This window comes from Pipistrellus hanaki (genome assembly GCF_964339955.1).
Source record: "Pipistrellus hanaki genome assembly, chromosome: X".
In the NCBI taxonomy this organism is placed as follows: Eukaryota; Metazoa; Chordata; class Mammalia; order Chiroptera; family Vespertilionidae; genus Pipistrellus; species Pipistrellus hanaki.
Window position 1 is genome coordinate 5,796,392 of NC_140524.1, and position 227,543 is coordinate 6,023,934.

Consider the following 227,543-nt stretch of genomic DNA (forward strand, 5'->3'; position numbering starts at 1 on the left):
TCAAATATTATAAATTTAAAAACTCACAAATCTAAAAAACACTCAAAGTACTCCAAGAACAAGAAACAACAACAACAAAAACCTACAAGTCATGTCAAAATCAAATAGCTCAAAAAACAGTGACAAAGAAAAAGAAAAGCCAAAAGGGGTTAGAAAAAAAGACATTATATACAGAGAAATAAACATGAAAATGGTACATATTTTATTAGAAACCAAGTAAGTCACAAAATAGTAAAGCAGCATATTTAAAGGACTGACAGAAAAAAACTGTCAAACTATAATTCTATATGCAGGAAAAATATTTTCAAAAAGAAGAAAAAATGCAATCTTTTGCAGATACATAGAAGCTGAAATAATGTATCACTAACGGATCATTACTGTGAGAAATGTTAAGGGACATCTTTCAGGCAGAAAGAAAATACCAGGTGGAAACCTGGATCTATATAAAGAAACTAGAGGCCTGGTGCACGAAATTCGTGCACAGGGGTGGGGGTGTTGCTCAGTCCAGCCTGTACCATCTCCAATCTGGAACCCCTTGAGGGATGTTCAACTACCTGTTTAGGCCGATCCCTCTCACAATCCAGGACTGCTGGCTCCCAACTGCTCGCCTGCCTGCCTTCCTGATTGCCCCCTAACTACTTCTGCCTGCTAGCCTGATCACCCCCTAACCACTCCCCTGTCAGCCTGATTGATGCCTAACTGCTTCCCTTCCAGCCTGTTTGCCCCTAATTCCCCTGCCCTGCAGGCCTGATCACCCCTAACTGCCCTCCCCTGCAGGCTTGGTCCCCCCAACTGCTCTCTCCTGTAGGCCTGGGTCCCCCTCAACTGCTCTCTCATGCAGGCCTGGATCCTCCCCAAATTCCCTTCCCTACAGGCCTGATCGCCCCCAACTGCCCTTCTTTGCAGGCCTGGTCCCTCCCAACTGCACTCCCCTGCTGGCCTGATCACCCACAACTGCCCTCCCTTTCAGGCCTGGTCCCTACCAACTGCCCTCCCTTGCTGGCCATCTTGTGGTGGCCATCTTGTGTCCACATGGGGGCAGGATTTTTGACCACATGAGGGCAGCCATCTTGTGTGTTGGAGTGATAGTCAATCTGCATATTACTCTTTTATTATATAGGATAGAGGCCTGGTGCATAGATGGGGACAGCTGGTTTGCCCTGAAGGGTGTCCTGGATCAGGGTGGGGGTTCCCTTGGGGTGTGGGGCAGCCTGGGCAAGGGGCCTGTGGTTGTTTGCAGGCCGGCCACGCTCCTTGGTGACCCAAGTGGAGGCCCTGGTATCTGGGGTTTATTTATCTTCTACAATTGAAACTTTGGAGCCTGGAGTGGGGCCAAGCCTTCTGCTTGCTCCATGGCAGTGGCCATTTTTGTTGGGAGTTATGTATTTTGTATAATTAAAACTTTGTAACCTTAAGCAGAGGCCTGTGCCAGCCAGGGTATATGGAAAGCTTGGCTTCCTCCATTGCCAGGGCAACCCTAGCCTCCTGCTCTTTCAGCTCTGTGGCTGCCACCATTTCTGTTGGGATTTATGTATCTTCTCTCATTGAAACTTTGTAGCCTTGAGTGGAGGCCTGGGCCGGCAAGGGCAGGTGGAAAGCTTGGCTTCCTCCATTGCCGGAGAAACCCAAGCCTCCCTCCTGCTCTCTGTGGTCGTAGCCATCTTGGTTGGGTTTATTTGCATATTCACTCCTGATTGGCTTGTGGGTGTGGCATGTGGGTATAGCAGAGTGGTGGTTAATTTGCATATTACTCTTTTATTAGATAGGATGAAGAGATTGAAAAAGGAAACTATGTGAGTAACTAGTTTTTTTCTTACTTTAAAATTATCTTGAATAGATAATTGACTATTTAAAGCAAAAAGGATTCAATGTGTTATGGAGTTTATAACATGTAGAAATAAATATATAAAAGCAACCACAAAACCAAGGGGAGGGAATGCGGAAGGATATTGTTGTAAGGTTTTTATACTAACACGAACTGTTATAACATTTCCTTAAGGTTGGTTGTGATAAATTAGAGATGTATACTATAAATCCTAAAACAATTATTAAAGCAATACAACAAAAGTTATTACTAATAAACCAAAAAGGAGATAATCTGGAATCCAAAAAAATACTCATTCTCCAGTGTCCACCAGTCCCATCAGCCCACCAGCCGCCCAGAGCTGGCTTCGGGTGGTGGCTGCTCAGCTGCCCAGGGCCAACCAAGGCTTACTCTGCCGGCAGTGTCAGCAGCAAAGGTGTGAATGGGGTGTTGCCTTCCCCTGATTGCCAGGTCGCTTCCCGCCCCTGAGGGTTCCCAGACTGTGAGAGGGGCCAGGCTGGGCTGAAGGACCCCCCCTCCAGTGCACGGATTTTCATGCACTGGGCCTCTAGTTGAGATATAATTGACATAACAAAATGTAAGTTTAAGATGTGCAATGTGATGATTTACTACACATATTCAAATACAATTTGGAAAAGGAGAATAAAGTTGAAGCACAACAACCGACTTTAAGACTTAGCAAATGGAAAAAAAGGATACATACACTGAGTAGCCAAATTATTATGATCTCTGAATGCATAATAATCTGGCTACTCAGTATATTAGAGACCTAGTGCATGAATTCATGAATGGGTGGGTCTGGCCAGCCTGGCCAGGGGACATGGGCAATTGGCCAGCCTGCCTGCTGGTTGAACTCCTGGTTGAGGGGAAAATTTGCATATTAGCCTTTTATTATATAGGATATACACTGAATGGCCAGATTATTATGCGTTCAGAGATCATAATAATCTGGCTATTCAGTGTATATACTACCATTTGTAATACTTTAAACAATAAAATAAAATAAATGGTACAGTAATCAAGACAGTGTGGTATTGGCATGAATATAGGTAAATAGATCAATGTACCAAGAATAGAGAGTCCAAAAATAGTCACGCAGAATTGATTTTTGACAAAGATGCACAGGCAATTCATTAGAGAAAGGATAGTATTTTCAACATACGGTGCTCAAAGAATTAGATACCTATATGCCAAAAATTAGCTTTGATACATTTCTCTTTTCATTTATAAACATTAATCCAAATGGTCATATGTCTAAATGAAAAATCTAAAGCTATAAAGCTTCTGGAGAAAGCATAGTAGAAAATCTTGTTTTTAACATTGATTTAGACACATCTTTCTCATATACATATAATATTGAAAGTGTGTTCTATAAAAAAAAATTGGTGTCTGGCTGGTGTGGCTCGGTGTTTGATTATCAATCCATGAATCAAGTTGTCCTGGGTTTGATTCCTGGTAAGGGCACATGTTTGGGTTGTAGGCTTGATCTCCAGTAGGAGTCATGCAGGAGGCAGCTGAACTATGTCTCTCTCTCTCATCAGTGTTTCTATCTCTATATCCCTCTCCTTTTCTCTCTAAAATCAATAAAAACATATTTTTTAAAAATTGGTAAAACCACTGTATACATACTAAGATAGCATACTAAGTTTATATAGCATAACTTTCATTTTGTTTCCTTTTAGTATGTTTATTTTTAATACCATATTTAGGAAGTAGCAGCACTTTCTTTTATATTTTATATTTTCTACCTTCTTTACCACACTTTTTAGTTTAAAAAACTCTTAGAGTTATAGCAAGATGATGTCATAACCACCACTTTATCAAATGTTTCTTTTAAAAAGGATTTCATGAGAGTTAAGAAGTAGATTTATCCCAATACTGAAAATTTTTGGTGTCCTCTCATTCTGTTGTGACTGTGGGTGGCACTATGAGACAGTGAGTAGGCTCTAAAACATAAAGTCCTAGGTTTGAGTGCTGGATCTTAACAACCAAATGATCTTTATATTTTACTTACTCTTCTTTAGTCTCCGTTCCCTTAGAGTACAAAAAAAATATTGAAATCTACCTTCTGAGGTTGCTATAGGGGTTAAATTATATATGGAACAGATCAGATACGATACCACACTGAGTAGGTGGTCATAAAGGGGAAATATTGCTTTTGTAATAATGACAGAGTCAAGAAATAAAAGACTTATGTAAAAAAAATGGTAAATTGGGCTTCATCAAACAAATTTAAATCTGTGCTTAGAAAGATGCTATTAAGAGAATGAAAAGATAAGCCTCAGATTGGAATACATTTTTTTTAAACCACCCTTCAAAAATCATATAACCTCAACTTTCATGATGAATAGGAAAACATAACTTATTTTTTGAGGTTAGAATAATCTTGATGCCCAAACCTTACCAAGACAGTGCATTAAAATTTTTTATAAGCCAATCTTGATTGTTAGCAGAAATGAAAACTCTGAGCTAAGATACAAGCAAGTTTATTTCCTAATGTATGCTTTTTTAAAAATATGAAGAAAAAAATAAAAGAAAAAAAATTATGAAGAAGGTTTTATTCAATTATTTTAAGAACCAGAGGACTGGTGCACGAAATTTGTGCACTGGTGGGATGTCCCTCACCCCAGCCTGCACCCTCTCCAATCTGGGACCCCTTGAGGATGTCTGACTGCCCATTTAGGCCCAATCCCAGACATCCCTCTCACAATCCAGGACTGCTGGTTCCCAGCTGCTCACCTGCCTGCTTGCCTGATTGACCCTAACGGCTTCTGCCTGCCAGCCTGATCACCCCCTAACCACTCCCCTGCTAGCCTGATCGACACCTAACTGCTTCCCTGCCATCCCGATTGCCCCTAACTGCCTTCCCCTGCCACACCTAACTGTCCTCCCCTGTACATCATAAAATGTGTAGATTTTTTTTAGTAAGATGGGGAAGCCATTGGGTTTTGAACATAGGAGTAACATAATTTGATTTGTGTTACAAAAGGATCACTTTGACTTCTGTGTTGTGAATAGAATATAGGCAGGCAAGGGTAGAAGCAGGGAGATGAGTTAGGAGAATATTACATTAAGCCAGGTGAGAGATCATGGTGTTTAGGAACAGTGGGATGGTGGTGGAGAAGGTAAGAAGGGGTACAATTCTTTGAAGAGAAAGCCAAAAGGTTTTGCTAATAGGTTAGATGTGGGTTGTGAGAAAAAGAGACAAACCAAAGAGAATCAGAAGTAAAATTAGGGTTAAAGTCATGGCCCAGGTATTTTGGCTTTAGTAACTGGAAGGATAGTTTTCCATCAACTAAAATGGGGCATGCTGGGGTGGAACAAATTTCTAAGGAAAAACCAGGGGTTCAGCATTGAACATATTAAGTCTGAGACAGCTACTAGACATCTAAGTTGAGATGTCAAGGAGGCAGTTTAGTATATGATCTGGAATATAGGAGAGATATTAGGTCGAGTGATAAGTTTAGAAATCACCTGCACATTAATGGTAATTAAAATCATGATACTAGATGAACTCACAGGGGGAATAGATATAGAAAAGAGGAATAAGAGCCCTTGAGTACTTAAGTATCATCTTGTCCATTTTTGTCCTTGTGCAATTAGGTTTTTGGATCTAAGTGGTGGACTGTACTTTTCCCTGTTCAGCTTGGTATTTTCTCCTTTTGTCAATGCCAGTGTGTTTCCTTGTAGTATTTGTTGGACATACCACTATGCCCATTGTCTTTGCCATCCTTAGCTTCTCATGGGTAGGCTGACTGATATGCTCATCTGCAGTCAGGCCAGGCCCAGTTCCCAAAACAATTCATACTGGAAGCATGAAGAGTTTCAGAAATATCAAGATCTTCCTCAGTGGAGCTTAGGATGGCATTGCTGTCCTTTTTGACTCAGAATAGAATTCCCTTCTCCAGGACTCTGCATCCCCATTGCCAGGAGTGAAGGACAAGTCCTGAACCCCTACCCATTTCTCCCTATTAATACTCACAGACTTGCCACATTATCTGCCTTAAATGCACCAGAACTAAGCTCCTTATGCCCTTCGACTTTGTTTATGTTAGTAATCATAAGAACCCTGGAACTCCTTGGTCACTGCCTACACATCTCATGTTCTAATACCATACAATTTTGTGTATTTACCTAACCTATCCCCACTTCTTATACCTCTTCAAATCCTGAAATCCTTCTACTATGTCCTCTGGAACCATAATCCTGGTTTGCCCAAGACAATTCCAGCTTATGCATGGTGTGCTACTGTCCTGTCCAGTTTAACATTTGCCCTTCTGAAAAGTGTCCCAGATCGGATGATAAATTTATATGATCACCCTATCCAGAATGCAAAATCTCCAGCAAAATCCCCTATGTCTTTTTTAAAGTTTTTTTTTTTAAATCCCCTATGTCTTTTCCCTGTTTGCTGACTGCTTCCCCCATTTTCTTGATCTGACTGAAATCTGGATCTATCCAAGGGCCTTACAGCCTTCTTAAGCAGTGGTTATTTTTTCTTCCACAGCTTGAGGCCCTCAATGCCACTTTCAAATCACCCTCTCCTTCTCCTCCCTAAAAATCTCCATCTTTGAATTCCCTGTCACAGGATATATTATATATAATATAATTACATATAATATACAAAATTATATATGTATATGTATGTGTATGTGTATGTGTATGTGTATGTGTATGTATACGTATACGTATACGTATACGTATACGTATATGTATATGTATATGTATATGTATATGTATATGTATGTATTTGTAGCCTATGTTGTAGTAGTTATCTATAGAACACCAGGTGCCCATGCAGTTTCTCAAAGATTTTACCTTGTCTCACTGTCACTCTCTCCAATTATTCATGTTTTAATTCTTAGTGATTTCAATATCTCAATATCTGATCCTTTTGACACCCTAGCCTCTCAGGTCCTTGAAATCCTCTCAGTTTTGTTCTCCACTTAACTGCAGTCCCTTGCCTCTACCTTGTCATTACTAATAACTCCTACCCACTCCCATATCCACGTAGCTGAATATGGCTGGAGAAAAACACAAAATGACACTCTTTGCTTTAAATTCAAGATCATGAACCTGAAGTGGTCACTTAATGTCATTAGGAAATAATATTATCCCAGTCCATTTACTCTCCTGGTTTCCTAGACAACTATTTCATATCTTCTCCACTCCCTTCAAGCCTTTAACACCTCTGCACTGGTCCTCTCTCTCAACTCATGACCTTGCTTCTGATTTCATTCAGAAAAGAGGTAATCATAAAACAAAGCCCACAAATTTCTACCACTGCATCTATACGCCTACCTAAATCTATGTATATAATTAACCTTTTCTGCTATTACTATGGACAAACTGTCTCTGCTCCTAGCTAAGGCCACCCCCCACAAACACCACATACTTGTTTACTAGATCCCATCTTCTCTGGCAACTCTTTCCTCTCTTGCCCATCCAATATAATGAAAGCATAATATGCTAAGTGTCTGACCCTTTGTTCGACCATTTGACCAGTTGCTATGACATGTACTGACCACCAGGGGGAAGATGCTCCAACTGGTAGGTTACCTTGCTGCTGGTTCCGGACGATCGGGACTGGGCAAGAAAGGCTGGACATGCCCTGGAGCCCTCTCATGGTCCCTCCTTGGTCCCAGTGGTGTACCGGTAGGGTTCCTCAGCCTGGCCTGTAGGGATCAGGCAGAAACTGGCTCTCCAACATCCTCTGAGGGGTTCTGGATTGTGAGAGGGCACAGGCCAGGCTGAGGGACCCTATAAGTGCATGAATCTGTGCACCAGGCCTCTAGTCAATTATAAATTCTTCTTTTTGCCTCTATGGGTTCTTTCCCATTACTTTCAACCATAGTATTATTGCTCCCACTAAAAAATTTAAAAAGTCTTCTTCAGAGCCACCTTCCCTAGCTCACTATGCACTCTTTTTTTTTTTTTTTTTGCTTGTCTCATTTTTGATTCTTATATTTCCAGTAGGACATGATCTCACTCATCTAGGGGAAATGGTGAACAACATAGACTGATGAACAGGAACCGACCCAGAGATAAGGAGCCATGGGTCAGACTGTTGGACCTCTAAGGGAGGGTGGGGACAAAAGGGAGAGATCAACCAAAGGACTTATGTGCACACATATGAGCCTATCCAGTGGTCAAGGACAATAGGGAGGTGGGGGCATGAGTGGGAGGGGTGGGGGATTGGAATGGAGGGTTGAGGATAAATATGTGATATCTTAATCAATGAAGAAATTAATTTAAAAAAAGAAAAAAAAATCCTCACCCGATGATATTTTTCCATTGATTTGAGAGAAAGTGGAAGATTTGAAGGAAAGACGATGTGAGAGAAATGTTGATGTGAGAGAAAGACATGGATTGGCTGATTCCTGCATGGCCCCTGACCAGGGCCTGGGCGGAATTGAACCCAGGACCCTTAGATCCATATGCTGACGCTGTATCCACTGAGCCAAACTGGTTAGGGCCCAATTTCTTTAAAAAAATTTTTTTTTTACTGATTTCTGAGAGGAAAGGAGAGGGAGAGATAGAAATATCAGTGATGAGAGAGAATCATTGATTGGTTGCTTCCTACACTCCCCACACTGGGGATCAAGCCCCCAATGGGGGGCGCATGTGCCCTGACCAGGAATTGAAACTACCTTCTGCTTCCTAGGTCTATCCTCAACCACTGAGCCACACCAGATAGGCACCCATCCCATTTCTTTGTTCCTCTTTACAGCAAAATCCTCACTAGAATTTTTATCGATGTCTATCTATAATTCCTCTTTTCCCATCCTTTAAAAATAAACTTTTTATTTGGAAATAATTATAGATTCACAGGAAGTTGTGAAAGTACTACAGAGAAGCCCTTTGTAAACTTCACGCAAATACCACCCCCTACATAGTTACATGTTATAAACTATAGTATAATTTCTAACCCAGGATATTGACATTGGTACAAAGTGTGTTATAGTTCAATGCCGTTTTATCACATGTGTAGATTTATGTAACCACCATTGCAATCAATATATGAACTGTCCCAACACCCTCTTGATAGTCACACCCTCTCCCACCCTCCACCATCCCTAACTCCTGGCAACCACTAATCAGCTCATGACACTCCACAGTTGCTGAGGTGAAAGCAGAGGTTGAGAAGCCAGGTCCACATGACACATGTGCCAGGGTGAGTTGAGGCCCACAGCACACTGGTTGGTGGGTTCTGCATCAGCAGCAGCCAAAGGTAGGCATTCTCCTGCTTGGGAAGCAGGAGTCAGATGCCAGTGGTCCAGTGTGATGAACTATGTGATGTGCCTTTTCTCCTACATCATTGATTTTTGCCGGGCTCCTAGGTGGCCCACCACATAGCACCTTGCAGAATGTGTTCACATGGGCACCCATGTGGAAGTCTGCCCAGCACAGCAAGCACATATCCAGGAAACCGTCCTTGGTTTACATCATGACCTTTTTGGTCTCAGGGAGACACCCTGAAGCCCAGCTGGACATTGTTCACTGTGAAGTCCATGCAGTACACCTTGAAGGGCTTGGTGTCCTGGTATCTGAGACTCAGCATTTTGCTGTCCTCCTGGTAGTGTTGCAGGGAGATGCTGTTCATGATGGCTGTGATGAGGATGAAGTGTTTCATGCCAATCGTCTGATGGAACTACAACGGGGTGTCAAGGGAGGTCATGTCCCCCAGCTCACTGCCCCCAGGTTCCATAGGACCTATACCAGCTAGCAGTTGCAGTGACAGAGGGTGGTTAAGGGTCCCTCTGCTCCTTCTCATACAGGACCTGGAACTTATGTTTAGTCATATGGTAAGTATATCGGTAGTTTAAGAAACTACTGAGCTATTTTCTAGAATGGGTTATGATTTTACATTCCCACCAGAAAAGTAGGAAACATAGTTTTTCTATATCCTTGCCAGCATTTAATATTATCACATTCAGTTTTAGTTTTAGCAGTTCGAGTAGGTGTGTAGTGATATCTCATCACAGCCTTCATTTGCATTTCCCTAAAGGTTAGTCATGTTGAGCATCTTTTTATGCTTATTTATCTTCTACATAGCCTCTTCAATAAAATGCTTCTTCATGTCTTTTGCTCCTTTTCTAATTGGATTGGTGGTTTTGTTTTACTGTTCAATTTTGTGTGTTCTTTATATATTTCATACTTTTAGCACTTGAAAAATGTTGTGCCACTTCCTTCTGGCCTCTATAGTTTCAGATGAGAAATATGCCTTCATTTAAGTAATACCCCCCCCCCCCCCGGCAACCAAGTAAGATGTCATTTCTCAGTTGGTGCTTTCAATACTTTTTCTTTGTCTTCAGTTTTCACAAGTTTGATTATGTTGTATCTTGGAGTGGATTTCTTTGGGTATATTGTTTGTGATTTTCTGAGCTATTGAATCTGTAGGTTTTTGTCTTTTCTCAAATTTTCGACATTTTTAGTCATTGTATTTTTCAGTTCTAAAATTTCCATTTGGTTCTCCTTTATATCATCTATTTCTTTGCCAAGACGTTTTTTTTTCATTCATTTGAAACCTGTTTAGAAATGTTCTTTGAAGCACTTATATGTTGAATGCTTTAAAAATCTTTGTAATACAATTCTAATATCTGTGTTACATAGGTCTTGGCGTCTGTTGATTGATTTTTCTTAAGTTGAGATTTTTCTGTTTCATTTGTATCCTGGACACTTTGGATGTTATGCGATGAGGCTCTGAATTTTATTTAAGTCTTCTATTTAGCTGGCCTCTGATAACATGTCAGGGAGGAGGTGCCACCTTGTTATTGCCAGTTGGATGTGGAAGACCTTGTTTTCACAGGGGAGGAGGGGTAGAGGAGATACCTTGTACTATTTGGAGGGGCCAAAATCCAGGCTTCCCAGTTGGCCTCCATTTATCACTCAAGTACTATGTCATTCCTCAGGTTCCAAGGTCCCTAGTCAGGTTTCCTTCTTCTTTTCATCTTTCAAAATATTCTTCTATTTGTTTTATACATAATGTACTTAGCAGGAGGAATTGGGATAAGTACATTCGCTTCATCTGGTGAACTGGAAGTTCTTCCTCTTCCATTTTCTCTTAAACCCATTCTTATCAAGCTTCCATCCTACATGGTTCTATCCAAACTGAACTTGTCAAAGTCGCCAGTGATTTCCACACTGCCAAGCCCAATGTTCAATGTTGTCCTTATTTTACTTGACCCATTGGTAACATTAAACTCAACTGATTATATATATATATATATATATATATATATATATATATATATATATATATATATATATATATATATATATACTGAGTGCCCAGATTATTATGCATTCAGAGATCATAATTATATATATGATTATGATCTCTGAATGAGGAGGGGAGGGAGAGAGGAAGGGAGACAGAGAGAGAGATGGAAACATCAATGATGAGAGAATCATTGATCGACTGCCTCCTGGACACCCCACACTGAGAATCGAACCTGCAACCTGGGCATATGCCCTGACCGGGAATTGAACTGTGATCTCCTGGTTCATAGGTCTCTGCTCAACCACTGAGCCACACCAGCCAAGCACTTCCTCCTTCTTAAAACACTTTCTTCACTTGTTTCCAGGACACCACACTGCTCTGGATTTTCTCCTGTCACATGGCCACTCTTTCTTAGTTTCCAGTTCTTCCTTGGTTTCCTGATTTCTTATGGGAGTGCTCTGTTTTGTTCTGTCTATCCTGTTCTCTTCCCTTTCTCTTTTTTTGGTCATCTCATCTGATCTCTTGGCTTCAAACGCCATCTACTGTCAACCTTCAAATTTGTATCTACAGTCCATACCTAAACTACAACTTGTACTTCTAGCTGCCTATTTATTTTTATTTTTACTTTATTTATGTTTAGTTTTTTTAAAATTAATTTCTTTATTGATTAAGGTATCACATATTTGTCCTCAACCCCCCATTCCAATCCCCCACCCCCCCACTCATGTCCCACCCTTATTGTCCTTGACCACAATTTAGGCTCATAAGTGTGTACATAAATCTCTTGGTTGATCTCTCCTTTTTATCCCCACCCTCCCTTTGAGGTCCAACAGTCGGACCCATGGCTCCCTACTCTGAGTCTGTTCTTGTTCATCAGTCTATGTTGTTCACCATTTCCCCTAGATGAGTGAGATCATGTCCTACTGGAAATATAAGAATAAAATATGAGACAAGCAATAATGGTTATGCTGAAAGGCATATGAATCAGTCTGTAGTGAGCTTCTTTCTGGGCCACCAGTTCTTTTGAGACCCAATTTCAACGTCAAACAGTTCCTTATGTGTACATGTTTCTAGCTGCCTATTTATTAGTAATATCTCCACTTAGATATCTAATATATATTTCAAATTTTAAAATGTTAAAACTGACTTTCTGCTCTCTACCTTTTCCAAGCCCATTCATCCTTCATTATTTGCAATTGCTCAGGTCACAAACCTTGGGATCATTCTTGACTTCCCTCTTTCTGTAACACCTCACAGCTAATCCATCAGCAAATCCTGATGGTGCTACCTTGAAAATAAATACATAATCTGACCGCTTCTGATCACCCCATTACTATAACCCGGTCCAAACTGCCATTACTGTATCTCTTGTATAGGTTGCTGATATAGCCTCCTAACTTATGCTTATCCCTTCTACTTAACACAGTAACCAGAAAAATTCTTTGAAGAAAAGTCAATCAGACCACTCCCTTTCTGAAACTCTCCCATGGTTACTAAGCCATGACTTGAGCAAGAGTAAAAAATCCTTACATTATCCAACACATGATCTGGCCCACTGTGAATTCTGTGAACTCACCACCAACTACTCTGTTCCTTGTTCACACAGTTTCCACCACAGCAGCCTCCTCACTGTTCTCATTATCACCAGGCATGCTCCCATTTAAGAGCCTTCACAATAGTCGCTTTCTCTCTGTGTGAAATACTCTTCCTCTAGGTACCAGCATGGCATACTCTCTCATTCCCTCAAGTTCTTTCTTGTGTCACATTCTTTTTTTTTTTTTAAATATATTTTATTGATTTTTTACAGAGAGGAAGAGAGAGGGATAGAGAGTTAGAAACATCGATGAGAGAATCATAGATCAGCTGCCTCCTGCACACCCCCATTGGGGATGTGCCCGCAACCAAGGAAGGTGCCCCTGACCAGAATCGAACCCGGGACCCGTCAGTCCACAGGCTGACGCTCTATCCACTGAGCCAAACCGGTTTCGGCTGTCACATTCTTAAATGTCGCCTTTTCGCAAAGCCATATCTGATCACTCCATTTTAAATTGTCACCCTCCAGATTGTGCTATATTCCTTTGCAGCTTAATTATTTTTTATAGCACTTACCTCCTACATATACCATATGATATTATTTTTAAAAATATATTTTTTATTGATTTTTTACAGAGAGGAAGGGAGAAAGATAGAGTTAGAAACAACGATGAGAGAGAGTCATTGATCAGCTGCCTCTTGCACACCCCCTACTGGGGATGTGCCCGCAACCAAGGTACATGCCCTTGACCGGAATCGAACCTAGGACCCTTGAATCTGCAGGCCGACACTCTATCCACTGAGCCAAACCGGTTAGGGTCCATATAATATTCTTATTTATCTTGTTCATCATCTGTCTTAACCCTCCCCTCCCCCCCCACATACACAAAGTGCAAGCTCATGAACTTTGTCTTTTTCTTCACTGATATATTTTCTGTACCTGAAACAGTATATGGCACATGGTAAGTACCCAGTGTATAAATAAATTAACAAGCCACCTAATGCAGGTTGTAGTGTCCTAGTACTAATTAATTGGTAGTGGCGATTTCAATTTTCATAAGCTTGGAGTCTTGAAGTTTTGTTTTTAATTTGAATTATATTTAATCTCCATTACATCTTAGAGACAACTCACCTGTTCTTGTATTGTTAGGTTCTGAACTTTGCCAGGATAATGGAACAACAGCAACTCAAAATAGAATGTATTCTTGTCATATTCTTATCCAGTTTAATAAATCACCATTCTGTGTATTCTAAAGGGTCTTTAAAATAATTGACAAAATATATTTAAAAAAATGTGAGAATTAAGCCGAGGGGAAGTACAGATAGGCAAAACAAAATGAAGTAAGAGGTGAGATTATCATAGAGGACAGTATGTAAAGTCCTGTTCGCTTGCTAGGGGTGGACCACACATTTGACTGTGAACTTTCTAGTAGCCAATGCAAAAAAACAAAGGCATGAAGGGCATGATTCACTTATCTCAGCCTTCCAAGAGCAATGTTCTCTTCCCAGAGCTAGTTCTTCGCTCTACCACTAGATGGCGCGCCTTTCCACGCTATTAGATTACAGAGCAAGCCCCTCAATGCAGTCCTAAACTGAGGCCAATATTAATAATAAACATTCTTTCTTAATTACATACCTGGCTATTTACCCTCACCATTTAGTACTAGTGCAGCTTTGTGGAGAAGCTGTTAATATCCCTACTTTAGTGAGAAGAAGACAGGTTCAGAAATAAAATCTCTTGTATAAGCCTGGATTCCAAATTAGATGTCCGATTATTACACCACGTTGTCAACCTGCTGTCATTTGGAAAGCCTAAGACAGATCTTCTTATTTCTAATTGGTGGCATTCTTGGGAAGCTCTCGCTGAGTGAAGGGTTTTCTTAGTGCTGCTGCCACAAGATGCAGTTGGAGTCAGAGACTAATTTTGGCTCTGACACTTAAGGAGCTGTTTTAGACCAGGAAAATCACTTAATCTGTGTGCCTCAACTTCCTCTTCTGTCAAATGGGAATGACTAAATCTTCTCTACCTAATTCTGAAAGTGGTATGAGGACAGAATGGAGAAAGAGATGTGAAACACCCTGCAAAGTAGAAAACACTATAAAATAACGTATTAAACCCAGTATTTGTTGAATGCCTACCATAAATTGGACACTGTAGTAGTGGTGTAAGGTAATACTACTCAAAGTGTGATCCATGGGCGAGTGCCAGTCCACAAACTGTTTAATCCTGGTCTGAGACAAGAAATTGAAAGTAAATGTTTCAAAACCTTGACAACAATTGGACAGAATAATTTTGCTTGTTGAATATAATCATTAAAAAAGTGGGCATGCCGCCGGGACCGGTTTGGCTCAGTGGATAGAGGGTCGGCTTGCGGACTGAAAGGTCCCGGGTTCGATTCCGGTCAAGGGCATGTACCTTGGTTGCGGGCACATCTCCAGTGGGGGGTGTGCAAGAGGCAGCTGGTTGATGTTTCTCTCTCATCGACGTTTCTAACTCTCTGTCCCTCTTAATTCCTCTCTGTGTAAAATCAATAAAATATATTAAAAAAAAAAAAGTGGGCATGCCGAAACCGGTTTGGCTCAGTGGATAGAGCATCAGCCTGTGGACTGAAAGGTCCCAGGTTCAATTCCAGTCAAGGGCATGTACCTTGGTTGCGGGCACATCCCCAGTAGGGATGTACAAGAGGCAGCTGATCGATGATTCTCTCTCATCGATGTTTCTAACTCTATCCCTCTCTCTTCCTCTCTGTAAAAAAAAAAAAAAAAAAAAAAAAAAAAAAATCTTTAAAAAAAGTGGGCATGGATTTTGAATGTCTCTGTTTTGATTTCATTTTCTAGTAATTTATTTTTATTGTAATTTATAAAAACATTGGTACATGATGGATTTGTGGGGAAATTGTCATTCTCCACAAATGGTTTGAAAAGCATTGCTGTTATGAATATAAAGGAAGTATATGCCATTGGACCATACCCTTAAGGAGCTCTCACACCAGGGGGTGAATAGGTACCACATGGTTCTAAGAAACCACTAACATTGTTCCATGTGCTTCAGTCATTTGTGGAACAGAAGGCTATATAGATCTTGATGGACTCAACAGATTAGAGACCTGCAAATCCTCAAGAGCACTCCATAAACAAATTCTTATATTTGCCCCATTAGCATACCGGTAGCACTAATGTAGATAGAATTGAATTTCTTTAAAATATTGGACAATCTGATATGACATTTTTAAAAAGTAAAATTTCTTATAATAACTGTCAAAAATTAAGATAAATGATCAAATAAAAAAAATGGGCAACGGACCTAAATAGAATTTTTTCAAAAGAAAATAGAAGGAAGGCCAAGAGACACATGAAAACATGCTCAAAGTCACTAATTATATGAGATGCAAATCAAAACGACAATGAGGTACCATCTCACACCTGTCAGAATGGCTGTTGTCAACAAATCAACAAACGACAAGTGTTGGCAAGGTTGTGGAGAAAAAGGAACCCTTGTGCACTGCTGGTGGGAATGCAGACTGGTGCAACCACTGTGGAGAACAGCATGGAGTTTCCTCAAAAAACTAAAAGTGGAACTCCCATTTGACCCAGTAATCCCACTCCTAGGAATATATCCCAAAAATCCAGAAACACCAATCAGAAAGGATATATACACCCCTGTGTTCACAGCAGCACAATTCAGCATAGCTAAGATTTGGAAACAGCCTAAGTACCCATCAGCAGACGAGTGGATCAGAAAACTGTGGTACATCTACACAATGGAATACTATGCTGCCATAAAAAAAGAAGGAATTCTTATCATATGCAGCAATCTGGATGGAACTGGAGAGAATTATGCTAAATGAAATAAGCCAGTCAGAGAAAGATAAATATCACACGATCTCACTTATTTGTGGATAATAAAGAACATTATAAACTGATGAACAAAAAGATAGACTCAGAGGCAGTAAAGCATCAAGCAGACTGTCAAATTACAGCGGGGAGGTTAAGGCGAAGGGGGGGAGATAAGAGATCAACCAAAGGACTTGTATGTATGCATATAAGCATAACCAATGGACACAAAACTCTGGGGGGGGGGTGTGAAGGCATGTATGGGAGTGGGAGGAGCAATGGTAAGATATGTACACATATAATACCTTAATAAAAATGGTAAAAATGAAAAAAAGGTTAAAAAGGGAAAAGAGTAAATTTTCTCATAATAACTGTCTGTCAAAAATTATGATGGACCCAATTAAAGAGCTATAAAAACTGTTTTTGCATACCATAGACTTCTAGTATATGCTCACTAACAGGGCTCACGGGGTTTTTCTTCAGCTGGCAGTAAGCTAACTAATTGGCTCTTCAATCTGAACACTATCCTTGACAGGCTATTAAAATTTTTTTCCATATAACTTTTTAAGATATATAATTGAATGGGTAATATGCTTCAATAGCAAAAAAAATGCACGCAACTCCACATCCTGCTTTTCTCACATACCACCATTTTACATAAAGAGCTTTCTCATTCGATAGATGTAGCATTATTTATTAGATTAGGTCTCTATGGATGGACATCTGATTGTTTCTCATTTTTTGTTATTGCAAACAATGCTACAGTGAATAGCCTTGTACACACAGCAGTTTATACCTAGGTACACATAACTGGAGGAGAAATTCCTAGAAATAGAATTTGTGAATCAAAGTCTCAAATTTGTAATTTTTATAACTCTTGCAAAATTGCCCTTAATTGATGAATTGTGCTCCCACCAACAATTTATAAGAGGACTCTCCCCTGCCTTTATCAACACAGTGTATTACCAATATTTTAATATTCAACCAATGGTATCTCACTGTAGTTTTCATTAATATTTCTCTAATCATGATGTTAGCTATTATTATTGGCATAGAAGCTATTTATTCATTTTGATACTCAGTGTACAGGTTCAGAGCAATTACAAATGATCCCAGATCACTATATTTTCAGAGTTTCCTAACCTACTCTCTCTATAGATCCTCTGAGCTAAAGAATTTGTTCATTTTCTTTTAAAAAAATATATTTTATTGATTTTTTTACAGAGAGGAAGAGAGAGGGATAGAGAGTTAGAAACATCAATGAGAGAGAAACATCGATCAGCTCCCTCTTGCACACCCCCTACTGGGGATGTGCCCGCAACCAAGGTACATGCTCTTGACTGGAATCGAACCCAGGACCCTTCAGTCCACAGGCCAACACTCTATCCACTAAACCAAACCAGTTTTGGCTCATTTTCTTTTTTTAAGATTTCCTTTTTTTGTATTGCTGAATAGTATTTCATTGTGTATACACTGAGTGGCCAGATTATTATGATCTCTGAACACACAATAATCTGGCCATTCAGTATATATCCTATATAATAAAAGGCTAATATGCAAATTGTCCCCTCGACCAGGAGTTCGACCAGCAGGCAGGCTGGCCAACCGCCCATGTCCCCTCCCCCTGGCCAGGCTGGCCGGACCCCACCCATGCACGAATTCATGCACTGGGCCTCTAAAATCATAATAATCTGGCCACTCAAGTGTATGTGCCACTGTTTATTATTATTATTAAAATATATTTTTATTGATTTCAGAGAGGAATGGAGAGGGAAAGAGAGATAGTAACATCAATGGTGAGAGAGAATAATCGATAGACTGCCTCCTGCACATCCCATACTGGGGATCAAGTCCGAAATCCAAGCATGTGCCCTTGACTGGAATTGAACCTGGGACCCTTCAGTCCTCAGGCCAATGCTCTATCCATTGGGCCAAACAAGCCAGGGCCATTTTGTTTTATTCTGTCCTATTTTTGTAGAATTATCCCAGACATTTCTTGGGCACCCATTTTATTTTAAAACTAGTATTTCTGGGGGTTAACACATTGCCTGGCACAATAGTAAGGGCTTAAACAAAATATGGAACAAATCAATAAGAACAATACCAGAAGCATTCACTCCTTGCATTAAATAGCTATGCACTCCTATAACTATTTCAGTCTGTATTTGCAATGACAGCTTCACAATGAAAGATAAAGCTGCTTTAGACATGACAGTTCAAGTGCCACCATGATCTATTGCTCTGAAAGTTTTTCTTTTGCAAAATCAACTCTAAAGTGCTACCTTTTATTATACAGAGAAATGCACTGCTTTGTTCTTTCTTTATAATTAACTTATAAGATCACATTGTCTTTACTCTTTGCTTTGTAAGACCTGAAATGGCTTTTGGCCAAAAGTCTGTTGACCACTGCGGCGGGGTTGGGGCGGGGTAGGGTGGGGTGGGAACATTTTTTCCAGCTTTTCCAAAGGATGGGGGAGGTGAGCAGGGGACTCATTTAAGTTGATTTATCTACACTTTCTTGGCCAGATCCATTTGTGACCATGTGCACACACTTGTGGGACACCTGGCTAAGGTTCTCACAGGGAAATGAACAGAGTTAACAGAATCTATAACTCTTGATTCAATTATTAACTTGGCCTCATTAGCACCACCTTCTAGCCATTTCACATGGGGAGGTATTGTGTAGGCAGATGTTACTCACTATATAAATAGTTCCTGAAAACCTTGGGGATTCAAAGGCTTCATCATTATCATCATCATCAATAGTAATACTAGCTAACACTTATTGAGCACTTAATCTTTTTTTTAACTGTTTTACATCTACCCTATTATTCCATTTTACAAATAAGAACCTTAGAGGAGAGTGAAAATGGGTAACTTGAATGAGGTGAAATAGCTATTGTCTGACCATGGATGTTTTGAGCTCCAGAACCTACCCTCAAACCTGTTTTGTTTTGCAATTCACAAAAGAGAAAATGTTTTTTGAGCCTGGCTGGTGTGGCTCAATGGTTGAGCATTGACCTACGAACCAGAAAGTCCCGGTTCAATTGGAGGGTGTGCGGAAGGTCAATGATTCTCTCTCATCATTGATGTTCCTCTCTCCCTCTCCCTTTCTCTATGAAATCAATACAAATACATATTATAAAAAGTTATTTAAAATATACTCCTAAAATCCCAACAGGAGCTCTCCAAGCTGTCAGCGGTCAGTGGTGACTCCAAGTGGTAACCAGGGTGTACTGCATCCATCAGAAATCACTCTTGCCCAAGTTCTCCCAAATGACTTTATTCCAAGTAGAGCGAGCCAATATGCTCACTCTATGGAGGTAGCTTCATGACAAATCTGCTTATAACCAGATTGCCATCCTTCAAAGTATCTTTTTTCTTTTCTCAAAGAAAGGGGCTTCTTTCCAAGGTTAGCTTGTATTTTGCATCTCATTTCATCTTGTCACATATTTCACTCCATTATTTATCATCTCCTTTTCTTGCCTCTTCAATTTCCATTTAATTAATGGTCTTCCTTTTAAATCTACAAATAAGCTCCAGTTCTCCTATCCTGGAATGACAAAACAAACAAATAAACAAACTCACCTCTCCTTGATCAATCACCCCAGATCCACCTTCTTGAAAAAGAGTTTCAATAAAGCCTTAAAAGCCTTAATTTTTTTCAACCACCTTTTAAAAAAATGTATTTTTATTGATTTCAGAGAGGAAAGGAGAGGGAGAGAGACAGAAACATCAGTGATGAGAATCATGGATTGGCTGCCTCCCACTGGGGATGGAGCCTGCAACCCAGGCATGTGCCCTTGACTGGAATTGAACCCGGGACCCTTCAGTTCTCAGGCTGACGCTCTATCCTCTGAGCCAAACCAGCCAGGGCTCAATCACCTTTTGAAGTACAAATCTCAGCCCAACATTCAGGATCTTCGAAAATTGGGCCTCAATTTACCTTCTGGTTATGTCTTCCACAATTCTCCCTAAGCTTCAACCTGACAGGTCCTCATATGTGATTTTTTCCCTTCACATGGTGTTATCTCCACTTGGATTTACCTTTATCAGAAGATTCAACATAATCAACATTTATTAAGTCATAATTCTTTGTAGTTACTTGTCCCCCCGTCACCCACCCATACACTACGAGTGCCCGAAGGCAGAGACTAAATATTACCAGGTGAGAAAGTAAAAAATTAGATTGGACTGAGAAAGCAAAAATTCAGCCAGTCATCAGGCTACAATAACAGACACTAATAAAGCCAGCTGCAAATTTAACAGGGAACAGTATTTATCCAAAAGAGATGCAGCTGTAAAGTGATAACAACCTTATTTATTGGAGTGGACATCACCTTTTCTATTCACTGAGAAAATTTATTTTCTGCAATTAGAGATAAGAAACTTTTATGCTTGAAATCATAGTTGTGAGAATAAAACATCCCACATTTGTTTAGAGGGCATGCTTCTTTGACTCAGAGAAGCAGTCTTGATTTCCAATCCAGGTGCAGAGCTTCAGATAAGAGGTATCTGGACACAACATTCCACATCTACCTTTGCTTTGTGGTCCCCAAGGAAACAGGACTCTGGATTCACTTCACGGCCCAGACGTGATGTTGACCTCTTCACACAGTCGGATTTTGAGCTTTCCAAAACAATGCTTCTTTAAAATCTACCCAAACTCCAGCCTTCCCCCTAAATCCTATAATGACTTTTTTTTTTCTTTGTTGAGATGTCCCACAGTTTTTCTCATGTGGGGTCTCCCTCATTGCAATGGGTCAAAAAGCCTGACTTAAACAATTTTATTGATTGATGAGAGGGAGAGGAGAGGGAGAGGAGAGAGAGGGAGAGAGGGAAAGAGAGAAACAGCCATCATTCTTTGTTCAACTCATTCATATATCTATTAACCGATTCTGTATGTGTTGTGAATGGGATCGAACAATGCTCTAACCAACTGAGCTACCCAGCCAGGGCAAGCCTGACTTTTTGGATTACAGATTGGTCCTTGGTGGCTTTGCACCGACTGGGTGTTTTGTATCCCTGGGCCTTTAGCTTGCCCAAAGTAGGCATCCAAAGTTGCTCACTACAGTAGGCTCTGAATTATACTCTGTTTTCCCGAAAATAAGACAGTGTCTTATATTAATTTTTGCTCCCAAAGATGCGCTAGGTCTTATTTTCAGGGGATGTCTTATTTTTCCATGAAGAAGAATACGGTACACATTTATCGTTAAATGAAAATAAAGGAAATTTATTACCTATATACGGTACGGTAGTTGTCAATACAAACCAGACAAACTGTGAATCCTACAGTATCAAGAATTTACTCATTTATTCAATGACAATCATGTCATCATGTTCTGGAACATCATCATAACAATCCAATTCCTGAATTTCCTGGTGAATTTCTTGCAACTCCATTTCTTTCAGAATCAGTGGACCAATCTCTCATGTTTAGCCTAGGGGGGGGGGGCCTTATTTTTGGGGTTGGGGGGGATGCCTTATATTTCACTCAGAAGGAAACCTGTAAGTAGGTCTTATTTTCGGAGGATGTCTTATTTTCGGGGAAACGCGGTAGTACTGGGGTTCTAGTTAGATTACCTGGATTGATTATACGGATTCTTGTCTCAGTTCCACCACTAGCTAGTTAGCAGAATCATCTATAATAATAAAAGCATAATATGTAAATAAACCGAAAGACCGAACAGAATGACCTTCTGGACGACCTTCCAGATGACCATGCTATGACACGCAGTGGCGACAGGCCAGCCAAGACGGGTGTGATGTGATTGGTCGGCGAGGCCCCACCATCACTCCATGATCACCCTGCAGAGGGAGGCCCAGGCCACCCTCTGCAGGGCGATCAATGAGGGGGGAGGGGATATGCAATTGATCACCCCACAGAGGGAGGTCCAGGCCACTGGCAAGTGATGCTGTGGCAGGTGTGCTGGGCCAGCCAGTGATCACCCCGCAGAGGAGGCCCAGGCCAGTCAAGTGATCACACTCCTCGCCTGTCACCCACAGAGGGAGGCAACCAGTGGCAGTTGGGGCCAGTGTCCTACAGATGGCAAGCAGTGGCAGCCAGAGGAAGGAAAGCCCAGATAGTCCCTGATCTTTGGCCAGGCCTAGGAATGCTACCCAAGGGGTTCTGGATTGCGAGAGGGTGCAGGACAGGCTGAGGGACACTCCACCCCCCATCCCTTGCACAAATGTTGTGCACCCAGCCTCTAGTCTTACATAAAAGTCAACGCATCCAATTGATGTTTTTTCTTCTGTAAAAGGAAGGGTTGTGACTTATTAAAAAAAAAAAAAAAAGGTTGTGGCAAGGGTTTTGGTGTCTGGTAAACCCACTTACTGCCACTACTAAGATGTGTGATTTTTGCTTTTCTGAACCTCCCTTTCTATTTTAATTACTAAAATGGATAAAATACTAAAAACTGCCGTGTGGATTTCCCAGTGCAATGAGAATCAAGTTGGCTGTTACAAGCATCACTATACTTGTTCACTAGTCCTACTTCCACTACGTGAGTTAGGACCCGTTAACCTTTGTGTGTCTCTGTTTTCTTATAAATAAAAGTGAAGAAACAGTAGTCCCTGAACCAATGGGATTACTGTGGGCATTAAATGATATGAAAATAGTAATGGTATTGAAAAGTGTCTCGCATATTATTAGAGTCTTACAATTTGTGAGCTGAAAGAATTAGTATTCGATTTCTACTACTAACTACTCTGTGGGCTAGGAGCTCAGGACAAAACGAAAAAATCGTTCTGCAGGCTCCACACAGTGCAACACAATGCAGTACTTCTCTTTCAAAAGCGATGGACACGCCCAGCCCTGGGTTTGGGGCCTGCCCAGTCCTCATTAAATATGGCAGCGAGGGGGGGGGGGCGGGCTACCTAGTGCGGCTGCGCAAGCGTAAACCCCTCCCAGCTCCTCGATCTCAGCTGCAGTTTAGGTCCCGCCGCCTCCGAGCTGGCATCGCCCCCTCCCCGCTTGCCCAAGGTGTGGGGAGAGGCCCCCGCCGAGGCGCGCAGGCGCACACGTCAACTCTGCTTGGCTGATACTTGGCGAGGCGCCCGTCACGTGAGCCGCGCGCCAGCTCGGCCCCCTCTCCTCCGGCTGTGAATGAAGCTCAGCCGGCTACGTGGGGCGCCAGCTCAACTTGGCGTTCTGGGCGCCAGTGCCAACTGATCGCCCGGCCCGCCAGCCGCGGGCACGGGCTCCACCGCTCCGGATCTCGGCGACAGGTAAAGACATTAGAGCTGTCCCTTCCCTAACAGGTCCTTCGCGGCCCACTGGTCCCCGGCCCATCCCCCGAGTACCCCTTGCGATCGGTGACAGGGAGAAGCGCTCCCCGCTGGCTCGGCCCCTTGGAGATGGGGGTTCCCCACGCCTGGCCACCGCCTGGCACCCGAAGGAGTTAGACCGGCTAGTTCCAGCCAGCCAAGGGTGGCATCTTCTCGGGAGCCCAGCCCTAGTCTCCGAGCTCTAGGGTCCCAGCGAAGTTTTCTCGCGGAGCGGCGCCAAGCCCGCCCCGCTTTTGAAAGGGGGAGGTAGCTGCTAGGGGCCCCCTTTCCAGAACCGGAGCGGGTGGCTTTGGCTGGCAAAGCTCTGTCAAGGCCCCGTTCTTCTGCCTCCTGCTCTGGACTCACGGGGCGGTGTAGGTCTTAAGAGAAGTTGGAGTCCAAACTCTCGGAAAACTAGTTGCTGCTGGTTTCTTTTTTTTTTTCTTTTCCCACTTAGCGGAAAGGCGGTTCTCTCCAGATTGTCCAGGCTTGCGCCTGAGCGCCTTCACCGTGAAGGGCTTTTCCTTCACATTGATGCGCCTTTACCTTACATTTCAGAGCAAATCAGTTTCCTGGACTGCCAAGTGAAGCCGTGCGGGCGCGCCTGATAACACCTGTGTAAGCTACCTCGCCTAAGTGAAGGAAACCCAGAGTGGGGGGCATAGAAGCCAGTAAGAATCTGCTTTATGTCAACTCCATACGTGTATTAGCAATGATCTGGGTTGGACTTCAGCGATGTTACATTTTGCTTGTTTCCACCAAGCGTGGATTGGTACTGTGTAACTGCACCCGAAATAAGGGGGAGGGGGAGGGAGGGAGGAGAAGGCAAACCCAAAAGCTGTTCCAGGCTCCGGATAAGGAAGTCTTCGGAGCACTTTTTTTCTTCTTCTTCTTCGCATTTTTCTTTTTTCTGGCAAATCCATCCTAGGACTTTGTGGATCTTTCTTCATGCAAAGCGTTGTCTTTTCTCTGCTGTAGTTTTTGGAACTAGTGCACACCGTTCGCACTTTGTCCTTAAAACATCCACGAAGAAGGCCAAAATGATCGCTCTCAACTTGGCGTTAGTCTTCATATGTGTGTGCTAGTGCTTTTCATTTCGTGGTGGAGGTGTTGCTTGTATAAAAGCTATGGAGCTCGGCCAGCGTGGCACAGTGGTTGAGCATTCACTTATGAATGGAGAGGTTTGATTCCCTGTCCCGTGCTGGGGTTGCAGACTCCATCCCCAGTGTGGGGCGTGCAGGAGACAGCTGACCATTGATTCTCTCTTTATCAATTGATGTTTTGATCCCTCCCTCTCCCTTCCTCTCTCTAAAATCAATAAAAATGTATTTAAAATATATTTTGAATGGGGGAGGTTAGATTTTTATGGTTTCTGCCCCCTACTGCGGATGGGACCTGGGACACTTCAGTCCTTAGGCCCACGCTCTATCCACTGAACCAAAACTGGCTAGGGCCGATCAAAATATATTTTTAAAAAGTTGTGGAAATAACGCTGTGCTTCGAGGTTGACCAGGTCATAAAGATTAGAACATTTTCTTTAAAACAAACAAACAAAAAAAGCAAATTGGCTCATATGCTAAGTAAGGAAGACCAATTTATTAATCGAGAACTTGTTTAAATAAATAGACAAGCAAAGTGTTCAATATATTTAAACTCAAAATCAAAGTAGTCGAATCTTTCACCCCCCCCCATTCCTAGCACCTTTAAAAAAAAAAAAAAGTCTTCATTGACTTTTTTAGAGAGAAAGAGGATAGAAAGATAAAAATGTCAATGTGAGAGAAAAACCAATTGACTACCTCCTATATGCTCCCTACCAGGGATCAAGCCCCAAACCCAGGTACCCAGGCATGTGCCCTGACTGGGAATCGAACCAGTGACCTCTTGGTTCATGGTTTGACGCTCAACTACTGACCATCACCAGCTGGGCCCTAGCATCTTTTATGTCCTTGCAAATAGTATTGTCCTAAGGTGGAATTTGACATTTAAAAAATAGGAATGAGCTGGATTAACTTGACTTTATTAAAGTAGTGCTTTATTTTGTCTTTGGTCTTTCTCCACCCCCTCCCCCATTATGAAAGCAACATATGCTCCCTACAGGACATTGGCAAAGTGTGGAAAAGTATAATGGAGCAGAGAGGAAGAACCATTCGAGGGCATCACTCTTTTTATTATGCTTCCTTCCTTTTCTTTTCCTATATAAGATCTATTTGAAACTTTAAGTAGTCACAACATTTGCTGCCCCTTCTACACTTTCTGTTAATGTGAAGTTGGGGGTTTGGGAAAGGGCATTGGATATCATGCTGCTCTTTATTTACCAAAGCATGGGACATCAAGATAGGAAAGATGCTTAACAATGATCTCCTCCAAGCACCCATCCTTGAAGATTTCACATCCCATTTGTTGAAGGTCCCGAGATCCACGCAGAATTGGACAGCACTTAGTGGCAATGTGAACTGACTCTTGATCTCCCCAAGAGATTTAGGGATCTCCCCAAGAGATTTAGAGTATGTGTCTGCAGCGATCCCTTGTGGCTTAGGACCAACTTGATACTGCCTGTGTGCATATCTTTGAAAGAGAGATTTAGGGAGGGACAGGAGATAATTTTCAAGGATTTGAAATATTTTTTAAATTCAGGTATCCATTTTTTATTTACATTTCCAGGGTTGGGGCTTGAACATCTGTCATAAAGTAAGACCGCACCACGGCTGTTCCAGCTATATCCCGTTAAAACCTCCCTGCAAAACTGGAGTGCTCTGGGAAACTCTGAGCCTGTGACCTCAACGTGGGAGTGGATAGGATCAGCATGGCCATGTGGCAGGGTAAGAAAATTAGCACTCTTTCCTCTAGCTGGTTTTTCCTCCTTCTCTATCTTCCATCCCTCGTTCCCCCAACCCCAGCTCCTGGCAGGCAGCCAGCTGTTTCTTTAATTTAACCCTTTTTCTTCACCAGGACAAAGCGTTTGTGTTTAAAAGAAGTTCGCTGGCTAGAAGTGAAAAATGTTTAAAACTGGGGATGGAGGAGTGGTCTGGGAAGTAGAAGGAAAATGTCGTGCCAGAAGCATTTTCAGAAAATTTCCTTTGTTTGAACATGTGCTCGTGAGGGTTCTATATGGGGAAACAGTATATTTTTTCATATTTGTGTTTTTCATTTGTTTCTGGCAGTTTTCTATCATAAGGTTCTCAAAGGTGAAGGAGACAGATGTCAACACCTTCCTGGCATCCTCTTCCCAGTAAAAACTTTAAAGCATATTTAATGTTACAATGTTTATGTTTGGTGATAGAAGGAAAATGCCTGTTTAATATTACGAACTACTCAAGAGCAAAGCTCACTGATATCTTGCCTGCTGGATTATATCTCTTGTAAAGCTGTGAATTGCTGCTGGCACAAAGTTATTTCTTACTTTTAGTGGGGCTGAGGATTGGGCCCTTTGGGATAGTATCAGAATCTTCAGGGGTACGTGGGCTTTTTATGTTATCAAAGGCAAGTATAAGTTTAGACTTGATAAAAAAAACCTACCCAAATTGGTCTATGACCCACAAAAGCTTAAGGATGGGGTAGAATGAAGAGTTTGGCTGTCTATAAATACTCAACAGGTAGGTTTGTTGGTGGTCAAATGTAGCTTTTAAAACTGTATCCTGTTGGTTATGGCTTCAAGTATGGAGTCACACAAATATAACAACTGTTTTTTTTTGACATAGAGGATTGTCAAGTTAAAGACATTTGTTGAAATGGGATTCTGCCTGTATGCCTGCTTTGACTCACACAATGGGCATTTATCTGGAGCAGTTTGACTATTCTTGTTAAGTCCTGAGATATTCATTCATCCAACAAACAGAATACAGAGATGAATAATACACGGGACACTAGACAGTTCCTTGTCTTATGGAAAAGACAGACAAATAAACAAAAATTGTGTTAGGCTGAAGAAGTGTGATAATAGGGAGAGGTACAAAATGCAATAGATGCTCAGAGGAAAGCATAATGAACTCTGAGTTTTGAGCCGGTCTAAATAAACGAGTGGGAGTTTGCCAGATGGGCAAATGAGAGAGTTGCATTCTGGGCAGACAGAGAAGCACTGTTTGAGAACTTCTAAGTTGCTCTGTGTGCCTCGTGTGAGATGTATGGGGCATGACCTCAGATGAAGCTGGGAAGGTAGTTGGGGGGGTGGGCAGGCGCCAAATAAAAAAGAGCCTTGTATGTTCTACGGAGGACTTTACACTTTTATCCTGAGCACAAAGATTCTAAACATGGAAGTAACATGGTCAGATTTTGTTTAAGTTGACTTTGGCAGCAGTGTTGAAGTGGGGTTGGGAGCTGGATAGAAGGAAAGCCAAGAGCATTTGGAGAGTTTCTGGTATATTGCTTTAGGGAAGAGATGGTAAAGGTCTGAGCAGAAACAGGAGCAACAAAGATAGAGAGAAGGGAATGAGTTCTAGAAATGCTCAGGGACCAGATGTGGGAGGATGTGAGCCTGGGGCGTGGGAGGTTATGAGAGGGACATGGGGATGGATGGTAGGGACTTACTGTACCTCATTTCGTTTCGCTTGTTTTGTTTGAGACACCTGTGGGCTGTCAGGTTACTGTTTAAAAGCCAATTATGAAAATATGGGACTGGAGTGTGTGCGGGTGAAGATCTGAAGTATTGTTGTAAATGATGCATAGAAAGCACATGTGTTTTCTCTGTGTTTAATGGAAATGCCATTAGTAGTTAATGATTTACTTATTGTTATAATACATATATTTTAATGGATAACAACTTTTAATAAAAAGGTCATTCATTATTTTCTTAATAAATAATATATTTTGCTATCTCAGGCCCTGGAATCTGATCTGTCTAAAATCACATCGGAGTAAAACCCAATTTTTCTAGCATTAGTGAAGAGGGAAGTATGACACCTAAGTAACTACAATACATTTCTTGTTTTGGGCAACCTCTGAAGTGACAAGCATTATACAATAATAGTTTGGTGGCAGCATAGTATAGTATTGTAGTTAAAAGTATGGGTCTAGATTCAACTCAATTGGTTCCCTTTGATAGCTGTGAGACCGTGGGCAAGCCCCTTAATCTCCTCTGTGTCTCAGTTTTCACCTTTGTAAAATGGGGATAATAATAGGACTCACTTTATAGGGTTGTTGTAAAGAATGAATTAATATATGCAAAGCACTGGGAACATAGTAAGAGTCCTGTAAGATGTGTGCCATTATTACTAGTACTAAAACATTTAGAATATTGTGTCTCATATAATAAGTGCTCAGTAAAATGTAGCAATAGCTGTTGTTTCTACTACTACACTTCTATTACTGCTATTCCTGCAGGCAATTTCATGTTGTTCTTGGAAGCCCCACCTTGTGTGGGTCTGTTTGGGTCTTTAGGTAGAGGTTTAGAACTGAAGAGATCCTTAGTAAACCTCTAGCCCAAACCCCAGAGCTAAGTGACATGCCCATAATCCAACAGGTTGGTAGTAGTGACTCAGGTCTCTTGATTCCTTATTCTAATTGTTTTCCATGGGCTCATGGAAGAGGGTATGTGTGGGCCTTTCAGCTCATGGAAGCTCTGAGTCAGTCTCTGAAGCTAGCTGAGAAACTCTTAAGTGGTAGAGGAAGCCAAGTTTCCTTAGTTTCTCAAGTCACCTCTGTTCAGTTCTTCCATGGAGAACTGGATCAGAATTGCCATACCTCTTAAACATGGCCAACGTAATTATTTTGACTTCTTGATGGAGCCCTCTAATACATTCCCTGGCCACTTTCAATAGAGTATACTGGGCATAATTTAGTTTTTTTTTTGCTAACTTAGGATCATTATTAATAACATCAATTTTATTGGCTTAATAGTTAAGGAAATCTTGCAGAGAAGACTAGCCAGTTTGGGATGAGATAAGGTTGGAGATTTGTGTTGTCAGTTGTTATTTATTTAATTTTAATTATTATTATTATTTTTTAATATTTTTATTGATTTTTTTACAGAGAGGAAGGGAGAGAGATAGAGAGCTAGAAACGTCGATGAGAGAGAAACATCGATCAGCTGCCTCTTGCACACCCCCTACCGGGGATGTGCCCACAACCAAGGTACATGCCCTTGACCGGAATTGAACCCGAGACCTTTCAGTCCGCAGACGGACGCCCTACCACTGAGCCAAACCGGTTTCGGCAAGTTGTTATTTATTTATTCAGTTAACATTTATGGCCCTGGCCAGGTAACTCAGTTGGTTAGACTAGAGCATTGACTCCATATGCCAGGGGTCTTCAAACTTTTTAAAGTTGGGGCCAGATCACGGTCCCTCAGAGAGCTGGAGGGCCGGACTATATGAACTACTAATTCCTACTGTAACACCTCGGCTGCGCTCACTGCCCAAAAAACCTGGCGGGCCGGATCAGACTCCTCTGCGGGCCGCATGTGGCCCGCGGGCCGTAGTTTGAAGACCCCTGCCAAGGTTGTGGGTTTGATACCTGGCTAGGGCACATACAAGAATCAAACAATGAATGTATAAATAAGTGGAACAACAAATTGATCTCTCTCTCTCTCTCTCTCTCTTTATATATATATATATATATATATATATATATATATATATATATATCTCAAATCAATCAATCAATCAATCAATCAATCAAATAAAGATATTTAGGAAGCACCAGTTGTGCACCAGGCACAATGATGTAATGGTCAGTAAAAACAGGTATGGTCTCTGCTCTCATGGAGCTTGCCAAATAAGATAAAAGTAGCATTTCAAATTATTGGAATGTGCTGAGATGATTTGTAAAAATTATACCAATATAAATTTAGAAGGATTAAAATAATTTCTTAATAAAGGAGGGGGTGCATCAGAATTGCCTGTGGTGCCTTTTAACAATATTTCTGTTCAGGTTTTACTCCCCTTCCAAAATTGTGATTCAGTCTTAAGACATGAGCATTTAAAGAAGCTTTGTAAGCAATTCTAATGTGTAATCCTGTTTGGGAACTGCTGCATTAAAGAATCTAAAATTTGATGTCACTGGATTCTGATTGAATACTATAGTTGCTAAAATGATAATGTAGAGTTCTATTAGGTTCATGATATGATGTTAAAGGGTGGGGCAGAGGGAGGTTGATCTCAAATTATCAATAGTTAAAAGTCTGGGCTCTGAGCTTATAGCTGGATTGAAATTCCACCTTTATAAACTGCATGATGTTGGGAAGTAACTGACTTTAGTGTTCTTCAACTTCCACATCAGTTCAAGATGGATAAAATAGCAACAAAACAGCAGAGAAACTAATAGTTCCCAACTTGTATACACCCATGAAGATCCTCTAGGGATCTCTTAAACCCACCCAGGCTCATGCCTTACCTAGTCCAATTAAGCCAGAATCTCTGGAGACAGGATTTTAGAAGCCCCCGGCCCCAGGTAATTCCAACCTGTAGACAAGTTTGGTAACAGCTGAGTAATAATACATAGGGTAGCTGGGAGGATTAAATGAAAATATCACAGTGTCTGGCACGTGATAAGTACTCAATTCATGTTGACTGTTGTTAGTAACTGTTATTTTATTACTTATTTTTGTTTAACTCTTACTAGAGGATATTTTTTCCATTGATTATTTTTAGAGAGTGGAAAAGAGAGGGAGGAGAGAGAGAAGAGGGGAGAGAGAGAGAAACATCAATGTGAGAGAGACACATCGATTGGTTGCTTCCCACAGGCTCCCTGATCAGGGCTGAGGATTGGACCTACTATCCTTTAATTTAAAAAAGGATAATTTCTGAAGGAAATATCAGATATATGTGTGCCATACAGCTATATATACTAAAGTATTTATAATAGTGACAAACTGAAGACACAGTTTCCATAGTAAAGGGAATGTAAGTAAATTATGGTAGGTCCATAGAGTAAATTATCTGGCCATTAAAAATAAAAAGTAAGGCTGACAAAAATCTTCATGATCTAATGGAAAAGTATGGGATTATTCCATTACTGGCTTTTTAATTTAAACACTAGAGGCCTGGTGCATGAAATTAGTGCACAGGGGGCGGGGGGCGCGTGACAGGGTGGACAGTGTCCCTCAGCCTAGCCTGTGCCCTCTTGCAATCCAGGACTGCTCGGGTAGGGTCCCTAGGCCTGGCCAGTGATCAATGCCTATTGGGGCTTTCCTTCCTCCAGCTGCTGGCAGCTGGCCCCATCCCTGCAGCTGCCACTGCTTGCATCTGTGCAGCACCTCTCCTCCCCCACCATGGCTCGCCTCCCTCTGCGGGCAACAGGTGTGGGGTACGATCACTTGGCTGGCTTGGGCCTTCCTCTACAGGGTGATCGCTGGCCAGCTCTGCACACCCACCACAGCGTTGCTGGCTGGTGGCCTGGGCCTCCCACTGTGGGGCGATTGTGGGGCTATGGTAGCCTCCCCACCCCCCGACCGATTGCATCGCACCTGCCCTGGCTGGCCTGGTGCCAGTGCACGACATAGCGTGGTTGTCAAGACCGTCGTTCTGATGGTCGTTCTGCTGGTCGGTCTTTCGGTTGATTTGCATATTACGTTTTTATTATTATAGACGGGTTTTTGTGTATCTCTGTGTTTCATGTTATGTTCACACCTATGAATGTAACAATCAATAGAAAATGGAAGGAAATGAAACAAAGTTGGTAAAGTGGCCATCTCCAGGTAGTAGGATTAATTTACTATTTTTCTTTTATAATACTTTCCATATTTTATGCAATGAATATGTATTACTTTTATAATCAGAAAATAAGTATTTGAAAATGTGATATGAAATAATAGTGCCTCCCACAAAGAGTGAATTGTGTGGGCTTCTGGACAGCTGCTTCAGCCATTCTGTGTCCTCTCTATCTCCAAAATAATAATTAAAAGAAAAGAAAAGAAACCAAGCCCCTGAGGGTTTGGTTAGAGCAGTTTTTTTTTTCTATTAATACTTTCTCAAGTACTCTTGTAGTTTTTGACTGCCTCTCCTCTTGACTCCAAAAATTCTTGGGGAATGAGAGTGGGGATAGGGAGATTGTACAAGAATGGGGAGATGACAATGTGTGAATGAAATAACCAGGCAAGGTGGCAAAATATATCAGGAAAAGCATGAATAAGGCAGAGGAAAATTTTAATAAAATAGTTGCAATAAGAAACGGTTCTGTTGGCTTCGGATACAAAGAAAGCATATTTCCACCTTGCAGGTTTCTTTTTTGTTTTGTTTTATTTGTTTTTTTAGCACATCACAGTGTATTTGTAAACACTGGTGATTTAGCTAACACGAAGGGGCCAGGGGAACATCACAGAGTGTTCAGTGAGTTGATGACAGAACTTCAGTGTGAAATCTAGACAGCTGTGTGGCTTGATAGTTGGACTGCTATCACCTAGGAAAAGCCATCTGTTCCTGCCTGTTGACCAAAATCTTATAATAGTATCTGTGTGATTCTCAAATGAAAGTTATGCTGTTAGAGCAGGAGTAAAGAAACAACCGTTCTCCCCCCTTTTTGTCTGTCTGGCCCAGTGTCTCACCTACAGCAGATACAGAAATGAGCTGTTTTTCTGCACTACTAGTATTGCTCTTCTACAACTCAACTCCTCAGTAGGGCAGGAGAGATGGGGAATGGATTATGATAAAAAGCATTGGGTAGGGGTTAAACCAAAATAATTTTCCAGCCCTGGCTGGGCGGCTCAGTTGGTTGGTGCATCCTCCTGTACACCTAAAGGTTGTGGGTTTGATCCCCAGTTGGGGCCTATGCAGAAGGCAACTGATCAGTTTCTCTCTCACATCGATGTTTCTCTCTGTCTCTCTGTCTCTGTCTCTCTTTGTCTCTGTCTCTCTCTCTCTCTATCTCTCTCTCTCCTCCTCCCTCTCTCTCTCAAATCAATAAAAACATATCCATGGGTGAGATTAAAAACAGAACAAACCAGCCAGCATGGCTCAGTGGTTGAGCATCAACCTATAAACCAGGAAGTTATGGTTCGATTCCCAGTCAGGGCACATACCCGGGTTGTGGGCTCAATCGCAAGTGTGGGGCATGCAGGAGGCAGCCCATCAATGATCCTCTCTCACCACTGATGTTTCCATCTCTCTCCCTCTCCCTTCCTCTCTGAAATCAATAAAAATACATAAAAAACACCGAATAAAACAATTTTCAGACAATTTTTCTCTAAGAGCCATCCATTCTTTCCCAAGCAAACAGTTGTGGAAGGAACATGGGCCTTGGAATCAGATACATGTGTATCTGAATCCAGCTCAGCCAGTTGGTAGCCAAAGTGGCCTAAACTCAAAAACAAAAACAACAACAAAAAATCCCAAAGTGACCTAAACTTCAAAAGCCTCAATTGTCTGATCTGTGAGGCATGGTATGTGGAGACCGACTCCCTAGGTTTGTATCCTGGCTTGGTCACCGCTAGCTGTGGTCAAGTTATTTCATGGCTTTTTGCCTCATCCTCTTCATCTATAAAATGGGGTTAATAATAATCATATCTACACTTAGGATTATTGGGATACAAAGTGAGTTAATATGCACATATTCAGCCTTTGAACATTGCCTGGCACTTGTTAAACACTGCGTTACATGAGAATGAGAATCACCAAAATGCCTTGCCTGTCTTAGTTCTGTGATTGTATAATAATTGCAATAGTAGCAGGAAAACAAATTGATATGCTCTTAATTGGATGTTTTCAAACTGGAAAGGGTCTTTAAGGGTAATCTTTAAGACATTGCAAATGTCTCATCTTGGAAAGCATGGAATCAAGGCCAGTCTCTGCCTATTTCGCTCTATTGCATTAAACTGCTTCCCCCAGGCTTGACTATTTTATAATTTTCTGCTAGATGTTAATCCTGCCATACTTTATTGCTACAAGTTCAGTGTCTTGTAGCAGTTGTTTTGTCACTGAGGCTTTTAGGGTGTGTTTTCTCTTCCCATCACTCTGTTAGCATTTTTGAAATAAACTATAGGTTTTAACCAAAATTATGACTCAGTTTCCTGTTTCATGTAAGGCTGTTCTGTGTGTGGTGAGGCAGGAGGGGAGGATGGACTAGAAAGTTTCAGTACAAGTGGCAACACATGCCACATTCTTCTTATTCCTACCTTCTGTTAACACCAGGTTATATTAACAATGGTGTGTACATACAATGGAATGCCATGCATTTCATTAAATGAGTGAAGTAGATGTATATAAAATGATAGGGAATGCTGTCCAGGACACATTTTAAATGGGGAAAAGGGTGAATAGTGGTATTGTATGATGCCATTTGTACAACAGAAAGAAGGGGGAGAGCAGAGGATAGACATGAGTTTGTATATAAGTATACTTATATATATATACACGTCTTCTGGAATGATGCACGAGAAAGTTATTATTACCTTGGAAATTAGGATTGTCAGGACTAGGGGTTTTTCATTTCCACTTGACACCTTTCTATACTGCTTGACTTGTTTACAACAAACTATAATGCCTTTAGAGAATAAAATTTAAATAACACCCATACCCCACTTGAATCTTTTCTTGATACTATTATACCAAGAAATAAAAGCTGTAATAGTGATTGAAGTGAGAGGTCAGATCTGAAGCACAGCAGGCAGAGTCTGGGAAAATAAAGGGCCTCTGAAAGCTACCAGGGAATCATAGTGGCCAGGGGCCTTAGGGGAGGAGCATGTGGCTTTGTTAAGCTGTTAAAAAGCTTAGTTTCCTTGTTTGCTTTTTTTTGATGAAGCAACTTTAGTATTGTCATTGGTTTTGATCTGTGGGGATGTTAATGTCCAAGTAGCATAGTGATTGTATTGTAGCCACAATTAAACAATTAAGTGTCTTTGTTTGGATAAATAGTTGTTCTTGATTAACTTGTTTAAATATTGTAAGTGAATGCTAGGCTACAATTTCTTGAGCGTTTTGCCTAAGGACCTGAGGAGGACTGCAGGTATGCTCTTATGTTGAAGTGGAGAAGATATGTTTCCTGATATTTATATAATAATGTCTTTATTAAATTAAATACTCAAGTGCTTCAAAATCATTTTAGTTCCTCTCCCTCCTCACAAAAGGAGGCTTTTGCCTGAGATACAAGAAGTGAAAGGAATGTCTAGCTGAATGTCCTCTTGATTTGGTTTAATGAATAGTTCTTTCACCCAGTTGTGTGTTTAGAGACAAAGAGTCACTAGCCTGCCTTAACTGGCCCTGGTTCTCTAATATTTGAAATTTTAGTCAGGAGATGGGTGGTAGAAAACTTAACAATAGATCAAGAAACAAGACAGGCTTTACTCTAGGATATATAATTGGATGCATAAGATATATAATTGGGCAGGCAGCAGAGACTGGAGTGATGGGAACAATTATGAGAAAGGAGAAAGGCTAAATAATTTCAGACTGTTTGATAGGTATAGAAAAACCAAAATAATAAAGAATGCAAATTTTGAGAGATTTTTCTGGGTGTGGAAATAATACAGTATGAGGAGCTATTTAGATGTGGTTTGAGGTTGAACCGGGAGCCTGGACCTGGAAGTTATGCTTACAGAACCAGAAGTAGGATTCTCATTTTTAAAAATATATTTTATTGATTTTTTACAGAGAGGAAGGGAGAGGGATAGAGAGTTAGAAACATCGATGAGAGAGAAACATCAATTAGCTGCCTCCTGCACACCCCCTACTGGGGATGTGCCTGCAACCAAGGTACATGCCCTTGACTGCAATCGAACCTGGGACCCTTCAGTCCGCAGGCTGATGCTCTATCCACTGAGCCACACCGGTTAGGGCAGGATTCTCATTTAAAAAAAATTTTTTATTGATTTTATACAGAGAGGAAGGGAGAGAGATAGAGAGTTAAAACATCGATGAGAGAGAAACATCGATCAGTTGCCTCTTACCCACCCCCACAGGGGATGTGCCTGCAACCGAGGTACATGCCCTTTGACCGAAATCGAACCCGGGACCCTTCAGTCCCCAGGCTGATGCTCTATCCACGGAGCCAAACCGGTTTTGGCCTGGATTCTCATTTTTTATGGTGATCAGGGCAGCTGTTAGAAGTAGCCCCAGCTTGAACCAGGTATAAAAAAGAAGGAACTTGGAGAAGAAACCAGATATCCTAGAAAGATGGACAGAGAAGACCTGAGCCTCAAGTGGGCTGGACTTTGTATCTGCTGAGAGCTAGTATTTGGTTGCCTGTGTAGAGGATGTTGCTGAGAGGCCCCACTTCATAGTAAAGCATTCTGATTTGACTGAGGTAGAGAAAGAGATGAGGGTACTAATGAGCAAACGAAATAATCTCAAAGGAGTAAGAAAGCAGAATACTTAAACAGCTGATGGATAAGTGAAATGCAATTCTGTGGCCAAAATTCTGTTTTCTTTCTAAACTGAAGAATGTAATTTAGTATCTTTTGTGTGGAAAGCATTACTAGCTGCCACTTGTGGGACTATGAGGAATAAGAAGCAGATACCGTATGATAAAAGAAAAGTATCATGCTAGGCCTATTATATTTATGTACATTGTCTCATTAAGTCCTCATAACAACCCTTTATTGACCAAATGATTTATTATCAAAACCATGGAACTTGTGAGAGTGAAGTGGTGTGCTAATAAGATGGGGTATTGACCAAGGAAAACCAGGACATGTGAGACAGTATTATCCTCATTTCACAAATGAGAAAAATGAGGCTCTAAGTCACATAGCAAGGAACTGGTAGAGAGAGGACTTAAAGCCAACTCTAGTTCCCAAACTAAGAGATCTGTGCTTAATTCTATAAGTAATGGGGGGCAACTGAAGGGTTCTGAGCAAGGAATGTCATGGTTAGAGCTATGTAAGATGAATATCCTATATAATAAAAGCCTAGCCGAAACCGGTTTGGCTCAGTGGATAGAGCATTGGCCTGCAGACTGAAAGGTCCTGGGTTTGATTCCGGTCAAGGGCATGTGCCTTCATTGTGGGAACATCCCCAGTGGGGGGTGTGCAAGAGGCAGCTGATCGATGATTCTCTCTCATCGATGTTTCTAGCTCTCTATCCCTTTCTCTTCCTCTCTGTAAAAAATCAATAAAATATATATTTTTTAAAAGCCTAATATGCTAAGTGTCCAGTCAACCAGTCAACCTTCAACCAATCAAAGTGTAATATGCTAATGATATGCTAAGGCTGCTCAACCCCTTGCTATGACATGCCACCAAAGGGAAGACAGTTGACTGACCAGTCGCTATGATGTGTACTGACCATGAGGAACAGATGCTCTGACCAGTAGGTTAGCTTGCTGCTGGGGTCTGGCCAATTGGGCCTGAGGGAGATGGGTCTGACATGCCCTAAAGCCCTCCTGCAGTCCCTCCCCAGCTGTCCAACCTCCTGTGTTCCTCCCCGGCCAGCTGTTATGTGCCTTTCACGGAGACAGAGAGCATTGGACCAGGGGTAGAATTGTGGAGGTTGAGATTTCAGTTTGGATGATTATAGATATCTAAATGGATGTTCACCTGCCCTTGGTTTGGGGCTTAAGAGAGGGTTTGGGCTGGAATAGAGCTTTGGGAATCTCTTTGGGAATTTCCTTTTGCCTGCCTCATGTATAGATGGTAAATGGAGCCTAGGGTGTGTGTATAATTTGAGAGAAGAAAGCTGTCAATAATGGAGTCCTGAGGAAATCCAGATAATCTCTCTAAGTGGTTCCCCTAACCTTATCTAATAACACAAATGAAAAAGGAAACACATTATCTAGCTTCAGCGGAAAAGTCATATTATTTTTGTTTGCTTCTGCCTTCAGTCCCATCTCTTCCTGTCTATTCCAGGTACTACTTATTCAACAATCCCTACCTCCTTTTCTTCTGGTATCTTTTCTTCCTTTCCAATGGACTTGTTCACTAGACTGTCCATAAACATGTGGTCTCCCTTTGCTGTGCTCTCTAGCTACCAATACATATCTAGCCAGCCACTTAAGCTTTCTAGGCCTCAATTTTCTCAAAGATTGAAGGGCATGATGTAAGGAGAAGGTTATGATTTTTAAGAAGCCTCTTTCAGAGCTAAATTCTGTTCTGGGGTCTTATTCCTCTCCTCTTTTCCCTTTTTGGTTCTGTTGTCAGTTTTGTTCCTTTTTGAAACTTCTTTCCTGTGGCCACAACTTTGCTGTACTCTCCTAGTTCTCCTTCTGTCTGCCTCTCCACTGCTGCTGCTTTGCTTTTGCTTCCTTCTGTCCCTTAATTATGTCCATATTTGGGAGTGTCAAGTTCTTTGCCTTTTATCTCTTTATACTCTCTCCTTCCGAGATTTCACCTTCTCTTCTGGCTTTATGTTGGCTTTTCATTATAGAAGTAACACATGATTACATGTTCATCTTAAAAAATATAGAAGCATCTTGACTAAAAGGTGAAAGTGCTCCTTCAACTTCCTCCTCATAGGTAACCACTATTATCATGTTGGTGTCCTGTCGTCCATATGTTGAGTCCCAAGCCTATAAATTTAGCTCTAAACTCTAGTTTTTCAAGTATAGCTGCAATCACGATACCCTTACTCAAATGTTCCACTATCAGCATGTCAAAATCACTAACTTAATGACTTTGGGTATGTGGTTGATGTGATTGTTTCTGTGTTTGTTTCTATTCTGTGATTCCTTCATATTTGGCATTTCTTTTTGCATCTCCCATATCATTAAAGAGTAGATAGTCCCTGTATGTTTGGTTGATCCTATTATTTTATGGCCAATAAGGTTTCGTTAGTATTCCTTTCCAATTTGCTTATGTGCATAGACCCAAGGAAATAGAATATCCCTCTGTCAAAACCTGTGTAGGACCTAGTCATTGGAAACTGGACATGTGAGCAGTTAGATAAGTAAGAGAATCCTGGGGACTTGATAGAGAAGAATAAGGTGGTAGATGGGTAGTATATTGGAAACTTTGATCAGTAAATTAAAGCCAAGGTGCCAATATTAAAGAAATGTATCATAGGCTCCAAAACTTCATCTTTTTTTTTTTTTCAATCGAGAGGGAGAGAGAGATAGAAACATCAATGATGAGAGAGGATCATTGATTGGCTGCCTCCTGCATGCCCCACACTGGGGATAGAGCTGGCAACCCGGGCATTGGACCATAACCTCCTGGTTCATAGGTCAGCACTCAACCACTGAACCATGCCAGCCAAGCTAAAATGTCAACATCTTAACCTAAAATATTAACTATTGAAATAGCTATTTGTGTGAAAACATTGTTTTGGCTTTGAAAAAAAAAAAAGTATGGATAAACTCTGCAATGTAATGAGTAATTTTACAAAAGTATTTTCCACTATATGGGAATTAACTGCAAATTAATCAGGAAGGTTATGCCTTTTGAGAATCCAGATTGTCAATGGAAGTTGATTGCTCCATATTGCATTGATGAGGCTGTGTCATAAGCAATGACACACTGAAAATTGAACTTCTCTCTGTAAGCTTAATTCCAAAGGAATTTAAGGTAGCCATGGTTGAGGATCCATAGTTGTGGTTCTCAACTGGGGGCCATTTTGTTAGGGCATTGCTTCTTTGGAGGCATTTTTGGTTGTCACAACTGTGGAGGTTGTTTCTGGTTTCTAGTGGGTAGAAGTCAGGGAAACTGACTACTGTGCTGAAGCTCAGTAACCCAGCTCCAGGGAATTTGGGGTTAGGTGGAGATCTTGGAGGAGGTCATTAATGTCCCTTTGTGTTTATGCTGATGTCCTGTAATTTTTAACCTTGGAAGATTTGATAATTGTCTGGATTTCAGTGATAGCAGTATAAATATCAGATGAATCTTATTTGCTTTTCTAAGTATTCTAATTATCTAGATATGAAGGAAAATTATGCTCAAACTTTCTCAATGTTCATTTCCCCCCCCAAGGGGAACTTATTGCCAAAAACATTTAAAGAGATAAACAAGAATGCTAAGACCTGATGCAATTTTATCTTGAGTTATCATTGCTATGGTGTACTGCATTTTAATTCTTAGTCCTAAATACTGTAGGCAACCTTATCTATTTTTAAAAATATATATATTTTATTGATATTTTACAGAGAGGAAGAGAGAGGGATAGAGAGTTAGAAACATCGATAAGAGAGAATCATCGATCAGCTGCCTCTTGCACCCCCCCCCCCCACTGGGGATGTGCCCGCAACCAACATACATGCCCTTGACCAGAATCGAACCCAGGACCTTTCAGTACTCAGGCCGACCCTCTATCCACTGAGCCAAACTGGTTTTGGCAGGCAACCTTATCTTAAACTGAGAAATAGCTCAGGAGTTTAAGTGGGTTGCCCAGGGGCACATAGTGATTTAATCATACATCCTGGGACAGAAATTGGTTTTATTTTTTCTTTTAATTAAAAAAAAATTTAACTGTTCAATTGCAGTTGACATTCAGTATTACTATATTAGTTTCAGGTGTTCAGCATAGTGGTTAGACATGTATATCTTATGAAGTGATATATTACCCACCTGACACCACACATAGTTATTGTATAGTTATTGACTGTATCCCTATGCTGTACTTTACATCCCTGTAAATATTCTGTAACTACCAATAGAAATTAGGTTTCTTGATTCTGCCATCACTTCTGTATTGATTCTTCTCTGCTTTGAGTATTCTGAAATGCACAATTAAGTATGTCAAAGATTGGATGGTTTTGGGTGCTGGGCATTTTGCAAATTTTGCAAGAATATCCAACCTCATCAGTCATCTATAAAAACAACAACAACAAAAAATAACCCAAAATAATTCAGAATAAAATTTAATGAGTTATACTTTTTCACCTATTAATATGGACACAATATTATAGCAAATGGAGTACAGTGCTTAAAGGAAGTGGTAGGGTGAAATTATCCTTAGTATAACACAGCTTGATGGCATTTCTCTAAACTACTATTTTGAAGAATGTTGCCTTTTAGACCAGCTCCCAAACTCCATTTGGCTAGCACTTTGGAATTTTCGATGGGTAAAAATATGATTTTCCATTGCTCCCAGCTACCCTGCACAGTTTAGTAGAAAACTAAGAGAATAGAACCAGCATTGATTTCCTTTATGAATTAGGGAAATACACTTGATTTCTTCATATGCTCAGTTTCTTCATATAGTAAATGGAGGATGATAATGATAATGACAGTTAATATTTATTGAGCCCTTGCAATTTGTCAGGTACTGCTCTAAGCTCTTTACACATATTATATTATTAAACTTCAGTAAAACTCTATAAGGTAAATAACTATTATTTCCATTTTAAAATTGATGACACTGAGGCAAAGAGAGGTTAGGTAACTATAATAGTTTTCATAGTTAACAAGTAGTGTCTGGTATAAATTGAGGCACGCTATAAATCTACACACCAGATTTTAAATAAATTGTATGATAAAATTAATATCAAGTATTTCAACAAATTTAAAAACATTGCTTACATGTTGAAATGATACTGTGTGGGATATATTTGGCCAAATAAAATCTATTATTAAAATTAAATTTTGCTTTTCTTCCGAGATCAGACGAGATCGGGCGCGTTCAGGGTGGTATGGCCGTAGACAAATTTTGCTTTTCTTAACACAACATGTAGGAAATTTAATGTTATAGAATGTGGCTAGCATTTTTAAATTTCTGTTAGATGGCAGTGTTAAATGGAGAATATCAAGCTAGATCCTCTGCGTGTGGGTGATTCTCACCCTGTTACCATGTACATGAGACTAAAAGCTGAGGAAGGCAAATATATTAAATTCATTGGGCTAAAGTTTGTTGCTGTTTCCAGGAAGTCTCTAAGGTGGATATTAGGTCTGTTCTCTAATGTTTGAATTAAGGGATGAGGAGAGAGGATGCTTTAAACTTAAGTTCTAAAGTTTTAGTCCTGTAGACATCTAATGAATAACTGTGTAAGACACTGTGCTGATACTGTGGCTCAGGTAAAAATCAGGGACTTGCCATCAAGGAGCTTATAATTTAGTAAAAGAATATGTGTACACACTACTTTACATAAAACCATATGTACTGAGTGGTAGAATCAAAAGGGCTTAGAATCTTTTTTAAAATATATTTTTTATTGATTTTTCACAGAGAGGAAGGGAGAGGAACAGAGAGTTAGAAACATTGATGAGAGAGAAACATCAGCTGCCTCCTGCACACCCCCCATCGGGGATGTGCCCGCAACCAACGTACATGCCCTTGACCGGAATCGAACCTGGGATGGACCTTTCAGTCCGCAGACCGACGCTCTATCCACTGAGCCAAACTGGTTTCGGCAAAAGGGCTTAGAATCTTAACAGCACAGAAGGTAATTTGCAGCTATGGTAAGGAGGAAGGAAAATTTAGGAAGGAGGTGACAGTTAGAGAAAGATAGGATTTTAATAGAGGCCTTTTCTGTACAGGTCATTGAGCTGGAATAGATTTTTGCTCACCAAATGGAGGCTCTGTATAGCACAAAATGGAGAGAGGTTTGATGCATCCAAATGGGGAAATTTTAAGGACCCTGAGTGTGTTTCTATGCCTTCCTCTGTGGACCCCTTCTTGCATATGCATAGAAACTTACACTCACCTCAGGAAACAAGCTACTTATCTAAGTCTTTTGATTTCTGATCTCCTGGTGCAGCCAGGCAGCAAGTGTTGCTTAAGCACATAACTTGTGCCTGTGCATATGTTTTAGATATGTACATATGGATGGGTAGGCAGATAAATTATTTTTAAACTGTAGTTACAATGGGCCAACCTTGATCTTTAGATTTAACATAACATTCTTATTATGAATTGTCTAATCACTGAAGCAAATAATTGTAGCTCCCTCCATTTGGGAGGAATAAAGGGGCAGAAAGAGGCCAGAAATATTACTCTCACAGTAGCTTCTCTAACTTGAAAGAAAGAAGTGAAAAAAAAAATACTCAGCCCCCATCAATACTACCGTGTTCAAATTTATCCTTTCCTTCCACTTACCAATTGTTCATCAAATTGATTGGTTTGGTTTTGTGTGGAAGTCATTTGGCACTAAAAAGAGAAGACTGGGGAAAAAAGAATATTACTTTCAAGATAAAATCCAAAAGAATAGAAGTTTGTAGCTTTACTTGCAGGGCCTTTGTCTTCCAGGTGGGTTTTGTTGTTCGATTGTTTTATTTGAATAGAGTTTTGCCCCATTAATGTAGAAGATGCTATAATGACTCCTTCTTCTCTGGAAAGGATACTATACAGCTCATTGGTTTTTCCTTACATAGAACCCTAAAATGTCAAAGCTACAATGGGATACTCTTGTAGTAACTAATTCTTTTAAAAATGATTATCTCTTCTATTAAAAATTAATGTTTTTATATCAACCAATTTTTAAAAATGAGAAAATACAAATAAGGAACAAAGAACTTTAACATTTCCAATTTAAAAAAAAACATTTAAAACAACCATGGTCCTTTGTATGCATACATAAAAGCATAATCCATGGACACAGTCAGTGGGGGGGGGGTGAGGGCATGTGCAGGGGGAGAAGGTGGGAATGAGCAGGGAGACATCAATGGGGGAAAAGGATTTGTATGTAATACTTTATACAATAAAGAATCTAAAAAAAAAAAAGAAAAAGAAAAATCCATGGTATACAACTTTCTAGATTATATGTAACTTCAACAATAAAATGAATTATACCATTTTATAAACTACTTTTTTATCTTTACATCATGGACATATTTCTATATCATCAGCTCTTTCTCAATAACATGTTCTACTACTCCATTGTAATGCTGTATAATGATTTTTAACCAGTATCCTATTTTGAGACATTTGTTTCCAGTGTTGCAATGAACATCACTTTGTCACATCCTTAACAGTTTCTTCAGTATGAATGATAAAAACTTTTGCCGATACTGTGTATTTGTTAAGTCCAAAAGAGCTTTTTGTTGTAAGGTATCCTTTAATCCCAAATAAGGTTGTGTTTTCTTCATATGCTTATATTATTGATATTCCTTATTGGTTAGTCACTTTTTAACTAATTTAAGAGTTAATTATTAAGGATAGTAACTCTATCATGATGATGCACATATTTCTTATCAGTTTTGATATTTGCTTTATAATTGATTTATTTTTAATATCCACAAGTTTTCCATTTTTATATGGTCAACTGTACCAGCCTTTCCTTTAGATCTTATACTATTTATTTATTTATTTATTTATTTATTTATTTATTTATTTATTATTTTTATCAATCCTCACCTGAAGATATTTTCCTACTGCTTTTTAGGGAGAGTAGAAGAGAGAGGGAAAGACAGAGAGAGAGAAACATCGATGTGAGAGAAACACATTGATTGGTTGCCTCTGGCACGAGACCTGACCAGAACCTGGGCCTGCAACAAACATCTGTGCCCTTGACTGGAATTGAACCTGGGACCCTCTGGTCCACAGGCCAATACTCTATTCACTGAGCCAAACCATCCACGGCAGTAGTTTATACTTTACACATCTCACCATAGGGCAGGGAGTTCTAAGAGCCAAGGAGATGTGCCCAGAATTCCTGCATATTCCTTTTAGACAATACTTTAGTAGTGCTTGGGAGCTGAGAATTCTCTGGTCAATCTGCCTCCAGGGCTTGCAAGGGCATCTTCCGAGGGTCTGTTCTCCTAAGTGGGGTGGGTTATGCCACAAGTTGAACTCTCCTAGGTCTAATGGGTGGTTTTTTGGTGGGAAAAATGTGTGGACAGAGCTTAGGTGTGTAGATTGAGTAGTCTATATGTATAACCCAAGGTATATATATACCCTGGTTGCTTTGGAAGGAGTGGGGTCAGAGGAGGTAGGAGGAAGAAAGAGGGGGATTGTGAGTTTACATTTATAGTCTCGCCTCTGGTCTTGCAAATGTTAGAGATGGATGTGTTTCTCATAGTAATATTTATTATTTTAATTACATTTAAATTTGAGTACATCTGGCATTTCCTTTGGGAAGAGAGATGAGGTAAAAATCAACTTTCTTTTCTCTGATTTTGTAGATGGGAAAACTGAATTTATCCAGAGTCACAGGCTAGGTAGTGTGAGAACTGTCTCTAGGACTGACAGACTAGTGTTCATTCCTTTAAGCAGACAGACCTAGGCTTGACTCTTGGATCTGGTACTAACTGGCCTTTTTTATTGATTTCAGAGAGGAAGGGAGAGGGAGAGAGAGAGATAGAAACATCAATGGTGAGAGAGAATCATTGATCAGCTGCTTCTTGCATGTCTCCCACATGTGCCCTTGAACAGAATTGAACTCGGGACCCTTCAGTCTACGGGGTGATGCTCTATTCACTGAGCCAAACCAACTAGGGCTAACTGGCCTTTAACATGTTATATAGGACAGGTCTCTGACTAATTAAATAAAGGAACACTACCCATCCCTCATCCCTGTACCCCACTCCTCAGCCAACTAGCTGCACTTTCCAGGTTTTGCACCTTGTCATCTTGTGGTCAGTTTAGATTCCATCCTCTGCTGCAGGCTGACTGTTGCCTCTGTTTATAAAAATAAAAGCTCTGTAGCTCTTTGTCACAACCTTTGGTCCTCAGTCTTCAGCTAGAATCCAGTAGAGGGGAACACAAATATCTGTAGAAACCCAGCAAAGCACTTTTATTTTACAGAGTTGGTGTATTTTTTCTTAAGGCTTCTACCAGCTATTCAGTCACTATATCCCCAACATCCTGGAGATACCATAAGAATAGCCATTTATAAAAGTCTGAGAAAATTTGGCTGCTTCTGAACACAAGTTGCTTATCATGTTGACCTTGGTTTATTTTTCTCTATTTTTTCAGAAATTCATCTAGATTTGACTCAATATTTTATCTTCTGTTTCTACTTTTAATCTTGTACTGCATACTCCAAAGATAGTTCAACCTAGAAACTATTACATTAACCTTTGTGATAGAAGGTTTCTTTGTTTCTTTTTTTAATCTTTAATGAAGGAAAGTCCTACTCTATTTTCCCTGAGTGAGAAATCACAACTTACATCATTCAAGCAGAAAAAACCTGTTAAATAAAACTGTCAAAGAATAGTGATCTTTGCAATTTTAATATATGTTGCATCAGTTGATGGAGGAAATTGTTCGCAGGTACTTTTAAAAAATATTTTTTATTGATTTTAGAGGAAGGGAGAGGGAGAGAGAAATATCAATGAGAGAGAGAGAGAGAAACATTGCTTGGATGCCCCCTACTAAGGATCAAGCCCACAACCCAGGCAAGTGCCTTGACTGGGAATGGAGACATTGACCTCTGGGTGCATTGGACATGCTTAACCGACTGTGCCACACTGGTCAGGGCCTCATAGGTACTTTTGTGATTCAGTTGTCTTCTGTTAGATACTCAAATTGCAAATTTTGGTGAAGCCAAAACTGATCTGTATGTCTAGAGAACTCTGTCACTATCTTCAAGGTCAATCTGAGCTTTTTGGGCCTTAAGCTGTTGTCTTCACTCAACCTGCTCTAGTGCCTTAGAGTTAGTATTTTTGTTTGTTTTATTTATCTTTAAGTTATGTGTGATATTAACACCGAAGACAACAGCATAGTTTTTAGTTACTGTACCCATTGCATTATGCTTTTTTCCTTATAAATCTAAGATAAGACTGAAATTGTAGAAATATGGTTAAAATACTCTGCAAAAAAACAAAACAACAAAGGAGAGCAGCGATAAAAGGAATAACATAAACAGCCATTATAAGACTGAAAAATATGTGTAAGAGAGATTTTGACATCAATGTCCCTACTTTCCTAGTAAACTATACATTTTTAAAAATGTTGCTTTTTTTTGGGTGTTGGGCCTAAAGCCATACTTCTTCCAGAAGATCAGTGTCTCCAGTCCAAACTAGCCTGTCATCTAAAATCCCTAGAATACTGTTATCTTACATTTGATACAGTCCAGTCTCTGACTCCGCCTGGCAGTTCACTCTTGCTGCAGTGGTCTTGAGTGGGCGATCATTCCAGATTCTAGTTTTTACCACAAGTAGTGGTTCTGGAGTGAGATTTCCTGAATCTGACACTGGACTAGCTTTAGTTATAGCCTTGGGCAGATTATTTAACCCCGCTTTGCAGAGGGAGAGAATATCAGTGTGAGAGAAAAACCTTGCTTGGTTGCCTCCCATATACACCCCAGCTGGGGATTGAACCTTCAACCTGGGTATGTACCCTGACTGGGAGTTGAACCATGACCTTTTGGTGCAAAGGATGACAGTCAACCAACTGAGTCACATTGATCAGGGCAGCATTATTTTCAAATGTGGCTATCCTGTATCTCACTGTCTCATGTGAATGTATTCAATAGGGAAAATATGTTCAATAACTTACTAAAACTCAATGATACTTTGTCACTGGCATTACCTCAATCTACCAGTCTTACTATCTGATCATTGCTTATAACCATCAGTTTAATACTACATTGTAGTCTGTTGTTGTTTTTTCCATTAGACTAGCAGTCTTGATTTCTGAGCTGTTTTAGAAATGTTTGGGTTTCGGAAATTGGGCTGTAGTTGTCAAACTACAGTCTTCCTTCATTTTTGTAAATTGATTTTTTAAAAAAATATATTTTATTGATTTTTTACAGAGAGGAAGGGAGAGAGATAGAGAGCTAGAAACGTCGATGAGAGAGAAACATCGACCAGCTGCCTCCTGCACACCCCCTACCGGGGATGTGCCCGCAACCAACTTACATGCCCCTGACCGGAATCGAACCCGGGACCCTTCAGTCCGCAGACCGACGCTCTACCGCTGAGCCAAACCGATTTCGGCTGTAAATTGATTTTTTAAAAATTGATTTTTCAGAATATACCAAGCAGTGGCTCCTCAATAAGGGATATTGGTTACCTCAATACCATAAGATGTCATTTATGTGCATCCACAGACTCAAATTCATTTTAAATTCCTTGCCATTCTCAATATTTTAGTATCTATTGGGCTCTTACAAACTATTATTCACATTTGTGCTACCATTCCAATTTAAAAAGTATCCTTATTATTTAAGAGGGAATAGAAATAGAATCCGAGTCATTCCACTGGTGTTCTTTGTCACCTGTCCACAGATATCTTTTACTTAGAGTTGACAATCTTACCTTGAAAAATCTGAACTTGCTATAGCTTCATTAGTTCTTGTAGACTACCAGATTGTTCTCTGTGTAGCTACATTGTGTTCTTTAGTAATTTCTCCATTTTTCCTTCAAAATAATGGGGGATTGATGATATTATAAGAATCCCCCCCAAAAAATCTTTTAAAAATAAATTTCTCTTAGATTAGTTCACTTAAGAGTCACTCTGGTCTCTTGTAGAAATTTTCATTCCTAATATCTGGGGAATATCTTTGTACCTATCACTTTTTTTGTCCTTGGTTATTAGCCAGTAGTACTTAAGATGACATGGCCATATTTCCTTAATCTTCTTTCACTTCTACTTTTACCAATCGGTTCTTCTTTCTTGGTCAAACATACACAGAATTGTAGTTCCTCTCACTGCTTCCTCAGCATTCTAAAGGTTGAAATTTTAGCACAGTTCTTCCCTTTTGATATAAATATTGTTTCCTGACTAACATTTCCTTCTCAGATATCCTGTGCCCTCCAGAACACCTGTTCTTTGGTCAAGAAATGTCCACATATTCTCAGGAACTCTTTGGCTTGATGACACAATTTTCTTCACTGCCCTCTTAAGAGGAAGCTGATCATTTCCCTGTAACTCCCCAATCTTAAAGCTAGCTGCTGGTGCCAGCTTGTTCAACAACTTTCTTTTTTACTTACTCCTTAATATGCATGCTGTGGGGTGGTGTACCTACTCTCTTTATTGGCATAGACCCATCTCTGGGTTACTTGCATTCTTTGAAGCCTCTGGCACCCAGCTTAGTATTCTGTGCTATCCTGACTCCTGGCATCATCCTAGAACTTGTCATCAAATGTTCCAGCAAAATACTTCCTGAGCCTCTAACAATATGACCTTTGTTTTTGCTCTCTTTCAGCACCTTCTTTATATGGGTCACACTCTGGGCCTTGTCACCAGCTGGAACTGTTCTACTTCTGATATTTCAAACTCTGAAATTCAGCTTTTCAACTAATACCTGTAGCCTTTCACATTCTCTATTCCCTTACTCCCACAGAACCTCATTGACTTCATCAACAGTCTCTTCTCTTTTCTTCCTGATTTCAGTCCTGTGCTGCTTCTGTGGTCTTTCCCTCTCAATCAACTATTTCCCATCCCCAGTGAATCCTGCCAGCCATTTTATATTGTCACCAGTATCCTCAATTCCCTCTTATTCCCCTGCACCTGCCCTGCCAATCCCCAAACCTAGATGGACTTTAGCATCTGTTTTCTTCTATCCTGTTCCCAGGCTTCCAAGTAGTACTTGGGAAAATAATATCACCATAGGGATTATATCCATGACCAGACTGTGATTTCTGACCACAGCTGGATCCTCAGTGGCTGCTCACTAATCCTTTTTTACACATTCTTGGTTGGTTCCTTTTCCAAGTTCCCACAGCATCTGTTCCATTTTATTAGCATACCCCTTTGGTTCCCTAATTTAGCCTTCCTTATTCCTAACTCCCTTCAGGAGATAATCTAGTTACATACTTTCCTGAAAACATAGAGCAACATTGCTCACAAACTTTCTATTTCCCTCAAAATATTTATCTCCATGGCTACTTTTATCTTTATTCTTTTTGTATCAACTTTTCCAAAGCTAACATGTCTTTCTTTTTAACTATCCTCCATGCCTCTTTTAAAATTTGTTATATTAATCTCTCCTTTCTCTCTCTTGTATCTTTAGTATTTTATTTCAAATAAGTTCTTGTTATTCCGCCTGCAAAGATCCAAGAATCCTTCTTTCACCTACTTTCCCCAAATTATATTTTAATCCTATCATTACCACCTACTAATGGGGCATCTTTTCCATTCATTTTATCTGAAAATTTCTTGAAAAAGCCATATATACTTCCGTCTTCAATTCATGAACTCTGGCTTGTGAACCCTTCCCTCTACTAAAAACTGACTTTATCATAGGTCAGCATTGATTTCAAAATTCAGATTGGGTAGATTGGATGTCTTGAGATACGAAAAACAGAGAAGGGGAGCTGTGTGTGTGTGTGTGTGTGTGTGTGTGTGTGTGTGTGTGTGTATTACACATGCTTGTTTAGTGGAGAAAAGAAGTATTATGGAGAGGGTATGGAATTCAATACTATGCCTTTCTTCTGTTTCAGGGAAGTTTATTGCATAATCTAACAGCATTACTTCTTTTTCTTTGCTTTTACTCTCAACCATTATCCACCATTTCATTTGTTGAATTCTGTAAGAAAATATCACCTTTTGCCCTGGCCAGTTTGGCTCAGTGGTTTGAGCTTTGGCCAGCTGACTGAAGGGTTGCAGGTTCAATTCCCAGTCAAGGGCATGTACCTTTGTTTCAGGCTCCCCAGCCTTGGTAGGGGAGCATGTCAGAGGCAACCAATCGATATGCCTCTTTCATATCGGTTTTTTTTTCCCCTCTCTCCCCTTATTCTCTTCCTCCCACTCTTTCTAGAAATCAATGGGGAAAAAATTCTCCAGTAAGGATTAAAAAGAAAAGTATTTTTTACAACAATGATGATGATGATGATGCTAATGATAATGATAGTGGGCCACCTTCGGGCTACTTACTCTGTGCATACACTGTGATAGATCTTTGCATGCATTATAAACTTTAATATTCATAACAGCTTAATGAAGTAAGTGTTTTAATACTCATTTTACAGATGGACCAGTGAAGGTTCAGAAAAGGTAAGTATCCTAACCAAGATCACATGACAAGAGGTAGCACAGATAGTTGAACCCTGGTCAGCCTGGCTTTCAAATCCTCTCTAACGATTGCACTCTACTGTTTTTAATGATCTAGTGCCAGATGCCATCTCACTAGCTTTTTAAAAATATATATTTTTATTAATTTCAGAGAGGAAGGGAGAGGGGGAGGGAGAGAGAGAGAGAAAAATCAATGATGAGAGAGGATCATCAATTGGCTGCCTCCTGCATACCCCCTACTGGGAATTGAGCCTGCAACCCCTGGCGTGTGCCCTTGCCATTGACTGGAGACGAACCTGGGGCCCTTCATTCCGTAGGCTGACACTCTATACACTGAACCAACCCAGCCAGGACCCATCTCACTAGTTTTTGATGATAAGAGTGACTGAATCATACAGTAGATTTATATTTAGCTTTTTAAGAACATGCCAATCTATTATCCGAAGTGGTTCCTGATGGGAATGTAAAATGGTAGAGTCAATGAGTTTCACTTGCTCCTGTACTTACCAATAGTTGATATGGTCAGTGTATTTAATTTTAGCTATTCTAATAGGTATGTAGGTATATCTTATTGTAGCTTTAGGTTGCCTCTTATTTTTTATCTATTTGTGTCATATTTAAAGTGGATTTCTTTAAGCAGCATATAGTTCTTTTTTATCTTTATTGTTAAAATTTTTACAGATGTTTCTCTTTTCCCCCCTCCTGCCATTGCCTCCCTCCACCCAGTTCCTGCCCCGCCCCAGGCCTCCACCACCCTAGTGTCTTTGTCCATCGGTAATGCATATTTGTATATAAAATCTTTGTTTAATCTCTTCCCACCCCCACCCTTTCCCTCTGAGAATCGTCAGTCTGTTCCATTTCCATGCCTCTGATTCTATTTTATTCACTAGTTTGTTCTGTTCATTAGATTTCTTATTCCTTTATTGTAATTTTTCGATTCAATTGTTGATAGGTATGTATTTGTTGCCATTTTGTTGTTCATTTTTTTAACTTCCTTCTCTTCTTCTTCTTCTTCCTCCTCCTCCTCCTCCTCCTCCTCCTCCTCCTCCTCCTCCTCTTCTTCTTCTTAAAGAATACCCTTCAACATTTCATATAATATTTGTTTGGTGGTGATTAATTCCTTTAGCTTTCTCTTGTATGTGAAGCTCTTTATCTGACCTTCAGTTCTAAATGATAGCTGGGTAAAGTAATCTTGGTTCTAGATCCTTGCTATTCATCACTTTGAATAGCATAGTTTCTGTTGAGAAATCTGCTGACAGTCATATGGATACTCCCTTGTAGGTAACTACCTGCTTTTCTCTTGGTGCTTTAAGATTCTCTCTTTGGATTGAACAAGGAGAATCCAAGATGGCTGCACAAGTAAACACCTAACCGCAGCCGCACACAACAATTTCAATAAAATACAACTAAAATATAAAATGGACATTACCCAGAATTACAGGAAAGTCGACTGACTGGAAATTCTACAACGAGAAGCAAGGAAAAAACCAGAAGGAAGAGCGGAGGAGCTGTAAGAGCCTAAGGTACAGAGACACGTGGCGCGCCCGGAGAGGCAGTCCAGGAGGCGCGCACATTGTGCGCAGAGGACGGACTGTTGACTCTGCTGCCAGATTGCCCTGGCGGGAAGGAGACAAAGGCTCCAGACTGTGCTGGGCCCCAGTTCCGACTCTTCTGAACCCCAGTTCTAGGCCAGACCCCGGGGACACAGGCTCAAACAGAAGGAGCTGGGCTGTAAGGCGGAACCCCGGGGGAGCGGCGAAAGGAGGTCCCGGAGGCATGCACATTGCACAGAGAAGGGACAGTTGGCTGTGCTGCGGGATTGCCCTGGCGGGAAGGAGACAGGGGCTCCAGACTGCTCTGAACGCCACCTCCAACCCCACTTCCAACTGAACTGAACCCCAGTTCTGGGCTCATTGGGGGAGAGCCTACACTGTTTGGTAGCAGGCGAAAATCGAGGGCACCTTTCTCTCAGAGGTGCTTGCAGCGAGTACTGAAGGACCCTGGGGATTACTGAGACTCAGGAACCGCATAGGGCGTGGCTGACGGAAGCCAAGCCTGTAGGCTCGACCCTGAAACTCGGCCCCATCAGGGAAGTGGCAAAAATGCCAAGACAACAAAATAGATCACAAACGAAAGAAATGGAGGACAAAAAGCGACTGGATATAGAGTTCAAAACCACACTTATAAGGTTGTTCAAGAATCTCCTAGAAAAGGCCGATAAAATAAACGAGACCTATGAGGATATGAAAAGGGATCAACTAGAAATAATAAGGGATCAACAAGAAATAATAAGGGATCAACAAGAAATAATAAGGGATCAACAAGAAATAATAAGGGATCAACAAGAAACAAAGAATACATTGTCTGAAATAAAAAATATACAGAGTTCTAAAAACAGAATGGAAGACCGCAAGAATCAAGTCAAAGATTTGGATCATAAAGAGCCAGAAGACACTCCTCTGCAGAAGCTAGAAGGCAAGAGAATCCAGGAAATTGAAGATAATGTAAGAAACCTCTGGGACAACTTCAAGCGAACCAATATCAGAATTATGGGGGTCCCAGAAGATGAGAGAGAGCAAGATATCGGAAACATTCTGAAAGAAATAGTGACAGAAAACTTCCCCCACCTGGTGAAAGAATTAGAGTTACAAGTCCAGGAAGTACACAGAACTCCAAACAAAAGGAATCCAAATAAGACCACACCAAGACAAATCATAATTAAAATTCCAAGAGCAAAAGACAAAGATAGAATATTAAAAGCAGCAAGAGCAAAGCAGGTAGTTACCTATAAAGGAACACCTATACGATTGTCAGCTGATTTCTCAACAGAAACCATGCAGGCCAGATGGGAATGGCAAGAAATGTTCAAGGTGATGAATAGTAAGAACCTACAGCCAAAAACAATCTATCCAGCAAAGCTATCACTCAGAATCAAAGGCCAGATAAAGAACTTTACATATAAAAAAAAGCTAAAGGAGTTCATCACCACCAAACCAGAATTATATGAATTGCTGAAGGGGGTTCTTTTGGAAGAGAAAGTAAATAAAGATAAAAATTATGAACAACAGATACGTAACTATCAACAAGTGAATCTAAAAACCAAGGAAATTAAAAAAAATCTGATGAACAATATTAACTGTTGAATATAATAGAATTAGAGTTATGGAAGGGGAGTGAACTGACGATTCTTGGGGAAAAGGGGAGAGGGGGATGTGGGAAGAGACTGAACATAAACTGTGCACCTATGGATGAGGACAATAGGGGGTGGGGAAAGGGCAGAGGGTGGGGTAGGAATCTGGTGGAGGAGAGCAATGGAGGGGGGGGGAAGAGGAACATTTGTAATAATATGAACAATAAAGATTTATTTTTAAAAAAAGATTCTCTTTTTGTCTTTAGTCCTTGGAATTTTAATTATGATGTGTCTTGGTGTGGTCCTCTTTGGGTTCCTCTTGTTTTGGGTTCTCTCTGCTTCCTGAACTTGTAAGTCTATCTCTTTCTCTAGGTAAAGGAAGTTTTATGTCATTATTTCCTCAAACAGGTCTTCAATATCTCACTTTCTCTCTTCTTCTGGCACCCCCACAGTGTGAATGCTGGTATGCTTGAAGTTGTCCCAGAGGCTTCTTACACCATCCTCACATTTTTGGATTCTTTTGCTTTTTGCTCTTCTGGTTAGGTGTGTTTTGCTTCCTTATATTTCAAATTATTGATTTGATTCTCAGAATCGTCTACTCTACCCTTGAATCTCTGTATATTAGTCTTAATTTCAGTCAGTGTATGCTTAATTTCTGACTGGTATTTTTCCATTTTTTTTTTTTTTTTTTTTTTTTTTTGGTGGGAGGTTTCTAGAAGATTCTTGACTAACCTTATAAATGTGGTTTTGAACTCTATATCCAGTAGTTTGCTTTCTTCCATTTGTGACATGTTTCTTTGTCTCTGCATTTTGTCTTCTTCCCTGTGTTTGTTTCTATGTATTGGGTAGCTTCTATGTCTCATTGAGTTGATAAAGTGGCCTTGTGCAGTAGGTGTTTTATAGGACCCAGTGGTTCAGCCTTCCCAGGCACCTGAGCTAGGCCCTCTAGGTGCACCCCTTTGTGGGCTGTGAGCACAGTCTTGTTGTAGTTGAGACTATATTGCTATTGGTGTCACTGGGAGGAATTGACTTCCAGGCAATTTGGTTGTGAGGACCAGCTGTGACTATAGTGTGAGAGCTGCTACTACACCTCTATGTATTATAGTAGGACTTGCTTCAGTGGGGCTTTGGTGCTCACTGAGTCTGCCCTTGAATGTGTTGCTTATGGATGTGTAGAGTTATAATCTGGTATGGTCTGACACTGACCACTGGGTACACTGGCTTTTGAGTCTCCAGGGAGGTACAGAGAGATCTGCAGATTCCTCCTCTTTGTAATAGGTTTGGAAGTGCCCAGATGAGGCCCAGCTATGAAGCAAGGCAGGCTGGTGCTTGTGTCAGGTCTTGGGCCTTTTATTGATAGTTTAGGGCTCCCTGACCTAGCTGTAGCTCTTCTGAGAGATTTTGGCCTGAGCAAGGACAGGAGATTCATATACAAAAGGGGCTGCACACAGCTTGAGTCAGGTTGTAAATTGGTTTAGGTAAAGTCTTAGGGAATAACCATGGTGGAGCAAACAGAAATGGCTGCCAGTCAGCCCTGTGACCAGGGAGGTCCCAGCATAGGAACAGTGCCTGCTATGAGCATCTCTGTCTGGAAGAAAGCCGTCCCCAAGTTCCTTCCCTGATGCCAGACAGTCCAGTTTCTCCTTGTAAGTGTCTGGGTCCCCCAGAGAGTCTCCTGGCACTGGAGCTCAGAGGAAGTGGGACCTTGTAAGTTCAGTTCATGGTGCCAGCCTTTTAAGAGGAACAACTGGGTCTCCAGCAGCCTCTGTGTCACACTGAGCCCAAAATCGCACTAGTTTTTACAGCCTGTAGTTCTTATTGGCTGTAGGAACTTCTTTTCCCAGCTCTAGAACCATGGGCTGGGGGTCTGGTATGGGACTGGACCCCTTGCTCCTTTGGCAGCTTCCATAGAGAGACCATCTCTCTCTCAATTAAAAAAGCGGCACATATGAGTGCCAGACCAGCCCATTCCATGCCTCTGCATCTCCTAACAGTCTCAGAGTGCTTTCTTCTTTACTCCTTTAGTTGTAGGACTTCCATTTAGCCAACTTTCATACAATTTTGGATAATGGTGGTTCTGTATTGTAGTTGTAATTTTGATGTTTGTTGTGGGAGGCGGCATGTACAAGCATTTACCTACACCGCCATCTTCCTTTCTCCAGTACATAGGTTCTTGCCTTTTAAATGCAGTCTACAGATTGCTGCCTTTAATTGGTTTGTTTATACTCTTTACATTTAAAAACAGCTTTACTTAGATATAGTTTACATACTATATAATTCACCTATTTAAAGTATACAATTTAATGGTTTTTATTATCCTCAGAGTTCTGCAGCAGTTACCACAATCTAATTTTAAAACCTGACAGGGAATGTGTCCCTTTGGTGATGTTTACAATAGGCAAATCTATAGAGACAGAGTAGATTGTACTCCATTTCCACATTCTGGTGTGCATGTATGTATGTATACATATTTTTCTGAGCCAGTTGAGGGTAAAATAAATACATACGTCATGGACCTTTACCAAAATCATTAAGTATTTCTTAGAAATAGAGATATTCTCTTACATAACCATAGTATAGTTATCAATTTCAGTAAACTTAATATTAATCTCCCAGAAAGAAGCCCTTTATCCATTAGCAATCAATCTCACTCCCTCACCCCAGTCCTTGGCCACCACTAATCTACTTCCTGACTGTAGATTTGCCTATTCTGGAAATTTCCTTTAAATGAAATAATACAATATGTGACCTTTTGTGAATGACTTCTTCAGCATAATATCTTGTTTTCAGCATAATATTTTTAAAGTTCATTTATGTTATAGTATGTCACACTACTTCATTTCTTGGCTGAATAACATTCCACTGTGCAGATATGCCACATTTTGTTCATCAGTTGATGGACATTTGGATTGCTTTCATTTTTGGCTATTTATGAATAATGCTACTATGAACATTCATATATGAGTTTTTGAGTGGCTATATATTTTTATTTCTCTTGGCTATATGCCAAGGAGTGAAATTAGTGGGTCAAATCATAACTCTGTGTTTAATATTTTGAGAAACTGCAAAGCTGTTTTTTTTTTTTTGTTTTGTTTTGTTTTTTTTTCCCAAAAGCAGCTGCATCATTTTACATTCCCAGCAGCAATGTATGAGGGTTTAAATTTCTTTACATTCTTGCCAACACTTGTTATTGTCTGTCATGGGATTTTTTTTGGTCTTGTTTAATTTGCTTTAAGAATGTTTTAGATATTTAAAGTATAAATTTTGTATGTTTGTTAAATTTATTCTAAGTATTTTATTGTTTTTATGGTATTATAAATACAACTGTTTTCTTAATTTTATTTCAGATGGCTTGTTGCTAATATATAAAATGCTATTGATTTTTACCTATTAGCCTTATTTCTTGCAGCCTTGCTAAACTCATTTACTAGTTCTAATTGTGTGTTTTTTAGTGAATTCCTTAGGATTTCTATATACAGTATCATGTCATCTGTATTTACAGATAGATTTACTTCTTACTTTCCAATTTGGATGCCGTTTATTTACTTTTTTCCAGCCTGATTGCCCTGGCTAGAACTTCCAGTACAGTACTGAATAGAAGGTGTGAGATTGTACATCTTATCTTTTTCCTGATTTTAGGAGGAAAATATTCAGCCTTTCATCATTAGTTAAGATGTTAATTTTGGATTTTTCATAGCTGATCTTTAATCAGGCTGAAGGGTTTTTCTTCTTTTCCTAGTTTATTGATGGTATTATCATAAAAAGAAGTTGCAGCCTCTGCCCTAGGAGTGACTTGGAGTAAGGGTGATCAGGGCCCTGTATTCTTACCTTGCTGAGCCTGGAGTGCAATTTCTGCCCTACAAGTGGGAGCTAGGTGAGGGAGGGTCTTACTGGCCGCATCTTATTGGAATACAGCTTCTGCAACACAGGATGGGGGATGAGAAACACCAGCAACCTGCCCTTCCTGGGGTGACACTGTAGTCTCAGACTTGGAGCTGAGAGGGGAAGGAGCCACCAGGTAGAGCCTCTGTAACACAGACCTGGGAGGATGGTGGTAAGGAAGCAGGTTTTAGTTCAAATGCCATCTAGTCTCGCTATTCTTCCTGAGATTTAATAGATTTTCTTTAATGTATGTTTTTTTTTATTTCCTGCATGCCCTTAGGACAATTTAAGTGATTGCTTTTAAAAATAATTTTTACCAGTTAAATTGTTGATTTGCTGAGGAGAGAATGGGCTAAGCTCTTTACTGATTAGACCTTACAATTAAAAATTATTTGGAAATAACTTCAAACTTACCAAAAATTTATAAAAAATAGTACAAAGAACATGCATACACTCTCTACTAAAATTCACCTATTGTTAATATTTTATTCCATTTCCATGTTCTGGTGTGCATGTGTGTATGTATACATATTTTCTGAGCCAGTTGAGGATATAATATATACACAGATCTGGCCCTTTACCCCAAATCATTAAGTATTTCTTAGAAATACAGGCAGTCCTCAGGTTACGTCAGACTCAATGTACGTCATTTCATGGTTACGTTGTCATCTCCCATTTATTTATGGGAAAAACAAGTTTTGTCTTTTCGACGTATGTACATATGTGCTTTACGTTTTTATTTATTTACCACAAATAAAGGCCAGGAATTATTACCTTTCTTTAAAATTTTTTTTTTTTTTTTTTTTTTTTTTACTGTTTCACTTCATTACTTCTGTGTCTGTGCTCCATGTGAGTGACATAGGTGCTTATGTAGGTGGGTTCTGACTTACGGCGAAAATCACATTATGTTGCGCCGTAGAAACAGATCTCAGACATAACCCAAGGACCTACTATAGTATAATTTCTTACATAATCGTAATATAATGATCAATTTCAGTAAATTTAATATTATTTGTCTAATCTACCAGAGAAATTGTAATTTATTTTTATCTCATGCTTCCTCTGTTTTTGAGTGTGTTGTATATTGTGTATACTATTAACAAAGTGGTGCATACTAATAATACAGTGGTACATACCTGGGAGCACATGATCAAAGTTTTTACATGATAGATATGCAATAAAAAGATCTGAGCCTTAACCAGTTTGGCTCAGTGAATAGAGCGTCAGCCTGTGGACTGAAAGGTCCGAGGTTCGATTCCGGCCAAGGGCATGTACCTTGGTTGCGGGCACATCCACAGTGGCTGGTGTGCAGGAGGCAGCTGATCGATATTTCTCTCTCATCGATGTTTCTAACTCTATCCCTCTCCCTTCCTCTCTGTAAAAAATCAATAAAATATATATTTTTAAAAAGATTTGAGAAGTGGCCAGTCCAGAGTTTGACCACCTGCTTTGAAAATTATAAGCTTACGCCGAGGCCGGTTTGGCTCAATGGATAGAGCGTCGGTCTGGGGACTGAAAGGTCCCGGGTTCGATTCCAGTCAAGGGCATGTACATTGGTTGCGGGCACATCCCCAGTGGAGGGTGTGCAAGAGGCAGCTGGTCGATGTTTCTCTCTCATCGACGTTTCTAGCTCTCTATCTCTCTCCCTTCCTCTCTGTAAAAAATCAATAAAATATATTTTAAAAAAAAGAAAAAGAAAAAAAGAAAATTATCAGTTTAGCTAATCCTATCTTGTGAAACAGGCTAGATATATTATTCCCACCCCTATAAAAAATTAAGAAACACTGAGGAATTCACTGAAGATATAAAGCCTAGCAAGTGTTAGACCTGGGCTTTAACCCCAGAGTTTTTGACGCCAGAGTCAGTACTCTTTCCATATCAAGTGACCTTGTTGAATAAGCTTTCAGCTGTTTACATGTGACTTTGATATTTTTTGAATTTTAAAGCAATTTAAGATCATATCATCTTAAAAGCTGTGCCAGATGCTTCTACCATGTAGATTTGAAGACATCATGGCTCAGTGAGGTTAAGTGGCTGATGTTTCCAAAACCCCCTATCAGCAAAGTAGGACAAAATTAATCTTATTGCCATTTCCCTTCCTCCTCTCAAAATACCCTCCCCCACATCCTCAAAAATGTTTGACTTGATTGCGTAACAACACTTACATGACACTTTACTGATTACAAAGCATTTAAACACATTCTTTTATTTTAGAGCTGTACCAACTCTGTGAAAATAGGATCCCTAGGTGATGCACGTGTACCTTCAAGTCTGAGAAACACTACTCTAGGGCATCAACCCTTCACTTCTACTCAGACCTGGCTGTCATTATCCCTTTATGAACCTCTGTGACAATGCCCATGAATTCTTGTCATGGCCAGTGCCAGAGACTTTCTCTATAGCCAGGCAATTTCTCTTTAGTCAAAGGCAGTAGTCTTCAGCGTGGTACATACAAGGTAATACTTTTTATTCTCTGTATTTTCTTTTCCTTTTTAACAGTTTTATTAAGATATACTTCACATACCATCAACTCACTCATTTAAAGTATACAATTCAATGATTTTAAGTATATACTAGTACAAACGAATTTTAGAACATTTCTGTCCTACCATTAAGAAACTACCTATCCCCCAGTTCCAGGAAACCACTAATCTACTCTCTGTCTCTATAGATTTGCCTATTGTAGACATCACAAAGGGTCAAATTCCCTCTCAAGGGCACACACCTGGATTGCAGGTATGCTTTGTGCATGTGGGAGGCAACCAATTGATGTGTCCCTCTCATATCCAACTTTCTTTCTCTCCTCCCACCTTCCTTTCTTCTTTTCCCCTCTTTTCCTCCCTCCTTCCCTTCCCCCCTCTCTCTCTAAAAAAGAAAAAAAAGTTGGTTGATAACAGAGCCAGCACCAGAACCCCAAGAGAAGCCAGAGTGGGAGTGGTCAAGGAATAATGTCAGAAAAATCCAGATTCTATTATATTCACCAGTTAATATTGTTCATCAGGTTTTTTAATTCCCTTGGCTTTTAGTTTCATTTGTTGATAGTTATGTATTTGTTGATCATAATTTTTATCTTTATCTTCTTCCTCTTCCTAAAGAACCCCCTTCAGCAATTCATATAATTCTGGTTTGGCAGTGATGAACTCCTTTAGCTTTTTTTAATATGTGAAGCTCTTTATCTGGCCTTCGATTCTGAGTTATAGCTTTGCTGGGCAGAGCATATTTGGCTGTAGGTTCTTGCTATTCATCACCTTGAATATTTCTTGCCATTCCCTCTGGCCTGCATGGTTTCTGTTGAGAAATCAGCTGACAATCGTATGGGTGCTCCTTTATAGGTAACTACCTGCTTTTCTCTTGCTGCTTTTAATATTCTCTGTTTGTCTTTTGCTCTTGGAATTTTAATTATGATGTGTCTTGGTGTGGTCCTCTTTGGATTCCTTTTGTTTGGGGTTCTGTGTGCTTCTTGGACTTGTAAGTCTATTTCTTTCACCAGGTGGGGGAAGTTTTCTGTCACTATTTCTTCCAGTATGTTTTCGGTATCTTGCTCTCTCTCTTCTTCTGGGACCCCCAGAATTCTGACGTTGGTTTGTTTGAAATTGTCCTAGAGGTTTCTTACACTATCTTCAACTTTCTGGATTCTCTTGTCTTCTTGCTTCTGTGGAGGAGTGTCCTCTGGCTCTTTCTGTTCCAAATCTTGTGATTTGATTCTTGCAATTTGATTCTTGCAATCTTCCATTCTGTTTTTAGGACTCTGTATAATATTTTTTATTTCAGACAATGTATTCTTTATTTCTAGTTGATCCCTTTTCATATCCTCATAGGTCTTGTTTATTTTATCGGTCTTTTCTAGGAAATTCTTGAAAAACCTTAAAACCGTGGTTTTGAACTCTATATCCAGTCACTTCTTGTCCTCCATTTCTTTTGTTTGTGATCTGTTTCCTTGTCTCGGCATTTTCACAGCTTCCCTGAGTTGGTAGGGTGGCTTTGTGTGCTAAGGTGTCCTATATGGTTCAGTGGGTTAGCTTCCCAGTTACTTGAGGTGGACAATCTTGGTGTAGCCCTCTGTGGGCTGTGTGTACAGCCTTACTGTAGTTAAGTCTTGCTTGTTGTTGGTATCACTGGGAATCGTTGATCTCCAAGCCAATTGGCTATGAGGATCAGAAGTGTCTCAGCTAGGAGGGTTTCTGTATTCTGCTTGAATGGGGCGGAGTCTCGGGATGGCACAGCCAAGCTTTGGTGAATCCTGAAGATTGGTTGCAGGCGTGCGCACCTCTTTGGTATAGGTGCAGACAAGCTTTGGATTCTTGTCTGTCCCTCCCTAGGAGAGTCCTATTTGCGGCGAACGAGAAAGCTAGCCATTGGAAGGGCTTCTGTGCTCCGCTTGGATGGGGCAGAGTCTCAGGGCGGTGCAGACAAGCTTTGGTCAGCCCCTCCCTACGAGGGTCTGGTTTTTGAGTCCCACAGTAATGTCTACTGGCTTCACACACCTCTGAGAGATTTCTGGCACTGCTTGACAGTCTGGCCTCTCCCTGTCTGGGGCCATCTATCAGAGCAATAGAGTGGTTCTGTTTTCCTCCTGAACAAGAAAGCTAGCCACGCATTAGCTGTCCTCCCTCTCTGCGTAGGAAGTAAGCCAGCGAACTCAGTCAGCCCTCTCTGTGCTCTGCAAGGAAGCCAGCAGTGAAGTCTGGTGGCCACCTTTTCGTGCATGAAGTTCACTGCACCTTCACAGTTCCTGAGGTTGAGCGTGCCTTCTCTCTTCTTCACAGATGGTAGAGCCTCCTCTCAGCCAGCCTTCTGGCACTTCAGGGCGATGTTTCCCCTGTTTTCCAGTTCTAAATTCAAATTTGTTGTGGTAGGCTGCATTCAGATGTCTACCCTATGCCATCATCTTGGTTTCTCTTAGCAGCTCTTATTCTTTTTGTGTTTCCTTCTTTTGAGGGAAGAACAGGCTTTGCCTATGTACATAACTATTTTTATAGGGGAGTTTTCTGCTGTCATAATAAACAAAGGTAAACTTGATCCCCTTGTCAGTTTGTTCTGCTTGGAGGCAGGGTGGTTTGGTGGAATTTTAGGTCCTAGGAAAAGCTACGGAAATGTATTTAGACTCATTTTGGTTTTCTGGGAAGAAAACAGTTACAAATGTCAGAACAGAAATTTTTCTTAAGCGTCATTAAGGAAGCCAAGGATATTGATAAGACAATAAGAGAAAAGGACTCCTTTAAGGGGAAAGACTTTCCTATATTTTATTTGGATTGCACTCTTTTCTAAAGAAGCTTTTTGTGAAGTGGAGGTGGAGGGAGAAAAGAATTTCAGAGCATTATCTATTTTGGAGGAGGGAGAGTTAAAATAGGTGCTGGGGTTAGGGATTTGTTTTTCTAACAAATGGAAGTATGTTAGGGAATGCTCCCTAACATTGAATATATATATTTTTAAAAAGCTATTATTTTGCATAGAGGACCTTTTATTTCTTTTCTTTTCTTTTTTGGGGATCTCTTTTTTTTTTTTTAAAAAAAATATATATATACAGAGGTGAGCAAAGGTAGGTTTACAATTTTGAGTACACAAAACAGAGTTTATTCTTGTATTATCATTTATTATTTATAATACTAGAGGCCTGGTGCATGAAATTCGTGCACGGGGGTGTGGTGTGGTGTCCCTCAGCCCAGCTTGCACCCTCTCCAATCTGGGATCCCTCGGACTTCTGGCTCCCAACTGCTCACCTGCCTGATTGCCCCTAACAGCTTCTGCCTGCCAGCTTGATCACCCCCTAACCACTCCCCTGCCAGCCTGATGAATGCTTAACTGCTCCTCTGCTGGCCTGATTGCCCCTAACTGCCCTTCCCTGCTGACCTGGTCACTCTTTACTGCCCTCCCCTGCCAGCCTGGTCACCTCTAACTGGCCTCCCCTACAGGCCTGGTTCCTCCAACTGCCAGCCCCTGTAGGCCTGGATCCCCCCCAACTTCCCTCCCCTGCAGGCCTGGTCGCCCCCAACTGCCCTTGTCTGCTGGCCTGGTCACCCCTAACTGCCTCCCCTGCATGACTGGTTGCCCCCAACTGCCCTCCCTTACAGGCCTGGTCCCTCCCAACTGCCCTCCCCTGCAAGCTGACCCCCCCACCCCCAACTGCCCTTCCCTGCCAGCCATCTTATGGTGGCCATCTTTGACCACACGGGTGTGGCCATCTTGTGTGTTAGAATGATGGTCAATTTGCATATTACCTCTTTATTATATAGGATTATTATTAACATACTTTTGCTCACCTCTGTATGAGTCAGTCACACTACAGTGAATTCGTAAGCACATTTCACAAGTTAGGGACATTAAAAATTCTCAATCGAGGATATTTTCCCATTGATTTTTAGAGAGAGGGAAAGACAGAGAGAAATATCAATGGGAGAGAAACACATCGATTGGGCCGAGGAGAAGCCTGGAACTGAGGTACATGCCCTTGACCAGAATTGAACCCAGAATCCTTCAGTTCCCAGGACAATGCTCTATCCACTAAGCCAATCTGACTAGGGCACAAATCAGGGAGATTAATGGTGGCATCCACAGTTTATACATGAGGAAATTGAAGTTCAAAGAAGTGAAATGACATGGCCAGAGTCAGACAGAAAATAAGTGTCAGGTCTACAATTCTAAACCCTGGTATGGTTTTCTGAAAGTCTACTGTTAGTTCCACAGTAACATTGTTGCCATAGTGGTCAGTTTCCTAGAGATATCTGAAATGTCTTTGTACCACTTTTTATTAGACTAAAGTCAGTACCCAAGGTTGTACAAGAACCACAAGGGAGGTTTTAAAAATATTTAAAAATATGTGTGTCCAGACTCTCCCCAAAGAAGATTTATGAAGGATGACAGAAAAACAGAACCATTTCCCCCACTTCCTCCTAGCTCCTCTTTCCCAGAAGCCAGGCTGTACAAAGGCTGATTTTAGTGTTTGGAGCAGGTGGTGGGCAGGGCTGGACAAGCCAGACCCGAGCTGATTCAGCTGTGATGGTGACAGCTGCTCTTCTCCAGTTGCCCATAACTAGCTGATCTCAATCACCTGGAAGAGGAACAGGGAGCAGAAGGGTCTTTTGTGGCCATAGGCAACTGGTGTCAAGCTTTCTGGGCTCAAATTGTACTTCTGTTGCAAACCAATGGTGTAATCTTAGGTAAGCTGATCCTTTAAGTTTCCCAGGAGGCAGAATAAAACACTGGTTAAGTGTAGGGCTTTGAACATTTTTTAATGTGTCTGTTGGCCATTTTGATGTCCTTTTGGAAAAATGCCCATTTTTAAATTGAACTGTTTCTTTGTTTTTGTTATTAAATTGACAGAGTTCTTTACATATTTTGGATAGTAACCCTTTTATCTGCATATGGTTTGCAAAAGTTTTCTCCCATTCTGTAGGCTGTCTTTTCATTTTGTTCTTTCTTTTCTTATACACTAGTTTTTGTTTGATGCAGTCCCATTTGTTGATTTTTGCTTTTGTTGTTTGTGCTTTTGGCATAATGTTCAAGAAATCATCAATACTAATATCTATGAGCTTTTTTCCTACCTTTTCTTCTAGGAGATTTATGGTGTCAGGATTTATTTTTAGTTTTTCATCCATTTTGAGTTAATTTTTGTGAGTGGTGTGAGTTAGAGGTCCAATTTCATTGTTCTGCATGTGTTTCGTCAGTTTTCTCAGTACCGTTCGTTGAAAAGACTATCCTTCCACCATTGGGAGTTCTTGACTTCTTTGCTCAACATCACTAGTCATCATGGAAATGCAAATCAAACCCACAGTGAGATGCCATCTCACACCTGTTAAAATGGCTATTATCAAGAAGACAACAGAGAGCAAGTGTCTTTAAGCAAAATGACCTATAATGAGACCAGTTTTATCATAAGCTAATCTTGATATAAACAAGATTAAGTTTCTATGGCATCTCCTTAACATTATAATGACACTAGAGGCTCAGTGCATGGATTCATGCATGGGTAGAGTCCCTGGACCTAGCTGGCAGATTGAGGCTGTCTCGCCCAGTCCTGATTGGCTAATCAGGTCAGGTTGGGCATGGGGGAGGGACCACAGGAGGTTGGCTGGCCACAGGAGATTGGCTATGGGAGCACACTGACCACCAGGGGGCAGCTCCTGCTTTGAGCCTCTTCCCCCTGATGGTCAGTGTGCGTCATGCTATCCTGTAGTAAGGGTCCTAACGGTCCTAACATTATATGTATATAATGTTGAGTGAAAGCACATTATTCAAGAAATTTCTGTGCATTAGGAAATATAAATTGGTCAAGCAACTATGGGAAATGATGATCAATGGATGATGAGTGAATAAAAATGTGGTACATATAACAATGGAACATTATTCAGCCATCAGAAAGGATGCTATTCTTTCATTTGCTACAATATGGATGGACCTTGAGCACATTATGCTAAGCAAGATAAATCAGACAAAAAGACAAGTACTACATGATACCACTTATATGTGGAATTTTTAAAAAGTTAAATGTGTAGACAAAAGCGTAAAGTGGTAGTTACCAGGGGTTAGGGGTGGGTAAGAGTGATTGTGTTTAAAGGTATAAACTTTATCTTATTTTATTTTTTTAATAAATTTTTATTGTTCATTTTATTACAAATGTTCCTCCCCCTCCCCTCCATTGCTTTCCTCCACCAGGTTCCCACCCCACCCTCTGCCCTTTCCCCACCCCCCATTGTCCTCATCCATAGCTGCACAGTTTTTGTCCAGTTAAAGGTATAAACTTTAAAGTAGTAATGGATATATCCAGTAATATCCTATATAATAAAAGGGTAATATGCAAATTGACCATAGCGGTGGAACGACTGAGAATGACCTGTTGCTATGATACACACTGACCACCAGGGGCCATACGCTCAATGCAGGAGCTGCTCCCCTGGTGGTCAGTGTGATTCCACAGGGGAGCACTGCTCAGCCAGAAGCCAGCTCTGTGGCAGTGCTAAGGATGTCCGACTAACGGCTTAGGCTCACTCAAGGGTGCAGACTGGGCTGAGGGACACCCCCAAATGCACGAATTTTCATGCACTGGGTCTCTAGTTGTACTATAATTATGTAATGTGATAAATATCACTACATCACCAATCATATTATAACATAAATGTATTAAAGTAATATGCTTCACACCTTAAACTTATACAATGTTACATGTCAACTTTACTCAATAAAAAAAGTGTTGGGACTTTGAAATTTAAGGAAAGAGGGTTTATGCTTCTAGTTTTACCACTTTTGCTAAATGTACACTCAGGGTCAACTTCATGGTCATGCCTGGGTATTCAGAAAGGCCTTATGCTTGATTTAATTCTCTGCTTTCTTGATCTTGAATTTCTTTTTTAAAAATATGTTTTATTGATTTTTTTTTCTAGAGAAAGTTGGAGGAAGAGAAAGAAAATAAATGAGAGAGAGAAATATCGATGGGCTACCTCCCACACACACCCCAAGTGGGAGTTGAGCCCAAAATCTGTACTTGTCCCCTGACAGGGAATTGAGCCTACAATCTTGGAGCAACTTTACTTTTATAAATACTAAGTAGGTTGTAAATGTTATTTTATGATAAGATATGTTAGCTAATGCTACAGTGGTAATCATATTGCAATATTACAAATGTATCAAATCAACAAAACTTAAAAAATGTTATTGAGATATAATTGTATCTCAATAAAAATTAAATACAGACATATAATGAATTCAACATTCTAATAATCATAGGAATATTTATATTTTAAATCCTAAATATATTAGACAGTAGTAGACTTTTAATGTGGCTAATTAGTATTTATAAAAATAAAGTTGCTTCAAGATATTAATTCACACATTGCGTATAAGTGTACCATTCCATTTTCTTATAGTTTTTCACTATTAAAAGTTTGGATCCTTGACTCATCTGGAATGAATTTTAATCATTTCCCCAAAAGCATTTATTGAAAGTTCCTTTCCCCAATGGGCCATCATTTCTCACACCATAATCCAAAGACATTGTGTGAATTCTTTTTCCACTTATCCATACTCCCACATGGTTGAAATTGCTTGAATCCTATTCTAGTTTCAGATTTTATGGTTAATGCATTCTTCTGTCTCTGATCCTATTTCACATCTTTTTTTACTTTTTAATTTGTTAACTCAACCCTTATACTATGCCCTAATCAGAAAATAATGATAAAACAAAGAAAGAACAAAACAAAACAAAACAAAACAAAAAACTTGCATCTTGAAATTGCATTGAAATATACTATGGGTATTTTATGTCCTTTTCATGCATCAGGCTTTGTGTTTAAGTCTTGGCAGGCTTTTATTCTGTTTACTAACGTTTAAATGAAGTTTGTATGTGTAAAAGTCAAGCCTTTCAAGATTCAAATGTGAATCCAAATATTACTAAATGTATTCCTTTCTATTACTAGAAGCCAGAAAACAGCAGCTGTTGGGCTTTTAAGAGACTAGCGAAAGAATGCTGAGAAGAATATATTTGGCCTACAGTCAACTAATTGTGTCCAAGCTAAATATGAAGCTTAAACTAACATAATAAACCTCCAGATTAATTTTACCCATCTCTCAATGGCATCATTAAGGAAATCAGTCCAAGTCTTAGGGTCCAGTGATCTTTGCCTCTGAGTCTGACTGCTTTGTGACCCAGTGGGCTATGCATGTGAGGGAATCTGGGGTAATCATCCTGGCTTTGGTGGCAGTTACTCTCTTCCCTTGATTGTAGTTATCACCATGCTCATTTCTTTTTGGTTTTAACCTCCTAATTTTCAGCTGTGTTTTAGTGTGGGCACAGAAACAAAACATTGTTTTTAATGCAGGCCACATTTAGGACCAAAATCAGATGGAAGTTGTAAAAAGAAACATTTAATAATCCCTTTGATCCCTAGCCTGTTTGGCTCAGTGGCTAGAGCATAGGCCTGCAGACTGAAGGGTCCTGGGTTTGATTCCGGGTCAGGACACATGCCTGGGTTGTGGGCTTGATCCCCAGTAGGGAGTGTGCAAGAGGCAGCGGATCAATGATTCTCTCTCATTGATGTTTCTATCTCTCTTTTCGTCTCTGAAATCAATAAAAAATATTTTAAAAAATCCCTTTAAATGTCTTAAAGGGCAAGGGGTAGCCTAAATGTAGAGGAGCCCCCTGCCCTTGGTGGGAAACTTATAATGTTTACTTTCATGATGTCTTTTTTATATTCCAACAAATAACATCTTATAAAACAGGATGAGGAATTTTTTTCTAGCAAGGGCCACTGACTAACTGAAAGAATTCAATTAAGGGTCACAACTTTTAAAAATCTTATAAAAACTAGAGAAATATAAAAAGTTCCACTTATCTGATTTTAAAATTAGTAAAAGGGAACATAATCCCACCTAATCAGGAAATGCAGCAAGTAATTTACAAGAAGTACTTGGGTTTTATGTTATTGGCAATTAAAAAGAAACAGAGGAGAAGGAAAAGGAGGGAAGCACTGAGTTGCGTGTACATAAAGGCTGGTCCCCTCTAAAAAACATAGGAACTAGATTTTTTTAAAAAGCAACTACACAATTCCAAGCTTTGCTATTGAAAGCATCACAGAGGTAGCAGTGCAAGTTTGTATGCTGTGTGGAAAACTATTCCACAGATTTAAAATAACAACTATTTATATTGTCTATCTCTTACAAATTTTTGTCTGTTTCTATTTGTGTTTATATAGAGAAAATGGCTCACATTACTTTTATCATTGGTTTTGCAGGTTTTTTTTTTTTTTGTTATTGATAAACATTTTCAGCTAACCATTTTGTACCTTCATTTCCATGGATCAAGTAGCATGATAATTTAGTGAGTAAAGTAAATCATATCATCTAAGTTCCTTGAGATCAGAAACTGCATGTTTTGTTCATGTGCATATCCCTCATAATGAACAATCAGTGGATGAGGAGGAATAATTGCTGTATCAGATTTGGTTTAATTGCCGAAACTGGTTTGGCTCAGTGGATAGAGCGTTAGCCTGCGGACTCAAGGGTCCCAGGTTCGATTCCGGTCAAGGGCATGTACCTTGGTTGTGGGCACATCCCCAGTAGGGGGCGTGCAAGAGGCAGCTGATCGATGACTCTCATCGATGTTTCTAGCTCTCTATCTCTCTCCCTTACTCTCTGTAAAAAAATCAATAAAATATATTTAAAAAAAAAAGATTTGGTTTAATCACACCTCTGAGATTAAAAAAAAAATACGAATACAGCTGTGACAAACATCTTTTGTACAAAGCAACCTTTTACTTGGTAGAGGGCAGGTCTAATTTTGGGGGGGCGTTGTTCCTGAACTGAGAGTACTGAGAGTACAATTGGTTTATGTGGCAGTATAGTCAACAGTGTCTTGAGTGTCTTCATTATCCCAATAGCTCACAGTTATTTATCTTTATCTTTAATTTTACAAATACAGTGGGTGACTATGGTACTAAATAATCATTTACTTGTGGTTCATGTCATTCATTCTGGTTATAGAAACCATCAGTCTCTAACCTCTTGTTCTAAGGAAAGTGGACATTAAATTTATATTTAGACTAGAGGCCCAGTACACAAAATTCGTGTACGGGAGTGTTAGTCTTTCAGCCCAGCCTGCGCCCTCTCCAATCTGGGAACCTTGAGGGATGTCCGACTGCCCGTTTAGGCCCGGTCCTGGTAGGATTGGGCCTAAATGGGCAGTCGGACATCCCTCTCACAATCCAGAACTGTTGGCTCCCAACTGCTCGCCTGCCTGCCTTCCTGATTGCCCCTAACCACTTCTGCCTACCAGTCTGATCACCCCCTAACCACTTCTGCCTGCCAGCCTGATTGATGCCTAACTGCTCCCCTGCCAGCCTGGTCACCCCTAACTGCCCTTCCCTTCAGGCCTGTTCCCCTCCAACTGCTCTCGCCTGCAGGCCTGGGGTTCCCCCCCTCCCATCTGCCTTTCCCTGCAGGGTTGGGCGACCCCAACTTGCCTCCTCTGACAGCCTGGTCACCCCTACCTGCCCTCACCTGTAGGCTTGATTGCCCCCAACTACCCTCCCTTGCAGGCCTGGTCACCTCTAACTGCTCTCCCTTGTAGGCCTGGTCCCTCCCAACTGCCCTTCCTTGCTGGCCATCTTGTGTCCAGATGGGGGCAGCCATCTTTTGACCACATGGGGGCAGCCATCTTCTGTGTTGGAGTAATGGTCAATTTGCATATTACTCTTTTATTAGATAGGATGGCAAGTTTTTTTGTACATCATATTGTCACATTACAGAAGTAAAATTGACAGGATTTGTCAACTGTCCAGGTGGAAATGAAAGCCTAAATGATTTGGCATTGTTGTTCTCCCTTCAGACATAATCATATTTATAATATTAAAAGAAAATCTCTTTCTGTTTTCAAAATCAGAAATGAATGTTGAATTTTCAAACCATATTTATTTTTTTAGTTTTATTTTTACTGTTTTTCTTATGAATCATTGGTCTTACATAAAATAAGCCTTGCAACCTCAGGCTAAAATCTGACTTACCATAAAGAACAATTTCTTTGAAGTGCTAGTATAGGATTTGCTAAAATTTGATTTAAAATTTTGCATTTGTGTTTACAAATAAGACCAACCTATAATTTTCCTTTTGATATTTTAGCCATATAAGCCAGGTTTAGCAATCAAGTTGACATTCACCTCATGAAAATGAATTGTCTAGAACACTTTTAAAAACCATGTATGTAACAGGATTATTATTAATTTAATATTTAAACATTTAATTGCTATTTCTGTTTATGTTGATGTTTATTCATAATATTGATAATTCCCTTGGTGTATTTAGATTCTTATTTCACTTTGGGTACTTGGACTTTTTTTTCTTTTCAAGAAAGTTATCCCTTTCATTGTTTATCTATTTGTAATATATTTTTATTGATTCCAGAGAGGAAAGGAGAAGAGAGAGATAGAACATCAATGATGAGAGAGAATCATTGACGTACTTTTAAAGAATATTAAATTGATTATAATCTGTGCATATAAAGAGTACTCACTTTTCAATATTTCCCTGTCACATAATCTTTTGGCCACTGTCTAGGGTTATAACTGTGGCGCAGGTTTTGGTTGGGTGACCTGCCTCTCATAGGCATTTTCTGCTGATTCTGACCAGTTTTTTGGGGCCCTGATTTTATGATTCCATGGAGAATCAATGTTAAGAATGTGTGAAACATTGAAAATTGATTCATATTTATCCAGTTTCTATTAATTTCTGTAACACATACACACACCATGCAATGCTTTGTACCCTTAGAGATTAAAGGAAACTTTAAATTGAGAGTATTATAGTTGTCCCAAGTTTGGTAATTTTTTAAATTAGCCTGTTTCAGGTTAAGTGGTTCAGTCTGCACACCCCTTAATCAATGAATAATTTCCCCTTATATGCATTTAGATGCAAGTTTGGTTCTTATTGTCCATGCACCAGTAGTCCACAAGCAATTATGCTTCCATCTCAAACAGTGAATTTACTCCAAATGACTGGAACACTATGCCATTTAAGCATTTCTGCAACTAGGTGTTCAATGACGCTACAAGCGTAGCCAAAGGCTGCTGAGATTTTAAACTTTTCCATTAAAATATAACACACGTACAAAATAGCATGCAATTCCAAAGTTACAGCTCAGTGGTTTATCACAAAGTGAACACACCCATATAACCAAAGGTGGTGAGAATTTGACTGGGAACTTTCTTTCACAACCTCAATGATGGTTTCTTAAACATATGGCATTTAGTGGGAATGTACATTATGAAGTGTAAACTGTAATCCATGTAGTTGAATGAATAAAGACTTTGGCTTGTCACATTGTCCTGAGAGCATTGACACCATCTGTCTGGTTGTACAAATTTTGACAACTGCCCAAATCTGTAGGGTCTTTCAGCTCATTCTTTTAAAAAAGTTTTCCAGGTGTTTTGAATTATATTTATTTGTGGTTAGCGGCAAATTTATGAGCTGGCTGACTACAACTTCTTGATATACCATAAAATCTGAAAAGGGTCTCGGGGTCAGTCTCTCCCTTTATTCTGTTCTTTTTTTTTTTCTTTCTGAAATTTATCTTGGAAAATTTACAGAAAAGTTCCCATATCCTCATTTCCCCAAAATTACTATTTTCTTTGGGCTTTCAAAGGATGAAGTCTTGCATATTATCTTAGGCATATTATATATGATTAGATACAAACTTCATAAAGTACCTGTGCTGTGCAACCTCACTGTTTCCTTATTCAAGCGAAGGTTCTATGTAGATTGTAGGGTTAGCATTTTATTTCTATTTTTAAAATATATTTTATTGATTTTTTTTACAGAGAGGAAGAGAGAAGGATAGAGAGTTAGAAACATCAATGAGAGAGAAACATCGATCAGCTGCCTCCTGCACACCCCCACCTGGGGATGTGCCCCCAGCCAAGGTACATGCCCTTGACTGGAATCGAACCTGGGACCCTTGAGTCCACAGGCTGATGCTCTATCCACTGAGCCAAATCGGTCAGGGCAGGGTTAGCATTTTAACTAGTACCTACATTAAAATACCTAGTGACTATCCAGGCACATCACTGGCAGAATCTCTAAGACCTCTGTTTAGGAATAAAAGGGAAGAAAGGGAAGAAATAAACATTGTGGGTTTTTTTGTCAAGGAGAAAACTGGCCACACTGCTAAAGCCTATTGCAATAGAACTAGCAGTTTGCCAGGACAATATATTGAGTGTTCTGCACATTGTTTTCTTCATTTCCTCCCCAGTAATAATTTCTTAACTCAATGATATATTAACTTTGTGGCAAGCCAGCAATTCTTTTAGATTGTTTTTAGTGCAAGCTGTTATTTGCTTGCCCTTATAATTAATTAAAGGATATATTGAAATTATAAAGGAATGCATATACGTGGAGCCATAAGTTTTCCTTGGTTTATAAGGTGGTTAATTAAGTTCTGCTGGCCCACAAAAACCTAACTGTTGTAGTTACACATGGGCAGAGGACAATATGGCACACTTAGTGTGCTGTTGTTTCCTTGAACTAACTAGGAAGGGTTTGTTACTTGGTGGCTGGTGGGTGATGGGATAAGTAATACAATAGTTTAAACAGATGTAAGAATGCATAAGACAATTTAGGAAGTGAAACACACACCCCCCTTTGAACTTCTGGCATAGAAAAAGATGTGCTGGGCCCCAATGGATTTGGATTTCTTCCTCCTTTGGCTTGAGCCCTAGATTCTAGGCACTTAAGATTTACTCTCTACTCCCGCCTTCTCCACCGCCAGGGTCAGCCTCAGAGCAGCATTTCCCCAGGGACCTGAAGAGGAAGTATTTCCGGTTGTTCTTGCTTTTTAATTTAAGAGCTTTGTTTAACCTGCTTGCTAGGGGAAAATGGTTTTTCATATTGAAGGGAAGTATCTAGTTGGATTTTGTGGTCTTTTGTTGTTAAAGTTCTAAAACTGCAGATTTTTAGTATCATAGGATGTGTGTTATTCATGTGTTAAATTCCAAAAGGGGGAGAGAAGTGTAGGGAGGGGGACCAGAGTGTTATGATTCTAATGGGGCTCTTTTAGATTTAATATGTGATCACTGAGGAGAAAAATAAAAACAGAATTTTCAAATTAAATAATAGAGTTTGAACATTAATCATTATATGATCAAAAAGCATTTCTTGCCGAAACCGGTTTGGCTTAGTGGATAGAGCGTCGGCCTGCGGACTGAAAGGTCCCAGGTTCAATTCCGGTCAAGAGCACATACATTGGTTGCGGGCACATCCCCGGTAGGGGGTGTGCAGGAGGCAGCTGGTCGATGTTTCTCTCTCATCGACGGTTCTAGCTCTCTATCCCTGTTCCTTTCTCTCTGTAGAAAATCAATAAAATACATTAAAAAAACATTTCTTTTCTTTAATCCTCACCCAAGGATATTCCCCCCACCCCCTTGATTTTTAGACGAGATAGGGTGCGTTCAGGGTGGTATGGCTGTAGACTCACCCCCTTGATTTTTAGAGAGAGTGGGAGAGAGGGAGGAGGGGGAGAGAAAGAGAGGAAAACATTGATGTGAGAGAGACACATGTACTACCCTGTTTCCTCGAAAATAAGACAGTGTCTTATATTAATTTTTTCTCCCAAAGTTGCGCTAGGTCTTATATTCAGGGGATGTCTTATCTTTCCATGCACTAGGTCTTATTTTCGGAGGATTTCTTATTTTCGGGGAAACACGGTAGTTGCCTCCAGCATCTACCCTAACTGGGCGGGGATCGAACCTTCAACCAGGTACATGCCCTTGACCGGGAATTGAACCCATGATCCTTTGGTTCAAAGGCCAGTCCTCTAACCACCCAGCCAAAACAGCCAGTAGGTAAAGCATTTCATTTTCTTCTCTTCTTTTTAATTTTTTTATTGATTTTTTACAGAGAGGAAGAGAGAGGGATAGAGAGTTAGAAACATCGATGAGAGAGAAACATGGATCAGTTGCCTCTTGCACACCCCCTACTGGGGATGTGCCCGCAACCAAGGTATATGCCCTTGACAGGAATCGAACTCAGGACCCTTCAGTCTGCAGGTTGACACTCTATCCACTGAGCCAAACTGGTTTCGGCTGAAAAGCATTTCTTGAACACCCATGATGCATCCAACACTATGGAGGAGGATACAAAAGAGAAATACCGCAAACCCAGTTTCTCTTGTGCTTATTATCCAAGAAAAATGAAGGAAGTAGAGAATGAGCATATAATAAAAAAAAAATGAGTAGCGTTGTCTAATGAGAGTTTAGGAAAAACAGAGTATCATGAAAGAAGTGAGACTTGAGCTGGGCCTTTAAAGACTGTTAACATTTAGACTGTAGAAAACAAGGGTGACAATCCTGTCTGGCTTAGTAACACAAATCTTGTTAGGGTAGGTGGGCAGCTGATCATGAGATTGGCTTGACTGGGCAAGCAGACTGTGGAGGGCGGGGGAATATGAAATTTGAGTGTGCTCAATAGTAGGGAACAGTCTTGAGGAGAGGAATTACAGACAATGAAAGGTGTAAAGCAATTGGGGCCAGACTACCCAGTGGGAAAGGTGGGGATAAAATTTAAATGAACAAATCTGAAACACCGCAAACCAGGAGGTTTGGACTTGGTAACCAATTAAATATAGGGGTAAGTAGTAGGAGGAAGCAAAAGATAATGAACATTTTAAATTGGTAAGCTCAAAATAACAATTAGCACCTGGCCTGCGTGGCTCAGTCGTTGAGTGTCAACCTGTGAACCAGGAGGTCACAGTTCAATTCCTGGTCAGGGCACGTGCTTGGGTTTTGGGCTCGATCCCTGGGGTGGGGTGTGCAGGAGGCAGTCGATCAATGAATCTTTCTCATCATTGATGCTTCTGTCTCTCTCTCCCTCTCCCTTCCTCTCTGAAATCAATAATGAAAAGATTTTTTAAAAGACAGGGTTGGAGCTAGAATCCAGTTCTCTAGATTGTTTAATGTTCTTTATTCTCTAGCTTAGGGGTGTCGAACTCAATCAGAGAAGGGGCCAAAATCTAAAATCCAGCCCAAATCGCGGGCCGAATGGTTTACTGAACAGTCATAAACTGACAATGTCATAAACTGACAGGGGAGTGCAGTGATGACAGCTTGGTGCGGGCCACATTGCAAGGCCTGGCGGGCTGGATTTGGCCCGCGGGCCTTGTGTTTGACACATGTGCAGTATAAAGATAAACCTTCAACTCAATATACCTTGTCTCGGACCTAAATTCAGATTAAGACTTACTCATAAGCTTACATTTTAGAATTACAGAGGTGTAGGCAGTATTTGTCACGCTAGTAGTCACCACGCCTTGGGTGGGTGGTTAGGCTGAAGGATTGAGTGTGTGTGTGTCCCAAAACCTGGCACACCCTGAAATCTTCCTGAATTTGTAAATCGTTTTATCCATATCTTCTTGCACAATAATGGCTAAGGGGAAATTATTTGAATAACTGCTGATAGGACATTTTGGGGGCCTTGAAATGGCAATACTTCAAACCAAATGAGAGCAGCTGTACTTAGTTTAAAAACAAATAGATTTATTTCACGGCTAGTTAAGGAACTTCTCCCCTGTGTCTGAGGCCTCCAAGTAATGTCAAAGCCAGTCTCTTCCCTTAGGAGGAGATAAGGCACAATGCAAATAACTCCAGCACAAGGCAGGATGTGTGTAAGTGCTATATGAGCCACTCAGAGGGGAAATTTCTTAGAGTGGGTTCTTGGAGGAAATGTAGAGTGCAAAGGCTTGACAGCTCTTAAGAAAAGCATAAATGAAGAGATAATGAATCTATTCATTCTGCCAGTCCTCCAAGTTGCAAGACGTAATAAGTTTATGTACCAAATGAATGGTGTAACTGTGTCTATTTTTAGAGGGGGCTTGAGCTCATAAGTAAAGTCCTTCCAAGTTGTTGTTTTTTGTTTAAATTTCCCTCAAGCAATAAAATAAAATCTACTCAACTGCCAGTATTAGCATGAGCTATAAGGGGTAGGGAAATGAGGGGAAGATAAGTGTTTTGTGTTGGGAACACCAGCATAGGATGGGTAGCTTGCTCAGAATTAAAAGTAGCAAGAATATATTAAATGCCTTGGTATCTGTGCAGCACACAGCATCCTTTTGCTTATTGCTTTGCAATGCAGCATGGCCAGTGAAGGATGATAAGACTCCAAATACCTAATTCTTAGCCCAAGCCATTATCTGTGTGTTAATGCTGGAATCCTTGGAATTTTATGATGTAATCATGCCCTGGCTTAATCTAAGTTCTGTAGATTGCTTAAAATGTTCCTCACACTCATCTCATTTATATTAGCTCAGTTACCACCCCACTCAAGCCTTTTTTCCAACACTGTCACAAGATTCTTCTTCACAAAACACCACATATAATGAGTGGCCAATTCCTGCTCTTGAAATCTATTGAACCCCTCACCCATCACTTCCTTTTTATTCTCACCTCTAATCAGCCCAGTTCTGACCCTCTTGGTCTCTCTTATCTATTGGTTTTGAGAGCTGATTTTTTTAAAAATTTAAAACAATATATTTTTTATTGATTTTTCACAGAGAGGAAGGGAGAGGGGCAGAGAGCTAAAAACATCGATGAGAGAGAAATATCCATCTGCCACCTCCTGCACACCTCCCACTGGGGATGTGCCTGCAACCAAGGTACATGCCCTTGACCAAAATCATTCCGCAGGCCAATTTGAGAGCTGATTTTTAAAATTGAATCTCCTTAATACCAATCTATATTTCCACTTGCTGCGAGACTAAAGTTCCGGAAGAAGGATTTTGTTCTCCAATTTATAAACTATGGCTACTTGCCCATGGCCTGCAGCTGTGTTTCACAGACATCCTGGTTGTTTGCATACCATCTTTATAATATTCATGTCCATGTGGACTTGTAGTCTTTCTTTAAATCAGTACATTTAATCCCACCTCTAGGAATATATCCTAAGAATCCCAAAACACCAATAAGAAAGAAAATATGAACCCCTATGTTCATGGCAATGCTGTTTAAATAAACTTCATAAAACATGTGTTGGGGTTAGTTTTAGTTTATTCGTCTTCACTCTCAAGTAATCACATTAAGAAAAACACCATCGATAGGCCACCTATAAAATTCCCCCTCCAGAATGCTTGCTCACCACACTGATAGTCTAACTTGTTACTATTCTTGTAGCATTGTAGGGACCTTATTCACCCCCTTCCTGGCAGAACTCTCTACTCCAGGCTAACTGGTTTATTTGTGACCTTATAGGTAGCTCATTTTCTATCCTCCTCCCTACCTTTTGGAATACCCTCCTCCACCTCCTCTTCCTCTTGACCTGTCAACATCTTACCAATCCTCTTTGGTAGTAGCTCTTTACACTAACTCAACTGGTCTACAGCAACGTGTTTCCTCTCTAAATTCCTGCATTTCGATTCTACTGCATTGTATAACTACAAAGATCTCTTACCTTTTGAGACAGCATGGAGGGACCTGGGGAGTATTATGATAAGTGAAATAAACCAGTCAGAGAAAGACAAATCACATGATCTCACTTATATGTGGAATCTAATGAACAAAATTCATTCTACCTGGCTGAATTCTGTCCTCATGGCATCATAAAGTCTCAGAGTTGGGATGGAGCTAAGAGAATTTTACATAGGATTCTTACTTGGTGTAGAGACTTCAAGCTCCCGCTCCCTCTCTGCTTCTGTTCTCTACTCCTCCCCCCACAAATGCCCCCACTGTCTATGCAGGAGTACAAGTGTCTTGAGCTGTCCCATCTTTTCTACTTTGAGTATGCATGCAAGGCTTTGTCCTTTTTAAAACATGCTTCCCAAATACACACACACACACACACACACACACACACAAAAAAAAAAAAAAACTGAACTAGATTGTGTGTTCTCTCTCTCTCTCTCTCTCTCTCTCTCTCTCTCTCTCTCTCTCTTTTTAAATATATTTTATTGATTTTTTACAGAGAGGAATGGAGAGAGATAGAGAGCTAGAACATTGACCAGTTGCCTTTTGCACACCCCCTACCGGGGATGTGCCCGCAACCAAGGTACATGCCCTTGACCGGTATCGAACCTGGGACCTTTCAGTCCGCAGACCGACGCTCTACCACTGAGCCAAACGGATTTCGGCTAGATTGTGTGTTCTCTTATGCACCATCTATTTTAGTGTGTATGTTTCCCATGTCCCTTCTCACTTGCCTTTCTCATCTTGCATTCCTCTTTCTTTCATGTGCACACACACACACACACACACACACACACATGTTTTGCATGTAAGAGAGACACGTGAGTTGTCCCATTTCATCCAGCATTGCAGGACAGTAAGACTTCTAGGGCTGCCCCCTTCCTACTCCATGCATCACTTACACTACAGTAAATGCAACCTTGTTAGTACTACCTCCCAATAAGCACATCGATTGTGCTACATAGTCAGCCTCATTGCTTCCTTCTCTGTGTGCATACACACACACATTTATGATAGGAGCTTCAGCATTCCTATTATGCATTCTTTATCTTTCTCTCTTTCATCCTCCCCTTCCATACATGTGTGCCCCAGATGTGCCAGAGAATGAGTCCTTATTACCTTCGGTTCTTATACACACATGGGTACACATAGCTTGGGAGTTGGTTGTTAGGCCCACTGTCTTGGCAACCAAATTACCTGTAGTGGAACCCTGGTGCAAATTAAGGCTTTAATACTCACCTCACCATTAAAATCACCCATTTCAAGGTCCCTAATGTGTTGAGCAGTTTTATCATAGATCCACACATAGTTGTTAATTACCTCCATGTTAAGACTCATCCTAGTTTCTGGGATTCCCCACTCCCTTAGTTGTCATTTTACTTCACCAGCTTCTTTTTTGTCTCTTTTGATGGCTCTACCTCTTCTTCCTTTGTTTTAAACATTAGAGGGATAGAGGGTTTAGTCTTTGGACAACTTATTTCTACTTCTCAGTAGTCTTCAGCTGTTCTCATCTTATCCTGTAGTTCTAAATACCATCCTCTGTGGATAACTTACATATTTATATGTCTAGACTGGACCTTCCTCCTAAATTCTAGATGCATGTGTCCAAATTGTGTAAAGGACACCTGTCTATGGATGTCTAACAAGCACCTCAAACCTTAACACAAACAAAACTGAAGTTCTCACTTTCCTCTCCCCTCCCTCAGTGTTCTCCAACTCAGTAAATGACATTCTCTAATTGCTCAGGCCAGAGATATGTAGGTTTTTAATATGTTAAAGTTTTTGCATTCACCCTTGACACTTATATTTTCTCCACATTCTAAATCCAAGCCATAATCAACTCTTATCAGTTCTACTTTAAAAGTTTTAAACTGCACACTGTTCTTGTGTAGCCTGGTAAAATCTTTTTTGCCATCTTATTCCATCCTTCCCAGGTTAAATCATTCTTTGTCTAGTGTATCCACACTATATATGTTGGTGGTGTTTACTTCTGGAAGTTTCCATGAATGTTTTCAGACTGCACCTGACCACACTTAACTGAAACTGTTGAAAGTAAAACAGTGAATAAGGGGGGAAATTACTGGATTTTCTTTCTTTCTCACATCTGATGCCTAAAGAAAGCTATACTTTTTGAATCTCCCTCCTATGATTTGGCATCAAAGTGAAACTTAGCAAGTTGACACCTTGTCTGTCCTTCTGACACTCTTGTGCTCTATCTTCCCATACATAGACCCGATCATTATTTATGCCTTTCCTCCATGCAGCACAAGGGGTAATGAGACACTCTCATATTCTTTCATGGGGTAGTATTTCCTCTCTCTCTTTCTCTCTCTCTCTCCAGAAGATTGCTCCTTCTTGCGTTCTTTGTTGGGTCCTCTGTGTAAACACTGGCATGTAAGATTCTGAGCTTTCTTATCATGTGTCCGGGATGCATGATCTGCTGTTCTTTTATCTGTAAAATAGTGACAGTAATGATTTACTTTGTAGATATTTTATGATGATTTTATTAGCTAACACATGAAAAGCACGTAGAACAGTGTCCTATAAGTAATAAACACCATAATGGTGTTTGGAATAATAATAATAAAAAAAGGGAAAATGAAAAACTAGGTAGTATATAATTAACATTTCTTTTTTTAAATATATTTCTTATTGATTTTTTACAGAGAGGAAGAGAGAGGGATAGAGAGTTAGAAACATCGATGAGAGAGAATCATTGATCAGCTGCCTCTTGCACACCCCTTACTGGGGATGTGCCCACAACCAAGGTACATGCCCTTGACCGGAATCGAACCTGGGACCTTTCAATCCGCAGGCCGACGCTCTATCCACTGAGCCAAACCAGTTTCGGCTAGTTAAGATTTCTAAAGGTACATATGTGAACAAGCATGAAGACATACCTTCTCATGTCAACATGTCTGGGGCAGTCACATGCAAACTTGGCCATGGGACACAAACACCCACACACACACACTCACACACACTCTCATTTACTCATATGCATACAGTGTATAGGAGAGCAAATCTCCTAACTTGCTTTCCCTCTTCCATGCCTTGAGTGTAGGACCGTTGTCATCTTAATTACCCTCCCACACCCAAGGCTTGCAGGAGGGCAAGCCTTCTCCTCCCTCTCCAGTGCACATGAGAACAAACACATACACATGGAAGGTGATTGAGATTTTGATATAACCCCTGCCTCATATGTCCTCCCTCATGTGTTCTGTTGTGGAACATATGAATATACCACTGGTACCAAAACCCACTCTGAATGTCTGTCTCACTCCATGTATGCCCCTCCTGGCTTACGCAGAAGAGCTCCTCCCTTGGCTGGCTCCCTTGCTTTCCGTGCGCAACCCCAAGGCTGACCCACCTTACTTTCCAGAGTATAACCACACGCTATGCCAAGAGAGTGTCTGTCCTGCTCCCTCTCTCACATCCCTTGCATGGTGGAGGGTGCGCTTGCTGAAAACCCCTCCCACATGCAGGGTTTGCAGGATGGTGAGCCTCAGCTTTCTTTGCTCTCTTGCGCATGTGGGCATACACGTACGGACACATTCACAAAGATAAGAACACATAGGCGGTAGAAAGGAGAATGACCCACTGCCCTGTGTCCTTTCAGCTCATTCCTAAATAGTTCTTGCAAGGAAGCAAGTTTTCTCTTGTCTTTCTCTTGTACAAAGTGCAGGTCCTCACAGTGACAAGGACAACCTGGAAGGAGGTAAGTCTTTGGAACTGTTCTTTCCTTGCCAGCACCTAGGGGGGAGGAGAAAGAGCCTTATCAGTACTCCCATACACGGGGTGTGATGGAAAAAGGAGCCTTCTAGCTAATGCTGACAAACCCAATGTGTGAGGGAATTAAAGAACATCTGTGCAAGCAAGCACATGTGGTGCAGGAAGTGAGATTCCCTTACTATCTCATGGGAGCTTACTCTGTTCTCTTCCCAGACCAGGATTTGCAGCTGATTCATTCACTGAGTCATTTATTTATTCAACAAATACTTATTGAGTATCTATTATGTGTTGAGTGCACTTCTACACATTAGGAATATATAAATGATAAAAAGACAAGAATCATCTGCCCTAGTAAGGGGAGACAGGCAGTAAACAAAGTGATTAGGTGAAATACATAATGCGTCAGTTCATGATAAATGCTCTGAGGAATCATAAAGCAGGAAAGGGGGATAGGAGTGGGTGGGGCAGTGGAGATGGTGGTGAAGTTTTAGGATCAAATAGGGCAATCAGAAAAGACTACTGTTTTATGAACAACAAAGAGGCCATACTGACAGGAGCAGAGGGCTTGGAAGTAACATGATGGAGGAAAGGGAAAGTTGATGATTGCTAAAGAGCTCTATATAGTGAGAACTCTTTTAAAAAATCATAACCAGCCAAAACCGCTTTGGCTCAGTGGATAGAGCGTAGGCCTGGGGACTGAAAGGTCCCAGATTTGATTCCGGTCAAGGGCATGTACCTGGGTTGCGGGCACATCCCCAATGGGGGATGTGTGGGAGGCAGCTGATCGATGTTTCTCTCTCATCAATGTTTCTAACTATCCCTCTCCCTTTCTCTCTGTAAAATAAATCAATAAAATATATCCAAAGGACTTGTGTGCATGCATATGGGCCTAGCCAGTGGCCATGAACAACAAGGGGGTGGGGGCATATGTGGGGAGGGGTTTGGGATGGGAATGGGGGAATGAGGACAATTATGTGATACCATAATCAATAAAATTAAAAAAATAAATGCAAAGTGGGAATTAACCAGCCAAAATTATATATATACATATATATATACATATATATATATATTTCATAACCATAACATAATTATCACACTTGATAATTAACAATGATTTATTAATATCAAATATATATTGTTCACACTTTCAGTTGTCTGAAAAATATAATAAACTAGGATCCAAATAAAGTACATAACATTGCATTTGGTTGATAGTTATTGTAGTCTCTGGATTGTAATTTCCCCCTCCATTTGTATTTTTTCTCTGCTTATAATTTCTTTGTTTTAATAAAGTAGACATTGGTCCTGTAGTTTTCCACAGGCTGGATTTTTGTGATTGCATCTCTGTGGTATAGATTTCCTTGTTTGTATTTCCTGTAAATTGATAGTTGTTTTGAGGAGCCTGATCAAATTCAGGCTTAACTTTGAGGAAGGGGACAGAAGTACTTCCATCAAGAGGCACATAATGACTGGTTTTGTCTCCCTTTCTGTGATGTCAGTTACTGTTGATGTTCAATTCCTAGAGCCTTATTTCATTAAGTTTGCAAAATAATGATATTCTAATTTCATTAAGCACTCTTTATTTATTAGCTGGAATACTTCTATAAAGAAAAAACTTACTCTTATCTACTCTTTGATTACCCAGTGGTGGAATTTTTATAGGAAAGGCAATATAAATGTTTGGTACTCAAAATAATGAGTTTGATCACTAGCTTACTCAAAAGAGGGTTTAAAAATATTATAAACTTGTGAGTTTAAATATATTTGATCTTTCAAGTCATTGCAATTCTTATCGTCAGTGAAGCTCAAATGTCCCATGTTTAGCCAGAGGGAGCTTCTTTACATTGGCTTCTGAGTGATTTTGTCAGGGACCCAGTAGTTATGCAGTAGCTTCTCTGCTTTCTGGATTGAGATAGTGTTCCAGGCTGATGTCAGACATCTCTTTCCCCAGATCTGGGATCTACCATGTTTTCCATAAGCCTTGGTTCCTTTTATTTAGAGACCACATTCTAGGTGCCAAAGGTGCTCAATTGCCTCAGGATTGCTTCTCAGGCTTCTTCAATAACCAGAAAAAAAAACAATGCTTTGTTGTTGCAGCATGTACAGATAAGTGAATGTTCAGAGACAGGAGACAGTGGAGACTTTGGTTTCATACTCACAGGAGCAAATGCCCCCATTTTTATTCATTTTCTCCTCACTTCATAGTTGTTAGTGCATTCTACATGCAGTGCTGGTAGTGGTGAAAACTGATCATATGTGGATATATTTTAAAATTAGAGCTGGTTGGATTTATTGATATATTGGATATGAGGTATGAGAGAGAGAGAGAGAAGTCAGAGATTGAACCTTCTGTTTCCTCTTTTTCATGTATGGGTTGGACACCTGTGCCAATACTCTGTGTGTGTGTGTGTGTGTGTGTGTGTGTGTGTGTGTGTGTGGCTTTTGCTCTGTACCCTTCTCTCTAATCTTAGTACCCAGACATACGTGCTTTCCTGAGTGCAATGCACCTGGGCAAGGATTCACAGAGGGTAAATGTCTACAGCACAGAGAATAGAGCACCTATCACCTCTCTTCATTCCTTCTTTCTGGGTACCCCTTGATACGTTCAAGCACGTGAAACATTCAGGAGATTAAGCCATCTCATCTGCTCCTTTTCACATTCCTCCCTTCAAGATGCAGGGTTTACAGGAAAGCAAGTCTCACCTACCTCAAGAACTACATACATGAGTGGCCCTAGCCAATGTAGCTCAGTTGGTTGAGTGTTGTACCATGCACTGAAAGGCTGCAGGTTCCATTCCTAGTCAGAGTACATGTCTAGGTTGCAGGTTGGATCCCCAGTCAGGACACGAATGGGAGACAATGGATCCATGTTTTTCTCCCACATTGGTGTCTGTCTCTTTCTCCGTATCCCTTGCTATCTCTCTAAAATCAATAACAAAATAAAAAAAAAAGTACATACATGAATGCATCCCCAGTCCAAAGGCACAGACCCTCTGACTCCTCTGATGTTGCAGTTGAATTCTTGCCTGTTGAACAATGAGCTGTCCAAACCCTATTACAAAGTAGTTTGTGCTCTCATGTTTTCTCCTGCTGGTGGAGGGTATTGCCTTTAATTTGTAAAAAACACAAGGTCTGTGAAGTGCAATGAAGTGAAGCTCCATGAAATGAGGTATACCCATAATGATAGTGCTGTGCTCCACTTTATGTTTATTTGTCATTCCATTTCATTTACTTGGAACCATTAAGAAGTGGGCTTGCAACCTCACCTTGAGAAAATCAGGTTGATTCTCTAAGCTAATTTGTAGTAAAGCTTGCGTTTGAACCAGGATTTGATGATATCAGAGTCCATGGTTTTTCCACTACATCAGTGCCATCCCAAGCAGCAGCAGCACCTGGGAACCTGTAAGAATGCAAATTCTTGGGTCTCACCCCAGGCCTATGAGAACCCCTGTAGTCTGTATATTACCAAGCTCTTCATATGATTCTGATGCATGTTGAAGTTTGAGAACAACTATACTCAGCTATTCTGCTTGTGGGTCACATTCACACAAAGGATTTGGGTGATAATGAACCTTGGTGATATCTCACATGCATTCTCTCTCTCTTCCTCTTAGCCACACACCTCTGTCCTCCCAGTCTCTTTGTTCTTGTAGATTTATACCTTTTTTGTTGTTATCCAAGAGAAGACAAAATATGTGTTCAACTAGACATCTTTTTAAAAATATATTTTTATTGATTTCAGAAAGGAAGGGAGAAGGAGAAGTAGAAGCATCAACGATGAGAGAGAATCATTGATCGGCTGCCTCCTGCATGCCCTCCACTCGGATCAAGCCCCCAACCCCAGGCATGTGGCCTGACCTGGCTCATAGGTTGACACTTAACCACTGAGACACACCAGCCGGGCTCAACTATACATCTTTAATGTGAAGCTCAGGAACCTTTTCTTTACTTCTGTAGTGTCACAAGTAAGCAGCATCTGTGAAAAAGTGTAAGCCAGTGATTCCCAAAGTGGTTTATATCGACCCCCAGGAGTCTATGACAACCTGCAAGGGGTCTACGTCAGCGAAAAAAAAATTTGGGGGTCCATGAAATGAAAATGGGGGTCCACGATAGTGGATCTCAACATACACTGATAGTACCTATTTACTTACATCATATTATCTTATAATATAAAAACATATAAATTATTTATAAAAGTACCTATGAAGTAAAAAATTTATTATATATGTTTATAAAATTGTGTAAGTTGTAGGATAAAAACCTGCACATAATGATATACCAGTATCATCTTGTTACAAGCATACGCACAGTAAACATTCTTGCCAATTTTTGTCTCAAAGCTTCGCGAACTTGCACCGACTTGTTCAATTCGTCACTCTATAAATATGAATGTGAGAAAAATACATTCATTCGTTTCCTGAATCTTGAATAGGAAAGTGCTGAGAAAATATTAAAAAAATATATAAACTGGTAGTTTATCATACAAATTATAGTGAATCAGTGTTATTTTGTTTGAGAATGCCGGAGAAAAGTAGGTACATTATTTTTTATTAAATTTTAACACTAAACTTCACTACAGTTAGAAATTTACAAAAAAATCAATATCAGGTAAGTAGGGGGTCTACCCAAAACCAAAAAACATGGCAAGGGGTCTACGGCACAAACAAGTTTGGGAACTTCTGGTGTAAGCCCTCTTGCTAAACCCACAGGAACCTTCTGCCCTGCTCCCCCTCTCTAATCCTTGCTACTTGGGTGAGAGTGCTGTCAGACGCAATGCACCTGGGCAAGGATTCCGAGAGTGAGAGCTTCATCTTCATTTAGTACAGAGCATCTTTCCAGGCTCCTTCCATCTATTCCACAAATATTTATTGATCACCTCTTATATACATGGCACTAAATTGGACATTGGGCATACAGTGGTAAATAAGACATGCCTGGGCCTTTCCCTCATGTTGCTTATACTTGAGGGAGAAGAATGGAATTCTTCACTTGTCATTATACCTACATGCACCAAGGGTGAATAGGCCACAGAGTGGATTTCTCATTGCAACTGTCACCCACAAATACATAAAAGCATGAGTCTTCTCTGATCCCAGAGAAATATGCAGGAGAGAACATTCTCTGCCTTTATATAATCACTCATAAATGACACTATATATATATATGATTCTTTGCCATACACACACACACACACACACACACACACACACACACACACACACACAGGGGTGGGTGCCTGAGCCTTCTTGTCTGCTCCCCCTCTTGAATCCTTGGAACCTAGGTGTGAGTGTTATTTCAGTGCAACACACCTATCCAAGGGTTCAAAGAGGCTGAGCCTTGTCTGCATGTAGAAGGGCTGGGTACCTCTACATCACCTCTTTCACCTTCACACCTTCTTTCAAATATTTGCTATGAAATGCCAGCCCTGCACTGGGTGTTAGAGATACAGTGGTGATAGACAAGATAGACAAGATTTCTGGCCCAGAGTCCTCATCCCTGGGCTTTTAGAGGACAACTGTGGGAAGATGGACTTCATTCCCTCTGGGCAGGCTTACCCTTCTGTCAGGGCATGAACTTTCTCTTTATTTCAGCTTACTGTCAGATACTCTAATGGGGGAACATACATTGGGTGATGAGACTGACACCACTGGTTGTTGCCCTCAATGAATTTATAGTTTAGCAGAGGAATACAAGGGAATAAAGTACGTATTGTACTGTCCTCCAAATGTGCATGCACATGTTTGCCTGCATACACAGATTGTCCCAGCCTTGTTATCTTACAAACACATAGCCAACCCTTGCAGACTCCCATGTGTGATCTGAGAAAAATGCCACTCTACAGCAACCAGTACATATTCAGAGACTCTGAGAGAGAATGGCCTTGTGACCTTATGCACGGGATGAATACATAATGCGCACTCTGGAGAGATGTATCAATGTTATTAAAGGCACATAGTGATGCTTTGAGGAAAAGGAACCAAGAGAGTTAATATGCACAGGCACACACATACAGGCTGTGGGTGCCCAAACTTTCTGCTCTGCTCCTCTACTCTCATCCTTTGTATCTGGGTGAGAGTGCTTTCTGAATGCAAATCCACTGGAGCAAGTATTCTGGAGGGTGAGCCTCCTCTGAGTGGAGAAGGTTAGAGGATTTGTACATATTTTCTCAGTTGATTGCTTCTCCTTTGTCACTCATTCTTTTCCCCAAAAACAATATTCATTGGTCACTGTGCTGGTCACTTGGTCCCTGCCTTCCTGGATCTTACAGTCGGGTGAAGAAAATGGACTTAGTCTCACTTACTGCCTCCTGCATGTACTGAGGGGGAGTAGAACACATAGGGGGCTTCTTCTCTATCCCCCTAACTTACACACAAGTGTGATACATCTCACTCCTGTTCTCACACTGGAGAATGTCTTCACTTTAGTTTAATCATACATAGATACCCTGGGCAAGGCCAGTGAGCTGTTTTATTAAACACTCATTCAGGGAGTGCAGGTGCCAGAATCTTCTGCTCTGGCTCCCCCTCTCTAATCCTTGCTACTTGGGTGAGAGTGCTTTCTGAATGCAATGCACCTGGGCAAGGATTCTGAGAGGGGCAGCATCATCTTCGAATTGGACAGAGCACCTCTGTGTCTTCCTACCCTCCTTTCTAGAGCTACCTGCTGAGTTCCTACTCTATTTCAGATGCTATGCTGGGCAGCTGACTCACAAGAAAATGAGTCACATCTGGTCCCTCCTTGCAGGTTGCAGGATGGACTCCTCATTCATTATGCCTGCATATCCTGAGGGTAGGCAGACTGCACATTGGGACTTGACATGACCCTCTTCCTGGGATCACACAGATGTGTGTAGGAGAATCTTCTAAACCTCAGCACACAAATGCAATGTGTGCAGAAGGGCCTGATTGGGTACACACACACACACACACACACACACACACACACACACACACATAGACCTGTAACATGGAGTGGGCTCCTGAGCAGGTTCATCATTCTCCTTCGTTCAGTGTAGGTGCCATTGCTGCACTGAATTGCGGCCCATGTTTAAGAACTCCAAGGGAAAGAGCCTTGTCTACATGTAGAGAGACAGAACTTGGGCAGCAACTCTCTCTCCCCCTTTTCCTCCCTTATACACACATTTAAATGTCTACTAGATGCCAGGTACTATGCTGGTCACAGAGGAGATAGCAGGGATGAAAATGGACAAGGTTGCTCCCTTTACACTCAGATCGGGCACTAATAAACACACTATGACAGGTGGATGTTATGGACTAATAGGCTACTGTTCAGAAAAATGAAGTCGATTTTTATGTTCCTTGCTATCTGCTCTGCAAACACAAACTTATGTGTAGGTTTTGCTAGAGATTTTCACCCCTCATGCCCCCAGACACACCCAGTGACATGGATCTACATGCAGAGATTCCCACCCCAGTGTGTAGATCAGTGGACTTTCCCAACCCTTCCATCGACAGGGATTAAGTGAGGGAAGTCTTACTGCTGCTCTCCATGCTGCTGTGTATGGGACTGATCCTTTTATTTACCTTTCTATACAATCACATCAATCGCATGTGAACACACTATATGCAGAAAAAAATATGCCTTCCCTGTAAACACACACACACACACACACACACACACACACACACACACAGCATTCAGGTATACACACAGAAAGGTGTGCTCCCTATACACAAAGCTGCATCCACAGTATGTGTAGGATATGATGTGTCACCAGTAGTGTTGTCTCACCTATGTCCAGTGTGTAGGGCACTGGAGCTTTCTACATGCTCCTTTCACAGCCAGAGATTGAATGAAATTGGCCCCTTTTGCATATGCAGAAAGGACACTTCACTTTGTACAGTCATGGACAAATCACCTGTGAGCAGGAGAGTGATGTTTCTTGTACACGCACACACATACACACCATCACACACACAATCTGAAGGTGCCTGAGTCTTCCATTCAGGTTCCTACCTCTCATTCTTGGTATTTGGGTACAAATGCTAGCCAAGCCCATTACCCTTGTGCAAAAATTCAAAGAGGGGGACTCTCACCCATGTTTAAAACACCAGGGAGTGTTTACATCACCCTCCCATTCTTTCATTTCTTTAATGTTAACTTAGGGTGCTTGTCCTCAATGTGTGTTCACTGGACTAGCAGCATCAGTATCATCTGGCAACCTCTTAGAAATACAAATTCTTGGACCCCACCAATGACCTACTAATTCCTAAACCACAATAGTCTGTATTGTAACAAGCCTTCCCACAGATTCTGAGTTCACTTAACTTTGAGAATTACTGGTTTGGTTTAAGTGCTAGGGACATAGTAATAAGCAAGTCAGGTGAAGGCTCAACCCTCCCAAGGGACTTAGCCTATAAAGGGTGGAAAGGTGGAGAGAGAATCCAAGATGGCTGTACAGGTAAACACCTAGCCGCAGCCGCACACAACAATTTCAATAAAATACAATTAAAATATAAAATGGACATTACCCAGAACTACAGGAAAGTTGACTGACTGGAAATTCTACAACGAGAAGCAAGGAGAAAGCCAGAAGGAAGAGCGGAGGAGCTGTAAAAGCCTAAGGTACGGAGACACGCGGCGCGCGCAGAAAGGACAGAGCCGGAGAGGAGGGAGGCTGAGTGCCTGGCTGGCCTTCCCTAGTGGGAAGGAGATAAAAGCTCTGACTGTGCTGAACCCCATTTCCGACTGCTCTGAACCCCAGTTCTAGGCCAGACCCCAGGGACCCTGGCTCAAACAGAGGGAGCTGGGCTGTAAGGAGGAGCGGCGAAAGGAGGAGCGGTGAAAGGAGGTCCCAGAGATGTGCACATTGTGCGCAGAGAAGGGACGGTTGGCTGTGCCGCGGGATTGCCCTGGTGGGAAGGAGACAGGGGCTCCAGACTGCTCTGAATGCCACCTCCAACTCCACTGCCAACTGAACTGAACCCCAATACCACGCTCATTGGGGGAGAGCCTAGACTGTTTGGTAGCAGGTGAAAATCGAGGGCACCTTTCTCTCAGAGGCGCTTGCAACAAATACTGAAGGACCCTGAGACTCAGGAGCTGCATAGGGCTGGGCTGACAGAAGCCAAAACTGTAGGCTCCACCCTGAAACCCCACCCCATCAGGGAAGCTGCGAAAATGCCGAGGCGAAATAGATCACAAACGAAAGAAATGGAAGACAAAAAGTGACTGGATATAGAGTTCAAATCTACGCTTATAAGGTTTTTCAAGAATTTCCTAGAAAAGATCGATAAGACCTATGAGGATATGAAAAGGGATCAGTTAGAATTAATAAGGAATCAATAAGAAATGATAAGAGATCAACAAGAAATAAAGAATACATTGTCTGAAATAAAAAATATTATACAGAGTCCTAAAAACAGAATGGAAGATCGCAAGAATCAAGTCAAAGAGTTGGAACATAAAGAGCCAGAAGACACTCCTCTGCAGAAGCTAGAAGGCAAGAGAATCCAGAAAATTGAAGATAATGTAAGAAACCTCTGGGACAACTTCAAGCGAACCAACATCAGAATTATGGGGGTCCCAGAAGATGAGAGAGAGCAATATATCGAAAACATACTGAAAGAAATAGCGACAGAAAACTTCCCCCACCTGGTGAAAGAATTAGACTTACAAGTCCAAGAAGTGCACAGAACTCCAAACAAAAGGAATCCAAAGAGGACCACACCAAGACAAATCATAATTAAAATTCCAAGAGCAAAAGACAAACAGAGAATATTAAAAGCAGCAAGAGCAAAGCAGGTAGTTACCTATAAAGGAGCACCTATACGATTGTCAGCTGATTTCTCAACAGAAACCATGCAGGCCAGATGGGAATGGCAAGAAATATTCAAGGTGATGGATAGTAAGAACCTACAGCCAAAGATAATCTATCCAGCAAAGCTATCACTCAGAATCGAAGGTCAGATAAAGAGCTTCACTAATAAAAAAAAAGCTAAAGGAGTTCATCACCACCAAACCAGAATTATATGAATTGCTGAAGGGGGTTCTTTCAGAAGAGAAAGTAAATAAAGATAAAAATTATGAACAAGAAATACGTAACTATCAACAAGTGAATCTAAAAACCAAGGAAATTAAAAAAAAATCTGATGAACAATATTAACTGTTGAATATAATAGAATCAGAGGTATGGAAGGGGAGTGAACTGATGATTCTTGGGGAAAAGGGGAGAGGGGGATGTGGGAAGAGACTGAACATAAACTGTGCACCTATGGGTGAGGACAATGGGGGGTGGGGAAAGGGCAGAGGGTGGGGTGGGAATCTGGTGGAGGAGAGCAATGGAGGGGGGGGGGAAGGAACATTTGTAATAATATGAACAATAAAAATTTATTAAAAAAATAAGGGTGAAAAGGAATGAGCATCCTTATTTCTCATGCACATTCCCAGTGCTGTGTCCCTGTGAACTGTGGCAGAAATTACATTGGCTCATTATTCTCCCCACCTCCTCCAGAACCACACACTTGGATATCATAGGGGGTTAAGTGAACTCACAACCAAGACTCTTATCAAGGAAGAGCCTTATCATTACTTTTCAGGGCCTTCACTTAACACTGTAGGCACACATGCTTGCACATACATGTGCATGCACACACATGGACCTGGTGTGCAGAAGAATGAACTGCTCCTTCTCCCATACCCATTGCATATCGGAGTTGTGAATTCTCAAAGCACCTCCTGTGTGCATGGATTACAGGAGGGTGAGCCTTGTCATCATGAACCTTCTGTCAAACAATTTAATCAGTACATATTTATTGATCAGGTTTTTTTGTTTTGTTAGTCCTCACCCGAGGATAATTTTTCCATTGATTTTTAGAGAGAGTGGAATGGAGGGAAGGAGGAAAGAGAGACAGAGAGATAGAGTGAATGAGAAAGAGAGAAAGTGACATAAATACACTATGACAGGTGGGTGCTGTGTAGTAATAGGCTACTGTTCAGAAAAATGAAGTAGATTTTTATGTTCCTTACTATCTGCTCTACAGACACAAACATATATGAGATAGATATATCAATTGGTTGCCTCCTGCACATGCCCTCACCAGAGATGGGGATTGATCCTGCAACTCAGATAGGTATGTGTCCTTGGTTAGAAATCAAACCTGTGGCCCATTGGCAAGTGGGTTGACACTCTAACCACTGAGCAACACCTGTCAGGGCTCAATCATTTTTATAAAAATATATTTTATTGTTTTTTTTTAATAGGAGGAAAGGAGAGAGAGAGAGTTAGAAACATCGATGAGAGAGAATCATTGATCAGCTGCCTCCTGCACACACCATACTGGGAATGTGCCTGCAACCAAGGTACATGCCCTTGACTGGAATCAAACCCAGGACCTTTCAGTACGCAGGCCAACTCTCTATCCACTGAGCCAAACCTGTTTCGGCTCAATCACATTTTATGTGCCATGCACTGTGCTAGTAGTATTCTGCGGAATAAGAGAAAGCCTCTCTATAGGACTTGCTATCTCTAGTGGAGGTGTGTGGTGAATGAACTTCCCCAGGTCTTGAAAACAGGCATGGAGAATGTGCCAACAATTGAGCCTTCTTATGCATACCCACATTTTCCATGCTTGCGCGCGGACACACACACACATACACATACACACACACACACACACACACACACACACACACACACACACACATGGCCACATTTCCACACCAAACTGAAAGGCAGGAGAGAGATTTATATATACTTGTCGACTTGTCTGCAGAAGTGTGAATTTCCTTGTTGCACACACACACATGTGTGGCATTGCAGGTGCCTGGACTGTGATGTTTGCCCTCCCTTCCCTGTCCTTGAATTGTAGGCATGACTGTTGGCTTACCAGGATAGTGGTCTTATATGAGTGTTGGCTTATCAGTACAGTGGTCTTGTGCAAGAATATGAGATCCTGAGCCTGGTCTGTGTGTAGGACAGAGAGTGTGCAGCACTTCCCTTCTATCCTCTGCTTGTTCTTTTAGTCACTTTTGTGTGTGTGCATTTCTTTGTCCATTCATCCATCCATTTAACAAATTTATTGAATTCCTGCTGTTTGAGGTTGCCACAGTGAACTAGCCATAGGGATGTCATCCTTGCAAGCATGTCAAACTCATGACCAGTGGGCCACGTGCCCCATTTAAATAAACTGCGAGTTTGACATGACTGGTTTAGTAGGTTTCTGGAGAGTCAACTTCCTCATAACAATGCCTGTAGCTACATGGGCTTGGGGTGCAGGAATCCAGTTTCTCCTTTTGTGTTCACAGAGACTTGCATGTGGTGTGCACGTCCGGAGTCTGCTGCTCTGTGCCCCTCCCCACCCCCACCTCCTGTAAGCCTCGCTATTTAGGTGCTAGTGCTGTCTAGTGCAGCACACCTGGGCAAGGATTGAGAGAAGGTGGGCTTGACTGCACTAAGGACAGAGCTTATACATTACCTCTCTCCCCTCCTCCCTCTCTTCCTTCCTAGTCAGAGTTTTTGTGTCTGGTTGGTATTGGATAAGCACAGGCAGCAAGATTTTGGGCACTCTGGTGGGCTTGTCTGTGTTCTAGAAGAAATGTCCTTATCAAATAATGTCTATGTACTCAAGTGCCCAGAGTCCCGGATAGTGAAAAAAAAATTTTTTTTTTATTCCTCTCCTGACTCCACACACAGGGTGGTGGGCAGGGAACAGAACCTTCCCATCTGCTTCCTGCCTAACAGTTCTTCAACTTAAATGAGTGCTATCTCAAGTATTGTTTTTTTGTCAAGGCTTCAAAGAGAGGGAGCCTTGCCTACAGATGGCAGGACTGAGTGCTGTAATGCGTTCTTTCTTGCCTTGCCAAATTTGTGTGGAGTTTCTGCAATATGTTAGACACAATGTTGAGCGTTAAGGATATATAGTAATGAACAAGACAGGCAAAATCTTTTCTTTCTTTCATCACAGTTTTGTAATTTTCCTCATGTAGATCTTGTACACATTTTGTTAGATTTATACTTGATTATCTCCTTTTTGAAGCTAAAATGTAAATGGAATCGTGTTTTAAATGTCAAATTACAATTATTGCTGATTTATAAGAAGGAATTTGGCTTTTATATGTTTAACCTTGTATCCTGCAATCTTGCTATAGCCGCTTATTATTATTTTCAAAGTATTTTGGTGAATTCTTTGGAGTTTTCTATACAGACACTTATGCCTTCTGTGAACAAAACCAGTTTTATTTCTTTCTTCCTGATCTGTATATCTTTTGTGTCCCTTTCTTGTATTTTTGCATTAGTTGGAACGTCCAGGAAGAGGCTGAATAGGATGAGTACAGACATCCTTGCCTTGCTCCTTGATCTTAGCAGGAAAGCATCTAATTTCTCACCATTAAGTATGTTAGCTCTAGTTTTTTTGTGGAAGTTCTTTATCAAGTTGAGAAAGTTACCTTTCATTTCTGGTGTGCTGAGTTTTTTTTTATTATTATTATTATCATGAATGGTTGTTGGATTTTGTCAAATTTTTTTTTTTTGGCATTGATTTAAATGCCCATAATTTTTTTTTCTTTAGCCTATTGATGTGACACATTAATTACCCTTTTAAATGTTGGATTTGTCTTGCATGCCACAATAAATCACAGTTGGTCAGGGTATATAATTGTTTTTATACATTGTTGAATTTGATCTGCTATTATTTTGTTGAGGGTTTTTTTTTGCAACTATGTTTGTGAAACATTGGTCTATAATTTTCCTTTTTTATGATGTCTTTGTCTTGTTTTACTACGATAATTCTAGCCTCATAGAATGAATTAAAAAGTATTATCTCTGCTTCTATTTTTTTTTAAAGAGAAAGTAGAGAATTCCTTCTTTAAATATTTGGTAAACTTCATGTGAACCCATTTGGGTCTGGTGCTTTCCTTTATGGAAGTTTATTATTTAGTAATCAAATTTTTAAATAGATATATGCATATCCACTGACCTATTTCTCTTTGTATGAGTTTTCATAGATTGTATGTTTCAAGGATTTGGTTTACTTTATATAGGATATCAAATTTGTGAGCATAAAATTGCTAATAATATTTTTATTATCTTTGTAATTAATGTTCATGCGATGAACACTAATGATTCTTATTTCATATTTGGTATTAGTAATTTGTATATTCTCTCTTTTTCTTAGTTAACCTGGCTAGAGGTTTGCTAATTTTACTAATCTTTTCAAAGAACCAACTTTTGGTTTGTTTGATTTTCTTTATTGATTTTCTGTTTTCAATTTCATTGATTTCTGCTCTAATTTTTATTATTGGTTTTCTCCAGCTTAGTTTGGGTTTAATTTGCTCGTACTTTATTGGTTTCCAAAGGTGGAAGTTTAGGTGATTGATTGTTATAAATTTCCTTATAAGCACTGGTTTTGCTGTATACCACACATTTTGATATGCTATTTTTTCATTTAATTCAAAGTGTTTTTTAATTTCTCTTGCAACTTCTTCTTTAACCCATGTTATTTAGAATTGTATTGTATAATCTTAAAGTATTTTGGGGTTTTCCAACTATCTTTCTCTTATTAATTTCTTTTTTTAAATTTCTTTATTGATTAAGGTATCACATATTTGTCCTCAACCCCCCATTCCAATCCCCCACCCCTCCATTCCTGCCCCCACCCCCCTATTGTCCTTGACCACTGGTTAGGCTCATATGTGTGCACATAAGTCCTTTGGTTGATCTCTTTTTTTTATCCCCACCCTCCCTTTGAGGTCCAACAGTCTGACCCATCGCTCCTTATCTCTGGGTCTGTTCTTGTTCATCAGTCTATATTGTTCACCATTTCCCCTAGATGAGTGAGATCATGTCCTACTAGGAATATACTTATAAGAATAAAAAAAGATACAAGCAATATCTCTTATTAATTTCTAATTTGATTATTATCTTAGAGCAGATTGTATGATTTCTATTTTTTTAAAAAATGTTAAGGCATGCCTGGTCAGCATGGCTCGGTGGTTGAGTATTGACCTATGAACCACGAGGTCGTGGTTTGATTCTTTGTCAGGCACATGCCTAGGTTGTGGGCTCGATCCCGTGTGGGGCATGCAGGAGGAGGCTGATTAATGATTCTCTGTCATCATTGATGTGACTATCTCTCTCTCCCTCTCCCTTCCTTTCTGAAATCAATAAATATATATTTTAAAATTTTTGTTAAGTTGTATTTCATGATCCAGAATGTCATTTAGCTTAGTGAATGTTTCATGAGAGCTTGAGAAGACTATGCGTTCTAATGCTGTTGTTGGATGAAGTAGCTATCAATTAGATCCAGTTGATTAATGATTCTGTTTAGCTTAACTGTATCCTTACTGATTTTCTGCTGCTGGATCTGTCCGTATCCAATAGAGGGATGTTGAAGTCTCCAACTATAACAGTGGGTTCATCTATTTCTCCTTGTCATTCTTTCTGATTTTGCTAATGTATTTTTATGTTCTGTTGTTGGGCACATATATGTTAAGGATTGTTATGACTTCTTAAAGAATTGACATATTTTTCATTATGCAATGCTCATCTTCATCCTTGATTATTTTTCTTGCTCTCAAATCTGTTTTTCTGAAATTAATATAGCTACTTTAGCTTCCTTTTGATTAGTGTTAGAATATTATATCTTTTCCCATCTCCTTCTTTTTACTCTGTCTTTATATTTAAGGTGTATTTCTTACAGAAAATATTTGAATATTGTATTTTTACCCATTCTGACAGTTTCAGTCTTTTAATTTTTATATTTAGACCATTGATATCTGATGTGGTGGAGTCCATACTATTTGCCATATTTCATATGCATTGTTCATGTTTTTCTTTTTTTAATGTTTTCCTCCCTTTTTCTGCCTTCTCTGGTTTTAATTGAGCATTTAAAATATTTTTATTAAAAAAATATTTTTATTAATTTCAGAGTCAGAAACATCAATGATGAAAGAGAATAATTTTTCAGCTGCTCCTGCACATCTCCTACTAGGGATCGAGCCCACAACTCATGTGCCCTTAACTGGAATCGAAATCAGGACCCTTCAGTCCACAGGCTGATGCTCTATCCACTGAACCAAACTAGCTAGGGCTAATTGAGCATTTTGTATAATTCTATTTTTTCTACTATCTTAGCATATTAATTATATTTCTTTTTGTAAAACTTTTTTTAGTGGTTGTCCTAGTGTTTGCAGTAAACATTTACAACTAATCCAAGTCTTCTTTCAAATAACACAGCATTATTTCATAGATAATGCAAGTGCCATATAATGTAATATTCTCACTTCCTTTCTCCTGTCTTTTATAACATCACTCTTTCATTTACTTAAATGTAAGGTATCATCACCGAATGCATTGTTACCATTATTATTTTGAACTAACTATTATCTGTTAAATCAATTAAAATAGGAAAATTAATTAAATGTTAACTAGAGTTGTGATTATTTTACAACATATACAAATATCAAATCATTGCATCAAACTAACATAATTTTATATGTCAACTATACCTCAATTTAAAAAAAAGCAGATGGGAAAAAAAAGAATAATCAAAATATTTTACCTTCATATATTGCTTCTCTAGTACACTTCCTTTATGTAGATCTGAGTTTCTGACCTGTACTTTTAATTTTACTTTTTTTTTTTTTTTTTTTTTTTTTTTTTTTTTTTATGGTCTCAGGACCCCCAACACCTGGGGCCTTTTTTTTTTTTTTTTAATAAGTTTTTATTTTTCATATTATTACAAATGTTCCTTCCTCCCCCCCCCCCCACCATTGCTCTCCTCCACCAGGTTCCCACCCCACCCTCTGCCCTTTCCCCTCTCCCCATTGTCCTCATCCATAGGTGCACAGTTTATGTTCAGTCTCTTCCCACGCCCCCCTCTCCCCTTTTCCCCAAGAATCATCAGTTCACTCCCCTTCCATACCTCTGATTCTATTATATTCAACAGTTAATATTGTTCATCAGATTTTTTTAATTTCCTTGGTTTTTAGATTCACTTGTTGATAATTACGTATTTGTTGTTCATAATTTTTATCTTTGTTTACTTTCTCTTCTGAAAGAACCCCCTTCAGCAATTCATATAATTCTGGTTTGGTGGTGATGAACTCCTTTAGCTTTTTTTTATTAGTGAAGCTCTTTATCTGGCCTTCGATTCTGAGTGATAGCTTTGCTGGGTAGCTTATTTTTGGCTGTAGGTTCTTGCTATTCATCACCTTGAATATTTCTTGCCATTCCCTTCTGGCCTGCATGGTTTCTGTTGAGAAGTCAGCTGACAATCGTATAGGTGCTCCTTTATAAGTCACTTCCTTCTTTGCTCTTGCTTCTTTTAATATTCTCTCTTTATCTTTTGCTCTTGGAATTTTAATAATGATGTGTCTCGGTGTGGTCCTCTTTGGATTCCTTTTGTTTGGAGTTCTGTGCGCTTCCTGGACTTGTAAGTCAAATTCTTTCACCAGGTGGGGGAAGTTTTCTGTCACTATTTCTTTCAGTATGTTTTCGATATCTTGCTCTCTCTCATCTTCTGGAACCCCCATAATTCTGATGTTGGTTCGCTTGAAGTTGTCCCAGAGGTTTCTTACATTATCTTCAATATTCTGGATTCTCTTGCCTTCTAGCTTCTGGGGAGGAGTGTCTTCTGGCTCTTTATGTTCCAAATCTTTGACTTGATTCTTGCGATCTTCCCTTCTGTTTTTAGGACTCTGTAGAATATTTTTTATTTCAGACAATGTATTCTTTATTTCTTGTTGATCCCTTATCATTTCTTGTTGACTCCTTATTAATTCTAGTTGATCTCTTTTCATATCCTCATAGGCCTTATCCATCTTTTCTAGGAAATTCTTGAAAAACCTTATAAGCGTAGATTTGAACTCTATATCCAGACGCTTTTTGTCCTCCATTTCTTTCGTTTGTGATCTATTTTGTTGTCGCATTTCGCAGTTACAGATGGGACGGGGTTTCAGGGTGGAGCCTGCAGCTTTGGCTTCCGTCAGCCCCGCCCTATGCGGGTCCTTCAGTGCTCGCTGCGGTGCCTCTGAGAGAAAGGTGCCCTCGATTTTCGCCTGCTGCCAAACAGTCTATGCTCTCCCACAATGAGCCCGGTATTGGGGTTCAGTTCAGTTGGAAGTGGAGTTGGAGGTGGCGTTCACAGCAGTCTGGAGCCCCAGTCTCCTTCCCGTCAGGGCAATCCCGCGGCACAGCCGACCGTCCCTTCTCTGGGGGCAGTGTGCGCGCCTCCGGGACCTCCTTTCTCCGCTCCCCCGGGGTTCCGACTTACAGCCCAGCTCCCTATGGCTGAGCCTGAGTCCCCGGGGTCTGGGGAACTGGGCTTCAGAGCAGTCAGGGGCCCAGCACAGTCGGAGTTTTCTCTCCTTTCCGCTAGGGAACGCCCGCCAGGCACTCGGCCTCCCTCCTCTCCGGCTCCGTCCTCTCCGCGCCGCGTCTCCGTACCTTAGGCTTTTACAGCTCCTCCGCTCTTCCTTCTGGTTTTCTCCTTGCTTCTTGTTGTAGGATTTCCAGTCAGTCGACTTTCCTGTAGTTCTGGGTAATGTCCATTTTATATTTTAGTTGTATTTTATTAAAATTGTTGTGTGCGGCTGCGGCTAGTTGCCTACCCGAGCAGCCATCTTGGATTCCCCTAATTTTACTTTTTAAAAATATATTTTATTGATTTTTTACAGAGAGGAAGGGAGAGGGATAGAAAGTTAGAAACACTGATGAAAGAGAAACATTGATCAGCTGCCTCTTGCACACCCCCCACTGGGGATGTGCCCGCAACCAAGGTACATGCCCTTGATCGGAATCGAACCTGGGACCCTTCAGTCTGCAGGCTGACGCTCTATCCACTGAGCCAAACCAGTTTCGACTAATTTTACTTTTCTTTTGAAGAATTTCTTTTAACATTATCCGTCAGACAGGTGTACTGACAGCAAATTCTCTTAATTTTTGTTTTTCTGATAAAATTCTTTAATTCTCATTCTGCTTTGAGGGATTGTTTCTTAGGATCCAAAAGTTTTGATTGGTGGTTCTTTGTTTGTTTGTTTGTTTGTTTGTTTGTTTGTTCTAAAATATGTTTTATTGATTTTTCACAGGAGGAAGGGAGAGAGATAGAGAGCTAGAAACGTCAATGAGAGAGAAACATCGACCAGCTGCCTCTTGCACACCCCCTACCGGGGATGTGCCCACAACCAGGATGTGCCTGCAACCAAAGTACATGCCCTTGACTGCAGACCGATGCTCTACTGCTGAGCCAAACTGGTTTCGGCTGATTGGTGGTTCTTTTTAACCCTTCATATATTTCATTCTTCACTTATCTATTATAGATTGCATTATTTCTGAAGAGAAATCTGATATAATTCTTATCCTGTTCCTCTATAGGCAAAGTGTTATATTCTTCTGGCTACTTTCAACGTTTTTTTCTTTGATCTTGTGGTCTCGATATCTTGTGCCTAGTTGTAGATTAAAAAAAAAATAACCTTCTTAGTATTCTCTGAGCTATCTGGCCTTGTAACTTGGCATCTATTATTAATTTTAAAACCTTCTCAGTCATTATTGCTTCAAATACAGTTATGTGCCACATAACAACATTCCCATCGATGGCAGACCACATACAATGATGGTCCTATAAGATGAAAATAGAGCTGAATATCCTGTGAGAATTGGAGGATGTATGGTTCAGAAGGAATTTTTTTTCTGTGGTGTGAGCAATATCTGTGGTGCTTGGCAATATATCCCTTTCTCATTTACAGCACCTCAATTTTGAGTATATAGAATATATTTCAATCAGCCAGGCACTGACCTGTTTCATTACAGAGGAGCCTGCCATCTTCAGAGGTGCTATAGTCCTTCCAATCTAGCTTAATGCTCTTTAGAGTACATTGTTGTAAATTCTACATGTACAGAGGTCCACAAGATCTATTTTTAACAACTCTTAAGGGCCATTGCCACTTAAGTAAAACTTTCTGTGTTAGGGTGGAGTCAGCCTGTCCCTGTACTCTTTTAATATTTTCAGGTTGTAATGCTGTAAAACATAGAATTTCTTCTCTCAGGTAAATGCCAGAGAGAGCTCTTTGTACCAGATAGTCAAAGGAACAAAAAACAAATTTCTAGAATAAAAATATTGAGGCCTCAGTTCTACATCCTTCATGTTAAATACCCTAATTTTTCATGAATAATATAAAATTCCTTATTCTGACCCCCTGCTCCAGCATGCAATAGCTTAAAACAATGCTATGACAATCTGCTATGTTCCTTTACTTTTCCATCTTGATTTCATATTCCTACTGACCCTCAGACCACCTTTCACTCCCTCCTGACAGTCACTATTATGGCGATCTACACTTTACCCAATCAGTTTCTCCTTAATATTCCCAATCAATCCAGCCCACATCTCTGTTCATGGAGCAACACCGACAGCTTCAATGTTCTATTTATGACCCTATAGTATCCAGTAATGTCCTAAGGCCTTCACATTCACTCACCATTCACTCACTGACTCACCCAGAGCAGCTTCCAGTCCTGCAAATTGCCTGCTGCATATGCCCCAAGCCTGGCCAGGGATCAAACCTGCAATCCAGATATGTGCCCACGACCCTTTGTTGCGCAATCCAACACTGTAACCACTGAGCACACCAACCAGAGCTCTATGTTCTTGTCTAGGGATTTCTCTTGTTCTTTCATTTGGGGCATATTTCTTTGTCTCCCCATCTTGTCTGCCTTTTTCTTTTTGACTCTGTATATTAGGTAGATCTGTTATGGCTCGCAGGCTTGTCATGAGGGCTTTCTGATGTAGGTGCCTTGTGGGTCTCAGTGGCACAATCTTCTAAATCACCTGAGCTAGGTGCTCCAGAAATGTTTCTTGTGTGGGTTATGTGCCCCCTATTGTTGTAGTTGAGTCTTGAATAGGGTTGGTCCGTTCATGGGTAGAGTTAATCTTCAGACTAGTTGAATATAATGATAGACATAGTTCACTGTGTATGAGTTGCTGTTCAAATACTGCTCCCCCCGCCCCCCCCCGCCCAAGGCAGAGTTGTTCCTCTTTGGCTGTGTCATTAGTATGGCTAGTTGGGTTGAGCTCTGGTGAGGTTTGAAGCCCACCACTAGTTGTGTTGGTTCTGGGCCCACTTGGATGGGGCTTTGGTACAGGTCAGTGTCAGAAGATATGTGTAACTGGCCTTGGGCTATCTGTCTGGACCACTGTGCTATTCACTGATTGTGACTATCTACTGGGCCTGGATGTATGTGGGAAGCCAAGCTGTGTACAAGGGTCAGTTTCCGGTAGCTCTGAGCGGAGCACAGTTCAAGAAAATGTCCAAGGCTCTCTGAGGTTGGCATCTGCCTGTTGACTACTCCACTACCTCTTGAGGTTGTCTGGACTTCCTCCAGAGCCTTTTGAAGAAAGACTATAGAGTGGGCCCAAGCTGGCATGCCTACTGTCCCTTCCAGTTGACATAAGCTCAGTTGGGTGGGGTGACTGGGTCAGGAGGACACTGCTAGTGGGTCCCCTTCTTAGGGGTGGCATGACCAGGCAATCAATAGGGAGATGTGGCCCCTACTCCAGAACCATACTATTGTAAGCGAGAATGGCAGCAGGTGTCTGACTAATGGGTTCAATAACCTTGGTACTTGGGTTCTGGCTAAGAAATAATTCAAAGTCCAGGCCCAAGCTGTAATTTATTGGGTAAATTACAGAGGTAGAAAAAGTAATTCCTAGAATAAATGGGTTTAGCAAACAAGTTCTAGAGCTAAAGGAAGGGCCCTTGGAGCTTGAGAGCGAGGAATCTAATGGTTATGTGCCTGGGGAGGGGGAGAGGGGAAAGGAAAAGGAAATAGAGAGGGAAGGGAAAGGCAGGATCATGCTCCTGGGAGAGAGAGCACACTGGGTCTTCCATTCTAAGGGTTTTAATGGCAGAGATTTTAGGGGAGTCCCAGGGAAAGATCTTAATAGAATATTCAGAAGTTTTCCAAATGTGTCCATTCAGGGTTGTGGTCTCCACTGATTGATTGGCCAGCACCAGGGAAGGGGGTCATTATTCCATGCAGCTGGTCCTGATACCAACCCTGGCTGATTTTGTTGCGTATTTGGGCCTGGAGCTGAAATACAACTGAGGCCTAGATGCTATCTCTAAGGAGGAAAGGTCAGGGGGTCCAAACCTCAGGACCAGGGATCTGCTAGGGGAAGAAATGTCACCCTGAGGGTGAGGTCCCACCCTGCAATTGATTGTCCATTGCTAGGCACCTGGGGCTTTCTCTTGCTCTGCCTAACTGCCTACAGCAATACCATTCATTGTCTGCTAGATTCTCTAACTCTACCTCCACCGGTTCAACTGCAGGAGCAAGGTCAGCAGGGTGAAACAAGATCAGCAGGGTGGGGCCACCAGGATTTGGGAAAACAGATCACAATAATCTTATGTTAGCCTGGCTGCCATGGCTCAGTGGTTGAGCATCAACCTATGAACCAGGAGGTCACAGTTTGATTCCCAGTTAGGGCACATGCCTGGTTTCAGGCTCAATTCCCAGTTTGGGGTATGCAGAAGGCAGCTGATCAATGATTCTCTCTCATCATTGATGGTTCTCTCTCTCCCTCTCCCTTCCTCTCTTAAATCAATAATAATCTTATGTTGGGGGTGGCACCAGCAAAGTCCATAGAAGAGGAGAGAGAGTTTTATGCCTGCCCTTCACTGTGTGGCCGCACCCACTGGAGCCTGGACTAGAGCCTCTGAGGGAGACATGCTCTTTGAGGCCCTTTCTTCCCTTGAGGAACTGAGCTCAGTAGGGCAGGGCCACCAGGACTTGGGAAGAGAGATCAAGACAGTCTTCCATTGGGTGTGGTGCTGTCTGAGGCTGCAGGTGGTGGGGAAGATTGGCCCCTGTTCCAAAGCCTTATAGTTCACTGTCTGTCTGTATTTCCCTGTTTCTCCAGAGAAAGAGCACACCAAACGTCCCTGTTGAGTGCAGCCAACAGTCCTTTCTTCTGGACTCAAGCTTGGCAGGCTGGTGTTGCCAGTATTTGGAGGACCCAGTTAGTGCACTCCCTAGGCTGCTGGTGAAAATAGTTATAAATTTTGATGTTGTCTTTGTTATGCCTAACAGACCCCTGTCCTTGAACCTCATGACACTTCTCTAGCCATCTCATTTATCAGTCCCTGGAAAACTTTTATAGCAGGGTGTTGACATATTTGAGAAGTCTCTGAGATAAAACTAAAGAAAAGCTGATCTGCTAAGAGAAGATAGCATATTATTGTTTTAATTTATCTGAATTTTGCAGCCCTTTTTTTCTTTAACAAATTATCTACTACTAGAATCCTGGTGCATGAAATCACCTGCATTGAAACTGGAAAAAGCAACCTGGCCTCCCAGCCCTTTCCTTTTTTTCTCCTTTCCAGCCCACTGCTGCCACACTTACCTCTTTTTTTTTTAAAAAAAATATTTTATTTATATTTTACAGAGAGGAAGAGAGAGGGATAGAGAGTTAGAAACATCGACGAGAGAGAATAATTGATCAGCTGCTTCCTACACACCCCGTACCAGGGATGAGCCCGCAACCAAGGCACATACCCTTGACTGGAATTGAACCCGGGACCTTTCAGTCCGCAGGCCGACACTCTATCCACTGAGCCAAACCGGTTTTGGCCACACTTACCTCTTAAAATTATGTGTTTATCATGTTACTTCTCAAAAAGCACAGTGATTCCATTGGTTTCCCAGGTCCTTCATGATCAATCTGCATTCATTTGTTCAAAGAAACCTACCCTGTCCTCTAATCAAGCACAAATGTCAGCCTCATTCTCATCTTAAGTCTTTGGCCATTTTTTCCCCTTGGGCCTAGCATACCCTCTCTCCTCTCTGAAGCCCTCTCTAGCTTATAGTCTCCTCTCCATGTTCTGAATGTAGATTGCATATTTATTCTAAAAGTTTAATACTTAGCTGTTGTGTAATTGCATTATGTAGAAGTTTTCTCCTCAACTAGATCATAACTTCCTTGAGAGTAGTGACAAAGGTAACAAATATTTTTTATATCCCCAATTCCCTACCTTCATAGTAACAGGCATAGCTATTTTAAGTGTCAGCCATGTACCGTACATTTGTTGATTAGAGGCTAACCCTTCCTCTCTGACTGGAATCCTCCTCAATAAGCATTTATTGAACATGTAATCTGGAACACTAAAGTTGCTGTAACAACGGAAATGAGAAGGATATGGTGTGTGTACGTAATCACAAGACTCAGTGGAAGAGATTATGCAATCAACGTAGATGTGTGAACAAAGTGGGTGTTGAAGGAAAAGCCTGTTTGCACTGGCCCTAGATGGACTGAATGGAGTTTTTAGGAGGCCGAAAAGAAGATAGGAGACTGGACGAAATTCCTGAATAGAGTATGTGGTCTAAGCAAAGTCAAGGAGGCATAAAAATACATGGCCTATGAGGAGTATAACAAATTTGTAGTGGGAGGTAAAAGTCTATCCGGGTAGATGGGATTTATATTTGATTGGCCCTGAATGCCATGATAAACAATTTAAACTTGACCCTACAGGCAATGGGGAGCCAGCTTATGATTTCAAGCAAGAAAGTGACAAAAGGTACTGAAAGTGCCTTGGAGCTGAAAGTGTCAGCTATGTAACACATCCACCAAAACAGCATTTTTTTGTGTGTGTGACTTTTTTTCTTCCCCAGGCCTCCATTATATGACAAACCCTATTTGTAATCCACCAGTTGGGATAATAAATCAAATTTTTTTACTATGTTCTTGGCCTACTGTAAAATCTGGCTGACCCCAGGCTTGTGGACATCTAGAGGTTTGATTTATTCCAGATGTGCCATTCTCCAAACCCCAAATTGTCATGGAAAGAGCACTGGACTTAGAGTTCAACTACAATAGATCTGATTTCAAATCTCAGCTTTAATGAACTTTAAATTATTTTCTTATTTTTCTGATCATTTAACTTTTTCTTTTGAAGCTCTTAATATCTTCAAAATAAAACCAAAGGCTGGCCCTGGCTGAACTGGCTCAGTGGATAGAGCATTGGCCTGTGGACTGAAGGGTCCCAGATTTGATTCTGGCCAAGGGCACATGCCTGGGTTGTGAGTTCGATCCCTGGTGGGTGGCATGCAGGAGTCAACTGATGGACGATTCTCACTTATCATTGATGTTTTTATCTCTCTCCCTCTCCCTTCCTCTCTGAAATCAATAAGAATATGTTAAAAAAAAAAACAAAAAAAAAACCTCAAAGAATGAATTATCAATGGGCAAATATCACTTTGAGTTTTACTGATTGTATTTATTTCCTTTGTTGAACTCCCATTTATAACATCTGTTTTGCTTGAATTACTTGCTTCTAATTTTCTTTTGTTGACTTTATTTCTATATACTTACTATTAAGGAAGCACTTTATAACCCAAACAGTGATCCAGATAGCTGCTCCAGGAAATGTTTGGAATGAGGCAGCTCAATTTAGCTGAATTGTTCTGTGTCAGTGGGTTACAGGAAGGAGTGTGAAAGTTCCCTATGGGGAAACTGGTGAGTTTTCCAGCTTCCCCTTTGTTGAATTTTCATCTTGTGTCATCATTATTTTGTTTTAATGAATTCCCAGAACAATAGTCATCTGAAAATATGACTATAGAACATGTCCAACAACCAAACATAAATTATTTTTGGATTCCCCATACATTTTCTTTCTATGATTTGTGTGGCTCATGTAGAGTTGCTAGAACTGTATATTTTAAATATTTCCTGAATGAGACATTTAAACAGTGGAGAAAAGGGAAAGGATTCTGTATTATTTTTCAAATTGTTTTCTGCGAGTGCCCCACGTTGGGCTGCCAGTTGAGAGTGTTACCCCCACGTTCCACATGGTTCAGGGTTCAGGTTCAGGGTTCGGGCACTGGAGGAGGCCGCACGCAAATGAAAGAGACTAGACAAGGAAATATTAATTTGGGAATTAGGGGCCAGGTGGAAGCCCAAGAGAGGACTCTGCTCTGGCCTTGCGATTCCCTTTTATTCAGATTTGGGATCCACTTATGGCCCTTAGGCAAGCAATTCCAGTAATAGCTCCATGATAGCAAGGATTTATGTAAGACTACCAGGTGGGCCAAGACCAGTTTGGCTCAGTGGATAGAGTTTCGGCCTGCTGACCGAAAGGTCCCAGGTTCGATTCCAGTCAACAGCATGTACCTTGGTTGCGAGCACATCCCCGGTAGGGGATGTGTAGGAGGCAGCCGGTGGATGTTTCTCTCTCATCAGTGTCTCTAGCTCTCTATCCCTCTCCCTTCTTCTCTGTAAAAAAAATCAATAAAATATATATATTTTTAAAAAGACTACAAGGTGGAAGTTGCTTCACCTCCCTTTGTCTCCACCAGACAGTGGGTGTATGGCTCTGATCCTTGCCAGAGCCTCAAGGTTGACCAGCCTTCCGGGTTCCTTGTCCACCCCTTTCTGTTAGTGAAGGCAATGGGCAGCTTCCAACAGTTTTCCTTTCTTTCAGTGCTAGTTATTATATGGAATTCATGGGCATTTAATAAATTTTTAAAAATGAAAATCTCCTGAGGTATGCTACCCTGTTAGACTCGTATTTTTATCAGCTAAAATGGTACTTGTTTTCAGCTAAGATTTTAGGAACCTGGAATACCTATTCCTGACATTAAGTGCTTTTTGTAGGTTCATTGAATGTAGTAAATCCCAGAGCTAGACAAATGTTAGCTGCAAATATTGACTCTAATGACACCTGCATTTTAAAAGGAAAGCTGATGTGGAGGGTGAGGGCAGGGAACATGCCTTCTTTGCATTTTAATTTTTTTTGTGCTTAAGTTAATGTTATTTCCACTGTCCCCCTCCCCATCCCCGTTATTTTGTTAAGTTTGAAGTAGCTACAGAAGTGTCAAGTGGAGTTCTTGGGAATTTAAGACTGGAGGTTGAGGTGAGAGCTAGAGAAATAATAGATTTCCTTAAAGGGTAAAATTAAGTACAGTAGTCCCCCCTTTATCCAGTTTTACTTTCTGCATTTCAGTTATCCATGGTCAAACTGTGGCTCAAAAATATTAAATGGAAACTTCCAGAAATAAATAATTCATAAGTTTTAGCCGGGACCAGTTTGGCTCAGTGGATAGAGCGTTGGCCTGCGGACTGAAAGGTCCCAGGTTCGATTCCGGTCAAGGGCATGTACCTTGGTTGCGGGCACATCCCCTGTGGGGGGTGTGCAAGAGGCGGCTGGTCGATGTTTCTCTCTCATCGATGTTTCGAACTCTCTGTCCCTCTCAATTCCTCTCTGTGTAAAATCAATAAAATATATTAAAAAAATAATTCATAAGTTTTAAATTGCACACCATTCTGAGTTCCATGATGAAATATTGTGCTGTCCTGCTCCATCCATCCCACCTGGGTGTGAAATCATCCCTTTGTCCAGCATACCCATGCTGTATCCACTGCCCACCTCAGTTGCCATAAATATCTATTCCCTAGAAGTGCAGCTGAGATAGGGAATTTGTATAAGTTCATTGTTGCAGGAGGGCTTGGAGAAGGGGAGTGAAGGAAGCAGGATAGAGAAGTGGGGAAGAGTTCAGTGAGGATAAAAGGATTGGGGAACACTGAAGGAACTCTACTAAGATCACAAAGCGTGAATTCTTAGTGTCCTAGGACTCACTTGATCCACATAGCATAGAGATTTTGTAGCTGAGGAAATGGTTTGATGATCAATAATTTTGTACATTAATACCTTTGCGTAAATCACCTACCTTTCCTTTATGATCACATCAGCATAGTAATGTTCCTGGAGGAACCTATTGTTTACTGAATATCTGCCCAGAGTTCAAGTTATTTGTGCATATTGGGAATGTGTTTCTTTGACTTATATTCATCCTTATCTGCAAGTGAATGGAAGGTTTCCTTTGAAATATATGTTCTCTTGGTTTCAACTATCACCTTGATGTTGAAAACTTCCAGGTCTTTGTCTTCCAATCTTCATCTTATCTATCCTAACCAGCATCATTGTTGTATCTGTCCCACTATCCCACAGTGATTTGTACGTAGGAGGTGGTTCATAAATGTCACTCACACTTCAGTCAGGCTGGTCTCTTTATTACCGTGAGTATTGTGAAATTAAACACATGATTTAGACTTTAGCTTTTTTCAAACACTAACTGGACAAGTTACTTAGCCTCTCAGCTTCAGTTTCCTTATCTGCACTAGGAGTGATAAAGCCATAGTATAGGGACTTTGAAAAATTAAGTGGAAGTTCACTTTAAGCACATAAGCCTGAAAATTGATAAGCACCTGGTAAATGTCATTTCTTTCTCCTTTATGCTCAATGTTTAAAATATTTGAATTTATCTGTTGCGATTCCAATTTTTCAGGCCTATTGCTTAATTTGTCCTGTTTAGTTTTTACCATATTCATCACACATGATTCTGATAACCCAGAGTAAGAAGTTTTTTAAAAGTGTTGGAATACCACGAAAGTAATATTATTTGCCTAATCCAATAGAACTTTCCTGACTATGATTCTCAATCAAGATTTCATTTTAAAAAATTGGAGGGGCCCTAGCCAGTTTGGCTCAGTGGATAGAGTGTCGGCCTGCAGACCAAAGGGTCTGAGGTTCAATTCTGGTCAAGGCCATATATCTTGGTTGTAGGCTCCTCCCTGGCCCAGACACTAGTTGGAGCTCATGCAGGAAGCAACCAATCAATGTGTTTCTCTCACATCACTGTTTCTCTTCCACTATCTCTAAAAGTCAATAAAAAAATATCATCTGGTGAGGATTAACAACAACAACAACAAAATGCAGGGAAAAAGGGCAGATAACATAAAGTTGGCTATAATTATGGCTTTTAAAAAATAGATAAACTAAGATTTTTTTTTAGTAAAATTTATATCTGAAGGTTTACACTTGGGATGTCAAAAATGTTTCATCTTTCATATTAAATTCATGAGCAGAGAACAACATTGAATAGCTTAATATGCCTCTTTTCCCCAGTATTTCTTTTTTTAAAAAATTTATTTATTGATTAAGGTATCACAAATTTGTCTTAACCCCTCATTCCAAACCCCCATCCCCCCCAATCATGCCGCCACCCCCCCTATTGTCCTCGGTCACTGGTTAGGCTCATATGTATGCACATAAGTCCTTTAGTTGATCTCTCCCTTTTATCCCCACCCTCCTTTTGATATCCATCAGTCTGACCCATGGCTCCTTATCTCTGGGTCTGTTCTTGTTCATCAGTCTATGTTGTTCACCATTTCCCCTAGATGAGTGAGATCATGTCCTACTGGAAATATACTTATAAGAATAAAATATGAGACAAGTAATAACCGTTATGCTGAAAGGCATATGAATCAGTCTGTAGAGAGTTTCTTTCTGGGTCCCCCAGTATTTCTGTGCATTTATGTTGTCTTAGGAGCTCTGGGAGACTCATTGGCATAAGATAATGTTTCTTGTCTCCCAAATGGCCACCACATTTCTCAATACTGATGTGTAGTTTTTACTTCAGTCAATTACTTGTGAATTACTGTGAGTTTTGTGCATATGTCCTCGTTTGGTGTGTTTGCATTGTTCTAAAAAAAATGCTTTCAGCTACATGGTAAGGGTAGAGGTACACTACATTTAGAGGGTAACTGAATATACTAAGTAGTTTGCATCCTATATTGTCAAAAGAAGAGTATGAAAAAAGACATAAGAGTAAATATAACCCAAAAGGTGAAAACTACCCACATGCCCATCAACTGATGAATGGCTAATCAAAATGTGGTAAAGCCATACAATGGTATTATTCAGTCCTAAAAGGGAATGAAGTACTGATACATGGTATAATATGGATAAGCCTTGAAAACATGAGAAGTGGAAGAAGCCAGACTCAGAAGGCCACATATTATATGATGACATTTGTATGACATATCCAGAATCAACCAATCATAGAGACAACAAGAGAGTGGAGGTTATATGGGGCTGGGGTGAGGATGGGGAGTTATATTTACTCGATACAGAGTTTCTGTTTGGGGTGATGAAAATTTTCTGGAAATTGCTAGTGATGATAATTGTGCAACATTGTCAGTATACTTAATCCTGCTGAATTGTCTAGTTTAAAAATGGTAAATTTTATGTTATATGTATTTACCACAATTTTTAAAAAAAGAATAAATGTTAAGGAGCTTGTAGGTCGTTATAATAAGCCTCCTGTTTTTCTTTCTGCACAGGAGCCATGGATAACAGAGGCTTTCAGCAGGGGTGTTTCAATAGCTTCCAGAGCAGCTCCAGTGATGAAGACTTGGTGGACATACCAGGGACAGCTATGAATTTCTCCCTGAGAGATGATGTTCCTCCCTTAGATGGAGAAATAGAAGGTATCATTAGCGCTGATGACAAATTATCTTTTTAAAATTATTTTTTAATGTATATGTGATAACATTTATTTTCTGGTGCATAGTCCAATGAGTTTTAACCCATGCATAGACTCTGGTATCCACCACCATCAACAAGATACAGAATAGTGTAACATCCCTTTGTAGCCAGACCTCCATACTCCCAACCACTGGTAACCACTGATCTATTCTCTTCCCTTATGGTTTTTCCTTTTCAAGAATGTCATATAAAACACAACTGGTGGGCTCAGTGGTTAAGGCATCCATCCAGCGACCAAAGAGTCGTGGGTTCAGTTCTGGTCAAAGGCATGTACCTGTGTTGCATTTAATCCCTGGGGCTCAGATGAGGATTTTTTTTTAAAAAAATGGAGCTGCATAGTATGTTACCTTTCTTTCTTTCTTTTTTTTAAAAAAATATTTTTTTAATTTCAGAGAGGAAGGGAGAAGGAGGGAGAGATAGAAACATCAATGCTGAGAGAGAATCATTGATCAGCTGCCTCCTATCTGCCCCCTACTGGGGATTGAGCCGGCAATCCGGGCATGTGCCCTGACCGGGAATTGAACCATGACCTCCTGGCTCATAGATCGATGCTCAACCACTGAGCCATGCTGGCCTGGCGTACGTTATCTTTGGAGACTGACCTCATTTACTCAGCTTAATGCCTAGGAGATTCATCCAATGTGTTCATTCATTTTTCTGGCTGAGTAGTATGGCATGGACTGGGATTGCTGGGTATGTTGAGCTTTATAAGAAACTGCCAAACCATTTTCCAGAGTGGCTGTACCATTTTGCATCTGAGCTAACTATGTATGATAGTTCTATTTGTTCAACATCCTCAACAGCTTGGTATATTTTGTAATTATTTATCTTAGCCATTCTAATAGATATGTAGTGTTATCTCATCATGGCTTTAATTTAATATCCTTAATGGCTTATGATGTTGACCATCATTTTATGTGCTTATTTGCTAAACTTATATCCTCTTTGATGAAGTGTCTAAGTTCTTTCTCCTTTTTTTTTATCATTGGATTTTTTTTTTTTTTTTTTTTTTTTTTTTTTTTTTTTTTGTATCTGGAATACATATATAAAATGAGAATTCCCCTCATCTATTCTTTGGCTACCCATTAACATCATTCTTTTCGATGGCTGCACACAATTTCATAGTATAGCTGTATCATAGTTTATTTAACCAAAATCTAATTGAAGTATATTTCAGTTGTTTCCAATGTTTTGTTATTACAAACAGTGCTGTAGTGAACAACTTTGTGTGTGTGTGAGTGTGTGAGTGTGTGTGTGTGTGTGTGTGTATGTGCACACAAATATCTTCTACACATATGAAAGTGTGTCTGTGCCATGAGTGTATAAGACTGCTAATTTCTCCATAACCTTACTGATGCTGAATATTATAATTATTTTTTTCATCTTTATGTTATGATGATAAATAAATTCCTATTATTGATTAAAATTTTGCCTTTTTAAATTAATGAGGTTGAGCATATTTTTATATTTATTAACCATTTAGATTTCTTTTTTCAAAGTTTTCTGCTTACACAATATTATTAATATTTTTGTCTAATGTAGGTTAAATATATTTTTCCTGTTTCTGGTTTGCTTTTGTTAACTTTATTTTTTAATTTACAAATACTCAGACAAGAGAAACAAAAGAAAAAAAATATACCAAGGGGACTACATCAAACTTAAAAGATTTTGCACACCAAAATCAATAAATAAATAGCCTACTAAACAGGAGAACATATTCGCCAATAATACATCTGATAAGGGGTTAATACCCAAAATTTATAAAGAACTCACACTACTCAACATCAAACAAAACAAAACAAAAACCCCACAACCCAAACAGTCCAATTAAAAAATGGGCAGAAGACCCGAATAGACAATTCTCCAAAGAGGACATATGGAAGGTCAATAGACATATGAAAAGATGCTCAATGTCATTAATCATCAGAGAAATGCAAATTAAAACCACAATGAGCTATCACCTCATACCGGTCGGAATGGCTATCATAAGTAAATAAATCCATAAATGTTAAGTGTTGGTGAGGATGTGGAGAAAAGGAAACCCTTATGCACTGATGGTGCAACCACTATGGAAAACAGTATGGAGGTTCCTCAAAAAATTAAAAATGGGACTGCATTATGACCCAGCAATTCTAATTCTAGGTATATACCTGAAGAAATCCAAAGCATTAATTCAAAAGAATATATGCACGCCTATGTTCATTGCAGCATTATGTACAATAGCCGACCTATGGAAGCAACCCAGATGCTCATCAATAGATGAGTGGATAAAAAAGCTGTGGTGCATATTTACGATGGAATATGACCCACTCATACAAAAGAATGAAATTTTACACTTTGCGACAGCGTGGATGAACCTGGAGAGTGTTAAGCTCAGCGAAATAAGTCAGTCAAAAGAAAGACAAATACCATATGATTTCACTTACATATGGAATCTAAAGAACAAATAAATGAACAAAATAAACAGAAACAGATTCATAGATACAGAGAACAGACTGATGGTTACCAGATGGGAGGGTTTGGGGGACTGGGTGGAAAAAGTGAAGGGATTAAGAAGTATAAATTGGTAATTACAGAACAGTTACGGGGATGTAAAGTACAGCATTGGGAATATACTAGTCAATAATATTGTTATAACTATGTATAGTGGCTGGTGGGTACTGGACATATTGTGGGGTGGGGGGGATACTTTGTAAGTTGTATAATGTCCAATCACTGGATTATACACCTATAACCAATATTATATTGTATGTCAACTGTAATAAAAAATAAAAAGTATTTAAAAAGAAATAAAATAATCTATCTACCATGAACCAAAAAAATCTACACATATTTTAAAATTTTATATACTAGGCATATCACCCTTTTCTTTGGTCACTTCTGAGTTCCTTGTTGTAATTAGAAAAGACTTGAATTACTTTAAGATTTAATTTGTATAATTACTTAAAACTACTCTCTGTTTTTTTTTTTTTAACTGGTTGGAATTGCCATTCTCAAAGGGAACCAGAAACTACTGTCAGAATTCATTATTTAGCAAATTTGTACTAAGAACATATGTTATTGTAGATTCTTTGCAAGGTTTGGCAATTAGCAAGGCTTTAAGAAACCATCCCTGCTTTATTTCTAGCTAGCTAAACAGACCCCTAAAGACTTATGATAGTACCTACGTTTTAGAGTAGTTTTACAGGATTAAATGAGATGATAAAATATACAGTGCTTATAACTGTGACTCGCATTGAGTTAATGCAAAATAAAATATTACTCTTATTATTTTTAAATTTCTATTATAAACCTCTAAGATATCTCTTATAATAACTTAGAAGAAGCATTCTGTTTTTTTGTTTTTTGTTTTGTTTTTGTGTGTGTGTGTGTGTGTGTGTGTATGTCTGTGGAAGATTTAAAAATATTTTATGTATTTAAAAATGGAATTGTAAGATTAGTAATATGGTAGGAAGAAGAGCATTCTAGGCAGAAAGCAATATTTTACAGGGATATAAGTAGCCGCAATATACAGAGATTTGAAAAGGGCAGAATATAAGGCCAAACAAATAAGTTAGTTGGGGCCTTGAATGGCATGCTAAGAAGTTTGAATTAACTTCACTGTCATTGTGAGGACAAACTCCTCCATCCATTCATTCAACAAATATTTTTTTGAGCACCTATATGAACCAGGCACTATTGTAGGCACTAGGGATACAGTGGTGGAATTTATTTAGACAAAATCCGACCTAGATCTAGTTAGGTAAATCAGTAAACAAACAGATTACCGGTAGCTAGTTAATTACCTAGTATTGTGATAAGTAGTACTAGAATGAAAATAAACAGAATGACAATAGAAAACAGATGAATAACACTAGTTAGAAAGGTATGAAAACTGCCAGCCAGTCATGTTTCACTTATAATGGAATCTAATAACAAAACAAAGTAAGAAACAAACAGAAAGGGACTCATAGATACAGAGAACAGACTGACAGCTGTCACAGGGGAGGGGAATTGGGGGTTGGGTGAAAAAGGTGAAAGGATTAAGCAAAAACAGACAAACGCATAGAACAGTATGGTGATTGCCAGAGGGAAAGGGGATGGGGGAGGCAGAGGTGGGTAAAGGGGGAAAATGGTGGTGGAAGGATACTTGACTTAGGGTGTTGAACACACAATACAATATACTGATGATGTATTTTAGAATTGTATACCTGAAACCTTTATAATTTTATTAACCAGGTAATCCCAATAAATTCAATAAAAATAAAAATAGGAAGAAAAAAACCACTACCCTGCAGGTTCAAAAGGATAATAAGAAATTTGCCTGGTAAAGATATTTCAGGAAAACTACAGAAGAGAACCCCTGAATTTAAAATTCATGAAAGAAAGGTACTCATGATTTGGTATTGAGTGATTTTTCATATTTGCCTACTTCTAAAAAGGGACAAATGTTTGTGTGTCACTTCCACTTATATATAGTTATAACCACAGTGAGTCAGTTATAACAATTACTGTCTCTAGTAAAGTGGTCAGTTAGGTTTTCCATAAACTTAAACTGGCTACCTCTCCTTAAGCCTTCTGGCTAACCCAGAGTAGTTTAGCTTAGTTATATCAGCATTGCTTCTTCTTTTATTGTGGGGAAAGGGGTTTAATCCTCACACGAGGACATTTTTCCATTGATTTTTTTTTTAAGAGATTGTAAAAGAGAGAGAAACATTGATGTGAGAGAAACACATCGATTGGTTTACCTCCTGCATGTGCCCTGACCAAGGCCCAGGCCAGGGAGGAGCCTGTAACCAAGGTACATGCCCTTGACTAGAATCGAACCCAGGACCCTTTGGTCCACAAGCTGAGGCTCTATCCACTGAGCCAAACCGGCTAGGGCAGCATTGCTTCTAATAGAAAATGATTTCATATAGCATTTGGATCACCAAACTACTTTTTGTGTGTTCACTGTGTTCTCAGTAGGTGATTAGGGCAAGCGTGTACCCCTTTGTTCCCATATAAAAGACTAGGAAATTGAGGCAGAGAAAATTCTGGCATTGCTTGTGATTGTAGAGTGTGTTTTTACAGGAGTAGCCCTTCACCGCTTTTCACTAGCCTTTATAGGAGAACGACTGCCTGTGGGTTACAAGATCTGACCATAAAAGAATTATGCTGTTTTCTATGAGCCATGAAAATCAGTACAGTCACTCTGCAGTGATATAGCGTTCTTGTTTTTCTTTTTAATTGTTCTGACTTTATTTGATGTTTACACGTGGGATTTCCTAATAAAAACAGCAAGAAAGGTCATAAAGTTTTTGCTATTTGGTGGTGAAACTGCACATAGAATACTACATTTTGTACCAGGTAGGTACAATAGCACTTACTAAAAAGATAAGTTAAAAGGAGCTTGAAAGGCAGTAGAAGTGGTTCTTGTTTTCCAGAAGACTAGAGGGATTGATTTATGAGGAATGAATAAAAAAATTATGCATGACATGGTTAAATGCATCTGAGGTAGTGTTATGGTAGTCTGTAAATTGGAAAAAACATAAACACGGAGATCTGAAAGAAGGGGAGAGAAAGAAAAATAGAAAAAGGGTTTGAGTAACAGGAAACAACTCAGAGCTATTCTCATATTCCATCTGTTCTCACTTGCCTGTCTCAGCAGCGAGACCTCGAGGTCAACAATTCAATTCATTCATTCCTTTATCCATTCATTCATTTAATATTTATGGGGAACCTAGATATGAACCCAGCACTGTGTTGTTTTAGTAATTCTCCTTGATTCCCCTCTTTCCCTCACCTCCTTGTCTTTATACCTAGTGTGACTTGCTACTACTTTCTGTTGAATGAGGAGACATTCAACAGAAAGTAGTAGAGCAGAGAGCAACAGAGGTAAAGGCACAGCAGCATGAGATAGTCTTTTCTATTCAAGAAACCAGAGTCTGTGAGTCAAAAGTCTAGCCTCCCAGGGTTGGGATGGTGGCAGTTGTAGCTGGAGGGAGGAAAGCAAGGGATAGGGTGGGAGATCTAGTTAGAAATCTAGATGGGGTCCAGATAGTGTATGCTTTTGGACTTTTTCTTTTTAAAAAAAAAATATTTTTATTGATTTTTATACAGAGAGGAAGGGAGAGAGAAAGAGAGTTAGAAACATAGATGAGAGAGAGTCATCGATCAGCTGCCTCTTGCACACCCGCTACTGGGGATATGCCCGCAACCAAGGTACATGCCCTTGACCGGAATCGAACCCGGGACCCTTCATTCCCCAAGGCGACGCTCTATCCATTGAACCAAACCGGTCCCGGCTTGGACTTTTTCTTGTAAGCAAAAAGCTATCAAATTATTTAAAAACACAAGAATTATATGATTGGATTTGTGTTTTAGAAAATTTATGGCAGTGTGGAGGATGGAATGGGGAAAGAGTAGGTTGGAGCCTGGGACACCAGTTAAACTGATATTTTTCAATAATCTAGATGAAAGATCCAAAGGCCTGAATTAAGACAACTGGAATGGAGAAGAGAGATTAAGTTCTGGAGAAATTTCAGAGGGGGGACTTGATAGGATCAATTAGATATGGGGAATAAACTAGAAGAGACGCCTGAGTGACTTCAAAGCCCAGGCGGAATGTGAGAGCAAGTCGTGGCCCCTCACATGTGACAGTGTGCTTAGATCACCCATGAGCGTCAACAACCTTCTAATGTCCCAGGGAAGGAAAACAGTTTTGAAATGAAAACTATGCCGGTACATGAAATCCAGCAAGTTAAGTTGTGAAATAGTTCTGTTTGTTCTGCCACACTATCAAAAAGGATCATACCATATCTCCTGAGAGAAATGGAAAGCATCTTGAGCTCTAGCTCATGGAAAAACCTACCATCATCACCTCAGTTAGCCTCAAACTGACTGACTCAAGCAATTACGTGGATGGGGCAGGGAGGACAAGGAAAGGGGATTCAGAACCCATCACCTTCATAATACTCACACTCCCCTAAACACCTAGCCTGGGAGAATGGCAATTGTAGTTGCCGCTCTCTCCCCACCCCCCGATTAGACCAATAATATTTTATTGAATATCTACCTATCATCTATCTATCTATTTATCTATCTCTATAATAAATGCTATGGAAACATAAAATTAAAAATACGTAATCCCACTTGGCTAGTGTTGCTCAGTGGTTGAGCATCGACCCATGAACCAGGAGGTCACAGTTTGATTCCCAGTCAGGGTACATGCCCGGGTTGCAGGCTAGATCCCCAGTGTGGGGGATGCAGGAGGCAGCCAATTGTTGATTCTCTATTATCATTTATGTTTCCATCCCTCTCTCCCCCTCCCTTTCTCTCTCTGAAATCAATAAAAATATAATAAAAAAAAATAAAAAATATATAATCCCACTTCAAAAGAATCTTTTATTCTCAAAATGGTAGGGTTTATAAATTATATAACTTGCAGGAGAATATAAAAAGCAATGACTTATCTGTAACTTTTTGAGCTTTAGATAAAAAGTAGTTTATATCAGAAGCTCTCTGGGACCACAAACCACACTCCAGGTTTATACGTTGAACCTTTACAATCAGGCCTGTGATGGTGTACACAGGCTTTAAACGCTTCATTTAGGTTACTTAATGGGAAAATATCTGGTCAGATTTTATAGTTTATGCCCTCTACTTTCTCCCCCATTTATTTATTCATTTATTTGTATTTTTGTCAGTACATGCATTGTTCAGATTTATTTAGTTCTTACCTAATGTCTCATCCAGGATACCACATTGCATTTAGTCATCATGTGTGCTCGGGTTCCTCTTGGCTGCAATGATTTACTAGACTTTGTTTTTAGTGAATTTGACAGTTTGAAGAGAACTGGCCAGGCATTTTGTAGGATGTTTCTCAATTGGGATTTGTCTGATTTTTTTTTTCTTCATGAATAGGCTTGGGGTTATGGGTTTCTTGGAATAAGACTAGAGGTAAAGTGCCAATCTTAACTAATCACTGCAGATGTTGATTTTGATCACCTAACTGAGCTACTGTTTGTCAGTTTTCTCTACTGTAAAGGTACTCTTTCTTTATCCTTTCCATAATGTACTCTTTGGAAGAAAGTCACTACATAGACCACACTTAAGAACTAGGGAACTGCCTAAACCGGTTTGGCTCAGTGGATAGAGCATCAGCATGCGGACTGAAGGGTCCTGGGTTCGATTTCGGTCAAGGGCATGTACCTTGGTTGTGGGGGTGTGTGGGAGGCAGCTGATTGATTTCTCTCTCATCGATGTTTCTAACTATCTCCCTAGGGAACTGTTCCTCCTTCAGAGTGAAGTATCTATAGAAAGTAATTGCAAGTGTTCTGCATGGAGGATTTGTCACTTCTCTCCCACTTACTTATTAAATCACTGATTTATATTAGCAGGGACTCATATTTGTTTTATACTTCAGGTTTTAATGCATTACTGTTGGGAAGCATGAGACTTGGTTGGAAAGCTTGTAAGGAGGACATTCAGATAAAAGGGAAGTGCTTGGAAGGCCACCTGCCCTGTTATGGAATTCCAACTTAGGGAAGACTTAGGGGAGTGACAAAGGCGGTACTTTTAATTATTCCTTGACCTTTCCAAACTAGCCTGTTCATATACAGAGCCCCGGGTGTTGACTGAAATCCTTATGCTTAATCCCTGGATGCCCTTGCCTAGAGACAATGTAAACACGTGTCCTTCCAAGATTCCTTACCTACTGATTGTATCTAAAGATAAAAATTCCAATAAAGGCCTGAGGAGGCCTGGCTTCTTCAGCTGGGCAAGCCCTTAGCCCTTACCCTCACAGTGAAACTGTGTCGGAGTAATCTGTTCATCTGTCATTTTAGGGGCTCCTGGTCAGCCCCGGCACATTACTACTTTTTGTTTTGTTCCAGCTTTTCCAGCTTTGGCCATTTGGAGCTCGATCGATATCTCTCTCTCTCTCTCTCTCTCTCTCTCTCTCTCTCTCTATATATATATATATATATATATATATATATATATATATATATATATATATTTGATTTTTTACAGAGAGGAAGGGAGAGGGATAGAGCGCTAGAAACATCGATGAGAGAGAAAGATCGACCAGCTGCTTCCTGCACACCTCGTACTGGGGATGTGCCCACAACCGATGTACATGCCCTTGACCGGAATCGAACCCGGGACCTTTCAGTCCACAGACCAACGATCTATCCACTGAGCCAAACTTGTTTCGGCCATAATTTCTTTTTTTACTTTGATCTTACAGACTCTACTAATTTTTAGTTACTTAGGTCAGCATCTTTTCCCTTTATTCCCTTCAGTAAGGCTGTTTCACATATTTGTAATATAGATTATTTTGTCACATACTGCATTCTATCTTAGGAATTTAAAAAACTGATTTTTAGAAAGTGGAGGGATGGGAAAGGGGGGAAGGGAGAGAGAGAGAGAGAGAGAGAGAGAGAGAGAGAGAGAGAGAGAGAGAGAGAGAGAGAGGTCACTGTGAGAGAGACATCAATTGGTTGCCTCTCACATACACTTCTACCTGGGTAGGGAATCGAACCTGCAACCAAAGTATGTGCCTTTAACCAGGAATCGAACCCAAAATCCTCTGGTGTGCAGGCCAATGCTCTACCCACTGAGCAATACTGGCCAGGACAAGACTATGTTTAGTTTTGTAAGAAATTGTCAAACCATCATCCAAAGGAGTGTACCATTTTGCATTCTCTACTGCTAATGAGAGTTCCTGTTATTCTGCATCCTTATGAGCAATTGGTATTGTTAATGTTTCAGATTATAGCCATTATAATAGGCATGTAGTGGTAATTATACATTTTAATTTGTATTTCTCTGACAAGTGAAGTTGAACATCTTTGTATTGGTATTTGTCATCTACATATCTTCTATGCTAAAGTTCAGATCTTTTGATTTTAGATTTTCCTTTTCTAATATTTGCATTTAATGCTATAAATTTCTCTGTAAGCACTGCTTTTGCTGCATCCCACAAATTTTGACATCTATTTTCATTTTCATTCACATAACAATATTTTTAAATTTTTCTTGAGATTTTTTTGACCCATGAATTATTTGAAAGTGTGTTGTTTAATTTCCAGGTATTTGGGGTATTTTCCACCTTTTTTTTGTGATTGGTTGCTAGCTTAATTCCATTGTGTTAGGATTTATGGTAAACTGGCTAGGAGGTAGGCTGTATTTAATATTTTTTTAAATTTTTATTTATTGATTTGAGAGAGGGGGGGAAGGGAGAGAGAGAAGCATCGATTTGTTGTTTCACTTAGTTGTGCATTCATTGGTTGCTTCTTGTATGATTCCTGACCAGGGATCACACCTACAACCTTGAAGTATTGGAATGATGTCCTAACCAACTAAACTACTTTGCCAGGAGAATTGAGCAGTGTTTAATGTTTGGTTTAACTATCAGTACCAAAGGGTTAAATTCCTGTAGTGTGTTTATTTTTCTCTCCCCTTTTGAGTTTCCTTCACCAGATCTTGATAGAGATTCTGTGTCTTGCAGCTCTTCGGCTATAATTTACTATTATTGTAATAAAACCCTGTTGGTGTGGTGGTAAGGTACGGGAGAGAAGGTCATTTTATAAGCTTCTGATTAAATTTCAGTGTCTGTTGAGCCTGTGTTTTGTGGTTTTGGCTGTCACAACTTTTAGTCCAGTGGTATATGCTTTTGTTCTCCCTGCCCCCACTACTCCTATCCCTGACCTCAGCTTTCTCAACCTATTTCCTGGAAGCCCAGGACCCTGTTGACTCTGTTTTTTTTTTTTTTTTTTTTTTTTCTTCTCTTAGATAGACCAGAAGGCTGAGAAGGGAGGGTGCTGGGAGTGGGAGGAACGCCCCTCCCCCAACTAGGATAAGGCTCAGCCAAAGAATTTTCCCCTGGAGCGTACTCCTATGTTATAGAGAACTCTGGGATATTTCAGTAATTACTCTTTACCTCCTCAGAGCCAGGAGAGGATCTTTCTTGAATCTTCACTGAGAATTCGGTGCAGTACCTGGAGGTAGATCCCACAAAAGTGTAGGCCACAAGAGTTTCTCACTCGCACTCACGGCCACACTCAGCCTTCGGCAATTCGTCAAAGTTGCCTTTTAAGTGTCCCTGGGAGATTGTGGTTCCAGTGTTTTCTACTCTAGGTAAGCAGATCTCAGCTGTGCCTCTTTGGATAAGCCTGTTTCTTCAGATTTGGGGGTTGCAGTTTCCCCGGCAACCTTAACTCTCTGGAAGTTATTGATTTTTCTACTTGTCCAGTTCAGTTCATTGTAAGGATGGGAGGGAAATTTCTAAGCTTTTTATTAGTCAGAGCTGAATCTGGAAGCTCTCTTGTTTCTTTTCCAGTTAGGGAAGCCAGTTTGGCCTCCTCTTGAAACAAAAAATTATATATTTTAGAGGCCCTTTGGCAGTAATATAAATCCTGAGTGGATTTATTTTTAAACTCACCTCATTCCAATTTGTAGCACCGGTTTTAGCAGGGGTGGAGGATGTCCAGCCCCCGACCCTGTAAGGCCCTCCAAATCCTTTGGTCTGGCCCTGCCAAAGCATTAGGGGGGAATTAATGAAATGTTTGACAAATACAGCAGGCTAATTTTTAAGGTGATAATTTTCTATGGCCCATGAGTGATGTTATAAATATCCAAATGGCCCTTGGCAGAACAAAGGTTCCCCATCTCTGGGTTAGAGGAGAGTTGCTATAATGTTATGAATTGTGTGCTGAATGTTTCTGTGGTACGTGGCTAGCAGGTACTCCAAGGATACTGTATGTATATTAGCATAGCTCTAGTTGACAATATATCAGAAGCATTGGGTGCCAGGTTGTTCTGTGCTTTATTGATGAGCTGAGTCTTACTTTTCTTTTTTAAAGATTGGGAGTGCCATTTTATGATCTTGCCAGGAGAGTGTTCTCAGATAACTATGAAATCAAAATACCATTTGAAATTCCTCAAAGTTATGATCTACTCAAAAGTTATTCAGCACAATGTATGAATGACAAAAAAATCATTGCTAAAATGAAAGTTGGAAAGAACTTTAAAAATCATACATGCAGCCGAAACCGGTTTGGCTCAATGGATAGAGGTCAGCCTGCCAACTGAAGGGTCCCGGGTTCGATTCCAGTCAAGGGCATGTACCTTGGTTGCGGGCACATCCCCAGTAGGGGGTGTGGAAGAGGCAGTTGATCGATGTTTCTAACTCTCTATCTCTCTTCCTCTCTGTAAAAAAAAATCAATAAAATATATTTAAAAAATCATACTAATCATGCTAATCACCCTCTTACTTTACAGATGAGGAACTTGAAACCCACAGAAATTTAGTCAATTGCCTACCATGACACGTCTAGTGAGTTAGTTGTATAGCTAAGGTTAAAATTCATATTTTCTCACTGCTAGACAATAGATCTGATTAGGAACACTTTCTTCCCATTGACTTTCATTGAAAAGCTCAGTAAGCCATCTCCCTCTTGGTGTTTTCCTCCTGGTGTTCTCCAGAAACTATCATTTGCTTTGTTTCTAAGTACCTAAGTATTTAGTCTTCTCAGAATGGAAGTCTGCCCTTTGCATTGTCCCATCGCTACTCTTCTAGCTGTGTTATCATTGTTTTTTTTTTTCCTTTCTAAAACCACTTATGTAGCACATAAATACCTTACTATAAAGACTCAAACAATACACATTCACTAGTATACAAAATTTAATACCCCTCTATTTCCCTCTCCAGAGATAACCCCTCAAAAGAATTCAATATGACTCTTTCAATTGATTTTCTATTCAGTTAACACACAGATATTTATTTTTTAAACATATCCTACTTATTATTTTGTAACTTGTTTTTTTTCACATATGTTTGTGGGATTTTCCTATTTCAATACTCATCAGCCTACTTCTTTCCTTGCATTAGTCTCCCATCAGTGGACTCTTTCATTATTTCTAGGTTTTTGCCACTACTAACTGTGCTTCAATGAATAACATGCATATATTGGTGTGCAGTTCCTAGATTTCATATGAATATGTTTTTAACTCATTTTCTGTCCATGACAGCATACTATTCTCATGAATTCAATAAGAATCTCTTAATTGGTACTTCTCTTGAAGTTTTTTTTCCCCACCAAAGAATAATGGCTAATCTCTTGTCCCCAACTTTTTTTTGCGATTAATAGAAAGAAACTTAGTATGAAAGAACTGGAGAATTGCTGCATCTAAAACAATAATTACAAGTAATTAAACAAGATCATGCTAACCAAAGGGTTTCCCAACACTGCGGAATGTAATGTACATTTTCTTTTAAAAAAAAATATTTTATTGATTTTTTACAGAGAGGAAGGGAGAGAGATCGAGAGCTAGAAACGTCGATGAGAGAGAAACATCGACCAGCTGCCTCTTGCACACCCCCTACCGGGGATGTGCCCGCAAGCAACGTACATGCCCCTGACCGGAATTGAACCTGGGACCTTTCAGTCCGAAGGCCGACACTCTATCCACTGAGCCAAACCGGTTTCAGCTGTAATGTACATTTTAAGTCAGTGTCTTCCTATCCATTACACTCCCTAATCCTGTTTTCAATCCATAAACATGTACATTTGATAAGGAAGGAATGAAGAGCAAGTAATGGAGTAGAGGGCTATTTTCTTTTGTTTTTTAAAAATATATATTTTTATTGATTTCAGAGAAAGGGAGAAGGTGAGATAGAAACATCAATGATGAGAATCATTCATTGGCTGCCTCCTGCACCCCCCCCCCCCCCACTAGGGATGGAGCTTACAACTCTGTATGTGCCCTTGACCGGAATCAACCCTGGACCCTTCAGGCCAACACTCTATCCACTGAGCCAAATTGGCTAGGGCCAGGGCTATTTTCTTTACATGAACAACCTATTCAGCAGCTTAATCAAATCCAGTCCCTTTACTTCCAGTTCTCTATAGATATTTGTGGCATTGTAGTCCTGTGGTAGACTGCAGATACCAAGCCATAGCCCTCAGGCAGTTTTTCCTAAGTGTGGTGATTCTAGCAGTTAGCACCTTGTCTCCACTGGTAATGAAAGTGGATTGGGTTAGGAACTTCTTCCATATTAGAGCAGATTTTGCTAGTAAGAAACATAATAGATACACCCCAAGCAAGTGACTACAACCCAGTGGGGATAGAACTGTATTCAACAGGAAACAAAGAGTCAGAAGGTGGTGTTAGAATCTACTATTGACTCATGCTTGTCTCTAAAGTCTTTTCTCCATCTTTGTCTGCTATTCACCTCCTTCTTGTGTACTTCTATAGCTCTCAAATTTCATCTCAATAGTATACATCAGAAATTTGGTTGTAGTTTCTGCAGTTCTGTTACCCACATCTGTCATCATCCTTTTTATTGTCTTGCTCTCAGAAAGCTTTTCCTCTTTGTTGTCCTTCTTGCTCTTTGACAAGTGAGTTTTAAACTGCTGTGAGCAGGAACCACAAATGTCAGTCCCTACATGAAATGAATGCTTAGAGAAACTCAAAACAACATAGACGTGGATGCAAGACATAGGGCTGAGCAGCATCCTGAATACTCTTGGTGTTCCAACTGCTGCATCATGAGAACATTTAGGAGCCACCTAGGGAAGGAGAGTCCTCGGGGAAGAGTGGTTATCTATAGTTACAGAGGTATTTCAGTATTTAATAACCAGCATGGCTGTACAGATATGTGCGAATGAAATAGTTGCCTGAATAAGTGTTCCAGGGGCCAAATTAAAGTAGTATAGTAAACTATAACATGGTCTCATGATACTATCCAGGGTTCAGTTGGGAGGGCTACTCCACAAATGTTTGTCTTTCAGACATTGGGTTTGGGTAAGTGAGAAAACAAAATGGAGGCACACATTGATAGAAAGATCCTCAAAATGTTGATTAATTATTGGGACTTCAGCTATTATATATTCTCAAATATAGAAGTGAATGGAATGTGAAAGGGTTTGTGACTTATGGGGAGAACTAGAATGCATGAACCAATAAATAAGGGAAGGGAGAGCAGGTATGAAAGTGAGAAATGGCATACAGTAGGCTCTTAGTACTTGAGTACTTGCTATAGAATGAAGGTAAAATTTAAATGACCACAGGATAAATTTCTGCTGATGTGTGCTAGGTAGAGTGTTGATTTTTTGGGGTGTAGATTTGGTTTTAATCTTGCAAAAATACAATATATCCCTGTAAAAACGGAAATACATTAAAAATTGAACTATTTCAAGTGGTGTGATACATGCCACTAGCCCTGCCCATTTCTTTGAATACTTATTCTTTCTTTAGGCTGCTGCTAATAAGTGTGCTCCAGGGTTGGTGCATGAAGTTCCTTTCTATCCTCTTTCCCCTTGTGTATTTGTTAGTGTTTAACTAGTTCATTTAATCAGTTACTGTTCAGCCCCCAGGTAAATTTCTAATGGCATATTGGTTAGGGATTAAAAGAAACATTATTCTCACGTAGTAATTTATTTTCTTGTGTCTGAAGGGGTTTTCTAGTTTTAGGCATCATGGGATTTTTAGAAAAAATTTGGAAAGTAGTTTCCATGAAGGGAAAGGAGCTAAATGCATTCATTTATATGCCTCCTCATTCAAGCTATGTGTTTCTAAAGACCCATTGTTAAGTTTTTAGACCTAAGACTACCCTACTGGGAAAGCTGTTTCAATGTTTCTTTTTCTCCCCTAATACTCCTACTCCCCCACTTAAGGACTCCAGTAATGCAAATTAGTCTTTTGAGGATTTTTTTTTCCAAGTTGAGATCTAATTGCACTTGAATCATTTTTCTGTTAGAGCAGTGGGTTATTTTATATAAATTCAGGGCACATTATGCCTCCAAAACTTGACTTAAATTTTACTGTTTGTGTATAGAGACAAAAATCTACACTTATCTAAGTACCTAAATTTGACCTTTAGGGTTGTTGTATAATTTTTCTCTATCTTCCGTGGCAGAGTATTTTACACACCAGAAGTTTGACTCTTTTTTAAAAAACGTTTCTTTACTTTTTAGAAAGAGAAAGTAAGGGAAGGGAAAGAGAAAAATATGTCCTGCACCCACCCCAACCAGGGATCAAACCCACAACTTAATCCCTTCTCCATTCCCCTCCCTTCCTTTCCCTTTCCCCTTTTCCCTTCCCCTTCCCCTTCTCTCCCTCCCTCCCTCCCTCCCTCCCTCCCTCCCTCCCTCCCTCCCTCCCTCTTTCTTTCTTTCTTTCTTTCTTTCTTTCTTTCTTTCTTTCTTTCTTTCTTTCTTTCTTTCTTTCTCTCTCTCTCTCTCTCTCTCTCTCTCTCTCTCTCTCTCTCTCTCTCTCTCTCTCTCTCTCTCTCTCTCTCTCTCTCTCTCTCTCTCTCTCTCTCTCTCTCTTTCTTTCTTTCTTTTTATCTTTCTTTCTTTCTTTCTTTCTTTCTTTCTTTCTTTCTTTCTTTCTTTCTTTCTTCTCTCTCTCTTTTTCTTTCTTTCTTCTTTTAAATATACTTTTATTGATTTCAGAATGGAAAGGAGAGGGAGAGAGAATCATAGATTGGCTGCCTCCTGCACACCTTACACTGGGGATTGAGCCTGCAACCCAGGAATGTGCCCTGACCAGGAATCAAACAGTGACCTCCTGGTTCATAGGTCGATGCTCAACCACTGAGCCACGCTGGCTGGACAATACACCATTTCTTGAAAAGGCTTTTGCATTGCATTACTTTCTACTTTAGTAGTTGGTTCTGAATGCGTAAGTAATTTCTGCTACCATTCTTGACAACTAAGTCATGAATTTACCCTTTCTTTTTACTAAATATGAAAACTCTAAAATCAGGAAACCAACGGAATGTGTAGACTATGACGCACAGCTAAAGCTATTTTGTCATCAAGTCAGATATTATAGATACCTCCATGAAAGAATGCCAATAATTTAATCCCTCTCATTGATGAAACCTATACTAGTAGTAATATCATTGTCATCATTATCATTATAGATTTTAAAATATTTTATTTTTCCCATTCTAAACATTATGATAGATATTTTAAAAATCCTGGTCCACACTTGTGTCAAGTGCCCATTAAGTGGTCTTCATCTGCAGAAAATTTATTTTTTTAATTAAAAAATATTTTTTATTGATTTCATAGAGGAAGGGAGAGGGAGAGATGGAAACATTAATGATGAGAGAGAATCATTGATTGGCTGCCTCCTGCATGCCCCCTACTGGGAATGAGTCCACAACCCAGGCATTTGCCCTTGACCGGATTGAACCTGGGACCCTTTTCTCTGCAGGCCAACTGTCTATCCACTGAGCCAACCTGTCTAGGGCTATATGCTGAAAGTTTTAAAATATTGTTGTAGGAGGCCCTCGCTGTGTAGCTCAGTTGGTTAGAGTGTCATCCCAATATGCCAATGTTTCAGGTTCGATCCTTGGTCAGGTCACAAACAAGAACCAACTAATGAATGTAAATAAGTGGAACAACAAATCTCTCTCTCTCTCTCTCTCTCTCTCTCTCTCTCTCTCTCTCTCTCTCTCTCTCTCTTGCTCTCTCGCAATCAAAATAAAATGAAAGATTGCTGTCAGAGTCACTCACATTTTAGAAATCAGAAAATTATTTGATCAGGTCTGTGTTTGAGAAAGATAACTCTGCTTGTCCTCAAATATTCACTATATTATTTTTCTAGCATAGGATGCATTAATAATTGGCAAGCATCTCTTTGTTTTGTTTTCACAATAATTTCAATTGACCTACATCTGGCAGTCTGTATAATGAACATATACTAGAGATCACAAGTGTGGTAGAGACTGAATTGGGGGTGAGTTATGAAAGAGTAAAAGAAATATAATATTAAGGGGGTAATGGAATAAGGACACATATATGAAAAAATTAAAAATTAAAAATAAAATTAATATCAATAAAAAAGAAATATAATATTAAACTTTGAATATCAGCACCTCATTTCTTTTTTTTAAATTTTATTTTTGGTGTTGAAAGTATTACAGATGTCTCCCTTTTCCCCAATTGACCCATTTTACCCCTCAGTTGCTTCCCTCCCTACCCCAAGTCTTCACCACATTATTGTCTGTGTCCATGGGATATGTATGATCTCTGAATGCATAATAATCTGGCCACTCAGAGTATATATACCTGGTGCATGAATTCGTGCATGGGTGGGGTCCAGCCAGCCTGATCAGGGGAAGGGACATGGGCAATTGGCTGGCCTGCCTGCTGGTTGAACTCCTGGTCGAGGGGACAATTTGCATATTAGCCTTTTATTATATAGGACTAGAGGCCCCAATGCACAAAATTCGTGCAACTATAGGTCTTCCTTCCCCCAGCTGCTGTCACCAGCTTTTCTCTGGCACCTTGGATCCACACTTCCCTCTCAGCCCCAGCTTCCACTGAAGGACATCCAGTCTAATTAGTGTATATCCTTTTATACTATAGGATATACACTGAGTGGCCAGATTATTATGCATTCAGAGATCATAATAATCTGGCCACTCAGTGTATATATAATATATACAAGTTCTTCAGTTATTTGAATTGTTTTGTGTGTTCTCTTAATATATTTTTATTGATTTCAGAGAGGGAGGGAGATATAGAAACATCAATGATGAGAGAGAATCATAACAGCTGCCTCCTGCATGCCCCGCACTAGGGATTGAGTCCACAACCTGTGCATGTGCCCTGACGGGGGATTGAACCATGACCTCCTGGTTCATAGGTTAACACTCACACTGAGCCATGCTGGCCAACCTATCTTAATTGTAATTAAACCCCATTTTAGAATGAGGACTGCATTATAGCTACCAGCCTTCTAGTTTTCAAAGGCAGTAAATTTACATGGAACAAAAAGTCCTTGCCCTAGAAGCACTGGTGTAGCATTTGAAAAACACATGCTCTTGCATCAAAAGTTAGTGATACGGTGCTAGTTATGCAATCCAGTCTCTATATGTTGAAGGGCATTTTTAGGTACCATACCAAATAGCATCTTATAGTCTAATATGGTAATGTAAATCTTATTAGATAATATAAGTGAATTCTGTAGTGGTTTTTAAATACTACAGGTAGAATCCTACTTACCGGTAATAAAGCATGACCTTGAAGGAAGATTGTGAATTTGGATATGCTATCCTCTTTAAGTAAGATATATATACATATATACTTTTCTAAAAGTGTAATTGTATAGGACAGTCACGCTTGGGCTACAAATAGTTTTGGTTTTTAAGCTTTGTAGTTCATTGTCACAATACCATCAGTTGCTATTTAATTTTAATTCTTCTCAGTCAGCTAGATTAATTCATCAAGAAACTGAGATGTTGCCCAGTTGGTGTGGCTCAGTGGTTGAACATCCACCAGTGAACTAGGAAGCCATTGCTTGATTCCTGGTCAAAGCACATGGGTTGTGTGTGTGTGTGTGTGTGTGTGTAGCAGGGTGAGGGGTGTGTAGGAGGCAGTGTGTGTGTGTATGGGGGGTGTGTAGGAGGCAGCTGATCAATGATTCTCTCTCATCGTTGATATTTCTGTCTCTCTATCCTTCTCCTTTCCTCTCTGAAATCAATAAAAATATATTAAAAATAAGAAACTGAGATGCTGTAATAATGATGGACTAAGAGCAGTGGTTCTCAACCTTTCTAATGCTGCAACCCTTTAATACAGTTCCTCATGTTGTGGTGACCCCCAACCATAAATTTATTTATTTATTTATTTATTTATTTATTTATCTATCTATCTATCTATCTATTTATTTATTTAAATATATGTTTTATTGACTTTTTACAGAGAGGAAGGGAGAGAGATAGTTAGAAACATCGATGAGAGAGAAATAACCATCAGCTGCCTCCTGCACACCCCCTCATGGGAATGTGCCTGCAACCAAGGTACATGCCCTTGACCGGAATTGAACCTGGGACCCTTCAGTCGGAAGGCTGATGCTCCATCCACAGAGCCAAACTGGTTAGGGCCATAAAATTATTTTTGTTGCTACTTCATAACTGTAATTTTGCTACTGTTAATGAATCATAATGTAAATATCTGTGTTTTCCGATGGTCTTAGGCTCTACAGGTTGAGAACCACTAGCAGGGTCACCTAGGTTTTCTGAAGTTCCTTACATTTCATAAAGTTTTGTTGTATTAACATTTCAGGATGTATTGGACCTTGAGAATTGATTAGAGTAACCCCACATTTTAAAGCCCTCCGTTTAAGTGTGATTATTGGAGCACGCTAATTGGATTAATGTTTAACAGTGGCCATCCTACGAATTCACTTAGGAAGTTGGGAAATGGCCATTTGATTCTTCTTTGCTGGCCTGGCCTTATTGTACAATTAATTAAGACCTGCTTAAAAATAGCTCTCAGAATAGGGCCAAGAAAAAGAAAGCCTTTCTTTCTTTTTTTCTCTTTTTTGTTAATCCTCACATGAAGATATTTTCCCATTGATTTTTAGGGAGAGTGGAAGAGAGAAAGACAGAGAGAAATATCATGTGAGAGAAATACATAAAATGGTTGCCTCCTGTATGAGCCCCAACCAGGGCCCAGCCTGGGAAGGAGCCTGTAACCAAGGTATGTGCACTTGACTAGAATCAAACTCGGGACCCTTTGGTCTGCAAGCTGACACTCTATTCTTTGAGCCAAACAGGCTAGGGCGGGAAAGTCTTTTAAATAGTGCACAGGTATTAGTAAATTCATTTTCATGGCTAAAATAGCTACTTTTACCCAATATGGATTAATGAGATCTGATTTTATGTTTATTTCTGGCTAAAGCACTAATACTAAGCAACAACTCATTTTCTTAACTGTATTCTGGATTTTCAAAGTTGTTAGGTGATTTTATTTTATTTTATTTTATTTTAAATATGTTTTTATTTCAGAGCGGAGGGAGAGAGAAAAAGATAGAAACATCAATGATGAATCATTGATTGGCTGCCTCCTGCATGCCCCCTTTGAGAACTGAGCCTGTAACCAGGGTATATGCTCTTGACCAGAATTGAACCTGGACCCTTCCATCCACAGACTCTGGTCACACTTTATCCAATGAGCCAAACCAGCTAGGGCTTAAAGTTATTAGGTACTTTTAAAGAACTGACCTTGTATAGTCAGTTCATGTGCAGTTCATTTTTTATTTTTTTATTTCCTCTAATTATGATTTTTACATAGAAAGGCATGAAACATGTGTACAGTGTAAAGAATAATTATAATGTTAGCACTTAGGTAATCACTGCTCAGATCCATGGAATACTATGCAGCTGTAAAAAAGAGGGATCTCTTACCCTCTGAGATGGCATGGAGGGACCTAGAGAGTATTATGCTGAGTGAAATATATGAGCCAGTTAGAGAAAGACAAGTATCACATGACCTCACTCATATGTGGAGTCTAATGAACAAAATAAACTGACAAACAAAACAGGTCCAGAGACATGGAAGCATGCAACAGATTGAGAATCCTCTGAGGGAAGGAGGCACAAGAAACCAATCGAATTTCTATGAAAATATGCATAAACCATGGACACAGACAATAGTGGGATGAAGGCCTGGGGAGGGGATGGGAATGGGGAGAAGGGAGGTCAATTGGGGGAAAAGGGGACATCTGCAATACTTTCAACAATAAAGATAATTAAAAAAAATGATAATAGCCAACATGAAAAATTTTCAGTGAATATGTTAAACAACTGCTATATGCAACTGCTAACATAGTACATAATAAAAGTGACTCAATACATGATGTCAACTTAAAAAAGAAAAGAAAAATTACAAGCATTCCAGAAGCCCCACCCTTACCTGTGCTCCATCCAGATGACAACCCTCCCTCTTTCTCTGGGTAGCCACTGTTTTTACTTTCATCACTTTCTTGCTTCTCTTTGTAATATAGTCACTTACATTTGTATCCTATACAAAAACAATGTAATTTAGGTTTGCCTGGTTTTGCTTGTATGAAAAGAATCATGCTATGTACCCTCTTAGGTCTGGGGATTTCAGTCAGTGTTAATATTTGTGAGATTTTATCTGAGTTATTGCTATGCAGTGCATTTTTTTAAAAAAGCCTCTCTTCCTTTTTGACTTAGGATCCCTGTAACTCTAAATGCTTTTGGAGATTTCTACTTTGCCTTCTTGGATTTTCTGCTAAATGTGGTCTGAAGACTAAAACTTGTCTGGACCCTAGTTTTCATTAAAAAAATTTTTTTTTTTATTGTGGTAACATGGTTTATAACATTATAAAAGTTTCAGGAGTACAACATTATAATTCGATTGCTGTATGTCCTACTGCGTGCTCACCACCAAAAACCTAGTTTCCATCCATCACCATATATTTGACCCTCTTGACCCATTTTTGCCCTCTTCCTTCCCCTCCCCTCTGGTAACCAGCAGTCTGTTCTCTGTATCTATGAGTTTGTTTTTGTTTTGTGTGTTCATTTATTTTGTTTCATTTTATATTCTACACGTAAGTGATATCATGTGATTTTTGTCCTTCCTTGAGGGTATTACACTAAGTGAAATAAATCAGATGGAAATGCACCCTAGTTTTCTGAACTGCCCTGACCTGACTGCCCCTACTCTGATGGCTTTTGTTTTATGAGACTACATCTTTAAGGCTGCTGTGCTCGGTTAAAAAATCTTCCTTTCTCCAAGGCTGGTCCAAGGGTCTGGTCACGTGATTCCAACAGTGACATCACACTCTGACTGCCGGGGAACACTGGTGGTTCTTTAGGTGGTGTTTGTTCCTGTGAAAGGCAGAGAAAGCAGCAAGTGCCCCTCTAAAGCAGTTTATGCCGGGGCTCCTTCTGTAAAAGCTTCTCAACCTAAATGACCAAATGCGGGCTGCCAAGGTTATTTCTTCCTTGAGGCAGAGAAAAAGAAAGCTGTAATTGAAGGTAAGCCGATTTGAGCCTGGCCAGGCACAGAAGCGTGACCCCAGGGAGAAGGGAATCTGGAGAATCACAAGCAGTCTGTTGTCAGATTCTAATGACTGCCTGCTCTTTAAGAGCTGCCTGACAATTTGCATTTATAACAGGAGACTATCTACAAAGAAGGATGATGCAGTGCTCATGTTACCTAGTGATGTAAGAGGATTCTTTCATTTCTGTTAGGAAGCTGTTGCAGATTTTCTTGTTGTCTTAATATCCTTTGAGCTGGGGCGGGGGGGTTCATTTGTTAATAGTGTAACATTAGATAGCTATTGCTTTTAAAAATCAATTTCACAAAATCCTTATTTAATTTCTCCTGAAAGGGACACTCTTCAACCAGAGCAAATTCCACTGAAGCATTAACCTGCTTTAAAAAGTAAATGTCTGATTTTTTGGTGTCCTGTGTTCATGTCAGCATTTGTCTTGAGAATTGAAACAGCTTGTCTTTTTCCCCCCTCCTCACATACTTTATTTTCTTTCTGCCCTCATTTCTTAGCTGGCTATTTCCCTATAAGCTCGCAAACAGCACACCAACACTGATCTTTATCAGTATGCCACTAACATGATAGGAAACGCTGGACTGGTGATTCAGCAGCCAACCATTTTACAGCCAGGTAGGCTGGAAGATAGAGAAAGGACTTTGATTAGGGTTTTAAGATTAACTTGTTCATCTCCTCCAGTCCAACACCACCCCCAGCCTTACCTTCAATATGACTTAGATTCTGCAGAGTTTTTTCTTTCAGATATGTGTGTTGCTTGTGAAAGATATGCTGAATTAGGTATTTGGAAGACTCCAATTTGTAAACCAGATGTAGCTTGGGTGTTAATTCAAATTGACCCCATCAGAGTGCTGAAGTTGTCTGTTAGAAGTTTAGAGTCAAAATGGGGTTGTGGATAAGAGGAGTGTGTGTGTGTGTGTGTGTGTGTGTGTGTGTGTGTGTGGGGAGGTCAGTTCAGGCCACTTCGACTTTCTCTGCAGAGGGATTCATCACCAAATAGTCTAGATAAAGCTTTGGATCTGCCAAGGTTGATGCTGCAAATGTGAGCTCAGGCTGAGTTCAATTATAGCATTACTCTGCATTTTTCCTCAGAGTTCATTTACATAAATACTTGAGTACTATTTTACATTTTGTGTTTAAAAGCTAAATATTGTTTCACCAGAGGATTGTGGAAATATTTTGAATAAGTTTGTTAAACCATACTAAGTAACCTTGTATGAGTACAACTTCTGAGTTTGACTACTTCTCCCCTATTACCACTGTTTATTAAACAAACTTTTGTTTAGCTGATATTTATTAAGGTTTGGGCAGATGATATATGCTGGAGAAGGCAATGATGAGTCAGATCTAGGGCTGCCTTCAAAGAGCTTCTAGTCCAGAAAAGAAGATAAAGTATTTGCATAATAATTATGATAGAAATGCTAAAGGCAGAGCTGATAAAAGGCTGTGTTGGAAAAACGGATTTGTTTCTTAACAATTGAAGGACCAAGGAGGGGCATCTTTGCGGAGCCCTACTTATAAATCTTTAAATCTCTACTTATAAATCTTAGATTGTTCTGATATACTCAGTAAAAGTTTCTACAAGCCTGTTACATCAGGGATCAAAGTCTTCTACCTATTGAAAGAAAGCATGTACATTCCAGCCAGCTTAACGCTTGAAGAGGCTGACATGCTTTCTTTGGAGTCCCCATTCAGGCAAAAGCCACCTCCCACGATTGAATTATTGCCTCATAAATGTAAAATGCTTTCTGCTGTGATATGTCTACAAAGGTCTTTGACCCCTTTGTCTCCCTTCCATAACAGAAACTGAAATACTTCAGCTGCTCCAAGCTCCGTCTTTTGTTTCATAAATCCTTTCCCACTGCACTTCAACTCCTGTCAGTTCTCCCTTTGTACTTCCACTCTCATCTGTCCCCTTCCATTTACACTGCCTGAAGACACTCATTTTGTGCCTAGACCATTGAAACCTCTGAATGTGATGGAAGTTCTCACCAGGTGATTGATTTTATTGCTTTGTCAGCACACCCTAACTGTAGTCTTCTGATAGTTTAAGAGCTCACCTATTGGTGCACAGAAAAGAGATATTAAAAATGATGAATGTCTGAAGTACTAATGTCTTGTTTTCTGTTCAATCTAGAGGACAAGTCATACAATGGTGGAGGAATAGGTTCTTCAACTAGGATGATGGATTTCTTGGAGGAGCCAATCCCTGGTGTGGGGACCTATGATGATTTCAATACAATTGATTGGGTGAGAGAGAAGTCTCGAGACCGGGATAGGCATCGAGAGGTAAGGTGAAAAATGGTACATTAGTGTTAGGAAACACCAGGGTAAGAAATTGAAGACATACTTTATATGTCATTCCTTCAGCCCTGGATGTGGCTGAATCTGGTTTCTATGGGCAATGTAGAGTTTTATTTTAATGTGCCTTTATATGATTTTGAAAAGAATTTATGCTTAATGATGATTTTTCTTTTTATAGTAAGTGGTTGAGAAGAATCTTTGCAGCCTAAAATGGGTATAAATACCTATCCAAACTTGGTGGGAGTGACCAAAATAAAATTCAAAGATCCTCCTTTCTCATTTCATCTCCCTTTTATGGTTTCCCCTTGAAGCAGGATTTTTAGAACTAAGAAAAATAAATGGGTTCCTTTCAAAGAAATAAAAGAAAAAAATATCAGAGCTTTAGTATTTACTAAAGCATACAAGAAAAACTTTTTGTGCTCATAGCGCTTGTACAACCATAAAACCAAAATAAATTTATGTATTGGGCTCAAACAATACCACAAGACCAATCAAATTCAAATTAAGGGCATTGATTTAACATGATAGATAATAGATGGTACTTAGGGCTAGGACAGCTTCTTGTGAATATGACGAGAATTTCTCTACTTTTCAAAGTGTGATGAAAACTTTTCAGAGCAGTCCAGCAAGGTCATTTGCCTTGAACTTGTTGCTGTGTATCATTTAAGTGAGGGAATCGTAATCTCTAGTTTGTATCAGGAGCTCATGGAGAGCTTACTATTAAGGTAGGGCCCCAGCCCCAGTGACCCTGATTCAGTAGATGATCCTCTGGGGAGACATTTCTTCAACCACCAGTAGGTATTATTATTTTTTCCTTCTTACTACTTATGCTTTGACTCTGAATTTAATTTTTAATTTTTAAGATGACCCCATTCTGCCTCAAGTTCATTATTTCTTTCTCAGTAAATCTCCAAAGCAGATCATGTTTCATTCTTTTTTTTAAAAAAAGTGATTTCAGAGAAGAAGGGAGAGGGAGAGAGAGATAGAAACATCAACGATGAGATGGAGTCATGGATTGGCTGCCTCCTGCATGCTCCCTACTGGGGATGGAGCCCACAACCCGGACATGGAATTGAATTCTGACCTCTTGGTTCATAAGTTGACACTCAACTACTGAGCCATGCTGGCTGGGCCAATTTTCATTCTTAAGCCTTTCCCAGTTCCTGATTGGTGTTCTCCTGACCACCAGAACCCAGGAGTCAGGTTGTCCCAAGTACAGGTTTTGAGAAATTCCTTTGTAATCCTTGGATTTGTGATAATCCCACTGATTATCCCACTGAAAACTCCCATAGGAGTTTTCTTATCCTAACTTAAAAGGGTGATTTCTATAAGAACATATATGTATGTCTCCATGGACACAGACAATAGTGTGATGGAGACCTGGGGTGGAGGGAAGGTACAAACTATAGAGGGTCAATAGTGGTGGGGAGGGGGGGGAGGAGACATCTGTAATTACTTTCAACAATGAAGATAAATTAAAAAAAAGGTTTCTGATATTTGGGAGCACATTCGTATTCTATTTATTTTATCAATTCATCAGGTAGGCTTTAAATTTGGAATTGTATGGCTTTTGAATTTCTGTTCTCTGTAATTCAGAGTTCAAATTCTCAACAGTTGCATATCCAATGCTATTCACATTGCAAAAGTAATCTCTTGATATAAGAACATATTTCCTATTATGTTAAAATGGTTGCATCTGAGACAAATTATGCCAATAATTCAAAATAAATTAAAATTTGTTTATGAAATGTTCAATGTAAACATTGTCACAGGGGAAAATGTCACCTCACCTACTTTCACTACTGAACTGGAAACTTGAAATTATAGGTCAAAATGAAAATTTTAACTACTTTAAGTTTTTAAAATAATAATTTATTATAATTATTTGTGATGTTGCTGTAGATAAAGATAGAGTGGCTGGAGTGGCTAAGTCATAATTTCAAAGATAAGAAATAAAGGTACAGACAAGGGGGAATTACCAATGACAAAGCTGTCACAATGCTTGGTTTTGAAATGTGGACACTGAAGGGTTAAATTGACAAGGATAGGGCCTCAAAGGTAAAACTTTCTGTATCTCTTGATAGCCTCAGATATTCCCAGCAGGTTTTTGAAAATAAAGAGATGCATTCCTAATATCATCTAGTATTGGAGGATCAAGTCTTGCCTGACCTGATCAAGATTTGCCTGACCTGAAGCATAGCTCTGAATAGTACACCTCAGATTGTACTTTCAGCACTCAAGCTTATGTTTGTTTATTGTTTAAAAAACAATCAAACTATTTGCTATGAGTCAGGAGACCATCTTTGAAATATCTGATGTCTAGGGTGGAAAAAGACCACTTTAGTAAGCAAAATAGACTGAAGCTTTAAGAAATCAGCAGCTGAATGGGGAAGGTCTGAATAAGATACTTGTAGGCATTTTGATATTGTAGATGACGGTGGTGGGGATCAGTAGTCAATGTTCAATAAACCTCTAAGTTCTTGGTTATGTTGGGTCAGCCAAAGTTATTTGAGAAATAACTCCAAATTTGTTTCTATTCCCAATAAGTATATTTGTCTTTGCATTTATTTACTCCATTGCATATTTGGAGGTGAAAAAGCAACTGTGTGTGTAGAATGTACCAATGTTTTCTCATTTCTCCTTAGATTACCAATAAAAGCAAAGAATCAACATGGGCCTTAATTCACAGTGTGAGTGATGCTTTTTCTGGCTGGTTGTTGATGCTACTTATTGGGCTTTTATCAGGTAAGGTAAACTTAGTTTTCTAAATAAATCTCACAAAATTTTGGTATGCGCCCCCCCCCCCCCCCAAGCCATGGCCTGAGTTGAGTGCTGTGCTTTACAATTCTCCTACATGAAAGCAATTGCTGGTGGATCTTTTGGAAGCTCATATCCCCTTGGCAAATGGATACTAAGACCTGTATCTCCTGTAAATAAATGATGTTAAATGAGGAGTTACATATAAATGCATTTGTACACCATAAAATGATACATTCATTTTAAGATGCTGTTAGCATGGCCTTTCAGTGCTTATCTTGAGGAATATCCCTTCTGTTGAAAGCAATCAGATTTTTTAAAAATACATAGTACATGGGGTTTAGGAGAGAAGATGTAGAAGAGGACTTCCTGAGGCATTTTTGTAGCTATTTCTTAAACATATACTCTCTCAATTGGGAATAAAGAAAAACATGTAAGACATGGCTCATATCCTGAAGGACTTTATCATCTCATTCTTTCATGGTGGCTGAGAAGTGGGTTGCTACCACCTTTCCCCATCATCTCCATCAACCTCCCAAGCCACTGCAAGTAATATACAATCTAACTTGTAATATTACACTTGCTATTGCAAATACAGCTTTAAAGCAAGTTCCCAAGCAGGTTTCCCCTCCCCTGGAGGAAGCAGAAAGTCAAGAATACCTGGCAGAGATACTAAGAGATGTAGCCTTATGGAATTAAAAGATGGGTGCAGGAAGATCTGGAATACTGAGTTAAAATGAATGTTAAGTGGGAAACCTGGAGATGGATGAGATGAAATAGCAATTAACAGCACAGGCTGTACTTTGTGGCTGCCTAGATTTGAATCCAAGCCTCAGAACTTGCTAGTTTTGGGACTTTTGGCAAGTTTTTGAACCCTGGGAAACGTTCGTTTACTGATCCATAAAGTGGGAATAATGAGTATCTATTGTTACTCATTTGTTAAGTGGAGATTCAATGAGATAGAACACATATAGCGCTTAGCACAGAGACCAGTTGTTAACAGTACTTTGCTGTTACCTAGAGATAAAGCATAAGCCATGGAGTATGAGATTATTGCTGCAATGAGGAATGTCTCATCCATAGCTGGCTTTTCAAAGATGATCTAGGGCGGTGGTCAGCAAACATTTTCTTTAAAGGATCAGATAGTAAATATTTTAGGATTTATGGGCCAAATGGTTTCTGTAGCATGGAAACAGCCATAGATGTTAGGTAAACAAATGAGTGGGGCTGTGACCAAGAAAAACTTTATTGGCAAACACAGAGGCAGGTTTCACTCTCAGACCATAATTTGCCACCCTGTGGTCTAGGGTATTAATGGTGCCCCTTCTGCCTTGCACAGGAGAGAGAACACAGTCTGGTCAGTTTAGAGCTGGCTAATGATAGACTGAGTGATCTGTAGCCCCAATGTTGCAGAGACGCTGAAGAGAAAGAAGAGGACTGAGAAAAGGTTATATAGTTTAGCAGTTAAGAGAATACCAATGACCTTGAAAAACCATCTTGGGCAAATATTAGGGGCCAGAGTTGAAGGGAAGGCAAGCCGTATGAAAGTTTTGGAAATATTTGGTGTTCATTGGAAGTAGAGTAGGGACAAACCTTGAAGTGGTAAGAAGGACAAGGGAAAGCATTTTAGGAAATTTGTAACCAGGGAAGAAGGAGCTGGTTGGGAAAAGAAATAGAAGTAGAAGGGAAGACAGCATTGAGGGTACCTGTGCTAGTTAGGAAAAGACATGCATGCATGAAACGACTAGAGAAAAAGCCAAACTCTATAACATTATGTTAGTTTTCAGAATCCAGGCAATAAGTGCAATAAGAGTTAGAAGGAAGAGAAGGTGGGAGCTGGAGTGACCAAGAGTAGGTATCAAACTGTTAGCTTTGACTAGGTTATTCAAGTATGTAAATAACCTGTGTTAACACTTTTAGCACCTACCAAAACATACACATGACATGGCCTCCACACTGTTGGAATGTAAATGTAATATCCTCAACTTTTAAAATATATTTCTTGTCACTAGGCAAATATTTTTCTTTCCCTCATACACACAGGGTATTTTGTTTTTAAGCATTAGGGAGCTAAAATAGAAGCAGTGTGTCTGAATGCAGGAACAGTCTGGGGATTCAGGGACTGTGAATTTTATGATGTCTTTCCTATTTCCCTAAAGCTATATTCTAGACCATTTAATTTTTTATGCCATAATTTCTTCATCTGGGTGACAGAAATGAAGAGAAGGCCAAAATTGAAAGTACTATAACTCTCCGAACCCTATCAGTCTATTAGCCCATAGTGCCTAACTTTCCATTCACTATTTACTTTCTCACATTTTTTCTATGTATATAATATTGTCTGCTCCTCTCAGTAAGAAAAGTTCAGAATGTTTATGTCCCAGGCTCAGGAGGCTTCAATATGTCTACAGCTTCATGTAACTTTCTATGTGGCTGCTTTTATAAATTTAGTTCCCTTAGCCTAGAATGCCTTCCTGCCCATTGCTCAAATTCCCTCGTCCATGGGACAAAATCACTATCAAGACTGAGTTCTTCACCCATAGCCTTCATTGGTTCCTCTCCCCCAAGCCAACTCAAATAACTTACCATATCATATTCTTTAATATGGTCAGTTCAAATTTTCTCAATCTTACGCATATAGTGAATAAAATAATCTTTTTAAAAATATATATATTTTATTGATTTTTTTACAGAGAGGAAGGGAGAAAGAGGGATAGATAGAAATATCAATGAGAGAGAAACATCAATCAGCTGCCTCTTGCACACCCCATACTGGGGATGTGCCCGCAACCAAGGTACATGCCCTTGACTGGAATCGAACCCAGGACCTCTCAGTCCGCAGGCATATGCTCTATCCACTGAGCCAAACCGGTTTCGGGGAGAATAAAATAATCTTTAATAAACTTGACTGTCTTGATGGATCAGTATTAACTCTTTTTAAAAAATATATATATTTTATTGATTTTTTACAGATAGGAAGAGAGAGGGATAGAGAGTTAGAAACATCGATGAGAGAGAGTCATTGATCAGCTGCCTCTTGCACACCCCCTACTGGGGATGTGCCCACAACCAAGGTACATGCCCTTGACCAAAATCGAACCTAGGACCTTTCAGTCCACAGGCCAACGCTCTATCCACTGAGCCAATACAGTTTCGGCAGTATTCATTAACTCTTAAGTCAAAGCAGAATCTTTTTTTAAAACTATAATTTAAAAAAATATATTTTTATTGATTTCAGAGAAGAAGGGAGAGGGAGACAGAATGATGAGAGAGAATCATTGACTGGCTGTCTCATGCATGCCCCCAACTGGGGATCGAGCCTACAACCTGGGCATTTGCCCTTGGTCAAAATCGAAACTGGGACCCTTCAGTCCGAAGGCTGGTGCTCTATCCACTGAACCAAACCAGCTAGGGCCAAAGCAGAATATTTCCATATAAATCAGCTGAAGGTTAAATCCATTTTCTCCTTGCTCCTACCCAACCTCTTTGCTCTCCCTTAAGTTTCCCACATATACCAGTAGAAATTCTCTAGACACTGTGTTTAATTTAGACAATGTTTTATTTTGTTTTTCCCTTTTGAACAGACATTTAATAATAGGTGAAATCTATTAGAGACAGTAGGTTAAAATCAAGCAAATAGAAAATCAGAAAGAAGTTGCAGATGGAATGGGGAAAGGTATATGTTTGTCCATTATTTTTATCCCTTTTCTGTCATTTTCTCTAAAATTTGTGGCCCTCCCTTCCTTCCCCTCTAATTAGGTTCCCTAGCTGGCTTGATAGACATCTCTGCTCATTGGATGACAGACTTAAAAGAAGGTATATGCACAGAAGGATTGTGGTTTAACCATGAACACTGTTGCTGGGACTCCGATCAGGTCACCTTTGAAGAAAAAGACAAATGCCCAAAGTGGAATAGCTGGTCTCAGCTTCTCATCAGCACAGAAGAGGTAACATGTAGTGAGGATTTTGGAAACACTGACTTTTATTCTTACATTTCCTTCATTTCTTAACTGTACTCATGGCAACTGTGGACTCTCCCCTTGTTTTCCTTTTCATGAAAACGGGAACCACTGCCAGCTTCCTTTTTCTGTGGTTGAAGTGCAGTCCTATTTCCATCTCTTCTGGCACGTGGAAGCGTTTGATGCTTACACAATTACTTAACATTTTTGCTTGTTTTAAACAAGCTTATTGCTTCTTCTTGGTTTTAGTACACAGTGTGACTGAATTTATCTTTCTCTAATAATTTCAGTAGAAAAGTTAGAGCCACCCAACAGGAAAGCTACAATATCTAACAAAGGATGGACTGGGCTAAAAATGTTTATTATATAGATTCCAAAAGTATTTTTTCCCTGAGCATTACATTACAACATCAAAAAAACAAACAAAAAACAAAACAAAACAAAAAAAATGCTATGGTACACTGCTCAAAATGCTCTAATGACATCCTTAATATAAGTAAAAACCTATACTCTGAATATGAAAAAATTATAATACATTCTATATCAAAACAACAGAAACTCAGGAATAAACTTGCCCTAGTCCCACTTTGAAATTGTCAATATTTTCATTTGTCCTTCTCTGCTAGCCTATATTTTTCAAAGAAGTATTAACTTTGTTTTGCTGTTCCTTGCCTTTCTATTACCACTTGGTTGTAAGTTAGATCTTTTCTACTAAAAAAAAAAAAAAAACACACAAAAAATAAAACTGAATAAAGCAACTCTCAATTCCCAATTTCACTCTGACTTCTACCAATTAAAGCAGGTACTCTCAGCTCACTACTCATCTGCTCTGTTGGTGAAGTGAGGGGGATAACACTGGGAAATATGTTTCTACTTTTATTTTACTTATTTATTTTTAATATATTTTTGTTGACTTTAGAGAGGAAGGGAGAGGGAGAAAGAGAGACAGTAGCATCAATGATGAAAGAGAATCATCTATCAGCCACCTTCTGCACATCCTTTACTGGGGTTGAGCCCACAACCCGGGCATGTGCCCTGACTGGGAATGGAACCGTGATCTCCTGGTTCATAGGTCGGCACTCCACCACTGAGCTACACTGGCTGGGCTGCTTGTACTTTTATATTTTATTTTTTAAGGTTCATGTGACATTTTATTTATTTTTTATTTTAAATCTTTATTGTTGAAAGTATTACATATACTTTCTCCCCATCTACTTTTGTCCACATTTGAAGTGGGGTGCACACACACACACACACACACACACACACACACAGAGTTAATCAAGGGGGAAAAGTGTAGGAGAATAGTAAAGTCAGAAATAACAGTGTTTATGTGAATATATATGGCTGTGCATATTTTGGTTTGGGGAACAGAGTTCAATAACTGTGGTAAATATATACTTTATGTGTGAGAGGGTTTAAATATAAGCTTCTCAAACTGGGCTCAGCGTGTCAGAGAGTAGGTGAAACCACAGGGTAAATGTTATGTGCCTTCCCAGAATATCAGTCTTTCCTAAATATTTGGCAGGTTTTTTTTCTCAAAAATTAAATGGAAATACAAAATCCTCATGTTTGTTAGGATAAAACAATCTCTATTTCAGCTCTGTTCCTGGGTGCCCACATCGCCTACCCTGATATCTCTATTTACTTTCTTAAATTAGGAGTACTTGGGTAGAAAAATTTGAGAATCCCTAGAATTTAGGGTGTGTGTGTGTGTGTGTGTGTGTGTGTGTGTGTGTTTGTTTCTTATGTATGTATAATTCCCTTGCTTTAGAAAACTTATTTTTGAAGTATAGATTCACAGGAAGTTGCAAAACTGTATATAAGGAGGTCTCCCCTACCTTTTACCTAGCCCTTATCCACAGACCTTATTTCTTTTGTTTTATATGCATATATATACACTGAATGGCCAGATTATTATGATCTCTGAACACATAATAATCTGTCCACTCAGTGTATATCCTATATAATAAAAGGCTAATATGCAAATTGTCCCCTTGACCAGGAGTTCGACCAGCAGGCAGGCCAGCCAATTGCCCATGTCCCTTCCCCTGATCAGGCTGGCTGGACCCCACCCATGCACGAATTCATATACTGGGCCTTTAATTATATATATATATATATATATATATATATATATATATATATATATATATATATATAATTTTTTTTTTTCCCCTTGAGGGCCCAGATTATTATGCATTCAAAGATCACAATAATCTGGCCAGTCAGTGTATGTGCGTGCGTGTGTGTGTGTGTGTGTGTGTGTGTGTGTAGGTGTAGTCCTCTGCAATTTTATTACATGTATGGATTTATGTACCCACTACTACAATCAAGATATGGAACTATTGTTGCATCACCCCAGGGCACTTCCCTGCTACCCCTTTATAGCTGGGAATATTTTTAAGTGTTTCAACTATAACTTTCAAACTGGAGCTTGAGATTTGTCAAGTGAAAAATTTATCTGGCTCTCCTTTGTGAACAAAATCCTTGCTTAGGGAAAAAGTCTTCTGGGTTTTAAGAGTTCTCCTGCCAAGAACTTGGCCTCTGGATCTCTGCCTCTAGCCAGTTTCAGCTGCATTCCCTTTCTCCCCCCTTTCCTCTTTGTTTCCAATTTCTGAAGTCTTCTTCCCTAGTTACATTCCAAAGGCAAAGAGAGAGCAATTTTATGTTTCTCTGAGGGAGTAAGATAATGGAAACCCTGTGTCAAAATTATAATTCAGAAAAAACCTGTCCATTTTGGTCCTCCTTGTCTAGGTCAGCAAATATTTTAATACTATTATGTTTTGAAAAGTCAAAAGTTCATTGAGTTTTGTGTTTTGTGTAATTTGATTGAATTTCAACTTCTAATGTGTCTATCAGCATGCATAAGCTCCTTATGTTCAAAATAGTTTTTGTATAGGACATAACTATTTGCAAGCCCTTAATGTGGATAGTTCCTTATTGGTGGTTAAAATTAGATTTAGTTTTTCACAGACTTTGTTATCATAGGGTAGTTTCAAAAGTATATTATCTCTATCCTCTTTTCTCCATTTAAAAAAATAGCTATTGCCATTTTATTCTTTGGGATATCTGGCATTTTACTGGTTTTGTTTTATGGTCAGACTCTGGAACTTCTACTACATAAACTTGTTGCTGAATCTGTCATAGCAAAATTCTCTCAACTCTGTGATCATTCTCTACAGAACATAACTGTGTATTTTAAGAAAAACACCCATGAATTTTAGACACTGTAACCTCCTATGAGAATTTGACACCGAGGTAGGTTGTGAAAGGTGAATTTAATGAAACTTTAGAGCCAAATCAAACTTCAGTGTGTAGCCAGTTCAGCCATTTGAATAGAAGGGTTATTAATCTTAATAAAGTTGACTTTTTAAAAAAACATATTTTTTATTGATTCCAGAGAGGAAAGGAGAAGGAGAGAGAAACATCAACAATGAGAGAGAATCATTGATCGGCTGCCTTCTGCATGCCCCCTACTGGGATTGAGCCTGCAACCTGGGCATGTGCCCTGACCAGGAATTGAACTCTGAGCTCCTGGTTTATAGATCGACCCTCAACCACTGAGCCAGGCTGCCGGGCTACAGTTGACCTTGAACAACGCAGTTTTGAACTGTGCGAGTCCAGTTTTATGCAGAATTTTTTTTCAATACTACTAAATATAATCAGCCCTTTGTGTTCTCCTTCATAGATTCAAACCTCCATGAATTCAACCAACCACAAATGGAACACAATATTTACATATTACCATCCGTGGTTTTCCAACTGCAGATCAAAGATAGTTTTTTTATTTTCAGTTGGTTTAATTCATGGATGTGAAGGGCCAACTGTAGTTAAGTTTAGGGGAATCAAAAGTTATGCTAAGTGAAATAAGCCAGTCAATGAAAGAAAAATACCACATGATCTCACACATTTGTGGATAATAAAGAACCTTATAAACTGATGAACACAAAGATAGTTACAGAGGCAGTAAAGCATCAAACAGACTGTCAAATTACAGTGAAAAGGTTAGGAAGAGTTGGGGGAGATAAGAGATCAACAGAAGGAGTTGTATGCATAACCAATGGACGCAAAACACTGGGGGGTGAGGGCATGTATGGGAGTGGGTGGTGGGGACAATGGTAAGATACATACACATATAATACTTTAATAAAAAATGGAAAAAAAAGATAAATATATTCATAAGAAGAATATATTTATAAGAAAACTAAAAATAAAAGTTATATGGGGAATCTAATGAACAAAATAGAAACAGACTCATAGATACAGAGAACAGAGTGATAGTTGCCAGAGGGGTTGGGACCACTGGGTGAAAAAGGTGAAGGGATTAAGAAGTACAAATTGGTAATTTCAGAATAGTTGCAGGGATGGAAATTACAGCATATAGAATATAGTCAGTAATATTCTAATAACTATGTATAGGGCCAGGTGGGCAATTTGAAATATTGGGGGATCCCTTTGTAGTGTATATGGTTCTCTATCTGCTATGCTATACACCTGAAACTAATACAAAGTAATACTGATGTAAACTATAATTGAAAAATTTAAAAAAAAAGTTATATGGGGATTTTTAATTGCTCAGGGGTCAGTATCTCTAACCCAGCATTGCTTTAAGGGTCAACTGTACCATTGACTACAAAACCTATCCAACCACTCATATAGAAAGTGAATTTGCTTGCCCTTGTTCTTGTCTATCCTTAGAAGCCATTGTCAGTTTCCTTTGGGTGTAGCAAGCTCTTCATTTTAAATAGCAAATGGGCTGACAGTGTTTTTAATAGCTTTGCTGATAATCAGGAAAGAAACATCTTAAGCAGTTTAATGTGTTTTTTTTTCTCTCTGACTTCCTCTCCTGAAAACCTATTACTCAGAAGAGCTGCATGCCTTACTGAGGCTGTCTGAGCTAACAAAACTTTTCTTTTTTCCCTGTTCTAGGGAGCCTTTGCTTACATAGTCAATTATTTCATGTACGTCCTCTGGGCTCTACTGTTTGCCTTCCTTGCCGTATCTCTTGTCAAGGTGTTTGCACCTTATGCCTGTGGCTCCGGAATCCCCGAGGTGAGTCTCTAAAATGGCTTATAAATGGTAACAAATAATGACTCCTTTTTGGTTAAAACCCTTTATTTTTTCAAACCCTTTAATATGTATACAACAATATGAATATTAAATAAAGTTAGATCTTGATGCAATCTAGGGCCTCTCTAGGTATTCCCTAAGTTTCCTCCCCACCTGAGCCACCTGGACATTAAATGGAGTTGACTCATAGCCTCCTGTGGATTCCTGGTGAGCGAGGCCCCTGAAGACCTCTGCAACTCCCTACTCAAGAAGCTTCCCAGGGTAGATCTCAAGATTCTGGCCTGAAAATGTAGTGGTATTGTCAACTCTGTTACAGCAGAATAAATAAAACTATTTGGCTGTATTTCCTACAGTCTGACTTGGGCTAGAAAAAAGGGTGATTAAAACCCTGTTTCTAATTATTTTTGGTTCCAATTGCTTGACAGTGATTGAAACCACTGAGATTTAAGGTTACCTAGATGACCTCGCCCTTCTCTTGTTTCCTGACCAAGTTACAGTTACAAATTTTTTTTTTCTGGCAGGGAATCAAGGCTATATTATTCTGTAAGGAAAATACCTTCCGTTTCCACCTCCCCTTCTCCATATGCATGCTCTCATACTTACAATACTCCCTTGCCCAGCTATCACACGGCCAAAAAAGAAACAAGAAACATGAAAATGGAAAGAACAGTTTTCACTTTCTTGGGTTCCTGGCCTCCTTCCCAGACTAGGATCACTGTAGGTCTAGCATTTATATGTTCCAAAGATATAGTTTCTATAATGAAGTCCAGATTATTGCTGCTTAGCTTGGTTTAGTTGCTTAGTCTATATCCAATCTCCCTGTGTTTGACTTGCAGATAAAAACTATCTTGAGTGGTTTTATTATTAGGGGCTACTTGGGTAAGTGGACTCTGATTATCAAAACCATCACGTTGGTGCTGGCAGTGTCTTCTGGCTTGAGCCTGGGCAAAGAGGGCCCTCTAGTGCATGTGGCTTGCTGTTGTGGGAACATCCTGTGCCACTGCTTCAACAAATACAGGAAGAATGAAGCTAAACGCAGAGAGGTAATAACAAATGGCCTTAATAATCTCTCTCTTTGTTTTTGTTTTTGTTTGTTTGTTTGTTTTGGGTGAGAACATAAATGGTAATTCTTAGGGATGAAAATTTGGGGATTCTACCAATGTTGATTCAAATGCCTTTTGACCTAGAAGTTCCACTTCTAGGAATTTGCAAGCATGTGTGTGCTCAAAGATGTTTGGGGATAGTCAATGCAGCATTTATCAACATAGTGAAAAACTGAAATTATCACAATGTGCACAACAGGGGACTCACTGAACAATCTTATGTCCATACTATAGAAAACTGCAACTTTTAAAAAGGCCGAGATAGCCCTTTATATGCTGACATGAAAGTATGACCAGAGATGTAGTATAATTTAATTAGTGTTTTAATTTTTATTATTATTTATTTTAAAATATATTTTTTTATTGATTTCAGAGAAGGGAGAGGGAGAGAAAGATAAAAACATCAATGACAAAAGAGAAACATTAATTGGCTGCCTCCTGCATGTCCCACACTGGGAATCAAACCGAGACTTCCTGATTCATAGGTTGATGCTTAACCACTGAGCCAATTAATGTTTTTAAAAGGTATATGCACCTAGAATGAAAATGTCTGGAAAGTGGTTTTACCTCAAATTGTTAAAAAATATCTTCTGGTGAATGGGAAGTGAGGTGACAGTAAAGATGAAGTAAGGACTTAAACTTTTTATTATATATAATTCTATACAATTGTGTGCGGTTTCTATTATAAATTAAGTTTAAAAAAACAATAGAAGATTTTTAAAAAGAAGTTGTCTATTCCTATGAAAGAACACACACTTAGCATTTGTTTCAGATGTCAGCCTCTTCATGTTTTATTTCTACCTAACACCAAATGGAATTCAGCTCTGTGTCTTGGATCTCCCTCTCTTCTGTCTCAACCCCACTAAATAAGTTCCACCACAGCATCTCTGTAGGAGTTAACATGTTTTAGCATTTTGAGGAGGAAGAACATTTATTAAAGAAGTGTTCTAAGTCATTGTTTACTTTTTCCCTGTTATAATTAGAGATTTAAGAAAATAATGGCTCTTGCTCAATTTTCCTTGAATTACAAAGAAATCACATATGGAATGGGTCAAGACCAGGGCCATTGTATTATAAAGGTATTCTCATAAAATTGGAACCTAGTGATTTATTTTGAAAACAAAGAAAAAAAATGAGACCTAGATGGAAACTCAAATGTGTTGAAATTTTAAACATGGAATACATTTTGAGAGTTCAAGGGGGAAAAGTTCCTGGCAGGAGAGCAAGGCTAGAGAGAGACATATCTGAACAGTAAAGGGATATAAAGGTGGTAGTAAGTTGGTGAAGTTGTTGTATATGTCAAAGTGTTTTTTCAACTTTGACAAAAGTGAAATGTTGATCGTTGCTAGTTTTGCAGAGGTAGAGGTGACTTTGAAACTGTAGACTGCTAATTACTTTCATTCCATAAAATTAAAAATTTTTGTTCAAATAATTTTTTATAAAATATGAGGGGAGTACTTATTTGGCTGTTTCTCTGAACACATGTCGTGTATTTCTCTAACTAGACTCAGGAATATTTAAAGTTTTAGTTGACTTCTTAGTGTTTATTTAGACTTTCCATGTTTTTCCCCTCTGTTGATTGGCAGCAATCCTTTTGTATCCCAGGGCCTGGTCAAAGTGGGCAGATGGTTAAATAAAATAAAGATTTGAAAAGTAAGGGCATAGATAAACTCCACTCTACAACATAAAATTATAGCAAACAAGCCACCTCGATTTTTCTCCCACATAATTCATCCCAGTCACTAAAATCCCCTTTCTCAAGTTCCATGTTGACTGTCATTCTTCTCAGATGAAAACCATTATAGCTATAAATTTCTCAGTCCTCCCCAGCCAGCACCGGAGAGTTCACTCTTTCCTCCCCTGATTTCCCTTGGCCATCCTATACTCCCAGAGAAATCTGCCGTATTTTCTGGTGTATAAGACGACTCCCCAAATTTTACAGTTAAAACATAGGTTTAGGACTATATTCACTGTATAAGACTACCCTCCACTTCAAAGAAAAGACTTACTTTGCCGTCAAGATCTGCAGGTAATTTTTGGGCAATTTTTGTCTTTTGCCCCCGATTTTCGGTTGACTTTTTTTCGTTTCAAAAATCGTCTTATACGCCGGAAAATATGGGGTACTTATTTTGCCAAGAACCATTTTATTCTTAAAAAATCTCAAATTCAGTTTTGGAATTGTGTGTACTGAAGATGGGTGCATAATTTGGAATAAAGCATACCTAAATTAATTTCAAATGAAAGACCTCTATTTATTCCAGCATGTGAAATATGTGTTCAAAATCCAAATACAATGTTTGCTCTTAAAATATAAATTGAACTTCATTTTTTTATAAACTGCTTGGAGCATGTAACTTAAAAAAATGTTTAGTAGCCACTAACACTCCTTTACTCCTTTTAAAACTGATTGATGGTAGGAAAGTGGCATTATTCTATTGTTAATTTTGATTTTTGGGTTGTAGGTCTTGTCAGCTGCAGCAGCAGCTGGCGTGTCTGTCGCCTTTGGGGCACCTATTGGAGGAGTATTATTCAGCCTTGAAGAGGTAATACTTTTAACTATTTGTAGCACATATGCATACTTTTGTGTTGGGAATCCCGGCCAGTATCTATGTACATGGTAGTCCCAAAGTGCTTTGCATAAGTCAGTACTTTATCATGTGACCAGAGATCTCTGGGCAGTTTTTATTCTCAGGTCTTTTTTAAAAAATATATTTTTATTGATTTTTTACAGAGAGGAAGGAAGAGGGATAGAGTTAGAAACATCAATGAGAGCCGGGACCGGTTTGGCTCAATGGATAGAGCGTCGGCTTGGGGACTGAAGGGCCCCGGGTTCGATTCCGGTCAAGGGCATGTACCTTGGTTGCGGGCATATCCCCAGTAGGGGGTGTGCAAGAGGCAGCTGATCGATGACTCTCTCTCATCGATGTTTCTAACTCTCTCTCTCCTTTCCTCTCTGTACAAAAATCAATAAAATATATTTTAAAAAAGAAAAGAAAAAAGAAACATCGATGAGAGAGAAACATCCATCAGCTGCCTCCTGCACACCCCCCACTGGGGATATGCCTGCAACCCAGGTACATGCCCTTGACTGGAATCGAATCTGGGACCCTTCAGTCCACAGGCCAACGCTCTATCCTCTGAGCCAAACCAGTTAGGGCTCATTCTCAGGTCTTAATTCCTACAGCATCAACGTTTTACCCAAAACAGTTTCTACATATTGACTGAGTTTGCCTTTCCCCCTTCTCTCTTATAGGTCAGCTACTATTTTCCCCTCAAAACACTGTGGCGTTCATTCTTTGCTGCCTTGGTGGCAGCATTTACCCTACGGTCCATCAATCCATTTGGGAACAGCCGTCTGGTTCTATTTTACGTGGAGTTTCACACCCCGTGGCATCTCTTTGAGCTTGTGCCATTCATTCTGCTGGGCATATTTGGTGGTCTGTGGGGAGCTTTATTTATCCGCACAAACATTGCCTGGTGTCGGAAGCGTAAGACAACCCAATTGGGCAAGTATCCTGTCATCGAGGTACTTGTTGTGACAGCCATCACTGCCATCCTGGCTTTCCCCAATGAATATACCCGAATGAGCACAAGTGAGCTAATTTCTGAACTATTTAATGACTGTGGCCTTCTGGACTCTTCTAAGCTCTGTGATTATGAGAACCATTTCAACTCAAGCAAGGGTGGTGACCTGCCTGACAGACCTGCTGGTGCGGGAGTCTACAGTGCCATGTGGCAGCTGGCCTTGGCACTCATATTGAAAATTGTCATTACTATATTCACCTTTGGCATGAAGGTGAGGAGATTCTTTTGGTACTCAGTGGGTATATGTGTGGCTGTGGGTTTGGAGGGCAAAGCCAAGATACCACACAATCATCATAGCTCATGTGGCACTTCCAACTTCACCCAACGTTATTACTCAATCCCAAAAGCCCTTTTCACCTCCATATGCCCTCATAACTTCTTAGACAGTTGTACCTCTATCTAAAATGATCCAAGCCTAGTTTTAGACCAAATACAAACCTCAGTGTTGAGATTTTAAGTAGAAATGTTGTCTTCTTTTTAGTTAAAAAATATTTTGTCACTCAGAAAAGATAGTGGGGTATTTATTTCTATGCATTGTATATTAAAATGATATCTATTCATTATAGTATTGGTTCTTAATAGGGTGGTTTTAGAGTTTACTGATAAAACAAAATATTAGGTTGAGCCAAATGAAGTTGCCAATATTCAACCATTTTGACCACTAAAATAGCAATTTCATGTAGTTTAGCCCAATATATATGTAAATATATTTTAAAAATCTTTTTATTGATTTCAGAGAGGGAGATAGAAACATCAATGATAAGAGAGAATCATTGATTGGCTGCCTCCTGCATGCCCTACACTAGGTGCCAAGCCTGCAACCCAGACCTGTGCCTAACTGACCAGGATTCAAACCATGACCTCCTGGTTCATAGGTTGATGTCCAACCACTTAGCAACACTGGCTGGACTATGTAAATGCATTTTTTACATTTGGTATCAATGTTCAATTATCAAGTACTTCACAGTTGATCCTCAGTTAATATATAAACTGTCAAAAAATGAGGCATCAAGACATCAAGTTTTACTTTTAGTACCCATTATTCTTTCCATGTTTTAGAAGAAACCAGAAAAGAAAATTTGTTAACGTATTTTCCTCCTCCTTCCTGTTTTTAATTTGTGCCTTTTCTTTAGCACCCCACTACCAAGTTATTGCCTTCTATTCTCTAGAGAAGTAGAGATTCAAACCAGGGAATTAGGGACAGCAATTTAGTTTAGACAGTACTGAAATCTCTGAGATCAAATCGTCCATCCTCCTCAACACCCTGAAAAGTTTCGCAGTGCTTCTCCAGTAATTTTCACCTCTTGCTTTATTTTTTTTTAATTTAAAGTAATTTTTCAAGGCCACCAGACCTTCCTTGATTCAAATGCATTCCAAAAATCAAACACAAGCTATTTAAAAATAATCTGCTGTTTTGATCATCTTTGTTATCATGTCCCTTTCTTAGCTCAGAAAATTGAGAATTCATAGGAGAAATAATATCATAGGAGAAAAAGAAAAAGAGTGGGGAGACAGATGAGGGTTCCTTTTCTGGATAGTCAGGCAACTACAATCACTACCTGATTGAAAATAATTAGTCAGTTATTCTTTCTTTGTATTGTCACAAATAAACTGAAACCTCATGTACCGTTCTTTTTGTGTGAGCAATTGGTTAAGATTCAGTACATAAGAGTGGGTATGAGCATTGCATTTATTTTAATTTAATTTAATTTATTTTTTTATTAAGGTATTATATGTGTACATATCTTTCCATTGCCCCCCCTATCTCATATATGCCCTCCCCGCCGCCCCCCCCCAAAGCATTGTATTTAAACCCCATCACCAGTATTTACTAAATCTTGGACTTGGCTAAGTTAGTTAATCTCTCTGAATCTTAGGTTCTTTGTGATTTGGCCTACCTCCTGAAATCTTATCTTTAGAGCATTCAGAATAGAACATAGTAGATAGCCAATAAAGGATAATTGTTTTGGGGGAAAATGTCTTCATATATGAGAAATTCCATCTATTTTCCTTTTTCTTTGGGAAAGGCTTAATTTCTGCCTCCAGTTCTTTGTTGGTCTGGAGAGTTCAGGCTCTAGCCTGATGGACCCCGAATCAGGGTAAGATTCTTTGCAGTCGTACTTGCCTGCACATCCCAGAGAACCCTTAGTCTCTGTAGTTTACACAAATCTTTATAGCCACTTACTAGCATAGTATATAGTTACATTGTCATTGGCCTGTTTGCTTCTCAGAGGGTCAATCCTCTAGACCTTACATATACCAGGCAATGACATTATTTCTTACTAACCATCTATTACTTTCTCTTTGTAGATCCCTTCTGGTCTCTTTATCCCTAGCATGGCTGTTGGTGCTATAGCAGGTCGACTTTTAGGAGTAGGAATGGAACAAATGGCTTATTACCACCATGACTGGGCCATCTTCAATAGCTGGTGTAGCCAAGGAGCTGATTGTATTACTCCTGGCCTTTATGCAATGGTTGGGGCTGCAGCCTGTTTAGGTGAGTAGTGTTTGCATTGATTTCAAAGTTGCTACCCAGGTGACATAAAAAAGAAGAGTGATATTAAATACAATTGACTGCAGATTTTTTTAAGTGACCATTTTCTGTTGGGTTTGCCATTTTTTCAAGTTCTTTAAGAAAGCATTATTGATTGTCCAAAGTACTTTGTGTTTTTTTTCCCCCATTCCGCCCTCAATTTTTTCAGATATGTCAAGCCTATTCCTCCGTCCTATCTTTGTACTTGCTGCTCCTTCTATGAATGCTCCTTCCTCAGCTCTAGCATAGTTGATTCCTTTCAGCCTTCAGATTTTTAAAAAATATATATTTTATTGATTTTGTACAGAGAGGAAGGGAGAGAGATAGAGAGTTAGAAACATCGATGAGAGAGAGTCATCGATCAGCTGCCTCTTGCACACCCCATACTGGGGATGTGCCCGCAACCAAGGTACATGCCCTTGACCGGAATCGAACCCAGGTCCCTTCAGTCCCCAAGCCGACGCTCTATCCATTGAGCTAAACCGGTTTCGGCTCGCCTTCAGATTTTATGTTAAATGTTTTTCCCCAGAGAGTAGTTCTTTGACTGCTCAGATTATATGTTTCATTCCTCACATGTTCCCCCTCCCCCACTTTCTGTTGGCAACATTTGTATAATATTACAAATTGTCTATTGTCTAGGATAGCATACTCTTTTATTAAATAATTGTTAAATACTTAAAAAAGAAAACATTCTTTACCATATATCTACATTCCTCCTCTTTAAGAGTAATTCTACTTTCAAATCCATCATACTGGGAAATGATCAGAAATTTATATAAATATATCTGCACAAGAATGTTCATAAGATATTATTTATAATAGCAAAAAGTTGGAATCAACCTAAATATACACAGTAAGGGACTGATTAAATAAATTATGATGTATTTATGTAATGTTATACTGTGAAACCATTGAGTGTTGATGTTGATATTTAACATATTTAAATACAGTGTTAAGTAAATTTGTAATAACATACAAAATGCTCCCAACATAAAGTGGGGGTGGGGGAGAACATGTAGGGAATTAAACATGTAGTATGAGTTTACTCATGGAAAACATATTTTGGCATAGTAAACAATTTGAAAAAGTCATTCAAATTTTTTACTCTACTTATTTCTGGGCAGTGAACTTATACTAGTAGATAATGATATATTTGTTTTTTTTATTTTCTAAATTTTCCACAGTGGGCCTGCAGATTGCAGAGAACCTCTGGCCTGTGTAGTGTTACACAGATTATGGATGTCTTCCACAGCTATTTTATAATGGGGGGAGCACAAGAGATAAAACAAAAAGAAGAATCAAGAACGCATCTCATATTTTTGTAGATTTTATTTTGAGAACTCTTAATTCATTTCCATTGTAAACTTCCTTTAATGCATTGCTGGGGTCAGCAGTTGTGAGTGAGACATCCTTTTAGCAGTGTTTCTGTTAAGTCGGCTTTTCCTGAGTGGGGCCTGTAGCAGTTCAATAATTGTGATGAATCCTATACTCTTCCCACCTTCAATAGCCTGTGCCTATTTCTTTGCAGGTGGAGTGACTCGGATGACTGTTTCTCTTGTTGTCATAATGTTTGAACTAACTGGTGGCTTGGAGTACATTGTGCCTCTGATGGCTGCGGCAATGACAAGCAAATGGGTGGCAGATGCTCTTGGGCGGGAAGGCATCTATGATGCCCACATTCGTCTCAATGGATACCCCTTTCTTGAAGCTAAAGAAGAGTTTGCTCATAAGACCCTGGCAATGGATGTGATGAAGCCCCGAAGAAATGATCCTTTGTTGACTGTCCTTACTCAGGACAGCATGACTGTGGAAGACGTAGAGACCATAATCAGCGAAACCACTTATAGTGGCTTCCCAGTAGTGGTGTCCCGGGAGTCCCAAAGGCTTGTGGGTTTTGTCCTCCGAAGAGATCTCATTATTTCAATTGGTAAGGATTCCAGAAAAGGGATAATAGGATTCACTGTGGAAATAAATAAATATTCAGAAAATGGGGGAAGATGGAGGGAAGAGGGGACTAACTAGTTAGAAGCCAGAAATAGCAGTTTAATTTTCAACATCTTCTCTCTATTTTTCAAATAGAAAATGCTCGTAAAAAACAGGATGGAGTTGTGAGCACGTCCATCATTTATTTCACTGAGCATTCTCCTCCAATGCCACCATACACTCCACCTACTCTAAAGCTTCGGAATATCCTGGATCTCAGCCCCTTCACTGTGACTGACCTTACCCCCATGGAGATCGTTGTGGATATCTTCCGCAAGCTGGGACTGCGACAATGCCTGGTTACACACAATGGGTGAGAGCTCTTTGGTGAAGGCGAATTGGATTGTGGGAGAAAGACTGTAGAGAGAAAGAACGTAATTTACACGAACATTAGTTGGACTTATGGGCCTTTCAGAAGCTCTGAAATGAAGATGGCTGTGTTTCTTTTATTGTCATAATTTATATTAGAGGAGTTTGAGGAAGAAAGTGGGTTTGAGACGTGTGAACAGCATGTTGCATATTATATATAAGTCGGTTCCTCCCCACAAAAGAAGTAGCTGTGTTCTTATGAAATTATAATGGTATTAAACAGTATATGTATACTATTTGGTCCTTACAATACCTTTGTTTTTCTAATATGAGGATGAGAAAACCAAGTTTCAATGAGGTTGGAAGATTTATACTAGCACTCCCAGTTAATATACACTGAGTGGCTAGATTATTATGATCTCTGAATGCATAATAATCTCTTTATTATAAAAGGCTAATATGCAAATTGTCCCCTCAATCAGGAGTTCGATCAGCTGGCAGGCCGGCCAACCACCCATGTTCCCTCCCCCTGGCCAGGCTGGCTGGACCCCATCCATGCACGAATTCATGCACTGAGCCACTAAAATATATATATATGCTGAGTGTCCAGATTATTATGCATTCAGAGATCATAATAATCTGGTCACTCAGTGTGTAGTACAGGTAGGCTTTAAACATAAATCTTCTGACTCCTAAGGCCAAGGCTCTTTCTTTCTGGGATATTTCTTTTTCCCCCTTTTTTTATTGTTTAAAGTATTACATATGTCTCCTCTCCCCCACCATCAACCCTTCCCCAGCCACTCTCACCTCCCAGTACAACCCTCCCCCACCACCCCAGTGTCAGTGTCCATTGGTTATGCTAGTATGCATTCATACAAGTCCTCTAGTTGATCTCTTACCTCCTCCTCACCCTCCCCTACCTTCCCTCTGAGTTTGGACACTCTGTTTGGTGTTTCTTTGTCTCTGGATCTATTTTTGTTCACCAGTTTATGTTGTTAATTATATTCTACAAATTAGTGAGATCATGTGATATTTATCTTTATCTGACTAGCATAATGTTCTCCAGGTCCATTCATGCTGTTGCAAATGGTAAAAGTTACTTCTTTTTTTTACTGCAGCGTAGTATTCCATTGTGTAGATGTACCATAGTTTTTAAATCCACTCATCTGCTGTGAGCTCTTAGGCTGTTTTTAAATTTTAGCTATTATAAATTGTGCTGCTATGAACATAGGGGTACATATATCTTTTCTGATTAGTGTTTTTGACTTATTGGGATATATTCCTAGAAGTAATATTACTGGGTCAAATGGAAGTTCCATTTTTAATTTTTTGAGGAAACGCCATACTGTTTTCCACAGTGGCTACACCAGTCTGCATTCCTACCAGCAGTGCACAAGGGTTCCTTTTTCTCCTCATCCTTGATTTGTTGATGATAGCCATTCTGACAGGTGTGAGATGGTACCTCATTGCTGTTGTAATTTGCATTGCTTGGTTAATTAGTGACTTTGAGCATATTTTCATATGTCTCTTGGCCTTCTATTTGTCCTTTTTTGAAAAGTTTCTATTTAGGTCCATTGCCCATTTTTTTTTATTAGATTGTTTATCTTCCTTTTGTTAAGTTGTATGAATTCCCTGTAACATTTGGAGATTAAACCCTTATCAGAGATAGCATTGACAAATATGACGGAAAAGTAAAAGTATCCCCTTTAAGAATGTTATTTTAACTACAGATTTTTTTGTTTTATTGTTTTGTTTTGTCTTTTAGGCGATTGCTTGGAATCATTACCAAGAAGGATGTGTTAAAGCATATAGCACAGATGGCGAACCAAGATCCTGAGTCCATTCTCTTCAACTAGAATCACAGGGTGGTGCTGGATTCAAAACAGAAAGGACATTGCAGACCGTGGATATATTTTGTTAACTGGGTACCCAAAACACATTTCCCATATCTGGATGGTGAAGTTATATTAGTGTGTTGTCTCTTTCCTACAAGTTAACCAGTTGCACTACATAATAATTTCTGGAAGTTAATCTCTTTAGGAGAAAATGCAGTTAGGCTTCTGTGATATTGCATTACAAAGATTTCATGAAAGAGTAAACAAGATTGCTATGGTTTAACTATTTTTCTTTTTTTAAAGATATTTTTTTAATTTAAAACAGCTGTTAGCCAATATGCAATCACTGAAAACTATGCAAGAAAAATATTGACCGTCCTAACTGATAGCCTGCAGGAAACTCATGAAAAAGTCACTTTTTTGGGACTCTATCATTGGTGGAAGATGAAGTGTAAACTAAGGAGTTTTGCTTTTCCAACTACAGAGAAGAAAACCAGAAGGAAAATAGTAATGGCATTTTCCAGACTGTGAAAATTCAGTTCAAACGTTATCTTGCTCCTGTTACAATATTTAGCATTATTAGTTTGTGTGTGTATGTGTATGTTAATTTTAATATCTGATTATAATACAATACAATGCTGCTTTGGTTAATCTCCTCTAAGTGAATTTAGAGAGGTTGATTTTAATGGCTTGCTTGTTCCTGGTACTCTTTTGAAGTGTGCAAAGATAAGTTATAGAGCTTTCTCCTTGTCTACTCTAAGAAGGGTAGTTTTCTAGGTGGTATTTGTTTGCTAGTAGACAAGGACTTTGCCATGCATTTATTAGTAGCGAGGAAAGATTTCTCCAGATGAATGATTAGTGAAGTTCTAAGCAAAGTCAATGACTAGGAACTTTAAATTTTGTGAGGTTCTAGCTCATCCTCTTACCCAGATGCCACCTCCATGAGTGATGGTGCTTTAGGCTTCTGGAATATATAAGGATAATAAAGGGAACCAAGTCTAGACTGCATACTGGTAAACTAGGGAAGATTCTGAACTGTATCTACGTTCTCATTCATTCCTTCATAAAGACCACCAGTACTAAAATAACTGGACACCCATGCCTCCTCCCAGTGTGAAGTATGTAGGACAGGTCAGTATTGTTCCTGTGAACATGAATTTAGGCTCGGGGTACTTTCAGATATATTCAAGTCACCGAAACAGAATAGGCAGTTGTGACTCCCTTGCAGCTCCTTAGAATTCTGAATGAAATGCAGAACCATCCTAACACCCCAGGGTGTGGATAAGGCCTGGTAACACCAAAGGTGCTTGCCTCTAATTGAAAAGGTGCCTGTCTGAATTTCCTACCACCTTAACTGTAGTAGAAAACATCACAGTCTAGAGACACCTGGTGGAATTACAGAGCCACCACCATCATTCCGATCACTGTTTCACTTTCTACAGTTTATCCACGTGTAGTTGTTCCCCCTCAATTCTTTGCCCTTTCCCACTCCTCAGTCCCAAGTTAATCATTCCTATTACGAAAATAATTCCCAGGGCTAGTTAAATTATAAACCAAGCCTCAGTAATCTTTTAGCATGTGGACCAGAGGTAACCCACAACCATGGCTCTGTTCTATAACCCAGTCACTGCTACCATGCCTCAATTTCCACACCGATGCCCACAGCAGTGAGACTTAACTGCCAGGGGTGAAAGTTCAGCCTTTTGCATTTTACAAGTCTGTTCCCCAGCCCTTCTCTCCATCCTTCTAACCTGGAATCAGCAGTCACTCAGCAGATCCTTCCCAGCCCTCCACCTCTCTTCCCCAAACACTTCATACCTCATTTTAAAGCTGCTGATCCCAGAGTCTAAGCTTTTTTTAAACCCTTAGTTCTTATCTTTCCCAAATCTGAAATTGTTATTACCCAGAACTAGGTAGTCAAGGCTGATTTTTACTTTTATCTTTAAAATATCAAAGCAGTCCCAAGTTTTTTATTTTTATTTTAAGTATATCACTCTAGCATTTTAATGAAAAAGAAAAACACTCTAGGGTATATTTTATGGTAGTCATAACTCAGCAACTTTACATCTTTTGTCATTTACATGTTACTGATTCCCTTGCATGAGATGTGGCTATTTTGCCTGACTACCCTGGTACATTGTGTAGAAATCGAAGTTCTTATCTGTAAATTATCTGGATCATTACTTATCTTATTAGCTGCCCAACTAAAGTTTGCAAAACAGGAAATGGTAGTTTTTCTGGTATTTGATGACAATGAGAGATTTGGTTGCATTTCGTAGTGCAGCAGCGAGATGGAGGGATTTCTAAGTTTGCCTTTGTGTTTCTTCTAGGCTCTGTTTATAATTTTAGACAGATGAGCCAGTGTTAAGGTGCTACTTCAGAGACTAAATTCAAGAAATCAGATAACACTGTGCCAAGGTAAACTTTCTAGATGCTAAGAACCGATTGGCCCTCCGGAGAATAATATTCCTTTGATACCTCACTCCTGATAAGTTTCATCCATTAACCTCAGCTTCTCAGGAATCCATGTAACTCATATGCTAGACGTAGCTATAGTGTATGGTATGCATTATATGTCAAATCCTATGGTTTGGCTCAAAGGTTGGCTAATTGCAGCTGGAGTTCCCTGCTAGACTGCTAACTCAGTACCTCACCACTCAAAAGTTTCTTGTCTTGAGGCAAAGGAAAATGTTCTTTCTGACATTGCTAATTCAGCAGTTGGACAACTTAGCCAACAAACAGAGCTGAATTAGGGAGGTCTGTCAGATGTCCATAGACCTCAATGACAAAAGGCAAGATGATCTGTGATTTAAAAATGAATGAGTTTAAACTAGTCTAGTTTGGTATTAACAAAAGGAAATTGCCCGACACAAGGGAAGGATTTACAAAGAAATGCCAATAAGTACTTCAGGATTTTCCAAGGAATAATATCCAGTCATGAAAGGAGTGAGAGTGTATAGATTTGTAAAAGTCTGCTATATTTTGTATCTTTAATGTAAAAAAATTAATGAACTTCAAGCACTTAATGGATGATTAGTTATACCATTAGAGGGAAGAATTAGGGGACTGAAAACACAAAATAATGGGCCACTCTCAAGACCATTTGTATTTAGAAGTTTGTTCAGATACTTTGCTCTTTTCTGGCTCTGGCCTCCTTCTGACTCAGCCCAGCTATGGAGCAGAGGTGGACTAGTCCATAGAACAGATATCCTCTGGTGTATAATCTGACACCGACAATACTTTGGATTTGCCAGCTGGCAGAATAAATTATTTATTAACTTGCTGATTTAACTGCAAAGCACTTCAATTGTTTTGGTACCAAAGGCTGAATCTGAACGCTTTACAGAAAGAACAGAGTACAGTAAAATTTCTGTAGCTAGCCTTCAATTGTATTTAAACATGAGAATGATAAAGTAATGGTCTAAGGCTGCGAAATAATTCTCAATCATGTTAAGAACCTGTTCAGGGGTGGAGGAAGAAAATATGTTATAAAAAAAACCTTAGCATATAATAGAGTCCATCATGGAACATAATTGTCGCTCTATGTTTTAAGTATTTAAATTACCTGTCCCATTGAGTTTTGATCTTGGTTTGTTTTGTTGGGTGATAAGGAGGAAAGTGTACTTGTTACCCTGCAGTATCTTTTTAAAATCATAAGAGTGCAATTTTTGAAGCTGAGTTTTTAATGATTGTGAAGACAATTTAGAGAATTTGAAACAACCAGTGTGTTTTATATTGCCAAAGTACTTACTGATGACTGACCACATTGTACTGTGAAGAATCGACTTACCTGCACTGGATCAGAGCCAAATACATGCAATCCATCAGTTCAGAGAAAGCAGGAGAGCATCTGCCATGGCAGTACACAGAGTATTGAGCTCTTAAAAACCCTGAGAAAAATTAGGAATTTAGAAAGTAAAGGGGAGGTTGACTATTGAGTCCTTTAAAAATATAGATGTCTACATATGTACTCTGAATATCTTAAAAGCTTGATTTAAAAAACAAAAACAAAACCTTGAGATTGCCTGGATTCCCTTTGGAGAGGGAATGGAGAGTTATGGCAGTGGAAAAACCCTAGAAAGAAAAGAATATGAGTTTATATAAGATGGTGGAAGGAAGGCCAGCCACACATCTTGGCATTTATAAACTGCTTGATCATGTGCTCCAAGGGGGGGGGGGGTCAAATAGTCTCCCAAAGACCAAGCCTTCCAAGCAAAAGTATTTAGCTAAAGTGAGTCTATTTTTATGGAAAGGGCTGACATAAGACAAGACATCTGCTCTTGAAGGTAGGGAGCCACTACTGCCGTTGCTTAAATGATAAGCTTTAGGGAGATTGTCTTGAATTTTGATAACAAAATATTTTTAAATCTATATTTTTAGCCTCCCCAGCATGCACTTATTTACATTAGAAAGAAAAAGATGAGGGTTTCTCAGATCAGAGCTCAGGGAGCTGTGTAAATTTGATAGGAAATCCGTGTACTATACCTGTGGCAACCATAGGACTTTTGCTCTGCTTCAATTTCAATTGTTTGCTCCGAGGAGAGACGTTCTTGGAATAGCAGGTGTTAGAAAATTCAGGTTATTCCCCAAACATTTGCTGGCCAGGGTCTATTTCATAACATCTGATCCTGGGTAAAGTTTTCAAGTGATGTAGGGAACAAAATTGGTTTTTCCACTGTGTTATCTGGTTTTGCCAGATCACGAAAGAAAGAAAGGAAGAAAGAAAGAAAGGAAGGAAGGAAGGAAGGAAGGAAGGAAGGAAGGAAGGAAGGAAGGAAGGAAGGTAAGAAAGAAAGAAGTCAATGTGCAGAGTTTGCGTTTCTTGCATGGGGCTTATTGGGTCACTCAGCCCAACCCTGCAGTCATAAATTCCTACCTCTATGTTCCTGCCAAAGGGTCTTCAGCTTCTGTTTGCACACTCATTGAATGAATGCCTTGCTTAAAGAAAGGCATGTGATACTACAAAATTATAAGGATTTCAAAAAGTGATCTTTGCCTCTCTCTCTTCCTTTTATCCCATCCTCTCCCCCTGACTCTGTCTCTCTCTTTCTCTCCTTCCTCCCTTAAGTTCAAAACTTTCTCAGTTGTTACAAGCATATTGTTTCAAATGTGGACCTTGGAGAAAGGAGAGGATCATTCTGAAAACAGAGAATAGAAGATAATTCTGAGTTGATGGGGCCAATGGAACTTTGCTCCACTGCATGGGCAAAAGCGAATGGTATTTATTGGGAGTGTCAAGGGTTTTAGCGTCCTGAAGGCAGAAATATGAAGTATTCATTGATAAACTTTATTATTATGTACTAGTCCAAATCTTCTGAAAGTCAGAAGCAGTGTAGGATTTGGTAAGTGAAATGCCACCTGGCAAAATGGAGACAAGGGAGTGGCCTGAGATGGTTTTATCAAGGCAGGAATCTTCAGCCTCATTATTATACTTAGTGTACCTCAAAATATATTGACATTTAAGAGTGTTCCTTTTCCCTCCTCCATTTTATTTTATCCCTTATCCATCTTTTCTCTCCTGTTGTCCTTCTTTTTAGTAATAGCTTTTTAAACAAGTATTTAGTTTTTATTATATATTTGGTCCTTTGGGACTATGTAATGATTAAGAATTAATTTCATTCTAGATAAACAATGATGTGCTTAATATTTTGTTCTTTTCAACTGTCTTTTGAAGCTATGCTGCTAACCAGGTACAGACCAGAAAGGAGTTGAGCCTGATAGACAGCACCCAGGTCATATCACTTAAGGATGACATTGATGTCATGTTGGTGACTCTTCTTCATTTGACCAAGGCCAACATCATGCTCTTACCTCTATCCATTCATCTCTGGCTATGGGAGAAACACTACCCTTTGGGTGAGCCAATGAGGCCAGGAGGATCAGAGGGTTCTAGCCCATGGGCAACTATAGGAATATCTCTGTAATAAGCTCATTCATAGGACCGGCTCCAGCTATGGTAGCCAAAGAAAATCTGTCTAACTAAACATTTTAGTTCATAAGAGTTGGTAGAAGTTTAGCTGAAGCTAGTGTATAGACATCAACTACAACCAAAGCTAATATAGCCTGAGTTTCCACAGGAAGCTGAACTGTTCAGAGTGTTTATTTATCTGAATGTTGCCAATCCGTATAGTCACGCTTTCTTAGCTTTATTCTAACTTTTAGAGATGTTGGTCCCTGTTCATAGGTACAGCCTGTACCAAAGCTGTGAGTCACTGCTCACTTCATTCTGCTCCTTGGTCATGCATAGCAAGTCTAAAAAGGAAGACATGGGCTGGGGAGTTATTTATTCCCTATGTTTCTACTAACTAGCCTCGAGATCTTAACCGTTCTGTGCCTCAGTGTTCCCATCTGTAAAATGGGGATAGTGTTAATTGCCCTACCTACCTCACAGGGTTGTTGTGAGGATAAATTGAGACAATGAATGGAAAGTACTTTGATGAGTAAGTGCTATGCAAATTGTATGAAATGGAAATAATCATGTTAAAGGCAATGGAATGGGCATTGGCAGAAGGGTTAATGGGATTGTCTAGTCCTTTCTCTGTGTGGCTTAAACCCAGGTTGCCATTGCTTTATACATTTCCACTTAGCACAGATTTGTAATTATGCATGTAATAAAGCACAACCTTATCCAACCTGGTGTCTTGTGTGTTTTTGATGACTTTCAATTTTGTACCTATTGATTTCTTTTAAAAAATGTATTTTATTGATTTTTTTTTTTTTTTTACAGAGAGGAAGAGAGAGGGATAGAGAGTTAGAAACATCAATGAGAGAGAAACATCCATCAGCTGCCTCCTGCACACCCCCTACTGGGGATGTGCCCGCAAACAAGGTACATGCCCTTGATTGGAATCGAACCTGGGACCTTTCAGTCCACAAGCAAATGCTCTATCCACTGAGCCAAACCGGTCTCTGCTATTGATTTCTAAAAATAAAATCGGGGGAGCAGTATATCAGGGTCAGTGGAGGATAGTATAAAAGGCAACTGCAAATTCCTACTAGCAAGCTCACTTTTGAAAAAGATTTATTAACTGTTTAATTATTTTTACATTTACAGATTCAGTAATACTTTTTAAAAAATATATGTTTATTGATTTCAGAGAGGAAGGGGGAGAAACATCAATGATGAGAGAATCATCGATGAGCTAAGCTATCTCCTGCATGCCACCCACTGGTTATCAAGCCCACAACACAGGCATGTGTCCCAACCTGGAATCGAACTATTAGGTCTAGTAATAATTAATGTCGTTTTCTAATACCCTTTTTTTTTAAAATCGAATTTATTTAAACAATACAACAAAATTTAATCAACAATATAGTTGCCGTTGTTTTCTACTACTTGTGCCCAACGCTCAGGAAGCATTTTAATCCCTCTGTTGTAAAATTCTTGTGATTTTGATGCAAAAAATTCGGTCAATGCATTTTTGAGGCATTCTTCATTATTAAATTTTTTTCCAAGAAGAAAGTTTTGCAAAGAACGAAACAAATGGTAATCGGAAGGGGCAATATCAGGAGAATATGCAGGTTGAGGGAGAACTTCCCATTCCAACTGGCACAGTTTTTCAGCAGTGATTCTTGCAGTATGCGGTCGTGCGTTATCGTGGTGAAGAATTACGCCCTTCCGATTAATCAGCGCGGGTTCTTTTTCTCTTAAAGCTTGGGCTAACCTTTTCAATTGGGCACTATACACTGCACTTGTAATGGTTTGGTTAGATGGTAAAAGTTCATAATGAAGAATTCCTTTAAAATTCCACCAAACACACAACATCACTTTTTTCGCATGCAAGTCAGGTTTTGGTGTGGGCTGCGGAGCCTCATTTTTGTCCAACCATTGAGGCCGCCTTTTCAAATTAACATACAGCACCCATTCTTCATCTCCGGTAACAATTTGCTCTAAAAACGGCAAACGGTTTTGACGAGAGAGGAGCGAACTGCAAATTGTGACTCTTTGATTACGGTTGTTGTCGGTCAACTCATGAGGAACCCATTTTCCAAACTTTTGGACTTTGCCAAGTGCACGCAATTGATTGGAAATTGTTTTTTGTGAACAATTTAAAGTTGTCGCAAGCTCTTGTTGGGTAATTTGAGGATTTTGCACCAAAAGAGCTTGAAGAGCTTCTTGATCAAAATTGGACACACAGCCTCGACCACTCTTGTCATCTAACGAAAAATTTCCCTCGAGAAATTTCTCAAACCAACGGCTGGCATTTTCTGGCGCTAACTGCATCTTGACCAAGAGCACTACAGATGTTTTTTGCAGCCTCACTTGCTTTTCTTCCTAATTGGAACTCGTAAAGCATGCAGTGCCGAATATGCTCTTCATCCGCCATCTTCTTAGCCCTAGTTTTGCAACAAAAACCAAACCAAACACAAACTTTTTCAAGCAAAACTAGTTAATTGCACTTCACACGTTCTGAACATACCACGTGTTTGAAGGTTATGTCAATACAAGTCAACGCCAAGCAAGATTTTAAACGAATGTTTAAAAACGACATTACTTATTACTAGACCCGATATTACCTCCTAGTTCATAGATCGATGCTCAACCATTTGGCCATGCCAACCGGGTGAGATTCAGTAATACTTTTTACCAAAAAGAGACAAATGAGGGGCAGCTTACAAAATATTCTCAGAGATTCCAGATACTCATTCATTATGGCTACTTAAATGGTCTTGCCTCATACATTGGTGATACTTTCCTGATGTCACGAGAATTAACTGGGAGCTGTAATTTTCTCTCTTTTTTGAGTTTTTAATGATGGAATTTGATAGGCTCTTACCTATGTAATGTCACTTTTTACAAGGAGTAGGGTGGGTGATTGAAATGTTCCTCAATGAATAGTAGGGCTAGTATGAACCTCTTTATGGTATGTTGGAAACCCTCTGAAGTGACCAAGGAGGGAACTTTTCAGGGAGATACTCAAATATACAAACATTTCTGTCTACGTCCATACCACCCCGAACGCGCCCGATCTCGTCAAATATACAAATATTTCTTTTATACACCTCTCTAGAAAGCAAACAGAAGCTATACAACAGGTCCTCAAATAACTGTTTTGTTCAACATCACTTGGTTATAACATTGATGAGATGCTTAACTCTAATTTATGTGAATAAGCCTGAGGTAAATTTGGTTTTGCTATATGTCATTTTACTTAGTCACAGAACCTATCAACGACATTAAGTGAGGACTTGCTATACTTTGAAGTATGGTTTTCCTACTTTCTCACTCTATTTTTCCTGCATATGATTTGTTTTCCTCACTTTTTCCTCTCTCTGTTAGCCAAACCACTAGTAAGGCAGTTTACTCTGTGTGCAGGTTTTCATTTAAGAATTCCTTCAGAGATTCCAAGATGGCGGCTGACAGCACGGTAGGCTGCAAGATTGTGTGTGAGAGAAAGAAAGGAGCATGAGGGGATGTGCAGGGAGTGTCTATATTTGTGAGTGAGAGACAGCTATATTCCAAGGAATTGTTGGGGACTGCCTGACGGGTCTCCCCTGGCCGGGCAGCCTTTACTGCTGCTGAAATCTTTCCCAGAGTGGCCAGCTCTGCGCAGAGTCTGCATCACCTTGAAGGGGAGAGTGGTGGTGATATGGAGCCCAGCCTTACCTTCAACTGGGGAGACCTCGGATACCTCCCCGGACCCTACAACCACAATCCCCAGGGACAAGCTGCCTCAGGAATACCAAGACTCCAGCCTCTCCGACTTCTGGTAGCCTAGAAAGTCTGTCCAGGAGGAGAAAAAGTGGCGTGATTACGCTGATGACCCCTGTGCCTTCTCACAGAGCAGATAGAAGGAACAGCTGAATTGATTAATATCCACCTGGAACTGGCAAATTAAACACAGCTGGTGAGAAATCCGTGGATGGTAAGAAAATCCGTGGACAGAAAGGTCAGCTTTCGTCTAGGGCCATGGTCGACAAACCACGGCTCGCGATCCACATGCGGCTCTTTGGCCCCTTGAGTGTGGCTCTTCCACAAAATACCACGGCCTGGGCAAGTCTATGTTGAAGAAGTGGCGTTAGAAGAAGTTTGTTTAAAAAATTTGGCTCTCAAAAGAAATTTCAATTGTACTGCTGATATTTGGCCCTGTGGACTAATGAGTTTGCCGACCACTGTGTTAGAACACTCAAGGGGCCAAAAAGCCGCATGTGGCTCCCAAATAGCGGATTGCTGACCACTGGCCTAGGGAGAGGTGAGATCTGGGGTCCAGGCTGAAGGAAGAAACGCACATAAAATGCACGTGAAAAGTGCGCAGGGGAAGCCACAGTCTCAAAGGACGATTGCGCCCCACAAAAATATGCGCTGTTGGGGTAAGTGTAGCCCTCAAATGTGGAAGGGGGTCCACAGGGCTGTGGGCAGAAGGAGGCTATAGAAATTAACCCATGGCAGGGCTGGGCATAGCAGGGCAGTCTGGAGTTCTGCCAGTGTGCTGGCTGTGGAGTGCCAAGGGGAAAACTGTGTGCATCCTGTGGCTTTTTCTTTTTCTTTTTTAAATACTTGGCTCTGATTACTAAGCCCAGTACATAGGATCTTCTAATAAAAAAAACACTCGCCGAGACTGCAGGAGAAAGCTGTTTTTGTGCAACCTGGAAAACGGAGTGTGGAAAAACGAACAGAAAGCCAGGTCTGGGGCAGTCCATCCCTCTAACCCAGCATTTAGTGAGGCAGGGAAAGCCATGTAAACGCTGTTTAAGGGAGGGTACTTTTAGCCTGGGATATCAATACAGAAACACTGCCACCCAGGGGTTGTATCAGTAATTGACTCTTGTAGTGAATGCAGCTAAAGACAGGCGGAGAAACAGAGAACCCAACTGCTTGAAAAAAAGGATTGTGCCTTATGACGCAGAGGAGCTTTGAAACACAGGGACCTCCAATACTAGGCTGTCTACCTGACAGGAAACAGACCTGCCAAACAGAACAGTAGAGAAAGTGAATGACCTTCACTATTTCACATTTTTATTTTTTATCTTTTACTTGGGAAACTAATTTTTTTCTTTCTCGCTTGATTTTACCTTTTTAAAAAATTTTATTTTTGTTTATAATTACTACTAGAGGCCTTGTGCACGAAATTCGTGCATAGTGGAGGAGAGGATAGTGGTGTCCCTCAGCCCACCCTGCACCCTCTCCAATCTGGGACCCCTCGAGGGATGTCCAATTGTCCGTTTAGGCCTGATCCGGTGGGTTTGGGCCTAAACGGACTGTTGGACATCCCTCTCACAATCCAGGACTGCTGTCTCCCAACTGCTCACCTGCTTGCCTTCCTGATTGCCCTTAACCGCTTCTGCCTGCCAGCCTAATCACCCCCTAATCACCCCATGCCAGCCTGATTGATATCTAATTGCTCCCCTGCTAGTCTGTTTGCCCCCAATTTCCCTCATCTGCTGGCCTGGTCACCCCCAACTGCCCTCTCTTGCAGGCCTGATGCCTCCCAACTGCCCTCCCTTGCTTGCCTGATCACCCACAACTGCCCTCCCTTGCAGGCCTGGTTCCTCCCAACTGCCCTCCCCTACTGACCATCTTGTGTCAGCCATTTTGTGTTCATATGGGGGAAGGATCTTTGACCACATGGGGGCAGCTATCTTGATCTTGTGTGTTGGAGTGATGGTCAATCTGCATATTACTCTTTTATTAGATAGAATAGAGGCCTGATGCATGGGTGGGGGCCAGCTGGTTTGCCGTGAAGGGTGTCCTGGATCAGGGTGGGGATTCCCTTGGGGTGTGGGGCTGCCTAAGCAAGGGGCCTGTGGTGGTTTGCAGGCCAGCCACACCCCCTGGCCACCCAAGAGGAGGCCCTGGTATCTAGAATTTATTTACCTTCTACAATTGAAACTTTGTAGCCTGGAATGGAGGCAAGCCTTCTGCTTGCCTTGCTCTGTGGCTGCTGCCATTTCTGTTTGGATTTGTTTACCTTCTATAATTGAAACTTTGTATCCTTGAGTGGAGGCTTAGGCCAGCTAGGGCAGGCAGAAAGCTTGACTTTTTCTGTTGCCTGGGAAACCCAAGCCTCCCTCCTGTTCTCTGTGGCTGCAGCCATGTTGATTTGCGTTAATTTGCATGCTCACTCTGATTGGCTGGTGGGCATGGCTTATGGATGTAGCAGAGTGATGGTTAATTTGCATATTACTCTTTTATTAGGTAAGATTATTACTACTATTATTTTACCTTTTAAAAAGTTTTAAATTATTTTTTCTTTATTTTATTTTGGGATTAGTGTTTTACATTCTATTTTTATTTTTTCCTGTAGCATTATTTTACTCTCAGTTTTTCCTTTATACCACATTCTCTTCCTCATGTTCCCCTTTGCCCTGTTTTTCTTACCCTGTTACTGCTTTAGTTTTTCTCTATCCTTTCCTTTTACTCCCCGTTAAAAATTTATCTTATGCCCTGGCTGGTTTGGCTCAGTGGATAGAGCATCAGCCTGTGGACTCAGGGTTCCTGGGTTCGATTCCAGTCAAGGGCATGTACCTTGGTTGTGAGCACATACCCAGTGGGGAGTGTGTAGGAGGCAGCTGATCGATGTTTTTCTCTCATCAATGTTTCTGTCTCTCTCTCCCTCTCCCTTCCTCTCTGTAAAAAATCAATAAAATATATTTTTTAAAATAAATAAAAATAAATAAAAAATTACCTTGCACATATATCTAATATCTGCTCCCTTGCTTCAAGACCATACACAGTTTTATCTTTCTTCACTATCCAGGTTTACTTTTACTTCCCTTTTTGGTTTTGTTTTGTTTTTTTCCTTTTTAAATTATTTGCCTTTTTCTTTCTGTATTGCTAATGTTTGATTATTGATTAGTTTGGTTCTTATTGCTTGTTAGTATTTTTTTTGTTGTTGTTTGTTTTTGTTGCTGTTTTTTTGCCTATGTTATTCCTTTCCTCACTTGTTCTATGCTTCTACTAATAGCTTAATGAATTACAATCACAAACTCAGGCCTAGCTACTCTCTATTCTCCTTTTTCCAATAGTAAATGAATACATAGATAAAGAATGGGAATAGTTATATAAGAAACAATGGTAATGAATTATCTAACCCTACAACTCAAAGAGAGATCAACAAGAAAAGCTCAATGTAAGCAGAAGAAAGGAAATAATAAAGATCAGAGCATAGAAAAATGACATAGAGACTGAAAAAAATACAAAAAAAAAATCAACAAAACCAAGAGCTTGTTCTTTAGAAGGATAAACGGTTGATGAACCTTTAGCCAGGCTCACCAAAAAGCAAAGAGAGAGGACCCAACTAAACAAATCAGAAATGAAAGAGATGAAGTAACAACAGATCCCACAGAAATACATATGATTATAAAAAATACTATGAACAACTCTATTCCAACAAAATGGACAACCTAGATGAGATGGACGTGTTCTTAGAAAAATACAAGCTCCCAAAACTCAATCAAACCTGGATGGAACTGGAGAACATTATGCTAAGTGAAATAAGCCAGTCAATGAAAGAAAAATACCACATGAGCTCACTCATTTGTGGATAATAAAGAACATTATAAACTGATGAACAAAAGGATAGATGCAGAGGCAGTAAAGCATCAAAGAGACTGTCAAATTACAGCGGGAAGGTTAGGGAGAGGTGGGGGAGATAAGAGATCAATGGAAGGACTTATATGCATGCATACTAGCATAACCAATGGACACAGATACTGGGGCAGTGGGAGCTTGCCTGGGATGGGAAGGGATGGAGGAGGGGGTCAATTGGAGATAAAGGGAACATATGTAAAACTTTAGACAAAAAAAAGAAGGAAAAAGAAAAAAAGAATTCCTTCAGTTGACATTTGATCACATCTTTACTGGTGTTGACTTGATATATTTTTGATACCAAGAACTTTAATGCCTTTAGCTTACATGGTATTATTTAAAGAAGAACACCTGTTATGTAAAAATAACTCACTCATAAGCCTAAAATGTCACAAATAAATTTCAGTTTTTGATGTTATTTATAATTTTACTGGACTCCTCCCATACTATCACCATCCAGCCTCTGATCTAAATACCTTTTGAGAAAAAAACCAACATATCTACTATGTTGGTTTTTACTAGCTATTAACAACTTGCTACAAATTAGAGTTTCATGTCTAGTTACTATAGGGCTCAGATAAAAGTGGCTTTGATGGAGTATGAGGTACACAGTAATTTATCCTCTAATACAGGAGTTGCCCAGACTAAAACCTAGAGATGACCACCAGATGTCAGTGCAATCATTGAGATTGGAATGTAGCTAAGATTTGATCAGAAAAGAGCTGTGAGGGTAGGCAGGTCAAGAAGCATTAATTCATATATACAGTTAGATGCTGGGCATACAAAATTCAATCTAAATTTATTTCTTAGTTTACTTGATTTCTATTTTTAATGTATATAATAAAATTCATGTGTGTTTTTTCTTATTTAAAAAAAGCAATCACTTATCAGTCATTGCCTTTAAGGAGCTTATTGTCTCAATTCTGAAAGCAGGCCCAGATCTCCACTCAAGGCTACAAAGTTTCAATGATAAATCCAAACAGAAATAGCGGCAGCCACAGAGCTGGAGAGAGCCAGAGGCAAGGGTTGCCGCCTGGAGATGGAGGAAGCCAAGCTTCTTCTTCTTCTTCTTTTTTTAAAAAAATATATTTTATTGATTTTTTACAGAGAGGAAGGGAGAGAGATAGCTAGAAACGTCGATGAGAGAGAAACATCGACCAGCTGCCTCTTGCACACCCCCTACCGAGAATGTGCCTGCAACCAAGGTACATGCCCTTGACCAGAATCGAACCTGGGACCTGTCAGTCCGCAGACCGACGCTCTATCACTGAGCCAAACCGGTTTCGGCGGAAGCCAAGCTTCTGAAGCCATGGCCTGCCTTCGCTTAAGGCTATAAAATTTCAATTATAGAAGATACATAAATCCCAGATACCAGGGCCTCTGCTTGGGTCACTGGGGGATATGGCCAGTCTGAAAACCACCACAGGCCCCTTACCCAGGCCACCCCACACTCAAAGAGAACCCCCATCCTGATCTGGGACACCCTTCAGGACAAACTAGGTGGCCCCCACCATGCACCAGGCCTCTATTCTATCTAATAAAAGAGTAATATGCAGATTGACCATCACTCCAACATATAATTATGGCCACCACCAGATGGCCAGCAGGGGAAGGCAGTTGGGAGGGACCAGGCCTGAAAAGGAGGGTAGTTGGGGGTGATAAAGCCTGCAAGGGAGGGCAGTTAGGGATGACCAGACCGGCAGGCTGGCAGAGGAGGGAAGTTGGGGGTGACCAGGCCTGCAGGGAAGGACAACTGGGAGGGACCAAGGCCTGCAGTGAAGAACAGTTGGGGAGGGACCAGGCCTGCAGGGGAGGGCAGTTAGGGGTGACCAGACCTGCAGGGGAGGGCAGTTAGGTTGATCAGGCCTGAAAAGGAGGACAGATAGGAGCAAACAGGCTGGCATGGGAGCAGTTAGGCATCAATCAGGCTAGCAAGGGAGTGGTTAGGGGGTGATCAGGCTGGCAGGCAGAAGTGGTTAGGGGCAGTCAGGGAGGCATGCAGGTTAGCAGTTGGGAGCCAGCAGTCCTGGATTGTGAGAGGGATGTCCCAGATTGGAGAGGGACACCCACCTCTGTGCATGAATTTCGTGCACTGGGCCCTTAATATATACATATATATATATATATATAGCAATAAACACCCAGGAAAGAAAACAGTATTTTTATATATGGTTATAAGGATGTGTTCATCTATTGATTGGAAGCTAATGTTTTTCTCCTGCAAACTAATGATGAACAATGAAAACTCAGGCCTCAGATCTAGTAAGTGGTTGTTATGATGAGAATTCCCATCTCTAACAGGGGAGTCTTATGACTCATGTGGGCATAGGGCTGTTTTCTTTCATAATCTAACACAGAAGCCAGAATAACCTTTTTAAACACAAATCAGATCACATCACTTGTCTAATTTTAAACCCTTTTGTGATTTCCCATTACATCTAAAGTAAAATCAAACCTCTTACCCTGGTCTCTGAGGCCTGTAATGAGCTTCATCTGGTGTATCTTACTAACCTTAGGTTATGTGTTCAATTGTGTCCACTTAAAGTTCATATGTTAAAATCATAATTGTCAGTACCTCAGAATGTAACCTTATTTGGAAATAGGGTCATTGCAGATGAGATTAGTTAAGTTAGGATGGGGTTGTACTAGAATAGGGTGGGCCCTAATTCAATATGACTGATGTCCTTATAAGATGGAAAAATTTGGAAACAAGCACATGCACAGGGAGAACACCATGTGAAGATGAGGGTGTAGATCAGTGTAATGCTTCTACAAGCCAAGAAATACCAGAGATTGCCAGAAAACCATTAGAAGCTAGAAGAGAGGCACAAATAGATGCCCCTTCACAGACCTTACAATGAGCCAACCATGCTGATATCTTGATCTTGGACTTCTAGCCTACAGAACTGAGACAATAAATTTCTGTTGTTTAAGCCACCTGGTTTGTGGTACTTTGTTATGGCAGCCCTTGCAAACTAATGAATACATCTTATTTCAGCACTCACTCCCTTCTTTCACATGCTTCCATCACACTATTTTCTTTTTTTCCCCAGTTCCTCACACACCCAGTTTATTCCTGCCTCAGAATTTTAGGCTAGATGTTTCATTTATTTTTTTTTTACTTGAATTAACCATTTTATTTTAATTGTGATATTGGAGTCACATCAGGAATTTGAGGAGGGCTTGGTTGGGCAGTCTTCATCTACAAACTTTGTGTGGTTGCTATTAGATCTCCACTTGAGGTTACAATAATCTGAAAACTCCATGAGCTTGGCATCCAATCTGGCTCCCTCACATGACGGGCAGGTGATGTTGGCTACAGACTGAGAGCTCAGCTGGGGATTCCACCAAAGCCTCTGTCATCTCAAACATGGAGGCCTCAGAGTTGTTACATTTCTAACATGGCAGCTGAATTACCCCAGCACTAGCATGCCCAGCGAACCATTGGGAAGTTCCTTGTTTCCTGAACCAGCCTCTAATGCAACAGCACTTTTGCTACATCTTATTATTAAACACACACACACACACACACACACACACACACACACACAACTCTATTGTTGAGAGTGTTTCAAATATTCTTCTCTTTCCCCCCATTGCTCCCTCCACTCAGACCCTGCCTAGGCCTTCACCACCCTGTTCTCTGTATCCAGGGGTTATGCCTATATTCATACAAGTTCTTTGGTTAATTTCTTCCTGCCTCTCCCCCACCTCTGAGATTCATCAGTTCATTACATGTTTCCATGTCTCTGGTTCTATTTTATTTATCAGTTTATTTTGTTCATTGAATTCATTATTTATTTATTTTGATTTTTAGACTCAATTGTTTATAGATATGAATTTACTACCATTTTATTGTTCATATTTTAATCTTTTTTTTTCTTGTTCTTCTTAAACAAGACCCTTTAACATTTCATGTAATACTGGTTTGGTGGTGATGTACTCCTTTAACATTTTCTTGTCTGTGAAGCTCTTTCTTTTATCTTCAATTATAAATGATAACTTTGCCGGGGAGAGTAATCTAGTTTGTAGGTCCTTGCTTTTCATCACTTTGAATATTTTTTCTTCTTTTTTTGTTGTTGTTAATTCTCATGAGAAAATATTTTTTCTCTTTTTTTTTCAGAGTGGGTGGAAGGGAAGAGAGAGAGAAACATCAATGTGAGAGAGACATTAATTGGTTGTCTCTGGCACACACCCCAACAGGAGCTGGGGATCAAGCTTGCAACTGAGGTATGCACCCTTGACTGGAATCAAACCTGCTACCCTTCAGTTCAAGAACCAATGCTCTAACCATTGAGCTAAACCAGCCAGGACCACTTTAAATATTTCTTTTAAAATATATATTTCATTGATTTTTTACAGAGAGGAAAGGAGAGGGATAGAAAGTCAAAAACATCGATGAGAGAGAAACAACGATCAACCACCTCCTGTACACTCCCCACTGGGGATGTGCCCACAACCAAGGTACATGACCTTGACTGGACTCAAACCTGGGACCCTCCAGTTTGCAGGCTGACACTCCATCTACTGAGCCAAATAGGTCAGGGCAACTTTGAATATTTCTTGCCACTTCCTTTTGGCCTGCACAGTTTCAGTTGAGAAATCAGCTAATAGTCTTATGAGCACTTCTTTATAAGTAATTCTCTTTGTAATTTTAATTATAATGTGTCTTGGTGTGAGCCTCTTATGGTTCATCTTGTTTGGGACTCTCTGATCTTTGGACTTGTATGTCTATTTCTTCACCAGATAAGGGGCGTTTTCATTATTTTTTTCAAATAGATTTTCAGTTTCTTGTTTTCTCTCTTCTCCTTCCAGCACCCTCATGAAGCGAATGTTGTCTATCTTTGGGCAGAACTCCCTCTTATTTGGGGAAGGTCAGTCTTTTTGTTCTATTCAGGACTTCAAATGATTGGATGAAATCTACCCACATTACAGATATCAGTTTGCTTTACTCAAAGTCCATCAATTTAAATGTTAATATTATTCAAAACTACCCTTATAGGAGTATCCATAATAATGTTCAGCCAAATACCTGGGCATTGTGGCCTGGCCAAGTTGACACATAAAATTAACTATTATACTGGTAATTGTGGGCCTATCCAACATGACCATTTGCTTCTTCAAAGCCAGCAAGGAAGTGAGTTCCCTAGCAGGAGATCCCTTGCAAGATTACGTAACATAATCACAGAAGTGTTATCTTGCCACTATTGCCATTTGTTACTTAATAAAAAGTCACCAGTCCTGTCCACACTCAAGGGAATGAAGATCACACAACAGCATGGATTCTAGGAAGTGGAGATCCTTGGGACGGTGTTAAAGTCTTCCTGCTGCTGTTTACCCCTTGACTTCTATGATTCACATCCTTCCCACATTCAAAATGCATTTACTCCCAACATTCTTAGAAGTTTCATTCCATTACACGATCTTCTCAAAGTCTGGAATCTCATCATTTAGGTCAGTTCCATGTGTGGATATAGTCCTTTAGGTATACCTCTCAATCTACTGACCTATAAAAACTAAAGCTACAAGTATTCTATCCCTCATACAACCAACATAAAATAGTGAGGAGGCATAAGAAAGCTGACTTAGATATTTCCATTTGAAAAGAGAGTGGAAGAGGACAGTGTGCATGGAATACATCAAAGAGTCCATAGGTACTCTGAAATCTAACTGGGCAAATGTTAGTACTCCTTGATTAGTTACAAGGATTTTTTCAGAAAGCCTTTTTGATCCCTTGGTTCTGCCCTTTGAATCATCATTCCTTTTTCATGAAAGGTAGCACATGTTTGCAGCTGAAAACTTTTATCAGCCTGCTTCCTGTTCATTGAATTTGGGGGATCCAAAAGCCTTCTTTAATTTTGTATTCTCTCTCCAGTTAACATTGTTCAGTCCAAGCTGGCATTGTTTCTGCCTTAATAACTTTCTCAAAATTGTAATGAGTCTTCAGTGGATTTAACTAGGGTTCTCTCCATTAGAAAAAAGACACACAAACATCTCTGTTTTAGATAAACCCTTCTTTACTTTGAATTCCTGAGTTGGCTAGGTTTGCAACTCTTAAGATTCCTAGAGGTTCTATTGTTTGAGAGTTTCCATGAGGCACTCCCTTAATCTCTTGAAAGGGCCCTTTGTGTGATTTGAATACCACTCTGATCCTTTAATCTTTCTGAGATTTTTACAGAAGGTTGTATAGTCACTCTCTCAGCCTTTTCTGTACACCATGCTTTCTTAACAGTTCTCTGAAGCTATTTCTTAATTTTATCATCTTCTGCCATCTGGAAAGGCTGAGAAGCATAAATTACTGATTTCTTTCTGTTTTGACAGTTCCTCCCTTGATTTATCTCTCTAACATTTTACTATAAGCAGCAAAAAACAAAAAACAAAAAAACACAAGAAAACAAAAAACAGGCCATACCTTTAACACTTTGCTTAGAAGTCTTTTAATTAAATAAGCAAGTTCATCATTTACATGCTCTACTTTCCACATAACTTCATGTAACAATTTCAGTAAGCTTTCTTCCACTACTTAACAAGGACCCCCTATAGTCTTGTGTCTCCCACATGGTAAATGCTTAATAAATTTTACTATTTTACCCTAACCCTAACTATTACTATTTTACCCTAAATTTTACTATTTTACCCTAACCCTAACTATTACGATTTTACCCTAACCCTAACCCTAACCCAGCATGGCTCAGTGGTTGAGCATCGACCTATGAACCAGGAGGTAATGGTTTGATTCCTGGTCAGGGCACATGTCCAGGTTGTGGGCTCGATCCCCAGTGGGACCTTGCAGGAGGCAGCTGATTAATGATTCTATCTCATCATAGATGTTTCTACTTCTCTCTCCCTCTCCCTTCCTTTCTGAAATCAATAAAAATATATTAAAAAAGAAGAAAATTACTATTGGTATTACTATATATGCAATAGGAAAAATAACACCTATCTTATAAGGTTGTTGTCAGAATTTCATGAGATTATGTGTGAAACTGGCATAAAGTAGATATGTAGATCCCTTTATTTCTGTTAGGGATATAATGTTTATATCCCCCTAAAATTCATATATTGAAGCCCTAACCCCCAATGTAGCTATAATTGAAGTAAGGAAGTAATTAAGGTTAAATGAGGTTATAAGGGTGGAGCGCTGATCTAATAAGATTAGTGTCTCTTTAAGAAGAGACACCAAAAAGCTCATCCTCTCCCTCTGAACAAAACTACTGAGGAAAGGCCATTCATGTTATTGGCATGACTTTATTGGCACTATGATTTTATACTTCTAGCGTCCAGAACTGTGAAAAAATAAATTTTGATTCTTTAAGCCACCTGCTCTATGGTATTTTGTTATGGTGGCCTGAACAGATTAATATACCTTCCTTAGGCAAAGCAATCAGAATCCAGAGATCAGAACTCCCTCTGAGTTCCAAATTATTCAACAGATGACATTGGTACACATGAAAAGTAACAATGGTCTTTTAAAAAACTCTAATGTTAATATTTTTATTATTATGAAATATAGGATCATTGTAAAAAAATAAAATATGGGAAATCATAGTGAAGAAAGTAAAATTATATAAAAGCTAGAGGCCCAGGGCACGAAATTTGTACATGAGGGGTGTCCCTCAGCCCAGACTGCACCATCTCCAATCTGGGACCCCTTGGGGGATCCTGTTAGAATTGGGCCTAAATGGGTAGCCAACATCCCTCTCACAATCCAGGATTGCTGGCTCCCAACTGCTCGCCTGCCTTCCTTCCTGATTGCCCCTTACCACTTCTGCCTGCCAACCTGATCACCCCCTAACCACTCCCCTACCAGCCTGATTGATGCCTAACTGCTTCCCTGCCTGCCTGATTGCCCCTAACTGCCCTCCCCTGTAGGCCTGGTCACCCCTAACTTCCCTCCTGTGCAGGCCTGGTTACCCCTTACTGCTCTCCCCTGCAGGCCTAGGTGTCCCCCCAACTTCCCTCCCCTGAAGGCCTGGTCACCCCCACTTCCTTCCTCTGCCAGCCTGGTTACCCCTTACTGCCCTCCCCTGCAGGCTTGATTGCCCCCAACTGCCCTCCCTTACAGGTCTGGTCCCTCCCAACTGCCTTCCCTGTTGGCCATCTTGGGGTGGCCATCTTGTGTTCACATGGGGGCAGCCATCTTGTGTGTTGGAGTGATGGTCAATTTGCATATTACTATTTTATTAGGATAGTAAAATTACCTATAACTCCTTCACTCAGTGATATTACTAAAATTTGATGAATTTAATTTATGTATACTTGGTATACAATCTTTTATTAGTTATATTAGTTTCAGGTATACAATATAGTAATTCAATGTTTTGATACCTTACAATGTGATCACTAATTCTGGTAATCATATCACTATGTAAACTTATCACAATTTAATGGACTATATCCCTTTTCCCCTTTTCACTCATCCTCCTACCTCTCCCTTGTGTTAACAATCCTTTGTTCTCTGTTTCTATAAGACTCGTTTCACTTTGTTCATTCATTCGTTTGTTTGTTTTTTAAAATGTATTTTATTGATTTTTTACAGAGAGGAAGGGAGAGAGATAGAAAGTTAGAAACATGAATAAAAGAGAAACATTAATCAGCCACCTCCTGCACACCCCCCACTGGGAATGTGCCCACAACCAATGTACATGCCCTTGACCGGAATCGAACCCAGGACCCTTCAGTCTGCAGGTCGACGCTCTATCTACTGAGCCAAACCAGTTTTTGATTGCACATATAAGTGAAACCATATGGTATTTGATTGATGAATTTATTTTTATTATTTTTTCTTTATATGACAGTTTGTGTATATATATAGCTATATATACATACACAATAGAATTTGAATGATTTTATTCCATAGTGTCTTATATTTCTTTCCTCTTCCATTTTAATATTTATTAGAGCAGATTGCTTTTCACAGGTGTCTTTTCCTCCAGAATGATTTCTCTCATGGGTTTCCAACTTCCTGTTCTCCAGCCTATACCAAGCCAGCTCCAGTCTGCTTCAGATCCTGGCTTCAAATCTAAAGTTTTGCCCCTGTGGATATGTCTCAGGCCATGTAACTGCTCAATAACTATATTTTCACCTGCAACGTCTCTGGGGAAGATGAGAGGAAATGGTGGCTCTGGAGAACAAGTAGAAGTGAACCAGAATCTGTGATTCCCTTAAGTCACAGATTTAAATCCTTCTTTACTAAAGTACAACAATGTAACTAAAGCCATAGCCTAAAATTTGTGTCCACTTAACACGACTATAAAACTTGTACAGTATACATGAGCAAAGTGAGAACTCTGAGAAGTAAATATCAGCAGGCAGATCAGAGAAGAACACTAGAAATAAAAGTACTACCAAATTGGTTGAGTTTATCACTTTTCTTCTTCCAGCATCTTCTAGCACAAGCTCAGCACATTCTGAAAGCTGGAAGTGAGCACAGTGGTGCAAAGAGAGATCCAGGAGAGAACCTCTAATTCTGGATGGATGAACAACAAAAGAAAATTCTAAAGCCCAGAATGGAAAAAGAATATCCAGGTGCCTTTTTTTCTCTTCCTATTTCTGTTCCCTTGAGTCCTAGTCAACAGGTAGTCCCACCGTGGAGGTGGCTGCAGTGGCAAAGAGAAACCAGGAATGGGAACTGTCAGAAGCCAAAATTCTAAAGGAGGTAACATTCTTGTCTGCTCAATGGGTCTATAGCTCTAAGAGGGAGGGGCCAAAACCCATTGCTTTCTCTTTGATTCTGTTTCCCCACCCAATTTGTCCCTCTCACTCAGCCCCAATCCTAAGTTAATCACAGACAAGGGTTATTTATAGCCCAGAAAACCCAAATGGGAGCCCAGAGAACCAGCAATTACTAAAAAGATAACCCCAAAGTGAAGAGTTCAGGAAAGTGGTTCTGGAAAGCTGTTGATGAACTCTTGGGTTTATCCTTGACTTCTGTGTATGTTAAATTGATCCTAATTAACCAAATGAAGACGGAAAACTTAACTAAATGGTCTGTTCTTCTGGGGGACTCAACTGATTAACGGTTGATGAATATGTAAGAAAGACCCATTTAACGTTAATTTTATTGAATTACTAGAGGCCAGGTGCACTAAATTTGTGCACGGGGTGGGGGGGTGTCCCTCAACCCAGCCTGCACCTTCTCCAATCTTGGGACCCCTTGAGGGATGTCCGACTGCCCTCTCACAATCCAGGACTGCTGATTCCCAACTGTTCACCTGATTGCCCCTAATCACTTCTGCCTGCCAGCTTGATCACCCCCTAACCACTCCCCTGCCAGCCTGTTTGTCCCCAACTTCCTTCCTCTGCTGGCCTGGTCACCCCTAACTGCCCTCCCCTGCAGACTTGATCACTCCCAACTGCCCTCCCAACTGTCCTCCCCTGCTGGCTATCTTGTGGTGGCCATCTTGTGTCCACATGGGGGCAGCCATCTTTGACCACATGGGGGCAGCTATTTTGGTCTTATGTGTTGGAGTGATAATCAATCTGCATATTATACTTTTTTTAAAAAAATATATTTTATTGATTTTGTACAGAGAGAAAGGGAGAGAGATAGAGAGTTAGAAACATCGATGAGAGAGAGTCATCGATCAGCTGCCTCTTGCACACCCCCTACTGGGGATATGCCCGCAACCAAGGTACATGCCCTTGACTGGAATCGAACCCGGGACCCTTCAGTCCCCAAGCCGACGCTCTATCCATTGAGCCAAACCGGTTTCGGCTGCAAATTATACTTTTATTAGATAGGACAGAGGCCTAGTGCATGGGTGGGGGCCGGCTGGTTTGCCCTGAAGGGTGTCCCGGATTTGGGTGGGGGTTCCCTTGGGATGTAGGGTAGCCTGGGTGAGGGGCCTGTGGTGGTTTGCAGGCCAGCCATACCCCCCGGTGACCCAAGCAGAGGCCCTGGAATCTGGGATATATTTATCTTCTACAATTGAAACTTTGTAGCCTGGAGCGGAGCTAAGCCTTCTGCTCGCTCCTTGGCGGCAGCCATTTCTATTGGGGTTTATTCACCTTCTATAATTGAAACTTTCTATAATTGTAGCCTGGAGTGGAGGCCTAGGCTGCCAGGGCAGGTGAAAAGCTTGGCTTCCTCGGTCTCTGGGGGCAACCTAGCCTGCTCTCTCCAGCTCCGTGACTGCTGCCATTTTTCTTGGGATTTATCTTCTATAATTAAAACTTTGTATCCTTGAGTGGAGGCCTGGGACAGCCAGGGTGTCTGGAAAGCTTGGCTTCCTCCATTGCCAGGGAAACCCAAGCCTCCCTCCTGCTTTCTCTATGGCCATAGCCTCCTTTGTTGGGTTAATTTGCATAATCATTCCTGATTGGCTGGTGGGCGTGGCTGGTGGGTGTAGCGGAGTGATGGTTAATTTGCATATTACTCTTTTATTAGGTAGGATCATTTAAAAAAATGAAATAAAAAAGGAATTCTCCTTAGCCAGAATTGTCTGAATTAAAATTCCAGTAACCCATTTATTTACTAGCTGACCCTGAACAAGTTATCAACCCTCTCATCCATCAAAACAGGGATAATCACAGTTTCTAGTTTTTGCCTCCTAGAGCATCACCTTGGCTTACACTTGGAGATATTGCTTGTTCCATGAGTCCCAAGAGCTGTGTCTGTTTGCTTGTTGAGAGGCCTTCTGCCTTGGGATAGCTTTTGGTCTTCTTTTGGGCCATGGACTATGCCTACAATACTCTTTGGAAACCTGTGCCTATCCACCAGCTTGGATTCCTTCCAGCCACCAAGCCACCCTACCTGAGAGGTTCCTTTCGCCTCCTAAGTCCACTGCCTCCATTATTTCAGTATTGTCTGCACTATGCCAGGGCTTATCCTGACACATGACATTATGGACATGTCCTGGTATTCTATGAAGGAGTACAAAGTGAAAGCTTTGGAGCCAGAGCTATCTGTGTTTGAATCCCAACTCTACCATATCCTAGCTCTGTGACCTTAAGCAGGCTACCCAGCTTCTCTGGGCTCAGCTGCCTTTACAAAATCAGATAATATTAATACCTATCTCATAGGGTTTTGGGGAGAATTAAAGGACATAATAGTGAAAAACACTTAGAATGTCTGACACATAGTAAAAGCTCAGTCAATATTAGTTATTTTACATTGAAGCTTTCATGGGCACATTAGATATATTTTTAAAGGTATTGGTTAGCATCCCAATTTTTGAAGGAAACAAACTACATGGCTATATTAATGGATTAATAATATTAAGTGACTGTGGTGAATGACAAAATTTCTGATTCCCTATATAACGTTATTTTCCCCACCATGGGACACTGAAACATTTATGGAATGGCTGTCATGTACCAGATACTGTGCTAGGCACTGAAGATATAGTAGTGAACAAGACTGACAGGTCCCTGTGCTCCTGCAGTTGCCATTCTAGTGGGAGAAGACAGTCAATATCAAGTAAATAATAATATAAAGGACATATCAACTAGTGTGATGAAAATAAAACAGGGTGATATAATAAAGATTAACTATGGGAGATCAGGTGGTGAAGGAAGGCTTTTCTGAGAAGATGGCTTTAATGACAAGAAGATTTGAGCTGGAAACCTTCTCATCTTGGATATGTGGCTGGGATCTGGAAGAGAAGTTATCATAAAGAAAAGCTTCCAAGATCTGATCCACACAGAAAAGTGGAAGGAGTAGGAGGGAGGGCTTCAAGTTAAGGGTTGCTCAGGGCCCAATGTCAGAGTGGAGATTTTCTGGAGAGGCAGAAGTGCAAGGAAACTTGTAAATAAAGGACAGGGATTTTTAAACAGGTATTTATTAAGTTTATGTTTAAAAAGAAACTTTATTGAGATATAATTTAGATAGAATAGCTTTAAGATAGACTAACATTCACTAATTTTAAGTGTATAGTTTGGTAAGTCTTGTGAAATGTATACATAAACCTGTGTTAAACATACCTCTCCTATTATCAAGGTACATAGTTGATGTTTCCATAATACTAAAATGTTCCCTTGCGACTCTTCGTAGTCATTCTGATCAGGTATCTCGTAGAATGTTGTTTTGTTTTATTTAGATTTGAATATCAAATCTCCCACTTACTGGCCATATAACCTTGAAAAAGGCCTTTAAACTTGAGCCTCTAGTTTCTTTTTTAAAAAAATATATTTTATTGATTTCTTACAGAGAGGAAGGGAGAGAGATAGAGAGCTAGAAACGTCGATGAGAGAGAAACATCAACCAGCTGCCTCCTGCACACCCCCCACCGGGGATGTGCCCGCAACCAACGTACATGCCCCTGACCGGAATCGAACCCAGGACCTTTCAGTCCGCAGACTGACGCTCTACCACTGAGCCAAACCGGTCTCGGCGAGCCTCTAGTTTCTCATATGTAAAAATAGCTAATAACAAACCATACCATGATGTTTTTGAAAGAATTAAAAAACTTACTAGTGTCTGGCACTCAGTAAGTGCTCTCTAAATGTCATTTCATGCCTTCCTCAATACTTAAGTATTTAATGTTATTGTCACTATGGTAATTAGACTCTCCTCTTTCTGGCTAGGTGGCTCTAGTATATAGAAACTTGATATATTTTTCCATGTTTTTCATGTTCCTGACACCACAAGACTTTAGTGTAGGGGCACTACTGAACTTTTTGCATGTTTCTGAATCACTGGGGAGAAAGCAACTGGAATTGTTTTAGTTGATGGCAAATTCTTACATCTCACTAGTATCTTCTATACCTTTGCAAAATTCATTTATTATCTCTGGAGTTTGGGGATTTGATTTTCATGATGTACAAATATATCATTTGCAAAAGTAGCATTTTTATTTCTGTCTTTTTTCAATATTAGAATTACTTCAAAGTTTAATTTTAGCAGGGGAAATCTTGTGTTGTTACTTTTCTTATACAGAATTAATCTAAGATAAGCTTTGTTGGAATTATGTACTCTGTTAAACAAGAGAAAAAACACTGCAACAACACTCTTCTTAGCCATGATATTTATAAGGTTTAAGTGAAGCTGCTGTTTTTCTTCCTTGCTTCAAATTTTATTTCCCCATTTCTAAACTTGTTTGATTTGTTCCCTAAATTCTTTAAGGCAGGGACTTAATTCATTGTTGCTTTTTTGTACTGATATAAACTTTCAAGACAAGACATTCTTTAAATAATGCCTTGGCAATCTTCCATAAAATGTTATTTTTTATATATAATGTCTTACCAATCTTTCCTTTTGCCTCAAGTTTCATTATGGTTTTGCAGAGCACTGCTACTGATCGTCTGTATTATAATCATGGAAATTTTTTGCATTAATTTTAAAAAAATATTTTTTGTTAATTTCAGAGAGGAAGGGAGAGGGAGAGAGATAGAAACATCAATGATGAGAGAGAATCATTGATTGGCTGCCTCTTGCACGCCCCCTACTGGGGATCGAGCCCGCAACCTGGCCATGTGCCATGACTGGGAATTGAACTGTGACCTCTTGGTTCATAGGTGGATGCTTAACCACTGAGCCATGCCAGCCAGGCTGTATTAATTTTTAATTGAATTTATTGGGGTGACATTGGTTAATAAAATTATTCCAGTTTTAAGTGTACAATTCTATAATACATCAGCTGTATATTGTATTGTATGTTCACCACCTCAAATCAAGTCTCCTTCCATCACATTTATTCCCCCTATACTCTCTACTACCTCCCCCCACTGCCTTTCCCTCTGGTAATTACCATGCTGTTGTCTGTGTCTATGAGTTTTGTGTTTTTTTTTTTTTTTTTATTAATCCCTTCACCTTTTTCACTCAGTCCCCAACACCTGTCATTCTGTTCTCTGAGTCTGTTTCTATTTTGTTTATTTTATTCATTAGATTCCACATATAAGTGAAATCATATGGTACTTGTCTTTTCTTATTGGCATTAATTTTGATTTTTAAAAATAGTGCATGAAAACTTTATCTTGATTAGTAAGTTCTTTGGTCTCCCCTGAAAATTTGCCCCTGAGGAAAGTGCCTCTATCATCTCACCTCAGCTTTGTCTTGATCCGGAAGTATCTCCCAAGTTGAGTTCTGCTCACAACTTTTTTTTTTTTTTTTTTAATGGAGGCCTGATGTTCAGAGGCACTAAAACTTTCAGAGATATCAAACCAATTACACCACCCGCAGGAGGTAATCATGAGTTCCTTCTTCTTCTGTTCCTGTATTCCCATTTGTATGATATGTTGGGCTCTCAGCTCAGCAGAAGCTCTTGTCAATTTCCAACTGCTGCATTGAGCAAGGCCACATAGCTAATAGGGTGTATGGGAACACTTCTCCATTTTAGAGAGGTGAAAGGCCAGGGTCTCACTCTCCAGGGATAAGCCCCAAGGACTGTTGAGTTGTTCCAGACCCTTGTCAGGGCCCTTTGTGGCCCAAAGCATTCCTTTCTCTGCTGGAGTATGTCAGTTAGCTCTGGAAAAAATCAAGTTTCCTCACCCTGATCTTACCTCACCTACACAGGTTTCTCTGAGAAATTATAAAAATTCTTAGAATCCTGAAATGTCAGAACTGAAAGGGCCCTTAGAGATCATTTTGCCCAACACCTTTCATTTAACAGCACATATAACTTCCTGTGCTGTATTTCCATATTCCCAGGAATCCCCAAGGCTGCCTCATAATAAAAATCAGGAGCAAGAGCCAAGTTAATCAAGGAAGTAAACTACTATGGGCCCCAGCTGTGCTCACGAAGGATTGAATCATCAGAAATGCAGCCCTGGTCCTGGGATTTGTTTATTCAGGATTTTCTTCAAGGACAAAGAGAAGGATCTGTGGTGGCTCAACTCCAGAGCTTTGCATGGGATGGGGTGTGTCTGGAAAAGGTTTGATTAGCTTTAATTCAGGCTGGGGAGTTTTTTTTTTATTTTTAATTTTTTTATTTTTAATTTTTTAATTTTTAATTTTTTAATAAATTTTTATTGTTCATATTATTAGAAATGTTCCTTTCCCCCCCCTTCTCACCCCATCCTCTGTCCTTTCCCCACCCCCCATTGTCCTCATCCATAGGTGCACAATTTATGTTCAGTCTCTTCCCACATCTCCCTCTCCCCTTTTCCCCAAGAATCATCAGTTCACTCCCCTTCCATACCTCTGATTCTATTATATTCAACAGTTAATATTGTTCCTCAGATTTTTTTTTTTTTTTTAGTTTCCTTGGTTTTTAGATTCACTTGTTGATAGTTACGTATTTGTTGTTCATAATTTTTATCTTTATTTACTTTCTCTTCTGAAAGAACCCCCTTCAGCAATTCATATAATTCTGGTTTGGTGATGAACTCCTTTAGCTTTTTTTTATTAGTGAAGCTCTTTATCTGACCTTCGAATCTGAGTGATAGCTTTGCTGGATAGATTATCTTTGGCTGTAGGTTCTTACTATTCATCACCTTGAATATTTCTTGCCATTTCCGTCTGGCATGCATGGTTTCTGTTGAGAAATCAGCTGACAATCGTATAGGTGGTCCTTTATAGGTAACTACCTGCTTTGCTCTTGCTGCTTTTAATATTCTCTCTTTGTCTTTTGCTCTTGGAATCTTAATTATGATTTGTCTTGGTGTGGTCCTCTTTGGATTCCTTTTATTTGGAGTTCTGTGTGCTTCCTGGACTTGTAAGTCCAATTCTTTCACCAGGTGGAGGAAGTTTTCTGTCATTATTTCTTTCAGTATGTTTTCGATATCTTGCTCTCTCTCATCTTCTGGGACCCCCATAATTCTGATGTTGGTTTGCTTGAAGTTGTCCCAGAGGTTTCTTACATCATCTTCAATTTTCTGGATTCTCTTGCCTTCTAGCTTCTGCAGAGGAGTGTCTTCTGGCTCTTTATGTTCCAAATCTTTGACTTGATTCTTGCGATCTTCTATTCTGTTTTTAGGACTCTGTAAAATATTTTTTATTTCAGACAATGTATTCTTTATTTCTTGTTGATCCCTTATCATTTCTTGTTGATCCCATTTCATATCCTCATAGGTCTCATTTATTTTATCGGCCTTTTCTAGGAGACTCTTGAAAAACCTTATAAGTGTGGTTTTGAACTCAATATCCAGTCGCTTTTTGTCCTCCATTTCTTTCGTTTGTGATCTATTTGGTTTAGGCATTTTCGCAGGCAGCTTTCCTGATGGGGCGGGGTTTCAGGGTGGAGCCTACAGCCTTGGCTTCTGTCAGCCCCACCCTATGCGACTCCTGAGACTCAGGGTCCTTCAGTACTTGATGCAAGCGCCTCTGAGAGAAAGGTGCCCTCGATTTTCGCCTGTTGCCAAACTGTCTATGCTCTCCCCCAATGAGTCCGGTATTGGGGTTCAGTTCAGTTGGAAGTGGAGTTGGAGGTGGCGTTCAGAGCAGTCTGGAGCCCCTGTCTCCTTCCCGTCAGGGCAATCCCGCGGCACAGCTGGCCAGCCCTTCTCTGCTCGCACTGTGCGCGCCTCCGGGACCTCATCTCGCTGTTCCCTGGAGTTCCGCCTTACAGCCCAGCTCCCTATGGGTGAGCCTGGGTCCCCAGGGTCTGGCCTAGAACTGGGGTTCAGAGCAGTTGGAGCTGGGCCCAGCATAATCGGAGCTTTTCTCTGCTTCCCGCTTGGGAACGCCAGCCAGGCACTCAGCCGCCCCTCCTCTCCGGCTCTGTCCTCTCTGCGCGCGTGCCGCGTGTCTCCGTACCTTAGGCTTTTACAGCTCCTCTGCGCTTCCTTCTAGTTTTCTCCTTGCTTATTGTTGTAGGATTTCCAGTCAGTCGACTTTCCTGTAGTTCTGGGTAATGTCCATTTTATATTTTAGTTGTATTTTATTGAAAGTGTTGTGTGCGGCTGCGGCTAGTTGCCTACCTGAGCAGCCATCTTGGATTCTCCCAGGCTGGGGAGTTTTAAAGGTTCTACTTAGAAGGGGCCTGCCTTTCCTTCTGACTGGTCCAGGCATTGTTGAAAAATTGGCGAAGTTTGCCTCTAAAAGCATCAAAGTGCCTCTTACTTCCCCTCAAAGTACCTCTTTGGGTTATATTGTCAGAGAATCTTGCTTTCCGTTTGACAATGTCTCAAGAGCACTTGCAAATATGTTAGGATGGGCTTTGAGAGTAGAACTTCTTTTATATATCTACATCTGTAACAAGATTCACCTTGTGGAAAGCATTACATCAATTTCTCCAGTTTAATCTCTAAACAGTGAGGTTAATTTTGGGCTACAATTCACAGGCAAAGAAACAGACTCAGAGTCTAGGTGACTGTACAGCCATGAAGCTAGTAAGAGGCAAAAAGTTCTCTTTGGCTTTTGAATCCAGAAGGATGCCATACCCTGTACTTGTTCTACAAAGTCACAAGCACCTCAGAGGTGCCAAGATATGCCACCACAAACTAGCTAACAGAGGACCACAGGGTTGAAATGAGACTTGATCTGATTTGCAATGAATTCTATCATTGTGATTGACTTCTGAGAAGCATACAAATATAATAATTCAGTGTTAGACTAATAGGAAACATTGGGATTCACATAGGATGGCTATGAAGAATTTACCGTTCTGTAGCTTTCTTTTCAGAAAAATTTTCTTGCAGAATGATGGAAGACAAAGAAATTTCAATTGAAGATGACTTATAAAGAAGCTTTATTTACACATGGGGAGGATCCAATCCCATTGTAGTTCTGTATAGTAAATACTAAATAGCCATGTAAACAGTGAGGGAGTGTTTGTGTGGTAAGGTAGGGAGAGGGGGGTGGCACAATGTCCATGAGTAATATACTTCAGCTTGCTTTTTGTCTAAGCTAGCCCATTTGAAAACTCAACAGAGACCAAGAAACCATTATCTTTGGGATTAGAAGGGGGATTATCAAGTTGTATGTGCAATGGTGGCAGACACAGGTGGCAAACCTCTAGATTTGTGAACACAGATTATTTGGACAAACCAGATTTCTTAGGGACTTGGACATGATTTATATCTTTACTAAAGGCCCATTGCAGGAAGACTCCTTCAAGAATAGGGCTTCCTGGCCGGGAGCGGTTTGGCTCAGTGGATAGAGCATCGGCCTGCGGACTGAAAGGTCCCGGGTTCGATTCCGGTTGAGGGCATGTACCTTGGTTGCGGGTACATCCCCAGTAAGGGGTGTGCAAGAGGCAGCTGATTGATGATTCTCTCTCATCGATGTTTCTAACTATCTCTCTCTCTTCCTCTCTGTGAAAAATCAATAAAATATATTTTTTTAAAAATAGGGCTTCCTGCAGCCTGAGCAAAGCAGAGAAGGGAGCAAAGCCTACCAAGGTAGTCTTCCCTCTTGCCTTCTGCCTCCTGCTTCCCACCACCACCACCGCCACCGCCCCACCCTGCTTTCCACTTTCTCTTCCTCTTCCTTGTACACTCTCTTCAGTCTTCACTCTGTGCCTGCAAATTAACCTCCATCTTTGTTGGGTTAATTTGCATACTTTCTCTGATTGGCTGCTGGGCGTAGTGGAGTGATGGTCAATTTGCATGTTTCTCTTTTATTAGTGTAGATATCTTGGGTTCTCAGGAAAAAATCAGGGTGATATTTGGACCCAAGTCTAACATTGTATCACCAATATTTGGAATTGGACCCATTCCCCTCTTTTGCCTAAGATATATCTGATCAGGAAAATGATCACACACACATTTTTTTTTAAATTTTTTATTGCTGCTGTTACCTAGCTTATTGCACACTTTATACTTGGACAGTCCAACTGCTCAGATGTATTGGGAAGTACAATCATGAAGTATGTTGTTCAACGGCCTAATGGATGGGTGCCCAGCTGGCATAGAATGCTGCTGGGCGGAGGGAGGGGAGTAACTAGAGTGATGTTGAAGGCGTTGTTAGCTCACAGGTTAGTGAGCAGCCAGTCCAGCAGTTGTTTTCTAGTCATGTTGCCCACAGCTTCATCCAGTTGTCGTTCCTTTGCAAACTTCATGACTTCTTGAAGGAGATCTCCTACACTATAGCCTTTCTCTGCTGCCTTAGCTGAAACTTCAGGTAGCTGTGAAAAGAGCAGAGATAGTATGAGTCATATGTTTTTGGAAAAGAGACCCAGATGGATAAAGTGAAATAACCCCTTCACCCACCTTTCCACTCACAATTCTAAGATTAGAATAAAAGCTGCCACATATTCAGGACTGGCTTTCCTCTTTTTTCCTTGACCCTCCTCTAATGGCATACATCAAAATGAAAAAAACAAACTTTCTGCAGTGTTTTGAGGGCCTTCAACTTCAAAACATAAGACTTAAAATTGCTCCTCAATGTTTTACCAAATACTTTGTTTAAAGGATCATTGATAAAACAAAGGTAATCTTACTCTTCTCTTGGATGAAATGTGCAGACCATGAGGTGTTAGAGCCTGATTTAATGGCTCACACTTTTGTGTCTTGTTATGAAGTGAAAGTAATTCATAAAGCAAATGGTGAAGAGCAGACTTGAAAAAAATTGGACTGTTCTTGAACTCTAAGTACAATGTTGCCTCCATGCCCCTCCCCATCCCAACCCTCTTTCTTCTTGTGCTTTGTCATTGCTTACCTTCTCCAGTTGTCCATCATCATCTCCCATGAAATAGAGCATAGGTACATTAAATTGGGAGGCTGCAATCCACTGCAGGACAGCTTGGAGTTGCTTCTGCAAGCTACTTGTTGAGCACTGATTATTGACGATGACCTCGGGCCCAGGAAATTCTTCATAGTTCATTGGAACATCATGACTACATCTGGGGCCACCAGACTGGTAATGAGAGTTGTTTGATATGGCTGCTTGTTCTTCCAACTCAGCAAGGGCTTCCCCGTTGTTGCTATACTTAGCCATGATAAGGCACAACTTCATCACAGATTCTACCAGTTGATCAATGAATTGCCGGTTCATTTGCTTCATCCCAGTGAAGTCAAGATCTGGACTTTCCTGGCATTGTTCTTCCCCTCTCTTGGACATGGAAGTTGCTTTGTTCGCCCTGAGGTCAGTAGGTTTGTTCTCACCTTCCGATAGCTCATCACAGTTGAAGGTGTTCTCACTGAGTAGTTTCTGAATCAGCGATAGAACAATGTTTGACACATCCAACTTCTGGCAGTCTACGTGTTGAGCCTCCTTTAGACAGTTAGATGGCCCAGCAGCTCCTCGTGACTCTAGATGTTTCATTGAAAGAGCCTTGGCACTTTGGCCAGATGCATTTTTTTCGTATTGGGCACTCTGAGTCATATAGCTTGTTGTTGAAGGACAGTCATCTTCAACTGAATCTTTGCCCTTGGCCTGCTGGGTTAGGTGGTACTGAATAAGCTTAAGGGCAGAGACAATCAAGTCCTTTGCCAGCGAATCTGTGGAAGAGCTGATCTTTTCTCTTTTTTCTTCCCTACTGGTGCATGCTTTGGTAGTCATCTTGCCTTGGCTTCCTTTATTTTGGTTCCATATGTTCAGGCTCTCCTTGAGGATGTGTTCACCGACTCTTTCAGCGCTGGTCAATGACTTGCATTGATCTGGTTTATTTTTGCATTTGTCCTTCCCCTTCATCTCAGCTTTCATGGTTGAGAATTCAAGACTTTGGTTCTTACCTTGGTTCTTGTTTTTGAGATCATGGGACCCAGCTTTCAAAGATGCATACAACAGACTCTGCGATTTAGAGTCCTTCTTCTCTCCAAGCAGAGCACTAACCAGGCGCTTCAGCATGGCCTCCATGATATCTGTAGCATTTTGTCTTCCATGGTTGAACAGATTCCTCTTGACAGCTGAGACAAAGTCAGAGTCAGTCATCAGGACTCCAGTGATATTATGCAGGTTCTTCAAGCAGGAGTCAATCAAATCGGACACAATTTCTTTGGTGTGTTTTAACAATACCTTCTTCAGGACAACACAGGCAGGAATTGGCTTCCCAGAGGTATGCACTTTCAAGGTCTTCATAATAGAAAGCATCATGTCAGATGCCACTTGATTTGCATAAACCATGAGCCCTTTACTGATGGAATCTGCAAATTCTTTGCTGTCTTTTTGGCATAGCTGTTTGTCACCCCCTTTGTTCTTGTTGGATAATTCACTATATAGAAACGTTTTCCGACCACCTTCCCTACACTCTTCTCCAGTGCCCCGCATTTCTGCAGAGGTCATTTCCACAGCATCATGGACCATTTCAGAAGCAATCTTGCTCACAGCACTACGAGGGCTGTTTTTCCCTTTGTCCCCAGAGGTTGGATAGATTGAATGATGAAAGCATTTGCCTCCATTTTCCAACTTCTCTTTGATTTCCTTATGGGCCATTTGGACTACCAGATTAGATAGTCGGTTGACATAGAAGGAAAGGTCATCCATTGAACATTCTCCCTCAGGAGACATTACTGCCCTCTGAGTGCTAGGAGATTTTGCTGGTGGGCTGGAAGGACTCTGGTTATTGTTGGTATTTTTGGCTGCAGCCATTTCTAGACGTAGGTTTTGAGGTCTGTTGGCCATATAATCGACGTTCAGTTGATCGGCATAAACGCTGTAGCAGTTTTCATGGGGGTATCTGTGATAGTCATTGTCTGAGTCTCCTATTTTATGTTTACAGCTAGAAGCTGAGGGGCTTAGTGCATGTTGGAAACCCAAGGCATACTTCTGGAGATCATTGAGAAGCCAGTTTAGAACACTTATAGGATCAGAGGGAGCTTGTTTGAATAGGCATATAGATCCTTCCGTCTAAAAAAAGAAGAACACCTAAGAATTTGGGGAGAGTACTTCTCCACCCCCCCTTCTTATTTTATTTTGAAAATATGTCTTTCTAAACCACACATATTGGGGATGTGGGAAACAAAGTATACAATTATATCCATTAACACACATCCAAGCACAAGTGCTACCAACAAAAGCTCAGAGTGTATACGTTTGTACACTTAACTATATGCAAATGCTATCAATATGTTTGTCAATTTCACCTGAGCATGTTGTGTTTATCTCAATATATGTAAAAATGTGTCTACATGTGTGTATGAATAACAATATAGCAATTCATGTGTAAACATCTAAGATGTGAGAATATGTCAAACTGTGTTGTTAGTGTGTGGAAATGTATCAGTATGTGTGTGTTCATGTGTGCATTTTAGTGCACCTTTATGACTGACTATATGTAAGCACGTGTAATAATGTGTTGACATCAATACCTATTCTATATGTCTGCTATAGGGGCCGACATGTGCATATTAGTGTGCATATATTGTAAATGTAAAAATGTGTGTATTTCAGTGTGTCTCTGAATATGTAAATGTGCAAGTGTCAATTTGAGTGATCTGCATATATATTTATGATATAAATCCAATGGCATGTATAATGAATCTATAAATATATTTTATGTTAAAGCATAAATTCACATATTAACATATATACTCATGAATACATTAATGTGTACATTAATAAATGTGTTAAAATATGCATGTGTTAATAGGTGATGATATAATGACTGTGTATATCAATAATTTAGGTACAGTTTATGTTATATTTATATACTATTGAGGCCTGGTACATGAAAATTCATGCACTGGAGTGGAGCTCCCTCAGCCCAGCCTGCCCCCTCTTACAGTCTGGGAGCCCTCAACGACCTGGTGATCAGGGGAAGGTGATGTGCCATCACACCTCCACTGCTGCCACTGCTGGCAGTTCACGCCTTGGATGGCTCTGGTTACCTGAGCCCTGGGTGACCCTGGGTGGCTAGGTGGCTGAAGGGACTGGGGGATTCCGAAGCCAGGCGTGTGGAGTGGCTGGGCCCACCTGGGGGTGGGCCCAGCCTTGCCAAGTACCTGCCGCCCCAACGGGGCTGAGGGGATTGGGTGCTGCCATCTTGAGGCTGTGGGCACTACCATCTTTGAGGGTGTGGCAGTCAATTAGCATATTCCCTTCTTATTGGCTGTGGGCACTGCCATCTTTGTGACTGCGTGAGGGTCAATTAGCGTATTCCCTCTTTATTTAGATAGGATGCCAATGATTGAGAATGTGTGTCAGAATATTGGAGTATGTGTATAAATATATGAGTAGGGATGTTATTGTTGTGTCAATGTGTGTATCAATGCATACAAATGTGTGTTAGTGAATATGTGTCACTTTAAGTTGGCATGTATTTGTATCAACATGAGGTATATTTATAGGTGGGGCAAAAGTAGGTTTATAGTTGTTCATATGGAAAATAATACAATAATTAATAAATAATAAATCAAGAATAAACTATTATGTGTACTTACTACTGTAAACCTACTTTTGCCCTACATGTATAAGAGTTTATGCTTATACCTGAATCTGTATGGTCACTGTGTTTTGATCAAGGCTGTGTGTGTTAACATTGTGTGCATGGATGTGAATATGGATGTTTATATGTTTGCTGGAATAATGCTTGTATGTGTTTACCATTATCACATGTGTGCCATTGCTTGTACAAAGATTTTGTTGTTGATGTATATAAATGTGTATACACACACACACATATATATATCTATGTGTGTGTGTGTGTGTGTGTATAGACATATATAGTTGTTGTTGTTGTTAATCCTCACCCAAATATATTTTTCCATTGATTTTTAGAGAGAGTGGAAGAAAGAGGAGAGACAGAAAGAAACATCAATGTGAGAGAGACACATAAATTAGTTGCCTCCCACATGAACCTTGACCTAGGGCCGGGGATCAAGCCTGCAACCAAGGCATTTGCCCTTGACCAAAATCGAACCCGAGACCCTTCAGTCTGTGGGCTGGCGCTCTAAAGGCTGAACTGAACCATCTAGGGCTATAAATGTATATATAAATATGTGTTTCTTTGTGCCACTTTGTGTAAATTTATGTGTATATGTATTGTATACATCTACTCAGTGCTAAGTACCATTGCCCTCTTTGCCCCTTCCATTGCTTCATCTCCTCTCTTTTCACTGAATTCCTAGAAATAAGAGGTCATGATAAGTTGAACATTTTGAAAATAGGCTTAGGTTACAATCAAGGAGATCTGCATTTTGGGCTGTACTTTTAAAAATAAACATTAGATATAATTTATTCCTTTTTTAAGACTCCAAAATAGAGCCTTCCCAACTGAACCCCAAACCCTTTAAAGAATAATTTAAATGCTTTTTTTTCTTCCTTAAGGGCCAGTCTTACCACTCCAAATGTGTCTGGGGTCAGAAATGTTGTTTCTGATTATAACATGAGCATAGGGACATAGAACAGGAAATATTTGACTCCTTTGAGCTAAAACAAATATCTTGTTTTCAGTATCAGCACTCTGGGCTTGTAGGACTATGAAGGTGACTTGTTATGAGCTCTAATGCCCACCTCAAACCAGGAGCCTAACAGACAGAATTTAGGGTAATTATATAAAAAACAAGAAGATTCTGTATGTGACAGTGATGTGCAAGTCTAATTGCTACTAACTATATGCTACCTAACAGCCTGAGTAATCTCTTAGACAATAGGGTTGGGGACTAGGCAACTACAGTTCTTGGTTGTTATGGAGTTTCTCTGTTTAATATATCCTTGGGTATCCTTGGGAACCAGACAACTACAGTTTTGGTTGTCATGGAGTCTCTCTGCTCCATATATTCTGGGTATCCCTGGTAACCAGACAATTGCAGTTCTTGGTCGTCATGGAGTTTCTCTGCTCCATATGTTCCTAGGATCAGGTAACTACAGTTCTTGGTTGTTCTGGAGTCTCTCTGCTCCATATATCCTTGTTGTTGTTTTTTTGTTGGACGCTGGGCAATGTGGGTCACATAAGCCCATTACATGGCAACAAAAAAAGCAAAGGATCTTTCTAATAAACCCATATCTTTGTTAGGATAAGGATAGCAAGATTCTGTTTTAAGTAGATGCCTAAATCAGAAAAGGGCATTCTGAGCATGCCATGTTTAGATACCTGGACAGTGAACTTACCGTGACTCTGAACTTCAGCCTGTGTTCTCTAGAATGTCATGATAGTCAAATTTATGTGTGTGTGTGTGTGTGACAATATTTATCTTACCATCTCTGAACCAGAGTCTTCAGACTAAGCACTGCGCTCTGGGAATTAGAAAGTGCAGAGTCAGAGGCTAAGCATACCTTGGACTGGTCTTTCTTCTCAACATCCTTGATAACAATAATTTCTTTATCTTCCAGCTGCTCCAGGGTTAAATCACCTCCTGAACTGGAACCACCAGCATCCTATTGAATGAAGGGAGGCGATTCTTATGAATAGTTGCTTTTTGAAACTTTTCCAGGCTGCCCTCTCTGCCTGCTGCCACTTCAAAATATGAATGACACATCTTTTTAACTTCTGAAGGAGGAGAAGTAGACTTGTAGTGCTAACTAGTCTTGGAAGAATGATACCCTTCCCCAGAGGAATTCACAAAGCAATCAATCTCAGGAACCACATTTCATTAATTACCGACCTTTTGGACATTTTTTTCACTGTTTTGACATGCTATCTTCCATGCTTTAGTTCTTCCATCCCTACCAGCAATGTAACTGCTTTCTAAAATGAAATTTGGTATCAAGAGTGACAGTAAATTCTCAACCAGAGATCCTGTGCTCACAATGATGGCTTCTCACCTGAATCGCCTCCACCTTTTCACCCACAGCCACAGCCTTTCCCCTTTATTATGTCATCACTGACAATCCTTTCAGAAGTTTCCTATCCATTTCAGCTTTGAGGGGAGCAGAGAATACCTACCTTGGAACTTTTATCTTCCACATTCAGGGTGGCCACATCAACAAAACATATCTGCATCAAATTAAGAGGATGCATTTAGAAAAATGCTAGAGAAAAGACTGTAGTTTCTCTTTGAGATGATAAAGCACCTACCATATAGGGTTCTTGTGAGGATTGATTGAGATAGTGCATGTAAAGAAAGCTTTTAGGAGAGTATTTGTACATGGTAAATACTCATTGTTATTAGGCAGACAGAATCTTGTCATGATATTTCCTAGATGAGAAAACTTACCTGTCAGAGAGGCCCCAAATATCAACATTCATTGAGAAAAGTAAAAAGAGAGGTGGCTTGCCCAATGGACACAAACACAAAGATGGAACTTATATTAGATCTCAATTCCCCTAGCTTCCAGCTTAGAGCACTTTCAACTATACTAGTGTTCCACAAACGTGTTATTTTTACTATTGAGGCTATAGAAAACTCTAAGTGGTACATGGTTAAACCCTTCTGTGTTTAATAAGTGTATTTTTTTATTGTTTAGAAGGAAAAGCACACACTAGAACATCAAACCTGGATACCATTGCATACCATTGTTTAGGGTGATGGTAATTTTTAAATGTAAGTCAATTTTAAAAACGTTGTAGAAACACATATTAAATAATAGTATGAGTGGTACGTGAGCATGATAAAAGTGAAATACTACAAAAATAACTCAAAGTTTGGGAAGCAGCATGAAGTATTTTGCCCTCAGGGAGTCCCACTTCAGTACAACTTATGGTGGCGAGGTGTTATTATGACTTCAGAGATTAGGTAATAGAGGCTGGTAACTAAGCAACCACTACTCCTCCCTCTCCTAATGGTCTCCCTAGCCCTCCCTCCCTAGCTCCTTCATGGCTCTTCATTTTGCCTTTCCCTTGATTTGTCCCTTTGCAATGTATAAGCATTCTGGTCCCCCACGGACTTTATTGAGCTTGAAAACAACACTATCACTATTAATCTAGCCTGGGTTCCAGTATATCTGTATCCATATGCTAATCCTTTCCACACTTTGGTAGGAGTAATTTTGTATCTCACCACTTTGCGTTCCTGTTCTTTTCGTTCTGTTGGGCTATAGAGATCGACTTTGCAGACACCCCTGGAGCTGTGTAGCCAGTCAATAGGATCACACATCTGAAAAGACAAAGAAAATTAATCTGAGAAGTTTATATATGGTTTTTAGGAACTGGCTCAGTTTAGAAAAGAGAACCCTGAAACCCATCTGTGTTTCATATTGGCTTAAGCTAGAAACTGTTGGGGCGAGCAGTGGGGGAAAGGACATTGAAATCATCAGGATCATTTTAGCATAATTCGTAGTTTATCTCTCTCCCCTCCCCTCCTCCCCTATACCTAGGTTCTTCTCTCTCTCTCTCTCTCTCTCTCTCTCTCTCTCTCTCTCTCTCTCTTTTTCTCTCTCTCCCTCCCTCCCTCTCTCTCTCATACCCAACTTCTCCCTTTTTAATATCTACCCTTCTTTCGCTGTCTCTCATACCCAGCTTCTCCCTCGAACCCTCCCCCCTTCTCTCATACCCATCTTCTCTCTCTCTCTCTCTCTCTCTCTCTCTCTCTCTCTCTCTCTCTCTCTCCCCCAGCTTCTCTCTCTTGCTCTCACCTTCTTTCTCTCTCTCTTATACCCAGCTATCATTTCACATAATAACACTACATCCATACCCTTTACTCCCACTCCCACTCCTGCCTCACATGAACATCTTTTAAGGCTCTCCCAAAGACTTAGAAAAAGGCTTCAGACACCCTAAAAAGGGGTAGTTTCCTTTTTCCAGAGCTAGAGATCACTAGCCTAGAAAGAGAGGGAGGCATAGAGGTCCCTCCTGTACAGATTCTAAGGAACTGTTAAGAAAAAGAAATTTATAAACTCATTACCTTGATAATGAAGTTGTTTTTCTTCTTTTTGCTGAAAGTGTGCCACCGAGAAGGGAGATATGCCCCTTTAGATGGATCTGGGCAGTGCCAAGTTCTTGGGCACCCACAGCTGGCTGCCACCCCCGTCAGATGTTGGACAAGACTGGTGGGCCAAGGCTTTTCTGTGCTGCTTATGACCCTGGGGTATGACACCATACTTTGTTAGGTCACAATGCCTGAAACCATAGCAACCGTAGTAATGGTGTAGCAGGCTGGCAAACTCAGTACCCCTTCAAATCAAAACTACCTCAGTCTGTTTGCTGTATGACAACCTTGTTTTATTCTTTCTAGGAAGGTACATATAATTCTTTCACATTTGGTCCATCTCACAACACCTTGAAACCTCCTTTCTCTTTCCTCTTCTTGCTGGACTTCCAGAACAATCAAATCCTATTAGTTACCAGTTTGGTCTCTATTTTTCACATACAGAATTACCGCCAGTCCGTATGAACAAAACAGTATTAGTTTTCACATATTAACTTATTTTTCTATGCTAGTGTTTGTTTAAGTCTCATTATGTATGGAGTGGGTGAAATTCTTTGTGCTGAAAGTTGAAATTTTTATAGGCCAAGATTGAGGCCTAGTTGAAAAGAGGTTTCAGAGGAGCCTGATTATATCAAATCATCATATTTTAGATCTTAAATACATGTAACGTTTATTAAAACATTAATTTTGGTTGAGGAGGGAGTCTTTGTCAATGATGATGAGCTAAAATCCACAATATAGGACTTGTTTTTCTTTTATCACCCTTTTGTCAAGGGGAACTTGTGATATTTAAGTTGGAGCTCCTGTGTCTGGCTTATGTCTATGGAATAATAAGTGAAGAAAGAAAATGTTTATTTATACTCCTTGTACAATAATATATATTCCTAAGATTAAAAACAAACAAACAAACAAACAAACAAGTAAACAAACAAAAACACCTAAGTTTTTCAGCCTAGAAGGAAAAAAACTGTCATCTGGGCCTGGAAAATCCCATACCAAATCCTCTACATGACATAGAGAGAACTATTATGGATGATTAGAGCCCTAACCCATGGCACCCCAATACTGTCATCCTGGAGGCTAACCAGGATCAAACAAGAGCAGCATTTGGGTGGGAAACCAATAATGAAGATGTAAGAAGGCTCAGTCATAGGTTACAGTATATACACTGCCTTTTCTTTTCTCTTAAGCTGCTGAGGCTCTCAGAGTGTCCTGTACTGAATAGAGGTAGGGACAGATGGAGAAGAAGGGATGTTCAAAGTGTCAGAAGAAGGAATATGCTACATTAGTATGTCAATATATGCGAAATATCATTCACTTAGGTTATCCTTTAAGATCCAAATATAGGGATGTTAAACACAGAAGCTCTGTCATTTCCCCCCCTAAACATTATCATCCATTTTCTAACCTAATTTATTCTCAAACATATTCTCTTTCATACAAACCTGTGAGTAATCATACAGATTACATTTTAAATATGCTTTCAGCTTACATTTGGTTTGAAAGAGCTATTAAGATAATAAAAAATGGAACCTGTGTTTGTAATTATTATGAATAATGGCAAAATGAAATTTAAGTGAACTGAACTATTGGCCTTCATGAAATTACTGTCTGCCTGTTAGTTCCACTAAGTACCTTTCAGCCTCAGATTTAGCCTACCTAATTTAGTTTATGTGATGACACTGACTGTTTGGAAAATGGGAAGTGATGCCAATGATTATCAGACATTATTTATTATGGACCAGTACAAATGGGAACTCCGTCTCTTTTCCTCCTAAATTGTTTCCCAGCCCTGAGAATGCCCAATGTCATTTAGAGCAGTTCCCCACAACCATACTAAAGTAAAAAATTAGATAGGCATTATTTTTAAATTTTATTAAATTTATTTGGGTGATATTGGTTATTAAAATTATATAGGATTCGAGTGTACATCATCTATATATTATATTGTACCACTCAAAGACAAGTCTCCTTCAATCACCATTTATACCCCCTTTACCTACTTCTACCCTCCTATTCTCTTCCCCTCTTGTAATCACCATACTGTTTTCTGTGTCTATGACTTTTTGTTTGTTTGTCTTTGTTCATTTGTTGCTTTCAGTATTATATCCTACATATGAGTGAAATCATATGGTTCTTGACTTTTTTCATCTATTTTACTTAGTATGATATTCTCAGGATCCAATCATGTTGTCATAAATGACAGTGTTTTATCTTCTCCTGTGGATGGTTAGTATTCCATTGTATATATGTACCACATTTTCTTTATTCAGTCATCTATTAGATAGCTGTGCTGAACATCTCATCAATGGTAATGCATAATTACTTCCATCAAGTATTTATGTTATGTCTGCATACCCATCTGTTCTTTCCTATGAGTGATTGAAACAGTGGAGGGAGAAAATAAAGGACTTTTAAAAACTATAAACTTTCTAATTATTTTTATTTAAGAGGCAGCTGTTAAAGGAAAGCAGATTCTTAGATATGTTGGGGTTTCCTTTCAGGCAGGGATTTAATTAGGCTGCAAAAGTCTGTTCTATTGCCTTGTTGTAGAAATTACAGCTATTTGGTGTGTGTGTGGGGTGGGGGGGGGGTGGGTTGGGGTGGGTTGGTACTGTTCTTTGTGACCAGGCTCATCCCTCTTATAATTGTAAAATATCCCTCCTCTGGTTTCCTAGAACATTTGCTTATTGTCCATATAATTCATTTGACATTTACTAGATCTGGCCTTGTAGATTTAATTAACTTTTACTATTCCTGGATCACCTACACTGAAGCCCCAGGGCAGGTTCTCTGTCTCTTTCTCATTATATCCACCATGATACTGGCCATACAGTTGGGTTCAGGAAACAAATGATGGTTTTGGCAGTTCAGGCAGAAGTAATGGAATCCGAAATAATGGCAAATATCTTGGTTAGTTATTTGAGTGGGCATACTTACTCAGTGAGCAACAATTCTTACACATTAGACGTGACTTAGGATCACCTGGAGTGCTTATTAAACCATAGTTGGGCCCCATCCCAGAGTATCTAATTCTGCAGGTCTGAATATTTGCTTGGTGTTGTGTTTTACATGCATTCTCTCATTTAATTCGCAAACAGACTTATGATACGAGTACTACTTTATTATTAATGGCTCTCTGGAGCCCAGAGAGGGTGTTTGATTGACGGTGCAGCCACTTCTGCCACTAGCCACTTCCATCATCCTGGCGGGGGGTGTTATGTGTGTGTACGTTTCAGGGATTAGCATACGTTTCTTTTTTTCTAGGGTTCTAAGATGCAAAAAAGAAATTTATTGAGGGGAAAATATGTATAAAGGGTACCTAGTATGATCTTTTGGCCCCATCTAGCGGTTTCAATTCTGACTAAAAAGGGTCAATCCGTTATCCCCCCCTGCTGGCTAGAATGGTACAGTCGGCGCGCCTCCTCTGTGCGCATGCTTGCTGGAGGCTGTTAGTGAGGGGCGGTTGGTAGCCGTTAGTCTGAAGCCATTGGTCTGAGGCGGTTGATGTGAAGCGGTTGGTCTGAGACGGTTGGTCTGAGGCGGTTGGTTGGTCTGAGGCGGTTGGTTGGTCTGAGGTGGTAATTCTAAGGCGGTAATTCTGAGGCGTTAAATCTGTAAGGCGATAATTCTGAGGCCGTTAGTCCCCTCTCCCTCTGCCCCTCGTCCATTTTGGTTTGGTTTCTGTTTCTGACTGGCGGGAAACTCCTTTCCCATGCGTAGTTTTAGGTCCAATCCCACTTATAGGTCGTTAAAGGTTCTTTTGCCTTACACATATAAATATTTGATGTCAGAGCTGGAGCTATGACTGAGGAAAATAAGCTGTTAATCGGAATATTTTTTCCTGTCCGACAAAACATCTGACATTTATCGCGAACATCTGACAGAAAAGTACTTAAAGAGAGTATTAATTGGTGATAGTTTCCCTCCTTTCCTCCAGATAGGATCTTTATTCGTGAATAAATGTTTTAAACAAAGACTACGGAGGAGAGGAAGGGGGGGGGTCTGGGAGCATGAACATCTTCAGGTCCCCCCCCCCCCCCAGCGCTGATAGCCAACCTCCCCCTCTATACACACACTTAAGGATCCCCCACCCCCAGCTTTAGGGGCATTAAAATGGGATGAAAAAAAAGAAATAAAGTAAAATGGGATGAAGACTGGCCTAGTCTTCTGCTTTGTCAGGTAGTTGCCCTGCGCAGGGATGGAGATGTCAGTCAGGCTTAGCCCTTCTGTGCCTGTTGCTCTCAGAGTTAGATGGTAAATGGGGGTAATGAGTTCATGTGGCCACTAGGAGGTCGCAGCTGCTTGGAAAACGTTTCCATAGGAAACAAAAGTCCATTTTGCCAAGTATTTCTCTAAAGAGAATTTGGCATGGGGGCATGCGTGGGGAGGGGTTTGGGATGGGAATGGGGGGGATGAGGACAAATATGTGATACCTTAATCAATAAAGAAATTTAAAAAAAGGGAATTTGGTGATGCCCTCCCCCCTTCATATAATCACTCTCCATCCTAAATGCATTTTTATGTCTGTTTTATTTATTGACTTAATACTTAATATTATATTTATTTATAATACAGATAATATACATATAATATTAATGTAATATTTCCTGAATTGACCCATCATAAAGGTATGTTAGGTTCAAAGGAAGAAGTGTTTGTCTAACTCTCTGTATAGACCCTAACAGTGACACACACACCTAAGACACTCAGTAATCACTATTGGTGATGCTGGTGTATGACAGCAGTGACTGGGTTGGCAATATTCATGCTGAACAACATGTGTTCTCTGAAATCTTTTTAAAAAATGTCTTTATTGATTAAGGTGTTACATATGTGGCCTTATTTCCCCATTGCCTCCTCCGTCCCCCCACTTATGCCCTCACCTCCCTGTTGTCTGTGTCCGTTGGTTAGGCTTATATAAGCCTCTGAAATCTTTAGAAGTTGTATTTTCACCTTGTTTTGGCACTTATGGCGCTGAATTAGTAGCTCCCTGCACTTTGAGGACTTACCCAGAAAATAGGGGCAATAATTTCTACCCTGCTTCACATCACAAGGCGACTTGTGAAGCCAGCAGGAGTTAATGTTTGATTCTACAAAGAGTTCTTAACCGGTCTGAACCTAAATTGTACAGCAGCTCTCCCCTTCCTCCAGCAGGGCTATTTAAAGGGAAAGCCTCTTTAAAGAGAAGCAGTACTCCTGCTGTCAAACCAGCTATTCCTACCAATTGTACAGGCGCAGGGGTCCTCAAACTTTTTAAAGTGGAGGCCAGATCACGGTCCCTCAGAGAGCTGGAGGGCCGGACTATATGAACTACTAATTCCTACTGTAACACCTCGGCTGCGCTCACTGCCCAAAAAACCTGGCGGGCCGGATCAGACTCCTCTGTGGGCCGCATGTGGCCCGCGGGCCGCAGTTTGAAGACCCCTGGCAGGGAACCAAGCCACAAGGTAGCCAATTTGACGAGGAGTTCAATTACTCCCCCATCCCTGTCCCTCCTTGCTGGGTGAGCACACGTCACAACTCCGCACGCAGATTGGTCCTTGTTGGCCAATCACCACTGCAGTTTCTCTAGGACTATAATTTTAAAAACTCACTGCTGGCAGATGGATTGGGGGGAAACGCAGGCCCGGCTGAGATCCACACCGGTCTCGGTCTCTAGGACTTGGTGCTCCATTCATTTATCGAGGCTGCTCCTGGTCTAGGAGTGTGTCCATGTCTTTCCTGTTATGCCCCAATTTCTATGTGAGGTAGGAGCCTTTGGTTTTGTACTGCCTGTTCTGATGTCCGGTATTGGCCATGGAGTGCCCCTTGTTACACGCTGTCTTCTCTTGCCAGGGTGCACGGTGTCCCTGTCAGAAAACCTTTCATTTGTTCTCCTGCCAGTCAGCAGTCTGCGAAGTGAGCCCCATACGAGGTTGGACACGGAGTGTGTATTAGAGGTTGAAATGACGAAGTAAATGGGACTAGGTCCCATCATTTAGGTGGAGCATCCAGTACACATGCCTGAATCAGAGTACATTTACAAAAGGGCTTTTCACAAGTGAAAGTATGCAGGATCAATTTCGGCCACAAGATGAGTCATTTAAGTCAGAGAATGCTATTTGAGGGATGTGTGTTTTGAACTAAAGGTTAATGGAAATGTGTCCTTTCCCCCTTGTTAAACTTCTAACATCTCCATTCTTCTATCTCTGCCTCCAACCCTTCAACTCTGGCATGCCCACTGCTCTGCTATGTGATTAGATTCCTGGAAGGCCAGATGTCAAAGGTGCCTTAGAACCGTGCTTCTTAAGCTTTAAAGTGCCAGAGACAGAGAAGCATCCATCAGACTGTCAAACCTCAGAGGGAAGGTAGGGATGATTGGGGGTCAGGGGGAGAGATCAGCCAAAGGACTTACATGCATGTATATAAGTCTAATCAGTGGACACAGACAACATGGGGGTGAGGGCATGAGTGGGGGGGGGGTTGGGGTTTAATGGGGGGATGAGGATACATATGTAATACCTTAATCAATAAAGAAATTAAAACAAAATAAAGTGCATACGAATCACCGGGGAATATTGTTAATTTGCCTGTGCCTGTTTAGTAAGGCCTAGTGTGGGGCCTGAGATTTTAAATTGCTAAAAGTTCCCACATGTTATTAATGATGCTGGTCCATTTACCACTGTTGGAATAAGATGGAGGCTTTGGTCCCGTTGCCTCGTTTTATTAGGTGGAGAAATGAAGCCTATAGAGGGAAAAGGGACTTGCCTATTGTCACCTAGCCAGCTACCTGCAGTGTTAGAACTAGACCCTAGGCATACTATCCCGCCCAGTGCTGCTTTCACTGACAGACACCATGCCCATTACTCTCCCCAACGTCTTGCTGTCTGTAACCCGCCTTTATATATAAAATGAACTTGCCACTGTTTCCTGTATACTGTCTTTTTCAAAAAATATATATTTTATTGAGGTTTTAGAGGAAGAGAGAGATAGTTAGAAACATCGATCAGCTGCCTCTTGCACAACCCCTACTGGGGATGTGCCCACAACCAAGGTACATGCCCTTGACTGGAATCGAACCCAGGACCTTTCAGTCCGCAGGCCGACGCTCTATCCACTGAGCCAAACTGGTTTCTCCACTGAGCCAAACCGGTTTTGGCTCCAGCACATTCTTTATATGTATTTGAACTCAACCTGGAGAAAAGTTACCCCGTTTCCCCGAAAATAAGACAGTGTCTTATATTAATGTTTGCTCCCAAAGATGCGCTAGGTCTTATTTTCAGGGGATGTCTTATTTTTCCATGAAGAAGAATACGGTACACATTTATTGTTAAATGAAAATAAAGGAAATTTATTACCTGTATACGGTACGGTAGTACGGTAGTTGTCAACACAAACCAGACAAACTGTGAATCCTACAGTATCAAGAATTTACTCATTTATTCAATGACAATCATGTCATCATCTTCTGGAACATCATCAGAACAATCCAATTCCTGGATTTCCTGGTGAATTTCTTGTGACTCCATTTCTTTCAGAACCAGTGGACCAAATCTCTCATGTTTAGCCTAGGGGGGCCTTATTTTCGGGGGATGCCTTATATTTTACTCAGAAGGAAACCTGTAAGTAGGTCTTATTTTTGGAGGATGTCTTATTTTCGGGGAAACACTGGGGCATAGGCCGATGGATAGGCTGCTGCTGCATAGTGCTGCATCCCAGCTTAGGCCTATTGCAGGGGTCAACCACACGGGGCTCTGTACTACTAGGTAAGGGGAGAGCCGGTTATTTTAGAGTGTGGGGACTGGCTGTCCATTGGTCTAGAGGGGTCAGGGGTCAGAATCCATTGACTTTGATGGGTGCCAGAGACCCGGAAGTGTGCCCTGGCAGCCACAGGGAGGGGAGTTGGCTGCAGGAGGTGGAAAAGGTGGCAGAGTCAGGACACATCTCCCTCCTAGCCTCTTTCAACCCCTTCACCCCCACCCCACTGCTCTCCCATTTGTCACATTTTTATGTTACTGTTAGAGCTATGCATGTGAATACTTCTAGGATAAGATCTGTGTTTTATTTGTGTTTGTAACTCTATTGACTGAAGTATCTGGTATGTAGTGGGAACGTGGTTATATTCCCTTTAGTGTCTTTCTTAGGGAAGCCTGTTGTTTGTCAAATGCAGTTGAACTTGGAAATTGAATATGAGTGGGGTTGAAAGGTCAGTTATATCTGAGTGGGAAGGGTCTCTTGTGTATCCAAAAATTAATTCCCCCTAATAATGTATTTGCTTGTAAGACACATAAGTTGAGGACTCACAAACTACAAGAACCTTAAGAAATAGAGAATGGCCTGTGGGGAGGAAGGGGGATGGGAACAGTCTGGAAGGGGTTAATGGAGGGAAATGGAAGGCCTATGTAATGCTTTCAACAATAGAAAAAATTTAAAAAGAAATATAGAATGGGGTTCCATACTGAGATGAGGTGAAGGTAGGATTCTTCCAAGAGTTATAATGACTGTTAAATTGTTATGTCAAATGATTTTCCAATATGTTTTTTTAAAATATATTTTTATTGATTTTTCTACAGAGAGGAAGGAAGAGGGATAGAGAGCTAGAAACGTCGATGAGAGACATCGACCAGCTACCTCTTGCACACCCCCCACTGGGGATGTGCCCGCAACTAATGTACATGCCCTTGACCGGAATCGAATCCGGGACCTTTCAGTTCACAGACCAATGCGCTATCCACTGAGCCAAACCGGTTTTGGCTGATTTTCCAATATGTTACTTTCTTCTGCTAGTAGCTCATTTAAAAAAAATGTTCCTATCAGGTGTCTAGGACTGTATTATAATTTCTTCTGCTTGAATGCAACCTTTGAGTACTCTCTGGCCTATTGTGCATATGTGTGTGTGTGTGCAGTGTATTCGTGTGTTGTCTTTGTAACATAATTTCCATGGCCAGGATCCCATGCCTTTTTTTTTTTTTTAAAATTTCTTTATTGATTAAGGTATCACATATTTGTCCTCAACTCCCTATTACATTACACCCCCCCCCCCCATTGTCCTTGACCACTGGTTAGGCTCATATGTGTGCACCTAAGTCCTTTGGTTGATCTCTCCCTTTTATCTCCACCCTCCCTCTGAGGTCCAACAGTCTGACCCATGGCTCCTTATCTCTGGGTCTGTTCTTGTTCATCAGTCTATGTTGTTCACCATTTCCTCTAGATGAGTGAGATCATGTCTCACTGGAAATATACTTACTAACTAGCCTCCATACTCTATAACCTGTCACATTTTTTTATTGCCTTCAATGTAAATGACATAAGTTGTTCCCAGTGTTCCCAGATCTAAACGTGGAGCTAGGCCATAATTTCAGTACCCACAGAGGATGGCGGGCATTATGCTGGGCTTTTTACATAGGGTATCTAATTTAATTTGAACAGTGTCCTGCCAAAGTAGGTATACTTATCTCCATTTTATAGATGAGATATCTGGATCCCAGGGAGTTTCAGTCACTTACCCAAGGTTAACAGTGCTAGAACCAAGATCTGCCTAACTCAAAGTCTGTTTCCTCCTAGGGATGCTTTAGAGCAGGGGTCCTCAAACTTTTTAAAGTGGGGGCCAGATCACGGTCCCTCAGAGAGCTGGAGGGCCGGACTATATGAACTACTAATTCCTACTGTAACACCTCGGCTGCGCTCACTGCCCAAAAAACCTGGCGGGCCGGATCAGACTCCTCTGCGGGCCGCATGTGGCCCGCGGGCCGTAGTTTGAAGACCCCTGCTTTAGAGAGACTGGGTTTCCTCAAAAGTCTCCAGATAATTCTATGATGTTTCTGGTGAATAGTATTTTAAAGAGACCCTTTCTGATTGCAGCCCTGCCTTGGATAAACCCTGCTGAATCTGTAAGAGATGACACCACCACTTGGAAGCGACAAACATGAGACTAAGAAGTTGCAGTCCAACAAAACTGTGCCCCGTGATGATGACGAATCTGAAAAGGTCAGAGCAAGCTGTCTCTCCTGTGTCTCAAGCAGCCTCTTCCTATGTTGGCTTAGTCCCTATCCTCACCCCTAAATCTTGCCAATTATGTGTGGTTTTATTTAAGAAGGAGGGCAAGGAATAAGAGCCCCTGTGGTTGGAGGAGATCAGCAAATTAGAACTTGGGGAGAAAATATGAACTTTTCTTTCCAATAAATGCATGGCTGAAATGCAGGCCACCCTCCACAATCTTCCAAAGCAAACAATATTCATCTCTCTCTCTCTCTCTTTTTTTTAATTAGGTAGGCTTGGTATCCAATTTCTTTTTATATATATATACAGAGAGGAAGAGAGAGGGATAGTTAGAAACATCGATGAGAGAGAATCATCGATCAGCTGCCTCTTGTGCACCCACTACTGGGGATGTGCCCGCAACCAAGGTACATGCCCTTGACTGGAATCGAACCCGGGACCTTTCATTCCGCAGGCCGACGCTCTATCCACAGAGCCAAACTAGTTTCAGCCACTTCTTGTTAATGATCATATCCATATTCCTACTTTGCCTAAGATGCTCAAAGCATCTTTCCAGGAGGTTGCTTGGTAAATCCTGGGGAGATTATGAAGATAATACAACAAATATATTACCATGCTTTTTATAGCTATTTAATTAGAAGAATGGGTCCATTTTGATTCTGCTGTTTTGATCTTGAGGGTAGTCATTCCAGTCCTGAGTTGTTTTGTGTTCATTTATCATCATACATATTTTATTTTTAAAAATATATTTTATTGATCTTTTACAGAGAGGAAGAGAGAGGGATAGAGAGTTAGAAACATTGATGAGAGAGAAGCATCGATCAGCTGCCTCCTGCACATCTCCTACTGGGGATGTGTCTGCAACCAGGGTACATGCCCTTGACTGGAATCGAACCTGGGACCCTTCAGTCCGCAGGCCAATGCTCTATCCAGTGAGCCAAACCAGCTAGGGCAGTGAGCCAAACCAGCTAGGGCCATCATACATACTTTAATAAGAATTTTACTAATACTAATGAATTGTCATTAAGAGAGTATTTTCTAAAACAAGCATCATTAGGTCAGTTTATTTTCCTTGATTTCTTTCCTTTCAGTACAGATATACATTTTCTAATCATTTTCACTTTAATAAAATGATTTTCATGTAGGGGACAAATATTTTTCCCTGTATAAATTGGCAAGAAATATTTGCTACATGTATCAGTTTTTGTCTATATTGGATTTTCTGATTAGATTTTGCCATTGTAAGTTTTCTTTTGTGGTAGTTATTTTTCCAAATGCAACTTGGGCCAGGATTGAACCTGCAACTCAGGTACATGCCCTTGATCAGGAATTGAATATGGGACCCTTTGATGCATGGACTGACACTCTATAATCACTGACCAACACTGGCCAGGATTGAAGTGAATATCTTGTAGACAGCATATGTGAGGGTCTTCTTTTGTTATCCATTCATCCACCTAACTCTAAGAGTAACAATGATGGTCATCTTATTTCATCACAGCCTTGCCCCTATCATCAATGATTACCTTTTTCAATGATTCTCTAAGCAGCAGTAAATGTCAAAATGTCCTTGTGTTGTAGTTTATTGGGGTTTATATTATGCATCTGCAGTTGCTTGGAGATTCTGGAGTTTCTTTCTGAGCTCCAGAGATGACCCTGAAAAAGACTGTTCACAGTTGGGTATACTCATTTACCTTTTTTACTTTTTTAGAGTGAGGAAGAGTACCAAGCAGTAATATCTCCATCTTCACCTCAGGGACTGCTCAAAATGAGATCAGCTTTCGACGATCTCACCAATGTGAGTATGCTAGTCCAATCCTCTGCTGTGATGTTGCATAAGGTTTAGACAACTTCTTCCTTGAGGGACCTTTCCAGTTTACCAGACTCTGACCCTTTCTGGAATGTAGAGAGCTGATTTTATTTCGAATCAATGACCCAATTTTGAAACTGGAGGGGCTCCTCTACTGGCACATGCATCTGGATTAATTGGTGGAGTTCTCTTGAAGTAGTAGAGTGATTATTAGATAAGAAATCGGAGATAAATATGAGAACTGTGGCATCTTACATTTATATAAAGCCCATAAGTTGGTCAACAGGTTGCCTCAGCACAAGCCGCAGTTTGCCGCTCTGTTAACTAATGAGTTTGCCGATCACTGGTCTAGGGCAGGGGTCCTCAAACTTTTTAAAGTGGGGGCCAGATCACGGTCCCTCAGAGAGCTGGAGGGCCGGACTATATGAACTACTAATTCCTACTGTAACACCTTGGCTGCGCTCACTGCCCAAAAAACCTGGCGGGAAGGATCAGACTCCCCTAGGGGCTGCATGTGGCCCGCGGGCCGTAGTTTGAAGACCCCTGGTCTAGGGCAATGTTTATCAACTTAAGCACTATGGGCATTTGGGGCAGGACATTTTTGTTGTTGTTGTATAGGAATGACCTCAGGCAACATCCCTGAACCCCAGGCTTTAAGTTCCAGTAGCATCCCAGTCATAGTGACAATAAAAAAAAGCTCCCTGATGTATAGAATCATTGGGCACCACAGCTCCATATCTGATCTTCAAGTATGGAGCTCTTGGAACTCAATTTTGACTAGAATTCTTTTTTTTATATTTTATTGATTTTCCAGAGAGGAAGGGAGAGGGATAAAGAGCTAGAAATGTCAATGAGAGAGAAACATCGACCAGCTGCCTCCTACACACCCCCTACCTCACATACCCCCTACCTCCTACACACCTCCTACACACCCACAGCCATGCCTTTGACCAGAATTGAACCTGGGACCTTTCAGTCCACAGACTGACGCTCTATTCACTGAGCCAAACCGGTTTCGGCATTAACTAGAATTCTTGAGTTCACTTCCAAGTTACTCCCTTCTGGTATTATGTAAGTAGCAGCAAAAACCCAGAATAAATGGAATGTTATTAATTGATTATAGAATTGGGCTAAAGGTAATCTTTGGCCTTAGATAATAGTGACTGATGCCTACTGAGTGCTTACCATCTGCCAGACACTATTCTAAGCACTTTTTCTGTATCAACTTGATCCTCATATAAGCCTTTGAGGTAGATGCTATCATTATCTCCACTTTACAAATGAGGACTTGTCCAATGTTTGTTTTGAAGTCTGTTTCAGCTATGATACAGAGAACCTGGTGAACTGTTCCTGCCATTTATAATAAAGTGCTCTTCCGTGGCTACCTGAATACTTGTCTCTACCAGATAATATTTATCCTCTTGGTCAGGATTGAATGAGCATTGATAAAGTTCACCCCTTTGGATCTCTGCTCTTTAGATGCTATGTGACCATCTTTGTGCTAATATAGTCTCTTCCCCATAGAGATGACAACATATATGATTAGGTTATAGCTTTCTGCCTAATTTCAGATTTACTATATAAACGTTGAAAGAGACCCCTTCCATATACTGTGTTTCCCCGAAAATAAGACATCCTCCGAAAATAAGACCTACTTACAGGTTTCCTTCTGAGTGAAATATAAGGCATCCCCCGAAAATAAGCCCCCCCACCCCCACCTCCCTAGGCTAAACATGAGAGATTTGGTCCACTGGTTCTGAAAGAAATGGAGTCACAAGAAATTCACCAGGAAATTCAGGAATTGGATTGTTCTGATGATGTTCCAGAAGATGATGACATGATTGTCCTTGAATAAATGAGTAAATTCTTGATACTGTAGGATTCACAGTTTGTCTGGTTTGTGTTGACAACTACCGTACTACCGTACCGTATACAGGTAATAAATTTCCTTTATTTTCATTTAACAATAAATGTGTACCGTATTCTTCTTCATGGAAAAATAAGACATCCCTTGAAAATAAGACCTAGTGCATCTTTGGGAGCAAAAATTAATATAAGACACTGTCTTATTTTCGGGGAAACAGGGTAGATCTGTGGGGTTAGGTTTGTTTCCTGAGTTATTTAACCATGGATCTAGAAACTTGGCTGAATTAAGTCACACACATCAGGAGCAGGTGCAGCCCATGTTGGTGTAGCTTCCCTTGGCCTGCAGAGTCTGTGATGGGAAACGTCTCACAATATGTGAGAAACTTGCTATGTCTCAGTCCTTTCTCATTAAGTTTATATGGCTATTTATAAAGAAAAAACACAAATAAACTAATAGTAAGTACATGCAGATATCCAGGACTCTCTTGATACTCTGACTGAATTCAACATCTGCTAGGCCACATCCTCATTCAGGGTGGGGATGGGATTAGAAAGGCATCCCTGAGCAGCATCGTTGCCTCTATCTAGCTTTACAAATTCCCAGAAGCCCATTTTAACTTTGCATTCAAGTTCTGAGGATTCACTTTGGTCACCAGTGCTTTCCAGAGAACCTTCCATTATTACAATGAACTTAAGCCATTCTGAGGGTTGGGCACTTGCAGGTGTCTGAGCTCATCTATTTGAGGGTTTAGGGCTCCCTTTTCCATAATTTTGGGGTTCCTTATATGATTATTTTTTGCTTTCTATCAGCATTAATAGGGCTCCCTATATCTATATCTGTTTTCTCCTTAATATTCACAATAGTGAAGTCCTAGCCTGCCAAAAGTTTTGACCTATTTTGATTAGTTAATCTGCTGTGAGGGTTTTTCCCCCCTCTCCTTTGTCATTCTGGCATGGGAAGGATTCTGATATGTAAGAGCTGACCTTAAGCCCGTAGACAAGGAGATAGGTCCATATCCACGTTTACCTAAATGATTTTGTGTCAGTAGGATTTTCAACTCTATTTTCCCATGCCCTTATGAAAGAATTGTGGGGAAGAACAGTTAAAGGTCTCCCTGAGCTTAGATTTGAAAATATTTGTGCTTTGAACCTTTACATTTGGCAGGTACAGAGTTTCACCTTGGGGGTTAGGGTCTCCACCTCTTTCCTTCAAAGAATGTATTATAGTACTTATTTTTTTTTTCAATTCTGAATCTCAATTGCATATATTAGGAGTTAATAAATCTTCAAGTAAAGTTAAAATGAAAACTGTGCCAAGCTCTTTGAAGAGCAGAGTGGGATGACTTGAGTGCCTTAGAAAGAATTCCCTATTGGGTTGTAGTTGCTTATTATGATCTCATGATACAAAGGTATCACTTTCAAAAATAATTTATTTAGAAATAATTTCAAATATACAAATTTGCAAAAAAAAAAAACAACAACAAAAAAACAGTACAAAGAATACACACAAAGTCTTTACCTAAAGTCATGTATTATGTTAATGTTTTATCGCATTTGCTTACACCCATCATGGTCCTTTATTCCCAAGTACTTTAGTGTATATTTTCTTGGAGAAACCACAGTAGAGATAACAACTTTGTAAAATTACATCAATATAATATTTTTATGATATATTGTAAACTGTTGTCCATATTCTAACTTTTCCAGTTAACTTTATAAGATCAACACTATAAACATTTTTCCTCTTCCAGTAAAGGATTCAGTTTAAGGTCATTTGCTTGTAATTTCTCTAGCTTCTTTTACTTTGGAACATTCCCATAGCATTTCTTTGTTTTATTTTTTATGACAGTACCCTTTTTGAAGAATACAGTCCCACCCAACTTCCCCTTTTAAAAATAGAACATTCCTCATTTTATGTTTATCCGATGTTTCCATGTGATTAGATCGATGTTATACATTCTTGGCTAGAGTACTGTGTAGGTGATGTTCTGTCCTTCTTAGGCTATCACATCTGGAGATACACGATGCCTATCTGTCCCTCATTGGTAATGTTAAATTTGATCACTGAGTTAAGCCTGGTTTCTCCAATGTATAATTTTATTGTTTCTTTTTCTCCTCTTGCAACAAATAGGCAATCTGTGGGACACACTCTTAAGAGCCTGCAAATAACATGCTCTTCATAAAAAATGTCCCTTAGATTTAGCATCCATTGATGATTTTTCCCCCTAAATCAATCCTTATGATGATTTTCCAACTCTAGTATTCACTCCCCATTTATTAGACTGATCTGGATATTCTACTACAAGCATGAGCCTTCCCTTCTTCCCTGTTTATTTATTATTGATATGGACTTATGAACTCCTGTTTTTCAGTGGTTTATATTCATTATTGTGATTAAGTATTATTTTTAATATAAAAATGTACTTTTATTTTATATCATATTTCCAGCTTGAAATCAAAGCAAATAAAAGTATAGCATATTATAATTCATTTAAACAAAATTTAACACAAATTTAAATAGAAATGTAAAGTCATCCCATTCAAGGATCAGGTTTCTTCTGAATGAAACTTTTTAAAAGAGAAATATGTTTCTTTTATATTTATTTATTTATTTATTTATTTATTTATTTATTTAAAATATATTTCTTTATTGATTTCAGAGAGGAAGGAAGGGGGATAGAGAGATAGAAACATCAACGATGAGAGAGAATCATTGATGGGCTGCCTTCTGCATGCCCCTACTGGGGATTGAGCCCGCAATCCAGGCATGTGCCCTTGGCTGGAATCGAACCTGGGACCCTTCAGTCTGCATGCTGACATTCTATCCACTGACCAAACCAGCTAGGGCTCTTTTTTTTAATTTAATAAATCTTTATTGTTAAGATCATTACAACTGTTTCTCCTTTTCCCTCCCATAGCTCCCCTCCACCCAGTTCCCACCTCACCCTCTGTCCTTACCTCCCCCGCATTGTCCTCAACCATAGGTGTACGATTTTTGTCTAGTCTCTTCCTACACCCCCCCATAACCTTTTCCCCCTGAGAATTATCAGTCCACTCCCTTTCTAAGCCCTGATTCTATTATATTCACCAGTTTATTCTGTTCCTCATATTTTTATTTTTTAAATTTAATAAATCTTTATTGCTCAGGTTATTACAATTGTTTCTCCTCCCCCCCCCATAGCTCCCTTCCACCCAATTTCCACCCCACCCTCTGCCCTTACCTCCCCCCCCATTGTCCTCATTCATAGGTGTACGATTTTAATCCAGTCTATTCCTGCACCATCACACCTCTTTCCTCCTGATAATTATCAATCCACTCCCTTTCTTTGCCCCTGATTCTATTGTACTCACCAGTTTATTCTGTTCCTCAGATTTTTAATTCACTTGATTTTTAGATTCACTTGTTGATATATATGTATTTGTTGATTATAATTTTTATCTTTTTTCTTCTTCTTCCTCTTCTTAAAGAATACCTTTCAGCATTTCATATAATACTGGTTTGGTGGTGATGAACTTCTTTAGCTTCTTCTTATCTGTGAAGCTCTTTATCTGCCCTTCAATTCTGAATGATAACTTTGCTATGTAGAGTAAGCTTGGTTGTAGGTTCTTGCTATTCATCACTTTGAATATTTCTTGCCACTCCCATCTGGCCTGCATAATTTCTGTTGAGAAATCAGCTGATAATCGTATGGGTGCTTCCTTATAGGTAACTAACTGCTTTTCTCTTGCTGCTTGTAAGATTCTCTTTGTCTTTTGCCCTTGGCATTTTAATTATGATGTGTCTTGGTGTGATCCTCTTTGGATTCCTTTTTTTTTCTGATTGGGATTTTATTTTATTTTATTTTAAAATATATTTTTATTGATTTCAGAGAGGAGAGGAGAGAGACAGAGAGATAGGAACATCAATGATGAGAATCATTGATCTGCTGCCCCTGCATACTCTACACTGGGGACTGAACCCACAACCCTGGCATATGCCAAGAATTAAACCGTGACCTCCTGGTTCATAGGTCAGTGCTCAACCATTTTCTGTGCACTTCCTGGGCTTGTAAGTCTATTTCTTTCACCAGGTGAGGGAACTTTTTGGTCATTATTTCTTTTCTTTTTTTTAAAATATATTTTATCGATTTTTTACAGAGAGGAAGAGAGAGGAATAGAGAGCCAGAAACATCGATGAGAGAGAAACATCGACCAGCTGCCTCCTGCACACCCCCTACTGGGGATGTGCCCACAACCAAGGTACATGCCCTTGCCCGGAATCGAGCCTGGGACATTTCAGTCCACAGACCGACGCTCTGCCACTCAGCCAAACCGGCTTTGGCGGTCATTATTTCTTCAAATATGTTTTCAGTTATCTTGTTCTCTCTATTTTTCTGGAACCCCCATAATTCTGATGTTGGTATGCTTGAAGTTGTCCCAGAGGCTTCTTACATTATCTTCAACTTTTTGGATTCTTTTTTCTTTTCCGGTTGAGTGTTTTTTGCTTCTTTGTATTTCGTCTTTGACTTGATTCTTGCGTTCCTCTAGTCTGCTGTTGGGTCTCTATATGATATTTTTTATTTCAATCAGTGTATGTTTAATTTCTGAATGGCCCATTTTCATATCCTCGAGGGTCTAGCTAAATTTATAGGCCTTTTCTAGGAAATTCTTGAGAACCATATAACCATGGTTTTGAACTCTATATCCAGTCATTTGTTTTCCTCCATTTCTTTCATTTGTGATCTATTTCTTTGTCTTTGCATTTTTGCTGCTTCCCTGAGTTGGTAGGGTAGCTTTGTGTGCTAGGTGTCCTATATGGCTCAGTGGGTCAGCCTCCCCAATTACCTAAGATGGACACTCTTGGTGTACCCCTTTGTGGACTGTGTGGACAGCCTTGTTGTAGGTAAGACTTGATTGTTGTTGGTATCACTGGGAGGAATTGACCTCCAGACCAATTAGTTGTGGGTATCAGCTGTGTCTGCTCTGGGAGAACTTCTGTGCTAGAAACAGCCTTATGGAACCAGTCTTGCAAAATTGAAAAAGCCTCTGTGCTCAGCTGGGAGGGGCAGAGTCTCAGGGCTGAGCAGACAGTCTTGGCTTCTGTCAGCCCTTCCCTACAAGGCCCCTGGGTCTCAGTGTCCCTTGGTAATCGCTGCAAACACCTCTGAGAGAAAGCTGTCCTCAAGTTTTGCCCACTGCCGGCCAGTCCAGTTTCTCCACCAGTGAATCTGGATTCCCAGATTCTCACCTGGAACTGGATTTCAGAGCAGTTGGGAGTTTCCGGTTCCCTCCAGCTAGAGAAAGCCTGTGGCACACTCAGCAGTCAGTCCTCTCTGCACGTTCTTGTGTGCCTGCCTCCAGACCTCTGCCTTTCATGGCTCCCCTGAGTTTCTGCCTGACAGTCTAGATTCCCCCATAAGAACATGGGTCCCAAGGGGCTTGCCCGGAACTGGGGTTCAGTGCAGTCAGAACTGGGGTTCAGTGCAGTCTGGACCTTCTGACTCCCTCCTGCTAGGGAAAGCCAGTGGCAACCTTATCAGTCAGTCTTCTCTGTTTGCCTCCAGACCCTTGCCTGCCATGGCAACCCCGAGTCTCTGAGGGCCTTTCTCTCTACCTGACAGTCCAGACTCCCTCTGGATGAGCCTGGGTCCACAGGGTTTTGCCCAGAACTGGGGTTTAGTGCAGTTGGCACTGGGTTTCAGTGCAGTTGGGAGCTTCCTTCCCCCACCCGCCAGAGAGAGCTAGCCAGGCACTCAGCTGCCCTTTCTCTCTGTGCACATCTCTCTGTACCTCAGCCCTTTGTAGCTCCTCTGATTCTCCGTTAGCTTTTCTCTTTCCTTCTAGTTGTAGAATTTCCACTCAGCCAGCTTTCCTGTGGTTCTGGATGATGTCAGTTCTGTCTTTTAGTTGTAGTTTTAAAATTGTTGTGTGAGGCAGCTGTTTAGGTGCTTACTTATGCCGCCATATTGGTTTCAATAGGGCTCTCTTATTGAGCTAACATTGGTTAATAACATTATGTAATTTTCAGGTACGACATTATAATTTGATATCTGTATACACTATAGCATGCTCATCATCAAAAGTATAGTTTCTATTCATCAGCATATATTTGATCCTCTTTCCACTTTATCTTTATTTTTTATTTATTTACTAGAGGCCTGGTGCACAAAATTCATGCACGGAGGGAGGGGAGTCCCTCAGTCCAGCCTGCACCCTCTCCAATTTTGGACCCCTACCGGGATCGGGCCTCAATGGGCAGTTGGACATTCCTCTTACAATCCAGGACTGCTGGCTCCCACCTGCTCACCTGATTGCCTTCCTGATTGCACCTAACCGCTTTTGCCTGCCAGCCTGATCACCCCCTAACCACTTCACTGCCAGCCTGATTGATGCCTAGTTGCTCCCCTGCCAGCCTGTTTGCCCTCAACTTTCCTCCTTTGCCAGCCGGTCACCCCCAACTGCCTTCCCCTGCAGGCTTGATCACCTCGAACTGCCCTCTCTTGCAGGCCTGGTCCCTCTCAACTGCCCTCCCTTGGTGGCCATCTTGTGTCCACATGGGGGCAGGATCTTTGACCAGATGGGGGCAGCTATCTTGATTTTGTGTGTTGGAGTGATGGTCAATCTGCATATTCTTTTATTAGATAGGATAGAGGCCTGGTGCAAGGGTGGGGGCCAGCTGGTTTGCCCTGAAGGGTGTCCCAGATCAGGGTGGGGGTTCCCTTGGGGTGTGGGGTGGCCTTGGCGAGGGGCCTGTGGTGGTTTTCAGGCCAACCACACCCCCTGGCGACCCAAGCAGAGGCCCTGGTATCTGGAATTGATTTACCTTCTACAATTGAAACTTTGTAGCCTGGAGCGGCCAAACCTTCTGCTGGCTCTTGTGGCTGGCAGCCATTTCTATTGGTATGTATCTTGTATAATTTAAACTTTGTAGCCTTAAGTGGAGGCCTGGGCCAGCCACTGTGTGCAGAAAGCTTTGCTTCTTCCATTGCCGGGGGCAACCCTAGCCTCCCACTCTTTCCAGCTCTGTGGCTGCCACCATTTCTGTTGGGATTTATGTATCTTCTATAATTGAAACTTTGTAGCCTTGAGTGGAAGCTTAGGCCGGCTAGGGCAGGCGGAAAGCTTGGCTTCTTCCATTGCCAGAGAAACCCAAGCCTCCCTACTGCTCTCTTTGGCCACAGCCATTTTGGTTGGGTTTATTTGCATACTTGCTCTGATTGGCTGGTGGGCATAGCTGGTGGGTGTAGTGGAGTGATGGTTAATTTGCATATTACTCTTTTATTAGATAGGATGTTTATTGTTTAAAGTATTACATATGTCTTCTTTTTCTCCCATTGCCCTTTTCCTGGCCACTCCCATCCCCAAGCACATGCCTTCACCCCCTTAGTGTCTGTGTCCATTGGTTATGCTTATATGCATACATATAAGTCCTTTGGTTGACTCTTACCCCACCACACCTCCCTTACCTTCCCTCTGAGGTTTGATTGTTTGATGCTTCTTTATCTCTGGATCTGTTTTTGTTCATCAGTTTATGTTGTTGATTATATTTTACAAATGAGTGAGATCATGTGATATTTATGTTTCTCAGACTGTCTTATTTTGCTTAGCATAATGCTCTCCATGCCCATCTGTGCCATTGTGAATGGTAGGAGTTTTTTCTTTTTTAAAGCAGCATAGTATTCCATTGTATAGATGTACGACGGTGTTTTTTTTTTTTAAATTTCTTTATTGATTAAGGTGTTACATATGTGTTCTTATTCCCCCATTACCCCTCCCATCCCCCCACTCATGCCCTCACCCCCCCTGTTGTCTGTGTCCATTGGTTAGGCTTATATGCATGCATACAAGTCATTTGGTTGATCTTTCCCCTTTACCCCTCCCCTCCCCCACTTTCCCTCTGAGATTTGATAGTCTGATCAGTGTTTTTCTATCTCTGGATCATATTTTGTTCATCAGTTTATGTGTTTCATTATATTCCACAAAGGAGTGAGATAATGTGATATTTATCTTTCTCTGACTGGCTTATTTCACTTAGCATAATGCTCTCTAGTTCCAGCCATGCTGTTGCAAATGGTAAGAACTTCTTCTTCTTCTTCTTCTTCTTCTTCTTCTTCTTCTTTTTTTTTTTTTTACCACAACATAGTATTCCATTGTGTAGCTGTACCATAGTCTTAAAAAAAAAAAATAAATATATATATATATATATATATATATATATATATAGATATAGATATATATATTTCATTGATATTTTACAGAGAGGAAGAGAGAGGAATAGAGAGCTAGAAACATCGATGAGAGAGAATCATTGATCAGCTGCCTCTTGCACACCCCCCACTGGGGATGTACCCACAACCAAGGTACATGCCCTTGACCGGAATCGAACCTGGGACCTTTCAGTCTGCAACGCTCTATCCACTGAGCCAAACCGGTTTTGCCTTACTATAATTTTTTAATCCACTCATTTGCTGATGGGTACTTAGGCTATTTCCAAATCTTAGCTATTGTAAATTGTTCCTCTATGAACATAGGGGTGCATATATCCATTCTAATTGGTATTTCTAGTTTTTGGTATCACAGTTTTTTAATCCACTCATCTGCTTATGGGCACTTAGGCTGTTTCCAAATTTTACCTATTGTAAATTGTGCTGCTATGAACATAGGGGTACCTATAGCCTTTCTGATTGATGTTTCTGATTTCTTGGGTATATTACTAGAAGTGGGATGACTGGGTCAAATGGGCATTCCATTTTTAATTTTTTGAGGAAACGCCACATGGTTTTCCACATTGTTTGCACCAGTCTGTATTCCCACCAGCAGTACAAGAGGGTTCCTTTTTCTCCACATCCTTGCCAGCACTTGTTGTTTGTTGATTTGTTGATGATAGCCATTCTGTCAGGTGTGAGATAGTACCTCATTGTCATTTTGATTTGCGTCTCTCGGATTATTAGTGACTTTCAGCATATTTTTATATGTCTCTTGGACTTTTGTATGTCTACTTTCAAAAAGTGTCTATTTAGTTATTTTGCCCATTTTTTAATTGGATTGTTTATCTTCCCTTTGTTAAGTTGTATAAGTTCCCTGTAAATTTTAGAGATTAAACTCTTATCTGAAATATCATTGGCAAATATGTTCTCACATGCAATGTGATTTCTTGTTATTTTGTTGATTGTTTCTTTTGCTGTGCAGAAGCTTTTTATTTTGAAGTAGTCCCATATGTTTATTTTCTCCTTACTTTCCATTGCCTTAGGAGCTGTATCGGTAAAGATATTGCTATGACATATATCTGATATTTTGCTGCCTCTGGATTCTTCTAAGATTTTTATGGTTGGTGGTGAGCAGGCCATCGGGGGGGCAGTTGGGGGTGAGCAGGCTGGGAGGGGGGCAGTTGGGAGCAATCAGGCCAAAAGGGGGGACACTTGGGGGTGAGCAGGCCAGGAGGGGGGCAGTTGGGGGTGAGCAGGCTAGAAGGGGGGCATTTGGGGGTGAGCAGGCCAGGAGGGGAGGAGGTTGGGGACGAGCAGGCCAGCAGGGGAGGGCAATTGGTGCCAAGCAGTCTAGAAGTGGTCAGTTGGGGGCGATCAGGCCAGCAGGAGTATAGTTGGGGGGCTAGCAGGCCAGCAGGGGGGCAGTTGGGAGTGAGCAGGCTGGGAGGGGGGCAGTTGAGCATGATCCGGCTGGAAGGCCAGGAGGGGAGGGCAGTTGGTGGCAGCAGTCTAGAAGTGGTCAGTTGGGGGCGAGTAGGCCATCAGGGAGGGGCAGTTGGTGAAGAGCAGGCTGGAAATGGGGGGCATTTGTGGGCAAGCAGGCCAGCAGGGGGGCAGTTGGGGGTGAGCAGGCTGGGAGGGGCAGTTGGGAGCAAGCAGGCCAGGAGGGGAGCAGTTGTGTATGATCCGGCTGGAATGCGGGGCAGTAGGGCATGAGCATGCCACCAGGAAAGGGGAGTTGGGGGTGAGAAGTCCAGGAGGGTGGCAGTTGAGGCGATCAGGCTGGAATGGGGGGCAGTTGGTGGCAAGCAGGCTGGCAGGGGAGGGCAGTTAGGGTGAGCAGGCCAGTGGAGGGGCAGTTTGGGGTGATCAGGTCGGCAGGGGGTGGGCAGTTGAGTGTGAGAAGGCCAGCAGGCAGAGTGGTTAGGGGCAATCAGACAGGCAGGCAGGTGAATGGTTAGGAGCCAGCAGTCCCACATTGCAAGAGGGATGTCCAACTTCCGGTTTAGGCTTGATCCCACAGTGGTCCCATATTGGAGAGGCTGCAGACCGGGTTGAGAGACACTCCCCCCACAACCCCTGTGCATGAATTTTGTGCACTGGGC

The 227,543-nt window shown here is 40.2% G+C and overlaps 3 protein-coding genes across 7 annotated transcripts in view; 2 read left to right on the forward strand and 1 right to left on the reverse strand.

Annotated features, from left to right (window-relative positions):
- The first annotated feature begins 23,350 nt into the window (after positions 1-23,350).
- Positions 23,351-168,193, forward strand: CLCN5 (chloride voltage-gated channel 5). 4 transcript variants are annotated; one of them, XM_084870961.1, is made up of 15 exons: positions 23,351-23,642; positions 24,240-24,352; positions 26,343-26,500; positions 113,110-113,256; positions 138,258-138,409; positions 141,070-141,169; positions 144,941-145,128; positions 150,073-150,195; positions 151,050-151,256; positions 153,779-153,859; positions 154,570-155,112; positions 157,212-157,398; positions 158,963-159,361; positions 159,514-159,730; positions 161,492-168,193. In XM_084870961.1, exons 3-15 carry the CDS (start codon positions 26,485-26,487, stop codon positions 161,580-161,582), a joined length of 2,451 nt encoding a protein of 816 aa, XP_084727087.1. In that variant the 5' UTR covers positions 23,351-23,642; positions 24,240-24,352; positions 26,343-26,484; the 3' UTR covers positions 161,583-168,193. The 4 variants fall into 4 exon arrangements, with proteins under 4 accessions (XP_084727087.1, XP_084727088.1, XP_084727086.1 ...); XM_084870962.1 differs by having other exon boundaries at positions 24,240-24,299; XM_084870960.1 differs by lacking the exon at positions 24,240-24,352.
- A 26,686-nt stretch (positions 168,194-194,879) lies between these two features.
- AKAP4 (A-kinase anchoring protein 4) lies at positions 194,880-202,824 on the reverse strand (the record flags this gene model as incomplete). The annotated part of the gene is made up of 5 exons (XM_084869927.1): positions 194,880-195,035; positions 195,569-197,698; positions 201,065-201,166; positions 201,675-201,725; positions 202,729-202,824. 5 exons carry the CDS (start codon positions 202,822-202,824, stop codon positions 194,880-194,882), a joined length of 2,535 nt encoding a protein of 844 aa, XP_084726053.1.
- Positions 202,825-207,042: 4,218 nt separating this feature from the next.
- The window catches only part of CCNB3 (cyclin B3), a 48,355-nt gene continuing 27,854 nt past the window's right edge, over positions 207,043-227,543 (forward strand). For both annotated transcript variants that reach the window (XM_084870958.1, XM_084870959.1), the window contains exons 1-3: positions 207,043-207,126; positions 213,439-213,564; positions 215,288-215,374. In XM_084870958.1, the coding sequence (XP_084727084.1) occupies positions 213,475-213,564; positions 215,288-215,374 (177 nt within the window). In that variant the 5' untranslated portion in view covers positions 207,043-207,126; positions 213,439-213,474. The remainder of the gene's footprint in view (positions 207,127-213,438; positions 213,565-215,287; positions 215,375-227,543) is intronic.

Coding starts and splice junctions, on each gene's coding strand:
- CLCN5 (XM_084870961.1), top strand. Junction 151,257..153,778: donor ATGAAGCTAAACGCAGAGAG/GTAATAACAAAT, acceptor TTTGGGTTGTAG/GTCTTGTCAGCTGCAGCAGC. Junction 153,860..154,569: donor TATTATTCAGCCTTGAAGAG/GTAATACTTTTA, acceptor TCTCTCTTATAG/GTCAGCTACTATTTTCCCCT.